The sequence below is a fragment of the Pseudophryne corroboree genome, chromosome 1, assembly GCF_028390025.1.
Source record: "Pseudophryne corroboree isolate aPseCor3 chromosome 1, aPseCor3.hap2, whole genome shotgun sequence".
NCBI lineage: Eukaryota > Metazoa > Chordata > Amphibia > Anura > Myobatrachidae > Pseudophryne > Pseudophryne corroboree.
Genome location: NC_086444.1, coordinates 610,775,502 through 611,063,859, shown reverse-complemented (window position 1 = coordinate 611,063,859; position 288,358 = coordinate 610,775,502). Strand labels below are relative to the sequence as shown.

Here is a 288,358-nt window from a genome sequence, read left to right as displayed (position 1 = left end):
AAATTTAAATACTTAGGAAATGTGTTTTGATTATATGCCAGTATTGTTTATACTATATTGGAAATAAGTCTTTGTATATAGCCGGCCGGCTGATATTAGATTATATAGAATTGCATGTATACAATAATAAGTTTTTTAAACAAATTTTAATATAATAAAATCTACATTGGATTTGATAAGCGCACTCTCATATTGTATTTTTTCTTGTTTACCTGAGGTGCCTTTTAGTTGTGCCTATTAAAATATGGAGAACAAAAATATTGAGGTTCCAAAAATAGGGAAAGATCAAGATCCACTTCCACCTTGTGCTGAAGCTGCTGCCACTAGTCATGGCCGAGACGATGAAATTCCATCAACGTCGTCTGCCAAGGCCGATGCCCAATGTCATAGTACAGAGCATGTAAAATCCAAAACACAAAAGATCAGTAAAAAAAGGACTCAAAAATCTAAATTAAAATCGTCGGAGGAGAAGCGTAAACTTGCCAATATGCCATTTACCACACGGAGTGGCAAGGAACGGCTGAGGCCCTGGCCTATGTTCATGGCTAGTGGTTCAGCTTCACATGAGGATTGAAGCACTCAGCCTCTCGCTAGAAAAATGAAAAGACTTAAGCTGGCAAAAGCACAGCAAAGAACTGTGCGTTCTTCGAAATCACAAATCCACAAGGAGAGTCCAATTGTGTCGGTTGCGATGCCTGACCTTCCCAACACTGGACGTGAAGAGCATGCACCTTCCACCATTTGCACGCCCCCTGCAAGTGCTGGAAGGAGCACCCGCAGTCCAGTTCCTGATAGTCAGATTGAAGATGTCAGTGTTGAAGTACACCAGGATGAGGAGGATATTGGTGTTGCTGGCGCTGGGGAGGAAATTGACAAGGAGGATTCTGATGGTGAGGTGGTTTGTTTAAGTCAGGCACCCGGGGAGACACCTGTTGTCCGTGGGAGGAATATGGCCATTGACATGCCTGGTGAAAATACCAAAAAAATCAGCTCTTCGGTGTGGAAGTATTTCAACAGAAATGCGGACAACAGGTGTCAAGCCGTGTGTTGCCTTTGTCAAGCTGTAATAAGTAGGGGTAAGGACGTTAACCACCTCGGAACATCCTCCCTTATACGTCACCTGCAGCGCATTCATCATAAGTCAGTGACAAGTTCAAAAACTTTGGGCGACAGCGGAAGTAGTCCACTGACCACTAAATCCCTTCCTCTTGTAACCAAGCTCACGCAAACCACCCCACCAACTCCCTCAGTGTCAATTTCCTCCTTCCCCAGGAATGCCAATAGTCCTGCAGGCCATGTCACTGGCAATTCTGACGAGTCCTCTCCTGCCTGGGATTCCTCCGATGCATCCTTGAGTGTAACGCCTACTGCTGCTGGCGCTGCTGTTGTTGCTGCTGGGAGTCGATGGTCATCCCAGAGGGGAAGTCGTAAGACCACTTTTACTACTTCCACCAAGCAATTGACTGTCCAACAGTCCTTTGCGAGGAAGATGAAATATCACAGCAGTCATCCTGCTGCAAAGCGGATAACTGAGGCCTTGGCATCCTGGGCGGTGAGAAACGTGGTTCCGGTATCCATCGTTACTTCAGAGCCAACTATAGACTTGATTGAGGTACTGTGTCCCCGGTACCAAATACCATCTAGGTTCCATTTCTCTAGGCAGGCGATACCGAAAATGTACACAGACCTCAGAAAAAGACTCACCAGTGTCCTAAAAAATGCAGTTGTACCCAATGTCCACTTAACCACGGACATGTGGACAAGTGGAGCAGGGCAGACTCAGGACTATATGACTGTGACAGCCCACTGGGTAGATGTATTGACTCCCGCCGCAAGAACAGCAGCGGCGGCACCAGTAGCAGCATCTCGCAAACGCCAACTCTTTCCTAGGCAGGCTACGCTTTGTATCACCGCTTTCCAGAATACGCACACAGCTGAAAACCTCTTACGGCAACTGAGGAAGATCATCGCAGAATGGCTTACCCCAATTGGACTCTCCTGTGGATTTGTGGCATCGGACAACGCCAGCAATATTGTGCGTGCATTATATCTGGGCAAATTCCAGCACGTCCCATGTTTTGCACATACCTTGAATTTGGTGGTGCAGAATTATTTAAAAAACGACAGGGGCGTGCAAGAGATGCTGTCGGTGGCCAGAAGAATTGCGGGACATTTTCGGCGTACAGGCACCACGTACAGAAGACTGGAGCGACACCAAAAACGCCTGAACCTGCCCTGCCATCATCTGAAGCAAGAAGTGGTAACGAGGTGGAATTTACCCTCTATATGCTTCAGAGGATGGAGGAGCAGCAAAAGGCCATTCAAGCCTATACATCTGACCACGATATAGGAGGTGGAATGCACCTGTCTCAAGCGCAGTGGAGAATGATTTCAACGTTGTGCAAGGTTCTGCAACCTTTTGAACTTGCCACACGTGAAGTCAGTTCAGACACTGCCAGCCTGAGTCAGGTCATTCCCCTCATCAGGCTTTTGCAGAAGAAGCTGGAGGCATTGAAGGAGGAGCTAAAACAGAGCGATTCCGCTAGGCATGTGGGACTTGTGGATGTTGCCCTTCATTCGCTTAACCAGGATTCACGGGTGGTCAATCTGTTGAAATCAGAGCACTACATTTTGGCCACCGTGCTCGATCCTAGATTTAAAACCTACGTTGGATCTCTCTTTCCGGCAGACACAAGTCTGCAGAGGTTCAAAGAACTGCTGGTGAGAAAATTGTCAAGTCAAGCGGAACGCGACCAGTCAACATCTCCTCCTTCACATTCTCCCGCAGCTGGGGGTGCGAGGAAAAGGCTACGAATTCCAAGCCCACCCGCTGGCGGTGATGCAGGGCAGTCTGGAGCGACTGCTGATGCTGACATCTGGTCCGGACTGAAGGACCTGCCAACGATTACCGACATGTCGTCTACTGTCACTGCATATGATTCTCTCACCATTGAAAGAATGGTGGAGGATTATATGAGTGACCGCATCCAAGTAGGCACGTCAGACAGTCCGTACGTATACTGGCAGGAAAAAGAGGCAATTTGGAGGCCCTTGCACAAACTGGCTTTATTCTACCTAAGTAGCCCTCCCACAAGTGTGTACTCCGAAAGAGTGTTTAGTGCCGCCGCTCACCTTGTCAGCAATCGGCGTACGAGGTTACTTCCAGAAAATGTGGAGAAGATGATGTTCATTAAAATGAATTATAATCAATTCCTCCGTGGAGACATTCACCAGCAGCAATTGCCTCCAGAAAGTACACAGGGAGCTGTGATGGTGGATTCCAGTGGGGACGAATTGATAATCTGTGAGGAGGGGGATGTACACGGTGATGAATCGGAGGATGATGATGAGGTGGACATCTTGCCTCTGTAGAGCCAGTTTGTGCAAGGAGAGATTAATTGCTTCTTTTTTGGTGGGGGTCCAAACCAACCCGTCATTTCAGTCACAGGGGTAAATTTACTAAGATTCGTGTTTTCCCGTTTGAGGTCAAAGTTCAATCACGAATGACATCGAAAGTGTAAATATGCAACTTTTTGAATTGATTACGACTAATTTACTAAGCTGCCGTATTCTGCATTTTCGGGTTTTCCGATGTCGATGTAATTCTTTTTTTTTGGCAGTGTTTTACGTGAGTGACTTGTAAAACACTGCCGACTTTAATACAATGAATCTCGGCCGGATCTGAGAGATCCGTGCTGGGCTTCATTGTGCACTTTGTTAAAAATAAAAATAAAGTTTAAATGTAAAAAAAAAATTGCGTGGGGTCCCCCCTCCTAAGGCAAACCAGCCTCGGGCTCTTTGAGCCGATCCTGGTTGCAGAAATATGGGGAAAAAATGGACAGGGGTTCCCCCATATTTAAGCAACCAGCATCGGGCTCTGCGCCTGGTCCTGGTTCCAAAAATACGGGGGACAAAAAGAGTAGGGGTCCCCCGTATTTTAGAAACCAGCACCGGGCTCCACTAGCTGGACAGATAATGCCACAGCCGGGGGTCACTTTTATACAGTGCCTTGCGGCCGTGGCATCAAATATCCAACTAGTCACCCCTGGCCGGGGTACCCTGGGGGAGTGGGGACCCCTTCAATCAAGGGGTCCCCCCCCCAGCCACCCAAGGGCCAGGGGTGAAGCCCGAGGCTGTCCCCCCCATCCAATGGGCTGCGGATGGGGGGCTGATAGCCTTTGTGAAAAGTGTTTGATATTGTTTTTAGTAGCAGTACTACAAGTCCCAGCAAGCCTCCCTCGCAAGCTGGTACTTGGAGAACTACAAGTACCAGCATGCGGCGGAAAAATGGGCCCGCTGGTACCTGTAGTACTACTACTAAAAAAATACCCCAATAAAGACATCACACACACACCTTGAAAGTATAACTTTAATACATCCATCCACACCTCCATATACACATACTTACCTTATGTTCCCACGCAGGTCGGTCCTCTTCTCCAGTAGAATCCATGGTGTACCTGTAGAAAAAATTATACTCACATAATCCAGTGTGTTAGGCTCCTCTGCTTGAAATCCTTTTGTAATCCACGTACTTGAAAAAATAAAAAAAACGGATACCCGACCACGAACTGAAAGGGGACCCATGTTTTCACATGGGCCCCCTTTCCCCGAATGCCAGAAACCCACTCTGACTGATGTCTAAGTGGGTTTCTTCAGCCAATCAGGGAGCGCCACGTTGTGGCACCCTCCTGATCGGCTGTGTGCTCCTGTACTGTATGACAGGCGGCACACGGCAGTGTTACAATGTAGCGCCTATGCGCTCCATTGTAACCAATGGTGGGAACTTTCAGGTCAGCGGTTGACCGAAAGTGACCTCACCGCTGACCTGAAAGTTCCCACCATTGGTTACAATGGAGCGCATAGGTGCTACATTGTAACACTGCCGTGTGCCGCCTGTCATACAGTACAGGAGCACACAGCCGATCAGGAGGGTGCCACAACGTGGCGCTCCCTGATTGGCTGAAGAAACCCACTTAGTCATCAGTCAGAGTGGGTTTCTGGCATTCGGGGAAAGGGGGCCCATGTGAAAACATGGGTCCCCTTTCAGTTCGTGGTCGGGTGTCCGTTTTTTTATTTTTTCAAGTACGTGGATTACAAAAGGATTTACCGAGGAGCCTTCAACCATGGATTATGTGAGTATAATTTTTTCAACAGGTACACCATGGATTCTACTGGAGAAGAGGACCGACCTGCGTGGGAACATAAGGTAAGTATGTGTATATGGAGGTGTGGATGGATGTATTAAAGTTATACTTTCAAGGTGTGTGTGTGATGTCTTTATTGGGGTATTTTTTTAGTAGTAGTACTACAGGTACCAGCGGGCCCGTTTTTCCGCTGCATGCTGGTACTTGTGGTTCTCCAAGTACCAGCTTGCGGGGGAGGCTTGCTGGGCCTTGTAGTACTGCTACTAAAAACAATATCAATCACTTTTCACAAAGGCTATCAGCCCCCCATCCGCAGCCTATTGGATGGGGGGGACAGCCTCGAGCTTCACCCCTGGCCCTTGGGTGGCTGGGGGGGGGACCCCTTGATTGAAGGGGTCCCCACTCCCCCAGGATACCCCGGCCAGGGGTGACTAGTTGGATAATTGATGCCACGGCCGCAAGGCACTGTATAAAAGTGACCCCCGGCTGTGGCATTATCTGTCCAGCTAGTGGAGCCCGGTGCTGGTTTCTAAAATACGGGGGACCCCTACTCTTTTTGTCCCCCGTATTTTTGGAACCAGGACCAGGCGCAGAGCCCGATGCTGGTTGCTTAAATATGGGGGAACCCCTGTCCATTTTTTTCCCATATTTCTGCAACCAGGATCGGCTCAAAGAGCCCGAGGCTGGTTTGCCTTAGGAGGGGTGACCCCACGCAATTTTGTTTCTGAAAATTTAGAACATTTCCCCCCCCTTCCCACTGAAAAACATGCACGGATCTCATGGATCCCTGCATGCCTATACAAACACGGGATAAAAAAGCAGGTCTGTTTTTTTTTAGCACTTTTTCACGATTTGTATTTTATCACGGCAGTGTTTGGCAATTGTCGGCAGTGTTTGTGTTTTGCACTTTTTAGTAAATTCCCGATTTCTAGCAAATTGCAGGCGTATTTGACTGATGGTGTATTGATTCGTGATTTTTTCCTAGGACTTCCAAAATATTACGAATGCCCTCATCACTGCCGTGATTTTTCGCTTAGTAAATTACCGAGATGACACTTTGATGAAAAAACGGCATCTCGGTCAAAATCGGGACCTTAGTAAATATACCCCACAGTCGTGTGGCAGACCCTGTCACTGAAATGATGGGTTGGTTAAAGTGTGCATGTCCTGTTTATACAACATAAGGGTGGGTGGGAGGGCCCAAGGACAATTCCATCTTGCACCTCTTTTTTTCTTTCATTTTTCTTTGCATCATGTGCTGTTTGGGGACTATTTTTTTAAGTGCCATCCTGTCTGACACTGCAGTGCCACTCCTAGATGGGCCAGGTGTTTGTGTCGGCCACTTGGGTCGCTGAGCTTAGTCACACAGCTACCTCATTGCGCCTCTTTTTTTCTTTGCGTCATGTGCTGTTTGGGAGTGTTTTTTGGAAGGGCCATCCTGCGTGACACTGCAGTGCCACTCCTAGATGGGCCAGGTGTTTGTGTCGGCCACTTGGGTCGCTGAGCTTAGTCATCCAGCGACCTCGGTGCAAATTTTAGGACTAAAAATAATATTGTGAGGTGTTCAGAATAGACTGAAAATGAGTGTAAATTATGGTTATTGAGGTTAATAATACTATGGGATCAAAATGACCCCCAAATTCAATGATTTAAGCTGTTTTTTAGGGTTTTTTGAAAAAAACACCCGAATCCAAAACACACCCGAATCCGACAAAAAAAATTCGGTGAGGTTTTGCCAAAACGCGTTCGAACCCAAAACACGGCCGCGGAACCGAACCCAAAACCAAAACACAAAACCCGAAAAATTTCCGGTGCACATCTCTAGTATCTCCAGGGAAGGGCAATCTTAATGCTTCAGCATACCAATACATTTTGGACAATGCTACATTGTGGCAAGAGTTTGGGGGAGGCCCTTTTCTATTCCAACATGACAAGCTAGGACTGTATAGACATGGGGCATAATTCAGACCTGATGGCAGCAACAAAACTGTTCTCTAATAGGCAAAACCATGTGCATTGCAGGTGGGGCAAATATAACATATGCAGAGAGAGTTCGATTTAGGTGGGGTATGTTTAACTGAAATCTAAACTGCCGTGTAAAAATAAAGTAGCCAGTATTTACCCTACACAGAAACAAAATAACCCACCCAAATCTAACTCTCTCTGCACATGGTACATCTGCCCCACCTGCAGTGCACATGGTTTTGCCCATTAGAGAACTATTTTGCTGCTGCCATCAGGTCTGAATTAGGCCCATGGTTTGATGAGTTTGGTGTGGAAGAACTTGACTGGCCCGCACAGAGCCCTGACCTGAACCCCATTGAGAACCTTTGGGATGAACTGGAACAGAGATTGCGAGCCAGGCCTTGTCGTCAAACATCAGTGCCTGACTTCATAAATACTCAACAGAATGAATGGGCACAAATTCCCAGAGAAACACTCCAAAATCTTGTGGAAAGCCTTCCAAGAAGAGTCATATTAAAGTTAGAGATGTGCACCGGAAATTTTCGGGTTTTGTGTTTTGGTTTTGGATTCGGTTCCGCGGCCGTGTTTTGAATTCGGACGCGTTTTGCCAAAACCTCCCTGAAATTTTTTTGTCGGATTCGGGTTTGTTTTGGATTTGGGTGTTTTTTTACAAAAAACCCTCAAAAACTGCTTAAATCATAGAATTTGGGGGTCATTTTGATCCCATAGTATTATTAACCTCAATAACCATAATTTCCACTCATTTTCAGTCTATTCTGAACACCTCACACCTCACAATATTATTTTTAGTCCTAAAATTTGCACCGAGGTTGCTGGATGGCAAAAAAATAATCCCCAAACAGCACATGATGCAAAGAAAAAAAGTGGCGCACCAAGGTCGCTGTGTGACTAAGCTAAGCGACACAAGTGGCCTACATAAACACTTGGCCCATCTAGGAGTGGCACTGCAGTGTCAGACAGGATGGCACTTAAAAAAATAGTCCCCAAACAGCACACGATGCAAAGAAAAATGAAAGAAAAAAGAGGCGCAAGATGGAATTGTCCTTGGGCCCTCCCACCCACCCTTATGTTGTATAAACAGGACATGCACACTTTAACCAACCCATCATTTCAGCAACAGGGTCTGCCACACGACTGTGACTGAAATGACTGGTTGGTTTGGGCCCCCACCAAAAAAGAAGCAATCAATCTCTCCTTGCACAAACTGGCTCTACAGAGGCAAGATGTCCACCTCATCATCATCCTCCGATTCCTCACCCCTTTCACTGTGTACATCCCCCTCCTCACAGATTATTAATTCGTCCCCACTGGAATCCACCATCTCAGATCCCTGTGTACTTTCTGGAGGCAATTGCTGCTGGTGAATGTCTCCACGGAGGAATTGATTATAATTCATTTTGACGTACATCATCTTCTCCACATTTTATGGGAGTAACCTCGTATGCCGATTGCTGACAAGGTGAGCGGCTGCACTAAACTCTCTTTCGGAGTACACACTGGAGGGAGGGCAACTTAGGTAGAATAAAGCCAGTTTGTGCAAGGGCCTCCAAATTGCCTCTTTTTCCTGCCAGTAGACGTACGGACTGTCTGACGTGCCTACTTGGATGCGGTCACTCATATAATCCTCCACCATTCTTTCAATGGTGAGAGAATCATATGCAGTGACAGTAGACAACATGTCAGTAATCGTTGGCAGGTCCTTCAGTCCGGACCAGATATCAGCACTCGCTCCAGACTGCACTGCATCACCGCCAGCAGGTGGGCTCGGAATTCTTAGCCTTTGCCTTGCACCCCCAGTTGCGGGAGAATGTGAAGGAGGAGCTGTTGACGGGTCACATTCCGCTTGACTTGACAATTTTCTCACCAGCAGGTCTTTGAACCTCTGCAGACTTGTGTCTGCTGGAAAGAGAGATACAACGTAGGTTTTAAATCTAGGATCGAGCACGGTGGCCAAAATGTACTGCTCTGATTTCAACAGATTGACCACCCGTGAATCCTAGTTAAGCGAATTAAGGGCTCCATCCACAAGTCCCACATGCCTAGCGGAATCGCTCTGTTTTAGCTCCTCCTTCAATGTCTCCAGCTTCTTCTGCAAAAGCCTGATGAGGGGAATAACCTGACTCAGGCTGGCAGTGTCTGAACTGACTTCACGTGTGGCAAGTTCAAAGGGTTGCAGAACCTTGCACAACGTTGAAATCATTCTCCACTGCGCTTGAGTCAGGTGCATTCCCCCTCCTTTGCCTATATCGTGGGCAGATGTATAGGCTTGAATGGCCTTTTGCTGCTCCTCCATCCTCTAAAGCATATAGAGGGTTGAATTCCACCTCGTTACCACCTCTTGCTTCAGATGATGGCAGGGCAGGTTCAGGACTGTTTGCTGGTGCTTCAGTCTTCGGCACGCGGTGGCTGAATGCCGAAAGTGGCCCGCAATTCTTCGGGCCACCGACAGCATCTCTTGCACGCCCCTGTCGTTTTTTAAATAATTCTGCACCGCCAAATTAAATGTATGTGCAAAACATGGGACGTGCTGGAATTTGCCCAGATGTAATGCACGCACAATATTGGTGGCGTTGTCCGATGTCACAAATCCCCAGGAGAGTCCAATTGGAGTAAGCCATTCTGCAATGATGTTCCTCAGTTTCCGTAAGAGGTTGTCAGCTGTGTGCCTCTTATGGAAAGCGGTGATACAAAGCGTAGCCTGCTTAGGAACGAGTTGGCGTTTGCGAGATGCTGCTACTGGTGCCGCCGCTGCTGTTCTTGTTGCGGGAGGCAATACATCTACCCAGTGGGCTGTCACAGTCATATAGTCCTGAGTCTGCCCTGCTCCACTTGTCCACATGTCCGTGGTTAAGTGGACATTGGGTACAACTGCATTTTTTAGGACACTGGTGACTCTTTTTCTGACGTCTGTGTACATTTTCGGTATCGCCTGCCTAGAGAAATGGAACCTAGATGGTATTTGGTACCGGGGACACAGTACCTCAATCAAGTCTCTAGTTGCCTGTGAATTAACGGTGGATACCAGACACACGTTTCTCACCACCCAGGCTGACAAGACCTGAGTTATCCGCTTTGCAGCAGGATGGCTGCTGTGATATTTCATCTTCCTCGCAAAGGACTGTTGGACAGTCAATTGCTTACTGGAAGTAGTACAAGTGGTCTTCCGACTTCCCCTCTGGGATGACGATCGACTCCGAGCAGCAACATCAGCAGCGCCAGCAGCAGTAGGCGTTACACTCAAGGATGCATCGGAGGAATCCCAGGCAGGAGAGGACTCGTCATACTTGCCAGTGACATGACCTGCAGGACTATTGGCTTTCCTGTGTAAGGTGGAAATTGACACTGAGGGAGTTGGTGGTGTGGTTTGCAGGAGCTTGGTTACAAGAGGAAGGGATTTAGTGGTCAGTGGACTGCTTCCGCTGTCACCCAAAGTTTTTGAACTTGTCACTGACTTCTGATGAATGCGGTCCAGGTGATGTATAAGGGAGGATGTTCCTAGGTGGTTAACGTCCTTACCCCTACTTATTACAGCTTGACAAAGGCAACACACGGCTTGACACCTGTTGTCCGCATTTCTGTTGAAATAATTCCACACCGAAGAGGTGATTTTTTTTGTATTTTGACCAGGCATGTCAATGGCCATATTCGTCCCACGGACAACAGGTGTCTCCTCGGGTGCCTGACTTAAACAAACCACCTCACCATCAGAATCCTCCTTGTCAATTTCCTCCCCAGCGCCAGCAACACCCATATCCTCATCCTGGTGTACTTCAACAGTGACATCTTCAATTTGACTATCAGGAACTGGACTGCGGGTGCTCCTTCCAGCAGTTGCAGGGGGCGTGCAAATGGTGGAAGGCGCAAGCTCTTCCAGTCTAGTGTTGGGAAGGTCAGGCATCGCAACCGACACAATTGGACTCTCCTTGGGGATTTGTGATTTAGAAGAACGCACAATTCTTTGCTGTGCTTTTGCCAGCTTAAGTCTTTTCATTTTTCTAGCGAGAGGATGAGTGCTCAGGGGCGGAACTGTGGGAGGCAGTGGAGTCGGCTGCCGCCGGGCTCCTGACCACAAGGGGGCGCATCTCCTCCACTGTCTCCCGCAGCCTGAGAACTGCGCTGCTATTGTGGACGGAGGAGCAGTCACTGACACGGAAGCTGCCTCCTGTAGGGAGAGATGGCACTGGCTGCAGCTAGGGGGAGCTCCAGAGCACAGCTCCTCTTCTAGCCAGCCGAGGGAAGCTCTCTGCTCCGTCAGCCTGATGATGAAAGCCAAAGGTAGACACTGTGTGGGGGGTAGGGGAGAGGTGTATTTGGGGGGAAGCACTGTGTTTTGTGTGTGCTTGTTTTTAAGTGAGGTGTGTGTGTGTTTTTAATGAAAGTTGTGCATTCAAGTAAAAGGCATGTGTGTGAGTGATGTGTGTGTGTGTGTGTGTAAGTGAGAGACATGTGTATGTAAGTGAGAGGCATGTATGTGTGTGTAAGTGGGAGGCATGTGTATGTAAGAGAGACTTGTGTGTGTAAGTGAAAGAGACGTGTGTGTGTGTGTTTAAGTGAATGAGGCGTTTGTGTTTTTTTTATATATATATCTAGTGTTCACGCTAGGTGTCTGCACCTTTTTTTAGACAGATGAATCCCACCCTGCCCGTTTTTGTGCGCCCTACCAACCCGCCGTTTTCTGCCTGCCGTACCCCGCCACGCCGCCAGACCCAGCCGTGCGCCGCCGGACCCGGTAAGCACATGAGAGTCCCCCTGGGCTAAATTAACCTTGTAAGTATTTTGCAGCTGTAAACTTCAATCTCAGTGCTCTCTACCTGGTGCAGTGTGCCTCAGTGCTCTCTACCTGGTGCAGTGTGCCTCAGTGCTCTCTACCTGGTGCAGTGTGCCTCAGTGCTCTCTACCTGGTGCAGTGTGCCTCAGTGCTCTCTACCTGGTGCAGTGTGTCTCAGTGCTCTCTACCTGGTGCAGTGTGCCTCAGTGCTCTCTACCTGGTGCAGTGTGCCTCAGTGCTCTCTACCTGGTGCAGTGTGTCTCAGTGCTCTCTACCTGGTGCAGTGTGCCTCAGTGCTCTCTACCTGGTGCAGTGTGCCTCAGTGCTCTCTACCTGGTGCAGTGTGTCTCAGTGCTCTCTACCTGGTGCAGTGTGCCTCAGTGCTCTCTACCTGGTGCAGTGTGTCTCAGTGCTCTCTACCTGGTGCAGTGTGTCTCAGTGCTCTCTACCTGGTGCAGTGTGCCTCAGTGCTCTCTACCTGGTGCAGTGTGCCTCAGTGCTCTCTACCTGGTGCAGTGTGCCTCAGTGCTCTCTACCTGGTGCAGTGTGTCTCAGTGCTCTCTACCTGGTGCAGTGTGCCTCAGTGCTCTCTACCTGGTGCAGTGTGCCTCAGTGCTCTCTACCTGGTGCAGTGTGTCTCAGTGCTCTCTACCTGGTGCAGTGTGCCTCAGTGCTCTCTACCTGGTGCAGTGTGTCTCAGTGCTCTCTACCTGGTGCAGTGTGCCTCAGTGCTCTCTACCTGGTGCAGTGTGCCTCAGTGCTCTCTACCTGGTGCAGTGTGCCTCAGTGCTCTCTACCTGGTGCAGTGTGCCTCAGTGCTCTCTACCTGGTGCAGTGTGCCTCAGTGCTCTCTACCTGGTGCAGTGTGCCTCAGTGCTCTCTACCTGGTGCAATGTGTATAACGTGCTCTATCTGTCGCAGTGTGTAGGAGGTTCTATCTGGTGCAATGTGTATTAGGTGCACCACCGTGTTGTAATAAAGTGTTTGGCCCCTATTATGAAACAACGCCGCTAGATTTTTGGAGCGCGCCTTCGGCGCGCACTGTCCATGTTTTGGCCCATAGGTATGGGAGCACCAAGCATTATAGTATGTACCTAAGTTTGCCCATCCCTCCCCGTGATCAGCACCCTGCCGTAAAAAAAATCCTACAGTGAACACTAATTATATCGGCACACCACTGCGCCAAAGCATCTCCATCGAGACCTGCTGGCGGGTGAGGGAGCACTGTAGGTGTACTATAATGGTATGCTGGTGTCTGTTTTATTGTAATAACTGACTTGGTGTGCGTCCACTTTGTATGTGTATCTATATTACTACTGGGAAAGGTACCTGAGCACGCTGCTACTGTTCACCCTTAGTGCCGGATAGCTACATATGGTATGTGTGTGTATGTGTATATGTAGGGGGGCACCAACATTTATCATGCCTCCGGGCGACTGGGACGAACTTACGCCACTGTGAGTGCTTCCATCCTCATGTGAATCTGAACCACTAGCCATGAACATAGGCCAGGGCCTCAGCCGTTCCTTGCCACTCTGTGTCGTAAATGGCATATTGGCAAGTTTACGCTTCTCATCAGACGCTTTCAATTTAGATTTTTGGGTCATTTTACTGAACTTTTGTTTTTTGGATTTTACATGCTCTCTACTATGACATTGGGCATCGGCCTTGGCAGACGACGTTGATGGCATTTCATCGTCTCGGCCATGACTAGTGGCAGCAGCTTCAGCACGAGGTGGAAGTGGATCTTGATCTTTCCCTATTTTAACCTCCACATTTTTGTTCTCCATTTTTTAATGTGTGGAATTTTATGCCAGTATCAATAGCAATGGCCTACTACTATATAATACTGCGCACAACTGAAATGCACCACAGGTATGGATGGATAGTATACTTGACGACACAGAGGTAGGTAGAGCAGTGGCCTTCCGTACCGTACTGCTATATATACTGGTGGTCACTGTCAGCAAACTGCAAAACTAAAATGCACCACAGGTATAGAATCTAGATGGATAGTATACTTGACGACACAGAGGTAGGTAGAGCAGTGGCCATCCGTACCGTACTGCTATATATACTGGTGGTCACTGTCAGCAAACTGCAAAACTAAAATGCACCACAGGTATAGAATCTAGATGGATAGAATACTTGACGACACAGAGGTAGATAGAGCAGTGGCCTTCCGTACCGTACTGCTATATATACTGGTGGTCACTGTCAGCAAACTGCAAAACTAAAATGCACCACAGGTATAGAATCTAGATGGATAGTATATTTGATGACACAGAGGTAGGTAGAGCAGTGGCATTCCGTACCGTACTGCTATATATACTGGTGGTCCCTGTCAGCAAACTGCAAAACTAAAATGCACCAAAGGTATAGAATCTAGATGGATAGTATACTTGACGACACAGAGGTAGGTAGAGCAGTGGCCTTCCGTACCGTACTGCTATATATACTGGTGGTCACTGTCAGCAAACTGCAAAACTAAAATGCACCACAGGTATAGAATCTAGATGGATAGTATACTTGACGACACAGAGGTAGGTAGAGCAGTGGCCTTCCGTACCGTACTGCTATATATACTGGTGGTCACTGTCAGCAAACTGCAAAACTAAAATGCACCACAGGTATAGAATCTAGATGGTTAGTATACTTGACGACACAGAGGTAGATAGAGCAGTGGCCTTCCATACCGTACTGCTATATATACTGGTGGTCACTGTCAGCAAACTGCAAAACTAAAATGCACCACAGGTATAGAATCTAGATGGATAGTATACTTGACGACACAGAGGTAGGTAGAGCAGTGGCCTTCCGTACCGTACTGCTATATATACTGGTGGTCACTGGTCAGCAAAACTCTGCACTGTACTCCTCCTATATAATATACTGGTGGTCCCCAGTACCCACAATAAAGCAGTGTGAGCACAGATATATGCAGCACACTGAGCACAGATATGGAGCGTTTTTCAGGCAGACAACGTATACTGGTGGTCACTGGTCAGCAAAACTCTGCACTGTACTCCTCCTATATAATACTACTGGTCCCCGGTCCCCACAATAAAGCAGTGTGAGCACAGATATATGCAGCACACTGAGCACAGATATGGAGCGTTTTTCAGGCAGAGAACGGATAAAACTGGTGGTCACTGATCAGCAAAACTCTGCACTGTACTCCTCCTATATAATACAGCTGCTCCCCAGTCCCCACAATTAAGCAAGAAGCACAAATATTTGCAGCAACATTAATAAACGGAGAGGACGCCAGCCACGTCCTCTCCCTAACATTTCCAATGCACGAGTGAAAATGGTGGCGACGCACGGCTCCTTATATAGAATCCGAATCTCGCGAGAATCCGACAGCGGGATGATGATGTTCGGGCGCGCTCGGGTTAACCGAGCCATACGGGAGAATCCGAGTATGCCTCGGACCCGTGTAAAATGGGTGAAGTTCGGGGGGGGGGTTCGGTTTCCGAGGAACCGAACCCGCTCATCACTAATTAAAGTATATGTATTTGAATACAATGTCATTACAGTCCCTGTTGGTGTAATGGTCAGGCGTGCATATAGTGTAGATTTGCCCTTTTACAGGAAGCCAGTGAAGTGAGAGGAGTACAGTTGGCAAGAATGAGGCTGGTTTATTGGTAGCCTGGCTGCTGGCAGTGAAAGAGTCCAGGTCCAGTGGTGCCAAGAGAGGGAGGGAGCAGGTACTGTTTACCAAGGCCCGATGGAGGGGTCCAGAGGGGGCTCAAGTACCGTCATTTGTTTTCTGTATTTTTTTCTAAGTGTGTATGGCCACACCTCCCATGATAAGGCCACCCCCCCAAAAAAAAAAGTGCCTGGCAAGGCTTTTTACTGCCCTATCCAGGTCTAGTGCCTCGAGCAGGGCTGAATCTAGACTTTGTGGCGCCCCGGGCAAAAAAGGGGCGTGACTTCACAGAGAAGGGGCGTGGTCAGTTATGCCCCCTATAGAGTTGTGCCCCCAGTGGAGTTGTGCCCCCTAGTTGCACCATGCCTCTAGTACTGTGCCCCCTGTAGAGTTGTGCCCCTTAGTTGCGCCGTGCCCCCAGTACTGTGCCCTCTAGTTGCGCCGCTTAAAAAATAGAATAAAAAAATTAATTAAACTTACAATCCCCGCTCCTGCTTCCCGACCGTTGCTGCCCTCCAGGGGCGGATCCAGAAGAAAATGATAGGGGGGGCACCATGGAAGGGGCAAGTACATTTGCGTGCGGCTTCGGTGCATGTGAGGCGGCGCTTCTTATAAATGCCCACAGTTGTAGCGCTCATTATGCAATGTCCACTGTACTGGTAGTGCCCCTTATATAGACCCCATAGTAGTGGTGCCCCTTATGCAATGCCCGTATTGCCCCCAGTAGTAATGTTGCCTGTAGTAATGCCCCCAGTCATTATGCCCCCAGTGGTAATGCCCCTGCAGTTATGACCCCAGTAGTTTACCCCCCCCTTTAGTTTAGCCTCCCAGTGGTAATGCCCCCAGTAGTTTAGCCACCAGTAGTAATGCCCCCCTGTAGTTTGCCCCATTGTAGTTTAGCCCCTGTAGTTATGCCCCCCTTGTAGTTTAGCCTCCAGTAGTAATGCCCCCAGTAGTTTGGCCCCTGTAGTTATCCCCCAGTAGTTTGGCCCCTGTAGTTATGCCCCCACTAGTTAGGCCCCCCTGTAGTTTAGCCCCCAAGTAGTAATGCCCCTGTAGTTAAGCCACCAGTAGTAATGCCCCTGTAGTTACGCCGCCAGTAGTTAGCACCTTTGTAGTTGGCCCCCAGTAATAATGTCCCCCAGTAGTTTGCCCCCAGTAGATGCCACCCAGCAGAGGCGGATTGGCCATAGGGTTTACAGGGAAGATTCCCGGTGGGCCGGTGCACTCGTGGGGCCTGTTTTGTTTGAGGTCCTTTTTATAGACATAATGAATAAGATGCCAAATAATTTGCATATATGAAAATTACTTTGCCACTTAGCCTGTGATTGCAGATGATCTAGTGTATGCTCTGTCTGCCTGCTTGACTGACATATAAGATTGAGTGAATAGTGATTGGGATATGGTTGGTGTAATAAGCAAGAAAATCTATCTTTCTAAAGAACTATATAGTTTCCTAAATTCTAAAGGTGTATCATATAATGTGCTCATAACATTTAATTTTATTTCTTTTTAACTTCCCCCTTGATGCTGGACATGCCCACTATCTGGAAAGTCTTGGGGGGAGGGTGCTGCTGCCATGGCCCATGGCTAGACCTTACACCTCTGGCGCTGCCCATGTGGGGCCACTAGTACAAATTTTTCCAGGGTCGCTTTTTGTTCCCAATCCGCCCCTGCCACCCAGTAATAATGTTCCCCAGCAGTTTGCCCCCGGTAGATGTCCCCCAGTAATAATGTCCCCCAGTAGATGCCCCCAGTAATAATGTCCCCCAGCAGTTTGCCCCCAGTAGATGCCCCCCAGTAATAATGTCCTCCAGTAGTTTGCCCCCAGTAGTAATGCCCCCTAGGAGTTTGCCCCAATAGATGACCCCCCCAGTAGATGCCCCCCAGTAATAATGCCCCCAGTAAAAATGTCCACCAGTAGCTGCCCCCAATAGATGACCCCCAGTAGATGCCCCCCAGTAATAATGCCCCCAGTAGATGGCCCCCAGTAGCTGCCCCCAATAGATGACTCCCCCAGTAATAATGCCCCCTACGAATTTTACCCAATAGATGACCCCCCAGTAGTAATGCCCCCAGTAGATGCCCCCCAGTAATAATGCCCCCAGTAGATGGCCCCCAGTAAAAATGGCCCCCAATAGATGACCCCTCAGTAGTGATGCCCCCAGTTATAATGCCCCCAGTAGTAATGCCCCCCCCAGTAGTAATGCCCCTTGTTGATGCCCCCCCAGTAGTAATGTCCCCCCGTAGTTTGCCCCCAGTAGATGCCCCCGCTGCATTAAGGAAGAAAAAAACATCATACTTACCGAGCCCCATTCCCGCGTCCAGGCCGCTGCAGTCTTCCTCCTCCCTGGGCGTCCGCTCCTCAGTCAGCACTATGAGAGAGACGTCATGACTGACGTCTCTCCCATAGCGCACGCCGCACAGTGACAGCGCTGGAAGCCGGAGCTCAGTACTGAGCTCCTGCCTCCGGCTGCCGCTGTGCAGGGAGACGGGCGCCCGCTGGTAACACAATCTCAGCGGGCGCCCGTCATCTCCCTGTGCGGTGTCGGCGGCGCTGGGAAGGGGGGGGGACGGAGGCCACAAATGACAGAGGGGCACAGGCCCGGGTGCCCCCCCCCCTGGATCCGCCACTGCTGCCCTCCGTCTCCAGCCGCCGGCGCCGCTCCTCTGTTCTATGGGAGAGACGTCATGACATCTCTCCCATAGCACCGCATAGACACTAGAGGTCAATTATGACCCCTAGTGTCTATGTGCCGCTCCCACAATGCAGTGCGGTGCACGTTGACTTCATCGTGCACCGCACAGCACCGCATCTACTGAGCCCTGGGGGCACCAATAGCGGATCTTACCACGGCGGCGGCGCCCTCCGGACAGCCGGAAGGCGCCCCCCCGAGCAAAAATCCTGCGTGCCCGTAGCAAGATCCGCTACTGACCTCGAGTTTATACTGTATAAATAGTATGAATGTATCTGGCCATTTAGCAGGCAACATATGATTAGATGTTTGTTGCCCTGTAGCAATATTTTTGCAATGGCCCTGTCAGAATGCAGTCACTTTGCTTCCCTGGCTGGTTATCAAATAGGTTAGGACTGCAATCACACAGATTCCTGAATACTGACGTAGGGAGGGCAGAGCTTAAAATTATGCATACAATTAATATTTTATCACTATGTACTCAATACACAGTACACCCCTCTAGGTATGTGTCTATTATCCAGTAATCTACCACCTCCTGCAGTAAAAGGGCCATAGGTCCCCAAATATTTGTAGTTACAATTACGCACTCTCTGTGACACAACTAAAAACTTGTAGTAATACCAATAATAGTTATAGGGTGGCCTAAGCAATCATAGCCTGCTCAAATTCTAAAGTTATAAGGCATATACGAGGGGTGTGCAATAAGTTTCCAGATACACAAAAAGTATTATATTTACGAACAAAGTGAACATTATATTTTTTCTAAGTATTCACCAGAGTAGTGTATGCAAAGTTGCATGTGCCCAAACCACTTGGTGAAGCAGCTGGACCAGTCCAAAGCAGGTATGTCTTCTACATGTTCGGTAAAGGTTTCCACTGCAGCTACCAGTGGCTCAAAATTAATCCCAAGCATCTTGTGCTTGATTTGTGGGAACACAAAGAAGTTGCAGGTGGACCCGGTCTGGATTGTACAATGGAAAACCAAGCTCCTGGATGCATTCATGCACAAGAAAATCCCCAACGTTTTTTGACTTGTGGGTAGGTACACTGTCGTGATGGCGAAGGGTACCACAAGTAAGAGTTCTTGGATGGTACCTGGAAACGTCTTCCAGCACTTGTAACAGGCATTGGTTGGCATACCAGTACCCAATTATGATGCACTGCAGCACAAGTGGTACAGTAACTACATAGTTTTGGCCACATAAACAGCCACCATCTACTTGGCCACGTTATGGCCACTGAGCCAACTGTTCTTTGGTCTTGAGGTCAAAACTGTAGATCCAGAATTCATAACCACTGATGATCTCACAGACAAGTTTGAGCAACCGCCATCAAATCTAGCCAGCATGTTGCGGCACCAAGTCATCTGAGCCTCCTTCTGCTCTTGAGTCAGCTTGCAGAAATCTTGATCAGTCCAAGATTTTTGTGGAGTGTCAAGAAGATGGATCCCGATGAGATACTTATCTCCTTCTCTAACTGGACCACGATCATCCTGGTGTCCACCCTCAACTATATCCTGCACAGCAGCAATGTTGTCCTCAATGATAGTGGACACAGGTCGGCTGCAGCACTCCTCCTCTTTCAGGGACCATCTCCCATGCCCAAATTCTGCAAACCACTCAAACACAGTGGTTTGGGATGCTGCTTCCTCCTAAAAAGCATGCAGTCGGTCAAAACTCTCCTGTTGTCACAGAAGATCATGGCTCTCCAGTGGCCTCCGTTGAGCTCCATAACGAGTTTGAAGAAAATGAACATGCTGACTTCTTCAGTGAGCAGTGCTGCTCACATTTAGTTCTGCACCTTGACATTTCACAACAAAATGGTCAGAGATTACAGTTCACAACCAGTCAGATTGTGTCTACTCTACATATGTACTGCACATCTGGAAACTTATTGCACACCCCTCATATGAAATACTAATAAAATAAATAATTTATTTACAAAAATGGTACAAGGCTTAGTTACAAGATACTACAAATAAGAGGCAATACATGTGTTGCAATTCACATATAAAGTATATGTGACAGCAAATAGAACACAAATGTGGCACCTCCTGATAGTTGTGGTCATGGCAAGAACAATGGAACAGCTCTCAAATTCTATTGGATCTACAAAAGACTGACTCAAAATACACAGCCTTAATACCTTTTATCACCTACACTACACCTTTATTTTAATGATATCTCCCAACTCCTCTATTACTGTCTAGCTGAATTGTAAGCTAGGATGGCCCTTGTAGATTCATCCTTATATACCCAAAAAAGGGAACAATTTTTCTTGCGCTATCTGTCATAATTCAGGGCCAAATTCAGACCTGATTGCAGCTGCAAATTTGTTAGCTAATGGGCAAAACCATGTGCACTGCAGGGGGGGCAGATATAACATGTGCAGAAAGAGTTAGATTTGGGTGGGTTATTTTGTTTCTGTGCAGGGTAAATACCGGCTGCTTTATTTTTACACTGCAATTTAGACTTCAGTTTGAACACACCCCACCCAAATCTAACTCTCTCTGCACATGTTATATCTGTCCCCCATGCAGTGCACATGGTTTTGCCCATTAGCTAACAAATTTGCTGCTGCGATCAGATCTGAATTAGGCCCACAGGGTGTGATGTACTAAGGGAAAAATGTGGTAAAACCCATGTTTTCTGCGATTTACTGCATTTTCAAATGTACTAAGACCCCGCCGCCAGGTTTACGCCGCTGATGTGGTGTATATAGTTCCCATTGCTGTATATGTGTTCTGGTGGAAGGTTACCACGGATCTTATTTTGTATTTGTATTAGTTGGTGTATGAATCTATTTCTGTGTTCTTTGGTTTCCTGTACTTCTCCAGTAAAGAAGCATGCAACACTCCCTGTGTCCTGGTTACATTAAAAACTCTTATTGAAATATAAGTAACAGATTTAACACTGGCAACGAGGATTAAACTGTTCTTCAGCATGGCTCCAGGTATCAGTGGAGCACCAGTGGGCTGACACAGCACAATTGTGGGGTGCAAACAGGAACAACTCATTCAGACTGCCAGCAGCACCTAACTTGAATAAAAGGAGCACGTGAGTTATATCTTCATTTTCTAAGGAAGGGAGGACAAAGTATACAGGAATAATGTCAGGATATATTGGCACAATAGCTGCTTTGATGGTACTATAGAGGACTGGGCTACATATATTGAGAGAGTGGAGTTGTATTGTGTTGTTAACGCAGTGGAAGGTGACAAGAAGGTTCCAGTTTTACTCAGTGTAATGGGTGCCCAAACATACAGTCTGCTGAGGAGTTTAATAGCACCTGAGAAGCCAGCCAACAAGTCCTTTACTGACATTGTGGACATTTTACAAAAGCACTTAACCCCTAAACCATACTTGCCTACCCTCCCGGAATGGCCGGGAGGCTCCCGAAAAACGGGTGACCCTCCCGGCCCCCCGGAAGAGCAGGCAAGTCTCCCGATTTACGGGGGTCACCCCCTGCCCGCCGCCCACTTAACGAGTAAAGTGGGCGGTCCGGGCAGGTGATGGCGCGATTCTTGTTGAATCGCGTCACCGTAACCACGCCCCCTGCTGTATAATGCCGGTAATTGCGGCATTACACCGTGTGGGGCGTGGCTTAAATGACGCTGCCTGGAAGCCACGCCCCGTTCCACCTCTGTCCCACCCCCGTTACGCTTCTGGTCCGCCCCCTGCACGTCACCTCAGGCACCGCCCCTCCCCCTGCTGAGCCGACGAGCTGCTCTCTCCCGGAGAGAGCAGCCCAGAAGTCGGCAACCCTGCCCTAAACCATTAGTGATTGCTGAAAGATTCAGGTTTCACAGAAGGTATCAATGTGAAAGTGAAAGTATTTCTAAATACATTGCAGAGCTGAGGAGGTTATCTGAACGGGTCTGGGACTGAGGGTCGACAGCACAAAGGTCGACACACCTTAGGTCGCCGCCAATTGGTCGACACACCTTAGGTCGACATGGACAAAAGGTCGACATGGAAAAAGGTCGACATGAGTTTTTTATGTTTTTTTGGTGTCGTTTTCTTCGTAGAGTGACCAGGAACCCCAATTAGTGCACCGCGTCCCCTCGCATGGTGCCTTCGCTCCGCTACCGCTTCGTTCGGCACACTTTACCGTTCCAATCGTAGTCCACGTGGATCGTTAAGTATGAAAAGGTTCAAAAAAATAAAAAAAATCGTGAAAAACTCATGTCGACCTTTTTCCATGTCGACCTTTTGTCCATGTCGACATAAAGTGTGTCGACCAATTGGCATCGACCTAAGGTGTGTCGACCTTTGTGCTGTCGACCTGGAGTCCGGATACCATCTGAACACTGTGCATTTGGAGCAGGGTTATCAGATGCTCTAAGAGACCGTTTAGTTTGTGGGATGAAAAGTGCAAGTACACAAAAGAAATTGCTGGCTGAGCCTGACCTGACCTTAGAGCGAGCACTGGCCATAGCTATTTCACTGGAGACTGCAACCAGTGATGCATCAGAATTGCAGCAAAAGACACCAGAATGTACTCCCAATCCAGTTCATTGGTATCAGAGACAGTCCTGTGTTTGCTGTGGGAAGTCCTCACATGATGCCAGTCAGTGCTGGTTTAAAGACAAAGTGTGTAGAAAATGTAAGAAAAGAGGCCATATTGAAAGGGTGTGCCAGTCGGGGAAAACACCAAACCACTCGCAAGTATCCAAAGTTCCCAGGAGAAAACATACAACATCCCAGGTGCATAAAGTAACCAACAATAAATCAGACTCTACTGATAGTACTGGTACAGAAAAAGGGTTATGCAGCCTAGAGATGCGCTCTATGATGGCAAAAGAGCGTCAAGTGATTTGGGTCACTTTGGAAGTAGCAGGTATTGACTTAAAAATGGAATTACACACAGGCTCTGCTCTGTCAGTGCTAGATGCAAGTGATTACAAACGCCTGTTTGCTGCTATTCCTTTAAAGAAAACATCCATAACACTCCGCACATATACGGGTGAACTGGTGTCCCCATTGGGAAAAATGAAAGTTTATGTGAAATACAAAGGCAATACCCATGAGCTGTATTTGTACATACTTCCACACGGTGGACCGGCGTTATTGGGCCGCGAATGGATAAGGAAAATCCAACTTGACTGGCATTCCATTCATAGGCTACAATCTACTGCATCTGATGTATCCAACAATGACGCAGCTATTAAGGAACTTTCTAAATTGTTAGCTGCCGCACAACCCATTTTCCAACCAGGGATAGGCACGTTAAAGGACATTAAGGCCGGTATAGAGTTAGATCCACATGCGGTTCCAAAGTTTTGTAAGTATACAGATGTGGATAAATCCACAGGGAATCAGCGCTCAAACCCTATTTGTAGTGGTGAATGTACGGTTATAAAGTGAAACTAAAATCAATAATGAAAAAGCAGGTAATATACTTAAGTTTGTTTATTCTAAGATGCTGAGATACTTTCTTTCCCAACAGGTATAAATTCGGTTTAAAAGTCAATCGGTGATTGGGGCACGCTCCTGGTTTGAGCTTAAATTCTGAAGTGCAAGGTTCAATTGAAAGAACAAATGCTGTAATCTTTGTAAAGTCGAAAAAAAAGAAAAAGAAAAATGCCACAAAAAATATTAATGATAATATGTACTAAAGTCCAAACGGTTTACAAGTCTATACAGACTGCGGCGTCCTGCTAATCTGTGCTCTGAAGTGAAGGATTCTCTTGTGAAGTGATGAACAGTTGACAGCGGTAGTGTATGCTTTGGTTAGAGTGGAGAATAAGGACCCTGGACTGGCGCTATTCCTCCTGCAGCACGTCCCACAGTAGAGCGCCCGAATCAGGCCCGCTCTGTGGGGCCGCTGACCTGGGGTGTGTGCCTGTCACAGAGGCGAAGTGGACCCGGCCGGAGCTCTCCGAGCGGCTGGCCGCGCCTCTCCTCCTCCTACAGGGACTTACCGTCTCCCCTCCGCCTTCCACTCTCCGCTGTCTCGGGCTTCTTCCGTCGCCTGGCAACCGGTTGCTTCCGGAACTCCGGATCACGTGACCGGATGGTTTGCGGAAAGGATTAGCAGTACTGTCCTTCTTTGTAGTGAATATTCGTCCTCAGTCCAATGTAGTATAGATGGGTACTTTACAAAGATTACAGCATTTGTTCTTTCAATTGAACCTTGCACTTCAGAATTTAAGCTCAAACCAGGAGCGTGCCCCAATCACTGATTGACTTTTAAACCGAATTTATACCTGTTGGGAAAGAAAGTATCTCAGCATCTTAGAATAAACAACCTTAAGTATATTACCTGCTTTTTCATTATTGATTTTAGTTTCACTTTATAACCGTACATTCACCACTACAAATAGAGTTTGAGCGCTGGTTCCCTGTGGATTTATCCACATCTGTATACTTACCATTTAAGGGGGGGTGGGACAACCCTCATTACCAGCAGCACACCCCGCCTCAGATTAACACCTCAGTGCGCAGAGAACCCATTTCTGTATATCTCCAAAGTTTTGTAAAGCTCGCACAGTACCTTATGCCATCCGACCAGCGGTTGAGGAGGAACTACGGAAACTGGAAGACTCTGGTATACTCTCCCCAGTAGAATGGAGTGAATGGGCTACGCCCATAGTTCCGATAGTAAAGAAAGACAAAATGGGAAGTATCCGTATTTGCGGAGATTTCAAAATGACAATAAATCCAGTACTACGGACTGTGCAGTATCCTTTGCCTAAAATAGAGGACATCTTTGCAGCTCTCTCAGGGGGCGACCGCTTCTCCAAAATTGACCTAGCTCAAGCGTACTTGCAAATGGAAATTGAGGAGGCATCTAAGAAATATTTTACCATCAATACTCACAAAGGTTTATTACAATATAACCGTCTTGGGTTTGGACTTTCTTCTGCCCCAGCATTATGGCAGAGAGCAATGGATCAAGTCCTACAAGGAATACCAGGTACGCAATGTTACCTGGATGATATAATTGTAACAGGCAAAGATGATGTGGACCATTTAGATAATTTGGAAAAAGTATTAACCCGACTACAGGAATATGGACTCAGAGTAAATAAAGATAAATGTGCATTTTTCCAAGAAAGCATTTCATATTGTGGACATGTGATTGATAGAGAAGGCCTGCACAAATCAAATGATAAAATTGAGGCAGTACTACAAGCACCCCAGCCACAGTCTGTGTCACAACTGAGATCTTACCTGGGCCTAGTTAATTATTATCACAAGTTCTTACCAGACCTCTCCACAGTAATACACCCGCTAAATGCCCTACTACAGAAAAATGCACGATGGAAGTGGACAAAAGACTGTGAGAAAGCATTCTCAGAAACAAAAAGATTGATTACATCTGATAAAGTCCTTACTCATTTTGATCCGAAACTACCCATCAGGCTAGCGTGTGATGCGTCACCGTACGGCATTGGAGCAGTGTTATCACATCAACTGAGAGATGGTAGCGAGAAGCCAATAGCATTTGCTTCACGGTCTTTGACAGTAGCAGAGAAGAATTATGCGCAAATTGACCGAGAGGCCTTAAGTTTAGTATGGGGAGTGAAGAAATTTCATCAATTTTTGTATGGGCAAAGGTTTACATTAATTATGGATCATCAACCACTGGTATCAATTTTTAACCCCCACAAGGGAGTCCCAGCCATGACTGCAGCTCGGCTTCAACGTTGGTCATTATTCCTGGGTGCTCATACATACGACATTGAGTTTAAAGGAACAAAACTACATGGCAATGCTGATGGTCTATCGCGTTCTCCCTTGCCCCAAAGTGAGGAGGACAGTGATGGAGACCCCCTGGAAGTGTATCACAATATGTTGATGGAACAGCTACCTATTACCAATGCCACGATCAATCGGGAAACAAGGAAAGACCCGGTACTATCAAAAGTAATGGACTTAACTCTCAAAGGTTGGCCTAAACATGGCGATGCTCAATATTATGGGTTTTCAGGCAGGAGAGATAAGCTTTCTGTCTGTCAAGGAACTCTATTGTGTGGGTCCCGAGTGGTAATACCACCTAAACTGCGAAACAGAGTTTTGGAAAATTTGCATGAGGGTCACCTAGGCACAGTAAAAATGAAGAATCTTGCTAGAAGCTATGTGTGGTGGCCAGGAATCGATGGTCAAATTGAAATTTTGACAAAAGGGTGTGAAGGATGTCAAAGAGTTCAAAATGCACCACCTTTAGCCCCGTTACACCCCTGGGAATGGCCTTCATCTCCATGGCAGCGGGTACATATTGACTTTGCTGGTCCATTCATGGATTGTATGTTTCTTATTGCAGTGGACGCTCATTCAAAATGGCCAGAGGTAATAAAGATGAAATCCACTACTTCTGAGAAAACAATTGCTGTGCTGCGAACCATCTTTGCTAGAAATGGTCTACCGGAGCAAGTGTGCAGTGACAATGGGCCACAGTTTGTGTCCATGGAATTCAAAAAGTTCATGCAAGACAATGGAATTAAACATTTTACATCAGCTCCACACCATCCAGCCACTAACGGTTTGGCTGAGAGATTTGTCCAAACATTCAAAAAAGCTATCAAGCCCATGCACCATGAACATCTACCTTTGCAACACGAGATTGACAACTTCTTGTTTATATATCGTAGGACTGAGCACTCCACTACTGGTCAGCCTCCTGCGGTGCTATTTATGCAACGGAACTTACGGTCTCAGTGGGACGTGATAAAACCAGATGTAAGGCTAAAGGTACATGACAAACAGTTTCACTCAGTTTATCAGAAACCTACTCGGTTCTTCCACATTGGCCAAGAGGTTCTGGTCCGTGATTATAGAGGAGACAAATGGCAACCGGGAATAGTTTCTTCCAAATCCGGCCCTCTGATGTACGTAATTGAAGTTGGAGGAGTATTGTGGCGTCGCCACATTGATCAAATCATTCAGGCTGGGAGGCAAACTGACTGTACGTCGACAGCTGGACATAGCCAAGCCAGTGATGTGGGGGTTTATGTATACCCCTCTGGAACTGATACAGAGACTGTTCCTGACACTGTGGAGGAAATGTACCCCTCTGGGTCAGATACAGAGACTGTTCCCAAACCTGTTATGGAGTCACCTGAGCATGAGGTTCCCTTAGTAACAACTGATCCTGAACCTTCTAGTGTGATTTCTGTGGAGCAGCCAGTCACTCTGGGAGTTAAACATCGGTATCCAGATAGAGTTCGGAAGGCACCTCAAAGGCTTGATTTGTAGCCTTCTGTAACATATACAGTACATTGCTTAGTGCTAACATTTTCATGTCTGCATTTATCTAAGTTGGGAAGAGTGTGGTGTATATAGTTCCCATTGCTGTATATGTGTTCTGGTGGAAGGTTACCACGGATCTTATTTTGTATTTGTATTAGTTGGTGTATGAATCTATTTCTGTGTTCTTTGGTTTCCTGTTCTTCTCCAGTAAATACTAATAATAATAATAATAATTTTATTTATATAGCGCTCTTTCTCCAACAGGACTCAAGGCGCTTTACAGACATCAAAAACAATACACATGATACAGATGATTTGAGTAATACAACAATAGATAAGCAACACAGACATAAAAGAAAAACCTTAAGCCCACAGAAAGCATAACGCAGGATTGGTGCAGGTATTTTGGGTAATAACTTCCAAGAAGCATGCAACACTCCCTGTGTCCTGGTTACATTAAAAACTTGCGCTCACAACAACCTCCCAACCCCCTGGATAACTGTGGTGCGCCCCCCGTCCTACTCCTCCCCCGCAGCACAGCCTTGTCTCCTTCCGGCTGCAGGGGGAAGGAGGAGGAGGAGCACAGGGAATCCTAGAACACGTTACCTCCCACTGCTGGGCGGTGACGGAGGCCGGCACAAACCCTCTACATGGGAGTATCACTGATCGCAGGGCACCCCGGACATCGCATTGCGATACTAATCGCATATGTTCGTACATATGCGACTAGCATCGTTACGATTACCGGCGATGACCTGCGATCACTGATAGTACACCCCGCCCACAATTTGTAAAATTATATCAACCAAGACTGCACTGAGATGGGTGCTTAGCTTCTCCAGGGTTAATGAACCCATGATGGTCTAACTAGATGCATAAATTATGTGCATAACATTAATATATATTCCTGGGAATTTTGAGATCTCTGCCTATTTTAAAAATATTATTTTTGGTTAAAAAAAATAAATGAGATATCATCTAGCTGCTATGTTCTCAGTCTATAGCTAGGCACCGTTTGCATAAGCTTATCCGTTGATATCCAGCTGTCTTTGGAAACATATGTTTCTTTTAAGCTCTAGCTAGATCTTTAAAAGACAAAAGGCTGCAAGGAAGGATATATGTATTGTGTTGACGTTAAGGAAATCTACCATTTATCCTGCCAATTATTTACAACTTACAAGTTAATGGGATAACTTCAAAAGACCTCTTCACCTTGCAGGGACCTTTGAAGGTAATTATGACATACTGTATGCCATAGCTTCATATGTGCAGTATGATTTACAGAGACATACTCAGCCTGGGCATGTTGGAGGGGACCCAAGTCCGTTATTCCCCCCTTCCCCCCCCTTCCCTCCCACACACACACACCTCTTACTTGTCAACTGCAGCAGCCTCTTTCCCCAGGAGGCTGCTGCAGCTGAGTATCCTCCACCTGCATGATGTGCGGAGGGAGCCATTACACTGATGTGTCGTCGTCGTCCCCCCTCCTTCCCCGGATATGCGCTCGGTGCTCACCTGTGCAGTACCTTGTATATCTCTACAGGCCCCCATGTACTTCACTTGACAGGGAAGCACCACTGCTACTATGATAGCTCATAGTTGCCTACCCTCCTGCATTCTGCAGGAGACTCCCTGAAATAGCAGCAATCTCCCTGACTCCCTGAATAGTCCAGCAATCTCCCTGATTGCACATTAGCCAATACCCCCATTATGCAGCTGTTACATTCTGTGGGAAAAAGTGCCAGTTTCCTGCATTGGTTATAAAGCACAATGATCCCTATGGCTACATGCATTTAAATAAGGTTTCTCATAGCCACTTACAGTATATGGAACCTCCTGTAAAACACAATACACAATCAAATCCTGAAAAATATCTGCGTCTTTTAACATAGTAACATAGTAACTTGAGGTTGAAAAGAGGCCCATCGGGTTCAACCTGTATTCTGTATTAAGCTGAGCTCACTGTCATGTCCCTGCTGAAGTAAAGTTTTTAGGATTAATTAACTATAATTCATGTACCTCTCAGTTTATCAATGTCCAAAAAAATGTAATGCTGTAAGCTTGGATATCTTTTTTAGTTAGAAATTTATGTAATCCATTTTTGAATGTATTTACCGAGTCTGCCATTACCACCTTCTCTGGCAGGAAGTTCCAAATCTTTATTGCCCTAACTGTGAAGAACCCTTTCCTACGTTGGGTGCGAAAAATTTTTCTCCTCTAGCCTCAGCGAGTGCCCACGTGTCTTATGCAGAGTTCTTTTTAATGAACTTGTCCCTTGATAACTCCTTGTATTGTCCCTTTACATATTTGTAGATATTAATAATGTTTCCTCTTAGACGCCTCTTTTCTAGAGTATACATATTCAACCTATTAAGTCTGTCTTCGTAATCCAGTGCCTCTAGCCCTTTAATCAATTTAGTAGCTCACGTTTGAACTCTTTCAATTTCCCAGATATCTTTTTTATAATGCGGTGCCTAAAACTGAACACAACATTCCAGGTGCGGACGTACCAATGATTTGTACAGTGGCAGGATTACACTCTCGTCCCTTGCCTCAATTCCCCGTTTTATGGGGGTTATTCCAAGTTGATCGCAGCAGGAATTCTGTTAGCAATTGGGCAAAACCATGTGCACTGCAGGGGAGGCAGCTATAACATGTGCAGAGAGAGTTAGATTTGGGTGTGGTGTGTTCAATCTGCAATCTAATTTGCAGTATAAAAATAAAGCAGCCAGTATTTACCCTACACAGAAACAAAATAACCCACCCAAATCTAACTCTCTCTGCACATGTTATATCTGCCACACCTGCAGTGCACATGGTTTTGCCCAACTGCTAAAAAATTTCCTGTTGCGATCAACTTGGAATTACCCCCTATGTACACTAGCACCTTACTTGCCTTCTTTGTTGCACTTTGACATTGTATACTTTTCTTCAGCAAGTAGACCTTACTAACTGTGGGGCTTATTTACATTTGGATGTAAGTCATGTTTATGACACGTCTCTCGGATGTAGCAGTACACGTCCACGCTGATAGGTGTTACTGTCACAATCTCCCTGAAATGCTTTTTCAAAACTAGGCAAGTATGTGACAGCTACATCTTTATGAATACCCCCGCTTACTTCTGATGAACAAAGCAATACAGCAGCTCATATTTGTATGTGACTGCAAATACTAAGAGACGCAAGTATTTAGCACACAACTAAGAACATATGTAAATTCCCCTAAACTCACACATTCTACTGAGATACCATAATAATATGCAATGCAGTTCAGATCACTAAGACCATAAAACCCTCTAGCACTGTTTGGTCATGAGATAAGGCATCAAGAATGTCTGTACAATTGCATCTTTGTTCTTAACTAATTTTATTTAATGACTTCTCTCATTCAGCGTGTCACACAAATAAGAAAGTGGGTAACACTACATTACAGAAGTATGATACAAACCCAGGATATTTCACTATACAGAGACAGTTATGAAACCTTCATTTTATGTAATTCTTTTATATTTGTAGCTTTTATATTTATACCCCTTGTACACCAAAATCCCGAATCCAACCCGGGATTTGGAACACGGTTTACACAGCAGTGCCAATCCGGGATACTGTCTTTTGGGCCAGCGCTTAGAGATGACATCATCAGGTGCTGCATGGCAACCAGCTTGGGGCTGCTGTCTGCATAGACAGCGTGCACCGTGATCCCCAGCCTCCCTACTGCCTGCCGGACACTGCGGTTCGGGAGGTCTGCCATGCTGTAAATGGGTACTTTAGTCAGATGACGCGGCTTACCCATTTACACTGCCTCCTACCCGGGTCTTAACCATGTCAAACCCTGGCCAATTGCCGGGTTGGATTCCCGGGTTTTGGAGAGGGGACCCTTTTACGCTGCCTGCAATCCGGGTTTTTGTACGCTCCCGGGATATTTCAGGCAGTGTAAAAGGGGTATATGTAACAACGTCTATTAGCAAATAATGAGTCTCTGCTAGTTCCTATTTTGTTTATTAGGGTCATTCACAAACCTCACAATGTTATGACCCACACAAAGGGGGTAATTCCAAGTTGATCGCAGCAGGAAATTTTTTAGCAGTTGGGCAAAACCATGTGCACTGCAAGGGGGGGCAGATATAACATGTGCAGAGAGAGATAGATTTGGGTGTGGTGAGTTCAATCTGCAATCTAAATTGCAGTGTAAAAATAAAGCAGCCAGTATTTACCCTGCACAGAAACAAAATAACCCACCCAAATCTAACTCTCTCTGCAAATGTTATATCTGCCCCTCTGCAGTACACATGGTTTTGCCCAACTGCTAAAAAATTTCCTGCTGCGATCAACTTGGAATTACCCCCAAAGTTTGGAGGGACGGTTTTCACTTGCTTCCTCTTGTCAGAATTACTTTTGTTAGCCATAGAACGATGGATTACATGGATTGTAGTGGGGCTCCAAGTGCCTTGCGGTGTCTGCTGTCATGCGGTGTCTGTTGCCTGCACCATGTTTCCATTGTAATTTATTACACAGATTTCCAGAAATGTGGTGCTTGCAGCATGTCTGGTCTGTGGCGCCAACATAGAGTTAAGTATTGTGAATAGGTGCAGGGTGTGCTGTGTGGGCCGCTTACCCTGCACCCATTGTAGATAGTAGATACGCATGTGGGGCATCATATAAGATCAGAGGGAGTTGGACAGGGAAGAGGTGTTTTTTAACTTGTATCCAAATCCTGCTACAGGAACTGGAAACATTATGAGAATATGCACTTATCTTACACAAGACACACGAAAACTTTAGTTCAGGTGGTCATTATCTTCTGCACTGACTATTGTTATAGCCGCCTAGCCGGTCTTCACAAATCAAACTTTCACTCCTACAATGAATTTACTATACTATTTGAATGTCTAGATTTCTTGCCTATTTCCCAAATCCAATCTAAAATACTTCCACTAAAATATAAGATCATCAACAAGACTGCACCAATGTATATCTTGTCTCAAAATATCTCCCAAATCAAGATATGAATTTCCCCTCCACAATTATTACTTTCTCCCTGTCTACAGTAAAAAGATTTTGTTTCGGGCTGTACGCACCCTTGAAAAAACTTTCCTCTAGCCTACAAGCTAGGAAGGGTTTATTTCGGGAATGATCGGCCTACATGTCTGATAGATCATGATTTAAAATCGATCCTGGAGGCATGGTGTATTGATTGATTCCAGAAATCATGCTGGTGGTGGTGATATTTTTGCCCTTCTGTCTGGCATCTACAGTATTGCTCTACTGTGTGCATGCGTGACCTTTCTTTTTTTCAGCTGCTTATAAGTGACCTTTTCCTAAATTACTAACTGTGCATGTATGTAAATAATATTGATCCTGGAAAACACTGATTTTATTTTCATGATTTGTAGGTGGATTGAATGCAAATATGCTGATCCAAAAGATTGATATGGAACCTCCCGTTGGCCATCCCTACTACTGTCAGGATCTACTACGTTATGCTGGTGCTTGGGATCCTGGCGCCCAGCATACCGAAGCCGGTATCCCGACCGCCGGTATGCAGGCAGTGGGGTGAGTGCAAAAGAGCCCCTTGTGGGTTCGCCACACTGCGGGCACGGTGGCACGCTACGCGCACCACGCTATTTTTTTCTCCCTCCAGGGGTGTCGTGGACACCTCAAGAGGGATAATAGTTGTCGGTATTCCGGCTGTCGGGATCCCGGTGCTGATATGCTCCTGACAACCAGCATATCAAATGCCACCCCTACTAGCATTCCCTGAAAACTCACCACTTCAGACAACCTCCATAATATATTGTACCCAATTAACCTCTCTACACAGGCCACACAAAATTGAGTTCTCTTTCTATACCCATTTGAACCCCGTACCAACATTGCTGCGTGATTATAGATTGCAAGCAGGACCCTCTTCTTGTCTTCTTGTTTTGTTTCCAATGGAATATGTTGGCTCTACACAAATGCCAATAATTATTTTATTTAAAAGTTATTTATATTGAGCACAAATATTGCACAGCACTTTACAGAGAATATTTCAGTTATTCACATCATTCCTGCACCAGCAGAGCTTACAATCTATATTCCCTATCACACAAACACACACAAACTTGGGTTATTTTTTTTGCCAGCTGCCAATTAACTTACCAGTATGTTTTTGGAATATGGAAGGAAGCGGAGCACCTGGTCCACAGATCGGTCATGACTGGGAATTCAAATCAAGACCTCAGTGATGTGAGGAAGTTATTTTAAACACTATGCAAAGCATTCTTCCCAATAAATAAATGTTAACAAAAATAAAATGTTCTTCTGCAATATTACAAACCTCAATGAAGCACTACGGGGGAGGTGTACTAAGCAGTGATAAAACAGTGGAGAAGTGAGCCAGTGTAGAAGTTGCCCATGGCAACCAATCAGCTGGTCTGTATACTTTTATAGTATGCAAATTATAAATGTTACGTCAATGCTGATTGGTTGCCATGGGTAACTTCTAGAGATGAGCGCCTGAAATTTTTCGGGTTTTGTGTTTTGGTTTTGGGTTCGGTTCCGCGGCCGTGTTTTGGGTTCGAACGCGTTTTGGCAAAACCTCACCGAATTTTTTTTGTCGGATTCGGGTGTGTTTTGGATTCGGGTGTTTTTTTCAAAAAACACTAAAAAACAGCTTAAATCATAGAATTTGGGGGTCATTTTGATCCCAAAGTATTATTAACCTCAAAAACCATAATTTACACTCATTTTCAGTCTATTCTGAATACCTCACACCTCACAATATTATTTTTAGTCCTAAAATTTGCACCGAGGTCGCTGTGTGAGTAAGATAAGCGACCCTAGTGGCCGACACAAACACCGGGCCCATCTAGGAGTGGCACTGCAGTGTCACGCAGGATGTCCCTTCCAAAAAACCCTCCCCAAACAGCACATGACGCAAAGAAAAAAAGAGGCGCAATGAGGTAGCTGTGTGAGTAAGATTAGCGACCCTAGTGGCCGACACAAACACCGGGCCCATCTAGGAGTGGCACTGCAGTGTCACGCAGGATGGCCCTTCCAAAAAACCCTCCCCAAACAGCACATGACGCAAAGAAAAAAAGAGGCGCAATGAGGTAGCTGTGTGAGTAAGATTAGCGACCCTAGTGGCCGACACAAACACCGGGCCCATCTAGGAGTGGCACTGCAGTGTCACGCAGGATGTCCCTTCCAAAAAACCCTCCCCAAACAGCACATGACGCAAAGAAAAAAAGAGGCGCAATGAGGTAGCTGACTGTGTGAGTAAAATTAGCGACCCTAGTGGCCGACACAAACACCGGGCCCATCTAGGAGTGGCACTGCAGTGTCACGCAGGATGTCCCTTCCAAAAAACCCTCCCCAATCAGCACATGATGCAAAGAAAAAGAAAAGAAAAAAGAGGTGCAAGATGGAATTGTCCTTGGGCCCTCCCACCCACCCTTATGTTGTATAAACAAAACAGGACATGCACACTTTAACCAACCCATCATTTCAGTGACAGGGTCTGCCACACGACTGTGACTGATATGACGGGTTGGTTTGGACCCCCCCCCAAAAAAGAAGCAATTAATCTCTCCTTGCACAAACTGGCTCTACAGAGGCAAGATGTCCACCTCATCTTCACCCTCCGATATATCACCGTGTACATCCCCCTCCTCACAGATTATCAATTCGTCCCCACTGGAATCCACCATCTCAGCTCCCTGTGTACTTTGTGGAGGCAATTGCTGCTGGTCAATGTCTCCGCGGAGGAATTGATTATAATTCATTTTAATGAACATCATCTTCTCCACATTTTCTGGATGTAACCTCGTACGCCGATTGCTGACAAGGTGAGCGGCGGCACTAAACACTCTTTCGGAGTACACACTTGTGGGAGGGCAACTTAGGTAGAATAAAGCCAGTTTGTGCAAGGGCCTCCAAATTGCCTCTTTTTCCTGCCAGTATAAGTACGGACTGTGTGACGTGCCTACTTGGATGCGGTCACTCATATAATCCTCCACCATTCTATCAATGTTGAGAGAATCATATGCAGTGACAGTAGACGACATGTCCGTAATCGTTGTCAGGTCCTTCAGTCCGGACCAGATGTCAGCATCAGCAGTCGCTCCAGACTGCCCTGCATCACCGCCAGCGGGTGGGCTCGGAATTCTGAGCCTTTTCCTCGCACCCCCAGTTGCGGGAGAATGTGAAGGAGGAGATGTTGACAGGTCGCGTTCCGCTTGACTTGACAATTTTGTCACCAGCAGGTCTTTCAACCCCAGCAGACTTGTGTCTGCCGGAAAGAGAGATCCAAGGTAGGCTTTAAATCTAGGATCGAGCACGGTGGCCAAAATGTAGTGCTCTGATTTCAACAGATTGACCACCCGTGAATCCTTGTTAAGCGAATTAAGGGCTGCATCCACAAGTCCCACATGCCTAGCGGAATCGCTCCCTTTTAGCTCCTTCTTCAATGCCTCCAGCTTCTTCTGCAAAAGCCTGATGAGGGGAATGACCTGACTCAGGCTGGCAGTGTCTGAACTGACTTCACGTGTGGCAAGTTCAAAGGGCATCAGAACCTTGCACAACGTTGAAATCATTCTCCACTGCACTTGAGACAGGTGCATTCCACCTCCTATATCGTGCTCAATTGTATAGGCTTGAATGGCCTTTTGCTGCTCCTCCAACCTCTGAAGCATATAGAGGGTTGAATTCCACCTCGTTACCACTTCTTGCTTCAGATGATGGCAGGGCAGGTTCAGTAGTTTTTGGTGGTGCTCCAGTCTTCTGTACGTGGTGCCTGTACGCCGAAAGTGTCCCGCAATTCTTCTGGCCACCGACAGCATCTCTTGCACGCCCCTGTCGTTTTTAAAAAAATTCTGCACCACCAAATTCAAGGTATGTGCAAAACATGGGACGTGCTGGAATTTGCCCATATTTAATGCACACACAATATTGCTGGCGTTGTCCGATGCCACAAATCCACAGGAGAGTCCAATTGGGGTAAGCCATTCCGCGATGATCTTCCTCAGTTGCCGTAAGAGGTTTTCAGCTGTGTGCGTATTCTGGAAAGCGGTGATACAAAGCGTAGCCTGCCTAGGAAAGAGTTGGCGTTTGCGAGATGCTGCTACTGGTGCCGCCGCTGCTGTTCTTGCGGCGGGAGTCCATACATCTACCCAGTGGGCTGTCACAGTCATATAGTCCTGACCCTGCCCTGCTCCACTTGTCCACATGTCCGTGGTTAAGTGGACATTGGGTACAACTGCATTTTTTAGGACACTGGTGAGTCTTTTTCTGACGTCCGTGTACATTCTCGGTATCGCCTGCCTAGAGAAGTGGAACCTAGATGGTATTTGGTAACGGGGGCACACTGCCTCAATAAATTGTCTAGTTCCCTGTGAACTAACGGCGGATACCGGACGCACGTCTAACACCAACATAGTTGTCAAGGCCTCAGTTATCCGCTTTGCAGTAGGATGACTGCTGTGATATTTAATCTTCCTCGCAAAGGACTGTTGAACAGTCAATTGCTTACTGGAAGTAGTACAAGTGGGCTTACGACTTCCCCTCTGGGATGACCATCGACTCCCAGCGGCAACAACAGCAGCGCCAGCAGCAGTAGGCGTTACACGCAAGGATGCATCGGAGGAATCCCAGGCAGGAGAGGACTCGTCAGAATTGCCAGTGACATGGCCTGCAGGACTATTGGCATTCCTGGGGAAGGAGGAAATTGACACTGAGGGAGTTGGTGGGGTGGTTTGCGTGAGCTTGGTTACAAGAGGAAGGGATTTACTGGTCAGTGGACTGCTTCCGCTGTCACCCAAAGTTTTTGAACTTGTCACTGACTTATTATGAATGCGCTGCAGGTGACGTATAAGGGAGGATGTTCCGAGGTGGTTAACGTCCTTACCCCTACTTATTACAGCTTGACAAAGGGAACACACGGCTTGACACCTGTTGTCCGCATTTCTGGTGAAATACCTCCACACCGAAGAGCTGATTTTTTTGGTATTTTCACCTGGCATGTCAACGGCCATATTCCTCCCACGGACAACAGGTGTCTCCCCGGGTGCCTGACTTAAACAAACCACCTCACCATCAGAATCCTCCTGGTCAATTTCCTCCCCAGCGCCAGCAACACCCATATCCTCCTCATCCTGGTGTACTTCAACACTGACATCTTCAATCTGACTATCAGGAACTGGACTGCGGGTGCTCCTTCCAGCACTTGCAGGGGGCGTGCAAATGGTGGAAGGCGCATGCTCTTCACGTCCAGTGTTGGGAAGGTCAGGCATCGCAACCGACACAATTGGACTCTCCTTGTGGATTTGGGATTTCGAAGAATGCACAGTTCTTTGCTGTGCTGCTTTTGCCAGCTTGAGTCTTTTCATTTTTCTAGCGAGAGGCTGAGTGCTTCCATCCTCATGTGAAGCTGAACCACTAGCCATGAACATAGGCCAGGGCCTCAGCCGTTCCTTGCCACTCCGTGTGGTAAATGGCATATTGGCAAGTTTACGCTTCTCCTCCGACAATTTTATTTTAGGTTTTGGAGTCCTTTTTTTTCTGATATTTGGTGTTTTGGATTTGACATGCTCTGTACTATGACATTGGGCATCGGCCTTGGCAGACGACGTTGCTGGCATTTCATCGTCTCGGCCATGACTAGTGGCAGCAGCTTCAGCACGAGGTGGAAGTGGATCTTGATCTTTCCCTAATTTTGGAACCTCAACATTTTTGTTCTCCATATTTTAATAGGCACAACTAAAAGGCACCTCAGGTAAACAATGGAGATGGATACTAGTATACAATTATGGACTGCCTGCCGACTGCAGACACAGAGGTAGCCACAGCCGTGAACTACCGTACTGTACTGTGTCTGCAGCTAATATAGACTGGTTGATAAAGAGAAGATGTCTATGTAACTATGTATGTATAAAGAAGACTGAAAAAAATCCACGGTTAGGTGGTATACAATTATGGACGGACTGCCTGCCGAGTGCAGACACAGAGGTAGCCACAGCCGTGAACTACCGTACTGTACTGTGTCTGCAGCTAATATAGACTGGTTGATAAAGAGAAGATGTCTATGTAACTATGTATGTATAAAGAAGACTGAAAAAAATCCACGGTTAGGTGGTATACAATTATGGACGGACTGCCTGCCGAGTGCAGACACAGAGGTAGCCACAGCCGTGAACTACCGTACTGTACTGTGTCTGCAGCTAATATAGACTGGTTGATAAAGAGAAGATGTCTATGTAACTATGTATGTATAAAGAAGAATGAAAAAAAACCACGGTTAGGTGGTATACAATTATGGACGGACTGCCTGCCGAGTGCAGACACAGAGGTAGCCACAGCCGTGAACTACCGTACTGTACTGTGTCTGCAGCTAATATAGACTGGTTGATAAAGAGAAGATGTCTATGTAACTATGTATGTATAAAGAAGAATGAAAAAAAAACCACGGTTAGGTGGTATACAATTATGGACGGACTGCCTGCCGAGTGCAGACACAGAGGTAGCCACAGCCGTGAACTACCGTACTGTACTGTGTCTGCAGCTAATATAGACTGGTTGATAAAGAGAAGATGTCTATGTAACTATGTATGTATAAAGAAGAATGAAAAAAATCCACGGTTAGGTGGTATTACAATTATGGACGGACTGCCTGCCGAGTGCAGAGACACAGAGGTAGCCACAGCCGTGAACTACCGTACTGTGTCTGCTGCGACTGGATGATAAATGATATAAAAAATATATATATATCACTACTGCAGCCGGACAGGTATATATTATATATTATATAATGACGGACCTGCTGGACACTGTCTGTCAGCAGAATGAGTTTTATTTTTATAGAATAAAAAAAAAAAAAAACACAAGTGAAGTCACACGACGAGTGTTTAACTTTTTCAGGCAATCACAATATAAGTATACTACTAACTATACTGGTGGTCAGTGTGGTCAGGTCACTGGTCAGTCACACTGGCAGTGGCACTCCTGCAGCAAAAGTGTGCACTGTTTAATTTTAATATAATATGTACTCCTGGCTCCTGCTATAACCTATAACTGGCACTGCAGTAGTGCTCCCCAGTCTCCCCCACAATTATAAGCTGTGTGAGCTGAGCAGTCAGACAGATATATAATATATATAGATGATGCAGCACACTGGCCTGAGCCTGAGCAGTGCACACAGATATGGTATGTGACTGACTGAGTCACTGTGTGTATCGCTTTTTTCAGGCAGAGAACGGATATATTAAATAAACTGCACTGTGTGTCTGGTGGTCACTCACTATATAATATATTATGTACTCCTGGCTCCTGCTATAACCTATAACTGGCACTGCAGTAGTGCTCCCCAGTCTCCCCCACAATTATAAGCTGTGTGAGCTGAGCAGTCAGACAGATATATATAATATTATATATAGATAATAGATGATGCAGCACACTGGCCTGAGCCTGAGCAGTGCACACAGATATGGTATGTGACTGACTGAGTCACTGTGTGTATCGCTTTTTTCAGGCAGAGAACGGATATATTAAATAAACTGCACTGTGTGTCTGGTGGTCACTCACTATATAATATATTATGTACTCCTGGCTCCTGCTATAACCTATAACTGGCACTGCAGTAGTGCTCCCCAGTCTCCCCCACAATTATAAGCTGTGTGAGCTGAGCAGTCAGACAGATATATATAATATTATATATAGATAATAGATGATGCAGCACACTGGCCTGAGCCTGAGCAGTGCACACAGATATGGTATGTGACTGACTGAGTCACTGTGTGTATCGCTTTTTTCAGGCAGAGAACGGATATATTAAATAAACTGCACTGTGTGTCTGGTGGTCACTCACTATATAATATATTATGTACTCCTGGCTCCTGCTATAACCTATAACTGGCACTGCAGTAGTGCTCCCCAGTCTCCCCCACAATTATAAGCTGTGTGAGCTGAGCAGTCAGACAGATATATATAATATTATATATAGATAATAGATGATGCAGCACACTGGCCTGAGCCTGAGCAGTGCACACAGATATGGTATGTGACTGAGTCACTGTGTGCTGTGTATCGCTTTTTTCAGGCAGAGAACGGATTATAAAGTAAACTGCACTGTCCTCACTAGTAAACTCTCTCCACTCAGTCTCTACACTTCTACAGTAACAGTACTCCTCCTAGTCAGCTCCAGTAAATCTCTCTCAGTCTCTTATAATCTAAATGGAGAGGACGCCAGCCACGTCCTCTCCCTATCAATCTCAATGCACGTGTGAAAATGGCGGCGACGCGCGGCTCCTTATATAGAATCCGAGTCTCGCGATAGAATCCGAGCCTCGCGAGAATCCGACAGCGTCATGACGACGTTCGGGCGCGCTCGGGTTAACCGAGCAAGGCGGGAAGATCCGAGTCGCTCGGACCCGTGAAAAAAAACATGAAGTTCTGGCGGGTTCGGATTCAGAGAAACCGAACCCGCTCATCTCTAGTAACTTCTCCACTGACTCACTTCTGCACTTTTAGCACTGCGTAGTACATCTCCCCCTAAGCCACTATGGGCTTCAACCTCAACTCTAACACATACCTTCTGCATACACCATAGGGTTAATTTCAGGAGTGTTTGGCCAAGACATGATTATGCAGCATTTAAACACAGAAAGTCGCTTGTGGTAGCAAATAAGTATCTGGTAATGGAAATGCACATCCAAAGAAAAATCAATATAATCAATAACAGAGAACAGGTAGATGTGTTTCTAAAAGACACACAGTCCCTGAGAAAGTCTACAGGTTATATACTATGTAGAAAATAAACTAGGCTAGACTTATTTATTTAGTATTACTTCAGATGTCCTCATCACAACAATAGAATACCTCCCAATAGGGTGGCGCTCCATATACTGTCTGTCGGGATCCCGTCGCTCAGCATACCAGCGCCGGGATCCTGACCGGCGGCATACAGACAACTATTCTCCCTCTTGGGGTGTCCACGACACCCCTAGTGGGAAAATAAATAGCATAGCGCGTGTAGCGCACCACCGTGCCAGCAAGGGGCTCTTTTGTGCTCACCCAGGCTGCCAGCATTCCGGCAGTCGGGATCCTGGCGCCGGTATGCTGGGCGCCGGGATCCCGACAGCTGGCCAGTCATACTACACCCCTCCCAACATGACCCATTCCACGAGGCACAAAATGCTCTCTATCTGTACTTCCCTCTTAATATATGATTGGTGTGACCTGTGTTGAACTATTTAATTGATAAGAAAGGTGATACAACACGGGTGATTGCAATCATAACTTAAGAAGGAAGTCTAGGTAGAGAGCATTTTGTCCCCCCTGGAATGGGTCATGTTGGGAGGTATGCAATAGAGTGGGCGGCGACCCTTGTATGTTTCCCAAACTATTATGGTGTTCTGCTAAGGGATGTTTTAAGAGCTGGGGGAACCCGTGTACAGTGTAAAATTCACCAAGGCTAGACAGTGTCAGACAGGACATGAAGGGCCCACCGTCATTGGTAGGGATCCTTGATTAAGGGGTGTAGCCAGCCATCACAGATGCTTGTCCAGCCAAGAAGACATAGGGGCCTATTTGTTTATTTATTAACATTACTTTTTACTAAAATAATGTGAATAAGGATCTTTTCACACCCTTTTCACATTATTTAAGTATCACTCAAATGTATTAAAGGGCATTTGGAGCAGTTTTCATGAAAAACTGCTCCAAGCCATATATATATATATATATATATATATAAAACACAAGATGTCTAAGGGAGCTAGATGTGTTGACATAAATGGAATACTCTTCTAAATTCTTACCACAATTTAATAAAAAACGTTCAATTTATTCACATTTTGAACGTTTTTTATTAAATTGTGGTCAGAATTTGGAAGAGTATTCCATTTAAGTCAACACATCTAGCTCCCTTAGACATCTTGTGTTTTGTACAGGTTGAGTCTCCCTTATCCAAAATGCTTGGGACCAGAGGTATTTTGGATATGGGATTTTTCCGTATTTTGGAATAATTGCATACCATAATGAGATATCATAGTGATGGGACCTAAATCTAAGCACAGAATGCATTTATGTTTCATATACACCTTATACACACAGCCTGAAGGTCATTTTAGACAATATTTTTTATAACTTTGTGCATTAAACAAAGTGTGTCTACATTCACACAATTCATTTATGTTTCATATACACCTTATACACACAGCCTGAAGGTCATTTAATACAATATTTTTAATAACTTAGTGTATTAAACAAAGTTTGTGTACATTGAGCCATCAAAAAACAAAGATTTCACTATCTCACTCTCACTCAAAAAAGTCCGTATTTCGGAATATTCCGTATTTCGGAATATTTGGATATGGGATACTAAACCTGTATCCTATTTCTGTACTCCAGCTAACAGAGAGTACGTCATAAGGTTGTAGCTCCATTATAGCGCAGAATTGGGTCTACACCACATCTATATATATATATACAGTGTGTGTGTGTGTGTGTGTGTGTGTGTGTGTGTGTGTGTGTGTGTGTTTATGTATGTATGTGTATTTGTATATATATTATACACAAATACACACCCACCCACGGAAACCCCCCTGAATAAATCCTGCGTTTGGCCCTGATACTTACCAGTCCCAGGAGCCGATGATTGGTGCTCCTGTGTGTGCTGTGACCCCTGGTCCAGTAAAGTGACGCTGCAAAGTGACAGGTCACTTTACAGCACCGGGGGTCACAGCCAGGGCCGGACTGTCCATCTGGCACTTCTAGCACATGCCAGAAGGGCCTATGGCCAAGTGGGCCAATTTGTCCATCCATTTTGAGACTGGGCTGGCCTGGCAGCACCGCCTCCTGGGCGGCACTGTGCTGAGTCGCGCATCATTTGCATAGTAACATTATGACGCAGCTGCGTCATGACATCATGACGCAACCAAGTGGCGAGTATGAGCGGCGCAGGCAGGGGGAGCTGAGCGCACAGTGGGACCCCATATGTGAGTCCTGCAGCACCGCGTCCTGGACGCGACCAAGCCGGCTAGAGTATGAAAGATGCGGGCTGGGGGGAGCTGAGTGGGCGGAGTTCCATGTGCAGTCGCGCTGGGTATGAAAGGCGCACGCGGGCAGGGAGCTGAGCAGCAGGTGCAATGCTCAGATGAAAGTGTCTGCCTGCCTGTGCTCCTGCATCCTGCTCACCATGGGGGTCATTCTGACCCGTTCGCATGCAGCGGTTTGTCGCTGCGGTGCAAACGGGTCCGGAATGCGCATGCACGGCGGCCGCACTGCGCATGCGTGACGTTGCCCGGTGACAGGCGTCACCGGGTTACGTCCAGGGCAACGAAGAAAGCGGTCGCAGTTCCGACCGCAAGAAGATTGACAGAAAGAAGGCGTACCTGGGCGTCACTGGACTGTTGCCAGCCGTTTTCGGGGAGTGGAGAAGAAAATGCAGGCGTGTCCAGGTGAACAGAGGGCGGATGTCTGACCTCAAAGCCGGCCCCAGCATCGCTGAGATCGTCGCACAGGGTAAGTATGTCCAGGACTAGTCTTGTTTCACTTGAAATTTTTTTTAGCTTAGCAGGGCTGCACAAGCGATCGCAGCCCTGCTAAGCTAAAATACACTCCCCCATATGCGTGGAGTAGTTGATCGCAGCAGCAAAAAGTTGCTGGCTGTGATCAACTCGGAATGACCACCCATGTGCACTGGCTCCTGCCTCCTCCACTCACCTGCTGGGTGCACAGCTTCCAGTCTCATTCCAGGCCCGGTGGTGGGAGAAGACGAGCGAGGAGCACTGAAAGAACAATGGGCAGCACGCGGCCTCCTGCCACAAGCATGCCTGTCTGAGCCCCTGTCCCTGGATCCCGGCCCCAGCAGCAGCACAGCAGACAGCCAGCTGCAGCATCAGCAGTGCAGGGAGAGTGCTGCCCCCCAGCCAGGGTGAGTGCAGGTGTAGACATACCCTTGTTGTCTCTCACTCTCTCTCTCTGTCTGACCTCTCTGCTCTCTCTCTCTCTGTCCACCCCACTCTCTCTCTCTGTCCTCTCTCTCTCTATCCTCACCCCCCTCTCTCTTCCTCTCTCTGTTCTTTCTCTCGCCCTCCGCCCCCCCCCCCCCCCCCCCTCCCTTCACTACGTTGGCATAATTTGAATTAGGGTACTATTGTGTGCTCATGCCCCTATCCAGTGAGACCAAACCCTATTTTTCGGTGTGCGCCTATGGCGCGCACTCTCCCCGCCTAAGGTATGGACAAGGACACCAATGCTCTTTATCTAATCAGGGTACCAAAATGTATACTTAGAGCTCTGCTTTGGTATGCACAGATGTGTCCTCCTCTGTGGTCAACCCCACTGGCGTAACTACTGCCCCTGCAGACCCTGCCGTGGCGTGTAATGGAGATTGCGGTGTGTGACGTAATGTATCACGGACATTGCGGTGTGTGTCATAATGTATCACAGGCATGACGGTGTGTGGTGTACTGTATCACAGGCATTGTGGTATAATGTCTCAGGGGTTTTGCAGTGTGTGGCATTATGTATAACGGGCATTGCGATGCGTGGCATAATGTGTCAGGGACATTAAGGTGTGTGGCATATTGTGTAGTGGGCATTATTGTGTGTGACATAATGTCTAAGGGCCATTGCAGTATGTGGCATAATGTATACTGGGCATTACTATAAGGAGGGAAAATGACAAATAATGTAAGGGGCATGAATCAGGATTTTTTTTTCCAAGCTCTGTCCCTGCATGCGATAGTTGATACATTCATACGATGTACTCAATTATCGCAGTGCGAGTCTGGTTGAGTTTATCACCTGTCATCCGCATCATCAGATGCGGATAGTGATAAATAGACCCCATAGTCTGTTCATTCATGTTCCAGGTAGCTGACCCTGTAATAAAATAATTAATAATTCAAGTGCACTGTCTGAAACCTGACATCAGAAGAGGATGTGGGGCCCACTGGGGATTTCCCCTGTGGGCCAGTACGCCCCTGGGGTTAGACTAACAATGGGGTGGATGGGAGCTACCGCTACAGCTCTCATAATAAAATGAAGCCCATCATCATGACAGCATAATGATGACAAGCAGCCTAGTTGGCACATAGTTGGTCATAAATGACATGTTTTCAAATTGTATTTCTGGTTTTCTCACAAAATTATGCAGTTTTACAATTTTTATGTATTTAGGGAGACATTTGGGGTAATTCAGACCTGATCGCTAGGGTGCGTAGTCGCCGCCTACAGGGGGAGGGTATGGTGCGTGTGCAGGTGTGCATTCTCTTTTGCTGCAGAGCACTGCCCAGGACTTACTCAGCCGCTGCGATGATCGGAGCCGGAGCTGACGTCAGAAACCATCCCTCCAAACGCCAGGTCCCTCCTGCGTTTTCCTGGACACTCCTTGAAAACGGTCAGTTGCCACCCACAAACTGCCTCTTCCTGTCAATCTCCTTGCGATCGCCGGTGCGTTCAGAATTTTTGCACCATCCCATCGCTGACTGGCGATCCCCATTGCTGCGGTCTGTTGCACCTGCACATTATATGCACAGTTCAGACCTGATCACCCACTGTGCGAAAACGCACAGCAGCGATCAGGTCTGAATTACCCCCAGTGTACGTAGTGTACACACCGTTTGCAAACAAATATTGCAAAGATTCTGGCCCTCTTCATGGCACACGTTACTTAGACATTACCCCTACTATATGCATTAAGCCATGCTACAATATATTATACCAGTGCCGTAACTAGGCATTTTAGCGCTGTGTGCAAGAAACGGCATCGGCGCCCCCCCCTTCCCCTATGCAAGATAGGGGCAGTGCGCGCCACAGGCGCGCAAAAAATATATAGGGGTGTGGCTTCATGGGGACGGGGCGTGGCCACAAAATAATACCAATTCATACTATGGTGCACAGTAGTCTCCATAATTCAAATTACGCTGCACAGTAGCACCACTACACCAGATAGAGCCCCTTTTACACATTACGGCAGGCAGCGTCCCCTTTTTACACATTAGGGCAGACAGCGTCCCCCTTTTTACACATTACGGCAGACAGCGTCCCCCTTTTTACACATTACGGCAGACAGCGTCTCCCTTTTTACACATTACGGCAGACAGCTTTTTACACATTACGGCAGACAGCGTCCCCTTTTTACACTGTACAGCAGACAGCGTCCCCTTTTTACACATTACGGCAGAAGCGTCCCCTTTTTACACATTACGGCAGACAGCGTCCCCCTTTTTACACATTACGGCAGACAGCGTCACCCTTTTTACACATTACGGCAGACAGCCTCCCCCTTCTTACACATTACGGCAGACAGCGTCCCTTTTTTACACATTATGGCAGACAGCGTCCCCATTTTTACACATTATGGTAGACAGCTTTTTACACATTACGGCAGACAGCGTCCCCTTTTTACACTGTACAGCAGACAGAGTCCCTTTTTACACATTACGGCAGAAGCGTCCCCTTTTTACACATTACGGCAGACAGCATCCCCCTTTTTACACATTACGGCAGACAGAATAGACAGAGAGATAGAGAGAGAGAGAGAGAGAGAGAGAGAGAGAGAGAGAGAGAGAGAGAGATAGAGAGAGAGACAGACAGATAGATAGATACTTACCATCTCTCCCCGCTGGCAGTAAGGCTCCTTGGTGCTGGTAGATCCCGGGCAGGGGAGAAGGAGAAGGAGGGAGGGGGACTGGAGCCGCAGCAGTGCAGTGTAATTGGTAGAGGCGCCGCTTTAGCAGTTCCCTCTCCTTCCGCATTGGCTGCCCGCCGCCGCTGTGAATGCTGGGATGAGGGAAGCGCATCCCAGCATTCACAGCAGCGCCGGGCAGCCAATGCGGAAGGAGAGGGGACAGCTGCAGCTCCAGTCCCCCTCCCTCCTCCTCCTCCCCTGCCTCCAGCGCTGCTGCTCTCCTCCCCTGCCTCCGGCTTCTCCAGCGCGGCGCACACAGCAGAGGCGGCTTGTAATAAGTCAATTTGACTCATTACAAGCCGCTGGCCATTGCGCCCTCAGGGCGACTGCGCTGTACGTAGTATGCATTCTAATATACATTATAATAAAGGTATTATATTATGTATAAGACATTGTATTATATATGAGATTAAAAACAACTGATATATTATTTATAGCTGTTTTAAGCTTTAGAAGTACTTAAAGGTACTGTATTTCTATTTCAAGGGCATTTTCCCTTTCCTCTAATATGATATATTAATAACAGTAGTGGAGTCCATGCAATATGGGGTTTGCGCAGTATACCTGTCACAGCAGTCGTTACCTGACCATATTCCCAGTGTTTTAAAATATTATTAGTGAACCACTGCTGCTAAGCCAGCATTTCTACCAGGGCAACATGCAACATAGCCTCAACATTGCAGTGTTCATCATCATAATTATAGTTACTTTTTGTATTGCAAAAACTATTTTCTAATAAATAAATAAATAAATAAATAAAATAATTGTTAACAATTACATGTGACAGTAAATATGGAATTTATTGTTAATTGTTCTGAAAAACAGGGACATTTCCATGGGAAAGCTGTAGAAAATGTAATTGTCCCTAGAAAGTTTGGCCTCACAAATGGAGCAGATGCCTTCACAAATGTTGTCAGGATTTGGGTAAAAATAATTCCACACCCAAGAGGTGGCTTTTCTGGTCTTATGCCCAGACATCACAATGGCTTTCTTTTTATCATGGGCAAGAACTGCTGCCTCTGGTGGCTAGCTTCCACTTCCACACTAGCATCCTCACCACTATTATGTCCTCACCACCATCTTTACTTGTACTGCTCCCCATATTTGCAGATGGTGCAAAAAGGTGGAAGTCTCTATGAAAACAGTGTGAGAAATGTCAAACTCACACACAGCTAACATGGAAAACCCTAGACTCTGCTCAAGGATTTGTGAACACACAGTTTGAGCCTTCGTGGTAAATTTACTAAGATTCGTATTTTACTTGTGTTTGACTGAGATCAAACACGGGTGATATCGATCAAACAAGGGTGTTTTTTTGTGTTTGACCAAAGGGCTACAGGGGAAGTATGTGTGGCTACAGGTACCAGCGGGCCCTTTAATGCCCAGCATGCTGTTACTTGTGGATCTCCAAGTACCAACATGTGGGGAGGCTTGCTGGAATCTGTAGTTCCACCTGCAAAATACAATGGGGCAGATGTATTAACCTGGAGAAGGCATAAGGAAGTGATAAACCAGTGATATGTGCAAGGTGATAAAGGCACCAGCCAATCAGATCCTAACTGTTAATTTACATATTGGAGCTGATTGGCTGGTGCCTTTATCACCTTGCACATATCACTGGTTTATCACTTCCTTATGCCTTCTCCAGGTTAATACATCTGCCCCATTATTAGTTCTTATTTGTACACTTGAAAGCTATCAATTCAGTACCCACCGCCCAGGGGCACCAGGGATAGCCTTGGGCTTCAACACTGGCCTTGGGTGCCTGGAGAGAGGAGGCCCTTTATTGGGGGGGGGGGGGGGCACTCCCCCAGGAATCCCATGGTCAGGGCTGACTAGTTGGCTATGGCCGCATGGACCATTAAAAATGTGTCCCCCGGCTGTACTTTCCTGGGTAATGAAGCATGGTGCTGGTTCCAAAAATAGGATTTTCCCCCCCAGTATTTTTGGAACCAGGACTGGTCCAAGAGCCTGGTGCTGGTTCTTTAAATGCAGGAGACCTCAGACATACTTGCTTACCCTCCCGGAAGCTGCGGGAAACTCCTGATTTTCGGGGTAGTCCCCAATAGCCCCGGAATGGTATGTGGCTCTCCGGCATCCTGCCTGTCTCCTAGTGAAGCTGGAAAGATGAGGATAAAAGCCTTGAAAATGCAGCAACGGTCTTAAAGGGGGGGGGGGGGGGGGGGGGGAGTGTAAACGGCATGAATGATAAGGCAGGGGCCTGATGACATCCCAGGCCAACCCCAATCCACAAAGTGACATGCTGCATCTTCTCACCGGGCTGGTGAGGAGAAATTAGAAGTAGACAAGTATGTGCTGAAAGGGGGCATTTATTTGAAAAGTGCATTTTGGGGGGAATGTAATAGGGCAGGGATGGGGAACCTTCGGCCCTCCAGCTGTTGTTGAACTACACATACCAGCATGCCTTGCTACATTTTTGCTATTTGGTCATGCAAAAACTGTTGCAGGGCATGCTGGGATGTGTAGTTCAACAGCATCTGGAGAGCCGAAAGTTCCCCATCCCTGCAATAGGGTATGAGAATCAGAAAGTGAGATAGTTTGTGAGAGTAATCCTAGGTTTTTTAAAGTGCCATTAATTTGCATATAGTCTATTACATTCCCTCCTTGATCCAAGTTTGCTCAATTTACAGGTTTGCTTGCAGAAATGATTCTAGGTAAACTCCCATGTTTTAGTGTTATCTATGGAAAGAACATCTGAGTTTAACCGATGGTGTATTAGGTCATTCGTATGTCCCTTTACACCCGCGTTTTGTACTTCTATTTGACCTAATACTCCCATGTTTGGTCTTTGATAAATTTCCGTGTTTGGAAATAATGGCCAAACACTCCCATGTTTGTCAACTCGGGCAAACACAGAGTAAATTCACCCCCTGGTGTTCTTTTTTTAGACACTTAAGGTGTCATCTCTACCTCTTTTTTTAACATTGTGAAAGATTTCGATTTGAGGTGCCCTTTCCTAAACTTTCTACCCCCTGGACCATCTTTAGTAGATATTGTACTATAGTGACTGGCAGCATCTGCAGCACTAATATTTGGTTGCTGCTCCTACTCTTTGTAGGAGCTCTTTGATCCATATCGATGAACACACACACAAGTTGTACAAAAACAACTACAGTATAACAGTATTTACTTTCAAAAATCACTCACTGCAGACGGGGGCGTGGCCTGGCTGTGGAGAGAGGAAGACGCCTTGAGCCCGGGCTCCTGCCTCTGCTGCATTTTACAGCCCTTTCTGCCCCAAATCCTGCCCTTTGGTTTGCACCACTGGGTCACTGGTGGGTTACGGAGCCGGCGGGCACCCCCTGTGCCCGTGCAGGTTGCGGCCTACCCACCTGAAGGAAGTCGGGGACTCGAGTGGGGCTGGGACCGGACCGGAGGTGACGCGACGGGACCTCGGGCGGGACGGAGGTACGGAGTTTACCCGTCGCTTTCCCTTCCTGCGGTATCCTTACAGACCCTGTGCCGGCCCGCCTGAAGGGGCCTCCCCGGCATTAACCGTGACCCCTGCTGAGAGCCCAGACGAGACGGGAGAGCGGGTTCGCCGCTGCGGCTGCGCTGCCCGTCCGGCGTGCGGTGGCCGCTGCAGCCAGCCCCCGGCGCTGACCTACCCCTGTACATGACGGGGATCCCGGGACTCCCAGCACTCAAGCCGCTGATACCACCAATGATCCCAGGGAGCACACAGCATTATCACTCCGGAGGCCCGTGACTGGAACCTGACAGCGCCATTTTGTTTGCTGGCAAGCAGCCAGTACTGAGGTACAATTACCCGGCTCCACAGTTTCCTTATCCCTGCACGGCTCCACATCTACATACCTCTACATAAGAGGCGTTCTCTCTGTCCCCTCATCCCCGGGTAGATGCTACACGGCCTTAAAGGGAGAAGGCAGACATCTCTATAGGGGATCTCCATTGACCCTTCATATTCAATTGGCTGACTCCCCCACTGATACCCGGCACCTGGGTGCCGCGGGGAGATTCGTCTTTACCCGAGCCGTACTGATGTGATCACCGGTGTGATGTCTGGAACTCCCCCCCACTCCTGATGCTGTGACTCTGCCTGGGCACGTATATCGAGCCGACATAGGTTTATTTCTCCTCCTACTTCCGATTCCTCCTGTCAACATCTAACGCGGTGGGGGTTTCCCTCTGGGATAATGCCGCCTAAATGTCAAAAAGACCCGACCCCAGTCCGCCCGGTCGCCTTTTTCAAGCAGTCCCCGTCTATCCAATGCCAGAAAAGTTCTGTCGTATCGGACACCCTGCCCAAGCAATTCCAGGGTGGCGACGACGTATCCGTGACTCCTCGGGTGAATCAAACAAAACTCTCTCAACTGGATGATGATGCACCCCTCACACTCGGCTCTATGCGGCAACTCCTGGCTTCCTTTAAAGATGATATCACGATGGAAGTTAAGACAGCGCTCCAAAGCTGCCAGCAGACGGTCGACGCTATAGGCCAACGTACGGATCATCTCGAGAATAAGTGTGAGGAGGTGGTGAAGTCTCATAATGAGGTGATTAACCAACTTGAAGAGCTACAGGCCGAAGTCGCGGACCTCAGGCGGAAGACTTGCGACCTTGAGGACAGGTCACGCCGTAACAATATAAAACTTTGTGGCATCCCAGAAACCGTCACCAATGCAGAGCTCAATCAATTCGCAACAGACCTCTTCATGACTCTCCTCCCCACCAGCTCTATTGATGACTTTCTCATCGACCGTATCCATTGCCTACCGAAGGCTAGAAATGCCCAAAAGGACGCTCCGAGAGACACCCTGATGAGGATGCATTATTTCCATGTCAAGGAACAAATCCTGCGGGCGGCTATGCGCCCGGATCTGCCAGCCACGACCTTGGGAGATTTACAAGTGTACGGAGACCTCTCAGCAGCTACCCTAGCTATGAGACGCTCATTCCATCCGGTGACTTCGGCGCTCAGGAGAGCTGATATCCTATACCGATGGGGGTTTCCGACGAAATTGCTGGTTAGACGTAATGATGTTCTGCACGCGATAATCACGCCGGAGGCTGGTCTGAAATTGCTGGATTCCTGGAGGAGGGAGGATTCACCTGAAAAGACATCTGCAACCCGTAAATTGGCCCAGGAGTGGTCGATAGCCGGCAAATGACTCTAGAGACTGATTACCTCGCCCAGGTTGTATGCCGTAACCGAGCTTGATCTTGATCTTTCTGTTTCTCTTTAAGTTACTGTATGCCTTTACTGTGTCCTCCCGGGCAATGCATCGGTTGGTCACGAAGTAGGATTTATGTTTATGCATATGTGCGGTACTAGTTTAACTTGGGATGCTTACTTTGTAATGTTTTCGTTATAACCCTGCCGCCCATTGTTCTCCCTGCATCCCCTTAACGAGACATCTTTGCTTCACTTGACGTTTTATGTGTGGATTTCGGAGATGTCCGGGGGTGAGACGTGTGCCCTATGTCTCCTTGATAATGTTCATTTTTCCTGTTGATTGTTTTAGGAATGGGGGGGAGATAACTCCCCGCACCTCGCCCCGACCCCATGTGTTGCCTTGCTAGGCAACCCTGTTTGGCATCCCTGTGGTGCCCGCTGTATTTCCCTCTCTTACTGTTTCTTCTGCCTTCCCCGTCTTTCCAAGTTTTAGTACACACATACTCTTGTAGATCCCATTACATAACCTCTGTATGTAGATTATTTTCAGCATTGTTCACTGACATGCCTAATGGTTAATGTTCTTTCCTTAAATGTGAAGGGGCTGAATTCACCAAACAAAAGACATCTGGCACTGCGCCATTTTGCAAAATGTAAAGCGCATATAGTGGCATTACAGGAGACCCATTTCATGTTTTCGTCACCCCCCCCCACCCCCCCTTCCTCTTAAGGATAACAAATTCCCCACTGGCTATATGTCCAACGGCCCGAAGAAGAAGGCTGGGGTGGCCATATTATTCTCTAGCACTTGTGATTTTTCTTTAGACCATCAAATTACAGACCAAGAAGGTAGATACCTTATTATGACAGGTAAACTGGAAGACAGGCCGGTCACTATAGCCACGCTGTACGCCCCCAATACCAAACAAATACCTTTCTTTAGGAAATTTTTCAAAATCCTCCAGATGCACCTATTGGGTGCTTTATTACTGTTAGGGGATTTTAACATGGTCCTCGAACCAGCGGTAGACAAATCCTCAGCCCGCCCTTCTCCCAATGCGAGTTCGCTGCGTGACAGCTCCCATGCCTTTAGAAGTATATTGCATGAGTATGACCTCTATGACGTCTGGAGAGCTAAGAACCCGACCTGTAGGGATTATTCGTTCTTCTCCCCGGTACACGGCTCTTTTTCTAGGATCGATTTAGCAATATCGGATAAGTGGACTCTTCAACAGGTTTCGAAGGCTTCTATCCTGCCAGTATCGTGGTCCGATCATTCTGCCCTCTCTGTCCGTTGGAACCCCCGCCATGTGCGGTCCTCTCCTTCCCTATGGCGCCTTGAGGACTATCTCCTTTTAAACGCGGATGCCCACCGGTCTATTGCACAGGCCCTTTCCCTGTATATCGAAACCAATATCCCAGCAGACACGTCCATATTTACACATTGGTGTGCCCTTAAGGCGGTGGTTAGGGGAGCGTCAATTCAGGTGGCTGCCTATATACGCAGGACCTCCCGGGAAAAACAGGTAGAACTCAAAGCCCGTCTTAAAGATTTAGATACTCTACTTAAGCTGAACCCCTCTAATAAGAAAATATATCGAGATCTGACTCGGGTCAGGGATGAGCTGAATAAATTAACGTTAACGGAGGTCCGTAAAAATCTTTTTCGACTACGGCAAAAGTTCTATATGCAGGGGGACAGGGCAGGTAGAATGCTTGCGCGCAAACTGCGGGGGAAAAATGCTAAAGAGAGGGTGACATTTATTTTCACTTCAAATAATATCAAGATAACCGACCCATCAGATATTGCTAACTCCTTCGCCACATATTACTCCTTCCTCTATAATCTGAAAGACGATGTCTCTATCCCGCAGCCCACTCCAGCTAATATAGCGGCTTTTTTGAAGGATGTCAACCTCCCCTCCATCGACCCAACCACCTTGCAGACTTTAAATCAACCTTGGTCACATATAGAAATTACTCAAGCTATAGACTCACTCCCATTAGACAAAGCTCCGGGTCCTGACGGGTTTATAACTAAATTCTATAAATGCTTCAAAGACACTCTTACCCCTGTCCTGGACGGAGTCTTTAATCACGCCTCCTTTGTTGGGAATTTCCCAGTAGAGATGCTAGAGGCTCGTGTAGTCGCCTTTCCAAAGCAGGGGAAGAATCCCGCCATGATGCCTAACTATCGCCCCATAGCTTTATTAAATACTGATTTGAAAATCTATGCAAAGTTAGTGGCCAACAGGCTCAACCCCCTACTCCCTTCTATCATCCATTGTGACCAGGTGGGCTTCGTCCCCGGCAGACAGGCCCCCGACAACACTAAGCGGGTAATAAATGTACTGGACGCCTTTTCTTTATCAGATTCTCCTTTATTGTTGCTTTCACTAGACGCGGAGAAGGCGTTTGACCGCCTTCATTGGGGGTACCTGCAAGCGGTTCTTAGTAAGTTTGGCCTTACCGGTAGGGTTCTCTCATCCATTTTAGCTTTATATTCTTTCCCTTCAGCAAGAGTGTGTGTGAATGGACTCCTCTCCTCTTCTTTTAAGATTACGAATGGCACACGCCAAGGGTGCCCCCTATCCCCGCTTGTGTTTGCTCTGGCAATAGAACCATTGGCTGTGAAAATACGATCTTCGCCATCGATTAAAGGAGTGGCATTTTTGGGACATTCTCATAAGATATGTCTATTTGCGGACAATGTCCTTTTGACACTCACTGCCCCTACTACCTCCCTGCGAGCTTTGCACACACTCTTGTCTGAATATTCAGCAGTATCCTACTATAAACTTAATAGTACTAAGACAGAGACACTCCCTATTAACTTTCCGCCCCCCCTGTTGTCCGAGCTGAAGGCTTCTTACTCGTACTCCTGGCAGGATAGAAGCCTCAAATATCTGGGGATCCATATCACCAAGAAGCTGGACGATCTGATATCCGCTAACTACCCCCCCCCCCCCCCTCTTGCGCAAATCTACTGCTCTGGTCTCGGACTGGATGATGCAACATGTCTCATGGCTGGGGCGAATAGCCGCACTGAAAATGACGATCCTTCCCAGGCTCATGTACCTATTTCGGGCCATCCCTTTCCTCCTACGCAACTCCCTTTTGTCCAAATTTAACGCGGTGATTAACTCTTATGTTTGGAAAGGTAAGAAACCGAGGTTAGCCAGGAAAACAATGACCCGACCCAAACGAGAAGGGGTCTAGCGTATCCGGATTTGCATTCATATCAACTGACTTGCCGTCTAGCGCAGATAGAGGCATGGTATATGCAACCTACGTACAAATCGTGGGTCCAACTCGAACAAGGGCTTATTGCCCCGCTACCCCTGACTGATGTTTTACTACTCCCGAAATCGGAGGGCACATTATTAATAAATAGATCTCTTTCTGTCCAATCTGCTCGGAGGGCTTGGTTGGAGGTAGTGCGAAGTGGAAATTACATAACTCTCCCCACCCCTGCCCTATCATTGACAGGCTTAGCCTCTTTGATCCCTGGCTTGAGATTCGATTCCTGGATATTGCAGGGAATCCTGTCCTTACAGGATATAATGGTGCATAATACCCTTCTTTCTTTTGCCCAGATTCAGGAAAAATTCTTATTGCCACATGGGGAATTCTATAAATATTTGCAACTTAGACATTGGCTCCGTGGAGCCTCGGTGCCCCCCATCCCCCTCTCCTCCTTACCTAAACTTGTTCAAAAGTTCCTGGATTCCGGGGAGGGCAGGGGAGGCATCACCAAATGGTATAACTACATTATCAATCCCCAACCACTGCAGAAAGCCCCCTTCCAGATGAAATGGGAGGATGACCATAGATGCTCAATCTCAGAGGAGGAATGGGAAATGATTTATCGATCCTGCTACCCAGTGTCTAAATGTGTATCGCATATAGAGTTATCCAATAAACTTCTTCACCGATTATATTTCACCCCATCCCGCCTGCATGCGATGCAACCCTCCACTTCCAAAATGTGTTGGCGTAATTGTGGTAAGGTCGGTACCTTAATGCATATCTTTTGGGACTGCCCAGTACTTACCTCGCTGTGGGCCTCTGTCTTCCACCTCCTAGAATTAGTGCTGGGCCATCCTATAACCCCCCACCCACGACTGGCTCTCCTCCATCTATATTATGGCGACTTATCGCCGGGTGACCGTTACATCTTAGGCCATATTCTTATCTCAACAAAACTACTAATTGCTCGCCAATGGCGTTCCACCGGGGCTCCCCATATATCTGCAATAGAAATGGCCGTGCAGTCGCACTACGAATTTGAGACAGTGGGAGTGGCCTACGCCTCTACCCCATCATGCCCACTGCTCCGCTGGTATTCGTGGTGTACCTATTGGCATAATCGCTCACCGAACTCCACGCCCCCTCCTGACACTTAGGTATATATGATATCATTTTAGCATGTATGTACTGTAGGTCGGATTTAGCCTCGCGATGTTTGCTTGTACAATGTTCTTCTCAATATCCTCTATGTAATTATGTATTTTGCTGAATGGTATGTGTACCCCCTTCAACCTCCCCCCCCCTCCCTTTCTTTTCTGTACCCCTACTCCTTTTGCTTTGTTTACCCGCAAAATAATAAAAATGAATATTGAAAAAAAAAAAATCACTAACTGCGTAGTCACAGTACTTGTATAATATGTGAACGCAGCGTAGTATGGCCTGCGGACTCACAGTATTTATATGTTATGTGAACGTAGTGGGGTACAACAGTTGTACAAAAAAAAAAGAACAAATACAGTATTTATTATTTTAACTTTTTTTTAACTGCAGACTAACAGCGCTTATAATATATGAATGCAGTGAGGTACGGCACCTACACCACACACCAGTTGTACAAAAATAACCCAATTATAGTATTTATATATTTTAACATTTATTTATTTATTTTTTCAAATGACAACTCACACTGCAGACTGACAGTGCTTATAATATGTGAACACAGTGGGGTACAGCCTACGGAGTCTCAGTACTTATATATTATGTGAGCACTGTGTATTATGTGAGCACTAGCATGACTGGACACTGGACAGATATGTCAGCTCCTCAGCACTGGAGTGGATGGACACTGGACAGATACTGTACTCAGCAGGACTGGAGTGGATGGACACTGACAAATATGTCAGCTCAGCACAGGGCCGAACTGCCCATCTGGCACTTCTGGCACATGCCACAAAGAGAGCCAGGAAGGCTGTCTTCATGGAAATGGAGGCATGCAGCGAGTCCATGCCCCCCTGACTCGTGGCAAGCCCCCGTGTGCTCCATTGTACGTCCCCCCCCTCGCCCATCTGCATGGAATGGTGCTGCGAGTCCACGCTCCCTGACTCATGGCAAGCCCCCATCGGTTGTGTCTTCGTGCCCCCTTTCGCAGCGTGTGCACCCCTGTCATGTGCACACCAAAGGCACTCGCATGACTGAGGTGAATGGGCAAATATTCTCTGTAAAGCGCTGCGGAATATGTGTGCGCTATATAAATAACTGGTAATAAATAATAAATAAATAATGCACGCACATGCCAGGGCCGATTTTGACCCCCAGTCTTTCTCTGGCTCAGCAGCACTGGAGTGGATGGACACTGGGCATATATGTCAGCTCAGCAGTACTGGAGTGGACGCGCACTGACAGATAGGTCAGCTCAGCAGCACTGGAGTGGATGGACAATGGGCATATACGTCAGCTCAGCAGTACTGGAGTGGACGGGCACTGGCAGACAGGTCAGCTCAGCAGTACTGGAGTGGACGGGCACTGGCAGACAGGTCAGCTCAGCAGCACTGGAGTGGATGGACAATGGGCATATACGTCAGCTCAGCAGTACTGGAGTGGACGGGCACTGGCAGACAGGTCAGCTCAGCAGCACTGGAGTGGATGGGCACTGGCAGATAGGTCAGCTCAGCAGTACTGGAGTGGATGGACAATGGCAGATAGGTCAGCTCAGCAGTACTGGAGTGGATGGACAATGGCAGATAGGTCAGCTCAGCAGCACTGGAGTGGATGGACACTGGCAGATAGGTCAGCTCAGCAGCACTGGAGTGGATGGACACTGGCAGATAGGTCAGCTCAGCAGCACTGGAGTGGATGTGCACTGGCAGATAGGTCAGCTCAGCAGTACTGGAGTGGACGGGCACTGGCAGATAGGTCAGCTCAGCAGCACTGGAGTGGATGGACAATGGGCATATACGTCAGCTCAGCAGTACTGGAGTGGACGGGCACTGGCAGACAGGTCAGCTCAGCAGCACTGGAGTGGATGGGCACTGGCAGATAGGTCAGCTCAGCAGTACTGGAGTGGACGGGCACTGGCAGATAGGTCAGCTCAGCAGCACTGGAGTGGATGGACAATGGGCATATACGTCAGCTCAGCAGTACTGGAGTGGACGGGCACTGGCAGACAGGTCAGCTCAGCAGCACTGGAGTGGATGGGCACTGGCAGATAGGTAATCTCAGCAGCACTGGAGTGGACGGGCACTGGCAGACAGGTCAGCTCAGCAGCACTGGAGTGGATGGGCACTGGCAGATAGGTCATCTCAGCAGCACTGGACTGAACCGAGTCCGCTCATTTCTAATTCATGTAATTCATATACAGTAAATCACATTTTTTTGGTAGATATGGAGTAAATAAGGCTGGGAAACTACTACAAGGACAAATAAAGAAGTTTTTTGTGCATTCCACACATGTCTGACACATACATGGAATGCATCAGAATAATTTGAAAATAGAGCAGTATTATGAAAATGTATTTACGCTGTGAAAAGAGCATTCATTGATCAAGGGATACTATTCTGTAATGGTAAATTACAAATAGTGCTAATAATACACTTTGCACATATTAATGGGCATATTTATCCAAATTATTTTTGCAAAAATAATGTGACATATGGTGTTTTCACACCCTTTACAAATTATTTTAGAATCACCTGAATGTACTAATAGGCAATTAGAGGAGAATTTGCTAAATTCTCCTCCAAACCCTTGAATTTTCATTTTTATAGTAACCAGAGCACATTTACTATACTTGGAATGGGAAATGCAATCTGCAATCTCCGGTGTTTAAAAAAACACCAGAGGGAACCCTGTGATAGATAGTAGACACCCTATATCTACAAGACCACCATATAATACAGAGGTCATCGGCGGGATGTAATGGAGTTGGAGATCGCCGGAAGTGCTGGATGTCGGCCGATATCAGACACTTTTTTAAAGGGGTAATCACTTACAAGGCAAAACAAGTGATATAGCAAGACCCGTTCTGCACATCGGATTTACGTACAAATCTGAATTAGGCCCATAGCACTGCACATTACTTATCTCCCAACTGTCTCACTTTAGGCAGGACAGTCATCATTTCTCCCGAACTGGACACATTTGTCTTGATCTAGTACTGTGTACAAACGATCAGTGGTGGATGCAGATCCTACAATAATTGACTCCTTGAGTAACCTTATAGTCACGCAGAATTGACACTGGAACTGAAGCCCCATGTTTTCTGCATACGTGATCACAGTTATAGGCTGAGACATCCGCTAAAACAGTTGCAGCTTGCCTGCATTTTTGCCTCCATTCCCCATTACTTCCCCAAATGGTCCCTTACTGTCAATCACTTTGTGAAAAAATTCTCACTGTGCCGCAATAATGCTTTGTCTTTGAAGTCATTGTAGGGTAGGCCCCCGCCTGTCAATCACGGAGATCGTAACCAGTGTCTACATCTTTTGACTTAGATTCACTAGCTACTAAGGTGAAGGCCTCCTGAGGGTTACTCAGATGGCCGATGTTCACTCAGATGTTCTGATTCTGCATCTTCGAACGCATCAGCAGATCAAGGAAGCCAACAAGAGGCGTCTATTTACCCAGAGGCATCTGAGTACCCAGAAAACCCCCATGACAGACCACATTTTTTTCCCATGCAATGGAGCCACCTTCCACGGCCCGAGAATAAGCTCTGCCACTCAAAAATTGGCTCTGCACCCTCTTTAAACACCCGCGACTAGCGGGTTGTGCAGAGAGCATATCTCTTATTTCTGTGTGACCTCGCTCAGTCCCTCCTCCACTCATCAAGCACTCAATGCTGGTGCTGCTGTGTGCTCATTTTCCTACTCCCTAGAGCCACTTGTAAGGGATTATTTAATTCCTCCTTACATAGTTACATAGTTACATAATTTATGAGGTTTAAAATAGACAAATTGTCCATCGAGTTCAACCTATTTGTGTTCTCTTACTCTGTATTATTTTCATTACTAGTTTTATCTGTTTGATAAAGTCTGCCATTGTGTTGTATTTCCTCATTTTATTATAACTATAGTATGTAATCTATCTTCCATAACCCTGTATATCCTTATCCATTAGTTATTTATCTAGCCCATTCTTAAAAGTATTGACCGAGTCGGCCATTACTACTCTCTCAGGCAGGGAATTACAAACTCGTATTGTCCTTACTGTGAAGAAACCTTTTCGCCTCTGTGTGCGGAATCTCCTCTCCTCTAACCTAAGCGGGTGTCCACGTATCCTCTGTGTTGATCTTAACAAAAACAGATCCCCCGCAAGCTCTGTCTATTGTCCCCTTAAATATTTATAAATGTTGATCATGTCCCCTCTTAATCTCCTCTTTTCCAGTGTGAACATGTCAAGCCTTGCAAGTCTTTTCTGGTAATCCAGCATCTCCATCCCCTTAATTAGTTTGGTCGCCCGCCTCTGAACCTTTTCTAGTTCCAGGATATCCTTTTTGTAGTAAGTTGCCCAAAATTGTGCGGAGTATTCCAGATGGGGCCTCACTAGGGCTTTATATAGTGGGAGTATAACACTCTCATCCTTGCTTTAATACCTCTCTTTGTGCAGGCTAGTATCTTATTTGCCTTTTTTGCTGCTATCCTACATTGGGTGCTGCTGCTAAGTTTGTTATCTATGTGAACACCTAAATCTTTTTCCAGTATGGAGTCCCCTAAAGTCACCCCATTTATTATGTAGGTGTTATTTTTGTTCTTGCTACCAAAGTGCATTACCTTACACTTGTCTGTATTGAAACTCATTCTCCATTTTGCTTCCCATGATTCCAGTTTAAATAAGTAGTTCTGGAGAGACTCAGCAACTCCCTCCGAATTTATAACCTACACAGTTTGGTATCGTCTGCAAAAATTGACACCATGCTCTCTAGACCTTCTGCTAGATCGTTAATGAAAATATTGAACAAGAGTGGTCCAAGTACAGACTAGAGATGAGCGGGTTCGGTTCCTCGGAATCCGAACCCGCCCGAACTTAAGGTTTTTTTACACGGGGCCGAGCGACTCGGATCTTCCCGCCTTGCTCGGTTAACCAGAGCGCGCCCGAACGTCATCATCCCGCTGTCGGATTCTCGCGAGGCTCGGATTCTATCGCGAGACTCGGATTCTATATAAGGAGCCGCGCGTCGCCGCCATTTTCACACGTGCATTGAGATTGATAGGGAGAGGACGTGGCTGGCGTCCTCTCCGTTTATAGAGAAGAGAGTGAGACTAGAGTAGAGAGAGACACAGTATTTACTTTAGTAATTTTGGGGAGCATTAGGAGGAGTACTACTACTTGCTGAAGTGATAGTGTGACTGTATATCTGACTTGTGGGGGAGACAGTGGGGAGCAGTTAGAGTCTGAGAGCAGGAGTACATATTTTAACGTACAGTGCACACTTTTGCTGCCAGAGTGCCACACTGCCATTGTGACCACACTGACCACCAGTATATATTGTGATTGTCTGCTTAGGACTCGAGTACTACTTGCAAGTTGCTGATAGTGTGACCAGTGACCTGACCACCAGTTTAATTAATCACCACCAGTTTAATATATATATATATATATATATATATAATTGTATATAATATATATATATATGTATACCACCTACCCGTGTTTTTTTTTTTTCTTTCTTCTTGATACATACTACTATAGTAGTTTACTGTAGCAGTCTGCGGTGCTGCTGAGCTGACAGTGTCCAGCAGGTCCGTCATCAGTCATTACATAATAAATATATATACCTGTCCGGCTGCAGTACTAGTGATATTATATATATATATATATATATATATATATTAATTTCATCTCATTATCATCCAGTCTATATTAGCAGCAGACACAGTACGGTAGTCCACGGCTGTAGCTACCTCTGTGTCGGCAGTCGCTGGTCCATCCATAATTGTATACCACCTACCCGTGTTTTTTTTTTCTTTCTTCTTGATACATACTACTATAGTAGCTTACTGTAGCAGTCTGCGGTGCTGCTGAGCTGACCGTGTCCAGCAGGTCTGTCATCAGTCATTACATAATAAATATATATACCTGTCCGGCTGCAGTACTAGTGATATTATATATATATATATATATATATATATATTAATTTCATCTCATTATCATCCAGTCTATATTAGCAGCAGACACAGTACGGTAGTCCACGGCTGTAGCTACCTCTGTGTCGGCAGTCGCTGGTCCATCCATAATTGTATACCACCTACCCGTGGTTTTTTTTTTCTTTCTTCTTGATACATACTACTATAGTAGCTTACTGTAGCAGTCTGCGGTGCTGCTGAGCTGACAGTGTCCAGCAGGTCCGTCATCAGTCATTACATAATAAATATATATACCTGTCCGGCTGCAGTACTAGTGATATTATATATATATATATTAATTTCATCTCATTATCATCCAGTCTATATTAGCAGCAGACACAGTACGGTAGTCCACGGCTGTAGCTACCTCTGTGTCGGCAGTCGCTGGTCCATCCATAATTGTATACCACCTACCCGTGGTTTTTTTTTTTCTTTCTTCTTGATACATACTACTATAGTAGCTTACTGTAGCAGTCTGCGGTGCTGCTGAGCTGACAGTGTCCAGCAGGTCCGTCAGCAGTCATTACATAATAAATATATATACCTGTCCGGCTGCAGTACTAGTGATATTATATATATATATATATATATTAATTTCATCTCATTATCATCCAGTCTATATTAGCAGCAGACACAGTACGGTAGTCCACGGCTGTAGCTACCTCTGTGTCGGCAGTCGCTGGTCCATCCATAATTGTATACCACCTACCCGTGGTTTTTTTTTTCTTTCTTCTTGATACATACTACTATAGTAGCTTACTGTAGCAGTCTGCGGTGCTGCTGAGCTGACAGTGTCCAGCAGGTCCGTCATCAGTCATTACATAATAAATATATATACCTGTCCGGCTGCAGTACTAGTGATATTATATATATATATATATATATATTAATTTCATCTCATTATCATCCAGTCTATATTAGCAGCAGACACAGTACGGTAGTCCACGGCTGTAGCTACCTCTGTGTCGGCAGTCGCTGGTCCATCCATAAGTATACTAGTATCCATCCATCTCCATTGTTTACCTGAGGTGCCTTTTAGTTGTGCCTATTAAAATATGGAGAACAAAAATGTTGAGGTTCCAAAATTAGGGAAAGATCAAGATCCACTTCCACCTCGTGCTGAAGCTGCTGCCACTAGTCATGGCCGAGACGATGAAATGCCAGCAACGTCGTCTGCCAAGGCCGATGCCCAATGTCATAGTACAGAGCATGTAAAATCCAAAACACCAAATATCAGTAAAAAAAGGACTCCAAAATCTAAAATAAAATTGTCGGAGGAGAAGCGTAAACTTGCCAATATGCCATTTACCACACGGAGTGGCAAGGAACGGCTGAGGCCCTGGCCTATGTTCATGGCTAGTGGTTCAGCTTCACATGAGGATGGAAGCACTCAGCCTCTCGCTAGAAAAATGAAAAGACTCAAGCTGGCAAAAGCACCGCAAAGAACTGTGCGTTCTTCGAAATCCCAAATCCACAAGGAGAGTCCAATTGTGTCGGTTGCGATGCCTGACCTTCCCAACACTGGACGTGAAGAGCATGCGCCTTCCACCATTTGCACGCCCCCTGCAAGTGCTGGAAGGAGCACCCGCAGTCCAGTTCCTGATAGTCAGATTGAAGATGTCAGTGTTGAAGTACACCAGGATGAGGAGGATATGGGTGTTGCTGGCGCTGGGGAGGAAATTGACAAGGAGGATTCTGATGGTGAGGTGGTTTGTTTAAGTCAGGCACCCGGGGAGACACCTGTTGTCCGTGGGAGGAATAGGGCCGTTGACATGCCTGGTGAAAATACCAAAAAAATCAGCTCTTCGGTGTGGAAGTATTTCACCAGAAATGCGGACAACATTTGTCAAGCCGTGTGTTGCCTTTGTCAAGCTGTAATAAGTAGGGGTAAGGACGTTAACCACCTCGGAACATCCTCCCTTATACGTCACCTGCAGCGCATTCATAATAAGTCAGTGACAAGTTCAAAAACTTTGGGCGACAGCGGAAGCAGTCCACTGACCAGTAAATCCCTTCCTCTTGTAACCAAGCTCACGCAAACCACCCCACCAACTCCCTCAGTGTCAATTTCCTCCTTCCCCAGGAATGCCAATAGTCCTGCAGGCCATGTCACTGGCAATTCTGACGAGTCCTCTCCTGCCTGGGATTCCTCCGATGCATCCTTGCGTGTAACGCCTACTGCTGCTGGCGCTGCTGTTGTTGCTGCTGGGAGTCGATGGTCATCCCAGAGGGGAAGTCGTAAGCCCACTTTTACTACTTCCACCAAGCAATTGACTGTCCAACAGTCCTTTGCCAAGAAGAAGATGAAATATCACAGCAGTCATCCTGTTGCAAAGCGGATAACTGAGGCCTTGACAACTATGTTGGTGTTAGACGTGCGTCCGGTATCCGCCGTTAGTTCACAGGGAACTAGACAATTTCTTGAGGTAGTGTGCCCCCGTTACCAAATACCATCTAGGTTCCACTTCTCTAGGCAGGCGATACCGAGAATGTACACGGACGTCAGAAAAAGACTCACCAGTGTCCTAAAAAATGCAGTTGTACCCAATGTCCACTTAACCACGGACATGTGGACAAGTGGAGCAGGGCAGGGTCAGGACTATATGACTGTGACAGCCCACTGGGTAGATGTATGGACTCCCGCCGCAAGAACAGCAGCGGCGGCACCAGTAGCAGCATCTCGCAAACGCCAACTCTTTCCTAGGCAGGCTACGCTTTGTATCACCGGTTTCCAGAATACGCACACAGCTGAAAACCTCTTACGGCAACTGAGGAAGATCATCGCGGAATGGCTTACCCCAATTGGACTCTCCTGTGGATTTGTGGCATCGGACAACGCCAGCAATATTGTGTGTGCATTAAATATGGGCAAATTCCAGCACGTCCCATGTTTTGCACATACCTTGAATTTGGTGGTGCAGAATTTTTTTAAAAACGACAGGGGCGTGCAAGAGATGCTGTCGGTGGCCAGAAGAATTGCGGGACACTTTCGGCGTACAGGCACCACGTACAGAAGACTGGAGCACCACCAAAAACGCCTGAACCTGCCCTGCCATCATCTGAAGCAAGAAGTGGTAACGAGGTGGAATTCAACCCTATATATGCTTCAGAGGTTGGAGGAGCAGCAAAAGGCCATTCAAGCCTATACAATTGAGCACGATATAGGAGGTGGAATGTACCTGTCTCAAGCGCAGTGGAGAATGATTTCAACGTTGTGCAAGGTTCTGCAACCTTTTGAACTTGCCACACGTGAAGTCAGTTCAGACACTGCCAGCCTGAGTCAGGTCATTCCCCTCATCAGGCTTTTGCAGAAGAAGCTGGAGGCATTGAAGGAGGAGCTAAAAGGGAGTGATTCCGCTAGGCATGTGGGACTTGTGGATGGAGCCCTTAATTCGCTTAACAAGGATTCACGGGTGGTCAATCTGTTGAAATCAGAGCACTACATTTTGGCCACCGTGCTCGATCCTAGATTTAAAACCTACCTTGGATCTCTCTTTCCGGCAGACACAAGTCTGCTGGGGTTCAAAGACCTGCTGGTGACAAAATTGTCAAGTCAAGCGGAACGCGACCTGTCAACATCTCCTCCTTCACATTCTCCCGCAACTGGGGGTGCGAGGAAAAGGCTCAGAATTCCGAGCCCACCCGCTGGCGGTGATGCAGGGCATATATATCGGAGGATGATGATGAGGTGGACATCTTGCCTCTGTAGAGCCAGTTTGTGCAAGGAGAGATTAATTGCTTCTTTTTCGGTGGGGGTCCAAACCAACCCGTCATTTCAGTCACAGTCGTGTGGCAGACCCTGTCACTGAAATGATGGGTTGGTTAAAGTGTGCATGTCCTGTTTATACAACATAAGGGTGGGTGGGAGGGCCCAAGGACAATTCCATCTTGCACCTCTTTTTTCTTTCATTTTTATTTGCGTCATGTGCTGTTTGGGGAGTGTTTTTTGGAAGGGCCATCCTGCGTGACACTGCAGTGCCACTCCTAGATGGGCCAGGTGTTTGTGTCGGCCACTAGGGTCGCTTATCTTACTCACACAGCTACCTCATTGCGCCTCTTTTTTTCTTTGCGTCATGTGCTGTTTGGGGAGTGTTTTTTGGAAGGGCCATCCTGCGTGACACTGCAGTGCCACTCCTAGATGGGCCAGGTGTTTGTGTCGGCCACTAGGGTCGCTTATCTTACTCACACAGCTACCTCATTGCGCCTCTTTTTCTTTGCGTCATGTGCTGTTTGGGGAGTGTTTTTTGGAAGGGCCATCCTGCGTGACACTGCAGTGCCACTCCTAGATGGGCCAGGTGTTTGTGTCGGCCACTAGGGTCGCTTATCTTACTCACACAGCTACCTCATTGCGCCTCTTTTTTTCTTTGCGTCATGTGCTGTTTGGGGAGTGTTTTTTGGAAGGGCCATCCTGCGTGACACTGCAGTGCCACTCCTAGATGGGCCAGGTGTTTGTGTCGGCCACTAGGGTCGCTTATCTTACTCACACAGCTACCTCATTGCGCCTCTTTTTCTTTGCGTCATGTGCTGTTTGGGGAGTGTTTTTTGGAAGGGCCATCCTGCGTGACACTGCAGTGCCACTCCTAGATGGGCCAGGTGTTTGTGTCGGCCACTAGGGTCGCTTATCTTACTCACACAGCTACCTCATTGCGCCTCTTTTTTTCTTTGCGTCATGTGCTGTTTGGGGAGTATTTTTTGGAAGGGCCATCCTGCGTGACACTGCAGTGCCACTCCTAGATGGGCCAGGTGTTTGTGTCGGCCACTAGGGTCGCTTAGCTTAGTCATCCAGCGACCTCGGTGCAAATTTTAGGACTAAAAATAATATTGTGAGGTGTGAGGTATTCAGAATAGACTGAAAATGAGTGGAAATTATGGTTTTTGAGGTTAATAATACTTTGGGATCAAAATGACCCCCAAATTCTATGATTTAAGCTGTTTTTTAGTGTTTTTTGAAAAAAAACACCCGAATCCAAAACACACCCGAATCCGACAAAAAAAATTAGGTGAGGTTTTGCCAAAACGCGGTCGAACCCAAAACACGGCCGCGGAACCGAACACAAAACCAAAACACAAAACCCGAAAAATTTCAAGTGCACATCTCTAGTACAGACCCTTGTGGCACACCACTTAGTAATTCAGTCCAATTTGAAAAAGTTCCATTTACCACAACTTTCTGCTCCTTATTATCTAACCAATCACTAACCCATGTGCATATTGTGCTGCCCAGCACCATTTCTTGTAACTTATAGATAAGTTTCATGTGTGGCACTGTGTCGAAAGCTTTAGCAAAGTCTAAAGATATGATATCTAACACCTTACTCTGATCAAGGTTCGCACTAACTGTTTCATAAAATCCTAGTAAGTTTGTTTGACATGATCTATCCTTCACAAATCCATGTTGGTTCCTTATAATAATCTTTTTGGCCTCAAGGATCTTCTGTACACTATCCCTTAGAATGCTTTCTAGTACTTTCCCCACTATAAATGTAAGACCAAAGGGCCCTACACATTTGGCGATCCGCCGCCGAGCTGCCCAACGGCGGATACGGCCAACGGGTGACCCGGCGGCGGGGGGGGAGGGGGGCAGTGATGGGGGGAGTGAAGTTTCTTCACTCCCCCCGTCACCCGGCTCCATAGCAGTGCAGGCAAATATGGATGATCTCGTCCATATTGGCCTGCATGCACAGCCGACGGGGCACCAGCGATGAACGAGCGCGGGGCCGCGCATCGTTCATCGCTGGTGCCTCTACACTGCACGATATGAACGTTCTCTTGTTCAGTAATGAACGAGATCATTCAAATCTTGCAGTCAAATCGCCCAGTGTGTAGGGCCTATAACTTGTCTGTAATTGCCTGGTTCAGCTTCACTTCCCTTTTTGAAGATCAGCACTACTTCCGCTATACCCCAGTCTTTGGGAACCATGGGGGTAATTCAGACCTGATCGTAGCAGCAAATTTGTTAGCAGTTGGGCAAAACCATGTGCACTGCAGGGGGGGGGGGGGGGGGAGCGGTGCGGCAGATATAACATTTGCAGAGAGAGTTGGATTTGGGTGGGTTATTTTGTTTCTGTGCAGAGTAAATACTGGCAGCTTTATTTTTACACTGCAATTTAGATTTCAGTTTGAACACACCCCACCCAAATCTAACACTCTCTGCATATGTTATATCTGCCCACCCTGCAGTGCACATGGGGGGTCACTCCGAGTTGTTCGCTCGCTAGCTGTTTTTAGCAGCCGTGCAAACGCTATGCCGCCTCCCACTGGGAGTGTATTTTAGCTTAGCAGAAGTGCGAACGAAAGGATCGCAGAGCGGAGGCAATGTTTTTTTGTGCAGTTTCAGAGTAGCTCAATACCTACTCAGCGCTTGCGATGACTTTAAACTGTTCAATTCCTGTTTTGACATCGCAAACACGCCCTGCATCCGCCCAGCCACGCCTGCATTTTTTCGAACACTCCCTGAAAACGGTCAGTTGACACTGAGAAATGCCAACTTCATGTCAATCACTCTGCGGCCAGCAGTGCGACTGAAAAGCTTCGCTAGACCCTGTGTGAAACTACATTGGCCGTTGTAATAGTACGTCGTGCGTGCGCATTGCTCCGTATACGCATGCGCAGAAGTGACTTTTTTTGCCTCATCGCTGCACAGCGAACGAAAGCAGCTAGCGATCATCTCGGAATGACCACCATGGTTTTGCCCAACTGCTAACAAATTTGCTGCTACGATCAGGTCTGAATTACCCCCATGTCTGATGTAAGTGAATCATTGAAGATTAAAAATAGAGGTCTTGCTAATTTCAATGTGTAGCTCCAAGAGAACCCTTGGGTGAATACCGTCTGGACCAGGTGATTTATTAATCTTAATTTTTTTTCAATCGCTCACAGACTTCCTCCTCACTGACTTCCTCCTCACTTAAATAAGCACTTAGCAGTGGGACATTATCCTTATTGAGGTTGGGTGTTACTACATGCATCTGGTCCTCTATTGTAAATACAGATGAGAAAAACATGTTTAATTTATGCACTATGTCGTTATCGTTTTTTATTAAGCCTCCCAGTTTGTCCTTTAAAGGGAATATACTCTCTTTCTTTAATCTTTTGCTGCTGATATATAAAAAATTTTTGGGGGGTTTGATTTACTTTGCTACTAGCTTTTCAGTTTCTACTTTAGCCGCTCTTATTGCTTTTTTGCATATTTTGTTACAAACCTTATAGTACTGGAATGGCTCCGCCTTCCCGTCTGATTTGTATTTTTTGAATGCTCGCCTTTTTTTGCCCATTAGTTCCTTAATATTTTTGTTAAGCCACATTGGTTTGTCATTTTTAGTCCTTTGTTTGCTGCCCATGGGAATAAATTTACGAGTAGTCCCATCAAGCAGCAATTCTAACACCTCCCATTTCTCCATGGTGTTTTTTCCTTGAAACAAAAATTCCCATTCAGTGTCCCTTAAAACTTCCCTCATCATGTCAAAGCTGGCTTTGCTAAAGTTCAGAGTCCTAGTTTAACCTATATAGGACTGCTTATGAAAATTGATATTGAATGTGACCGTATTGTGGTTGCTGTTTCCTATGAGTTCCCCTACTATAGCATTTGATATCAAATCCCCATTGTTTGTCAATAACAGGTCTAAAGGGCCCCATACACTACAACGATATGTCCTGAGGCTGAAGTCAGAGGCAATTTCCTTTGAACTCTCCTGGAAGTTTCCCAGGAGTGGTTCCATATGATTCCATATGATTTGGTACATTTTGCATGCGATATATTGTATGCGATCCCAGCCATGCCTGTGGGAACCGACATATCACTAGTGCAGCACTAACGATCTAGGGGAGCCGATCTGACCCTCACGGGAACGCACATCGGATCAGATCGGAAACACCTCCAAAATGCCTGATTTCACCTGATATATCAGCCCGAATGCCCAAAATTGGATGAAATGGGGCATTATCATTCTAGTGCATGGGGCCCTTAAGATTGCATTGTACCTAGTTAGGTCCTTAATTAGTTGAAGTTAGTAGTTATCATTTAGTGTGTTTAAAAACATATTACCCCTAGCAGTATTACATGAATCGTTTGTCCAATTAATCTCCAGATAGTTGAAATCTCCCATCACTATTACGTCACCTACTCCTGCCGCTTTATCAATTTGCTTCAGCAAGATTTCCTCGCCAGACACATTAATACCAGGCGGCTTGTAGCATAGCCCCAATACTATCTTTTTCTTTCCCTTTCCCCCGCATGCAATTTCAACCCATAACATCTCAACAGTGTTTACAGTTTCCTCATGACTATCTACCCATACATCAGGTTTTAAAAACGGCTTTACGTAAAGACATACCCTTCCTCCGCTTTTGTTTGATCTGTCTCTCCTGAACAGCATATAACCCTCCATATTAACTGATCAATCATGAGATTCGTCCCACCAGGTTGCAGTAATGCCTATAATATCATACTGTTTGCTTGTGGCAAGGATTTCTAGTTCCCCCTTTTTACCTATTAGGCTGCTAATTTTTACATACATACAATTAAGATAAGTATTTCCCCTTACGCAAGGGACATAATTTTCTGTATGCAGTAATGATGACCCATAATCGTCACTAGTTAGTGATTTGGCAATACCCTTGGTAATACCCTTATTATTACCCATGTTAATGGCCGTGGAGTCTGCTCTTTCCTTCCCCCCTTCTCCATCCCCATTTGGTTCACTACCACCATCTTTACTATTCTCACTGCATGACCCGTAGTTTCTAACTAAACCCTCCCACCAGCACCTAGTTTAAAATCTTCTCCAACCTTCTAACCATCCTTCCCCCCAGCACTGCTGCCCCTCCTCAGTCAGGTGCAATCCATCACAACAAAAAAGATGGCGCCTGACTGAAGTCCATCCAGTGTTCCAGGAACACAAACCCCTCTTTCCTACACCAGTCCCTAAGCCACACATTTACCTCCCTAATCTCCCTCTGCCTCCCTGGGCTAGTGCGTGGCACGGGTAATATTTCGGAGAATATTAACTTAGATGTCCTTGCCTTAAGTTTCTTGCCTAAGTCCCTATAATCTTTCTAAGGACATACCTCCTTCCACTAACTTTGTCATTGTTGCCAACATGCACCAAGATCGCCGCACCTGAGCACTCGGGAGACAACAGACTCTACGGCGATCATGGTCCCAGTAGCAGATTACCCTATCTGTCTTCCTGATAATAGAATCCCCTACCACCACAATCTGACTAGGTACCTCACTATCTTTTATCACAACTGTGCCAGAGGGACCGCTCCTCTGGTTGCTAAAGGGAACAGTCTCCTTCAGCACCATCATTTCCTCACTACCATCCACCGAATCTTTATCCAATCGGGCGAATTTGTTGGGGTTTGGTAGTCAAGAAATGTCGTGCCTCCCCCTCTTTTTCTTCCTTCTAACTGTGACCCTGCTAGCTGCCTGGTCATCCTCATCTACTGGTGACCCCTCCTGCAACTCCTCCTCCATTCTATCTAAGCCTTGTTTGAGATTGTGAATCTCCCTCAGACGTGTAACGGTTTGCTCTAGATCAATTACTTGGGCTTCCAGGGCAACTGTTCGCACACACCCCGCGCAGATGTATTCACACTGGGACGGTTGCTCCAGGTGCGCATACATCTTGCATGCAGGCCCGGCGCTACCCGCTCAGCGAAGGGATGCAGTGCAGGGAGGCGCTGGGAGGGAGAGGCGCTCACCCTGCTTTGCATCCCTTCCCTGCTGCGCCGTCCTGACCCCACTGCTGCTGTTGCTGCATGCTCCTGCCAGCTGCTGTGCGGCGCTGGCAGCATAAAAAGCCCAGTCCCCCCTCCCCTCACCTGTGTGTCAGTGGCTCGGCTCGGTACATATCAAAGGAGGGGGCGGAGCTACACGGACCGGAATGGGCGGATCTAAACGGGGCAGAGGGGGCGGAGCTACACGGACCAGGCTGCTGTAGTGTACTGAGGGAGACAGTGGCTTAGGTAAGTGGAGGGTGACAGAGAAATGTGTGTGTGTGTGTGTGTGTGTGTGTGTGTGTGTGTGTGTGTGTGTGTGTGTGTGTGTGTGTGTGTGTATATATGGTGGGTGTGTATGTGTGTGTCTATATGTGTGAATTGTGTGTGTGCGCACGTGCTTTATGGACGCTACTACTGAGGGGGTGCATTACGTGTAAGGACGCAAGTACAGGGGGGCATTACATATAATGACGCTACTACTACAGGGGCGGCATTACGTATAAGGACGCCACTACAGGGGGGGCATTACGTATAACGACGCTACTACTACTGGGGGGGTCATTACGTATAAGGACGCCACTACAGGGGGGGCATTACGTATAACGACGCTACTACTACTGGGGGGGGGGCTTTACGTATAAGGACGCCACTACAGGGGGGGCATTACGTATAACGACGCTACTACTACTGGGGGGGTCATTACGTATAAGGACGCCACTACAGGGGGGGCATTACGTATAATGACGCTACTATTACTGGGGGGGTCATTACGTATAAGGACGCCACTACAGGGGGGGCATTACGTATAACGACGCTACTACTACTGGGGGGGGGCTTTACGTATAAGGACGCCACTACAGGGGGGGCATTACGTATAACGACGCTACTACTACTGGGGGGGTCATTACATATAAGGACGCCACTACTGGGGCGGCATTACGTATAAGGACGCCACTACAGGGGGGGCATTACGTATAACGACGCTACTACTACTGGGGGAGTCATTACGTATAAGGACGCCACTACAGGGGGGGCATTACGTATAACGACGCTACTACTACTGGGGGGGCTTTACGTATAAGGACGCCACTACAGGGCGGGGGGCATTACGTATAACGACGCTACTACTACTGGGGGGCATCACATGTAAGGACACTACTACTACTGGGGGGGCCATTACGTATAAGGACACTACTACTACTGGGGGTGCACTACGTATAAGCACGCTACTACTACTTGGAGTGCACTACGTATAAGGACGCTACTACTACTGGGGGGCATTACGTATAAGGATGCTACTACTACTGGGGGGGCCATTACGTGTAAGGACGCTACTACTACTGGAAGGGGCATTATGTATAAGGGCACTACTACTACTTGGAGTGCACTACGTATAAGGACGCTACTACTACTGGTGGAGGCATTACGTATAAGGACGCTACTACTACTGGGGAGGCATTATGCATAAGGACGCTACTACTACGGGTGGGGCATTACGTATAAGATAAATAAGATTGTGCTACATTTTGGCGTAATTTTAAATGGGGGTACTATTGTGTTGCCATGCCCCTTGTGAGATCACACTCCTTTTCCTGGCGCGCGCCAAAGGAATATGGGAGGGCACAAATTTATAGTTTGCAGGGGGGCGCCGAACACCCTAGCACCGGCCCTGCTTGCATGACATGCACTGAGTGAGATCCTCAATCACGGCCCCTCCCATTTTTTTTAATTAAACACTAGCTCCCTGTTACCTTTAGCAAAACAATACAAACTATACTAGACAATGCAGTACTCTTGCCTAGCTGTGAAGAAAAATAATAATCACAGAACAGTAATTGGTCATTCAACTCAAGGACAGGGGGAGAGAGAAGAGAAGAAAAACACTTATGTACTATACAATATACAAAAATTCAAAACAGTAATATAAAGTTGGTAATCTGATACTTATCTGTGGGGGACCTCTCCTGCCTCACCCCTGTACCTCCTCCTATCGATGGGTCTGCTGTCCTGCAGTCCCTGAAGCTTAGGTTTCCCTGCTGCTGCACAGTCACTGGCTTCCAGCACCTCCGTCTCCTGCAGTTGCTGTGCCTCCTCCGGCTGCCGGCACCCCTGTCTCGTCCCCTGTGGCTGCCGCTGCTTCGGGAACTCCCTGGTCTCTCATTCATGGCTGCTCTTTGACGTCGGTTCTTCCCATATATATATATATATATATATATATCAGTGCCATAACTAGTCATTTTAGCGCTGTGTGCAAGAAACGGCATCGGCGCCCCCTTATGTAAAATAAGGGCAGTGGGCGCCATAGGCACTCGGCAAAAATATAGGGGCGTGGCTTCATGGGGAAGGGGTGTGGCCGCAATATAATACCAATTCATATTACGGTGCACAGTAGTCTCCATTATTCAAATTACGCCGCACAGTAGCGCCACTACTCCAGGTAGAGCCCCTTTTACACATTACGGCAGGTAGAGTCCCCTTTTTACACATTACGGCAGACAGCATCCCCTTTTTACACATTACAGCAGACAGAGTCCACCTTTTACACATTACGGCAGACAGACCCCCTTTTTACACATTACGGCAGAGTCCCCCTTTTTACACATCATGGCAGACAGTCCTCCTTTTTACATATTAGGGCGACAGAGTCCCCTTTATACACATTACGTCAGAGTCCCCTTTTTACACATTACGGCAGACAGCGTCCCCTTTTTACACATTACGGCAGACAGCGCCCCCTTTTTACACAATGCGGTAGACAGAGTCCCCTTTTTACACAACACAGCAGACAGTGTCCACCTTTTACACATTATGGCAGACAGAGTCTCCCTTTTTACACATTATGGCAGACAGTCAGGCTCCTCGGTGAAGGCAGTCAGGCAGATCCTGGGCAGGGGAGGAGGAGGAGGAGGGAGGGGGACTTAGGAGCTGCAGCAGCGCAGTGTAATTGGTGGCGGCGCCTCTGCAGCTGTCCCTCTCCTTCCACATAGGCTGGCCGCTGCTGCTGTAAATGCTGGGATGCGCTTCCCTCATCCCAGCATCCCAGCTGCTTAACATTTTTTAGCACTGTGACTATATATTTAAAAAAAAAAATAATTGTAAATAACCTTTCAGATACTGTTCATCCAAATGGGTGTATTTTTTTCTCTTTTTAAACCGTAATTTTGTAATTTACTAAGCAGAAGGAGGAAAATGAGTATCTCCTCCTCCTTCAACTATCATTGCCTCGCTCGCTGTGCAGCGGTAGGGCAGGGCGCAGGTCAGTGTGGAAGAGTCTCTGCGTAAGCTGGGAGAGGAGTCCAACGTCATCACGTCTCTCCCGAATTACAGGGTGGCCGAGCCAACGTTCAGGACTGGGCCAATTAGCAGAGGCAGACACTCATCACAGCGCTGCCGCCAGCTCCCGGGTCCTTTACAGCAGCATCGGCGGCGGCGGTGGGTGATGGGAGACAGGCGGCGCAGTCAGCAGGACTCAAGCGGTGCCGTCAGCGGGATACAGGCGGCGGCGCCGGCAGTGAGTGTATGCACTACGGGAGTCTGGAGATAGCGGCCATGCAGGTGTGCTGCCAGATGGTGCGCCCTCAGTGCATTTAGTGTATCTATTAACACATGTCTAACAGACCAGGTATATACTGGTTCACCTCAGTCACAACCCCCATGCTTGGCCCCATTGCTCTCTGGAACATCCCCCCCCCCCCCCTGCAAATCCTGCATTTGCCCCTGGGCATCCTGTGGAATTTGCATATTGTTGCATAAAGGCCCAGCGGCAGCGGCAATAGGGTCCACTCTGAATCTGCCATATAGTTTGAAAAAGCTGTTCTAGTGCAGTGACTCCAAAACTCGGTCCTCAAAGAGGTTTTTCAGGTCACCTGCGGGAGAGGGAGCGCAGTCTGCAATAAGCAGTGGGACATAGTGAGTCAGCAGCGGCAGCAGCGGGAAAGCAGTCGGCAGTCTAAGGTTACCAGGTCTTTTCTAGTACCGAGTAACTCTGGGTAACTCTGATTGGCCAGTTGTAGGCGAAGGAGAAGAGAGTACAGGGAGGAGGCAAGGAGACAGCAGTCTTTGTTGCACTTCTCCCCTCAACAGCCTGCCTGCGACATCCTGAGATGGCAATTTTTTTTAATTTTTTTTTAAGCAACTACTGTATGGGAAAGCGATATCAACACTAATCAGGGGCCCTACTGGATAAATCTTAGATTTCACCACAATAACCCTTTCTCTGAATCTGATGAAGCAGTGAAAAACTCTGTTATCACTAAAAAGATTTTCACTGCTGCATGAATTGTCTCCCAAATTATACTATTACCTCCACACCCAAAGCTCTTGGGGAGCGGAGAAGAGCCTCAGGGGCAGATTTATTAAGCCTGGTGTAGTGATAAATTGGAAGGTGATAACGCACCAGCCAATCAGCTCTTAGCTGTCATTTTTCAAACCCAGCCTGTAACATAGAAGTTAGGAGCTGATTGGCTGGTGCTTTATCTCCTTCCACTTTATCACTTCACAAGGCTTATTAAATCTGCCCCTTAGTCTTTCAGCCCATGGCTGGTTGTCCTTGGAGAGGGTGATCCCCAATTTTTGGGCTGCCCAGTTAGTCTCAGCTGCCACGGCTCATTCAGCCAAGTGCTGAAAAAATAGTTGGTCCCTATTAGAGATGAGCGGGTTCGGTTCCTCGAGATCCGAACCCCCCCGAACTTCACCTATTTTACACGGTTACGGGGCAGCCTCGGATCTTCCCGCCTTGCTTGGTTAACACGAACGCGCCCGACCGTCATCATCCCGCTGTCGTATTCTCGCGAGATTCGTATTGCATATAAAGAGCCGCGCGTCGCGGCCATTTTCACTCGTGCATTGGAGATGATAGCGAGAGGAGGTGGCTGCGTTCTCTCAGTTTCTGTGTTCAGCGTGCTGCAAATATCTGTGCTCAGTGTGCTGCAAATATCTGTGCTCAGTGTGCTACAAATATCTGTGCTCAGTGTGCTGCAAATATCTACGTTCTCTGACTGAAAACGCTCCATGTCTGTGCTGCATTGTAGTTGTGCGCAGTATATAGTAGGACAGTGCAGAATTTTGCTGACCACCAGTATATATATAGCAGTACGGTACAGTAGTCCATTGCTCTACCTCTGTGTCATCAAGTATACTATCCATATCTGTGCTGCATTGTAGTTGAGCGCAGTATATAGTAGGAGGACAGTGCAGAATCTTGCTGACCACCAGTATATATATAGCGGTACGGTATAGTAGTCCATTGCTCTACCTCTGTGTCATCAAGTATACTATCCATATCTGTGCTGCATTGTAGTTGTGCGCAGTATATAGTAGGAGGACAGTGCAGAATTTTGCTGACCACCAGTATATATATAGCAGTACGGTACAGTAGTCCATTGCTCTACCTCTGTGTCATCAAGTATACTATCCATATCTGTGCTGCATTGTAGTTGTGCGCAGTATATAGTAGTAGGACAGTGCAGAATTTTGCTAACCACCAGTATATATATAGCAGTACGGTACAGTAGTCCATTGCTCTACCTCTGTGTCATCAAGTATACTATCCATATATGTGCTGCATTGTAGTTGTGCGCAGTATATAGTAGGAGGACAGTGCAGAATTTTGCTGACCACCAGTATATATATAGCAGTACGGTACAGTAGTCCATTGCTCTACCTCTGTGTCGTCAAGTATACTATCCATATCTGTGCAGCATTGTAGTTATGCACAGTATATAGTAGGAGAACAGTGCAGAATTTTGCTGACCACCAGTATATATATAGCAGTACGGTACAGTAGTCCATTGCTCTACCTCTGTGTCGTCAAGTATACTATCCATATCTGTGCTGCATTGTAGTTGTGCGCAGTATATAGTAGGAGGACAGTGCAGAATTTTGCTGACCACCAGTATATATATAGCAGTACGGTACAGTAGTCCATTGCTCTACCTCTGTGTCGTAAAGTATACTATCCATATCTGTGCTGCATTGTAGTTGTGCGCAGTATATAGTAGGAGGACAGTGCAGAATTTTGCTGACCACCAGTATATATATAGCAGTATGGTACAGTAGGCCATTGCTCTACCTCTGTGTCGTCAAGTATACTATCCATATCTGTGCTGCATTGTAGTTGTGCGCAGTATATAGTAGGAGGACAGTGCAGAATTTTGCTGACCACCAGTATATATATTGCAGTACGTTACAGTAGGCCATTGCTCTACCTCTGTGTCGTCAAGTATACTATCCATATCTGTGCTGCATTGTAGTTGTGCGCAGTATATAGTAGGAGGACAGTGCAGAATTTTGCTGACCACCAGTATATATATAGCAGTACGGTACAGTAGTCCATTGCTCTACCTCTGTGTCGTCAAGTATACTATCCATATCTGTGCTGCATTGTAGTTGTGCGCAGTATATAGTAGGAGGACAGTGCAGAATTTTGCTGACCACCAGTATATATATAGCAGTACGGTACAGTAGGCCATTGCTCTACCTCTGTGTCGTCAAGTATACTATCCATATCTGTGCTGCATTGTAGTTGTGTGCAGTATATAGTAGGAGGACAGTGCAGAATTTTGCTGACCACCAGTATATATATAGCAGTACGGTACAGTAGTCCATTGCTCTACCTCTGTGTCGTCAAGTATACTATCCATATCTGTTCTGCATTGTAGTTGTGCGCAATATATAGTAGGAGGACAGTGCAGAATTTTGTTGACCACCAGTATATATATATAGCAGTACGGTACAGTAGTCCATTGCTCTACCTCTGTGTCGTCAAGTATACTATCCATATCTGTGCTGCATTGTAGTTGTGCGCAGTATACAGTAGGAGGACAGTGCAGAATTTAGCTGACCACCAGTATATATATAGCAGTACGGTACAGTAGGCCATTGCTATTGATATATTACTGGCATATAATTTCACACATTAAAAGATGGAGAACAAAAATGTGGAGGGTAAAATAGGGAAAGATCAAGATCCACTTCTACCTCGTGCTGAAGCTGCTGCCACTAGTCATGGCCGAGACAATGAAATGCCATCAACGTCGTCTGCCAAGGCCTATGCCCAATGTCATAGTAGAGAGCATGTAAAATCCAAAAAACAAAAGTTCAGTAAAATAACCCAAAAATCAAAATTAAAAGCGTCTGATGAGAAGCGTAAACTTGCCAATATGCCATTTACGACACGGAGTGGCAAGGAACGGCTGAGGCCCTGTCCTATGTTCATGGCTAGTGGTTCAGCTTCACATGAGGATGGAAGCACTCATCCTCCCGCTAGAAAAATGAAAAGACTTAAGCTGGCAAAAGCACAGCAAAGCACTGTACGTTCTTCTAAATCACAAATCCCCAAGGAGAGTCCAATTGTGTCGGTTGCGATGCCTGACCTTCCCAACACTGGACGGGAAGAGGTGGCGCCTTCCACCATTTGCACGCCCCCTGCAAGTGCTGGAAGGAGCACCCGCAGTCCAGTTCCTGATAGTCAAATTGAAGATGTCACTGTTGAAGTACACCAGGATGAGGATATGAGTGTTGCTGGCGCTGAGGAGGAAATTGACAAGGAGGATTCTGATGGTGAGGTGGTTTGTTTAAGTCAGGCACCCGGGAAGACCCCAGTTGTCTGGTCAAATTACAAAAAAAATCACCTCTTCGGTGTGAAATTATTTTAACAGAAATGCGGACAACAGGTGTCAAGCCGTGTGTTGCCTTTGTCATGCTGTAATAAGTAGGGGTAAGGACGTTAACCACCTAGGAACATCCTCCCTTATACGTCACCTGGAGCGCATTCATGAGAAGTCATTGACAAGTTCAAAAACTTTGGGTGACAGCGGAAGCAGTCCACTGACAACTCAATCCCTTCCTCTTGTACCCAAGCTCCTGCAAACCACACCACCAGCTCCCTCAGTGTCAATTTCCTCCTTAGACAGGAACGCCAATAGTCCTGCAGGTCATGTCACTGAAATGATGGGTTTGTTATAGTGTGCATGTCCTGTTTATACAACATGTGGGTGGGAGGGCCCAAGGACAATTCCATCTTGCACCTCTTTTTTTTATTTATTTATCTCTGCATCATGTGCTGTTTGGGGACTATTTTTTTAAGTGCCATCCTGTCTGACACTGCAGTGCCACTCCTAGATGGGCCAGGTGTTTGGGCCGGCCACTTGGGTTGCTTAGCTTAGCCATCCAGCGACCTTGGTGCACCTCTTTTTTTCTTTGCATCATGTGCTGTTTGGGGTAAAAAATTTTAAGTGCCATCCTGTCTGACACTGCAGTGCCACTCAGTGGCGGATCCAGGGGGGGGGGGACATGCGGGCCCGTGCCCCCCCTGTCATGTCTGGCACTTAAAAAAAAAAAAGCAGTCCCTTGAAAAAAGAAGCGGCGGCGCAGTTCACTGGCGCCCGCCGCGATGAAGGGCCCAGTGGCAGCGGCAGCAGTAATGAGTCAGAGTGACTCATTACAGTACGCTGCAGGCAGCCGGCTGTAGTAAAGCCGGAAGTCTCTGAGGAGAGGGGAGGCTTTCCACTTCTCTCTCCTCCCCTCCTCCACGGTCCAGCCACAAGCGACATGCTGCTTGGCTCGGCCCGCACATGAATCAGGCAGGCGACTCAGCAGCACCCGGACTTGGTGGGGCAGCAGCAGCCCTCATGGGCATAAGGTCAGTGAGAGGGCTTCAGGACAGGGAAGTGGGTAGCACTGACTATCTTCTCTGGTGCAGCCACATAAATAGATTCATATATGTATATATGTATGTGTATACGTATATATATATATATATATATATATATATATATATACACACACACACACACATACACATACTGTTTGTTTGTGTGAGTGTATATATATATATATATATATATATATATATATATACATACTGTATATACACACATACTGTGTGTGTGTGTGTGTGTGTGTGTGTGTGTGTGTGTGTGTGTGTGTGTGTGTGTGTGTGTGTATGCACTTGTGCTTTATTGATTTTTAGATAGGATATATTAGGCTGTTTTTCTGGGTTCAGTAGCCCCTGCCTCCCCCACCCCCCCTTCTCTCTCTCTCTCTCTCTCTCTCTCTCCCCCTCTCTCCCCCCCCCCCCTCTCGCTTTCTCGTTCCCTCTCCTCTCAGTTATTGTGTTAAGCTTCCATGTTTTCTTCTGTCTGTTTCCCCAGCGATACTTTCCCTTCATGTCTCTGTAAACTTCACTACAAATGTCTCACTACTCCCTCCTACTCCTACAGAGACCTTAGGTACCCACTGCCTCTCCCTGTCCCCCTCTCCTTGTTACCCACTGCCACCTCCCTCTGGCATCACCCACTTTTTCCTCGTCACCCTTTCCTCGATGTTACCCACACTGCCTCTCACTGTCACCCTCTCTCTGTCACCCACGGCCTCTCCGTCTCCCACTATGTCTCCTTCACCGACTACCTCACCCTCTTCCTCTCCCCTGCGTCACTATAAACCCATCACCCTCTCTCTCATGTTACCCTCTGCCTCTCCAAAGTGTCACTCTCTTCCCGTCTTATGAATATGACATTCCCTTTGAGGCCATGACCCTTGTTGCTAGGTCATGCCCTTTTTGTGAGGCCACGCGCACCTTCATGGGACCGCACGCCAAAGGCGTGTATAAGGTGCCCCCCCTGTCATTTTTTCCTGGATCCGCCCCTGGTGCCACTCCTAGATGGGCCAGGTGTTTGTGCCGGCCACTTGGGTCGCTTAGCTTAGCTATCCAGCGACCTTGGTGCACCTCTTTTTTTCTTTGCATCATGTGCTGTTTGGGGTCAATTTTTTTAAGTGCCATCCTGTCTGACACCGCAGTGCCACTCCTAGATGGGCCAGGTGTTTGTGCCGGCCACTTGGGTCGCTTAGCTTAGCCATCCAGCGACCTTGATGCACCTCTTTTTTTGTTTGCATCATGTGCTGTTTAGGGTCAATTTTTTTAAGTGCCATCCTGTCTGACACTGCAGTGCCACTCCTAGATGGGCCAGGTGTTTGTGCCGGCCACTTGGATCGCTTAGCTTAGTCATCCAGCGACCTCTGTGCAAATTTTAGGACTAAAAATAATATTGTGAGGTGTGAGGTGTTCAGAATAGACTGGAAATTAGTGATGAGCGGGTTCGGTTTCTCGGAAACCGAACCCCCCCGAACTTCACCCTTTTTACACGGGTCCGAGGCAGGTTCGAACCTTCCCGCCTTGCTCGGCTAACCCGAGCGCGCCCGAACGTCATCATCCAGCTGTCGGATTCTCGCGAGATTCGGATTCTATATAAGCAGCCGTGCGCCTCCGCCATTTTCACTCGTGCATTGGAGATAATAGGGAGAGGACGTGGCTGGCGTCCTCTCCATTTATTGTTGAAGTTGATTGGTTTATTGCTTAATTGTGGGGAGGACTGGGGAGCAGCTGTTAGGAGGAGTACAGTGCAGAGTTTTGCTGATAAGTGACCACCAGTTTTTATCCGTTCTCTGCCTGAAAAAAATGCTCCATACCATATCTGTGCTCAGTGTGCTGCATAATATATCTGTGCTGAGTGCTCACACTGCTTAATTGTGGGGACTGGGGAGCAGCTATAGCAGGAGTACAGTGCAGAGTTTTGCTGACAGTGACCACCAGCATACGTTGTCTGTCTGAAAAACACTCCATATCTGTGCTCAGTGTGCTGCTTTATTGTGGAGACTGGGGACCACCAGTATAATTAATATTATATAGGAGGAGTACAGTGCAGAGTGCACTGCTGTACCTACCTCTGTGTCGTCATCCATTAAGTATACTATCCATCTACATCATATTTGCCTACCTGACCCTCTCCATGAGGGAGAAAATGCTCTGTTCCTGGACTTACCTGGTAATGTATGATTGCCATCACCTGTGGTGAAACGCCTTTCTTATCAATTAACTAGCTCGCCACAGGTGATGGCAATCATACATTACCAGGTAAGTCCAGTAACAGAGCATTTTCTCCCTCATGGAGAGGGTCAGGTAGGCAAGTATGATCTACATTCTATACCTGTGGTGCATTTTAGTTTTGCAGTTTGCTGACAGTGTCCACCATTATACTATATATAGCAGTACGGTAGGCCACTGCTGTACCTACCTCTGTGTCGTCATCCATTAAGTATACTATCTATCTAAAGTATACTATCCATCTACATTCTATACCTGTGGTGCATTTTAGTTTTGCAGTTTGCTGACACAGTGACCACCAGTATACTATATATAGCAGTACGGTAGGCCACTGCTGTACCTACCTCTGTGTCGTCATCCATTAAGTATACTATCCAATATCCATCTACATTCTATACCTGTGGTGCATTTTAGTTTTGCAGTTTGCTGACACAGTGTCCACCAGTATACTATATATAGCAGTACGGTAGGCCACTGCTGTACCTACCTCTGTGTCATCATCCATTAAGTATACTATCCAATATCCATCTACATTCTATACCTGTGGTGCATTTTAGTTTTGCAGTTTGCTGACACAGTGTCCACCAGTATACTATATATAGCAGTACGGTAGGCCACTGCTGTACCTACCTCTGTGTCGTCATCCATTAAGTATACTATCCATCTACATTCTATACCTGTAGTGCATTTTAGTTTTGCAGTTTGCTGACACAGTGACCACCAGTATACTATATATAGCAGTACGGTAGGCCACTGCTGTATCTACCTCTGTGTCATCATCCATTAAGTATACTATCCATCTACATTCTATACCTGTGGTGCATTTTAGTTTTGCAGTTTGCTGACACAGTGACCACCAGTATACTATATATAGCAGTACGGTAGGCCACTGCTGTACCTACCTCTGTGTCGTCATCCATTAAGTATACTATCCAATATCCATCTACATTCTATACCTGTGGTGCATTTTAGTTTTGCAGTTTGCTGACACAGTGACCACCAGTATACTATATATAGCAGTACGGTAGGCCACTGCTGTACCTACCTCTGTGTCGTCATCCATTAAGTATACTATCCAATATCCATCTACATTCTATACCTGTGGTGCATTTTAGTTTTGCAGTTTGCTGACACAGTGTCCACCAGTATACTATATATAGCAGTACGGTAGGCCACTACTGTACCTACCTCTGTGTCGTCATCCATTAAGTATACTATCCATCTACATTCTATACCTGTGGTGCATTTTAGTTTTGCAGTTTGCTGACACAGTGACCACCAGTATACTATATATAGCAGTACGGTAGGCCACTGCTGTACCTACCTCTGTGTCGTCATCCATTAAGTATACTATCCAATATCCATCTACATTCTATACCTGTGGTGCATTTTAGTTTTGCAGTTTGCTGACACAGTGACCACCAGTATACTATATATAGCAGTACGGTAGGCCACTGCTGTACCTACCTCTGTGTCGTCATCCATTAAGTATACTATCCATCTACATTCTATACCTGTGGTGCATTTCAGTTGTGAGCAGTAAATATAGTAGTAGGCCATTGCTATTGATACTGGCATATAATTCCACACATTAAAAAATGGAGAACAAAAATGTGGAGGTTAAAATAGGGAAAGATCAAGATCCATTTCCACCTCGTGCTGAAGCTGCTGCCACTAGTCATGGCCGAGACGATGAAATGCCATCAACGTCGTCTGCCAAGGCCGATGCCCAATGTCATAGTAGAGAGCATGTAAAATCCAAAACACAAAAGTTCAGTAAAATTACCCAAAAATCAAAATTAAAAGCATCTGAGGGGAAGCGTAAACTTGCCAATATGCCATTTACGACACGGAGTGGCAAGGAACGGCTGAGGCCCTGGCCTATGTTCATGGCTAGTGGTTCAGCTTCACATGAGGATGGAAGCACTCATCCTCTCGCTAGAAAAAAGAAAAGACTTAAGCTGGCAAAAGCACAGCAAAGAACTGTGCGTTCTTCTAAATCACAAATCCCCAAGGAGAGTCCAATTGTGTCGGTTGCGATGCCTGACCTTCCCAACACTGGACGGGAAGAGCTTGCGCCTTCCACCATTTGCACGCCCCCTGCAAGTGCTGGAAGGAGCACCCGCAGTCCAGTTCCTGATAGTCAAATTGAAGATGTCACTGTTGAAGTACACCAGGATGAGGATATGGGTGTTGCTGGGGAGGAAATTGACAAGGAGGATTCTGATGGTGAGGTAGTTTGTTTAAGTCAGGCACCCGGGGAGACACCTGTTGTCCGTGGGAGGAATATGGCCATTGACATGCCTGGTCAAAATACAAAAAAAATCAGCTCTTCGATGTGGAATTATTTCAACACAAATGCGGACAACAGGTGTCAAGCCGTGTGTTGCCTTTGTCAAGCTGTAATAAGTAGGGGTAAGGACGTTAACCACCTCGGAACATCCTCCCTTTTACGTCACCTGCAGCACATTCATCATAAGTCAGTGACAAGTTCAAAAACTTTGGGTGACAGCGGAAGCAGTCCACTGACCACTAAATCCCTTCCTCTTGTAACCAAGCTTCTGCAAACCACACCACCAACTCCCTCAGTGTCAATTTCCTCCTTACCCAGGAAAGCCAATAGTCCTGCAGGCCATGTCACTGTCAAGTCTGACGAGTCCTCTCCTGCCTGGGATTCCTCTGATGCATCCTTGAGTGTAACGCCTACTGCTGCTGGCGCTGCTGTTGTTGCTGCTGGGAGTCGATCGTCATCCAAGAGGGGAAGTCGGAAGACCACTTGTATTACTTCCAGTAAGCAATTGACTGTCCAACAGTCCTTTGCGAGGAAGATGAAATATCACAGCAGTCATCCTGCTGCAAAGCAGATAACTCAGGCCTTGGCAGCCTGGGCGGTGAGAAACGTGGTTCCGGTATCCATCGTTAATTCAGAGGCAACTATAGACTTGATTGAGGTACTGTGTCCCCGGTACCAAATACCATCTAGGTTCCATTTCTCTAGGCAGGCGATACCGAAAATGTACACAGACCTCAGAAAAAGACTCACCAGTGTCCTAAAAAATGCAGTTGTACCCAATGTCCACTTAACCACGGACATGTGGACAAGTGGAGCAGGGCAGACTCAGGACTATATGACTGTGACAGCCCACTGGGTAGATGTATTGCCTCCCGCAACAAAAACAGCAGCGGCGGCACCAGTAGCAGCATCTCGCAAACGCCAACTCGTTCCTAGGCAGGCTACGCTTTGTATCACCGCTTTCCAGAATAGGCACACAGCTGACAACCTCTTACGGCAACTGAGGAAGATCATCGCAGAATGGCTTACCCCAATTGGACTCTCCTGGGGATTTGTGACATCGGACAACGCCAGCAATATTGTGCGTGCATTACATCTGGGCAAATTCCAGCACGTCCCATGTTTTGCACATACATTGAATTTGGTGGTGCAGAATTATTTAAAAAACGACAGGGGCGTGCAAGAGATGCTGTCGGTGGCCCGAAGAATTGCGGGCCACTTTTGGCATTCAGGCACCGCGTACAGAAGACTGGAGCACCACCAAACATTCCTGAACCTGCCCTGCCATCATCTGAAGCAAGAGGTGGTAACGAGGTGGAATTCAACCCTCTATATGCTTCAGAGGATGGAGGAGCAGCAAAAGGCCCTTCAAGCCTATACATCTGCCCACGATATAGGCAAAGGAGGGGGAATGCACCTGACTCAAGCGCAGTGGAGAATGATTTCAACGTTGTGCAAGGTCTGCAACCCTTTGAACTTGCCACACGTGAAGTCAGTTCAGATACTGCCAGCCTGAGTCAGGTCATTCCCCGCATCAGGCTTTTGCAGAAGAAGCTGGAGACATTGAAGGAGGAGCTAAAACAGAGCGATTCCGCTAGGCATGTGGGACTTGTGGATGGAGCCCTTAATTCGCTTAACCAGGATTCACGGGTGGTCAATCTGTTGAAATCAGAGCACTACATTTTGGCCACCGTGCTCGATCCTAGATTTAAAACCTACGTTGTATCTCTCTTTCCGGCAGACACAAGTCTGCTGGGGTTCAAAGACCTGCTGGTGAGAAAATTGCCAAGTCAAGCGGAACGTGACCCGTCAACATCTCCTCCTTCACATTCTCCCGCTACTGGGGGTGCGAGGAAAAGGCTAAGAATTCCGAGCCCACCCGCTGGCGGTGATGCAGGGCAGTCTGGAGCGAGTGCTGACATCTGGTCCGGACTGAAGGACCTGCCAATGATTACTGACATGTCGTCTACTGTCACTGCATATGATTCTCTCACCATGAAAAGAATGGTGGAGGATTATATGAGTGACCGCATCCAAGTAGGCACGTCAGACAGTCCGTACGTATACTGGCAGGAAAAAGAGGCAATTTGGAGGCCCTTGCACAAACTGGCTTTATTCTACCTAAGTTGCCCTCCCTCCAGTGTGTACTCCGAAAGAGTGCTTAGTGCAGCCGCTCACCTTGTCAGCAATCGGCGTACGAGGTTACTTCCAGAAAATGTGGAGAAAATGATGTTCATCAAAATGAATTATAATCAATTCCTCCGTGGAGACATTCACCAGCAGCAATTGCCTCCAGAAAGTACACGGGGACCTGAGATGGTGGATTCCAGTGGGGACGAATTAATAATCTGTGAGGAGGGGGATGTACACAGTGAAAGGGGTGAGGAATCGGAGGATGATGATGAGGTGGACATCTTGCCTCTGTAGAGCCAGTTTGTGCAAGGAGAGATTAATTGCTTCTTTTTCGGTGGGGGTCCAAACCAACCCGTCATTTCAGTCACAGTCGTGTGGCAGACCCTGTCACTGAAATGATGGGTTGGTTAAAGTGTGCATGTCCTGTTTATACAACATAAGGGTGGGTGGGAGGGCCCAAGGACAATTCCATCTTGCACCTCTTTTTTCTTTCATTTTTATTTGCGTCATGTGCTGTTTGGGGAGTGTTTTTTGGAAGGGCCATCCTGCGTGACACTGCAGTGCCACTCCTAGATGGGCCAGGTGTTTGTGTCGGCCACTAGGGTCGCTTATCTTACTCACACAGCTACCTCATTGCGCCTCTTTTTTTCTTTGCGTCATGTGCTGTTTGGGGAGTGTTTTTTGGAAGGGCCATCCTGCGTGACACTGCAGTGCCACTCCTAGATGGGCCAGGTGTTTGTGTCGGCCACTAGGGTCGCTTATCTTACTCACACAGCTACCTCATTGCGCCTCTTTTTTTCTTTGCGTCATGTGCTGTTTGGGGAGTGTTTTTTGGAAGGGCCATCCTGCGTGACACTGCAGTGCCACTCCTAGATGGGCCAGGTGTTTGTGTCGGCCACTAGGGTCGCTTATCTTACTCACACAGCTACCTCATTGCGCCTCTTTTTTTCTTTGCGTCATGTGCTGTTTGGGGAGTGTTTTTTGGAAGGGCCATCCTGCGTGACACTGCAGTGCCACTCCTAGATGGGCCAGGTGTTTGTGTCGGCCACTAGGGTCGCTTATCTTACTCACACAGCTACCTCATTGCGCCTCTTTTTTTCTTTGCGTCATGTGGTGGGGGCACAAACCAACCAGTCATTTCAGTCACAGTCGTGTGGCAGACCCTGTCGCTGAAATGATGGGTTCGTTAAAGTGTGCATGTCCTGTTTATACAACATAAGGGTGGGTGGGAGAGCCCAAGGACAATTCCATCTTGCACCTCTTTTTTCTTTCATTTTTCTTTGCATCATGTGCTGTTTGGGGACAATTTTTTGGAAGTGCCATCCTGTCTTGATTGACACTGCAGTGCCACTCCTAGATGGGCCAGGTGTTTGTGTCGGACACTTGTGTCGCTTAGCTTAGTCACACAGCCACCTTGGTGCGCCTCTTTTTTTCTTTGCATCATGTGCTGTTTGGGGACAATTTTTTGGAAGTGCCATCCTGTCTTGATTGACACTGCAGTGCCACTCCTAGATGGGCCAGGTGTTTGTGTCGGCCACTTGTGTCGCTTAGCTTAGTCAAACAGCCACCTTGGTGCGCCTCTTTTTTTCTTTGCATCATGTGCTGTTTGGGGACTATTTTTTGGAAGTGCCATCCTGTCTTGATTGACACTGCAGTGCCACTCCTAGATGGGCCAGGTGTTTGTGTCGGACACTTGTGTCGCTTAGCTTAGTCACACAGCCACCTTGGTGCGCCTCTTTTTTTCTTTGCATCATGTGCTGTTTGGGGACAATTTTTTGGAAGTGCCATCCTGTCTTGATTGACACTGCAGTGCCACTCCTAGATGGGCCAGGTGTTTGTGTCGGCCACTTGGGTCGCTTAGCTTAGTCATCCAGCGACCTTGGTGCAAATTGTAGGACTAAAAATAATATTGTGAGGTGTTCAGAATAGGGATGAGCGGGTTCGGTTCCTCGGAAACCGAACCCGCCCGAACTTCAGTTTTTTTTACACGGGTCCGAGCGACTCTGATCTTCCCGCCTTGCTCGGTTAACCCGAGCGCACCCGAACGTCATCATCCCGCTGTCGGATTCTCGCGAGGCTTGGATTCTATCGCGAGACTCGGATTCTATATAAGGAGCCGCGCGTCGCCGCCATTTTCACACGTGCATTGAGATTCATAGGGAGAGGACGTGGCTGGCGTCCTCTCCGTTTATAGAGAAGAGAGTGAGACAGTAGAGAGAGACACAGTAGTAATTATGGGGAGCATTAGGAGGAGTACTAGTTACTTGCTGAAGTGATAGATAGTGTGACTGTATATTATCTGACTTGTGGGGGAGACACTGACAGTGGGGAGCAGTTAGAGTCTGAGAGCAGGACTCAGGAGTACATATAACGTACAGTGCACACTTTTGCTGCCAGAGTGCCACACTGCCATTGTGACCACACTGACCACCAGTATAATATATATTGTGATTGTCTGCTTAGGAGTACTACTTGCAAGTTGCTGATAGTGTGACCAGTGACCTGACCACCAGTCACCACCAGTTTAATATGTATATATATATATATATATATAATTGTATATAATATATATATAATATTGTATACCACCTACCCGTGGTTTTTTTTTTTCTTTCTTCTTTATACATACTACTATAGTAGCTTACTGTAGCAGTCTGCGGTGCTGCTGAGCTGACTGTGTCCAGCAGGTCCGTCATCAGTCATTACATAATAAATATATATACCTGTCCGGCTGCAGTACTAGTGATATTATATATATATATATATTGATTTCATCTCATTATCATCCAGTCTATATTAGCAGCAGACACAGTATGGTAGTCCACGGCTGTAGCTACCTCTGTGTCGGCAGTCGCTCGTCCATCCATAATTGTATACCACCTACCCGTGGTTTTTTTTTTTCTTTCTTCTTTATACATACTACTATAGTAGCTTACTGTAGCAGTCTGCGGTGCTGCTGAGCTGACAGTGTCCAGCAGGTCCGTCATCAGTCATTACATAATAAATATATATACCTGTCCGGCTGCAGTACTAGTGATATTATATATATATATATATTGATTTCATCTCATTATCATCCAGTCTATATTAGCAGCAGACACAGTACGGTAGTCCACGGCTGTAGCTACCTCTGTGTCGGCAGTCGCTCGTCCATCCATAATTGTATACCACCTACCCGTGTTTTTTTTTTTTCTTTCTTCTTTATACATACTACTATAGTAGCTTACTGTAGCAGTCTGCGGTGCTGCTGTGCTGACAGTGTCCAGCAGGTCCGTCATCAGTCATTACATAATAAATATATATACCTGTCCGGCTGCAGTACTAGTGATATTATATATATATATATATATTAATTTCATCTCCTTATCATCCAGTCTATATTAGCAGCAGACACAGTACGGTAGTCCACGGCTGTAGCTACCTCTGTGTCGGCAGTCGCTGGTCCATCCATAATTGTATACCACCTACCCGTGGTTTTTTTTTTTTCTCTTTCTTCTTGATACATTTCAGTCACAGTCGTGTGGCAGACCCTGTCACTGAAATGATGGGTTGGTTAAAGTGTGCATGTCCTGTTTATACAACATAAGGGTGGGTGGGAGGGCCCAAGGACAATTCCATCTTGCACCTCTTTTTTCTTTCATTTTTATTTGCGTCATGTGCTGTTTGTTGAGTGTTTTTTGGAAGGGCCATCCTGCGTGACACTGCAGTGCCACTCCTAGATGGGCCAGGTGTTTGTGTCGGCCACTAGGGTCGCTTATCTTACTCACACAGCTACCTCATTGCGCCTCTTTTTTTCTTCTTTGCGTCATGTGCTGTTTGGGGAGTGTTTTTTGGAAGGGCCATCCTGCGTGACACTGCAGTGCCACTCCTAGATGGGCCAGGTGTTTGTGTCGGCCACTAGGGTCGCTTATCTTACTCACACAGCTAACTCATTGCGCCTCTTTTTTTCTTCTTTGCGTCATGTGCTGTTTGGGGAGTGTTTTTTGGAAGGGCCATCCTGCGTGACACTGCAGTGCCACTCCTAGATGGGCCAGGTGTTTGTGTCGGCCACTAGGGTCGCTTATCTTACTCACACAGCTACCTCATTGCGCCTCTTTTTTTCTTTGCATCATGTGCTGTTTGGGGAGTGTTTTTTGGAAGGGCCATCCTGCGTGACACTGCAGTGCCACTCCTAGATGGGCCAGGTGTTTGTGTCGGCCACTAGGGTCGCTTAGCTTAGTCATCCAGCGACCTCGGTGCAAATTTTAGGACTAAAAATAATATTGTGAGGTGTGAGGTATTCAGAATAGACTGAAAATGAGTGGAAATTATGGTTTTTGAGGTTAATAATACTTTGGGATCAAAATGACCCCCAAATTCTATGATTTAAGCTGTTTTTTAGGGTTTTTTGAAAAAAACACCCAAATCCAAAACACACTCGAATCCGACAAAAAAAATTCGGTGAGGTTTTGCCAAAATGCGGTCGAACCCAAAACACGGCCGCGGAACCGAACCCAAAACCAAAACACAAAACCCGAAAAATTTCAAGTGCACATCCCTAGTTCAGAATAGACTGGAAATGAGTGGAAATTATGGTAATTGAGGTTAATAATACTATGGGATCAAAATGACCCCCAAATTCTATGATTTAAGCTGTTTTTTAGGGGTTTTTGAAAAAAACACCCGAATCCAAAACACACCCAAATCCGAAAAAAAAATTTCGGTGAGGTTTTGCCAAAATGCGTCCGAATCCAAAACACGGCCGCGGAACCGAATCCAAAACCAAAACACAAAACCCGAAAAATGTCCGGTGCACATCACTAAATGAGTGGAAATTATGGTTATTGAGGTTAATAATACTATGGGATCAAAATTACCCCCAAATTCTATGATTTAAGCTGTTTTTGAGGGTTTAAAAAAAAAAAAAAAACACCCGAATCCAAAACACACCCGAATCCGACAAAAAATTTTCAGGGAGGTTTTGGCAAAACGCGTCCGAATCCAAAACACGGCTGCGGAACCGAATCCAAAACCAAAACACAAAACCCGAAAAATGTCCGGTGCACATCTCTAGTCCCTATGCAGTGGCGGATTTCCCACTAGGCACGTGAGGCACGGGCAATGGCCACCAATGTGCCTAGGAGTGGCCTGCCCCCCGAAATCCGCCCCTGTCCCTATGATGTTTTCCCCTTATTTTCCAATAGCAACGTAGGCTCAAAGGCTGGTTAATGATAGGGGGACCTCATTTTATTTTTATTTTTTACAGTTTACAACTTTTAAACCTTATTAATAAAATGAAGCCTGCAGACTTTAAGTATCTGTGTACAGGGTCATATCTAGAGAGGGGGAGGCCCGTGTGCAGGCTCCATCTGGGCCCTTGGGTCCATAGGGGTCCATAGCGTTGTCCCAGAGTCTAGAGCGCATGCGCAGATCTCCAGGAATATGGCAGGTCGGCCATTTTCACAGTGATTTTCCTACTATGCCGCCCCATTTTCCCAGTAATTTCTGAAGCGCTGCTGCTGCACCACTGGACTCCAGAGGAAAGTATTAAAAATAATGGGTGCAGGGTGTGCGGTGTGGGCCCCCCTGGACGGCACACACTGCCCCCATTATAAATACGCCAGTACCTGTGCAATTTCTCACAATCTGCCACACATTAACGGTAGAATCGTGTTGCATTTGATGTGGAACAGGTGCTTCAAAGCAGACATTACCAATTTACCTGTGGCTTTGAAATGGCAGTCAATACGATGTTTAGAAAATGCTGTATTGTTATATTGCTGGCAATGCCATCAGTTTTGAAATGAAGACAAAACAGACACTTGGTAGATATACCCTTTACTCACATACTTCCAACACAGCTTGGGACTTTATTTCACATTAAACATAAATAAGCTGAGCAGTCTTCATTACTAGGGGGGGTCATTCCGACCCGTTCACACACTTCAATTTCTCGCAGCCATGCGAACGGGTCTGAACTGCGCATACGCACAGGCGGCAATGCACAGACACGTCGGTCCCCGCCGCCGACCGTTGCCACGGAGGCGTGCCCAGCTGTTGAAGAGGATGGATCCTGACGTCAGCTCCAAGCCGGATCATCTCAGCGGGTGAGTAAGTCTTGAGCTGTGCAGAGACTGCACAAACTTTCTGTTTGTGCAGCTCTCTGCTCAAGTGATTGCAGCCCTGCACAGCCCTAACCCCCTCCCCTGTAGGCGGCGATTACCTGGTCGCAGCAGTGCTAAAAATAGCCTGCGTGCGACCAGGTCGGAATGACCCCCTACAGCTCCTGATAAACTTTACCCAACAATTACTCCTTGATTGTTGGGTAAAGATGTTAAAGGGACATAGAGCCAGCTATTCATGAGTAATCATGTGTGGTCACAGCACAACAAATTAACTCTATCACTGTGCCTAGCTTATCTTTCATGGTCTGTAATTGAAACATATAAGAAGTAGGGACAGCCAGTAGCATCATACAGTACTAAGTAGCATCGATAAGGCAAGTTAACAAAACGTACAAAGTACAACGATGGCAGCCCAAGGGTCTAGGGAGTAGGCAGGATTCCTGTAGCTGTGGATAATCCTTTATCCATGTTTGGATAAACCCTGACAAAAAGACCTATTAGATAGCTTGTAAGTCAGCTACTATAGTGATGTTACCAAGTTACACAATTACTTTCTCAGTTTTGCTTTACTCCCAACTCAGAACCAGCCGCCTTATGGCCCTCATTCCGAGTTGTTCGCTTGCTAGCTGCTTTTAGCAGCCGTGCAAATGCTAAGCCGCCGCCCTCTGGGAGTGTATCTTAGCTTAGCAGAAGTGCGAACGAAAGGATCGCAGAGCGGCTACAAAAAAAAATAATTCAGCTTCTGAGCAACTCCAGACCTACTCCTAGCTTGCGATCACTTCAGACTGTTTAGTTCCTGTTTTGACGTCACGAACACGCCCTGCGTTTGGCCAGCCACACCTGTGTTTCCCCAGGCACGCCTGCGTTTGTATCTGACACGCCTGCGTTTTTCCACACACTCCCCGAAAACGGTCAGTTACTGTACCTCCCAGAAACACCCACTTCCTGTCAATCACTCTGCGGCGAGCAGTGCGACTGAAAAGCGTCACTAGACCTTGTGTGAAACTACTTCGGCTGTTGTGAAAGTACGTCACGCGTGCGCATTGCGCCACATACGCATGCGCATTGCGCCGCATATGCATGCGCAGAAGTGCCGTTTTTTTGCCTGATCGCTGCGCAGCAACCGAAAACAGCTAGCGATCAACTCAGAATGACCACCCATGTGCGTGACACTTGTGAAAATATGTGAATATTACCCAGACATAGGCATTTCTATAATGGGTGCAGTGCACCCATATATTATAATTACTTGGCCATTTCCAAGTGATTTGTGCATGCACACTGGAGGTGTACCCAGGAACAAGGATTGGACGCCATGTTCCCGGAGACCTGCGCATGCGCAGTAGACTCTGGCATTATGCCAGAGTCTACTTGCTGCCGGAGAGGAGGGGGCCCCCGACGGAGGCTCACACGGGTCCCCTCCTCTCTTAAAACACAGAAGTAAAGTTACTGTAAAATACCCTGAACGTCTCTAGCTCCCACCTTTTATCCTCCCACCCAAGTTCCAGTATTATTATGTTGTACATTTTAAGTACTGTAATATGGAACAATGATGTAGAATGAATATTGCTGTACATAGCTATTTACTTTAGTACAGCCACCTTGTATTTAGACATTGATGCTTTACCTTTTCACGTGATTTACAAAGTTATGAAGACCGAATCTGGAGCGCGCATCATTAACAATACTGTGAGGACACACTGGACGATATTACAGATGATGTCGCTCAAAAGGATGTAAATGAGCGATAGCATTAAAAATATTGGCTAGTGTGTACCCAGCTTAAGAGGTGTTGCCTTAACCTCACCTTTCTGCACTATGTAATTTGGAGGTGTGCTCTACAGTGCATAACATTACCTGAACTAATTAGGTGTGTGCAGAACTTTTACTTTGTTAATGACAAGTGGTTTAAAAATGCCCTTAACTGTATTAATACAGGAATTGTCAGTTCCGTGTACTGCGACACATGCTAAGCTGGCCAACTAGCATCAAACCATCCCTACTATGAAGAGTTCGCTATTCTCTGCTCTGTAGTTATAGGAAACATCCCAGCTCATATTTAGGCCATACCTGGAGACAAAAAATATATACAGGTTGAGTATCCCATATCCAAATATTCCGAAATACGGAATATTCCGAAATACGGACTTTTTTGAGTGAGTGAGATAGTGAAACTTTTGTTTTCTGATGGCTCAATGTACACAAACTTTGTTTAATACACAAAGTTATTAAAAATATTGTATTAAATGTCCTTCAGGCTGTGTGTATAAGGTGTATCTGTAACATAAATGCATTCTGTGCTTAGACTTGGGTCCCATCACCATGATATCTCATTATGGAAGGCAATTATTCCAAAATACGGAAAAATCCGATATCCAAAATACCTCTGGTCCCAAGCATTTTGGATAAGGGAGACTCAACCTGTATTCCTAAAATATTTTCAATTAGCCTACAGTATATATATTTACTTGTGAAAATAAGTTGTCTTATCTGCTTCCTGGTAAAAAAGCAAGAGCTGACAAACAAGACATGGCAAACAAGTCAGAACGTTGACACTGCTATGTCAACAATCAGGATGTCAACATTGTTGAAATTTCAACATGTTCACAATGTTGACATCTAAAATGTTGATGTGAAATCTCCATAGGAGGGTTTGGTTGAGGGTTGTTAGAGTTAGGCACTAGGTGGAGCGTGGGCCGGAACTGCTGCACCTGTGACTGCCATAACTCTGTCACCAGTGACTTACTCAAGATTTATGCACTGCAGTAAGTGATGTCAAGAAAAATGCATTTCAATAGCAGTAATGTCCAGGAAGAGGCCTATCAATAGCAGTAATGTCCAGGGAGAGGCCAATCAATAGCAGTAATGTCCAGGAAGAGGCCTATCAGTTGCAGTAATGTCCAGGGAGAGGCCTATCAGTTGCAGTAATGTCCAGGAAGAGGCCTATCAGTTGCAGTAATGTCCAGGAAGAGGTCTATCAGTTGCAGTAATGTCCAGGGAGAGGCCTATCAGTTGCAGTAATGTCCAGGAAGAGGCCTATCAGTTGCAGTAATGTCCAGGGAGAGGCCTATCAGTTGCAGTAATGTCCAGGGAGAGGCCTATCAATAGCAGTGATGTCCAGGAAGAGGCCTATCAATAGCAGTAATGTCCAGGAAGAGGCCTATCATTTGCAGTAATGTCCAGGGAGAGGCCTATCAGTTGCAGTAATGTCCAGGAAGAGGCCTATCAATAGCAGTAATGTCCAGGAAGAGGCCTATCAATAGCAGTAATGTCCAGGAAGAGGCCTATCAGTTGCAGTAATGTCCAGGAAGAGGCCTATCAGTTGCAGTAATGTCCAGGGAGAGGCCTATCAGTTGCAGTAATGTCCAGGAAGAGGCCTATCAATAGCAGTAATGTCCAGGGAGAGGCCTATCAGTTGCAGTAATGTCCAGGAAGAGGCCTATCAATAGCAGTAATGTCCAGGAAGAGGCCTATCAATAGCAGTAATGTCCAGGGAGAGGCCTGTCAGTTGCAGTAATGTCCAGGAAGAGGCCTATCAGTTGCAGTAATGTCCAGGAAGAGGCCTATCAGTTGCAGTAATGTGCAGGGAGAGGCCTATCAGTTGCAGTAATGTCCAGGGAGAGGCCTATCAATAGCAGTAATGTCCAGGGAGAGGCCTATCAATAGCAGTAATGTCCAGGGAGAGGCCTATCAGTTGCAGTAATGTCCAGGGAGATGCCTATCAATAGCAGTAATGTCCAGGAAGAGGCCTATCAATAGCAGTAATGTCCAGGGAGAGGCCTATCAATAGCAGTAATGTCCAGGGAGAGGCCTGTCAGTTGCAGTAATGTCCAGGGAGAGGCCTATCAGTTGCAGTAATGTCCAGGGAGAGGCCTATCAGTTGCAGTAATGTCCAGGAAGAGGCCTATCAGTTGCAGTAATGTCCAGGGAGAGGCCTATCAGTTGCAGTAATGTCCAGGGAGAGGCCTATCAATAGCAGTAATGTCCAGGAAGAGGCCTATCAATAGCAGTAATGTCCAGGAAGAGGCCTATCAATAGCAGTAATGTCCAGGAAGAGGCCTATCAGTTGCAGTAATGTCCAGGAAGAGGCCTATCAATAGCAGTAATGTCCAGGAAGAGGCCTATCAATAGCAGTAATGTCCAGGAAGAGGCCTATCAGTTGCAGTAATGTCCAGGAAGAGGCCTATCAGTTGCAGTAATGTCCAGGAAGAGGCCTATCAGTTGCAGTAATGTCCAGGAAGAGGCCTATCAGTTGCAGTAATGTCCAGGAAGAGGCCTATCAATAGCAGTAATGTCCAGGGAGAGGCCTATCAGTTGCAGTAATGTCCAGGGAGAGGCCTATCAGTTGCAGTAATGTCCAGGAAGAGGCCTATCAATAGCAGTAATGTCCAGGGAGAGGCCTGTCAGTTGCAGTAATGTCCAGGAAGAGGCCTATCAGTTGCAGTAATGTCCAGGGAGAGGCCTATCAATAGCAGTAATGTCCAGGGAGAGGCCTATCAATAGCAGTAATGTCCAGGGAGAGGCCTATCAATAGCAGTAATGTCCAGGGAGAGGCCTATCAATAGCAGTAATGTCCAGGGAGAGGCCTATCAATAGCAGTAATGTCCAGGAAGAGGCCTATCAATAGCAGTAATGTCCACTAAGATCACTAGTAGAAATAACAGAAATATGCATATACCTAGGTAATTCAGTCAGAACATAGTTCTTCATCACTGCTTTCCATTTACATTAGGCCTGAGGAAGAGATGGACACAATTCATACACCAGCTACTGTATGACTTTGGACACAACTGCTGTGCGAAAATATGCTAATGCCTCAGGAGGCGTCTTGTGTGAATAGAAGACAGAGCATCAGATCATCTGCGTGAAAATCCGTCATCTCAGGTTACTCAGGATTGCCAGGATTTTGAACGCTTTTGGGACTAGTGAAGTTGTGTCCTATGACGCAGCCACTCACCTTGGCATGCTGAGACCAACACCCCCCCCCCTTTTCTGCAATGCTGGCCATCAATGCCCCTTCCCAGCACCCAAGTGGCCGCAGCATGTCAATCACTTGTGCAGTACAGATTCTGCACATGCGCACATCGATAAACATCAAATATATACATAAGCCATCAGGTCATACTTGCCTACCCTCCCGGAATGGCCGGGAGGCTCACGAAAATCGGGTGACCCTCCCGCCCCCCCGGAATGGTGGGCAAGCCTCCCGCTTTTCCCCTCGGCCGCCCGCAGCAGAGAACAAGCGGGCGGCCCGAGGGGGTCCGATGACGCGATTCGAGCTGAATCGCGTCATCGTAGCTCCGCCCCCCGCTATGCAGCGGCTCGTTTCTCGGCACAGCACAGCAGGGGGCGGAGTCACGATGACGCGACCCTGATGTTACACCCCCGGACCGCCCATCCTGCTGCCGGCCACGCCCCCGGACCGCCTATCCTGTGCCGGCCACGCCCCCATACACCTACAACGCTGCCTCCTCCCGGAGGAGGAGGCAGCAAAGTAGGTAACTATGCATCAGGTTTGTGTACATCTCTGAATTAGGCCCATTGTCCATCATTCATCTGACTGCAGTAGAGATGGACATTGTATAGGGAACATCAATAATCTTGGTCTGATTTCCTATTGATACAGCCAGTGTGATAAATCATCCAGATCATTAATTGGCCTTTTTGCCCTGTTTCCACTGTCAGAAAAATGTTCTGCAGTGCTCTGTTAAAGAATATGGTCTCCAGTGTGCATGCGCAAATTGTGATAATTTGATTTAAAAAAAAGATTGATTGACCCCCAATGATAATATCAGTTTCCAAGTAATGATCATGTATCAATCCAAATGATGGATCTGGGCTCTCCGATTGGTCTTCCATACTGCAGTGCTTTCTCAGTGTGAGGAAATGATGTTACATTACAACACTGACCTTTTTATTAGTCATCACTAGTGGCCAATTAGTAGCCATTGGGCATTTTTGCAACACTCTCAAAATTCTTTGCCCAGTATACCAAAGGACCACAGTAGCCCAGCTACTGTCAGCGATATCGGTTCATGTGTGGACCTAGTATACAGTACCATCACCATCATCAATACTCATCCTGCAAGCACTATCTCATGAATGCTTTATTCTTGGGGAAAAAAATATTTCAATGTTTAGATTTTTGAAATGTTTTCCTCATTTTGATAAATAGGGGTCATAGTTATGATCGGTGTGGATTGTTGGGTCGACAGTAACTAGGTCGACAGTCATTAGGTCGACCACTATTGGTCGACAGTGACTAGTTTGACACCTAAATAGGTCGACACGGTCATTAGGTCAACGTGGAAAGGTCTAAGCGGCTGTTGAGCGCTACTACTAGCCCGCCGGTACAGTGACGAGATCTTACTACGTACGCCAGCGGTGGAGCACATTGCTGCTACTATATGCCACAGGGACATCTCCAAAGAACTCTGCTGTAAATTGGACACTTCCTGCTGTCGGGTAATTATCACTACAGCGTATCCTCTGCACTGGGATGCCAGTTGCAGAAGGAAAGGAGAAACTGTGTTACCAATTTCCCACAGGCACCTGCTACTGGTGCAGTTTTGTTGCACTTTATTAACAGACCAGGCGGGTCTGTTTAGTGACTCCAACATACAGTGTTGCTATATATTTATAGTTAATTATTATATTCAGTGCGCTCTCTATCAGTGTGGCGGTAATATATGAATTGATTTTATCATCTGTGTATACAGGTTTAATTTTGTGTTTGTATTTGTGTTAAATGTTATTAAATTTATCATATAAATTAACAAGCAAGTTCCTATAAGTGTGTGAAGTCAAAGCAGACACCTATTTGTATTTACCAATCAGTACATCTAGCGCAATACACAATTTTTTTCTATTTTTGTTTCAAACGTGGAAAGGTTGACATGGGTGGTCGACATGGGTTCTTTTTGTGCCGTTTTCTTGTAAAATGACCGGGAACCCCAATTAATGCACCATGTCCGCTACCGCTGCACGCGGCACAGGTTACTATTCCCAATCGTAGTCCACGTGGATTGTAAAGAATGAAAATGTTCAAATAATGGGAAAAAAAGTTTAAAAACTCATGTCTACCTTTTCATGTGTCGACCTTTGCCATGTCGACCTAGTGACCATGTCGACCCAATGCAAGTCGACCAATAGTGGTCGACCTAATGAGTGTCAACCTACGTGATGTCGACCTAAAGACCGAATACCGTTATGATAGTAAAAGAAATGTAGCTGATTATATAACATATAGACTAGCAGCAAGATGACACTGCACACGATTTGTATTTGCACATTTAAATAAGGAAAAGGTGATAACAACTTGTGACCATGTTGAACACACATGTTTAGTAAATATGCCCATACTGTGCATTTTTGGGGGGGAACCCAAAAATTCTGGACACAAACTATTGGGCACAAGATCACAAGTGTAGTTATTATAATTACTATGACGAGTGAACGTGATTGTTATATTTGTAGAAGTCAGAGTGAATCAGTGACACTTTTGGAAGCCATTGTAGTGGTGCTGAAGTGGTGTAACACATGAAACGAATGTGGAAGGGAAAAGGACCAGCACTGTTGCTGTGCAAAGCACGGGCAGTAGCTAGAAGCCAAATGCATACACATGTATGACGTTTCAACTTTCAATGCGTACACATGTATGACGTTTCACTTGTAGAAGGCGCTGTGAATCGAGCTGTATATAAGATGCGGTTTCCTTTCTCTCCATCAGAGGGCGCTGAATACATATAGATAATATAGCGTAGATACTGCCCTACTGGTGCCTCCCTCCTTTCACATTCACACCAACACACATACACACTCAGGGCCAGACCAGGCTCTGCCGCCTGCACATCACCCCGAGCTGTTGCAGGAGCTTGCACCATGGAGTGAGTACAAGAGAACTCGCAATGTTACACCCTGCCCATTCCCTAATCACTTCTGCTTTCTGCATGCTGTCCATCCTGCACACCTCCTGTATCACTCACACTCTCCCTGCATCTCCCGCACCCACCTGCATGTCACAGTGCTCCTCTGCATCCCTTGCCTTCTGTCTGACCTGTCTCTCGCACACCTATCTGACCATCACACTCCCTCTGTCAGCTCCCACACTTGTTTTCTGCACATGATTTCTTGTATGTGTTATTCTTCACAGCGCATACATTAGTACAACTGAGTGCCTACATGGAAGCGTCACCTACCTTAAACACTGTCATGCTCCCATAGATTTCCTTTGCTTTTATCCCTACACATTTTCTCTATACTCCTACCCCTATCCAGCACACACCCTCCTCTGTCCCATGTGTATTCCTGTATAACCCCAGCCTTCCTTGTGCATTCTCCTGGCTGTACCTAGGCCCCTGTGCATCGCTGCCTGTGTCTCCTATCTGTGTGCACCACCCCCACCTCCCCATATCTCCCTGCATTTTTGAACCCTGTTCTGGTTTCTCAAATTCCTGATCTTCCTGTAATCACATCTACTCCCTGCATCCCTGCTGCTGCTGCCCAGTCACTCCTCCCTCTGATTGTCCTCTACATCCTCCTGCTGTTATTATGTCAATAGTTGTATCCATTTGCCAGTCCTGAAATTCCCTGCCTCCATCTTTCCCGGATACTACAGTACATCTCATGCAGTATGTTGCACTTATGGATATTATGTTGTGCTGTGCTGTTAGTGTCCTTGGTGTGAGATTTCTGCCAGTATACTGTAAATAGGGAGTCTCCCTCTGGTCCTAGGTTCCTGTCAATACATCTGCAGCGTATGCAGGTAGCTGAGATCTCTCTCATCCTTTTTTACCATCTGACTTTTTGCCACCTGTTGTCCTTGCTGATGTGTGATGCCTGCTGTCAGTACCTGTAACACCTGAAATCACACCTGGTCTGCTCTGTGGTTGGTGTCTAATGCAGAATAGAGAGCTGCAAGGTGCCCAGGAATACTGTAGCGAGACATCAGGCAGAAAGAGAGAGAGAGAGAGAGAGAGAGAGAGATGAAAGCATGCAGGGAGCAGTGGCTGTGGGGGAGAGAAGAAGGAGGGAGACATCATGAGTGTAGACAGAATGAGCAGGAAAGGGAACAGGGAGTGAGTGACCTCAGTACGGGAACAAGAGCCACATTCCAAAACAAGGTTCAAATTCCTAGCACAGCCAACAATTCACTTCCGAGCAAAATACTCCTCCAAGAAGCAATCAAATATCATAGTGCGCTCTAACAACATGAAGTGAAATATATCATGTTAACATAAGCTAGAAAATGCAGTAATAGCTTATGCTTGTCAAGTGGCACATTATCATGCAGAGCCATACAATAATGCATAGGGATTTAATAACCAACAAACAGAATTGTATAATAACATATTTCATGCTATAATAACAGCAATTTAATGGCACATAAATGCAATAATAAAAGTAGCCTACAGCGAAAGAAGTCAAAGCTTTTTCTGCTCAATTGATGTTTTATTATTAGAGTGGATATTTAACTTAGTTAAATTACTGCTTATCTCTACAAGAAAAAAAAACAGAATAATATTGTATATTCCAAAGTGTTCTGCCATTGGCTGCCTTTATACATGTATGCATTGTAGTCCAGGCGTTTATGTCATTCCTCCAATGGCAAAAAAATTATTCACATTTGACAATTGCCTGGGGGAAAATGGCAGCTTACAAATTGCAGCTGATAATCAGTTTTTTGGTTATAAATACTCTTGAATTCTAGCTCAATAAATGTCAGGCCAGGTTTGTCTTGCTCTTAAATTCTAGGTAATTGTATCTATCCTTCTGTGTAGTTGAGGTGTATGGCTAGCTGAACGTCAACCAATTGATGACTGCTGTGCTGCAGCAGCCAATCAGCAAGGTTTTTATTACCAGTAACAACACAAGACAAATTCTGTAATATTCACTAGTATTTTTAGTAATTTCATAATTCTTCCACACTGCATAACATAGAGGTAATCATATGTATTTATGGTGTAAAATCTAAATAACAGCATCCTAGGCTCCAGCACTAACAGTGTTGATGTTTGTGTGTATGAACGCTTAGGGGAGCCATTTATTACTAATCGCAGATCTTGGCGCAGTTTCAGTGCCCAAGATCGCATTGCAGGATGCAGTTACACTGGGCAGATATATGAAGCAGGACATGCAAGTACAGGGACTCAGAAAAAAAGTCCATCCCTTCGCACTGAGTGGCAGCCATTGACAGAGAGGGTTCCGGAGAAACCTCTCCTGATGATTTTTGCTATCTTTAGCACATGGGCTACAATGGGCTAATGCCATCTTCAGATGGCGGTACCTGTGGGGACCAATCTCCAGAATGCTTCCATGCCGGAGTTTGGTAAATCTGGCAGCATCGCATCCTCTATAGAAACCGATGGGAGGTTGTGGCTGCAGTTGGGAATGGAGGGATCACAGCAGGTATCTCCGATATCTGCTACAATCCCTCCTTCATACATTTAGGTGATACAAAATATTTGCGGTTACCCCCCAAAAATGGTTGTTTTGGGGGGAATAAGTTGCAAATATTTCTTGATAAATGGACCCCTTTAAAGAGCAATTAAAACCATTTGTGGACACTAATCTATATCAAAGCCATTACATTACTGAGCTAACAAATCTAACTGATGACTCCAGCACAGGGATTCTCAAAACCAGTCCTCAAGATACACTGATAATCCAGGTTGTAAGGATAGCCATACTTGAACACAGGTGACTTAATTAGTAGCTAAGTTATTTTTGTTTAACCATCTGTGCTCAAGCATGAATATCTCTAAAACCTGGACTGTTAGTGTGCCTTGAGGACTGTGGTTGGGAAGCACTTGTCCTTTAGAACCATGTTTCTCAAACCCAATCCTCATTGACCCCTAGCACTCTAGCAGTACATGTTTTCAGATCATGTAGCTGTAGCACTGGTATGTTAATTCACTAACACATAGGTTCTCAAACTCGGTCCTCAGGACCCCACACAGTGCATGTTTTGCAGGTCTCCTCACAGAATCGCAAGTGAAATAATTAACTCCACCTGCGGACCTTTTAAAATGTGTCAGTGAGTAATTAATACACCTGTGCACTTGCTGGGTTACCTGCAAAACATGCACTGTGTGGGGTCCTGAGGACTGAGTTTGAGAACCTATGCACTAACATAATAGATCTAGTTGAGGTATTAATTATTCCTGAGTATACCTTGAAAACAAGCAATGTTAGGGTTCCATGAGGTCCGAGTTAGAGAAACACTGACTTAGAATGGTAGAACTGTAGAGTATATGTGATTGCTACATAATTTCCTTGAAAGCAGAAATGCTCTATACAGGCTGCAGATTGGTGGTGATACTTGGGCATTCACAATTGTGTCCCAACATGTAAAACATGCTTTATCATTTTATCTTTTTGTCCTAATCCTGGCACCACTTTATACTATGTGTTAAGGTGCATACACACTTGCCGAGAAAGTAAACAACATCGCTTATTTTCACCCTTCCTGAGCGACGTCGTTTACCTTCTCGGCAAGTGTGTATGCTGCTGACGACGAGCGATGCGCCGCCCCGTGGGTCGTTAACGACCCTTGCTGTCAGCTATGCATGCAGCTCAATTTGGACTGCTGTCCGAGAGCTGCCTGCACGGCCCAGCCGCGACGTCACTGAGCAATATGGTCGTCCTGTCGCTCAGTATGTATGCACTGACGCCGACCGTCCGGCCCGGGAGGGGGAAAGACTAGGTGACGTCGCTCATAGAACACATTGCCTAGTGTGTACCCACCTTTAAGGTGGGTACACACTAATAGATATATCTGCAGATCAATTGATCTGCAGATATATCTATGTACGGATCGGGCAGTGTGCTGTGCATACACACTGCCCGATCCGTCGGGGGACTGACGTCATGAACTGGGCGGGCGCCCGCCCGCCCAGTTCACCTGTCAATCACCGCCGGCCGCCGCAGCATGTGTACGGGCGGTCGGACGACCGCCCCGTACACACACAGCGACGCGCCAATATATCGGTAGATATATTGGCCGTCGGCTGTGCTGCGCGGCCGACGCGATACGTCTGTGAACGACGGAGTTCAAGAGAACGGCCGATATATCGACCAGTGTGTACGGTTTTTGAGTGAAGGATACGAAATGAAGCATTACTTGTAAACAAAGCTGTAGTGGAGACTCTTGGCAAAATGAATCACAGTATTTGACCTTTTTGCTGCATATACGAACATTTGAATTTGTATTTTAAATAGCTTTTAAGAGGATCTTTGATTACGGATGTCAGCTTGAGTTTAAAGGATGGCACTCATCAAATGTATTCTTTATTTTGTGTACGTTGAAAAAATTGCTAATTTATTAAAAATAGATAGTTTTGATTGTATTAATGGTGTAATTACTATGCACCTCCTCTTTAGATGGTTGCTATGGAGAGCTTCTAGTCAGTGATGAACTATCGTCATAGACAGCAGTACAATGCCAAAACAAACCTGCAGGCTATTAAAAGATACAATCTAACATACTGAAAAATGAGACACTATAACAAAAAATAAGTAGTTTCAACCTTTTGTATTATATTTATTCATTTAGTATTATTTTTTTTATTGTGTTAATTTTACACAGCATGACAAATTATAACTTGCCATTAATTCTCAATTAGAGCAGAACATCAATCTCTATTGCTCAGATAACAACCCTCTCCCCTTAGCAATAGAACCATAGCTTGCCCACTTAGCTAGGGTTCCGCACTAGAGAGAGTCTCAGGGAAAGCACTCCAATTACTACCCAGAAGTTATGCTTTCATTCTTTTCCAACATCCATATAGCAAGATAATACAGGAGATATATTATTTGTCCTCTCCTCAGTACATGGATCTGGTGCATTTTCTTGGAGGGGGAGGCTCTTATCAAACTGTAGTATCAGCACTAGGTCATGACACTAATGCCATTCTGCTGGATGGGTGATTGAGGAAGATAAGTTAATCACAGAGACAACTTTTACTTTAGAAGGCACTGAGGAAGATACAGCAGTTCCTGGCAATTGCATAGAACAGAAACTAGATGCAGAAGATATCCCAAAGTAACAGGTATAATATATATTACAGGGGGGTACTCACGGAGCCATATTCATCGCTATCGCTGATGCTAGATTGGCCTGCCGTGCAGGATTCTAGCAGGTCGCTCATTTCACCCGCTTTACTGTTCCTTATGATATCAATGCATGGTTAATGGCACGGGATCCGGTCTGAAGATCGACAGTGTCTAGGTCGACAATGTTTAGGTCGACCACTATAGGTCGACAGTCACTAGGTCGACATGGATGGAAGGTCGACAGGGTTTCTAGGTCGACATGTGCTAGGTCGACAGGTCTAAAGGTCGACATGAGTTTTTCACATTTTTTATTTTTTCTTGGATTTTTTCATACTTAACGATCCACGTGGACTACGATTGGAACGGTAAAGTGTGCCGAGCGAAGCGGTAGCGGAGCGAAGGCACCATGCCCGAAGCATGGCGAGCGAAGCGGTGCACTAATTTGGGATCCCGGTCACTTTACGAAGAAAACGACACAAAAAAAAAAATCCTCATGTCGACGGCTTTGTCAAATGTTTTTTTTATGCTTAAGATCAAAAGTCACGGACCTGAGATGGATATACTTGCTAAATGTTCTCTGATATTTATATTTTCCGTAGCTGTCATGGAAATCAGCATGTTCTGCGTGATATGCTTTGCCTAACACAGTTTTATGTCTTCAACTTTTTCACATATTTAAGTGAATGTAATTTAAAATATCACTTATGAATTCTATTACTCTACTAGGCCCTACACACTGATCGATCTCACTGAAAGATATGAACAATCTCGTTCATGAATGAACGAGATATCGTTCATATCCTTCAGTGTGGAGGCCCAAGCGATGAACGATGCGCGGCCCCGTGCTCATTCTTTGCTGTGCATGCAGGCCAATATGGACGATCTCGTCCATATTTGCCTGCACTTCAATGGAGCCGGGTGACAGAGGGATTGAAGAAACTTCACTCCCCCCGTCACTGTCCCCCCGCCGCCGGGTCGCCCGTCGGCCGTATCCGCCGTCGGGCAGCTCGGCGGCGGATCTTTTAATGTGTAGGGCCCTTACCTCTGATCTTAGAAGAGGGTATGTCCTCTATGCACCAAGTGAAGTCCTGTAAAATAGCCATTAACTGTCAGGTTATACTAAGGGCTGGCTGGCAAGTTCACCCTTGGGGGGCAGACACAAGCAAGATGCCCTGGTTTATCTACCAGCAGACTGTGAGGGACAACAGGAGTGGTTTGTCAAATATGGATGTGATTTCATGTGGCTTTTTTTGTTAAAGGGCTGTAAACAAATACAACACATACCAGTCCCATCAGACAAAGCAGAGACTATTCTAGTGACCTCTGTTCAATTCATAGCATAACAGTGAACTATGGGGGTAATTCCAAGTTGATCGCAGCAGGATTTGATAGCATTTGGGCAAAACCATGTGCACTGCAGGGGAGGCAGATTTAACATGTGCAGAGAGAGTTAGATTTGGGTGGCGTGTGTTCAATCTGCAATCTAATTTGCAGTGTAAAAATAAAGCAGCCAGTATTACCCTGCACAGAAATAAAATAACCCACCCAAATCTAACTCTTTCTGCACATGTTATATCTGCCTCCCCTGCAGTGCACATGGTTTTGCACAACTGCTAAAAAATTTCCTGCTGCGATCAACTTGGAATTACCCCCTATGGGGGAAATTCAGACCTGATCGCTCGCTAGTGTTTTTTGCAGCGCTGCGATCAGGTCAGAACTGTGCAATGTGTATGCACCACAATGCGCAGGCGCGTCGCACAGGTACAAAGCGGATTGTTGCTGTGTGATGGGTTTTACGAAGAATCCATTCGCACAACCGATCGCAAGGAGATTGACAGGAAGAGGGCATTTGTGGGTGGCAACTGACCGTTTTCTGGGAGTGGTTGGAAAAACGCAGGCGTGTCCAGTCGTTTGCAGGGCGGGTGTCTGACGTCAATACCGGTCCTGAACTGTCTGAAGTGATCAGAGCGGCTGAGTAAGTCCTGGGCTATTCAGAAACTGCACAAAGTTTATTTGTACTGCTCAGCTGCACATGCATTTGCACACCTGCACAGCTAAAATACACTTCCCTGTAGGCAGTGACTATCTGATCGCAGCAATGCAAAAAACTGCTAGCGAGCGATCAGGTCTGAATTACCCCCATGGACCTAATTCATGTTTGTACGCAGATGCAATTGCGAATTTGTAGGCTAAAGAGCCGCTAATGTTAGCAAGTGAAGCTGCCGCCCAGAAATGAAAAGAGACGCCCACCGTAGCCATCACAATTTCATTTGCTATTGTGTACACATTCGCAGCCTATATGCAAAAACAAGGAACATCGAGGTTAAGGGTAAACCTATGGTTTTGCACGTATGAGGTCACAGCTGAGGGCAGATACATGCTCCAAAAATGGCCATGACGCCTCTGCATTTTTCCAACCACTCCCCGTTAACACCTCTAAACAGTCACTTCCTATCAGTCACTTCTCCATGAAACCTCATTGTAACAAGATATTGACGCATGTGCATTACGATCGCTGCACATGCACAGTCTGCTGATAATCGTTCCATTGCGTGAACATCGCCCACTGCGTACAAACATGAATATAGGCCCTATATCCAATAGTGCATTCTAGTGATCAATGGGCCTAATTCAGACCTGATCGTAGATGTGCTAAATTTAGCACATCTATGATCAGCTTCCCTGACATACAGGGGGACGCCCAGCACAGGGCTAGTCCGCTCCGCATGTCAGGCCCTACCCCACCGCACAAGTACAAAAGCATCGCACAGCGGCGATGCTTTTGTACTTGAAGAGTAGCTCCCTACTAGCGCAGCTCCTGGCTGGGAGCTACTCGTCGCTGTGTGTGATGTCACGCAGCCGCCGTGGTCTGCCCCCTCCCCCCCCCCCCCCGCATGGTCCGGGCACGTCTGCCTCCTACTGCCCAGCAACCGCCTCTGCGTGTCAATCAGGTAGAGGCGATCGCAGGACTGAGATCGCCGTCGGCTGTCTGGCATGCGCCGGTGCACTGCGGCGCTGGAACATGAACAGTTCAGACCTGATCGGCAGCAATGGTCAGGTCTGAATTAGGCCCCATATACAGTATAATACAGTGTTGGAAACTTTCTAGTGATCAAAATACAATACAGGATGCATTCTAGTGACTAATATACATACAAAGAGCCAGGAGAGTTAATTCCCAAGATGGGTCCCTTCTTCTGAGCACCACTCCACATACTACCATGTGCTGTCAAGAGGGTACCCCTTCCTCAGTGGTGCCATATTCCCAGTGATATTCAGGAAGGTTGTGCATACACACAAAATAGAAAAGGTTCTGGCACAGTGCTTTCTGTATGCTGTGCCATATTTTTGGAGATGTCACTGGGAGGATGCCCCAGTGGAGGAGGGAGATTCTCTTGCTGGCACCAGGTATGTGTACTCTGGGTGCAGGGAATGCGGTGTGGGTCTCCCCTGGACCCAGAAGCCCGTGTGCACCGCAGACCCTGCACCAGTTGTAAATATGCTTATGCAAGGAGCATTCTATTGACCACCTTTCAAAGCAGGGAGCATTCTAGTGACCCATATCAATACAGGGAACATTTTAGCGAACAATGGGCCTGATTCGGATTTGTATGCAAACCCGATGGTCTACGTACAAATCCAAAAGTGTGGGAACTGCTCATGCGCAGAACGGGTCCTGCATGATTCCTCGCAGTCCCCCCTTAGCCGCATCATGATTGACATGCTGCGGTGTTTGGCGGGTGGAGTGGGGGCAGTGATCAGGTCCGTTCTACAAAACTGCTGCCGTTTTGTAGGCATGTCGAGCCCAGGGTCTGTGTCATCGGAAGCAGACTTCCTGAGCCCGGCTGAGTAAGTTTCAGCTTATGCAGACTGGCTGAGGGCTGCGACCATTGTGATGTTAATCCGATGCTGCATCTTCAGACACAGAACTCGGATCTCAGATGCTGGCAGGAGGCGTCTTTTTCCTACAGACACCTCCTTTAGCATTACAATTTTATGGTATGATATTGGAAAGCTGCTGCCCTGTGGCTGTGCAATACCAACCACATCAGAAATCTAAATCTACTACATATACTCCAACAATTTGACAGAACGTAATAATATTGTTAAGACAAATGATACAATTTCAGTTAAATTGTTTTCTTTTGTTATAAGTATAATAAAATAAATACCTTCTTTAAAATCAGACCCCAGATCTGACCCTAGATTTGACCCCTCACCTCCTTCATTAAACATATTCCAAAAATGAGCCCCTTACCTCCTTAAAAGTCATAGGGGGTAATTCAGATCTGATAGCTGAGCTGCGTTTTTTGCTGTCCTTCGATCAGATAGTCACCACCTACAGGGGGAGTGTGTACTCGCCGTGCAAGTGTGCGATCCTATGTGTAGCGGAGCTGCTAAAAATCAGTTTGTGCAGTCTCTGCGTAGCCCAGGATTTACTCTTCCAGTGCGATAGAATCCTGCTGATCGGGGCCGGAGCTGACGTCAGACACCCTCCCTCAAAACACTTGGACACACCTGCGTTTTTCCTGACACTCCCTGTAAATGTTCTTTGCCACCCACAAACGGCTTCTTCCTGTCAATCACCTTGCGAACGCCCGTGCGAATGGATCCTTCACACCATCCTGAAGTTGACCAGCGATGCCCGTTGTAGCTGTCTGACGCGCCTGCGCATTGCGGTGCATACGCATGCACTGTTATGACCCGATCGCCAACTGTACGAAAATGCACAGTAGCGATCAGATCTGAATCACCCCATACTCTGAATATACACCCCGCCATCTTTAAAAATCATATGATATCCCAGATCCTCCCCTTCACCTACAGTAATTAAAAAATTGAACCTCAGATCTGACCACATCCTGTCTCATTAAAAAGCATAAACCATATCCGATTTTTCCCCAACCTTTGTACCCCTTTACAAATTTGACCTCAGATCTGAATCTCTCTTCACACTGTTGTGTTAAATGTAACAATTAAAAGGTCCAAGCTGTTTGTCATGGGGTCTACTAATGGAGCATCAGTAGGGGGTTGTAGTGTTCACATATGGGACTAGCCCATTGTTTTTTATGTGTTCTGTGGGGGAGATTCATCAAAGCGTGGAGAGAGATGAAGCGCAGAGAGAGAAAGTACCAACCAATCAGCTCCTGTCATTTTTCAAACACAGCCTGTAACATGACAGAAGCTTTTTGATTAGTACTTTATCTCCAAGTTTTGATAAATCTCCCCCTTTGTGTGTTTACAGATAAGTCAAATATATGCAACATGTTTCATTCATATCTGGCTAATGTAGGCCACAGATCTATGGGGAACACCAGTCAAATTACTCACCATTACTTTGGTCCCTCGCTGTTTCTTGGCATGCTTACAGCTTCTGGCCCTGTGATTGGTAGATAGCTCCAGTCATCCACCAATCAGCATTCCAGAATCTATTTGTAGGCTATAATAGAAGCCTCAAAAACCATAAATATCACCGGACTGTTCACAGGCGCTGATAGATCTACTTTTGGAGTAACACTCTTTAACAGGAGGTGGAAACCCTTCAATTTCAGACCCCCTATATTCTCCAACACATGAAATAAAAGAAAAAACAATAGTGTAATATTGTTATTGTAATGAGGATTCTTTTGATAACACTGCAAGTGGAATCTGTACTGTGAGGAATTGTCTACTAGAATCGTAGACACATTGAGCATGAATAGGAGAAGGTCAAGCCTTAATGAAAAATCCCCTCCATTGTCTATTGCTCTCTGGTATGCATCTCTCACGTTTTCCAATATCATAGAAGAAATAAGCAGGTATAGTATAATACCGTTTTTATTCACATCAATCAAACAGAACAGGATAAACACTGGACTCTCACCATAAAGGATTGTCCATCAAGTAGACAAACAAGGCATGATAGAACAATAACCAGGCATCCCCAGCACCTTGAAGTTCACTCCACAGATCCGTTCCAGTGTGTCCTGTACACAGCAAAGTTCCGCCGACGCGTTTCGATACTCCCCGTCATCTTTATCAAGGCATAGCTATTCACCCTGCAGGGATACCTATTTATACCCCTTTGGTGATGTCATTAAATAATTAAACAGAAACTCCTAATTCCAGACATATATTTCCTAATAGCTAATCAGTCCATTGTGTGGCTAGGAATAGTATCCATTCCACTCATCCACCACTGACATTACAGCAAAATCCTTTGATTCACTCTTGGCCGGCGTGGTATTTGATATAGTTCACATTCTCTTGCATGCATTCTAACATCAAATACAACAATAACGGAGAAAGCAACAAGCAGCACATGTAGCCATTTCCATATGGAGTTCACTGTCATATTTATGCAGCGGGGTACACTGGGATTCCACAGGGAATACATCGGGGTGTAGAGTTGGATCTTGATCCGAGGCACCAACAGGCCAAAGCTTTGAATGTTCCCAGGATGCATTGCACTGCCTCCTCTATAGCCCCGCCACCAGGCACTGGAGCTCAGTTTGTAAGTTGGTGTCTGCAGTGCAGGTCACTAACAGGTAGGGCTACGCCAGGCAGCCCTGAAAAGAGCTTTTAAAGAAGACTTCAAGGGCCGCAGCACTGTGAATGTCATTCTGACATGCTGTGCTGCGGCTCCATCACCTCCTCCAGCATCGCTGCATACACTCGCGGCCTAGTTCCTGGGTACTTGCAGCAGAGGCGCACCGGATTTCAGGCTGACACTCTCCTGGATCGCGTGGCTGCACTTCAGGGAGGAGGTAAGAGAGTCTCCCAGGTGGGACCTGCCGGTAAATCGCGGTCCCAAGAGACGGACCGCACCGCTAGCGTGGACACTGTACGGCACAGGGACCACACTATATCCACCAGGGCAGGTAGCACGGGTCGGATTTACTAAAATCTGTTTGCAATAGGCTCCACAGTACCCGGGGGTGAAGTCCAGCAGAGGAGATAAGGCGCTGACATGTAGCCCCTCCCCAAGCTCGGGCTCCATTTACTGCTGGTGTTCCCGCCCTGGAGCTGCATTTCTCTCTCCCTCACTCCCTGACTGAAATTTTGGCGCCATCTTCACTACTAGCTGGGCTGATCTCCGGGACTGCAGGGCTCTGTCTCCTCTGTAAAGCCGCCTGCCTCATCAGCGCTGTGCTTTTACAGGCACTTAAGTATTCTACATGTCATTTTAGACCTGTGTTAGTCAAGAACAAGTGCACTACTACCTGAATATTTTATTTCAAGTATGCTGACTACACTTGTAACACGTCTTACGCCCCCTGTGGGATCTCCTGTGCCATTACAGCCACATATTGGGGGTCATTCTAACCCGATTGCACGCTGCAGTTTATTGCAGCGGTGCGATCGGGTCAGAACTGCGCCGGCGCCGCAGTGCCGAAGGCCGTCTGGCCGCTACGATCGCCTCTGCCTGATTGACAGGGGACGGGGGCCGCCGTTTCGTGGGCGTGGTCCAGCCAACGCAGGCATAGCCGGACCGAACGGGGGGCGGGCCGCAGCGGCTGCATGACGTCACACGCAGCGGCTGCATGACGTCACACGCAGCCGCTGCAGGCCGGGGAGCGATGAGTAGCTCCCGGCCAGCACGCTAAAGCTGCGCTGGTCGGGAGCTACGATCATCTCGGAATGACCCCCATTGTCCCTGTAGTTAATCCACCCTGGGCGGATACGCTGTCTACCCAATTACAACAATTAACTCAATCCTTGGTTAGACAAAAGTCTACACCACACCCATCTGGGGCCAAGGGGTCATCTAAGCGGACCATTTCTTCCTAACAATCCACTAATATTTCGGATAATTCTTCCGATGAGGATGGGGAATATACTGATCCCTCAGACACTGATACAGTTGCTTCTGATGAGGATTCTCCAACACAGGTTGATGTTCCTGAACTAGTGGAGGCTATCAAGCTGATTCTCCAGATTGATTATAAGATCGAGCCTGCTGTTACTTCTAAGAAACCTGACAAGTTCAAACATCAGAAGGTTACTAAAGTAGTTTTACAACATTCTGACCTATTAATTGACATACGTCAGGAATCCTGGTCTTCTCCAGGAAAGAAGTTTTCCCTGTCTAAAAAGATGCTAGCTCGTTATCCTATCCCTGCGGAGTTGAGTAACAAGTGGCAAACTCCACCACCAGTGGACTCTCATGTCGCCCGTGGTGTCTTCTACTCTGCCTGTCACTGCCTCGTGGTGTCTTCTACTCTGCCTGTCACCACCGTCACCTCACTGAAGGAACCGATGTATAAGCGTGTGGAGGGTTGCCTGTAGTCTATTTACTCCCTTACTAGTGCTGTACATAGACCCACTATGGCAGCCTCCTGGGCTGTGAAAGGAATTGAAGCATGGGTTCAGGCAATTGAGGATGAGCTGCCTCAGGATTTTTCTGACACTGCCAGACAATATATGTCCTATATTACCACAGCCTCCCACTATATTCAGGAGGCGGCCTCTGATGCAGGCGTCATGGCGGCCAAAGCGTCTACTACGTCTATCCTGGCTCGCCGGATTCTGTGGTTGAGGTCCTGGAAGGTGGTCCTGGACTCCAGAAAGACCTTGGAGGTGCTCCCTTTTAGGGGAGACATATTATTCGGGGAGGATCTGAACAAGATTGTCACTGAATTGGCGATGCCAAGACTGTGTTTCTCCCAAGTACAAATCCTTCTGCTCCGAAGGCTAAAAGTACCACTTTTTGTTCCTTTCGACCGCCAGGGAAAGCAAAAGGTCACATGTACCCGAGACGGGCTCGTGCTTCCAAGACCATTAAGCCCAAGTCTAAGCAATCTTGGGCCGCCCGTCAGCCTTCTTCCAAATAAGACAAGCCTGCTGCATGACGGGGGTGGGCCTCCCCCTGGGGGACCCCAGGGTGGGAGGCCGACTTCTACAGTTCACCCGGGCAGGGCTGGATTAAGCCTTGGGGGTGCCCAGGGCACTTAAGACAGGGGGGCCCCGGTGGAAGGTAGGAGATGTATATTAGGTTGTGCATACCTCTCAACATGTCCCATTCCAGGAGGGACAAAATGTAACCTGTGTTGAACTATTTCATTAATAAAAAAGGTATTTCAAAGCAGGTGTTTCCAATCATAAATTAAGTAGGAAGTCCAAGTAGAAAGCATTTTGAGGTATAGATTGTGTATACTGTATTACATTTAAAGCAATATTTTAATAATACCTGGGTACTGTTTATACAGTAGCTCCACCTAATTGAAAGACAACTATTTTATAAAATGTTCTTGTAGTGGGTCCTTCCAGCCTATACTCAACCTCAAATCTTTGAACAAATTTGTGAGAGTATCCAAATTCCATATGGAATCTCTGCGCTCTATTGTGCTGGCCATGGAACCCAAGGACTATATGGTATCCCTGGACATGCAGGGTGCTTACCTACACATATCTGTTGCCATCTCACATCAGCAATATCTGCAGTTTGCTATTGGCAACCTACATTATCAATTCCAGGCCTTGCCTTTTGGATTGACCACGGCTCCTCGGATCTTCACCAAGATCATGGCCATAATGACAGCCATTCTCCCAAGAGGTTCTCCTCCGTCATCTGGAACTGACAGTCCAATTCCTACAAGCCCACGGGTGGCTCATCAACTGGAAGAAGTCCTCGCTGGTCCCTGCTCGGAGCATGGTGCACCTGGGGGTACTACTGGATACACACAACTAACAATTGTTTTTGTCTCCAGAGAAACTCCTGAAACTTCTGGACAGGATCAGATATTTCCTCTCTCACCCAAGAGTGTCGATACACTCGGCGATGCAAGTACTAGGCCTCATGGTGTTGGCTTTTGAGGTGGTAGAGTGCGCTCAATTTCATTCCCGCCCTCAATCCTTTCCAAGTGGGACGGCCTACCTCATCAGATCAGGTCTCAAATGATCTCCTTGACTCTGGAGGTTCGTCTGTCACTGAGCTGGTGGCTACAGGACCAACAGTTGAGCAGGGGACGTCCCTTCTGGATCTCCAACTGGGTCCTCCTGACATCGGATGCCAGTCTGCAGGGTTGGGGCGCAGTGTTGGAGCTACACTCTCTTCAGGGTCGGTGGATCAGGGAGGAGCCTCTCCTCCCGATAAACATTCTGGAATTGCGGGCGGTGTTCAATGTGTTGACACTGGCCCTGCCCCTAGTACAGAACAGGCCTGTTCAGGTACAATCAGACAATGCCACCACGGTGGCATACATAAATCATCAAGGCGGCACTTGAAGCCGCATTGCAATGCTGGAAGTATCAAAATTCCTCTGTTGGGCGAAAAGCCATCTGCCAGCTATATCGGCAGTGTTCATCCCCGGAGTCCTCAACTGAGAAGCGGATTTCCTCAGTCATCAGGACGTTCATGCCGGAGCGTAGAGCCTTCATCCGGAAGTCTTTCAACTCCTAGTGGACAAGTGGGGCCAACCAGATGTGGACCTGATGGCGTCTCAACACAATCACAAGGTTCCAGTCTTCGGATCAAGGACAAGAAATCGACAAGCAGCATTCCTGGATGCACTGGCAATTCCATGGAACTTTCGGCTGCCTTACGTGTTCCCTCCAGTGTCACTCCTGCCCAGGGTACTGCGGAAGTTCAAGCAAGAAAGAGTAATACTACTTCTAGTTGCTCCAGCGTGGCCCAGACAGTATTGGTTCTCAAACCTGCAGGGTCTATCGATAGAGCGTCCTCTTCTACTTCCTCAACGCCCAGACCTCCTCGTTCAGGGCCCTTGTGTCCATCCAGACCTGGCCAGACTGGCTTTGACGGCGTGGCTCTTGAAGCTTCACTCCTGAGGGCCAAGGGATTCTCTGAGGCGGTTATTCAAACGATGTTGAAGGCCCGCAAGTGGGTGTAGTATGAGTGGTCGGCGGCCGGGATCCCGGGGGCAAGCATACCGACGCCGGGATCCTGACCACCGGCATACCGACAGCTGGGCGAGCACTAATGAGCCCTTCTGGGCACGGTGGTGCGCTACGCGCACCACGCTATTTATTCTCCCTCCAGGGGGGTCGTGGACCCCCAAGAGGGAGAATATGTGTTGGCATGCCGGCGGTCGGGATCCCGGCGCAAGTATGCTGGTCGCCGGGAACCCGGCTGGCGGTATACTGAAGACCACCCCCTGCACTAGCACATGCAGGGGGGGGTTTCTGAGTACCTAGAAACCCCCCCCTGCTTTCCCGATCTGCTACTGCAGGGCACCGATATTTTCCCCCACAGAAAAAGACGATTGGCCAGGCAGATGTGTTTGGATGTCTCAGCGAGGAGCTGGCGGCAGCGAGTCACCTAGCGACCTGTCAGAGCGGCGGAGGAGGGATGCGGCGCAGAGAGAGTGGTGGAGCATGGCGATTGAAACAAAGTAATTATATATATATATATATATATATATATATATGTGTGTGTGTTGCATTATAGGCAGCACATCCACCAATATAGTATACAGCCCTGGTGCCCTCCGTAGGTAACCCCAGCCTGGGTCCAACAATATGCAGAAAGTCCGGCGGCAATAAACAATTCTCAGAAAGCTCAGGACATGACCTGGCCCTCATTCCGAGTTGTTCGCTCGCTAGCTGCTTTTAGCAGCATTGCAAACGCTAGGCCGCCGCCCTCTGGGAGTGTATCTTAGCTTAGCAGAATAGCTAATAGTAGATTAGCAGAATTGCTACTAAATAATTCTTTACAGTTTCTAATACCGCATTCACACCGCAAATGCCGGATCCTACCCGGTAAGACAAACGTGTACTTACCGGGTGGGATCCGGCATTTGCGCTCCGCTGCTGGCTTTCCGACCCGGCAATATACCGGGTCGGTTGCCATAGCAGCGGAGGGAGCAGCAGCAGCAGGGGTGGGGGTGGAGGCGGCGCTGGGAGATGAGCTTATCTCCTGCGCCGCCTCTCCCTATGCTGTGAATGGGAACCGTGTCGCATCGACACGGCTCCCATTCACACCGCACCTGACCCGGTAATCAACCCGGGTAAAACCCTTCTTTTTTACCGGGTTGAATTACCAGGTCAGGCGACCCGCTAAAACTACCAAGGACCTTTCACATCGCACACTGACCCGGGTCGACACGGCAATATGCCGTGTCGATACCGGGTTATTTGTGAGATGTGAAAGGGGTATTACTTCCCATGGTGTGCTGCTAAGAATTATGATGCCTATTCGTTTAGAACCTCTAGACGTTTGGAATTTCTGCAACAAGGCCTAGATTTAGGCCTTCACCTGGCCTCCCTCAAGGTTCATATATCTGCCTTTTCGGTGTGGTTTCAGAGGAAAATTGCATCTATTCCTGACGTTCATAGCTTCACTCTGGGTGTTCTATGGATTCAGCCTCCCTATGTCCCTCCTGTGGCTCCATGGGATCTGTCTGTTGTCTTAAGTGCCCTACAAGAGTTTCCATTTGAACATCTTGGGTCTGTGGATCTTAAATATCTTACACTTAAGGTTGTGTTTTTTCTGGCTATTGCCTCTGCTAGGTAGGTGTCGGACTTAGGCGTTTTGTCCTGTCGTCCACCCTTTCTGATTTTTCACCGGGACCGGGCAGTTCTTCGAACTTGCCCTGGTTATCTACCTAAGGTGGTATCATCTTTTCATCTTAACCAAGAGATTGTGGTTTCGGCATTTATCTCTTCTGGTTTGTCCGCCAAAGAGCGGTCTTTGGATGTGGTACGGGCTCTCCGTATTTATGTAGAGAGGACTGCCTCCTTCAGGAGGTCAGATACCTTATTTGTACTTTTTGGTTTTCACAAACGTGGCTTTCCTGCAAATAAGCAAACCTTATCCAGATGGATTAGAATGGTGATTGCACAAGCCTATGCGCAGGCTGGACTCCCAGCTCCTGCTGCTATCAAAGCCCATTCTACTCGGTCTGTTGGGCATTCTTGGGCGGCCCGCCGTGGCGCGTCCGCCGAAGAATTGTGCAAGGCGGCTACGTGGTCCTCAGTGAACACGTTCCTTAGGTTCTATGCATTTGATACTTCTGCCTCCCAGGATGCTTCCTTTGAACGCCGGGTTCTTGTACCCACTACAGTGCATCCCCTCCCATGAGGAACTGCTTTAGGACATCCCTGATGTATTCCCTGTGGAATCCCAGTGTACCCCGCTGCAGAAAAGGAGATTTATGGTAGACCTACCATAGTTAAATCTCTTTCTGCGAGGTACACGGAGCGGTTTGTATGGCATTAGGCGCTGGTACCTTCTACTGTCTCTATTTTACCTGCTATTGCATTGGACTGGTTAATGGAACTGAGCTCCAGTGCCTGGAGGCGGGGCTATAGAGGAGGCGGTGCAATGCATCCTGGGAACAGTCAAATCTTTTGCCTGTTGGTGCCTGGGATCAAGATCTGACTCTACACCCGATGTATTCCCTGTGGAATCCAGTGTACCTTGCAGAAAGAGATTTAACTATGGTAAGTCTACCATAAATCTCCTTTTTCCAAGCATCTGCTTATAGCTTTAACAGGCTGAAATATGCAAACAATCAGTTACATATTAGCCATATAGGCAAGACCATAAACCAGTATTATTTGCATTATTATTATTATTATTATTATTAATAGCATTATATCAATATATAACATATGGTATATCTATCATTCTTGGGGATCTCTTCTGTATTAGCAAGTGAGTGAACCACTTCCCAGTTCTTGCCCACTTCTCCAGGGTCGGTAGATGCTAGAACCAAGTGGGCTAAAGGACCTCTGATGTCAGGGGGAAGAGCAAGGACGGCAGTATAGCACTTTCACTATCCACCACAGCAACTACTACTTTTAGTAACCCGGTGGCGAGCGAAGTCAGAGGTCCTTTCCCCAACTTGGTTTTAGCCATAACCCTCAAGGGTAGTAGGTCAGCCAGGGGACTTCCTGACTTTCTTTTCAGTGAATTGCATCATCATGGCTCCACTCCCCACAATTATGGCATTGAGCAGTTAGGGAGTGAGACCCCAATAATGCAGTACACAATGCAGTTACCCCTTCCCTGCATTTCACAACCAGAATGTTTATTGATGTTTTACCTGAAAAAAAGGCACTCATCCTTCTGCTTAGAATATCTGGCGCCAATATCCGCACATTAATAATAAATAATAATAATAATACAAAATGAATCAGGCAACACTGCAGGAATATATTCACACAGGATGCAGTTAATATACTAGCTGTCGGGATCCTGGATTTCAGGAGACTAACGCTGAATCCCACTAGCCGGTGAACTACCGCCAGCCGGAATTCCAACAAACACAGGGTATTCCCACTCGGTTGGTGGGTCCACGCCACCAACCGAGTGGAAATATAACCTGTGGCGAGCAAAGTGAGCCACCGGGCCCGAATCGTTGCGAGAGAACTTGCTGCCTTGCTACCGAGATTCCGACAGATGGTATGCCGCTGTCGGTATAGTGACAGCCGGCATCCCGTCTGCCGGTAAATCATATGTATTCCTATTTACACAACAGCAGTAGTAGCAACGTTTACTATTATAGTGTTCACTCTAGGAGTGAAAAGGGGCAGGGCGCCGGACTCCGTGGGCACATGTGCGCACGCGCGGCTTCGTCGCGCACGTGACCGAAACGGGGCGCGGCCACGCAAGTTAGGGGGCATGGCCATGCCTACGTCATTTTAGGGGGCGGTGCGGCCCACAGACGCTACTATAGAGAGCGTCTGTGGCCGGCGACGTCACTGTTGGGGGCGTGCCCAGCACCTCCTTCGGTGCTGGCCTTCCCCCAGCTCTCTCCCAATGCGTGAATGAATGCTGCGCGCATGCGCACGGCATCTATACACGCCGGGAGGGCAGGAAGCGGGCGGCTGTTCTAGCAGTGCGGGTTTTGCCTGCTAAAAAACGGGCAGGGCGCGGCGCCCTGCTAAAACAGCCTAGAGTGAACACTATATTATACTGTAGAGTCCTATTAGAGAAAGAGCACTATAGAAATAAAATTATTGTTATTACTATTATTATTTTCAAGCTTGAAACAGGTCTTGAAACATTGTTGCTGTGCTGCTGATTTACCTGGAGTGCAATCTGATTTTTTCCTTATATATAAATAATCATAATACAATGTTTCAGTGGTGTAAAGTGTATATACATGCATTTCACATGCTTACAAAATGTGTTTACCCTTCAGGTAACGTGACCCTACACATCAATGGAATTCCATAGGAAGTACCAGAGGTAGGGGGGCTCAGGGCAGGAAGACCCCACTCTAAAGGTTACATCTGGGAACCAGATGTCAGGAATATCTTGGGTCAATCTGATTCTGTATATCTAGTTAACTCTTAAAGTGCTAAAGAGGGCACCATGGTATACTATATGTCTGTAGTCAGTTTTGCAAAACAGATACTGAATGCAAATGGCAGTGATCATTTTCTTATTTGCATCACATTGAATCTGAGTCAGTATCTTATTATGTAAAAATCCATTTAATGGGATACAATGAGAGCATTAGAGACAGTCCATGTTTTCATGAATCTACCTGTTTGCAATATTACAGTTATGATGTCTTTATTTTTTAGCTTATTCCTCCTTCGGTAATGGAAGCTAATAAAATGGGGTTGTGCCTATAGATGTATTAATGGGAAATTCTAAATAATTTCATGGGTTTCCCCTTTATAATATAGTTTGTGTAAAGTACATGTATTTAGTCTCCGTTGCACCACTCTTAGAGTGCCCCCTGCTGGGGATATTGAGATGAAGTCACTGCAGAGTGGAAAATACAGCGCAGGTAACAGCCATTTATGCTCACAAGCTGCTTGATTCTTTCACTAGGTTTGAGTTGGTGGAGACACAGGGCCTGATTCAAAGGTGTCTGGTCTTTTGGTGGTTGCCTGTCTGTGACTTTATGCAAATCTAGCTACAAAGCATCTGGGTGTATGGGTGTGCAAGCGCGGAGGCACCCACTGTCAGCGTCTGTAGCTGATGTAATAACACCTGGTGTCTTTAGATGCCTGTAACAGTCGCTCCAAAGTGAACGATTCAGTGTCTGCGTAAAGAAACACTTCAGTGACATGCCCGCGACACTGCCATAACATGCCCATAAGACTGACCATCATCTTGTGTCGGTTTAGTCACCTCCAAGTCACCGCCCAGGAAGCACAGCGCTTTTCAAAGACAATTCTTTTACCGTGTATCTCTATCACAACAGCGCCTTTGTGAGTACACTCTGTGTAACACATGCGCTGTAGGGATTTCTAGGGCTTTTCGTGTATGCACGTTAGCAAAAAATCGTGAACATTGACATTTTATGCAGCTCTGAATTAGGCCCATAATACAACAGAATGAATTTATGTAACACCTTATCAGGTGTGCCCTATGGCCAGACCACCCAGTCACAAATCTGGCTACAATGTGCGCCCTTGCATGTAGTACAGTATGTTAGTCGCTGCCTCTGCTACACAGATGAAACTGCTCCTGGGTGAAGTGTTCATTTTCTGCTGTTTTCCCCTGTGAGATCCTCCAGACTATTTCATTTGGATCAAGGCAGCTGGGAAGTGAGCTGAGAAGTAAGTCAGGATGCTGGCTCAATACAGGACAGCCAGAGGAAGGATTAGAGTAGGTCGCAGGAGTACAGCAGGTATATGCATCTCACATGGCCAGAGCAGGAACTTCAAATGCAGTGATTGTTATTGCTCTAAAACAGAGTTGTTACACAAGCCAGCACTGATTGGTTATGCAGATGTTACACAGTTTAGGCCATTATATACAGTTGTACACATGTGTGCTGGCAGGGGGTAATCCAGGCCCTTGACCCTTTAAACTAATGGGTATGGGTCATAGGGTCGACCGCACTTAGGTCGACCACTATTGGTCGACAGTGACTAAGTCGACACCCAGAATAGGTTGACACAGTCATTAGGTCGACATGAGCAAGGTCGACATGACAAAAGGTCGATATGATATTTTTTTTGTGTCATTTTCTTCGTAGAGTGACCGGGAACCCCAATTAGTGCACTGTGTCCCCTCGCTTCGGGCAAGGTGCCACGCTCCACTACCGCTGCGCTCAGCACAGGTTACCGTTCCCAATTGTAGTCCACGGGGATCGTAAAGTATGAAAAAGTTAAATAAAATAAAAAGAACATTGTGAAAAACTCATGTCGACCTTTTATTATGTCGACCTACAACATGTCGATCTAGGGACCATGTTGACCTAGAAACCCTGTCGACCTAATGCATGTCGACCAATAGTGGTCGACCTAAGTGTGGTCGACCTAATGACCGTATACCTAACTAATACAGCTTGATTCCTTTATGAGGAATCAGCCTGGAACGTTATTTTCTGTTTGCATCATGCTCAGTGGCGGGGTGTTTGTGTCCTTCCAGCTGTCCATGTGTTGTGGGGTTTTGTTATAAAAAGTTAACATTCAGAATGTCGACATGTCAAATGTCGAAATTCATATTGTCACATTGTGACTGTCAACATTCAGCATGTTGGCCATGCAATTTTACATTGTTTGAATGGAACCCTAATCCTAACCCCATCCGATGTCTAACCCTAACCCTAATAGCAGCCTAACCCTAACCATATGGTGTGGTATGCAAGGTCGACCACACATAGGTCGACAGTGTCTAGGTCGACCACTTTTGGTCGACAGTAACTAGGTCGACATGGTTTCTAGGTCGACAGGGACTCTAGGTCGACATGTACTAGGTCGACATGACATAAGGTCGACATGAGGTTTTGCACTTTTTTTGGTGTCGTTTTCTCCGTACAGTGACTGGGATTCCCGATTATTGCACCGTGTCCCCTTGCATGGCGAGCGATCGGACAAGGTGACTCGCTCCGCTACCACTGTGCTCGGCACAGGTTACCGTTCCTAATTGTAGTCCACGTGGATCGTAAAGTATGAACAGGTTAAAAAAAAAATGGAAAAGAATGTGAAAAACTCATGTCGACCTTTTGTCATGTCGACCTAGAACAAGTCGACCTAGAGTCTGTCGACCTAGAAACCATATCGACCTATTTACTGTAGACCAATAGTGGTCGACCTAGATAGTGTCGACCTAAGTACTGTCGACCTAGAGACCAGATCCCATTTCTAATGGGTGCAAGGTGTCCAGGGGCAGCCAGCACCATCCGTACTCAAATGGAGAAACTGAAGCGGCCATAGAGCTGGTGCAAGTGTCCATGGTGCGTCCAATAGTGCATTGATGGTGCATCGGATGGAGCACTGATGGTACGTGCGATGGTGCATCTGATGGTATGTGCAATGGTGCACTGATGGTATGTGTAATGGTGCACTGATGGTATGTGCAATGGTGCACTGATGGTATGTGCAATGGTGCACTGATGGTATGTGCAATGGTGCACTGATGGTATGTGCAATGGTGCACTGATGGTATGTGCAATGGTGCACTGATGGTATGTGCAATGGTGCACTGATGGTATGTGCAATGGTGCACTGATGGTATGTGCAATGGTGCACTGATGGTATGTGCAATGGTGCACTGATGGCATGTGCAATGGTGCACTGATGGCATGTGCAATGTTGCACTGATGGCATGTGCAATGGTGCACTGATGGTATGTGCAATGGTGCACTGATGGTGCGTTTAAAGATACAAATGCACCATCTGAGCATTTTACTTTTTAGAAAATTGGGCACAACATTATCATAAGACGCAGACGCAACTGCAGCAAAAAACGTAGCCGTGTCTGTGTCTGACTGAATAAGGCCTGTTATGCTATGATGTGTGTACTAGAAAAGGAAATAAGTTATAATTATAAAAACCTAGTATTAGAACATTTCCTCAATTTCATGGAATGCTTAAGTCACAGGGTAAAGCTGTCTGTGTAGGGGTTCTAACCCCGAGTACTTTGTTTGCGCCCCATGGTCTGTCATTTAGGAGTGACTTCATTTACATCAAGATTATTCTTAATGAATCTATTACTGATCAATAGAGGCTGGCTTGTACTGTGCATACCGGGTAATCTACATAGAGGAGACTGTTCCCTGCTTTGTGATGCTATTGCTGTACCTGAACTCACCTCTGATCAACAGAGCATGGACGCAGACAAAGTATCTCTGTGTAAGAATCCTAACTTTCATCATACGGGAAAGTGCAATATGAGAGGAGAGTGATAAAGAGATCTTAGGCAGGTACTACATAAAGCAGACTACACACAGCCGTACTGTGAACAAGTCTGGGGCCTTCCTACTGGCCAAATATCATTGAATTTGACACAAGTTCAGAAAATTCCAGTATCTAGTTATTGTGTCACATGTTGTGCCATGACATTTACTAGTTATTTACTAGTTATGACTGACATTTCCAGTGGCAGCACACATGTAATATAGGGGTGTGCTCATTCCAGGTTGGTAACATGGGGGTCTATTTACTAAGCTTTGGATGGAGATAAAGTAGACGGGGTGAAAGTACCAGCCAATTAGCTCCTAACTGCCATGTCACAGGCTGGGTTTGAAAAATGACAGTTAGGAGCTGGTGGGCTAGTACTTTATCTCCGTCCACTTTATCTCCGTCCAAGGCTTATTAAACAGGCCCCATGGTTACACCACAGTGAGAGCATGTCATGCCATGTTGTGGATGTATAAAGTCCCCAAGGGTGGTGCCCAGTACTTCTAAAGGGTTAGACCACTCCTAAACCCTCTCTCACTGTGCATCATGTTAAGTGGTGGAACTTTACACAAGGTGGGAGAAGCATAATGACTGGCAGGACACTACCCTCATATCTGGACTGTCCTGCCTATGTGGGCACAGATGGGAGATGTGGGAAATTTGCTTAAGCTAACTAAAACACAGTGGTCCTGATTCTGAGCCGCAGGCAAAGCCAATGTTTACGGAGTGGAGCTATGTTTGAAACTGCACATGCATGAAAATCCCTAATATCGCCTGTAAAACATGCGTCACACAGTGTATGCACAAAGGTGCTGCAGTGATCGCGGTGCATGGTATCAGAATGCTGTGTGAAGTGACGGGCGTTGCTGAGCGGGGACTGGAGGTGGCTAGAAGTGGTCCGTGCAATAGACGTGTTCTGGGAGCGTGCGGGCATGTCAGTTATAGTGGCTGTGTTCCCAGACGCAGACATAGGATAGTTAGATGAAGAAACTGTACCTGCCGTAGGATGCAGCATACAGGCGCTGACAGTGGGCGTCTCAGTCCGGGTACAGTCAGACACACGGATGTACACAGGGGAAGGAGCTTGTAACAGCATTTACATAAAGTCACAGATAGCCGACCGCCAATAGATGCTGCTGTGTGCATTTCTGCCTCAGTCAGGTCCAGTGGGAGCAAATGCACCAACAGTGGGCCTGACTCAGAGATGTATGAATATCACAGCTGGGATCACATACACAGCAGCTGTGCGGAAATATGCACGGCATGATTGGTATTGAGGTACTGGTGGCATCTCTAAACCACTAGCATAGAAAGATGCAACCACAGGACACACATCGGTCAAACATCAACCTTCTGATTAACCCTTTGGTTGCACAGCATAGCCACTGAAAGTAAGATGTTGTAACCACTGTAACTGTATATGGGAGCGCAGTCGCAGGCTATGACACACCCCTGACACGGTTGCGGCATACCTGTGTATGAGCAGCCACTTACCTCCCACCCACAGCCCTTCCCCTTACCTCCCACACACAGTTCATTACTTTCAAACATTTCACCAAAAAAGTCCATTACAGGACCATCGCAGCGTATGTGCAGAGTGACGTAGATGCAGGAGTAGGGCTCTCTCAACATCGTCATTGCATACATCTCTGAGTCAGGCCCGATGTGCACTATTTTGACTGGTGGTGTGTCTTACACACATATGATGTTTGGTATTACAATCTCCTTGTGTGCTGCTGAAATCCCAGCAATGCCTAATGATGTTCCTGTGTCCTGTACCTCTGAGTCGCAGGGGGCAAGTGCAGTGAGTGAATTGCGATTGTGGTCGCACTGAGTAATTAGTCACAAAGTGAGTGACAGGAAGACCATGTTTGGGGCTGGAAGCGAGGAGTAGCCGGGTAAACACAGGCATAGTTACGGTCATTCAGACGACGTTTTCTGGGCATGCGTAAATTAGCTGTTGTGGTCTTACTTGCAACTGGAGAGCCCTCTGGATGGAAATGATGCAATAGCAATGGGCGTTCCTATGCTCAGGTTAGCTTCTGCCCATATTAGCATATAGTCGCAAAAGATAGCAACAGCAGCAGCAAGAACAACCACAACTGAATGAGACCCAGTGTCTTGCCATTTTTCTTTGCCTTTTCACTTCATCTGGTGTCATTCTTTTCCTTTTTACTCACCCCAAGAAAATTGTGCGCTGTATTCAGGAGACAAGTGTGGCTTTTTTGGTACTTTAGTCAAGTATTTTGTGGGGAGGAAAATAAGAATTTTTATTATTTATTCTGTAGCAAGCACTTTTCTCTTCCATTAGCTACAGCCATTAAATTAGTTCAGCCTCAGAAATACTCTCCTTACTTTGCGATACAGGTTGAGTATCCCTTATCCAAAATGCTTGGGACCAGAGGTATTTTGGATATCGGATTTTTCCGTATTTTGGAATAATTGCATACCATAATGAGATATTATGGCAATGGGACCTAAATCTAAGCACAGAATGCATTTATGTTACATATACACCTTATACACACAGCCTGAAGGTAATTTTAGCCAATATTTTTTATAACTTTGTGCATTAAACAAAGTGTGTCTACATTCACACAATTCATTTATGTTTCATATACACCTTATATACAGAGTCTGAAGGTCATTTAATACAATATTTTTTAATAACTGTGTGTATTAAATAAAGTTTGTGTACATTGAGCCATCAGAAAACAAAAGTTTCACTATCTCACTCTCGCTCAAAAAAGTCCGTATTTCGGAATATTCCGTAATTCGGATATTTGGATATAGGATACTCAACCTGTACTAATGTTTACAGGGATGCCAAATATGTGTACATTTGTGGAAGTGTGATTTTTTTGGGGCCATACTAATAATATATATAATACCATAGATAGTAGATTTTTTTTACCATATAAAAGCAACATTTTAGGACACAAAACGTTGCAATTGTTTGCAATAAACTACCATGCATCCTCAATCAGAGTGCTGTACTTCTATGTTTCTATGAAATTTTCTATGCTGGCACCCTATTACTATTTACTTACCCACCCGCAGTTATTTAAAAATTGTTTGTGCCTATTTTTATTTATGTATTTATTTTATATTTACATTTTTTTAACCCTTACCCCAGCACATGTGACATCATGATGTCATGGAAGAGGGGGCTGGGACCAGAGAGCTGAGTGCGTCCTATGGCTCTCCAGGCTGCACATGTGCCCTGCATACATGACAGCAGCACAGTACACGCCCTAGCTATGGGCGTGTCTCTGAAACATGGTATGCCCTTCTGTGGACACTGGTTTGAGTCCGTTTTTCACCCGCTGATTTTTTTTTTTTTTTTATTCACCAGTGTGGGGGCACTGTGGCATATGTGAGCTGGTGTTTCTGTGTGGCATAATGTGAACTGGGGCCACCACAGTGTGTTTAATACATTTGTACACTTGTTAATAACATCCCTAGTATATCTTATTGACAATTTTATTGGTAGTGGCCCTCACAAGCGAGTTGCCCTGCGGCCCCCACAAACCTGCTCAACCTCAATGTTTTTTTTCTGTTTTTTTATGGCATTTGCTTTTCACAAACATATTTTGCAGATAGAATAAAAAAGTATTTGTAGGGAAAATCATATTAAATATGAAACACATGTAATAAATATATAAACCAGCTGACCAAATGACTGGTTAGAATGATTATCATTTAGTGTTTGGTACTGAACAATGATTGTTCACTGTCTACAAATTACTGAATTTCGGTCTGTATTATTAGTTTTGCTTTTTTAAACCTGTCAGATCCACCCGACCATTGTTCAGCAAACTTCAGGCTGTGATTGGAGAACCCTCTCATTCACCGTGCAGTGTATGGCCACAATCTTTAAACCAGTCTAATTTTAAGAGAGACTTAGGGGTCTATTTACTAAGCCTTGGATGGAGATAAAGTGGATGGAGATAAAGTACCAGCCAATTAGCTCCTAACTGCCATGCCACAAACTGGGTTTGAAAAATGACAGTTAGGAGCTGATTGGCTGGTACTTTATCTCTGTCCACTTTGGGGTATATTCAATAAGAGTCGGGTCCATTCCGACATGCAGTTGTCGGAATGGACCTGACAACCCCTATTCAAAGAACTTGTTGGATTTGTCGACTGTCGGATTTGGCCGTTCCCTGTGTCTTGTCCTGGTGCTGCTGCCAGCGGCTGCCGGGTGCGCTGACAGCAGCGGTGGGGGGAACAGTAAGCAGCGGTTGGCGGGGGGGAGCAGTGTGGCGGCTGGCAGAGGAGCTGAGATTGGCGGGCAGAGTGATGTCTGTGGCGGCAGGGGAGGCACTGCAGGGAGAGAGGTGCCTGGCCGGGGGATGGCCGTCAAGGTACCTCTCATCCCCGATCCCCATAGCCCGCCGCACCGCTCCCCGTCTCCTCACCTCAATTCGACTTGTTTTCAAGTCGGATTGAGTTTGTCGGAAAGGAGGCCAAAACCTGTCGGATTTGGCCCCATTTCCGACAGCAGCAGGCAGATCGGCTGGTATTCTGCGATCCACCTGCTTTCCGACAGCATTCCGACAAGTCGGGTTTCCTGACTCGTCAGAAAAAATTTGCTCGTATTGAATAGGTCGGAACCCCTTCTGACCTATTCCAGGCAGAAACTGCCGTCTTTCCGACAAGACGGCAGTTTCCGATTCTTATTGAATATACCCCTTTATCTCCATCCAAGGCTTAGTAAATAGACCTGTCTAGATTCTATTAATGGAGAAATTTCATGTAAATTGTTTAAATTATAGTAAAATAACTCCATATTAAAAATAAAAAAAACATTTAAATAAAGCTTTGTACATAAGAGAATTTTGGCCCAGATTTATCAAGCCCTGGAGAGTGATAAATTGCATGGTGATAAAGTACCAACCAATCATCTCCTAACTGTCATATTTCAAACACAGCCTGTAAGATGGCAGTTAGGAGCTGATTGGTTGGTACTTTATCACCGTGCTATTGATCACTCTCCAAGGCTTGATAAATCTGGGACTTTATTTCCTATGCCAATCAGTTTTCCTCTGCCAGTCTTTTTTCACTTATTTTGCAGAAAATGGTTTACATTGTGAAAACAATAGTTTACAATCATCTATGTAATATATACAGGTTGAGTATCTCTTATTCAAAATGCTTGGGACCAGAAGTATTTTGGATATCGGATTTTTCTGTATTTTGGAATAATTGCATCCCATAATGAGATATCATAGTGATGGGACCCAAGTCTAAGCACAGAGTGCATTTATGTTTCATATACACCTTATACTCACAGCCTGAAGGTCATTTTAGCCAATATTTTTAATAACTTTGTGCATTAAACAAAGTTTGTGTACACTGAGCCATCAGAAAACAAAGGTTTCACTATCTCACTCTCACTCCAAAAATTCCGTATTTCGGAATATTTGGATATGGGATACTCAACTTGTATTACATGTAAAACATCAAAATAATAACAAATTAAACAATAGAATAATACTGAACTACTTAATACTATAATAATGAACAACAGATGGTGTAGGGCAGCCCAGATGTTGTAATGCTTAGCATTACTGCCTCACAGCACGAGGTCATGGGTTCAATTCCCACCATGGCCCTAAATGTGTGGAGTTTGTATATTCTCCACATACTTGCGTGGGTTTCCTCCAGGTACTCCGTTTTCCTCCGAAAATCTAAAAAATATACTGGTAGGTTAATTGGTTCCTGACAAAATTAATCCTAGAATGTAAGTGTGTATGTGTGCCACTTTGTTGTAAGGAAACATAACAGGGTGTTAGAATAGTCAGCACAGTCTTAAGCTGTCCTTAGTTGTATTTAAGCACCATCTATATACAATGTGTCTTTCAAACAGTGAGGGAATGTGAAACATCAGGAGAATGCAGTATGTGTACAACAAGATTCCGAGTATTTATGGATTGATTAACCCCTGTGTGAACACCACTATACACTCATAATTTTGCATGGTGCAGATGTCTTCTGTATGATGGATGCCTGAAGATAAGTGCTTCAGATTTCTTCTCTTTATCTCCCTAAGTACCTTAGTGCTTTTAAAATTCAGGGGGAGGTAGCAATCCAACTGGGGGTTGAGTGCCTCTTATTTTCAATGTCATTAAATATACAAGAGCCCCCTACCCAGACTATGCTAGTACTACTCACTGAGGGCCTCCTCCCAGCACTCAGGCTAGACTGTATCCTCTTTCCAATGGCACCCAGACCATACCCGCTCTCCTTACTGACATAGCACCTCCACATCCTAATCAACTTGTGTAAAGAAAAACATCAACTAGTTGTATTTATCTAAGTATATTCTATGGCCATCCTGTTAATGCTGTATGCATTTTGTGTGATTTAGTTTTATTAAGTTTAATATATCTTATGTCTTTGCGTGTGTTTGCAGTTACCTTATGCTTTTTAGGTTAGACACATTTTTATGTGTGAAGTACATTTATTAAGTATCTATGACATATACACAATGTCCGCTTCCTCTAGTGCATCTCTGGTCCCTGATGCCTTCTCTTCCCGGTTACCATGGTGACGTTGCCACGGCGCCCGTCTCCCTGCAGTGTTAGCCATTAATCCCACACATCCCCTTTCTCCCTCAGGGCCTGTCTGGAACACGATGGGAGGACTTTGTAGGTGACATGTTAAAACACAGACAGAGGAAAACCAATTTGTCCAACTGTGTACAGAGAAAAAAAGAAGGACATGCATTGATTAGGGGTTCAGCAGTATAAGTTATAGATATATATAGATAGATATATATATATATATATATATTATTTTTTTTCTTTAAGAAGTGTCATAACATACAAGAAGAACTTGAGCGGATGGAATACAAGGTGAAAAGGGATGTAGTTATGTGACCGCATCATCCTTTCTAAATGCCATCTTCACAGTATATATTATAGAATACACAGAGTTTCTCCATTACTCTCCCCAGCTGAGATGTCACTGTATAGAGCATGAATGACAGGCCGGGGCAGTACAACATGCTGTACATTAGATCTAAGCACGAGATATAAAGGTTACTTTCTGAATACTGCGTCTCACAGCAACATTTGCTCTAAGTCCTAGCAGCTATACAGACACTTGCTTTCATTCTCTAACTCAGTGATTTTCAACCTTTGTAAACTTGTGGCACACTAAACAACATTTGAAAATTGCCAAGGCACACCATCAGTTTTCTTAATCAATATAATATAAATATATAACAAATATAAACAGTAATAAAACAGTTGGACCCCGCAGAAATAAAATAAATAGCTTCACCCCCACTATAAAAAAAAATACATTGGCTCCCGTAGAAATAAAACATAGTAATTCCACACACTGTCCCCACATATTAATGGCACACACTGTCCCCACATATAAAAAGCACACACTGTCCCCACACAGTAATTCTACACACTGTCCCCACATAGATAATAATTCCACACACTGTCCCCACATATTAATGGCACACACTGTCCCCACATATTAATGGCACACACTGTCCCCACATATTAATGGCACACACTGTCCCCACATATTAATGGCACACACTGTCCCCACATATTAATGGCACACACTGTCCCCACATATTAATGGCACACACTGTCCCCACATATTAATGGCACACACTGTCCCCACATATTAATGGCACACACTGTCCCCACATAGTAATGGCACACACTGTCCCCACATATTAATGGCACACACTGTCCCCACACAGTAATTCCGCACACTGTCCCCACATAGTAATTCCGCACACTGTCCCCACATAGTAATTCCACACACTGTCCCCACACAGTAATTCCACCCCCCCCAGGTAAAAAAAAAACCCACTGGCTCCAACCTCAGTATACAGCTCAGTCCTTAGCATTGGGGCAGTGAGAAGCAGCACAGAGCGTTCCCTCCCTGCATCGCGTCGGAGCAGAGCACACCATGGAGAAGCGCTGGACGGGCGGGGGACGGCGATACCACGTGGAACGGGTGACCTATGAGTCATGCGGCGGTGCATCACTGCAATAGGTCACGGCCGGCCCACGGAGGTTCTCTGCGCTGCCCAAGCCTGATATCAGTTACTGCTGCAGGTATTAGTGGTGTGGCAGGCATCTCTGGCGGGCGGGTAGCGGCGGCACACCTGAGGACTGCCTGCGGCACACTAGTGTGCCGCGGCACAGCAGTTGAAAAACCCTGCTCTAACTTGCCCTAGACAGGTATAAGCTAGTTGCTAGTTAGTTGCTGCGGTTCATTGCAAATATTGCGCTTAAATTAGATGTTATTAAATTAGGTCTATTAGCTGTAATTGTGCGTGCACAATATTGGTATAAACTATAAAGCATTGGCCAGCGCTCTATGTTACTATTATGTAATCACCAAGCACTAACATTTTAAAAAGCACTGGGCAATTAGTAAATAGTAGAAAATATATTGTGTATAAAAAAAAGAATATAAAGAGTGTAGGCAGAGCTTACAATCTAAAGAGAGAGTGCAAGAAAGATTCATGGTGTGGCTCTACTTAGGTATGCTATTTGCAAGTATGGTAGCATATTACTACTATATTATAAATGAGAGGATTTTATAGAGATTATGAATACAGGTTGAGTATCCCTTATCCAAAATGCTTGGGACCAGAGGTATTTTGGATATGGGATTTTTCCGTATTTTGGAATAATTGCATACCATAGTGAGATATCAAGGTGATGGGACCTAAATCTAAGCACAGAATGCATTTATGTTTCATATACACCTTATACACACAGCCTGAAGGTAATTTTAGCCAATATTTTTTATAACTTTGTGCATTAACCAAAGTGTGTTTACATGCACACAATTCATTTATGTTTCATATACACCTTATACACACAGCCTGAAGGTCATTTAATACAATATTTTTAATAACTTTGTGTATTAAACAAAGTTTGTGTACATTGAGCCATCAGAAAACAAAGGTTTCACTCTCTCACTCTCACTCAAAAAAGTCCGTATTTCGGAATATTCCATATTTCGGAATATTTGGATATGGGATACTCAACCTGTATACAGAAAAAAGTATTATTAAATTAACGTGCAATGCTACATTCAGGAAGTGAAGGAAACTATCAAAAGATCAGGTTACTTGTGTTTTTATTTCACTGTGAATTGAATGTCACACAGCTCAAGAAGAAGGTGGAGCAGTGATTTCTAAAGCTTGTTCAGAGTTAGCTGAAATGTTTGAAATATTGCACATCTGGGGCCTGTTGTAGAGGGATGTAGTTATGTGACCCGTTGTAGAGATGAGCAGAAGTTAGGAACATGCTCCCAAACTGTGTGAACCTAAAGCAATGTGCACATTTGCCTTTCCAGTACATACACCTGCTATGTGTACACGTTTGCTACCAGTCCTAATAAGTGTGCAGTTACTTACACCTGCCCTATACTAGGTATAACAGATACACCAGGAAACAAACGTTTCTCTAACGTGCTAAGTGGATGCTGGGGACTCCGTAAGGACCATGGGGATTAGCGGCTCCGCAGGAGACTGGGCACAACTATAAAGAAAGCTTTTACACTACTGGTGTGCACTGGCTCCTCCCACTAAGACCCTCCTCCAGACCTCAGTTAGATTCTTGTGCCCGGCTGAGCTGGATGCACACTAGGGGCTCTCCTGAGCACCTAGAAAGAAAGTATATTTAGGTTTTTTATTTTCAGTGAGATCTGCTGGCAACAGACTCACTGCAGTGAGGGACTAAGGGGAGAAGAAGCGAACCTACCTAACAGGTGGTAGTTTGGGCTTCTTAGGCTACTGGACACCATTAGCTCCAGAGGGATCGACCGCAGGACCCGACCTTGGTGTTCGTTCCCAGGAGCCGCGCCGCCGTCCCCCTTACAGAGCCAGAAGCACGAAGAAGGTCCGGAAAATCGGCGGCAGAAGACTTCGGTCTTCACCAAGGTAGCGCACAGCACTGCAGCTGTGCGCCATTGCTCCTCATGTACACCTCACACTTCGGTCACTGATGGGTGCAGGGCGCTGGGGGGGGGCGCCCTGAGGGCAATAAATAACACCTTGGCTGGCAAAATATACATCATATATAGTCCTAGAGGCTATATAGATGTAAAATTACCCCTGCCAGTATTACAGAAAAAGCGGGAGAAAGTCTGCCGAAAAGGGGGCTGGGCTTCTCCCTCAGCACACTGGCGCCATTTTTCCCACACAGTTCCGCTGGAAGGAAGCTCCCTGGCTCTCCCCTGCAGTCTGAATACTACAGAAGGGTAAAAAAGAGAGGGGGGGCACTAAATTTAGGCGCAGTATAGATATATATATATATATATATAATATATATAAAAAAGCAGCTATAGGGAAAACACTCATTGATAGTGGGATCCCAGTGTTATATAGCGCTCTGGTGTGTGCTGGCATACTGTCTCCCCAAAGGGCTTTGTGGGGTCCTGTCCTCTGTCAGAGCATTCCCTGTGTGTTTGCGGTGTGTCGGTACGGCTGTGTCGACATGTTTGATGAGGAGGCTTATGTGGAGGCGGAGCAGATGCCTGTAAATGTGATGTCACCCCCTGCGGGGTCGACACCTGAGTGGATGGTGCTGTGGAAGGAATTACGTGATAGTGTCAACTCCTTACATAAAAGGTTTGACGACATACCAAATGTGGGACAGCCGGCTTCTCAGCCTGTGCCTGCCCAGGCGTCTCAAAAACCATCAGGGGCTCTAAAACGCCCGCTACCTCAGATGGTTGACACAGATGTCGACACGGATACTGACTCCAGTGTCGACGACGAAGAGACTAATGTAACTTCCAGTAGGGCCACACGTTACATGATTGAGGCAATGAAAAATGTGTTGCACATTTCTGATGTTACCCCCGGTACCACAAAAAGGGTATAATGTTTGGAGAGAAAAAACTACCAGTAGCTTATCCTCCATCTGAAGAGTTAAATGAAGTGTGTGAAGAAGCGTGGGCTTCCCCTGATAAAAAGCTGGTAATTTCTAAAAGGTTACTAATGGCGTACCCTTTCCCGCCAGAGGATAGGTCACGCTGGGAAACATCCCCTAGGGTGGATAAAGCGCTCACACGCTTGTCAAAGAAGGTGGCACTACCGTCTCCGGATACGGCCGCCCTGAAGGAATCTGCTGATAGAAAGCAGGAGGCTATCCTGAAATCTATATATACACACACAGGTGTTATACTGAGACCGGCTATAGCTTCAGCCTGGATGTGCAGTGCTGCTGCTGCGTGGTCAGATTCCCTGTCAGAAAATATAGATACCCTAGACAGGGACACTATTTTGCTAAACGTAGAGCATATAAAAGACGCACTTTTATACATGAGGGATGCACAGAGGGATATTTGCCGGCTGGCATCCAAAATTAGTGCAATGTCCATTTCTGCCAGGAGAGGGTTATGGACTCGGCAGTGGACAGGTGATGCAGATTCCAAAAGACACATGGAAGTTCTGCCTTATAAGGGTGAGGAATTGTTCGGGGATGGTCTCTCAGACCTCGTTTCCACAGCAACAGCTGGGAAGTCTACATTTTTACCCCATGTTCCCTCACAACCAAAGAAAGCACTGTATTATCAGGTACAGTCCTTTCGGCCCAATAGGGGCAAGCGGGTTAAAGGCGCGTCCTTTCTGCCCAGAGGCAGAGGTAGAGGGAAAAAGCTGCAGCATACAGCCAGTTCCCAGGAGCAAAAGTCCTCCCCCGCTTCCTCTAAGTCCACAGCATGACGCTGGGGCTCCACAGGCGGAGCCAGGTACGGTGGGGGCCCGTCTCAAAAATTTCAGCAATCAGTGGGCTCGCTCACGGGTGGATCCCTGGATCCTTCAAATAGTATCTCAGGGGTACAAACTGGAATTTGAGACGTCTCCCCCCCACCGTTTCCTCAAATCTGCCTTGCCAACCACTCCCTCAGGCAGGGAGGCAGTGTTACAGGCAATTCAAAAGCTGTATTCACAACAAGTGATAGTAAAGGTGCCCTTACTTCAACAAGGAAGGGGTTACTATTCCACAATGTTTGTGGTACCGAAACCGGACGGTTCGGTGAGACCCATTTTAAATTTGAAATCCTTGAACACATATATAAAAAAATTCAAGTTCAAGATGGAATCGCTCAGGGCGGTTATTGCAAGCCTGGACGAGGGAGATTACATGGTATCGCTGGACATCAAGGATGCTTACCTACATGTCCCCATTTACCATCCTCACCAGGAGTACCTCAGGTTTGTGGTACAAGATTGTCATTACCAATTCCAGACGTTGCCGTTCGGTCTCTCCACGGCTCCGAGGGTCTTTACCAACGTAATGGCGGAAATGATGATACTCCTTCGAAGGAAGGGAGTTTTAATTATCCCGTACTTGGACGATCTCCTAATAAAGGCGAGGTCCAGAGAGCAGTTGTTGGTAGGGGTAGCACTATCTCGGGAAGTGCTACAACAGCACGGCTGGATTCTAAACATTCCAAAGTCACAGCTGGTCCCTACGACACGCCTGCTGTTCCTAGGGATGGTTCTGGACACAGAACAGAGAAAAGTGTTTCTCCCGGAGGAAAAGGCCAAGGAGCTGTCATCTCTAGTCAGAGGCCTCCTAAAACCAAAACAGGTGTCGGTGCATCACTGCACGCGGATCCTGGGAAAAATGGTAGCTTCCTATGAAGCGATTCTATTCGGCAGGTTTCATGCAAGAACCTTTCAGTGGGACCTGTTGGACAAGTGGTCCGGATCGCATCTTCAGATGCATCGTCTGATAACCCTGTCTCCGAGGACAAGGGTGTCTCTGCTGTGGTGGCTGCAGAGTGCTCATCTTCAAGAGGGCCGCAGATTCGGCATACAGGACTGGGTCCTGGTGACCACGGATGCCAGCCTTCGAGGCTGGGGAGCAGTCACACAGGGAAGAAACTTCCAAGGACTATGGTCAAGTCAGGAGACTTCCCTGCACATAAATATTCTGGAACTAAGGGCCATTTACAATGCCCTAAGTCAGGCAAAACCCCTGCTTCAAAACCAGCCGGTACTGATCCAGTCAGACAACATCACGGCGGTCGCCCATGTAAATCGACAGGGCGGCACGAGAAGCAGGACGGCGATGGCAGAAGCCACAAGGATTCTCCGATGGGCGGAAAATCACGTGTTAGCACTGTCAGCAGTGTTCATTCCGGGAGAGGACAACTGGGAAGCAGACTTCCTCAGCAGGCACGACCTCCACCCGGGAGAGTGGGGACTTCATCCAGAAGTCTTTCAAATGATTGTAAACCAGTGGGAAAAACCACAGGTGGACATGATGGCGTCCCGCCTAAACAAAAAGCTAGAAAAGTATTGCGCCAGGTCGAGAGACCCGCAGGCGATAGCTGTGGACGCTCTGGTAACACCGTGGGTGTACCAGTCGGTTTATGTGTTCCCTCCTCTTCCTCTCATACCAAAGGTACTGAGGATAATAAGGAGAAGAGGAGTAAGAACTATACTCATTGTTCCGGATTGGCCAAGAAGAGCGTGGTATCCGGAACTTCAAGAAATGATGTCAGAGGACCCATGGCCTCTACCGCTCAGACAAGACCTGCTGCAGCAGGGGCCCTGTCTGTTCCAAGACTTACCGCGGCTGCGTTTGATGGCATGGCGGTTGAACACCGGATCCTGAAGGAAAAGGGCATTCCGGAGGAAGTCATTCCTACGCTGATTAAAGCTAGGAAAGAAGTAACCGCAAACCATTATCACCGCATATGGCGAAAATATGTTGCGTAGTGTGAGGCCAGGAAGGCCCCAACGGAAGAATTTCAGCTGGGCCGGTTCCTGCACTTCCTACAGTCAGGGGTGACTATGGGCCTAAAATTGGGTTCCATTAAGGTCCAGATTTCGGCTCTATCGATTTTCTTCCAGAGGGAATTGGCTTCACTACCTGAAGTTCAGACTTTTGTTAAGGGAGTGCTGCATATTCAGCCCCCTTTTGTGCCTCCAGTGGCACCTTGGGATCTCAACGTGGTGTTGGATTTCCTAGAGTCACATTGGTTTGAGCCACTGAAAACCGTGGATTTGAAATATCTCACGTAGAAAGTGGTCATGTTATTGGTTTTGTCTTCGGCCAGGCGTGTTTCAGAATTGGCGGCTTTGTCATGTAAAAGCCCTTATCTGATTTTCCATATGGATAGGGCAGAATTGAGGACTCGTCCCCAGTTTCTCCCCAAAGTGGTATCAGCTTTTCATCTGAACCAACCTATCGTGGTGCCTGCGGCTACAAATGACTTGGAGGCTTCCAAGTTGTTGGATGTAGTCAGGGCCCTAAAAATTTATGTTTCCAGGACAGCTGGAGTCAGGAAGACTGACTCGCTCTTTATCCTGTATGCGCCCAACAAGTTGGGTGCACCTGGTTCTAAGCAGACTATTGCTCGCTGGATCTGTAGTACGATTCAGCTTGCACATTCTGCGGCTGGACTGCCGCATCCTAAATCAGTAAAAGCCCATTCCACGAGGAAAGTGGGCTCTTCTTGGGCGGCTGCCCGAGGGGTCTCGGCTCTTCAACTTTGCCGAGCTGCAACTTGGTCAGGGGCAAACACGTTTGTAAAATTCTACAAATTTGATACCCTGGCTGAGGAGGACCTGGAGTTCTCTCATTCGGTGCTGCAGAGTCATCCGCACTCTCCCGCCCGTTTGGGAGCTTTGGTATAATCCCCATGGTCCTTACGGAGTCCCCAGCATCAACTTAGGACGTTAGAGAAAATAAGAATTTACTCACCGGTAATTCTATTTCTCATAGTCCGTAGTGGATGCTGGGCGCCCATCCCAAGTGCGGATTGTCTGCAATACTTGTATATAGTTATTGCTTAACTAAAGGGTTATTGTTGAGCTATCTGTTGAGAGGCTCAGTTGTTATCATGCTGTTAACTGGGTATAGTATCACGAGTTATACGGTGTGATTGGTGTGGCTGGTATGAGTCTTACCCGGGATTTAAAATCCTTCCTAATTGTGTCAGCTCTTCCGGGCACAGTATCCTAACTGAGGTCTGGAGGAGGGTCTTAGTGGGAGGAGCCAGTGCACACCAGTAGTCTAAAAGCTTTCTTTATAGTTGTGCCCAGTCTCCTGCGGAGCCGCTAATCCCCATGGTCCTTACGGAGTCCCCAGCATCCACTACGGACTATGAAATAGAATTACCGGTGAGTAAATTCTTATTTTAACAGGCCAGTGTTGCATAGCCCGCTGTCCTGTCCAGAAGACCTCACTAAATTTCCCAGGATGAGAACACCTCATTACAACTAGGTATGCCTCTGCATTCATAAGTGTATATGCGATTGAAATGCATACACACAGTTATGGTGTATGCACAGTGTGAAAACAAGCCAGATACGATCCGCTAACAGTTGTATGTTCAACTTTGACATTACACATGAGGTATGAAATCATACCTACTTTTCGTTTGTCTCTTGCATGAGACAACCCAGAAGGGAGAATGCAGCTGAGTGCTAGTGTGAGCATGATATCCGAATTGCAGGTCTATGATGAGGGGAGGGACCAAAATGAAGCAATTCGCATGGAAACGCTCCATATTGGCCGCACTGGCGTATCTGTAATGGGTGCATTTAATTATACTTACTGTTTTGAGAGCCCAGCACTGGGTGCAGAGCATCAGAAATCACTGTGAACATTTTCCAGTGATTTGCGCATGCGTGGCAGAGATGTACCCAGGAACATTGTGCGGGCACCATATTCTTGGAGTCCTGTACATGCACACTGGAGACTCTGGCACAGTGCCGGAGAGGAGAGGGCCCGATCGGAGCCTGCACACCCCCTCCTCTCTTAAAGCGCCTCTGATTGTGTCTCAAAGATTTGGGCCTCATGTCATTTCCCTCCCCGTCCTCCCCTTTTCATTAGAAGGTTTGTTTGTGAGTCTCTTGGATGACTTAGAGAATAGATAAGCATATATAAATTTAGTTAAAATGATCTACAGTGATTTCAGAAAGTATTCACATCGCTTCACTTTTTCCACATTTTGTTATGTTACAGCCAGTGGCGGATTTAGGGGGGGGGGCACCAAGGCACGTGCCCCCCCTGTCATTTTTAATAGATGTTTTGTATTGTCCATGCTGCTGTGCGCACCCGCCCCCGACATGTCCCCCGCCGCTGTGCGCATCCGCCTCCGGCACCCGACATGTCCCCCTCAGTGGCGCACGCCCCCCTGATGAGTTGAATCTCCTGTTCTTGAGATGGAGACACAGCTGTCTCCATCTCAGGTAAAAGCCGCGATCGCGTTCGCGACCGCGGAGCCGCTGCACTGCAGCGGCAGCAGAGAGCTACCATAGCTCTCTACTATAAACAGTCCGGAGGGGTGAAGGGGGAGCTGCTGGCTGCTCAAGTTCCCTCCGTCCTTACAGTGCTGCTAGCGCCTGGTGGAAGGGTAATTACATACTGTAACTGTATGTATGTTTGTATTTGTAGTAATTTATGTATGTGTGTATGTATGTGATTGTGTATGTATGTTTGGGTGTGTGTTTGTGTATATGTGTTTGTGTGTTACTCTGTGTGTATTATATGGTGCAATACTGCATGTCCCTGGTGCAGTAGTTCCCTGGGTGGAGACTGGCATGCACCCCTCCATGCAGTGGAAACCAGGTGGCACTTAGTAGCCTTTGTGAGTAAATCAATGTATTACAAAAGGCATAGTGTACCGATGTTTCAATGGGCGTTTTTTTCAAGGTGCTTTACTGTAGGCTTGAAGGAAAAAAAACGCTTTATGTGGCGTTGAAACGTCGGTACACTATGCCTTTTGTACTGTAATACATTGATTTACTCACAGAGACCGCTGAGTACCGCCTGGTTCTACTGCATGGGGGGGGGGGGGGGGGCATGCCACCTATTACATATATGGAGGGCACCTTGGTATTAAGCAACATCTTCAGTGAGTGCCTATTTTTTGTCATTAGATATATATATATATATATATACATACATACACACACACACACACACACACATGTACGTACACACATACATACATACATACATACATACACACATACACACACCCACACATGGAAACCCCCCTCACTAAATCCTGCGTTTGCCCCTGCCCCTGCTCTCCTGTCACCTGCTGCTGCTGTTCTGCTCACACGGAGGAGCCGAGCAGGAGGAGGAACTTTACAGATGCAGCCCGTTGCCGCTGGGGATCTCTGCTACCGATCTCCGGCGTGGTGCTGTGCTCCCCACTGACACCACGCCGTGTACGCTGTGCAGTGAAAGTGTACTACTCACACTCTCACTCTTAGCCGCCGGCGCCGATCCTCCCCTGCCTAATAACGGGAATAATAAAGGGAACCTGGTGCCCGCAACGTAATGTGAAGACATCACGCCATCCGCAGCAGCTGTCTTCTCCTGTACCCTTAGGACCTGTACCCGCCATACGCTGTCGGCTCCTTCCAGTCCTCAGGTACCAGCCAGTGGGGCAAACCTGCTGTAAGGTATTTGCTCCAAAACAATGCCCACTGCCTTGACTATAATATAATACTACAAGTGCGTGGACTGTAATATAATGCTACAAGTGCCTGTAATATAATGCTACAATGCACTTGTAGAATTATATTATATCCCATGCATTGTAGCATTATATTACAGGCACTAGTAGCATTATATTACAGTCCATGCACTTGTAGTATTATAGTAAATGTGATGCCGGGAGGGAGGCATGGGCGTGCGATATTGTCAGGGAATGCTTCATTATTTAGATTATTTTGAATAGGAAAGTATGGTTTTTTGAGAATAGTATGTACAGTCACATCATGTGTATATAATATATTTTTCTTTCTTGAAACAAATGTTTTGTCCCTGTATCTCTACCTCAGCCCCCTCACCCTCCCTGTATCTCCCCCTCAGCCCCCTCACCCTCCCTGTAGCTCACCCTCAGTGTCCCTGTCCTCATCCTGTAACTCCCCCTCAGCGCCCTTACTCTCCCCCTCACCCTCCCTGTATCTCCCCCTCAGCGCCTTTATCCTCACCCTCCCTGTAACTCCCCCTCAGAGCACTCACCTTCTCTGTAACTATCCTCAGCGCCCTTACCCTCCCCATATTTCCCCCTCAATGCCCTTACCCTCACCCTCCTTGTAACTCTCCCTCAGCACCCTCACCCTCCTTGTATCTCACCCTCAGTACCCTTACCCTCACTCTTCCTGTGACTATCACTAAGCACCCTCCCTCTCCCTGTATCTCCCCCTCAGGGGGGGGAGTGGGGGTAAACTGGGGAGAGAGAATGGTGCTGCTGTGAGCGGTCTTTTGTTGGGGGGGGGGGAGTGGGGGTGACCTTCCTGCTGTCAATCTTCATGCGATCGCCCCTGCGATCGCTTTCTTCTGTGTTCTTGTCGTTGCCCAGCAACGGCCGTCGCTGAGCAATAATGCGCCTGCGCATTGCGTCCGCTACGTATGTGCAGTTCCGACCCGTTCGCACGGCTGCGAAAACCAGCAGCGTGCGAACGTTTCGGAATGATCCCCATAAGGTATAAGAACTAACTGTGGACCTGTACCCCCTCCAGCAATGCATTTCGATCATAGACACACTCGATACTCACATTGAGCACTTGACCACACCCCCTCACACAATTGGTCACACGCACTGAAACTTCGCCACGCCCACTCCACTTCTAACTCCACCCCTCCTTGATAGCACAACCACTTATGGTGCCCCCCCTGTCATTCTTTTCTGGATCCGCCCCTGGTTACAGCCTTATTCCAAATAAATTATTTTTATCCCTTCAAATTCTACACACAATACCCCATAATGACAATGTGATAAAAGTTTTTTTTTAGACTTTTGCAAATTTATTAAAAATAAAAAACTGAGAGATTACATGTACATAAGTATTCACAGCCTTTGCCATGAAGCTCAAAATTGAGCTCAGGTGGAGTCTGTTTCCACTGATCATCCTTGAGATGTTCCTACAGCTTAATTGGAGTCCACCTGTGGTAAATTCAGTTGATTGGACATGATTTATTTATTTATTATTTATTTATTTATTAGCAGTTTCTTATATAGCGCAGCATATTCCGTTGCGCTTTACAATTAGAACAACAATTATAGAACAAAACTGGGCAAAGACAGACAGACAGAGGTAGGAAGGCCCTGCTCGCAAGCTTACAATCTATAGGGAAATAGGCATTGATACACAAGGATAGATGCTACCTGTCACATAATGGTTCCCCAGGTTGCTAGGTTCTTAATGATTTGGAAAGGCACACACCTGTCTATATAAGTTCCCACACTTGACAATGCAGGTCTGAGCACAAACCAAGCAAGAAGTTAAAGGAATTGTCTGAAGACCTCCAAGACAGGTTTGTCTCGAGGCACAAATCTGGGGAAGGGTACAGAAAAATATATGCTGCTTTGAAGGTCCCAATAAGCACAGTGGCCTCCATCAACCGTAAATGGAAGAAGAACCACTAGGACTCTTCCAAGAGCTGGCAGGCCGTCTAAACTGAGCGATTGGGGGAGAAAGGCCCTAGTCAGGGAGGTGACCAAGAACTCGATGGTCACTCTGTCGGAGCTACAACATTCCTCTGTGGAGAGAGGGGAACCTTCCAGAAGGACAACCATCTCTGCAGTAATCCACCAATCAGGCCTGTATGGTAGAGTGGCTAGACGGAAGCCACTCCTTAGTAAAAAGCACATGGCATCCCGTCTGGAGTTTGTCAAAAAGAAGGACTCTCAGATAATTAGAAAGAAAATTCTCTGGTCTGATGAGACAAAGATTGAACTCTTTGGCGTGAATGCCAGGCGTCATGTTTGGAGGAAACCAGGCACCACTCATCACCAGGCCAATACCATCCCTACAGTGAAGCATGGTGTTGACAGCATCATGCTTTGGGGGTGTTTTTCACCGTCCCAGTCCCAGTCCTGGATTCCCAAATGTTGGTAAAAATGCCTCTCACAGTCATGCAGAAGTCAGAAACGTGTGAGCAGCAGATGCCATAAGCAGGAGCTGAGAGGTGTGAAAAATAGAGCAGAGAGGTCTTGTGAGTAGAAAGTGCAGTTGTACAGATGGACTACACAGTCAGCAGTGCATACAGCAGAAGTGTAGTGGGCTGGAGTGATACAGGAGTACTGTATATATAGAGCACAACTGTCTGGGAGGACATCTTTTCTGTTTATTAAGATCCCGAGCAGAGTGTGTATTTCTTCTGCAACTGGGCCAAAAAAGACTGTTCTGCCATATCAAAAGCTAATCAGATACATTCAAACATTCATCAGCTTGTGTTTGTCAATTAGCCAAATGCATTGTACTGTATATAGCACATTATCATATTGTGTGACCTGATTGTAGCACAGTGCAAATTAGCCCTCCACAGCCCACACCCACTCACTGACATAACTTGACATGCCCCTGTGTGGGCAGCTTTATTAATGCAGAAAAGCACTTATTAGCTCTATTGTGGCGGTTGTCTGATGTGACAGTGTAGGACCTCCTCACAGTAGGCATCTTCTTACACGAATCAAGGATGCAGACCACAATGTATGAACTACAGCAGAATAATGTGAGCATTTATATATCCAGTCTCAGAAAAGAGCGATGTATCTTATTCTACCTTTCTGTGCACCTTTCCACGGCTAGATAGACATAAATCACTCAGCACCAACTCTGTTTTCACCAGTATTGTAATAGGAGGATAGGCGGGTGTCTCCTTCCCTTGTTATTATAGGATGAGCTCATACTGCACCCACCCTTTCCCCTGGGACTCTTGCCTGTGATTGGCCACTTACCCAGAGAATTAGATCAGTAGTGCTTATGTACAAGGGGACAAGTTACAGGGCATCCTGGAAAAGTTAGTGGAATGTATCTCTCTGCACTTTCACAAATAAATCCTGGAAAATACAGTGGAATGTATCTGTATGCACTTTCCGTAATAATAGTTCTTTCTGCAAATGGCTGCAAAATAACAATAATAAGGTATTTGTGGTTTGATAAAATACGAGCAGTGCTGAAGGCAGTCATTTTATTTTTATATTTCTGTACACACATTTATTCTGCTAAGTATTACACTATGGGGGTAATTCCAAGTTGATCGCAGCAGGATTTTTGATAGCAATAGGGCAAAACCATGTGCACTGCAGGGGAGGCAGATATAACATGTGCAGAGACAGTTAGATTTGGGTGTGGTGAGTTCAATCTGCAATCTAAATTGCAGTGTAAAAATAAAGCAGCCAGTATTTACCCTGCACAGAAACAAAATAACCCACCCAAATCTAACTCTCTCTGCACATGTTATATCTACCACACCTGCAGTGCACATGGTTTTGCCCAACTGCTAAAAAAATTTCCTGCTGCGATCAACTTGGAATTACCCTCTATGGGCAGAATTCAATTAGACGTGATAGATAACCGCAGGCTAATTGATCCCCTGGGCTATCCAAATAGCCTTGAAGCCAGGAGTTGTCGGGGATTATGTTTCACTTGCCTCAGTGGGTCATAAAAAAATCCCCGATAACTCAGGGGTTAACTGGGTGCCGCAACCCTGTTTTCGCATGAATCCGTGAACTTTTCACGGATTCTGTACGTTGACACCTGGTAACCTGTGTTAGCGCAAGTTAACAAGCTACTTTAACGGGCATTAACAAGGCTATCGGGGGAAATCAGGGGTGTGCAGTTGCCCGAGGCTTCATCTCATTTTCAATCGTGGTAATATACAGCGGGTAATTGAATTCCCCCTATATCTGCAAAATGTTTTTATGTATTTGTAGTTATTAAAATGAGCAGTAGATGCCAAAGAGATATCTCAGACATAGTAAACTAAAATATCCTCTGTAGATTCCATTGAAACAATGCCCACTAGTGTCCCCATTATTATAAAAAAATAGAAATGTCCTATTTGGGCACCAACTACGAATTGTTGACCTACTGTAAGTGCCTCTGTTGTATTTTTTAGAAGTAATTTTGTATTCAGCAATATAGTTAAAAAACAGTGTAAGAGTGCACAGTTTGGGCCTGACTGAGTAGCACGCAATGACAATGTTGCGTGGGATCAAAACTTATTGTACGTTACACTGTGTGTGCTTTTAGAGGTGCAGGCGTGATTGACACACATGGTATCAGGAATGTATTGGAAATGTGTTAGGTATCCCTGGACGGTGACTGGGAGGTGGCTATCCCGGTGCACAGAGATGGTCCGTGTTCTGGGAGTGTTACGGGTGTGTTGCTGAAGTGGGTGCATACACAGAAGCGTTATCTCTCACATTGGAGGCCCAGTAGGAGCAACACAATTAAAAAAATTTTTAAAAAATGTGGGATGCAGTCATTAGGTCGACAGTGAAACTGTCAACATTTATAATGTTGACACTTATATCGCTATTGTTAGAATGTCGACATTAAGGTTAGGCTGTGGGACGGAAGAGTTAGGGTCAGGCATTAGGGGCAAATTAGGGTTAGGCTACGGGTGAGGGGGGAGGGAGGTTAGGGTTATAGGCTGTAACATGGCAGGAACCATAACACAGAAATACGCTAAGCAAATACCAGAGACTGTTCAGTGCATATCATTTATCGGCCTTGGTCTAATTTGCTCAGATGGCTTTGCTCATCTATTGCTCATTTTGGTTGTCATTTCCTCTGTGTACAAAGGTGCCAGGCAATTTTAAGCCTTGAGTCCTACTAGAGAAAGTGCTATATAAATAGCAGTGCTTATACAACCCTTGAAATATTAATTGAAAAGCTAAAGTAATGGCACCATGGAGCTATGTTTATAGGTTCTCCCGACCAAGTTTGGATTTGGAAACGCAGCAAAATGCCATTTTTCCATAAAGTGATCCAAAGGAACGCGAGATCTGAGCTTTGCGGGAAAAGTCATTTTTCCTGCAGATCCGAACATTACAGTAATGGAATCTAAGCAGCTCATCTCTATTTATGTTAAATCAGAAATATATATTAAATCAATGCATTTATGTACCCTATATCATCATTACCTGTGTTGTTTGGCACACTAAAAACATTTGAATACAACCAAATGCTTTTGTGCAATATAGGGAACGCCGAGTAGAATAAACATTTGTGAAGAGGTTACGTGTGTCACTCTGAGCCTGGTACGGCTGCCAGGTTATAAAAGTATGATTAGCATTGGTAGAATAGATTTATTTCTTATATTAATTCTATGCAGATGTAATGTTGTGAAGATTGGGGCCCTGGTACTCTAGAACCATGACGAGGAGGAGGGAATCCGGTCTGAAGATCGACACTGTCTAGGTCGACAATGTTTAGGTCGACAGGGTTGGAAGGTCAATAGGGTTTCTAGGTTGACATGTGCTAGGTCAACAGGTCAAAAGGTCGACATGACTTTTTTTTTTAAAAAAATCTTTTTTTGAACTTTTTCATACTTAACGATCCACGTGGACTACGATTGGAATGGTAATCTGTGCCGAGCAAAGCGGTAGCGGAGCGAAGCACCTTGCCCGAAGCATGGCGAGCGAAGCAAGCCATTCGAGGGGACACGGTGCACTAATTGGGGTTCCCGGTCACTCTACGAAGAAAACTACACCAAAAAGAACAAACAAACCTCATGTCGACCTTTTGACCTGTCGATCTAGCACATGTCGACCTAGAAACCCTGTTGACCTTCCAACACTGTCGACCTAGTGACTGTCGATCTATAGTAGTCGACCTAGACATTGTCAACCTAGACACTGTCGATTTGATGATCCACACCCCAGGAGGAGTAGGGTGAGCAAGATCAGAAGAAGGGCTGTAGAAATCTGTGTTCAGGCATGGAAACGGCCTATGTACTACATTATGATGTGCTACTGTTAATAAATTACATGTGTTGTCCAAGACTGTTTAGTCATCAGGTAAGGACAGGTTAGAGATGGATCCTGCTCCATTTTCACCATTGTTACAATGCACACCGTGATTAAAAATTTGGTTGAGAGTGGTGTGATTTTCACCATATGTGAAGCGCCCTACACACTCAGCGATGTTCCGGGGCGATATGAACGATATCGTTTAGAAATTAACGATATATCGTTCATATCATTTAGTGTGGTGGTACCGACAAAGAACGATGCCCTGCCCCGCAGTCGTTCATCTTTGGTTCTCTGTCGTTATTAAACGCAAGTCAATTTGGATGAGATCGATCATCCTTCAGATCGATCATCGGCCAAATTGCATACATCGCTGAGTGTGTAGGGCCCTTAAGGTATACAGCAAACTGAAGTAATACACAATAGCACAGTTAGAGATTTGCAACAGTCAATTACATCTAATTTCAAGTACAGCTAGAACATTCTGAAATGACTTTGAAATATTAAAGGCTTATCATAATCAAAGTTTGTATGTTAGAAATGATACTTTAGCCAGACACACATGATCCTGCATGACTGAGTGCAGAGTGCAGTCATGGTGATTCTCATGCAGCTGTGCAGACTAGATCTTCCTCCTGTGTCCAGTTTTACATGGCTCATGTGCAATCCTTGTGTGTGCCCTTCACTTCCACATCAATGCATTTGCTTTTAACAGAATGCAGATAATGGAGCCTCTTATCTTCCCTCCCCCACTGCCCTCTGCTTCCTTCTTCCCCACTCCTTATATTCTTTGTCTTCCATGTTTCATCCATCCGGTGCACTCCCTGTGCACTCTCCCTACACCAATGCTAGATAGATAGATAGATAGATAGATAGATAGATAGATAGATAGATAGATAGATACTTACTTACTTACATATAGCCCACACTTCTTCTGTGGCTCCTCCTTTACCCTAGTGCCTACCATTACTCCCTGAAATCTATCATTAACCGTCTTTGCTTCTGTCCTGACTCCTTGTATCATCTACACTCTGCCCATTTTAGTGCTATTCCCGGCCATGTCTCCTGTTGAATCGCATGATCACATCACATGGACCTTCTGAGCCTGGGGCACTAGGTTTCAGTATGTGTTCTGAGTGCAGCATGACCGAACACCTCCCAGACTGAGACATTAACCCCTGAGCCATAATTGCATGACTTAGTACAATGTGTTTGTCTAGTCACAGACAAAGCCAGAGATGACTGTTTGTGTGTATACATTATTAGGGTTTTGGCTATAATGAATCAACCTGAGGAAGCTATCTCATAATAATGAGGGATAAGAGGGAGTTTAGTAAAGGTTAAGAGCAAATGACAATTTTGCAGATGTAAGCGGTCCAGCCCTTTGTAGGTATGTTCTACAATGAAACTGTGCACATCTTCCCGTCCACAACATTATATGAATCTGACTAGACCTTCTCTAGTGCAGTCAGATGATTATCAATCAGGCCTACAGGTTCCAGTATGCAAGGTTACAGTCCAACATTAAGCTGTGCATATGGGTGAGGATGTGAATGCAGAGCACCAGGCTATTGTGGTTATTTGCTTTCTGCTAAATCTTTGCCCTTTTGGTGTCTTTGAGATATCAATGACACAGGTGACACATACATTACTCTAATTATACATCACGTATATTTTTAGCATTGTTTTCTTAAATAGAATCTCCTTCGTGGTGAATTCTGTAAAAATATCCTGCCACTTCTGAAACGCTGAGCTTCCTTTGACATCACCTCCAAGGGATTAACAAATGAAGTCATTCCGTTTGAGATCTTTTTTTTTTCCCGCATAAGATATTATTCCATCTTTCCGTCATCCTCAATGGAGTTGGTGCACCAGTATTTAAATCAATATTTTAATTATCATATTACACTCTGAATGTGTTTTTAAACTTGCAAGTCCGTCCCATCGCTTATGTCACAGAGGCCCATTAGTGAGCTGTTGTGACCAGTGTGTGGTTGCTAGTGACTATCGTCATGTCACGTGAGAAGAGCAGGCTTGTGCGAAGACTATCCAGCATAGACTATATCGATCAGTGTTAATTCAAACAAAAATACTTGCAAGGGCATCAGGTATGTTGGAGGAATTACCACAGTACAGTATATACAGCTATACAGACAGGTTGAGACAATATATGTTCACAGTGAAAACTAGTTTGAATGGTTTTCATTCCGGATGTGTTTTCTCATACGTCCTAGAGGATGCTGGGGACGCTTCAAGAACCATGGGGTATAGACGGGATCCGCAGGAGACATGGGCACTTTAAGACTTTAAAAGGGGTGTGAACTGGCTCCTCCCTCTATGCCCCTCCTCCAGACTCCAGTTTAGAATCTGTGCCCAGTGAGACTGGTTGCACACTGGGGAGCTCTACTGAGTTTCTCAGAAAAAGACTTATGTTAGGTTTATTAATTTCAGGGAGAACTGCTGGCAACAGTCTCCCTGCATCATGGGACTGAGGGGAGAGAAGCAGACCTACTTCTGTGAGTTTCAAGGCTCTGCTTCTTAGGCTACAGGACACCATTAGCTCCTGAGGGTCTGAACGCTAGGTACGCCTAAATGCTCATTCCCGGAGCCCGCCGTCACCCCCCTTGCAGAGCCAGAAGTCAGAAGACGGGTGAGTAGAAGAAGATCAGAAGACTTCAGTGACGGCTTTGAGGTACCGCACAGCGGCTGCGCTGTGCGCCATGCTCCCACACACAGCGGCACTACAGGGTGCAGGGCGCGAGGGGGGCACCCTGGGCAGCATGTAAATCCTCAATATGACCTGGCAAAAGTGGTTTTTAAGTGCCTAGGCACTGAATCCGGTCCCCCGCCAGTATAAATATGTGATAAAATAGCGGGGCTGAAGCGCGCCATTGAAGGGGCGTGGCTTAGCGCTCACAGCTCTCACCAGCGCCATTTTCTCTCCACAGAGCTGCAGAGACGCTGGCCTTCCTCTCCACTGCCGTACAAGTAACAGGGTGTAAAACAGGGGGGGGGGGGGGGCACAGTATATTTGGTGCTATTTAATGTAATATAAAAGCGCTAACAGGTCTGGGGCTTTATATAAAAGTGTTCAGAACCTGGATAAGCACTGGGTTGCGAGCTGGCAAACTCCCTCTGTGTTTCTCTGACAGGCTTTATTGTGGGTCTGTCCCCTATATGCCCAGTGTGTTTGTGAGTGTCGGTGCACGTGTGTCGACATGTCTGAGGCAGAGTGCTCTGCCCAGGAGGAGACTGGATTAGGGAAATAAACGGCTGTGGGAGTGACCCTGTCGGCACCGCCGACTCCTGATTGGGTAAATGTTTTGAGTGCTTTGAATGCGAATGTGGCTCGATCGAATAAAAGTCTCAAAACCAGGCATGGAAAAAAATCCGTAGAGAATGTGTTGTCCCAGGTTCAGACACCCTCGGGGTCACAAAAGCGTTCATTTACCCAGATAGCAGATACAGATACCGACACGGACACTGACTCCAGTGTCGACTATAGTGATGCCAGATTAAATCCAAAACTGGCTAAGAGCATTCAGTACATGATTGTGGCGATAAAAGACGTGTTACATATCACAGAGGACCCTGATGTTCCTGATACAAGGGTCTGCATGCATTGTGGTCAGCGGTGAGGTTACTTTTGGTCAACCGCTGACCACAAAGTTCCCACCATTGGTTACAATGGAGCGCATAGGCGCTACATTGTATCGCTGCCGTGTGCTGCCTGACAGACACTACAGGAGCACACAGATAATCAGGAGGGTGCCACGACGTGGCGCTCCCTGATTGGCTGAAGGAACCCTCTTAGACAGAAGTCAGGGGGGGTTCCTGGCAGTCGGGGAAAGGGGTCCCATGTGACCGTTTTTTTATTTTGCAAAGTACGTGGATTACAAAAAGAACAGAAGAGGACCGATCTACACTGGATTATGTGAGTAAAATTTTTCCCACAGGTACCCCATGGATTCTACATGGAGAAGAGGACCGACCCTCGTTTGAACATAGGTAAGTATGTATGTTTGGAGGTGTGGATGTATGTAATAAACTTTTACTTTCAAGGTGTGTGTCTCCTGTTTTTATTGGGGTATTTTTTTAGTAGTAGTACTACAGGTACCAGCGGGCCCGGTTTTCCTCTGCATGCTGGTACTTGTGGTTCTCCAAGTACCAGCTTGCGGGAAAGGCTTGCTGGGACTTGTAGTACTGCTACTAAAAACAATATTCACATTTTGTGAAAAAGGCTATCAGCCCCCGATCCGCCGCCCTTGGATGGGGGTGACAGCCTCGGGCTTCACCCCTGGCCCTTGGGTGGCTGGAGGGGGGGACCCCTTGATTTAAGGGTTTCCCACTCCTCCAGGGTACCCGGGCCAAAGGGTGACTAGTTGGGTATGTAATGCCAGGGCCACAGGGACCAATATAAAAGTGTCCCCCGGCTGTGGCATTATGTACCTGGCTAGTGGAGCCCGGTGCTGGTTTCAGAAATACGGGGGACCCCTACGCTTTTTGTCCTCCGTATTTTTGGAACCAGGACCAGGCGCAGAGCCCGGTGCTGGTTGATTAAATATGGGGGAACCCCTGTCATTTTTTCCCCCATATTTTTTCAACCAGGACCGGCTCAAAGAGCCCGAGGCTGGTTTTGCTTAGGAGGGGGGAGCCTACGCATTTTTTTTCAACAAATTTAACACTTTCCCACCCCTTCCCACTGATAAACATGCACGGATCTCATGGATCCGTGCATGCCTATCAGAACACGGTAAAAAAAAGCAGGTCTGTTTTATTTTAGCACTTTTTTACGATTTGAATTTATTCACGGCAGTGTTTGGCTATTGCCGGCAGTGTTTGTGAATTACACTTTTTAGTAAATTACCGAGTCCTACCAAATTACAGGCGTATTTGACCGATGGTGTATTCATTCGTAATTTTTTTCTTTGAGTTCCAAAAAAATACGAATGCCCTCATCACTGCCGTGATTTGAGTTTAGTGAATTCCCGAGATGACACTTTGAAGAAAAAACACCATCTCGGTCAAAATCGGGAGCTTAGTAAATTTCCCTAATTGTCAGGGTCCCCCTGTCGCAACAGGGAGAAGGTTTTTATTCCAGCCTGTTCGTGGTCCCGAAGCCAGACGGCTCAGTCAGACCGATCCTGAACCTCAAATCCCTAAATTTTTACCTAAGGAAATTCAAATTCAAGATGGAATCTCTCCGGGCAGTGATCTCCAGTCTGGAGGAGGGGGATTTTATGGTGTCGGTAGATATAAAGGATGCCTACTTGCATGTTCCCATTTATCCTCCACATCAGGCTTATCTGAGGTTGCAATGCAGGATTGCCATTATCAGTTTCAGACGTTGCCGTTTGGTCTGTGCACGGCTCCGAGAATTTTCACCAAAGTAATGGCGGAAATGATGGTTCTCCTGCGAAAGCAGGGAGTCACAATTATCCCATACTTGGACGATCTCCTGATAAAGTCGAGATCCAAGGAGCAATTACTGCAGAACATTACACTCTCCCTGACAATTCTGCAACAACATGGTTGGCTCCTAAACTTTCCAAAATCACAGTTGGTTCCGATAACACGGCTGTCATTCTTGGGTATGATTCTGGACACAGAATTACAGAGAGTCTTTCTTCCAGTGGAAAAGGCTCTGGAAATTCAGAACATGGTCAAACAGATTCTGAAACCGGCAAGAGTGTCGATTCATCAATGCACTCGGTTGCTGCGGAATATGGTGGCGGCCTACGAGGCCATTCAGTTTGGCAGATTCCATGCCAGGGTGTTTCAGTGGGACCTGTTGGACAAGTGGTCCGGGTCGCACCTGCACATGCACCAGAAAATTATCCTGTCCTCAAGGACCAGAATCTCCCTGCTGTGGTGGCTGCACAGCTCTCATCTCTTAGAGGGTCACAGGCTCAGGATTCAGGATTGGATCCTGGTGACCACGGATGCAAGTCTCCGAGGCTGGGGAGCAGTATTACGGGGAAAATTTCCAGGGAAAATGGTCAAGCCAGGAAGCATGTCTGCACATAAACATTCTGGAATTAAGGGCCATTTACAACGGCCTTCTGCAAGCGGAACATCTTCTTCGTGGTCTGCCCGTCTTGATTCAGTCGGACACCATAACAGCAGTGGCGTACATAAACCGCCAGGGCGGAACAAAGAGCAGAGCGGCAATGGCAGAGGCCACAAAAGTTCTCCGCTGGGTGGAAAGACATGCAAGCGCTCTGCCAGCGGTTTTCATTCTAGGCGTGGACAACTGGGAAGCAGACTTCCTCAGCAGACACGATCTCCATCCAGGAGACTGGGGTCTTCATCAAGAGGTCTTTGCAGAAGTGACAAGTCGTTGGGGAACTCCTCAAATAGACATGATGGCGTCTCGCCTCAACAAGAAACTTCAGAGATATTGTTCCAGGTCGAGGGACCCTCAAGCAATAGCGGTGGACGCCCTAGTGACACCGTGGGTATTTCAGTCGGTCTATGTGCTCCCTCCACTTCCACTCATTCCAAAAGTGATAAAGATCATAAGAAGAACAAGGGTTTATGCGATACTCATTGTTCCAGACTGGCCAAGGAGGGCCTGGTATCCGGATCTTAAGCAATTACTCATAGGAGATCCCTGGCCTCTTCCGCTACGAGAGGACCGGTTACAGCAGGGGCCATGCGTGTATCAAGACTTACCGTGGCTGCGTTTGACGGCATGGCAGTTGAACGCCAAATCCTAGCCCGAAGGGTTATTCCCAATGAAGTCATTCCCACATTGCTTCAGGCTAGAAAAGAAGTAACGGCGAAACATTACCACCGTATTTGGAGAAAATATGTATCTTGGTGTGAATCCAAGAAGGCTCCTACGGAGGAATTTCAGCTGGGGCGTTTTCTCCATTTTCTGCAAGCAGGTGTGGCTGCGGGCCTAAAGTTAGGCTCCATTAAAGTACAAATTTTGGCCTTATCAATTTTCTTTCAAAAAGAATTGGCCTCCCTTCCAGAAGTTCAGACTTTCGTGAAAGGCGTGCTGCACATCCAACCTCCCTTTGTGCCCCCAGTGGCACCATGGGATCTTAATGTGGTGTTGCAGTTCCTGCAATCTCATTGGTTTGAACCTTTACATAAAGTTGAGTTGAAATTCCTCACTTGGAAGGTGGTCATGCTGTTGGCCTTGGCATCCGCAAGGCGGGTGTCTGAATTAGCGGTTTTGTCTCACAAGAGCCCCTATTTAATCTTCCATGCAGATAGAGCGGAGTTGAGAACTCGTCAGCAATTTCTGCCAAAAGTGGTTTCATCGTTTCACATGAACCAACCTATTGTGGTGCCAGTGGCTACTGAAGCCTTGGCGGAATCGAGGTCTCTTGATGTGGTCAGAGCTTTGAAAATTTATGTCACCAGAACGGCTCAGATTAGGAAAATGGAGGCTCTGTTTGTTCTGTATGCTCCCAACAAGATTGGGGCTCCTGCTTCCAAGCAGACTATTGCACGCTGGATCTGTGATGCGATTCAGCAGGCTCATTCTACGGCTGGATTGTCGTTACCGAAATTGGTGAAGGCCCATTCTACAAGAAAGGTGGGCGCGTCCTGGGCGGCTGCGCGAGGGGTCTCGGCATTACAGCTTTGCCGAGCAGCTACTTGGTCGGGTTCAAACACCTTTGCGAAGTTTTACAAGTTTGATACCCTGGCTGATGAGGACCTCTTGTTTGGTCGATCGGTGCTGCAGAGTCATCCGGACTCTCCCACCCGTTTAGGGCTTTGGTATAAACCCCATGGTTCTTGAAGCGTCCCCAGCATCCTCTAGGACATATGAGAAAATAGGATTTTAATACCTACCGGAAAATCCTTTTCTCTTAGTCCGTAGAGGATGCTGGGCGCCCGTCCCAGTGCGGGCTGTATCTGCAGTTATTGGTTATGGTTACACACATGTTGTGTTGCGTTAAGTCAGCCTGTTGCTGACATTATTCATGCCGTTGCATGCGTTGGGTTGAATGCCATGTTGTACGGCATGCTTGAGGTGTGAGCTGGTATGTATCTCACCTTATTTTAAAATTAAATAAATCCTTTTCCTCGATATGTCTGTCTCCCTGGGCACAGTTGCTATAACTGGAGTCTGGAGGAGGGGCATAGAGGGAGGAGCCAGTTCACACCCCTTTTAAAGTCTTAAAGTGCCCATGTCTCCTGCGGATCCCGTCTATACCCCATGGTTCTTGAAGCGTCCCCAGCATCCTCTACGGACTAAGAGAAAAGGATTTACCGGTAGGTATTAAAATTCTATTTTCTCTATTTACTTCAACAAATACAATTGTAAATGTTACATAGACTACACACATAATAACCTAGTACATTGTGGGCTCAGGGGGTTGTTCAGTGTTGTTAGCATACCAAAAAAGCACACTAATGGGCAAAACCATGTGTACTGCAGGTGGGGCAGATGTAACATGTGCAGAGAGACTTAGATTTGGGAGGTTATATTGTTTCTGTGCATGGTAAATACTGGGTGCTTTATTTTTACACTGCAACTAATGCTGGCCATACATGAGGACAATATCGTTCCAGCCGTTGGAAAGATAATCTGGCAGTGTGAGGGAGCAAACAATTATCAACAGTTTGCTTCCACATGCTAAAAAACGTTCAGAAACAGTTGGTCCAACTAGATGGGAAAATCAAACCTGTTTGATTTTTCCCAGATAATCATTCAGGTGTATGGGAAATGGATTTCAAATGTAATTCTAATGCGACTACTGTATGAATGTATTAATGCATACACATTGCATCATCCCCCCTCTTTCCGTTAGCTAGTGCAACTGTCATCGGTGCACTAATATCGGCATTCACACCTACCATATGCTGAGTGCAAGAGAGTTGTCTGAAAAAGTCTTCCCGCCAGCATGTGCACATCTGAGAATATGGTGGAAATTAGCAACATACCCACAATTCTCCCGCGAAAGCTCCCACAAGACGGTTCTTTTATGTGTGCACCCAATAGACACCCAGACACTCCCATAATTACAGACTGAGAGTAATGGCCAAGATCCATATGACATTTGTTGGTCCCCAAGTATCTCCAGAACAGTAGAGCAGTGGGCTTCCAGAGCAGATAAACACAGAGCAGTGGGCTTCCAGAGCAGATGAACACAGAGCAGTGTGCTTCCAGAGCAGATGAACACAGAGCAGTGGGCTTCCAGAGCAGAAGAACACAGAGTAGTGTGCATCCAGAGCAGATGAACACAGAGCAGTGGGCTTCCAGAGCAGATGAACACAGAGTAGTGTGCTTCCAGAGCAGAAGAACCCAGAGTAGTGTTCTTCCAGAGCAGAAGAACACAGAGCAGTGTGCTTCCAGAGCAGATGAACACAGAGCAGTGGGCTTCCAGAGCAGAAGAACACAGAATAGTGTGCTTCCAGAGCAGATGAACACAGAGTAGTGTGCCTCCAGAGCAGATGAACACAGAGCAGTGAGCTTCCAGAGCAGATGAACACAGAGCAGTGGGCTTCCAGAGCAGAAGAACACAGAGCAGTGGGCTTCCAGAGCAGAAAAACACAGAGTAGTGTGCTTCCAAAGCAGATGAACACAGAGCAGTGGGCTTCCAGAGCAGAAGAACACAGAGTAGTGTGCTTCCAGAGCAGATAAACACAGAGCAGTGGGCTTCTAGAGCAGAAGAACACAGAGTAGTGTGCTTCCAGAGCAGATGAACCCAGAGCAGTGTGCTTCCAGAGCAGATGCAGATGAACTGTTACGCACACCAGTGCTAACAGGAGTATACCGGTGTATGAACAGAGAGGGAAGCGAAGCAAACGAACTCACAGACAGCATAACATAACATACACAGGAGGTGATGGAATAACTAATAAACACAAAGTGAACGGAGAAGCCCAAAGGCTCAGGAATTGGGTGTCTCCCTAGTGTCAGGAATGCTCAGATGGAATAGAACGGACAATGAAGCGAGGTGTAGTGATTTAACATGTGGAGCACCTGAAATGATGTTGCTAAGAGCAACAGAAAAAACCCCAAAGGGTTACCAACGGGTGTGGGAATAAACTCCTTGGTCAGAGATAGAAATATAGACACAAGGAGAGTATCCACAATCCTAACCCCCACTTACAGGGCACAGGTTCAGCTTACTGCCACTAAACTGACACCTGGACGCCCTGCACAGTGAGGGAGGATTAAGCAAGCAGGTCTGAGAGTACAGCCGCAAACCTGCTGGGTTCACAGAATAGCAAAAGAACCCCAGCAGGTCAAACAACTGACTCCAGTCTTACTGCTAGGTCCGGATTGGCAGAATGAAGTACCGAATCCCAAGGCCTATTCGCAGTAAGCAACAAGTAAATACAAAGTCACACAGTACTAGCTAACTCTCTGGAACTGACTAACAAACAAAGATTCAGCAGCATTTGCCTAGCCTGAGAGGATGGTTTATATAGCAGGTGCTGTTCACGCCCCACTCAGACCTCACAGACTGTGAGCACAAAACCAGCGCCGGATTCCCTGCCGTGCACAGAGCCTGTAACCATTACACAGTAAAAACCCGGACCGGAGTATCAGCTGCGCTCAGGTTACTTCGCTAACACTTGCCTCCTGGTTGCCATGGCGACGGGGCAGCACAGAGCAGGAGATCCTAACAGTACCCCCCCTCTGACGAGGGGTCAAAGAACCCCTACCACCGGGTTTATCGGGGAACTGCGATAAGAAAGAGCGTATCAGTCTGGGGGCATGAAGATCACAACTGCGCACCCACGACTGCTCCTCCGGGCCATACCCCTTCAAGTGCACCAAAAATGACAGCCGACCCCGAACCATCTTGGAGTCAAGAACCCTTTCAACCACAAACTCCCTCTGACCCCGTATCAGAAGAGGAGAAGGTCTTCCACTGGAAGAAGGATTACTAACCGCCAGTTTTAAAAGGGAACAATGAAATGTTTTATTGATACCCAATGAACGGGGCAGATCTAACTGAAATGCCACCGGATTGATAACCCTGGTGATCTTATAAGGGCCGATGAACCGGGGGCCTAACTTATGAGATGGCTGTCTCAACTTCAAATTCTTGGTGGACAACCAGACGAAGTCTCCTAATTTGAAGCTGCAGGGTCTTCTCCGCTTATCAAAAACCCTTTTGGTCACTAATGACACAGACACAAGGGCTTTCTTCACTTTTCTCCAAATACCCCTAAGGACCGAAACAACAGAGGAACCACCAGGCGTGGAATCCAGGGGGTCAAAAGAATTGGCCTTAGGATGATGCCCATACACACAAAGGAAGGGAGAGATCCCTGTAGCAGAGTGAGCCGCGTTGTTATAGGCAAACTCCGCCATGGACAGATGAGCAACCCAGTCAGTATGACACTTGGAGACATAACACCTGAGGAACTGCTCCAAGGACTGGTTCACCCTCTCAGTCTGCCCATTAGACTGTGGATGGTAGCGTGACGACAAGCTCACAGAAATCTGGAGATCAGAACAAAATGCCCTCCAGAATTTGGCCACAAACTGGGATCCACGGTCAGAGACCACATCAAGTGGCAACCCGTGGAGGCGCACAACATGCTGCATAAATAACTCAGACAGGCGTCTGGCCGATTGCAACCCAACCAGTGGAACGAAATGCGCCATCTTCGAAAACCTGTCAACGACAACCCAAATGGCTGTCATCCCCGAGGATTTGGGCAAGTCCACCACAAAATCCATGGAAATGTGGGTCCATGGCTTAGACGGAATAGAGAGTGGATGTAATGGGCCGACAGGAACCCCTCTAGGAGTTTTATTTCGGGCACAAACGTCACATGCCCGAACCCACTGATCCACATCCCTAGCCACCGAGGGCCACCACACCGCCCTAGACAGCAACTCCCGAGTTCTGGCAATACCCGGATGCCCTGCCGACCTCTTGGCATGGAATTCCAGGAACACTCGCTGTCTTAACCTAGGAGGCACAAACAAGAGACCTACCGGAAGGTCAGGAGGAGCCTGCTCCTGTGCTCTAAGGACTAATGACAAGAGGTCCTGGGTAATGTCCACTTTAATACATGATGGGGACACAATGGGCAATGGCTCCTCGGTGGTCTCTTGAACTGGAGCAAAACTACGCGAGAGCGCATCAGCCTTGATGTTTTTTGACCCAGGGCGATATGTTATCAAAAAATTAAAGCGAGCAAAAAACAAAGCCCATCGTGCCTGCCTGGCATTGAGCCGCTTCGCTGACTCTAAATATGCCAGATTCTTATGGTCGGTGAGAATTGAGACCACAAACTTAGCCCCCTCAAGCCAGTGTCTCCACTCCCCGAGTGCATCCTTTATAGCCAACAATTCCCGGTTACCCACATCATAATTCATCTCGGCAGACGAAAATTTACGGGAAAAGTAAGCACAGGGATGAAGGCGATTATCAGACATCCCCATCTGAGAGAGCACTGCCCCAATACCTATCTCAGAGGCATCCACTTCTACCACAAAAGGACGCTCTGGATCTGGGTGTCGCAGCACCTTGGCCGAGACAAATGCCCTTTTGAGACGGGCAAAGGCCGCTTTGGCCTCACAAGACCAGTGAGCAACATCCGCCCCTTTCTTAGTGAGTGCCACCAAGGGGGCCACTATAGACGAAAATCCAGCGATAAACCGTCTATAAAAATTCGCAAAGCCCAGAAAACGCTGAAGCGCCTTCAAACTAGTGGGCTGCACCCAATCCAGGACTGCCTGTACCTTAGAACCCTCCATTTGGAAACCTTCTGAGGAGATAATATACCCTAGAAATGCGATTTGCTGGACTTCAAACTCGCACTTCTCCAGCTTCGCCCCAAGCTGGTGGTCTCTGAGTTTCTGGAGGACTAAGCGTACATGCTTCCGATGTTCCTCCAGGGAATGAGAGAAGATTAGGATGTCATCTAGATAAACAACTAAGAATCTATCCAAATTTTCCCTGAGCACATCGTTCATGAATTCCTGGAAGACTGCCGGGGCATTAGAGAGCCCAAAAGGCATCACCAAATATTCATAATGCCCTGAGTGGGTATTAAAGGCAGTCTTCCATTCATCCCCCTCTCTTATTCGGATTAGATTGTAAGCACCGCGTAGGTCAATCTTAGAAAAAATGGTGGCAGTACGAAGCTGGTCAAACAAAACCGAAATGAGAGGCAGTGGGTACGAGTTTTTAATCGTGATACGGTTCAATTCCCTGAAGTCGATGCAGGGTCGTAACGAACCGTCCTTTTTACCCACGAAGAAGAACCCCGACCCAACTGGGGACTGTGAGGGTCTGATAAATCCCTTAGCCAAGTTCTCCTGAATGTACTCTGCCATAGCCTGAGTCTCAGGACGTGACAGGGAGTACAACCTGCTCTTGGGAAGCTTAGCATCCGGCAACAAATCAATGGCACAGTCATAGGGGCGATGGGGAGGTAGTACCTCCGCAACTTTTTTGGAGAACACATCCGCAAAATCTGCATAACATCCTGGCAATCCTGGCAAACTTAGCTGCGAGAGCCTGACTGGAAGGCTCAAGCAACTCCTGAAACAATCACTACCCCAACTAAGAATCTTCCTAGAGACCCAGTCAAATTGAGGGTTATGGTCCCTTAACCAGGGTAACCCCAAAACCAATGGGGCAAAAGAACAGACAGTCACATAAAAAGACAATTTTTCAGAGTGTGTGGCTCCAATAAACAAAGGAATTTGGCTGGTGCAGGAGGTAATTTTACCCTGGGACAATGGTTCCCCGTTTAACCCACAGATCTCAATCTCTGATGCCAAAGGTACTGAGGGAACAGAGTGTTCCAGGGCGAATTGACGGTCCATGAAAACCCCATCGGCCCCACTGTCAACAAAGGCCTCAGTCTTGACAGTTTGACCGAGGATCTCCAAAGTCACCGGAATGAGAAAAGTCTTTTTGGGAAATTCTGACTTCTGGCCTGACAGGTTATTTCCCATCACCCTCAGGCCCTGAAGTTTTCCGGTTTTTCTGGGCTTGATACTACAACATGACCTTTATTCCCACAGTACAAACACAAACCCTGCTGTCTCCTCCGCGTCTTCTCACGCGAGGAGAGGCGGGTAGCCCCAATCTGCATAGGCTCCTCGGAATATTCCTCAGAGTCTGAGGTTCCCTTGGGAAAAAAGGAAACTGCGGTCTCCCTTTCAAGCCTACGCTCTCTCAGCCGTCTATCCACCAGGATGGATAACTGCATGAGCTGATCTAAGCTATCAGGCGAGGGATATTGTACCAGTTGGTCCTTTATCTGGTCATAAAGGCCCCTTCGGTACTGGTTTCTCAGGGCTGGGTCATTCCACTGGGTATCATGAGCCAACCTCCGAAACTCCGTACTATAAACCTCAGCTGGCCGTCGCCCTTGCTTAAGAACCGTAATCTGAGCCTCGGCTGAAGCCATCTTGTCAGGGTCGTCATACAAAATGCCCAGTGGCGTAAAAAAAGCATCAACACTTTTAAGCGACGGACAGTCAGGCTGTAACCCATATGCCCAGACCTGTGGGTCTCCTTGTAGCAAGGAAATCACCATGCCCACCCGCTGAATCTCCGACCCAGAAGACTGGGGCCTAAGCCTGAAATATAGCTTACAGCTCTCCTTGAAACAAAAGAACTGCGAGCGATCTCCATAAAAACGATCCGGGAGATTTACTTTCGGCTCCTTAACCCCTGAACTTGCCGCTGCTGCTGCGGGAGCTCCGCTAGCGGCCTGCGGGGTGTTCATCTTAATGGACATCTCATTAAATTGTCGAGTCAGGACCTGCACCTGATCGACCACCTGTTGCAAAGTATTTTGAGGGGTATGCTCCATATTCCCACAAAATTTCAACAGGAGTAGGGCTGCTGAATATGTTACGCACACCAGTGCTAACAGGAGTATACCGGTGTATGAACAGAGAGGGAAGCGAAGCAAACGAACTCACAGACAGTATAACATAACATACACAGGAGGTGATGGAATAACTAATAAACACAAAGTGAACGGAGAAGCCCAAAGGCTCAGGAATTGGGTGTCTCCCTAGTGTCAGGAATGCTCAGATGGAATAGAACGGACAATGAAGCGAGGTGTAGTGATTTAACATGTGGAGCACCTGAAATGATGTTGCTAAGAGCAACAGAAAAAACCCCAAGGGGTTACCAACGGGTGTGGGAATAAACTCCTTGGTCAGAGATAGAAATATAGACACAAGGAGAGTATCCACAATCCTAACCCCCACTTACAGGGCACAGGTTCAGCTTACTGCCACTAAACTGACACCTGGACGCCCTGCACAGTGAGGGAGGATTAAGCAAGCAGGTCTGAGAGTACAGCCGCAAACCTGCTGGGTTCACAGAATAGCAAAAAACCCCAGCAGGTCAAACAACTGACTCCAGTCTTACTGCTAGGTCCGGATTGGCAGAATGAAGTACCGAATCCCAAGGCCTATTCGCAGTAAGCAACAAGTAAATACAAAGTCACACAGTACTAGCTAACTCTCTGGAACTGACTAACAAACAAAGATTCAGCAGCATTTGCCTAGCCTGAGAGGATGGTTTATATAGCAGGTGCTATCCACGCCCCACTCAGACCTCACAGACTGTGAGCACAAAACCAGCGCCGGATTCCCTGCCGTGCACAGAGCCTGTAACCATTACACAGTAAAAACCTGGACCGGAGTATCAGCTGCGCTCAGGTTACTTCGCTAACACTTGCCTCCCGGTTGCCATGGCGACGTGGCAGCACAGAGCAGGAGATCCTAACATGAACACAGAGCAGTGGGCTTCCAGAGCAGAAAAATAAAGATCAGTGGGCTTCCAGAGCAGATGAACACATATCTTGGGTTGCAGAGCAGCAAGTGCTGCTTTGATCCTGGCACTGGTCAACTGTGGACTTTGGACCCTATTCAGTAATCCTCTTTCTCTGACGTCCTAGTGGATGCTGGGAACTCCGTAAGGACCATGGGGAATAGCGGCTCCGCAGGAGACTGGGCACAAAAGTAAAGCTTTAGGACTACCTGGTGTGCACTGGCTCCTCCCCCTACGACCCTCCTCCAAGCCTCAGTTTGATTTTTGTGCCCGAACGAGAAGGGTGCACACTAGGGGCTCTCCTGAGCTGCTTAGTGAAAAGTTTAGTTTTAGGTTTTTTATTTTCAGTGAGACCAGGTGGCAACAGGCTCACTGCATCGAGGGAATAAGGGGAGAAGAAGAGAACTCACCTGCGTGCAGAGTGGATTGGGCTTCTTAGGCTACTGGACACCATTAGCTCCAGAGGGATCGAACACAGGCCCAGCCATGGAGTCCGGTCCCAGAGCCGCGCTGCCGGCCCCCTTACAGAGCCAGAAGCAAGAAGAGGTCCGGAAAATCGGCGGCAGAAGACATCCTGTCTTCACCAAGGTAGCGCACAGCACTGCAGCTGTGCGCCATTGCTCCTCAGCACACTTCACACTTCGGTCACTGAGGATGCAGGGCGCTAGGGGGGGGCGCCCTGAGCAGCAATAAAAACACCTTGGCTGGCGAAAATACATCACATATAGCCCCCAGGGCTATATGGATGAATTTTAACCCCTGCCAGATTACACTGAAAAACGGGAGAAAAGGCCGACGAGAAAGGCGCGGAGCCTATCTCCTCAGCACACTGGCGCCATTTTCCCTCACAGCTCCGTTGGAGGGAAGCTCCCTGGCTCTCCCCTGCAGTCACTACACTACAGAAAGGGTTAAAAAAGAGAGGGGGGCACTAATTAGGCGCAGTATAAACAATACAGCAGCTATAAGGGGAAAAACACTCATATAAGGTTATCCCTGTATATATATAGCGCTCTGGTGTGTGCTGGCAAACTCTCCCTCTGTCTCCCCAAAGGGCTAGTGGGGTCCTGTCCTCTATCAGAGCATTCCCTGTGTGTGTGCTGTGTGTCGGTACGTTTGTGTCGACATGTATGAGGAGGAAAATGATGTGGAGGCGGAGCAAATTGCCTGTAATAGGGATGTCACCCCCTAGGGGGTCGACACCTGAGTGGATGAACTGCTGGAAGGAATTACATGACAGTGTCAGCTCTTTACAAAAGACAGTGATTGACATGAGACAGCCGGCTACTCAGCTTGTGCCTGTCCAGACGTCTCATAGGCCGTCAGGGGCTCTAAAGCGCCCGTTACCTCAGATGGCAAATACAGACGCCGACACGGATACTGACTCCAGTGTCGACGGTGAAGAGACAAATATGACTTCCAGTAGGGCCACACGTTACATGATTGAGGCAATGAAAAATGTTTTACACATTTCTGATAATACGAGTACCACCAATAGGGGTATTATGTTCAGTGAGGAAAAACTACCTGTAGTTTTCCTGAATCTGAGAAATTAAATGAGGTGTGTGATGAAGCGTGGGTTTCCCCCGATAAAAAATTGATAATTTCTAAAAAGTTATTGGCATATATCCTTTCCCGCCAGAGGTTAGGGTGCGTTGGGAAACACCCCCTAGGGGGGATAAAGCGCTCACACGCTTGTCAAAACAAGGGCTCTACCCTCTCCTGAGATGGCCGCCCTTAAGGATCCTGCTGATAGAAAGCAGGAGGGTATCCTAAAATGTATTTACACACATACTGGTGTTATACTGCGACCAGCAATCGCCTCAGCCTGGATGTGCAGTGCTGGGTTGGCGTGGTCGGAATCCCTGACTGAAAATATTGATACCCTAGATAGGGACAGTATATTATTGCCTGTAGAGCATTTAAAAGATGCATTTCTATATATGTGTGATGCAAAGCGGGATATTTGCCGACTGGCATCAAGAGTAAGTGCGCTGTCCATTTCTGCCAGAAGAGGGTTATGGACACGACAGTGGTCAGGTGATGCGGATTCCAAATGGCATATGGAATATTGCCTTATAAAGGGGAGGAGTTATTTGGGGTCGGTCTTTCAGACCTGGTGGCCACGGCAACAGCTGGGAAATCCACGTTTTTACCCCAGGTCGCCTCTCAACATAAGAAGACGCCGTATTATCAGGCGCAGTCCTTTCGTTCCCATAAGGGCACGTGGGCAAAAGGTTCCTCATTTCTGCCCCGTGACAGAGGGAGAGGGAAATGGCTGCAGAAATCAGCCAGTTCCCAGGAACAGAAGCCCTCTCCCGCCTCTGCCAAGCCCTCAGCATGACGCTGGGGCTTTACAAGCAGACAGGGAGGCAGTGTTGGAAGCCATTCACAAGCTGTATTCCCAGCAGGTGATAATTAAGGTACCCCTCCTGCAACAGGGAAAGGGGTATTACTCCACACTGTTGTGGTACCGAAGCCGGACGGCTCGGTGAGACCGATTTTAAATCTAAAATCTTTGAACACTTACATACAGAGGTTCAAATTCAAGAGAAGGGGACTACATGGTGTCTCTGGACATCAAGGATGCTTACCTTCATGTCCAAATTTACCCTTCTCACCAAGGGTACCTCAGGTTTGTGGTACAGAACTGTCACTATCAGTTTCAGACGCTGCCGTTTGGATGGTCCACGGCACCCCGGGTCTTTACCAAGGTAATGGCCGAAATGATGATACTCCTTCGAAGGAAGGGAGTTTTAGTTATCCCTTACTTGGACGATCTCCTGATAAGGGTAAGATCCTGGGAACAGTTGGAGGTCGGTGTAGCACTATCTCAGGTAGTGTTGCGAGAGCACGATTGGATTCTCAATATTCCAAAATCGCAGCTGGTTCCGACGACTCGTCTTCTGTTCCTAGGGATGATTCTGGACACAGTTCAGAAAAAGGTGTTTCTCCCGGAGGAGAGAGCCAGGGAGTTATCCGAGCTAGTCAGGAACCTCCTAAAACCGAGCCAAGTCTCAGTGCATCAATGCACAAGGGTTCTGGGAAAAATGGTAGCTTCCTACGAAGCAAAGCCATTCGGCAGATTCCACGCAAGAACTTTACAGTGGGACCTGCTGGACAAATGGTTCGGGTCGCATCTTAAGATGCATCAGCGGATAACCCGGTCACCAAGGACAAGGGTGTCCCTCCTGTGGTGGTTGCAGAGTGCTCATCTTCTAGAGGGCCGCAGAGTCGGCATTCAGGACTGGGTCCTGGTGACCACGGATGCCAGCCTGCGAGGCTGGGGAGCAGTCACACAGGGAAGAAATTTCCAGGGCTTATGGTCAAGCCTGGAGACATCATTTCACATAAATATCCTGGAGCTAAGGGCCATTTACAATGCTCTCAGCTTAGCAAGACCTCTGCTTCAAGGTCAGCCGGTGTTGATCCAGTCGGACAACATCACGGCAGTCACCCATGTAAACAGACAGGGTGGCACAAGAAGCAGTCAATGGCAGAAGCTGCAAGGATTCTTCGCTGGGCGGAAAATCATGGGATAGCACTGTCAGCAGTATTCATTCCGGGAGTGGACAACTGGGAAGCAGACTTCCTCAGCAGGCACGGCCTCCACCCGGGAGAGTGGGGACTTCACCCAGAAGTCTTCCACATGATTGTAAACCATTGGGAAAAACCAAAGGTGGACATGATGGCGTCCCACCTAAACAAAAAATTGGACAGTTATTGCGCCAGGTCGAGGGACCCTCAGGCAATAGCTGTGGACGCTCTGGTAACACCGTGGGTGTACCAGTCAGTGTATGTGTTCCCTCCTCTTCCTCTCATACCAAAAGTACTGAGAATTATAAGACGGAGGGGAGTAAGAACTATACTCGTGGCTCCGGATTGGCCAAGAAGGACTTGGTACCCGGAACTTCAAGAGATGCTCACGGAGGACCCGTGGCCTCTACCTCTAAGAAGGGACCTGCTCCAGCAAGGACCCTGTCTATTCCAAGACTTACCGCGGCTGCGTTTAACGGCAGGGCGGTTGAACGCCGGATCCTGAAGGAAAAAGGCATTCCGGATGAAGTCATCCCTACCCTGATCAAGCCAGGAAGGATGTAACCGCAAAGCATTATCACCGCATTTGGCGAAAATATGTTGCGGGGTGCGAGGCCAGTAAGGCCCCGATGGAGGAATTTTCAACTAGGTCGATTCCTGCATTTCCTGTAAACAGGAGTGTCTATGTGCCTAAAATTGGGGTCCATTAAGGTTCAAATTTCGGCCCTGTCAATTTTCTTCCAGAAAGAACTAACTTCAGTTCCTGAAGTTCAGACGTTTTGTAAAAGGGGTACTGCATATACAGCCTCCTTTTGTGCCTCCAGTGGCACCTTGGGATCTCAATGTAGTTTTGGGGTTCCTAAAGTCACATTGGTTTGAACCACTTGAATCTGTGGAGTTAAAATATCTCACATGGAAAGTGGTCATGTTGTTGGCCCTGGCCTCGGCCAGGCGCGTGTCAGAATTGGGGGCTTTATCCTGTAAAGGCCCTTATCTGATCTTCCAGACAGGGCGGAATTGAGGACTCATCCTCAATTTCTCCCTAAGGTGTTTTCAGCGTTTCACGTGAACCAGCCTATTGTGGTACCTGCGGCTAATAGGGACTTGGAGGACTCCAAGTTGCTGGACGTAGTCAGGGCCCTGAAAATATATGTTTCCAGGACGGCTGGAGTCAGAAAATCTGACTCGCTGTTTATCCTGTATGCACCCAACAAGCTGGGTGCTCCTGCTTCTAAGCAGACTATTGCTCGTTGGATTTGTAGCACAATTCAGCTTGCACATTCTGTGGCAGGCTTGCCACAGCCAAAATCTGTAAAAGCCCATTCCACACGGAAAGTGGGCTCATCTTGGGCGGCTGCCCGAGGGGTCTCGGCTTTACAACTTTGCCGAGCAGCTACTTGGTCAGGGGCAAACACGTTTGCTAAATTCTACAAATTTGATACCCTGGCTGAGGAGGACCTGGAGTTCTCTCATTCGGTGCTGCAGAGTCATCCGCACTCTCCCGCCCGTTTGGGAGCTTTGGTATAATCCCCATGGTCCTTACGGAGTTCCCAGCATCCACTAGGACGTCAGAGAAAATAAGAATTTACTTACCGATAATTCTATTTCTCATAGTCCGTAGTGGATGCTGGGCGCCCATCCCAAGTGCGGATTGTCTGCAATACTTGTACATAGTTATTGTTACAAAAATCGGGTTATTGTGGTTGTGAGCCATCTTTCCAGAGACTCCTCTGTTATCATGCTGTTAACTGGATTCAGATCACAGGTTGTACGGTGTGATTGGTGTGGCTGGTATGAGTCTTACCCGGGATTCATAAATCCTTCCTTATTGTGTACGCTCGTCCGGGCACAGTATCCTAACTGAGGCTTGGAGGAGGGTCATAGGGGGAGGAGCCAGTGCACACCAGTTAGTCCTAAAGCTTTACTTTTGTGCCCAGTCTCCTGCGGAGCCGCTATTCCCCATGGTCCTTACGGAGTTCCCAGCATCCACTACGGACTACGAGAAATAGAATTATCGGTAAGTAAATTCTTATTTTTTCGCATGCTGGGGTCCACCCATCGCAGGGCAAGGCCGCCCAGCATGCTACCAACCGCCTACCAATTGCAACCACACTATAATTGCAATTGCACCGCAATTAGTGCGTGGTTGCAGAAACTAGGGAAGCCTCCTGCCGGCGCAGCCATTTTTTTTGTCAGAACATCACAGCCGCCCCGAAAATGCCACTGAGACGCTCCCGTTTTCCCCGTGCCGCCCCCCACATCGGTCAACGAATACCCCCCACCCGCCCCGTGAACGCCTCAACCTGTCAGACAGAGGCGTTCGCAGCCAATGCGATCAGATCGCATTGGCTGCTAGTGCAGGACATGACATATGCGTTCGCACTGCCGCCACAGCCGGGGTTATTGTGGTCGCATTGATTAGTGATGCAACCTGAATAACCCCCTTAATACAGCACACTGTTGTTGTGTGACACAGTTGCTGGCTAGAGGCAACTTCACTGGTTCCCGGGCAAGCTCTGAAATTGCATATTTAATAGTCCTAACTACAGAAGTATTGGGTATTTGGTGGGCAGCACCAATATTAAATTGTGCGGTATACTAGCATTTAAAGCATCTGTTTATTAGATATATTAATGTATTGTGGTGACATTTTATAAAGTCTCCAGGAGTATGGCTGTATTTTATCTTCAGCAGTAATTATAGATTTTTAAATGGTCATCAATAACATCAATAATTATAGACTTTTAAATGGTAGAGATAGAAGGATAAGCAGAATAATGTATAATGCAAATTTGCAATGTAGGCTTCCAGTGTAAGTGTAACAGATCCTCAGCTGGATTACGTGACTACGCATTATATATGTACTTAGTGGGTCATTCCGAGTTGATTGCACGTAGCAACTTTTTGCTGCTCGTGCGATCAACTTGACGCCGCCTATGGGGGAGTGTATTTTAGCATAGCAGGTCTGCGATCGATTGTGCAGCCCTGCTATGCTAAAAAAGTTTCCTGCAAAACAAGACCAGGGTCAGACCTACTTACCCTGTGCGACGGATCCAGCGACGAAGGTCCCGGGATTGACGTCAGACATCCGCCCTCCAAACGCCTGGACACGTCTGCGTTCGGATCTCCACGCCCGGAAAACGGTGAGTAGATGCCCCGGAACGCCTCCCCGCTGTCAGTCTTCTTGCGATCACGCTAGCGATCACTGTCTTCTTTGTTCTGGCTGTCGCCGTGCATTGCGGCCGCCGCACATGCGCAGTTCCTACCCGTTCACACCGCAGTGAAGAACTGCTGCGTGCAAACGGGTCGGAATGACCCCCTTAGCCTCTTTTAGTCACAATTTACTCCACATAACTGCATAACACAGTGATGTGGGTCCACAGGCCACAACCTTTAATGTGCAACATTACGTGAACCTTGTAAAAGGCATGGATATTAGTACATTTGTCCTGGTGTATGTAAATAAAGAAAAATTAAATGCACAGTGTATTATAGCATATGAACCACTAGGGGCTAAGTAACAAACTAACCCTCTTGATGATGAAAACACGTCTTTTACAATCTACCACCATTGTCCAATGGTGGTTCTCAGTCGCAACAGTAAGCTGGCTGGTCGCCTATATCTGAGGCTACGGGGAATATTTACTAAAGTGCTGGTTTATAGAAGTGGCGATGTTGCCCATAGCAACCATCTAGATCCTAGCTATTATCTTCTAGAAGGTGCTAAATAAAAGATAAGTAGATTCTAATTGGTTGCTATGGGCAACAGCTCCATTTCTATAAACCCGCACCTTAGTAATTATACCCCATTGATATTGGTGGTCATTCCGAGTTGTTTGCTCGGTAATTTTCTTCGCATCGCAGCGATTTTCCGCTTAGTGCGCATGCGCAATGTCCGCAGTGCAACTGCGCCAAGTAAATTTGCTATGCAGTTAGGAATATTGGGGGTCATTCCGAGTTGTTCGCTCGCAAGCTGTTTTTAGCATCTTTACACACGCTAAGCCGCCGCCTACTGGGAGTGAATCTTAGCATCTTAAAATTGCGAACGAAAGATTCTCAAAATTGCGATTACACACCTCTTAGCAGTTTCTGAGTAGCTTCAACCTTACTCGGCATCTGCGATCAGTTCAGTGCTTGACGTTCCTGGGTTGACGTCATAAACACACCCAGCGTTCGCCCAGACACTCCTCCGTTTCTCCAGCCACTCCCGCGTTTTTCCCAGAAACGGTAGCGTTTTTCCGCACACACCCATAAAACGGCCAGTTTCCGCCCAGTAACACCCACTTCCTGTCAATCACACTACGATCACCAGAACGAAGAAAAAGCCGTGAGTAAAATTCCTAACTGCATAGCAAATTTACTTGGCGCAGTCGCACTGCGGACATTGCGCATGCGCACTAAGCGGAATATCGCTGCGATGCGAAAAAAATTACCGAGCGAACAACTCGGAATGACCCCCATTACTCACGGCTTTTTCATCGTTCTGGTGATCGTAATGTGATTGACAGGAAGTGGGTGTTTCTGGGCGGAAACAGGCCGTTTTATGGGTGTGTGTGAAAAAACGCTACCGTTTCTGGGAAAAACGCGGGAGTGGCTGGAGAAACGGAGGAGTGTCTGGGCGAACGCTGGGTGTGTTTGTGACATCAAACCAGGAACGACAAGCACTGAACTGATCGCAGATGCCGAGTAAGTCTGGAGCTACTCAGAAACTGCTAAGAGAGGTGTAATCGCAATATTGCGAATACGTCGTTCGCAATTTTAAGATGCTAAGATTCACTCCCAGTAGGCGGCGGCTTAGCGTGAGTAAATCTGTTAAAACCAGCTTGCGAGCGAACAACTCGAAATGAGGGCCATTGAGTAGAAAAGCTGACCTATAAAGTACTGTGATGGATTGTCAAAGAATCTTCAGTGTTACACTCACCTGAGATTGCTAGTATGTCTCCAGATATAGGGGTCAATCCAATTAGCTGCAATATCATCACGCCAGGGGCCACATTTTACGGCGGGCTGAATTTGCACAAAACTGCTCACCACCCTATAGAGGTCCGAGCAATTTTGTGCGAATCGGGGCTGATTCGAGCCCGTGAAGTGTGCCGTTGCTGGCATTTAAACGCCATTGCAACGGAACTTCGCACCCTTCACAGCTAATTGGATTGACCCCTAAGTTGGCGACCGTCTTGGACCAATTAAATGTTTTATTTGTTTCTTTTTCCGTTAATGAAATAATATAATGTATCCCCTGAAGAAAATCATATATTAATATTTCCTGTATAATAAAAGCTTAAATTAATATTAACCTCTTTATAAAATAAAAAAAAGTATCCTTCTTTATAAATAATTATTGCCCTCATAATTAACAATGTGTTATTTATTTTCTGTTCTTAAACACCAGGTATACCAAGCAGCATGCTACAGATGTGTCCTCATACATCTACCCCAATATGGCATGCACCGAGAGATGCCTGGAGTGAGCCGCCGGGTCCAGTGCTAACAATGGGTGTCTTTTTGCCTTTTTCACAACACAATGCGACTAGGAGGCACAATTCATTTGATTTGTGACACTTGTATATGTGTGTGTGTTACAGAGTCTGTATATGGAGCAGAACAGAACTTGTATTGGAAAAAAGCTGCGGCTGCTACATTGTAGCACTTTGTGTACAGTTTCAGACACTCAGTCACACACAGATATACAAGTATCGTATCAAATTAATCAGCACAATCTCCTTGTGCGTCCTAGTCAGTGGCGTCACAAGCTGGGTGCGGCCCGCACCCTGGTGTTTGATGCCTAGAAGGGGTGACACCAATCTGTGGGCTCCTCTGCAGTGACAGGAGCCAGGTGCTGCAGTGTGAAATTCTGCTACAGCACCCGGTTCCTGTCATAGAAGAGGAGCGGACAGCGCTGCAGACAGTCTCCGGGGGCAGCCCAGTACAGCCCTGCATTTCCGGAGATGCTGGGCATGCCTCCGGAGTGACGACCCACGAGGTCACGCCCCATTTTGTTGCAGCCATGCCCCTTTTGCCGCGAGTGCGCCGGCATATCAAGGGTGCGCAACAGGTGTCACTGCACCCGGTGACGCCTCTGGTCCTAGTCACATTGCGTTGCGACTAAGATGCATTTTAGGCAAAAAAGAGGCCTGATGCTAGCAGATTCGCACGCAATTCTGGCGTGACAAGAGGGGCTGTTTGGCGTGACTACAGCAAAGATGTATGAGGACACATCTGTATTTAAAAAAAATGGAATGGAGGTTTCAGAACTTGCACTTTGAAAACATGTGACTTGATGTGTGGTTTTGGCATTTGTAGATCTCAAATCTCAGAAACTGTGCATTAAACTGACAAAAACATGGGTTGGAAAACCATACTTAATAGATTTCCCACTATTAATGTGAAAGATAAGATGGAAGAGTTGTACCTAGTGGATGTAATGAATTTGAGGGAAGTAAAAAGTAATGCAGATGAAACAGTTTCAGCAATAAGGGAGGAGGGATGCCCAAATGTAATTATATTTACAAATAATAATCTAAGTTAAAAATATTTTAACAAGCCAGGCCTTTATCTATATACGGTGGGCCAGATGTACTAAGCCTGAAAAGTGATAAATATCACAGTGATAAAGTACCAGCCAATCGGCTCCTAACTGTCATTTTTCAAACACAGCCTGTGACATGACAGTTAGGAGCCGATTGGCTGGTGCTTTATCACAGTGATATTTATCACTTTTCAGGCTTAGTACATCTCCCCCATTATATGAATCCAAGCAGAATAGCAGCATACTGAGCACGGCCACTAGAGGGCAATGGTTGCACTGCAGTGCAGTCTATGAGGCTGATGTATGTAGCAACAGTTATTTGCGTTAAGAAAAGAGATACGTTTTGATTTTGTATACTTTTCACATTTTTTAAGTATCGTCTGAATGTATGTAAGTTTTTCGATTTTATTTATTGGGGTTTTTTTTTGCAAAAATCTACTTTTCATGGTTTTTTTATCGAACTTTTCCCAACTTCTATTGAAAATGAATGGGAACCTTATGTATCATTGGATTATCGTGAAAATTGTCTGAAACTTTTCATAGGTTTTTATTGCCAGCTTTTACTGGCGAGTTTAGCAATAGGTCATGATTGTTCTTGTAGTTCCACCTCTAAATTTACTTTTTTACAAAAAGAATATGTTAAAAATATCTCCCTGTATCTAAATTATACTTATATATATATATATATATATTGAGCTAGTCTAAAAATTTACTAATATTTTCTATATGTTTGCTTGAAATTTATATTATATACATATAAAACTTCTCTCATCATCTATCTATCTATCTATCTATCTATCTATCTATCTATATATATATATATATATATATTAGAGATGTGCGGCGGGCACTTTTCGTGTTTTGGTTTTGGATCTGGATCCCCGCTCGTGTTTTGAATCTGGATTGGTTTTGCCAAAACCACCCTTTCGGGTTTTGGTTTTGGATCTGGATGATTTTTGAAAAAAACACAAAAAACGCTAAAATCACAGAGTTTGGGGGTAATTTGATCCTACTGTATTATTAACTTCAATAACACTCATTTCCAGTCTATTCTGAACACCTCACACCTCATAATATTGTTTTTAGTGTCACTGGATGACTAAGCTAAGCGACACAAGTGGGCGGCACAAACACCTGGCCCATCTAGGAGTGTCACGCAGAGGCTGAATGTTGAAAGTGTCCCGCAATTTTTCAGCCCACCGACAGCATCTCCTGCACGCCCGTCATTTCTCAAAAAATTCTGCACCACCAAATTAATTGTATGTGCAAAACATAGGACGTGCTGGAATTTGCCCAGATGTTATACACGTACAATATTAGTGGCACAAGAGAGTGTACCCGTAAACCACATACTCATGGTTAAGCCTGTAAAAATAATTTGGATAATAATTAATAACCCTTTTATTTGGAGCTGTTATAATAATATGCAGCACAGGCGAGCGTACCCCTACACCACACAGGGCAAAGCCTGTAAAAATAATTTAGATAATAATAACCTTTTTATGTGGACGGAGTTATATAACAATATGCGGCACAGGAGAGCATACCTCTACACCACACACAGAAAACCCTGTAAAAATAATTTGGATAATAATAACCCTTTTATTTGGAGTTATTATAATAATATGCAGCACAGGCGAAGGTTCCCCTAAACCAGTGACGTGCGGTGGGGTGAGGCAGGTGAGGCAGAGCCTTTCCTGTCATACTAACGTTTGTGTATAAAGTAAATGAAAAATACAAAGAATATGTTTGAAATATCTTCTTTGCATTTTTCTAATAATTTTTATAGCCAAAATTCTGGAGTAAAAAGTCCTCACCTGGCTAACTTTTCCGCACATCTCTGATCAAAACTCACCAAATTTCCAGGTGTTTATACTGCTGCACCTGTGTATAATGCCCAGATTTACGCTTTGGCTCATAAATTGCATGTAAATCTGGCTCTGGTGCTAGCCAGTGCCTCCTAAGCTATTTAGCTCACCGCACGTCCCTGCCCTAAACCACACACACAGCGCAAACCCTTTAAAAATTATTTGGATAATAATATCCCTTTTATTTTAAGTTATTATAATAATATGCAGCACAGGCGAGCGTACCCCTATACCATACACACAGGGCAAACCATGTAAAAATTATTTGGATAATAAGTATATAACCCTTTTATTTGGAGTAAATAATATACAGCACAGGACACCACCACTGGACTTATGGCAGCACAAGACAGCACCACTGGACTGGACTTATACGGCAGTACCACCTGGACTTATACGGCAGTACCACTGGACTGGACTTATACGGCAGTACCACCTGGACTTATACGGCAGTACCACTGGACTGGACTTATACGGCAGTACCCCTGGACTTATACGGCAGTACCCCTGAACTTATATGGCTGCACCACTGGACTGGACTTATATGGCAGTACCCCTGGACTTACACAGCAGCAGCACTGGACTTATGGCAGCACAGTACACCACCACTGGACTTATAGCAGCACAGGGCACCACCACTGGACTGATGCAGCACCACTGCATTGGACTTATACAGCAGCAGCACTGGACTTATGGCAGCACAGCACATCACCACTGGACTTATAGCAGCACAGGGCACCACCACTGGACTGATGCAGCACCACTGCATTGGACTTATACAGCAGCAGCACTGGACTTATGGCAGCACAGCACATCACCACTGGATTTATGGCAGCACAGGACACCACCACTGGACTGATGCAGCACAACACAGCACCACTGCACTGGACTGGACTTATACAGCAGCACTGAACTTATGGCAGCACAGGACACCACCACTGTGACTGGAGTGATGTAGCACCAGACAGCACTGGAAATGACACATAAGAGCAGGGCACCACACCACTTTCCCACACAGACACTGAGGAGACACGTCCTCTCGCTACACTCTCCAGGGCTGGAGTGAAAATGGCGGCGACGTGCAGCTCCTTATATGGAATCCTAAACCCGTGAGAATCCGACAGTGGGATGATGACATTTTGCCTCGTCCTGGTTTCCAAGTCTGGCGGGAAAACCCGAGCCGGACTCAGATCCGGGCTCGGGACGTGATGTTCGGTAGAACCGAACCTGCTCATCTCTAATATACATATATGTGTGTGTGTATGTATATATATATATATATATATATATATATATATATCTCTGTTGGTAGTAAACAGCACACACTACTAAAGGCCAGTGGAATTTCATCTTAGTAGCATGTTTATAACAGTCATTAGAATAACCAATCGAATTGTCTTTGTAAAAGTTGACTCCCCTTTCAGTTTTCTAATAAGTGTCCCCATAGTAAACTAGCTATTCTTTTCTGCTGTAGGTCAGGTATGTGCTGAATGCCACCAAAGAACTCACTGTGCATGTCTGGCTCTGAAACAAAGCATGCACACTTAATTTAATATTTCTGAAATGCGATAAAACGATCGAAATGTAGATTGCGATAATTATCTAATTTTTGGGCTTTTTCGCAATCCAAATTTTTTCAATAAAAAAATGATACGTATTTCGAAAAAAAAATCGAAAAAGTCCAGAAAAAGACATGATAAGTGATGAAAAAAATTTAGAAATTTATCACGTTTCATACATCAGCCCCTATATGATTTTTTGCTTTTTTCTGATCTCTCCCACCTTTAATTTTTGTTCTTCTCCACTGATCCAGGTAACGTTCAGTAAATGAACCATTTAGCTATACTATATAATAAATGTCTCTACAATAACTTTAACTTATGTGGGTGTAATCAAAACCTCATTATATGTCACTTAATATGTTAATACCTAGGGCTGGATTACCCATTAAGTAAAATAAACACATGCTTAGGGCTTCAAGGGAAGCGGTGCACCACAGAAATTTTCCTTTGCCGGTTTTACCATGAACCATATGTTGCAAAACAGTAAATGCTGCAGCTGAATCAGGTTCCACAAAAAGGGCCTCCCACAATAAATGAAAAAATAACATACAATATTAAAAATAGTAATACAGTACTAATAATAGTGGTTAATCAGGAGCGGTTCTTGGTTCGGGCAAGCAGTGCCTTCGCCCGGGGCGCTGCGGACTGGGGGCGCGGCCGCAGGCACCGCCGCCTACCCGCACCCCGCTCCCCGGCTGCAGCAGACGCCGTGGGCTGTGTGGTCGTCCGCTGCAGCCGGCTCCAGGGACAGACACTAGAGGTCAGTACTGTCTGTATTGTCTGTGCGGCGCTGCTATGGGAGAAACGTCATGACGTCTCTCCCATAGAGAGGAGCCGACGGCCAGAGACAGAGGGCAGCGCTGCAGCGGTCAGGAACAGGAGCGGGGCAGTGGTAAGTATTTTTATTTTTGTGTGTGTGTGTTTGTAAGCGGCGACAGGGAGCAAAGCAACAGGGGGCACAACTACTGGGGGCAAAGAAACGGGGCACAACTACTGGGGGCAAAGCAACAGGGGGCACAACTACTGGGGGCAAAGCAACAGAGGTCACAGCGACAGGGGGCACAACTACTGGGGGCACAGCAACGGGGCACAACTACTGGGGGCTAATCTACTGGGGGCATAGCTATAGGGGGCACAACTACTTGGGCACAACTACTGGGGGCATAGCTACAGGGGGCATAGCTACAGGGGGCATATCTACTGGGGGCATATCTACAGGGGGCATATCTACTGGGGACACAGCTACAGGGGCATATCTATTGGGGGCAAATCAACTGGGGGGCACAACTACTTGGGGCAAATCTGGGGGCACAGCTACTGGGAGCATAACTGTGGCCACGCCCCTATTTTTTTTGCACGCAATAACTGTTTTGCCGTGGGGGAGGGGGAGGGGCGCCGGTGGAAACTTTTGCACTGGGCGCCACAAGGTGTAGAACCGGCCCTGTGGTTAATGATATACATTAATATTGGGAATACAACAAAATTAGAGTCTGGTAACTGGTAAACTGCCACACAATCCACCGAAGCTCACGTGATAGTTCCCGCCATGGCTGTCCCAACCAGTCGACCACTGAGAGTCAGTGGCGCTCAGTACAGTGTTGCCAGGGGGGGGGGGGGGGGGGGGGGGTGTCTCCAAATTTGAGGTGCTGATCGAAACGAATAGAATAGAAAGAAACACAAAAAAAAGAGCAAATGGGGTTTTCTAGCATGTGATCAGGTGCATATCAAAATACTGTTTAGCAAATAATTTGCTTTTAGTATAGTAACACAGGTAAGGCGGTAAAAGGACAATATCAAAAACAGGTTGGTAAGACAGTACACTTTTACAGGCTTTCTGGATTGTGAAAAGCATGTAATATAGGAGGATTAATAACAAATAGATCAATGATATGCTGAGGACGGGTAGATGAGTATTACATGTGTGCCTTAACAAAGAGTGCTTCTGCAACTTTAGATAAATACACAAGCCACCGAGTACAATACTCACACAATATACAGTATAGCTACATTTATAGTTCATAAAAGGTTATTATGTGGAAGTTATGTAGAATACACAGAGCAGATGGAAACTCAGTAATACTCGCAGAAGGTTGTTTACTAACAAAAGATATTAACAAATCATCTAATGGGGCCCATGCATTTGAGATGGATTGCCCCAATTCACTGATTCTGACCACAAAATTATTGGGATTGGCGAGTCTGTGAACTTTAATATGATGAATTTCCCCAATGGATAACCGACCATCGATGTCTATGGCTTTATCACTAATTGGCAGATCGGTTTAGTATTGGGGTATTGAGTTGCTGATCTATGTCATAACTTATAATGAGGTGCTCAAGGTTTATTGCTGATTGCTAGCTATTGGCTAATGAATATTTGTTCCATGTTATTAAAATATCTTTTATTTCTATGGTGCCACATAGCAAATAATATAGGAAATAACATACAGGGTTACTTGGGTATACAGTATAAACATACACAAACAAATGGATAGCCAATTGCAACCAACAAAATACCTAATCTTCAGGTAAATGTATTATAGTGACGGGCATCATTTCCGAGGAGAAGCAGGAAGGGACATTGACAAGATGTATAAACATCTCGTCTGCAGAAGTGGGGGAGTGAAGCTCCACCCTCCGACGATGTCCCCCTGAGCACACAGCGCTTCAGCTCCGTGCTAAAGAGCTGTGTCTCCTTCCCGGCCGGCTCCCTCTGCGCATGCATGGGATCTCACTACTCACGCGAGATCCCCAGCGCAGTCCGGAGCTGGCACCCACCACAGCTAGGGACAGCTCTGTCCCTACTGTGGTCTATGGGCATTGCCGCCTGCAGCTGTGGAAATCGAAAGCTGCAGGTCTTGGGACAGTGAGCGATGCTGACCGTTCACACATTGTCCTCGCATGTCGGCCTGCTATCTTTTAGATAGCAGTGCTAATATGGACAGGGGCGCATAGTTCCCCTGTCACTGTGCACTCTCTGCAGCCTTCTTACATGGGAGAAAAGCAGTATAGCGCATATAACGTGCACTGATACCGGTTCTCCCCCATAGCGCCCCTATATAACATAATATGAGAAGAGGGGCCCTGCTTGCATGAGCTTACAGTCTAAAGGCAAATGGACACGCACGCACACACAAAGAGACCATGGGAAGCAAAGCAGTGGGGTTGAAACCAGTGTCGGACTGGGGCATGCAGTGGTAGGGGTCCATATTTAAGGGTGTAGCCAGTTTCCAGAGAGGGTGTGGCCAGCCACCACATTGGTTTGCCTAACCAACTGTGAGTGTATGGACTGGGGACCTTGATGGGCCAGTCCAACCCTGGTTGCATTTTAGCCAATTTGGCTAGAATGCATTCCGGAGATTGACCCCCACGGCTGCCGCCATCTTCAGATGGCAGCAGCCGTGGGGGTCAATCTCCGGATTGCATTCTGGAAATTCTGGAAATTAATAAATCTGGCAGCATTGCATCTCCATAGTAGCCTGTGGGGGATGTGGCTGCTGGTGGGAATGGAGGGATTGCAGTAGGCATCAGAGATGCCTGCTGTGGTCCCCAGTGCCGGTTCAAGGGCGCAGAGCGCCCCGGGCAGGAAAGGGGTGTGGCCTAATACAGGGGGCGTGGTGAGTCACGCCCCCTGTACATTGAAAGCGCCGCTTGAATGCTGAGCGGTGCGCGATGACGTCATCGCGCACCGCACAGCAAAAGGTCCTCTCCACGAAGAGAAACTAGACGCTATGCGTCTAGTTCCCTTCTTGGAGAGGACCTTTGCTGTGCGGTGCGCGATGACGTCATCGCGCACCGCTCAGCAGTTACTCTCCACGAAGGGAAACTAGACGCATAGCGTCTAGTTCCCTTCACAGGAGGCGCCGAGGACGGGGACGGCAGCGGGCAGCGGAGGCGGACGGGGGACACAGCGGGCAGCAGTGGCGGATCTTGCCACGGTGCGGCGCCCTCCGGATGGCGCCAGTGCCCTCCGGAAGGCGGCGCCCCGGGCAAAAGTCCTGCTTGCCCGTGGCAAGAACCACCACTGGTGGTCCCTCCTACATACATTTGGGGGATACTTAATATTTGTGGCTATTTCCCCAAATGGGGGCCTCTATGTCAATTGTGATCCTCTATGTCATTTAAGCTATTTTACATCTCACAACCACATTACCATACAATTTGGCACACTTCCACTTGATAAATGGGATGGTTTGTATCCCAGCAAGCTATCCAGACTACAAATGCCATTTAAAATCTTGTGGTTCTGACTTCAGTAAATTGCACAGTTTATAAACTACACTTCAAATAGAATGAAGACCTGCAGTTTGGTTAGACCGCACTTAACAAATCCCCCACTCATTGTTTAAAGTATCTTTATTTTACTCTGTACCTGGGGGGTCATTCCGAGTTGATCGCTCACTAGCTATTTTTGTGCAGTGCTGCAATCAGATAGTCGCCGCCCATGGGGGAGTGTATTTTCGCTTTGCAAGTGTGCGAATGCTTGTGCAGCCGAGCGATACAAAAAAGTTTTGTGCAGTAGGTCTGAACTTACTCAGCCGCTGCGATCACTTCAGCCTCTCCGGTCCCGGAATTGACGTCAGACACCCGCCCTGCAAACGCTTGGACACGTCTGCGTTTTTCCAACCACTCCCTGAAAACGGTCAGTTGACACCCATAAACGCCTTCTTCCTGTCAATCTTCTTGCAATCGGCTGTGCGAATGGATTCTTCGTTAAATCCATCGCCCAGCACCGACCCACTTTGTACCCGTACGATGCGCCTGTGTATTGCAGTGCATACGCATGCGCAGTTTTGTTAAGTTTTGACCTGATCATAGCGCTGCAAAAAATAGCTAGCGTGTGATCAGGTCGGAATGACCCCCCTGGTGTTGTGTTATCTGAGTTAAAATACACACAAAGTTGTGCAGTTTATCCTGTGATTCAATTAAGCATGAGCGATGTCTGGCTGCACACATTGCAGGAAATTACGGGAGGGAAATCCGCTCTAGTGTTTGTCTGCACTAGTATGTGGTGCAAGCAAAAATGTGCAAGGTTACCTTGCCCGGATACTAGTGTTATACTGTAGATGAGTGCAAGTTTCAGATGGGACTTTGCTGCTAATATAGGGGGTCATTCCGAGTTGATCGCTAGCTGCATTTATTCGCAGCGCAGTGTTCAGGCTAAAAAACGGCAGTTCTGCTCATGCGTATGCAGCGCAATGCGCTCGTGCAACGTACGGGCACAATGAACGATGTCGTTTTGCACAGGGTCTAGCGATGCATTTCAGTCGCACTGCTTGCCGCAGAGTGATTGACATGAAGTGGGCGTTTCTGGGTGGCAACTGACCGTTTTCAGGGAGTGTTCGGAAAAATGCAGGCGTGCCAGGAAAAACGGAGGCGTTGCTGGGTGGGTTTGTGACGTCAAATCCGTAACTGAATAGTATGAAGTGATCGCAAGCGCTGAGTAGGTTTTGAGCTACTCTGAAACTACACAAAAAATGTTTGTAGCCGCTCTGCGAAACAACCGTTCGCACTTCTGCTAAGCTAAAATACACTCCCAGTGGGCGGCGGCATAGCGTTTGCACAGCTGCTAAAAACTGCTAGCGAGTGATCAACTCGGAATGACCCCCATAATCTCTCCGTTAGGCTTGAATTCAATTAGCCATGGGTTCCATTAATGCAGCTGCAACTTTTTCATATTTATTTAGATCCACGTTAAGTTAACATGGGTCTCAATGGGAGTTTATGTGGATTTTAGTTGAAAATGTCAGCACACCCCTCACAATGAATAATTATGTACTTGGAGGCATTTCAATAGCATCATTTGGCCAGTGATTACATAATTTTTTAACCACTTAACTGACTAATATTTTTTTCCAAAAAACGCTTGGGAAATTGTAATTTTTTTATGATTAAATTATGTGAAGAACATTTATTTAAAGTATGTGCAATCCAATTTTCTTTAAAAAAAAAAAATGTAAACCTCGGTACAAACATCGATGGTTGGAAGATCGTCATGATCAGAACACCTCGACCATCGCGACTTCAATTTCCCGGCGTGGAATCCTGCCCAGCCTAACCTGTAACAACAGGGCAATAGACTCCACGAACCTCTCGCAAGGTCCTTCACAACATATCCAATGGGGTAAATTTACTAACATTCGTAATTTTCCGTTTGAGGTCAAAGTTCAATCACGAATGACATCGAAAGTGTAAATATGCAACTTTTTGAATTGATTACGACTAATTTACTAAGCTGCCGTATTCTGCATTTTCGGTTTTTCCGATGTCGATGTCATTCGTTTTTTTAGGCAGTGTTTTACGTGAGTGACTTGTAAAACACTGCCGACTTTAATACAATGAATCTCGGCCGGATCTGAGAGATCCGTGCTGGGCTTCATTGTGCACCTTGTAAAAAAAAAAAAAATGTTTAAACTTAAAAAAAAAAATTGCGTGGGGTCTCCCCTCCTAAGCCAAACCAGCCTCGGGCTCTTTGAGCCGGCCCTGGTTGCTAAAATATGGGGAAAAAATTGACAGGGGTTCCCCCATATTTAAACAACCAGCACCGGGCTCTGCGCCTGGTCCTGGTTCCAAAAATACGGGGGACAAAAAGCGTAGGGGTCCCCCGTATTTTTGAAACCAGCACCGGGCTCCACTAGCTGGACAGATAATGCCACAGCCGGGGGTCACTTTTATACAGCGCCCTGCGGCCGTGGCATTAAATACTCAACTAGTCACCCCTGGCCAGGGTACCCTGGAGGAGAGGGAACCCCTTCAATCAAGGGGTCCCCCCCCTCCAGCCACCCAAGGGCCATGGGTGAAGCCCGAGGCTGTCCCCCCCCATCCAATGGGCTGCGGATGGGGGGCTGATAGCCTTTGTTGAAAGTTATTAATATTGTTTTTAGTAGCAGTACTACAAGTCCCAGCAAGCCTCCCCCGCAAGCTGGTACTTGGAGAACCACAAGTACCAGCATGCGGCGGAAAACCGGGCCCGCTGGTACCTGTAGTACTACTACTAAAAAAATACCCCAATAAAGACATTACACACACACCTTGAAAGTATAACTTTAATGCATACATACACACCACCATATACACATACTTACCTTATGTTCACACGAGGGTCGGTCCTCTTCTCCATGTAGAATCCATGGTGTACCTGTTGAAAAAATTCTACTCACCAAATCCAGTGTAGAGGGCTCCTCGGGTAATCCATTTGTAATCCACGTACTTGTAAAAATAAAAAAACGGACACCCGACCACGAACTGAAAGGGGCCCCATGTTTTCACATGGGACCCCTTTCCCCGAATGCCAGAAACCCCCTCTGACTTATGTCTAAGAGGGTTTCCTCAGCCAATCAGGGAGCGCCACGTTGTGGCACCCTCCTGATTGGCTGTGTGCTCCTGTACTGTCTGACAGGCGGCACACGGCAGTGTTACAATGTAGCGCCTATGCGTTCCATTGTAACCAATGGTGGGAACTTTGTGGTCAGCGGTGAGGTTACTTTCGGTCACCCGCTGACCACAAAGTTCCCACCATTGGTTACAATGGAGCGCATAGGCGCTACATTGTAACACTGCCGTGTGCCGCCTGTCAGACAGTACAGGAGCACACAGCCAATCAGGAGGGTGCCACAACGTGGCGCTCCCTGATTGGCTGAGGAAACCCTCTTAGACATAAGTCAGAGGGGGTTTCTGGCATTCGGGGAAAGGGGTCCCATGTGAAAACATGGGGCCCCTTTCAGTTCGTGGTCGGGTGTCCGTTTTTTTATTTCTCTAACGTCCTAAGTGGATGCTGGGGACTCCGTCAGGACCATGGGGTTTAGCGGCTCCGCAGGAGACAGGGCACAATAATAAAAGCTTTAGGATCAGGTGGTGTGCACTGGCTCCAGGGCCGGATCTAGGGGGGGGCGAAGGGGGCGACCGCCCCCCCTAACACAGTCATAGCCACGCCCACTTTTGAGCAGAAGAGAGCTCTCCTGGGAGAGCATGAGGCAGAACGATGTGCTGCAGCTTATACCACAGCAGCACAGAGGAGCCAGGAGAGCAAGGGTTACAGAGCATTTGCCCCTCACTTGCTGGTGTGTGGGTACTAGGGCTAATAAATACAATTACCCCATAGCACAGTCACATCACATGTACATAAAACAATCACAAAGCTCTATCTAAGTCTCACTCAAAAAGTTCAGTCAGAATTGAGAGAGGAGTTAAGATTGCAGATGGGAGGAGTTGGGACTGTAGAGGGAGGAGTCAAGATTAAAGAGTAAACCGCCCCCCCTAAAGAAAAGTCTAGATCCGTCCCTGACTGGCTCCTCCCCCTATGACCCTCCTCCAAGCCTCAGTTAGATTCTTGTGCCCGGCCGAGAAGGGTGCAATCTAGGTGGCTCTCCTGAGCTGCTTAGAATAAAAGTTTAAGTTAGGTTTTTTATTTTCAGTGAGTCCTGCTGGCAACAGGCTCACTGCTACGAGGGACTTAGGGGAGAGAAGTAAACTCACCTGCGTGCAGGATGGATTTGCTTCTTAGGCTACTGGACACCATTAGCTCCAGAGGGAGTCGGAACACAGGTCTCACCCTGGGGTTCGTCCCGGAGCCGTGCCGCCGACCCCCCTTGCAGATGCCGAAGTTGAAGAGGTCCAGAGGTCCAGAAACAGGCGGCAGAAGACTTTCAGTCTTCATAAGGTAGCGCACAGCACTGCAGCTGTGCGCCATTGTTGTCAGCACACTTCATACCAGCGGTCACTGAGGGTGCAGGGCGCTGGGGGGGGCGCCCTGGGCAGCAATGTATTATACCTTTTTTATGGCTAAAATACATCACATATAGCCCTTGAGGCTATATGGATGTATTTAACCCCTGCCAGATCTCACAAACTCCGGGAGAAGAGACCGCCGTTTTAGGGGGCGGGGCCTATTCTCCTCAGCACACGGCGCCATTTTCCTGCTCAGCTCTGCTGTGAGGAAGGCTCCCAGGCTCTCCCCTGCACTGCACTACAGAAACAGGGTTAAAACAGAGAGGGGGGGGCACTTATTTGGCGATATGATTACATATGTGAAAATGCTATAAGGGAAAACACTTGTATAAGGGGTTGTCCCTGTATAATTATAGCGTTTTTGGTGTGTGCTGGCAAACTCTCCCTCTGTCTCCCCAAAGGGCTAGTGGGGTCCTGTCCTCTATCAGAGCATTCCCTGTGTGTGTGCTGTGTGTCGGTACGTGTGTGTCGACATGTAGGAGGACGATGTTGGTGAGGAGGCGGAGCAAATTGCCTGTATTGGTGATGTCACTCTCTAGGGAGTCGACACCGGAATGGATGGCTTATTTAGGAATTACGTGATAATGTCAACACGATGCAAGGTCGGTTGACGACATGAGACGGCCGGCAAACAAATTAGTACCTGTCCAGGCGTCTCAGACACCGTCAGGGGCTTGTAAAAACGCCCATTTACCTCAGTTGGTCGACACAGACACGGACACTGACTTCAGTGTCGACGGTGAAGAAACAAACGTATTTTCCTTTAGGGCCACACGTTACATGTTAAGGGCAATGAAGGAGGTGTTACATATTTCTGATACTACAAGTACCACAAATAAGGGTATTATGTAGGGAGGGAATAATCTACTTGTAGTTTTTCCTGAATCAGATAAATTAAAGTGTGTGATGATACGTGGGTTTCCTCCGATAGAAAATTATTTGAGGTATACCCTTTCCCGCCAGAAGTGAGGGCGAGTTGGAAAACACACCTTAGGGTGGATAAGGCGCTCACACGCTTATAAAAACAAGTGGCGTTACCGTCTCCAGATACGGCCGCCCTCAAGGAGCCAGCTGATAGGAAGCTGAAAAATATCCTAAAAAGTATATACACACATACTGGTGTTATACTACGACCAGCAATCGCCTCAGCCTGGATGTGCAGCGCTGGGGGGGCTTGGTCGGATTTCCTGACTGAAAATATTGATACCCTTGACAGGAACAATATTTTATTGACTATAGAGCATTTTAAGGATGCATTTCTATATATGCGAGATGCACAGAGGGATATTTGCATTCTGGCATCAAGAGTAGATGTGATGTCCATATCTGCCAGACGATGTTTATAGACACGACAGTGGTCAGGTGATGCAGATTCCAGACGGCACATGGAAGTATTGCCGTATAAAGGGGCGGTCCATCGGACCTGGTGGCCATGGCAACAGCTGGAAAATCCACTTTTGTTACCCCAAGTCACATCTCAGCAGAAAAGGACACAGTCTTTTCAGTCTCAGTCCTTTCGTACCCATAAAGGCAGGCGGGCAAAAGGCCAGTCATATCTGCCCAGGGTTAGAGGAAAGGGAAGAAGACTGCAGCAGGCAGCCCATTCCCAGGAACAGAAGTCCTCCACAGCTTCTGCCAAGTCCGCAGCATGACGCTGGGGCCATACAAGCGGACTCAAGTACGGTGGGGGGTCATCTCAAGAGTTTCAGCACGCAGTGGGCTCACTCGCAAGTGGACTCCTGGATCCTACACGTAGTATCCCAGGTGTACATTGGAAATTCGAGACGTCTTCCCCTCACAAGTTCCTGAAGTCTGCTTTACCAACGTCTCCCTCCGACAGGGAGGCAGTATTGGGAAAAAATTCACAGGCTGTATTCCCAGCAGGTGATAATCAAAGTACCCCTCCTACAACAAGGGAAGGGGTATTATTCCACACTATATTGTGGTACTGAAGCCAAACGGCTCGGTGAGATCTAAAAGATTTGAACAATTACATACAAGGGTTCAAATCAAGATGGAGTCACTCAGAGCAGTGATAGCGAACCAGGACGATATGGTGTCACTGGATATCAGGGACGCTTACCTACATGTCCAAATTTTGCCCTTCTCACCAAGGGTATCTCAGGTTCGTGGTACAGAACTGTCACTATCAGTTCAGACGCTGCCGTTTGGATTGTCCACGGCACCCCGGGTCTTTACCATGGTAATGGCCGAAATGATGATTCTTCCTAAAAGAAATATGGACGCTTTCCTGATAAGGGCAAGGTCCAGAGAACAGTTGGCGGTCGGAGTAGCACTATCTCAAGTAGTTCTACGACAGCACGAGTGGATTCTAAATATTCCAAAATCGCAGCTTTTCCGACGACACGTCTAATGTTCCTAGGAATGATTCTGGACACAGTCCAGAAAAGGATGTTTTCTCCCGGAGAAGAAGGCCAGGGAGTTATCCGAGCTAGTCAGGAACCTCCTAAAACCAGGAAAGGTATCAGTGCATCATTGCACAAGGGTCCTGTGAAAAATGGTGGTTTCTTACAAAGCGATCCCATTCGGTAGATTTCACGCAAGAACCTTTCAGTGGAATCTGCTGGGAAAATGGTCCGGATCGCATCTTCAGATGCATCAGCGGATAACCCTGTCTCCAAGGACAAGGGTGTTTTCTTCTGCGGTGGCTGCAGAGTGCTCATCTATGAAAGGGCCGCAGATTCGACATTCAGGACTGGGTCCTGGTGACCACGGATGCCAGCCTGAGTGGCTGGGGAGCAGTCACACAAGGAAAAAATTTCCAGGGAGTGTGATCAAGTCTGGAGACTTCTCTCCACATAAATATACTGGAGCTAAGGGCAATTTACAAGGCTCTAAGCTTAGCAAGACCTCTGCTTCAAGGTCAGCCGGTATTGATCCAGTGGGACAACATCACGGCAGTCGCCCACGTAAACAGACAGGGCGGCACATGAAGCAGGAGGGAAATGGCAGAAACTGCAAAGATTCTTCGCTGGGCGAAAAATCATGTGATAACACTCTCATCAGTGTTAATTCCGGGAGTGGAAAACTGGGAAGCAGACTTCCTCAGCAGGCATAACCTCCACCCGGGAGAGTGGGGACTTCAGCGGGAAGTTTTCCACATGATTGTAAACCGTTGGGAAAAACCAAAGGTGGACATGATGGCGTCCCGCCTGAACAAAAAACTAGACAGATATTGCGCCAGGTCAAGGGACCCTCAGGCAATAGCGGTGGACGCTCTGGTAACACTGTGGGTGTACCAGTCAGGGTATGTGTTCCCTCCTATGCATCTCATACCAAAAGTACTGAGAATCATAAGAAGGAGATGAGTAAGAACGATACTCGTGGTTCCGGATGGGTCAAGAAGGACTTGGTACCCGGAACTTCAAGAGATGCTCACGGAAGAACCGTGGCCTCTACCTTTAAGAGAGGACCTGCTCCAGCAGGGGCCTTGTCTGTTCCAAGACTTACCGCGGCTGCGTTTGACGGCATGGCAGTTGAACGCCGGATCCTGAAAGGGCATTCCAGATGAAGTCATCCCTACCCTGGTCGAAGCCAGGAAGGATGTAACCGCAAAACATTTTCACCGCATTTGGCGAAAATATGTTGCGTGGTGTGAGGCCAAGAAGGTCCCTACAGAGGAATTCCAACTGGGTCGTTTCCTAGATTTCCTGAAAACAGGACTGTCTATGGGCCTAAAATTAGGGTCCATTAAGGTTCAAATTTCGACCCTGTCGAATTTCTTCCAGAAAGAACTGGCTTCAGTGCCTGAAGTTCAGACGTTTGTAAAAGGGGTACTGCATATACAGCCTCCTTTGGTGCCCCCAGTGGCACCTTGGGATCTCAATGTTGTTTTGAGTTTCCTAAAGTCACATTGGTTTGATCCACTCACCACTGTGGAATTAAAATATTTCACATGGAAGGTGAAGATTCTATTAGCCCTGGATTCAGCCAGGCGTGTGTCAGAATGGGCGGCTTTATCATATAAAAGCCCTTACTTAATTTTTCATTCTGACAGGGCAGAATTGAGGACTCGTCCTCAATTTCTCCTTAAGGTGTTTTCTGTTTTTCACATGAACCAACCTATTGTGGTACCTGCGGCTACTAGGGACTTGGAGGACTCCAAGTTACTTGACGTTGTCAGGGCCCTGAAAATATATGTTTCCAGGACGACTGGAGTCAGAAAATCTGACTCGCTGTTTAGCCTGTATGCACCCAACAAGATGGGTGTTCCTGCTTCTAAGCAGACGATTGCTCGCTGGATTTGTAGTACAATTCAGCTTGCACATTCTGTGGCAGGCTTGCCACAGCCAAAATCAGTAAAAGCCCATTCCACAAGGAAGTGGGCTCATCTTGGGCGGCTGCCCGAGGGGTCTCGGCTTTACAACTTTGCCGAGATGCTACTTGGTCAGGGGCACACCCTGACTGAGGAGGACCTGGAGTTCTCTCATTCGGTGCTGCAGAGTCATCCGCACTCTCCCGCCCGTTTGGGAGCTTTGGTATAATCCCCATGGTCCTGACGGAGTCCCCAGCATCCACTTAGGACGTTAGAGAAAATAAGAATTTACTTACCGATAATTCTATTTCTCGTAGTCCGTAGTGGATGCTGGGCGCCCATCCCAAGTGCGGATTGTCTGCAATACTTGTACATAGTTATTGTTACAAAAATCGGGTTATTCTTGTTGTGAGCCATCTTTGCAGAGGCTCCTTCGTTGTTATCATACTGTTAACTGGGTTCAGATCACAGGTTGTACGGTGTGATTGGTGTGGCTGGTATGAGTCTTACCCGGGATTCAATATCCTTCCTTATTATGCACGCTCGTCCGGGCACAGTATCCTAACTGAGGCTTGGAGGAGGGTCATAGGGGGAGGAGCCAGTGCACACCACCTGATCCTAAAGCTTTTATTATTGTGCCCTGTCTCCTGCGGAGCCGCTAAACCCCATGGTCCTGACGGAGTCCCCAGCATCCACTACGGACTACGAGAAATAGAATTATCGGTAAGTAAATTCTTATTTTTTACAAGTACGTGGATTACAAATGGATTACCCGAGGAGCCCTCTACACTGGATTTGGTGAGTAGAATTTTTTCAACAGGTACACCATGGATTCTACATGGAGAAGAGGACCGACCCTCGTGTGAACATAAGGTAAGTATGTGTATATGGTGGTGTGTATGTATGCATTAAAGTTATACTTTCAAGGTGTGTGTGTAATGTCTTTATTGGGGTATTTTTTTAGTAGTAGTACTACAGGTACCAGCGGGCCCGGTTTTCCGCCGCATGCTGGTACTTGTGGTTCTCCAAGTACCAGCTTGCGGGGGAGGCTTGCTGGGACTTGTAGTACTGCTACTAAAAACAATATTCATAACTTTCAACAAAGGCTATCAGCCCCCCATCCGCAGCCCATTGGATGGGGGGGACAGCCTCGGGCTTCACCCCTGGCCCTTGGGTGGCTGGAGGGGGGGGACCCCTTGATTGAAGGGGTTCCCACTCCTCCAGGGTACCCCGGCCAGGGGTGACTAGTTGGGTATTTAATGCCACGGCCGCAGGGCGCTGTATAAAAGTGACCCCCGGCTGTGGCATTATCTGTCCAGCTAGTGGAGCCCGGTGCTGGTTTCAAAAATACGGGGGACCCCTACGCTTTTTGTCCCCCGTATTTTTGGAACCAGGACCAGGCGCAGAGCCCGGTGCTGGTTGTTTAAATATGGGGGAACCCCTGTCAATTTTTCCCCCATATTTTTGCAACCAGGGCCGGCTCAAAGAGCCCGAGGCTGGTTTGGTTTAGGAGGGGGGACCCCACGCATTTAAAAAAACAAAAAAAAAAACCCCAACATTTCCCACCCCTTCCCATTGAAAAACATGCACGGATCTCATGGATCCGTGCATGCCTATACAAACACAGGATAAAAAAGCAGGTCTGGTTTTTTTTTAGCACTTTTTCACGATTTGTATTTCATCACGGCAGTGTTTGGCTATTGTCGGCAGTGTTTGTGTTTTGCACTTTTTAGTAAATGACCGATTTCTACCAAATTGCAGGCATATTTGACCGATGGTGTATTGATTCGTGATTTTTTCCTAGGACTTCCAAAATATTACGAATGCCCTCATCACTGCCGTGATTTTTGCTTAGTAAATTACCGAGATGACACTTTGAAGAAAAAACGGCATCTCGGTCAAAATCGGGACCTTAGTAAATATACCCCAATAATGTGTTAAAATAATACCATGGGATGTTTTTTTTTTTGTTTGTTTTTTTTTATGAAAAAGTGCATGTATGTGTATGTATGAATATATATATAATATTAATTTGGCTATATTGGGAGTCTGAATTCTAGAAGTTAGGCCAAGGAATGGAGAACTTTTTTTTTGTATTAAACAAGTTTTATTCAGTACCTGCAGAATAGGACACTATTGAAGTGTAACTGCACAGCAGTCCATGCTGCAGGCGGGCACAGAAAGAGTACAGGAAGACGAAAAGGTTATGTGCCCCCTGGGCAGCAGGGGCTGTGTCACTGCTGTGACCCATGATGCTACATAACTGATGCTGCCCACTTTGTCACAATCTTTCTCATAATGAATAGGGGGATTTTTTTTCACCAGCACAATGGACCCTTTATTGGATAAGAATATTGGGGCAGACAGTTTGCATCTGTTTTGCATTAGCATCACTTCATTAAATAAGCATTTGAGAGTTTGTTAATGCTTATAGCATTGTTATATGTCATTTTATTTGTACTAAAAACACAAATGAATCAGGGTATTAGGCATTGGCCTTATTTCTAACTGTATTTCCAATATTATTACTCACACATGCTACTACTCTGCATTTACTAGTCTGATTTGTGTGTACAATGGTAAGACATGTTATATGGCTGCTCTAAAATAAAGATGTCCTTGTCCTTTTGGCATATGTCAAATTACTTTTTTTTATAATATCAGGTTCTTATAAGCTAAATACATGTGTTGCTAGTTTTTACAAAAGCATGATCAGTATAAAACGTTTTATTTTTATAATAACATTCATCTACCATACGATTTAAACGCTGATTTGGAATATTGATTGTTTCCAGGATAAATGAATCCCAAATTCAGCAGGACAGAATGCAGATCATAGCGGTGAGTACAAAGGGGTGGGTCTGTATACACATACGTGGAAGCTAATTAGATATTGATTAATTGCAATGCTACCATGTAGCCTACTGATACCACTGTTGGCATATATACTAGTAATCTCAGTGCCTGCCTGATGCCCTGCCCTCCATTCTGTCCTGTGCCGCCCCCTCTACTGCTCTTCTCGCCCTGCTGCCCACCCCCTACCCCCGTCCCTATCTCCGGAGCAGGGACAGGTGCTGACTCTGGACTGCGCAGGGGATCTTGTATGAGTATCCCCCGCTTTGGCAGACAAGATGTCCCTTCCTGCCTCGCCCTGGTAATGAGGTGAAACAGGAAGTGTTATAATACATTTACCCCCAAGTCCCCAGTGGTATAGGCTAGTGTCTGTCCCGTCTCCCTATATACAGTATGTAGTGATATATGTGAAAATTTAGAGGTTGTGGTATGACAAATGTAAGTGACTATGTATGTATATATAAATCCCAAAGGTAGGTAACTGGATGACACTATTTATGTATTTTTTATTTGTTGATTATACACAGCATAAAGTGACATGCTGTATACAATATTTGACAATACATTTAATTCTATGTAAAGGTCCATACACACTGAGCATTTTTCACTGTGCCCAGCGATGTTCACAGGGATGAACCACTTTCCACAGTAGGAGACTGTGGAAAGTGATTCACTTGGCTGGTAAAACAGCCCGACGAACGGCGGCAGCCAGCAATGATGCGGGAGCGCGCATCAGCGCTCACTGCTCATCGACCGGCCATAGACACTGGCCAAGTTTGAGCTCAAAGTAACTTAAATCGCCAAAAGTTAGCTACTTTGAGCCAGTGACCTGTGGTGAGGTCAATGGCTGGGGAGGCACTGGCTTCTCCAGCACATCCCCAGCAGCACAAGAACACAAACCTCAGCTCACTTTTTAGAAACAGCAGATACATTAGAGCATATGGGGGGTGGGCTTGTACTGTAGCCATTGTGTATATACTGTAATTACAGGACAGACCCCAAAGTACCCAGACAGCAGCCAGAGCCGGCTCCAGGCCTACTAGAACTCTGAGTGTGATCATTTGAGGTGTCCCCTCTCCCCAATATGCACGCCTTCACTCCTATAATAGTGGGCGTAGCCTCGCAACTATATATTATGAAATCAAATTATATATATAATTACCGTATTATCACCTCCCTACACACACAATTGGCAGCCTTACACATAATGCCCACAGCAGTGCTCCTTACATGTAATGCACCCAGTATAGTGCCAGATAAACGTAATGCCCCCAGTATAGTGCCAGATAAATGTAATGCCTCCAGTATAAATGCCAGTTACACGTAATGCATTCTGTAGTGCCAGTTACACGTAATACCCCCAGTATAGTGCTAGATAAATGTAATGCCTCCAGTATAAATGCCAGTTACACGTAATGCATCCTGTAGTGCCAGTTACACGTAATACCCCCAGTATAGTGCTAGATAAACGTAATGCCCTAGGTATAGTGCCAGTTACACGTAGTGGCCCCTGTAGTGCCAGTTACACGTAATGCATCCTGCAATGCCAGTTACAAGTAATGCGTCCTGTAGTGCCAGTTACACGTAATGCACCCTAAAGTGCCAGTTACACATAATGCATCCTGTAGTGCCAGTAACACGTAATGCGTCCTGTGGTGCCAGTTACACGTAATGCATCCTGTAGTGCCTGTTACACATAATGCGTCCTGTAGTGCCAGTTACGCGTAATGCATCCTGTAGTGCCAGTTACACGTAATGCGTCCTGTAGTGCCTGTTACACATAATGCGTCCTGTAGTGCCAGTTACACGTAATGCATCCTGTAGTGCCAGTTACACGTAATGCACCCTAAAGTGCCAGTTACACATAATGCATCCTGTAGTGCCAGTTACACATAATGCATCCTGTAGTGCCTGTTACACATAATGCGTCCTGTAGTGCCAGTTACGCGTAATGCATCCTGTAGTGCCAGTTACACGTAGTGCCAGTTACATGTAATGCATCCTGTAATGCCAGTTACATGTAGTGCCCCCATGTAGTGCCAGTTACACGTAATGCATCCTGTAGTGCCAGTTACACGTAGTGCCCCCCTGTAGTGCCAGTTACACATAGTGCCAATTACACGTAGTGCCAGTTACACGTAGTGCCCCCTGTGTCAGATGTGGGGATGAGCTACCCCCCTGCCCACACTACTTCAAGTCACCTTCCCCCCACCCAGCCCCTCTCACCTGAGTCCTAACAGAGCTGCCAGCGGGAGAGTGCAGCAGGCCCTGTGCTGCTGCTGAGTCTGCTGCCTGAGAGGAGGAGGAGAGTGCCGACTGCCGCTGCTCTGGGCTTCCCACTGCCACCTCCTTACCCACTGCCACAGATTAGATGCCGCTGCTGGGCTTTGCTCTCCCCGCTCCCCGGTGCTGTCAGCTGCGCCTGCGGGGTCACGGAGATCACCGGGCGCAGGCGGCTGCAGGCTCCCACCAGCAGCAGGTGAGGAGTGGCAGTTCTGAGACCCTTGCCCCGCTGCCGCTTATGGGTGATTGGACCAGTGCTGGATCCGCTGTCAAATCACGTGTGCCTTGCTGACAGGCACGTGCTTTGATGTGGGCTGAAAGTCCGTCTCTGTTAACGAGGCACTTGTATATGTGCCGCTTTTTACACTTTTTTCAGTTGGCTTTTACAGCGCTCTGCTTGGCCCCACCCCCTTTTCTGTCCCGTTCTCATTGTCTACGGGAGGCACTGCTATCAGTGCCTCCCAAACTACTTTAATTACAATGATTAGAATAATATAAAGAAGATACTTAAGTACATAAGTATCTTCTTTGTATTATTTGAATCATTATCTCCCCTGACTGCACGTCCCTGCTTTGAGCTCAAAATAGGCTAGTGTGTATGGGCTTTTAGACTGATGTTATGTGTCTCAGTTAAGGGAAGGCTGAAGTCTTTGGTAAGGGTGGCAGGAAAATGGTAAATAAGGAAGTAGTACAAGAAACCACAACAACAGCAATGCAGATTTATAAAAACAGCTTATTATGTGAAGATAAGTAGCAACACCCACAGGACATGACTGATGCCCTGCCCTCCATTTTGTCCTGTCCCCTCCTCTATTCTTTTGAAACCTTGTAGTGAAATGGCTGCTTGGACAGTACAAATGTACCCAAACACATAATTTCTATATGCACTGAAGGATGTCCCAGAAATCTTTATTAGAAAATAAATAATGGTGTCCTGAAGAGCAATTGCCCTCTAGCACCCTGGTCCCTCTAGCCACACCCATGTAAACCTGTTCCCAAAAACTGACACTGTGAGACAAGGATCCGGTTAGTATACCAGCAGTCGGAACCCCAATGCCGGAATCCTGACACACTGGTCAGAAGACTGACGCCAGAATCCTAACAACGCTCACAATGCTGCCGCCGGAATCCCAACTGTTTCATCCCGATCGTAAGTATGCCGGGTATGGGTTAGACTGTGGGGTTTAGGTACTAGAGGGGAGGTTAGAGTTAGGCTGCGGGGGGGAGGGGGGTTAGGGTTGGATTAGACACCAAGACGGGAGGGTTAGGCACCAAGCGGGGACAGTTAAGGTTAGGCTGCGGTGGGGGGGTTTGGTCAGGGTTAAGCACTAAGCGGGGAGGGTTGAGGTTAGGCCGACGGGTGGGGGTTAGGGTTAGGCAATAGTGGGGAGGGTTAGGGTTAAGATATGGGGGGGGGGTTAGGGTTAGGCTGCAGATAGGGAGGGGTAGGGGGGAAGGTTAGCCTACGTACCTTACCTCTGTAACTGCTCCTGTTTAAATCATTTATGACATATAACATTTCTGTAAACCATCCTAATTCTACTACTGCCATATATTTACTTGTCCTCAGGAAAAAAGACGACGTCAGGTCGAAATGGAAAGCAAAAGACGCCAACTTGAAGATGACCGGAGACAATTGCAGCATCTCAAGGTGAGTCTTTGGCAGGGATTTCATGTTTTGTTACATTGCTTTACTACACTAAGGGGGACATTTACTGAGCAGTGATAAGAGCGGAGAAGTGAGCCAGTGGAGAAATTGCCCCATCAACCAATCAGCAGCTCTATATCATTTTATAGTATACAAATTATAGATGTTACTTCAGTTCTGATTGGTTGCTATGGGCACTTCTCCACTGACTCACTTCTCCACTCTTATCACTGCTTAGTAAATGTCCCCCTAAGTTTGATACCCCTTGATTTTTTTTTTCATATTCTGAAACCCATGTTCACAGGCTCTTAGTCTATAGGGTTCAAGTATCCCTTTCTGCTCTTGCTGTCAGCCTCTGGCTTCCGCTACAAAAACAAAATCAATGCTGGAAGGATAGAAAGCCTATGTTGGGTGGAGGAAAACCAATGCTGTGCACAGACTCACTCATGTATTTGCTTTCATTTTACATTGTGTCAGTGTCACAAGCTGAAAGGCAGGCTGTAGCCCCTGCAACCATGTTATAGTTCGGGACAAATATGCAGTAAGACTGTTAAAGCTGCTTGCTTTCACTTATCCTGCTAACCTACTAGACCACGAAGCATCACTGAAAATGAGTTGTCAGAAAAATATACTGTAATGTCAGTTAAAAAAGTGTGTGTGGTTGACATCCCTGATGGAGGGATTAGACAAATGCTTGTCTTGCACATAGCAAACATTTTTTTAAAAGTGGCTCATCTTCTTTGACCCCAAATGCTGGCTTGTCTATGATATTTGACATATAACATCACATTCACATTTGGAACGTAACCCATGCAACTAAATTTGTGCAAGCCGCCGAGGCAAAGTAAGACTCCAGAGACCGTTTGTCAACAGTTCATCATGTTGATACATCATCCATATAGACATGGTGCATGTTAACAGTTCAATCATGTCAGTATGGTAACTGTCAACCAATCACACCCAACCCATTGTGCAGTTCTTGTTAATTTCTCCTAACAATGGAAACTTGCTTTGGAACAAGTGAAAATCAAAAGTCAAGTGACACTTGGAATATTCCAGCAAATGCCCATTAAGCATTTCTTATTGTCTCGCCTTATACAGTCCAAGGCTCTTCGGGAGCGCTGGCTACTTGAGGGAGCTCCGGCTTCCACTCCAGAAGAAGATGAGGCAACCAAGAAACAGATGCAGGATGATGATCTGAAAACCCGGGAACTAGAAGACAGTATTCAGAGGTATATGGATTACAAGTCTGGAACGGTCATGTTTGATTAAAGAGTTCATGCGTTACAATGGGTATACTGCTGGCTAATTCAATAGGGAAAGGGAAGTTGGGGAATTTTAAAATTCAAAAATAAAATGTAACATTTTTGTAAGATGGCAAGTAATGGCAAACACACACAGATGTATCAATACCGGAATGGAAGTTTCCTTATACATTTTGTTTTCACATGTCCAGGTACATTGCTAAGCCATGGCACCAGGGTCCCAAGATGTTGGTGAAATTTGATCATTAGTAATGTTTTTATTTTAATAAGATTTGAATCGGCTTATTTTATATATAGTGATGCTGTAAAAAACACATTTTACTTTTACAAGTGTCATTAATAATTTTATACCATATCCATGCAGTAGAAGATAGATACTGTAGAATATTGTGAGCTGTGACCAGCCATGTAACAGGGCATCTGTGCACCCAGTTCTGCCGGTAACGTTTCTGTAGAATATTGTGGGCAGTGACCAGCCATGTAACAGGGCATCAGTGCACCCTGTGCTGCTGGTAACTTTACTGTAGAATATTGTGAGCTGTGACCAGCCATGTAACAGGGCATCAGTGCACCCTGTGCTGCCAGTATCTTTACTGTAGAATATTGTGAGCTGTCACCAGCCATGTAACAGGGCATCAGTGCACCCTGTGCTGCTGGTAACTTTACTGTAGAATATTGTGAGCTGTGACCAGCCATGTAACATGGCATCAGTGCACCCTGTGCTGCCAGTATCTTTACTGTAGAATATTGTGAGCTGTGACCAGCCATGTAACAGGGCATCTGTGCACCCTGTGCTGCCGGTAACTTTACTGTAGAATATTGTGAGCTGTGACCAGCCATGTAACAGGGCATCAGTGCACCCTGTGCTGCCGGTAACTTTACTGTAGAATATTGTGAGCTGTGACCAGCCATGTAACAGGGCATCAGTGCACCCTGTGCTGCCGGTAACTTTACTGTAGAATATTGTGAGCTGTGACCAGCCATGTAACAGGGCATCAGTGCACCCTGTGCTGCCGGTAACTTTACTGTAGAATATTGTGAGCTGTGACCAGCCATGTAACAGGGCATCAGTGCACCCTGTGCTGCCAGTATCTTTACTGTAGAATATTGTGAGCTGTGACCAGCCATGTAACAGGGCATCAGTGCACCCTGTGCTGCCGGTAACTTTACTGTAGAATATTGTGAACTGTGACCAGCCATGTAACAGGGCATCAGTGCACCCTGTGCTGCCGGTAACTTTACTGTAGAATATTGTGAGCTGTGACCAGCCATGTAACAGGGCATCAGTGCACCCTGTGCTGCCAGTATCTTTACTGTAGAATATTGTGAGCTGTGACCAGCCATGTAACAGGGCATCAATGCACCCTGTGCTGCCGGTATCTTTACTGTAGAATATTGTGAGCTGTGACCAGCCATGTAACAGGGCATCAGTGCACCCTGTGCTGCCGGTAACTTTACTGTAGAATATTGTGAGCTGTGACCAGCCATGTAACAGGGCATCAGTGCACCCTGTGCTGCCGGTAACTTTACTGTAGAATATTGTGAGCTGTGACCAGCCATGTAACTGGGCATTAGTGCACCCTGTGCTGCCGATAACTTTACTGTAGAATATTGTGAGCTGTGACCAGCCATGTAACAGGGCATCAGTGCACCCTGTGCTGCCAGTATCTTTACTGTAGAATATTGTGAGCTGTGACCAGCCATGTAACAGGGCATCAATGCACCCTGTGCTGCCGGTATCTTTACTGTAGAATATTGTGAGCTGTGACCAGCCATGTAACAGGGCATCAGTGCACCCTGTGCTGCTGGTAACTTTACTGTAGAATATTGTGAGCTGTGAGCAGCCATGTAACAGGGCATCAGTGCACCCTGTGCTGCCGATAACTTTACTGTAGAATATTGTGAGCTGTGACCAGCCATGTAACAGGGCATCAGTGCACCCTGTGCTGCCGGTAACTTTACTGTAGAATATTGTGAGCTGTGACCCGCCATGTAACAGGGCATCAGTGCACCCTGTGCTGCCAGTATCTTTACTGTAGAATATTGTGAGCTGTGACCAGCCATGTAACAGGGCATCAGTGCACCCTGTGCTGCCGGTATCTTTACTGTAGAATATTGTGAGCTGTGACCAGCCATGTAACAGGGCATCAGTGCATCCTGTGCTGCCGGTATCTTTACTGTAGAATATTGTGAGCTGTGACCAGCCATGTAACAGGGCATCAGTGCACCCTGTGCTGCCGGTATCTTTACTGTGGAATATTGTGAGCTGTGACCAGCCATGTAACAGGGCATCAGTGCACCCTGTGCTGCCGGTAACTTTACTGTAGAATATTGTGAGCTGTGACCAGCCATGTAACAGGGCATCAGTGCACCCTGTGCTGCCGGTAACTTTACTGTAGAATATTGTGAGCTGTGACCAGCCATGTAACAGGGCATCAGTGCACCCTGTGCTGCCAGTATCTTTACTGTAGAATATTGTGAGCTGTGACCAGCCATGTAACAGGGCATCAGTGCACCTTGTGCTGCCGGTATCTTTACTGTAGAATATTGTGAGCTGTGACCAGCCATGTAACAGGGCATCAGTGCACCCTGTGCTGCCGGTAACTTTACTGTAGAATATTGTGAGCTGTGACCAGCCATGTAACAGGGCATCAGTGCACCCTGTGCTGCCGGTAACTTTACTGTAGAATATTGTGAGCTGTGACCAGCCATGTAACAAGGCATTAGTGCACCCTGTGCTGCCGGTAACTTTACTGTAGAATATTGTGAGCTGTGACCAGCCATGTAACAGGGCATCAGTGCACCCTGTGCTGCCGGTAACTTTACTGTAGAATATTGTGAGCTGTGACCAGCCATGTAACAGGGCATCAGTGCACCCTGTGCTGCCGGTAACTTTACTGTAGAATATTGTGAGCTGTGACCAGCCATGTAACAAGGCATTAGTGCACCCTGTGCTGCCGGTAACTTCCCCTGAGTGCTTGCCGTCATAAAGCTTTGTACCAGGAAATAGGTGGGCAGTAGTGCTTTGACCGGAGCAGCAAAGCACAGACCAGCACAAAGCACAGAACAGCAGTGCAGGGTGCATGGCCGGAGCATCGAAAGGATGCTTTGGCCAGCACTGCAGCAGCGATACTAGCTGCAGGGTGCTGTTCAACCGCTCACACACCTCTAGTTATGGCCCTGGCTGTAACAGCAACTGGGCACTTGTTAGGTAAATAAACTACTCCAACAGTGGGCTGCACACAGGCAAAACTGGTGTTGTCTGTCTATGTGCCTAGAAAGATTTCCGGCTCCACTATGGAACAGATGAAAGTTTGCAGGTTGACTGATATAAATAGCATCAATCCTCATTGTCTATGCTGTGTAAATTCAGAGACCTGAAATGGGATCTTTAAAGTACAGCAGGCAGTAGTGGATTTCCTACTAGGCATATGAGGCACGTTCCTAGGGGTGACACTTGCTGGGGGGCGGCACAGCATGCTTACATGCATGAGAACCCTGCAAGGCTGATGACCAGATGAGGCCAGGTGATTCTTTTTCTTTTGTCATTATGACTTCATTTTTTTATTTTGGAACTGGTGAGGGAGGAGGGGCAATGGTCAGTAAATTGTGGTGGTTGAGGGAGGGGTGAAGTTGGAGCTGCTTTGGCAGTTGGGAGGCCCCAACATGAAGTGGGCAGTGACATGACACTGATAATATTGTTCCTGTTTTTACTCCTGACAGCAAGTAGATGTATACAACATATCCAGGAGTAGTGTAATATTACTTTGTGTAATATGCTATTGGCCTGATTCATGGCAGTATGCTAATGCTGCCACAGATGCCATTAGTGACTCAGAGGATGTGCGATAATATGCTAATGTACCAGCCACCGGGATCTATATAGAGACGCCCACCGAAGACTTTACAGCTGGCCGAATCCACGTACATATTCGCAGCATCGATGCACATCCGGGAAACATTAATTACCTGAGTCTCGCAGCATTGACGCAGATGCGGGAAACATTAATTACCTTAGTCTCACAGCATCGACGCAGATCCGGGAAACATTAATTACCTGAGTCTATGGTCACTCAGAATGGCCACCGGAACTGAGATGCTGCGCACAGGATCACAGTTGGCGGCTGATAAACACCTCGAAAACAGTCTCGTCACCCACGTTTTTGCTACCACTTCCCATTACCTCACAAAAAATGGTCCCTGTCAATCACTTGCACATGGATCTTCACTATGACCATAATTGCAATTAAATCAGCACATGCGCACATCGTGACAGTGACAGATACGCAGACCACTGATAATCGCTCAATCGCATAGCATACAATTGTGAATCAGGCCCTGTGTCCATCTAGAGCATTTTACATGTGGAGACTGCATATGTTCTGCAATGTGCAGAATCCCTGGAAAATGTGTTCCAAATGTTGGTTTGAATATGTCTTTCCTGCAGGAGAACGTAATTTCTCAACCACGATGGCTAGTTATGGCTGCTATTCTTTCTATAATAATATATTACTGTGGTACTGTGGCATCATAGGGATTACTACTTGTACTTGCCTCAGTGACAAACATTAGCAGGCCATTCATGGTGCTTTGCCTTCTTCTAACACCTTTTTCTCTCCGATTCCCAAGACTGGAGAGAGAACTTGAGCTACTGGAGAGTGGGTTGTCCAGCACGTCCACCAAAGAGAGCTTAGCAGAGGAATCAGCAAACTCGGAGCCTGAGAACATGGTCAGGAGCCACAAGGTGAGGTTCTCACTAGGTTCCATTTGTATAAGCTTCTGCACACAAAATGTTATTAGTATACAAGTATGTATGTATGTATATATATATATATATACAGTGGGCGCTATGATAGGACAACTGGTTAAAAATTAATCACTTCCAGATTCAAGGGAGGGACTTCTCTTGAGTTCTTTTTCCCCCTTAGGAAGCTCCTGATTGGGGCCTAGAGAGAAACCCTCTCACCAGAAAAAATCACCCGACAAGAATTCACAGTTTAGTAAAATAAATTCTTTATATAAAATAGTTTTTAATCCATAATCAAAAATTTGACAGCTTGTAAAACATAATAAAACAACATTTCAATTGTTTGGACACACACCAAAAATGCTTAAGATGTTATAATGACAGTCCTCCTCACCTAAACGGTGTGAGCTCTTGGAGGAATGGTCACAGCCATTCCTCCAAGAGCTCACACCGTTAAGGTGAGGAGGACTGTCATTATAACATCTGAAGCATTTCAAACAGAACCACAAATGTTCTATGGGGTTCAGGTCTGGACTGTTTCCTGGCCATCCCAGCAACTGTATGTCATTCTCCGTGAATCATTGTCTGCAGTGTGGCAGGGAGCTGAATCCTGCTGGAAAACAAATGGGGCATTGTCTGGAAAAAGATCCCTGATAGAAGGTAGAAGTTTTCGTTGTAGGATGGTGTCAATGTACTTTCTGCTGTTCAGTGTGCCATCTATGACATGAAGGCGGCCTACAGCACCTGCTGTCATACATGCCCAGATCATAACACTTGTAGGATTCTTTGTTGTCGCTTGAATGCAATCTGTATCTTCCCCGATGCGACGTCTCACATAGTTTCTCCCATCACTACCAAATATAGATAGCTTAGTTTCGTCAATCCATATTACTTGTTTCCACTGACCTTCTGCCCGTGTTCTTTTGCCCACTGTATTTGTTTCTGCAGCTGCTTTTTATTCAGGAATGGCTTTTTTCGGGGAATCCTACCTTTTAGGCCAACCTCCGTTCGTCTTCTCCGTACCGGTCTTGCACTGACAAAAACACCAGTTGCACTCAGTTCACTGCTAATGGCAGCAGATGACATCCATCTGTCCCTGACGCAAATTGGTTTTATTCTCCTATAATCAACAGCTGTTGTGCACTTTAACCGGCCTTTTCCGTCTTTGTTTTGTATAGATTGTGTTTCCTGATAGCATAAACAAAACTTTCGTACTCCTTATGTTGTCACATTCCCACCAACTTCTCTCGCAATTGCTACATACGAAAGACCATTTTCACGTAACACCACAATCCTGGATCTCTTCCTGGGTGACCAGTCACCACTTTGCCCGGACGACATTGTTGTATTTATTTTTGACACCATCAATAGCACTAAACAATACACACAAACATCCAACCGTAACTGTACTTCAGTAACCAACTTTATTCTGCAAAATGAAACAGCCAAACTGACCTTTCCCATCTTTGAACATGACCTTGCACCTGCTCATAAACGACAGCTGATTGGTCCTCAGAACGACTATTCCGATTGGCTGGTAGTAGCTGTTACTACAATCTGCTTCTTGAATCTCACACATCCGTGCTTCCTTGTCTGACTGAAAGTAGCATAACTTCCCTTGTAATGTGAATATTTCACTTCTGTTTATTGTGTTGAATTCAGCATTAAATTTCCTTTCATCTGATATATGAATCATTGTACTGTGTGAAGTGTCCGCAATTTTGGCCACCACTATATATATATATATATATATATATATAAATATATATGACAAAAAACAAAAATACCCTTCCTGCACTGAGACTGAGCAGCACTACTGAAAGGTCCCCTGTTAGTAGGATCTTAGAAATAGAGACAGACAATAAATACAGAGTGCGCTATGATAGTACAACTGGTTGAAAATTAAACACTTCCAGATTCAAGGGAGGGACTTCGCTTGAGTTCTATTTCCCCTTAGGAAGCTCCTGATTGGGGCCTATAGAGAAACCCTCTCACCAGAAAAAATCACCCGACAAGAATTCACAGTTTAGTAAAATAAATTCTTTATATAAAATAGTTTGAAAAAACTGGTACATCTGAGGCGTCCATCCAATAAAGATAATTAATTGCGGCTATAATTGTCTCATGGCACCACATGGCACCACATAATAACGAAGGAAGAGCTCCAAACATTAGTCGGCTCAATGCCACGTCGCTGTGCTGCTGTCTTGAAAAATAAAGGATCCCCAACACAATACTGATAGGACAGTGACATTATACGTAGACAGGGATTTTCACCCTAAGTGTTGTTTTCACTGCATAACTTTTCCCCTCTCACGCCACTGTTTGATAACTTCCATCCGGGTTCAATGTCAATGTCTTGATCATGGCGACAGAGACGAATCGCCCATACTGTAACTGGGGCCTAACTAACGTAGACGTTTCGCAATTCCTCCACCTTAAACATGTTCGTTTTGGAACTGAAGGCCATAAGGCTGGCAGGCATGCTCCTACCCCCTTTTAAAGCTTGACTTGTAAATCAACCCTATCCTTAACACTGCTCATCTTCATTGTACATACTCCTGGTTTCCTGCACTCAGGTGCATCTGCTCCTAGAAATAGTGAACTTGCCAGATATCCAGTGCATGAGTAAATCAACGGGTTGCTCATCCTGTCCTTGATGGTACCAGGTGAAGCATTTATATTACACTGAGAAAGTAATATCTGCACAGTCACTTACCTTAATATCATACTGAGACTATCTACCAAGTACTTGTATAGGAATACTGTGTGTGGGTATATGCAGTATGTGCATGTCCCTGATTTTGTATTTCCTATGTAACAGTGCCTCATTAGAGACATACACCCCGCTGATGTGTTGATTTATTAATTCATTATATTATGTCTGCAAATGAACTAAGAGAGGTGTTATTCATTTTTCGGTACAATTTTGCTCACAGTGGTGTTACTGTGTAGAAAGTGTCATGTATACCAGATAATACATGCCTATTATAAAAGTTAAACAGGCCGTCTTTTGTTAGATGCCTGGGTGTACTCCAGCAGAGACGGGCAGCACCAAGGATGATCACAACAGTTCTAACTATGGGACTAATTCAGTAAGGATCGCAAAATTTGCTAATCGCAATTGTGCCGCTTATCGAACGACTGCGCATGTGCTAGCAAAAACAGTGACTAAAAATGTGTACACATTGTGATCGCAATGCAGCCGCTGTTTGACTGACAGGAAGCCGGCGTTTCTGGGCGGAAACCCGCCGTTTTATGGGTGTGTCTGAAAAAATGCATGCGTGTCCAGCGTTTTTAAGGAGGGCCTCTGATGTAAGCCTCTTGTTTAGCAAAAGTTGTGGATGACGTTGCCTGGCGCAGTTAGGAAAAATCTTCAATGTTCCGGTAATTGCGTATGATTTTGCAATCAGGCCGCATATTGCGATGCATTCGCAATTTTTACGATGGGTGATTTTTCACTGTTTGTGAGCGGCAACTATTTGATCACAGAAACTGCTTTTTTTGTAGAAACTGCTATCCTTACTGAATTAAGCCCTATATGTAAGTAGTGGGTCCCTGCTAAGTAACAGGACATTGGGGGTCATTCCGACCCATTCGCACGCAGCGGTTCTTCGCTGTGGTGCGAACGGGTCAGAACTGTGCATGCGCGGTGCCCGCAATGCACACGCGTGTCGTTGCCTAGTGACAGCCGTCGACGGGCAACGACCAGAAGAGAGAAGATAGTGATCGCTAGCGCGATCGCAAGAAGATTGACAGCGGGGAGACGTTCCGGGGCGTGGAGATCCGAACGCAGGCATGTCCAGGCGTTTCGAGGGCGGATGTCTGACGTCAATCCCGGGACCTTCGTCGCTGGATCCGTCGCACAAGGTAAGTAAGTCTGACCCTGGTCTTGTTTTGCAGGAAACTTTTTTAGCATAGCAGGGCTGCACAAGCGATCGCAGTCATGCTATGCTATAATACACTCCCCCATAGGCAGCGTCAGGTTGATCGCACGAGCAGCAAAAAGTTGCTACGTGCAATCAACTCGGAATGAGGGCCATTGTTGTGTTCCTAAAGAGCAACATCCGCCTATAATAAGCAACATCCGGCAATAATAAGTATTATTATTAGGGAGTGTAGTGAGTAAAATTCTCATCTTCAAGTTTTTTTAACGGTAAAATTCTTTTAAGGCTGTCATTTTTCATATATGCTCAATAATTATTGGGATATTTAAACACAACAAATTCTGCAACAAAGCATGCACAAGTATGCCAGCACTATGGCCCTCATTCCGAGTTGTTCGCTCGCAAGCTGCTTTTAGCAGCTTTGCACACGCTAAGCCGCCGCCTACTGGGAGTGAATCTTAGCTTATCAAAATTGCGAACGAGAGATTCGCAATATTGCGAAAAGACTTCTCTGTGCAGTTTCTGAGTAGCTCGAGACTTACTCTGCCAGTGCGATCAGTTCAGTGCTTGTCGTTCCTGGTTTGACGTCACAAACACACCCAGCGATCGCCCAGACACACCTCCGTTTCTCCAGCCACTCCCGCGTTTTTCCCAGAAACTGTAGCGTTTTTTCAAACACTCCCATAAAACGGCCTGTTTCCGCCCAGAAACACCCACTTCCTGTCAATCACATTACGATCACCAGAACGAAGAAAAAACCTTGTAATGCCGTGAGTAAAATACCTAACTGCATAGCAAATTTACTTGGCGCAGTCGCAGTGCGAACATTGCGCATGCGCAGTTAGCGGAAAATCGCTGCGATGCGAAGAAAATTACAGAGCGAACAACTCGGAATGACCACCTATACTCTGGCAATACTATGACAATGCACTTTGATCCTCATTCAGACATATACAAACCCAGTTGTCTGCACACATCTCTGATTGTTGCAATCCCCCCTTAGCTGCAGGATTATTGAAATGCTACAGCGGGTGGGGGACACGATGTGGACCATTCTACAAAATGGGGTTGTGTCACCCCATTTTGTAGGCGTGCTGAGCTCAGTGTCTCTACCTGGTCCCAGATGAGCAGTCCCACCAGTCATTCTGAGTAAGCTGAGGCTTAATCAAATAGGCGTGGGCTGTGACCATCGCATCTTCGGATGCAGCATTCAGAACTGCAGTGCTGTCAGGGGGCATCTTTTGTCCCAAGATGCCACCTACAGCGTTAGAATGTATTCTCATTGCGTCCAAAGACGCAATGAAATTGGGACAGGGGCGTAGCCATGGCATGCTCTTCATTGTATTATTCAATCCCAGGCTCCCACACAAGTTAATTAATGTATCACACTAGAGTTTTAAACTACTTCATTCAGCTGGGTGACAAGAGGATAACTGCTGTTAGGCCTAGCAGTGGTGACTCCACCATGTGCGGGAACCTGGGGCAAAGGACACTCCATTCTTCATATAGAAATGTTGAGCAACACAGTAAAAATGATAGACATGGATTTTTTACTTGGATCTGGCAACAATATTTTATCTGCAACTGGGGTAGCCCGACCCTAATTTAACAGAGTTTGCCAAAATGAGTGTCTAGTTATGGCAACTGCTAAAACCTTATATGAATATCAAGGTGGATCCAGAATAAATTGTAACAATATTTTGAACATATGCACAATATGGTTCAACATTATTGTTTATATTGCCACCTGTAGTGAAAAATGTCATGTTTCAACAGAACCTATTAATGTGTGTAGGAAAATAAAAGAGTAGATAAGATTTTCAAGCGATCAAATTTAAGTACAGCCAGACAGCATGGGTTTAACTCTGAGTCACAGGAAATGTGGTCACAATTCTGGCCACTTCCAGCGAACGGAAATCCCCTATGAACATTGGCCCATATTCTGAGGGCCTGTTTCAAATGTGTACGTAAACCTGATGGTTCACAGATCCGATGTTTTGGTGTCTGCATATGCATGTGGAGACCGGGTCCTGCGTAATCGCTTGCATGCCCCCCCTTAGCCACAACATGATTGACATGCTGCGGCATTTGAGGGGTGGTGACAGGGACCGTTCTACCAAATGTGGGCGCGTTGCAAGGGTGATCTGATGCTGCATCTTTGGATGCAGCACACAGATCGCAGATGCTGGCAGGAAGTGTCTGATTTCCTACAGACGCATCCTGTGGCATTTGAATTTTAGTTGTATGGTATTGCATAGACACTTCCCTCCAGCTGTGCAATACTGTACAAATCGGAATCAGGCCCTGAGTCAGACACATCTATGCGTCCACACTGCCCCCAGCCCTGTTTGTGAGTGCAGCTGTCATGCCTGTTAGCTGCATTTGCATCAGCTCTATCCGTGGTTCAGGAGTTCCAACTGAAATGTGATGGATATCTGCATATGCTCAGATCAGAATATCCCACTACTCTGACTACATGCCCACAAGACGCTCTTCCATGTGAAAGCACCTTTGCTACCCAGTGTTGTCCAGTCAGCCATAAGTGAGCAACAACCAAGACACAACCGACTCAAAATCCCTTGTAACTGCTCTAAGAGGACTGTTCAGACCTGGACGCAGCCATGTGATCATATGCAGCAGCCACATCCAAGGATTCTGCGCACGCGCATCGTCTATAGTGCGCGTGTGTGCCCCTTCACTATGTGCCCACATTCAAGAAGGATGCGGCCGCAAGGTGATTGGCAGCCGCGGCAGGTGCAGGGGTGTCGACCCTGCGTTTTGCGGGTGTGACGGGCATAACGAGGGCATGTCAGGAGCGTTTTCCGGGCAGCTGTGTGACATCACACGCAGCCGCTCCAAAAAAAAAATGGCGCCGGACCTCCTGCCAGCAAAGCCAGGCTGTGCAGGTAGGGGTCAACCTCTAATCAATGTGTTCACAATGAAACTGCAAATGCATCAAGGGGTGGCACCACACACATGCTGGGCAGCCTTTCCCTGTGCTGGATGGCCCCTAGCATGGGAGTAGATGAACGCAGATCTTGCTGCGTTAAGCAAGATCTGCGTCCATCTCTGAATAACCCCCTAAGTTGTGTTTCCTTTTTCATTCAGAATTATGTAACTCAGCATCAGACCCCATGTGTATTTCAGATATATCCGGTGTTAAATGTCTTGTCTGACCATCCTAAGGGCTACATTTACTAAGCAGCCAAATCTTCTGCAGTTTCAGCAGCCTGTATTGAATATAACTGGCTCTTTAAATCCGGCGCCTGTGGCTTTGAAACGTAAGAAGATAGTACATTTACTATTCAAATGTTTTTTTTCCGCTACAGACACTAGAGGGCGCCAAGTGGTAACAATTAAATTGTTTTGCCGTTTGGGCACCCAGCGGCTGCGGTGGACACATTTTTTCTCACAGCCTCCTGAGGGTGTGTGTAAACTGGGCACTTTGGGCGGACGCCCAAAGCAGGGAGTTTAGACTGGGTTTAGCTGTTTTAGACTGTTTGGGTTTGACATGCGCGATATGCATGGGCGCCAAAACACAATTGAATTGTGACAGTTGTTTGCGCGTCTAAAAAGTCCATTTTAGACAGGATTCTTAGATTCCCAAAACAATTGTATCAGCCCTGAAGTGTTAACTCGATTTTTGAGTCTTTAGATTAGATGTCATAATTGTAGGAATCATAAGTCCTTCCTGATAAATGTACAAAGCACAAAATGGCATCAGTGCAGCATCACATCCTTGAAGTTATATGTCTTGATAACAGTTAAAGTTAGTTTTTGGGTGGAGTCTGCAGAGGGGCAGATGTTTTCACTGACCAATTGGAGCAAGGGCATCCCTGGCAAGGTTAAGAATAGGCCCTCAGTATAAATGCTGGATATAAAAAAAATTTGCAGGACACAGTACTGAGGGCCTGATTCAGGTTTGTTAGCAAAGCAAAAAAAAAAAACACTCAACTGGGCAAAACCATGTGCACTGCAGGTGGGGCAGATATAACATGTGCAGAGAGAGTTAGATGTGCGTGAGGTGTGTTCAAACTGAAAGCCAAATTGCAGTGTAAAAATAAAGATGTCTAACATTTGTCAACAATATACCCCACCCAAATCTACATCTCTCTGCACATGTTACATCTACCCCACCTGCAGTGCAGCATGGTTTTGCCCAGTTGTGTGATTATTTTTGTTTTGCTAACAAACCTGAATCAGGCCCTGAAATAAGAGAGATGGGGTGTGGAGAGCACATTTTTCTTTTATGTTCATCAAGGAACTGATCCATAAATGTGATTTGCCCACTGCTTTATCTTATTACAAAATTAAATCTCATTTCTGCACAGATCCACGAAACTAAACATGACGGTGAGCTCTCTTTGTGCTTTACCACTCTGCCTTACTCTTATGTAAAATATTGCTCTACCACATACAGTATGTGTCCAGCCTGCTCTTGAAAAAAATATCCACACTGTTCAAAATATACCCAACCTGCGTAAACTGAGGCACACAATAGGTCACATGAAGCTTATTGTAAAATGTGACACAATAAAAGTTAAGATAGCATGAAAATAAATAATCTAAACAATAAAAACAGCCTCAGTTTGTGTCTCGCTGATTTGCTGCTGTATATTACATTTGATGAAATTGATTAAACTCTGCTCGTCACACAGATGATGTTACATTATTTAAAATCAAATGTATAGAGCAGAATAATAATCATCCTAGCAGATATATGCTTCAAAATTCATCTTACTAAAAACATACCACAGACTGTTATCGCATATGAAACCAGGGGCATGCAAAAAGTAAATAATACATAGGACCAAAGGAGTTGGTTCTCACGTAGCTCTACATTTATACATTTATTTATGTTGGTAAAATATACACAAATATATAATTTATTCTTCTACAAATGAATTATGAATATATTTAAGACAAATACAGGTTGTATTTTCAATGTCAAAATGCACTAACCACCTTCCATTTAATTTCAGGTCATAGTGAATACGGCCAGGGGTAAGTTACATTTCTTGCTGTTTATTGTTTGGACGATGTCTCATCAGAGTTAATGAATCTAAGAAAATATATTTGATTGAAGTTTTACTATGGGTCACATGATTTCCACAATGTTGCATTACTTTATCTCTTCAGATCAGAATGCTTCACTATCCCATGCTAAGAAGACAGACAGTCCAGACATGATGAGAGCAGGTAAGTAGACTCTAGGTCAGGCAGCCGAGTTCTGCGGTATTTCCACTTGTGCTGGGCACTGCTTGGCTGACATAGCATCCAATAAAGAGGCATGGCTGTTGCTCACAAGAACTTCGCAAAATAAGTGAATGAAATCTTTGCACAGCGCAGTAATACCGCTGCCAAACAGTCTCTCAAAAGTAACACAGCATACACACATGCTAAATATAACACATTGCCACACCATTACTAACTGTCCCAGGCCTGATTCTGAGTCCGACACAATGGCAACTGCACAATCATCAAAGTCATGACAAACGTGCAGAACACGTGTCAAATGGCGTGTGCGTACAAAGTTGCAGTATGGATTGAGACGTGCGAACGGTATTGAAAATGCATTATTGGCCGGTGACTGAGAGGTGGCTACTCAGACGCATGAGATGGTCCATCTTATGGACATGTAGTGGGAGTGTCACGGGCAAGTTGCAGATGCACCATTGTGTACATTGGAGGCCATACTTTGCACCTAGTTTCAATGGTGTGACCTATGGTCGCTCCTAAAGACACACCAAGCATTATTAGAGTTGAGAAAGATGCTGAAAGTCGACGTCTGTATCCTTACACACTAACAACACATGGCATACTTATCTACCCTCCCGGAACGGCCAGGAGGCTCCTGAAAATCGGGTGGGCTCCAGGTCCCCCGGAAAGGTGGGCAAGTCTCCCGCATCTGCCACCAAGCCCCTGCTCCCCCTCTACGGCCGCCCACAACAGAGCACCAGTGGGCGGTCCGAGGAGGACCCAAAGACGCGATTCACGCTGAATTGCATCATCGCAGCTCCGCCCCCCCTCTATACAGTGCCTAATTCCTCAGCACTGTATAGCGGGGGGCAGAGCCACAGTGATTTATTTGTGCCACCATGCCCACCGGACATGCCCCTTCCCATCTGACACGATCCCTGTTCGCCAACCAGGCTGCTCTCTCCCAGAGGAGGGGGCAGCAATGTCGGCAAGTATGACACATAGCTGGGCACCAGGGAAAGGGCCGGTAGCAACATTAGCATAAAGTCGCAGATGCCAGACGCAGATATGGTTGCTGTAGTGTATGACTCAGAATCAGCCCCTTAGTGTTACTGTATAATTATACATACCATTTTTTCCTGTTAAGACAATGAAACATCCATTACAGTAAAATGGATGTACCAACCATATGCTCTAAATTGCATACATAGGGCGGGATTCAAATCTTTTATCGCCCCCAATCTCCCGTCTAAAGTGACGGGAGATCGCGGAGCGATATTCTAATGACCCCCGTTTTCACGCTGATAGCGCCCACAAGAGACGGGTTTTTAGCGCGTAAAGCAGCTAAACCCGACTAAAGTCATGGGCGCGATCACGAAAAGTCCTGTTTGGCCATCCAAACGGGTCACTTTTCGTGCATTTTAGCTCGCCACCCCAGGGGGTGGCGAGCTGAAATGCTGATATCGCACCCATCGGCAGTAACATTTGAATACTGCCAGCGGGGGCAACGGGGGCGGGAGGGAGCAGAGAAGATTTGAATCCCGCCCATAGAATCATTGCTGCTAATGTTGCAAGTCTTATAGCTACCAAGAAAATGCCTTCATAAACAGATATAGCAACAGTGACACCCACAGTTAATTTACTACTTAACATGATGAGAAACAGTGTGGTAATAAAGAAATAAACATTTCAATAACATGTCTTTTTATCAGAAAAAAAGCGCAAATTTTACAAGACTGATTCTTTTCTTTGAAAAACTACCAGGAGGCAGTAGCATTGTTTTGTATCATGTTAACATATTAAAATCAAAATAACACCAAGAAGGTGCAGTGAAGTCCAACTGTGCTGATGTCAGACTACTGCTGGTGCCACTGTTGTCCTCACAGCATGAATACGATTCGGTGCCAGGGACACAGCAAACTGAGGAAAAGGGCTGTTTCCCCATAAGCCTCTCTGCTTCGCTGCTCTCACTCTACACCCACCTTCCCTCCTGTATATTCCTGCACCTGCTTGCTGCCCTTCAGCAGGGCGGTGGGAGGGATTGTGGGGTAATGTGGGATTTACTGTGACTGTCCTATTTGTGTCCCAGCCATGTACTCTGTGGAGATTACAGTAGAGAAGGACAGAATCACAGGGGAGACTAAGGTCCTCTCTAGCAACACTGTGCTCCCTCAAGAGCACCTCCTGCAGGGGGTCAAGGTGTATGAAGATGAACAGAAAGGTAGGGGTGCTCTGGTAGGTCAGGTGTTTTTACTCCTCAAGACACAGTGGTAATTTCAGCAACAAATATTTGATGATCTGTCGTGTAATTACTTAAATGTAACACCTAGGGGCCTATTTATCAAATAGAAAATGACTGTTTTCAGAAGAGTATCAAGACTATTTAAAAAAGGGTCCCGCAGCAGAGACCTCCAATTTCTGATACAGTTATTTTAGACTGCAGCTGTTGTCCACATATATTTCTATGGGGATTACAATAATAACCTAATTTACCAAACTCTTAGATTTTTGGAGCTTGCCTCTGTTGGCTAAAGGCCCATACACACTAAACCAGTCTCAGCCGACGCGATATTGGCGGCGGCAGGGTGCCGGCATCGGCAAGTGCATACACACTTGCCAATGCCAGCGGGGATGGGAGCGACGGCGGGTGGAACGACGTCTATGCTGCATCTGCAGCATGGCTGTTGTTAACATGAGGACCTTCTTCATCTGTACATGTTCAGACGAGGGAGAGGGTCGTTAACGATGCACGGGAGCCAGCATCATTAACGACATTGAGGGTACACACTAGACGAGATTGTAAAAGATCTTGCTCGGATTGGCCTTTCTGAGCGCTATCTTTTACATTCTCGTCTAGTGTGTATGGACCTTAACGAAATCTTTTGATGACCTTAGCCTTTGAAAACTATAGACTACAAAATTGTATTTTTTTTAAGGAGACTGATCTGATGAGTTGCTCTGTGGCAATTACCGCTTACAGATGCGCAGTCTGGTGTCCATGCCTGCACATTGGGCAGGATGGGTCCGAACCAAGAAGTTAAGTGATTTTCTTTCCTGGGACTGACTCCTACAGGATCCATATCTGACAAATGACTGATTTCATTTCAGTTGTCCCATTGAAACGCTGCTTACTGTTCTATTATGTGGCGATAAGAAATGACACTTGTCAGCACAGAATTGCAGTCTTTCATAAATCGGCCCCTTGGTCCGGACACATCATTTTTGCTCCTACTGGAAGTTGCTCCTTATCCATTACACCATGTAATGCCAGACCTGGTTGCTTCTATGCCATATCTGCCTATAACTTCCACAGTGGAGGATGGATGGGGTCTTGCATTATCCTGTAAATGTATCTAAGTAACTCCCAGCATAGACCGAGAACCATACTTACATACAAAGGCATTTTGATATTATTTTTCCTGCTCCTCTTTAACTATATTCCATTTCCCAATCTCCTTCCTCTATTTCTTATTTTTCTCCAATTTCTCGTGTCACCTTCCTACTTTGTTATATCAGACTTCAAAGTGTCCACCCTTATTGCTTGTATTACACACTTTCAGACTTTTAGCTTTCCACACAGCGGTTTTGACTTTCCTGTTTGTATATTATTGGAGGTTGTTAACAAACTGAAGTGGTTTCTATGGAGATAAATTAAACATTACTTTTTTTTCTTACTGAAAATCTCATTATTATTTTTGTTTTAATCTCTGACCTTTCCTGTCATCTAGTCTGACTCTTCTGTTTATATTTGTCTTTTGTATAGTCCCCTTATAATCTCTCTCTCTCATTCTCCTGCAGTTGTACATGCGGTGAGGTCAGATGTCGCAGTTCCAAATGACACAGTTCACCAGCTCAGTTCCACCGAGGTGGAGGAATTGATCCACAAGGCAGAAGAGGCAAATCTCAGTGATGTTTCCCTGACTTCAGATGAAAAGACCCCAATCCAGAGAGCATCTCCCCGCAAAGAGATCCCTGGTGTGCAGGCTCGACCTCCTCAGACATCACCAAGTCCTGAACCACCAGTAACCATGATTTTCATGGGTTACCAAAACGTTGAGGATGAGAATGAGACAAAGAAAGTTCTGGGTCTGGAAGAGGCCATCACTGCTGAACTGGTTGTCATCAGTGATGGGGATCCCCAGCCGGCTGCAGACGGAGATCTACCAGAGAAGGCACAGCATCCCCCTAATGGTGCTCCTGTAGATCCCCAAAACAAGAATGAGAAGCCAGAGAGCAATGACACAGCAGCACCCAAGACCGGAGAGAAGGATCTGACTATGAAGAAACAGAGGTGCAAGTGCTGCAGTGTGATGTAAGCAGGTGAAGGTAGGGACGAGGTGTGCCTTTCCTCCGCCCAATTACACCTTAAGATGAGAAATGGGAGCTTGTACTTTACTTTACCATTAATCCTGGATGGGGAGCTACTACCACTTAGCTTTTCAGTTTCAGAAGAGGTTCTATCTCTATTCACCGCAGCCTTTCAGGGAGTCCCCTCCATAATCCAAAAACTTTCAAGGTGGGCTCCTTTCTACCACATACATTGCTCCTTAGAAAACCTGGGAGGACAGTCATTTATTAATCCCCAAATAATATGGGAGATATCTCACACAATCTATCCTGAGGTACAAGCTCTTTCAGACTGGGAAGGAGGCTTCCATCCATCTCACCCCCAGATATATGACAGGAGCTGTCCTGTTTTCCTTTCTCAACTAACCATGCTGTAAGTGCGAGATGTTGTCCTCTTCTCCTGTTACCACTCATTGTTTTCCTATTTTAAGTATCTGCAGCTCTCTCTGTCTACTAAGTAAGATACTGCCATTTTGTAAAAAGTGAAGATGTTCAGTAACGATACGTAACAGTCCCCCAAAGTCCCTTTACCTGGTCCACTATCATTTGAATGCTCATCGTTACTGGCCAGGCCTGGACTGTCGGAGAGGAAATCAAAACATTTTAACCTTTAGCTTGAAAACGCAGAATGAAATGGGTGAATTGAATGCTACATAGGCCATACAGGATTCTACAGATAAAATCTGCGTGAAGTGGTAATAAGACATCTATCCTCTGGAGCTGAGGAACCAGCAACATGACTAATGCTTCTGTACCCAACTACAAGTAATTATGAATTACAGGATGATGGCTCTTTTATGGTCATTTCCATTCCTGCAGAAGAATGCATTTTAAGGTTAGGTATTTATAAGGCTTAGTTTTATGAAACAATATTATATAGAAGAGAAAAGTTTAAAGCTGTAGTCCCACACTGTTGCCAGTTCCAGATGTCACACAAAGGTTGACAATCATAATAGATCTACAGTGTAAACTGGATAGTTCCTGACCAGTACTGATGTTTGATTTCCTTGTGTCTGCTGCCTGCAATAACAGTGTATTACTATCCCATATAATAATGAGCTAACATGCCATATGGAATGCTGTAATGCTCCAGTGAATGAAATAATCCTTGTTATAGTTATAGCCATTTAAAATGGATCTCATTCATTTCAAGTGTTCAGTAAGCCTGAAAGTATGATGTGCAGGTATCTTTTTAACTTTTTTTTTTGAAGTTGTATAAGTTAGCTGATGTATAGGATTCAATGTTCTGCGAGGCATTGTAATGCATGGAGAGTTGCTGCAGGTCCTACTGAAGTTACCCAGCCCCCATCTTCTACCCTTTTGCCTATTACCCTTGTATGTTAACTGTGAATCCTCCTTCTCCAGCTAATTGTGTATCCCTAGTGCAGGACATGAAGCTGGGAGCTGTTGAGGCTTTGGGCCCCAGTCTGGGCATTCTTATTGGTGCCACTGTCTCCTGCTCTGCCTGCCTGATACTGACATTTACCTGCCCTTCCTCACCCAGATTTCAGGTCAAGTCATTGTAAGAAGAATAAAAACTCAGTAAGTAAATAAAATGTGTCATTTAATCTCAAGACTGCAACATGATTTCTGTCTGAATGACTGCGTGACTATGACTCGCTGAAGAAATCTTTACATATATACAAACACAACACACAATGCCATGCTCATATCTGCACTATGACATAGATGCCAGCTTTCAGACACACCAACATGGCCAGTCATTACTGGTAGTGCTTAAACACTAAGGTACAGATTTATCAAGGCTTGGAAAATGATAAATTGCATGGTGATAAAGTGCCAACCAATCAGCTCCTGTCATTTTTCAAACACAGCCTGTAATATGGCAGTTAGGAGGTGATTGGCTGGTACTTTATCACTGTGCAATGTATCACTTTCAAAGGCTTAATAAATCTGGGCCTAAATAAAGGGCCCCATACACTAGGGAGATATATCTCAGCAATTACTTCCATGCAAATTTCCTGCAATCTGTCCAGGAGCTTCCCGGGAGGCCTTCAATTGCGATTTCATACTTAAGTGTATTTTTACATGTGATTTATCTCAGGCAATCTAATGTTATTAAACCTATTTCCATGCAATTGAGATAAATCTCACGTGCAGCATGTGTGATCTGCCATTGCGATGGGTGACACACGGGAGCACGCAATCGCAAGAAAAGTACATGCAATTTGACATTTTTCATGCTATCCATCTCAAGAACTCATCGCAATTGCACGAAAACATGCAATATCGCACTAGTGTATGGGGCCCTTAATAAGTCGGCGATTCTAGAATGCAACACTGCCTTATGCCAGGCTTTGTTATCTGAGATTTATAACAATGTAATGACATAATCCTGCAATACAGACCCAGTTGTTTTGGTACCAAGGTTTTGGCAATATCAAAAATACCAAATATATAAGGTATTCGTCAGTGGATTTGTCCTAAAATATAGTTTTAAAAATACAGGTACTAGAACTATTATCTGGAATATTTGGATTTGAGAGTTTTCTGGATAACATACTTATAATTTCTCTTACGTCCTAGAGGATGCTGGGGACTCCGTAAGGACCATGGGGTATAGACGGCTCCGCAGGAGACATGGGCACTGTAAAGCTTTAGAATGGGTGTGCACTGGCTCCTCCCTCTATGCCCCTCCTCCAGACCTCAGTTAGTTCTCTGAAAAAGCTTTTGTTAGGTTTTTTATTTTCAGGGAGCACTACTGGCAACAGGCTCCCTGCATCGTGGGACTGAGGGGAGAGAAGCAGACCTACTTAAATGATAGGCTCTGCTTCTTAGGCTACTGGACACCATTAGCTCCAGAGGGAGTCAGAACGCAGGTCTCACCCTCGCCGTTCGTCCCGGAGCCGCGCCGCCGTCCTCCTCACAGAGCCGGAAGATAGAAGCCGGGTGAGTATAAGAAGAAAGAAGACTTCAAAGGCGGCAGAAGACTTCAGATCTTCATGAGGTAACGCGCGGTGGTAACGCTGTGCGCCATTGCTCCCAGCTCACACACACAGGCGCCACAGTAAGGGTGCAGGGCCCAGGGGGGGGGGGCGCCCTGGGCAGCATAAATATACCTCATATAAGACTGGCAGAGTACTTATATATACTGCAGAGGCTGTATAATTCCGAATCCCCCGCCAGTATAAACATTTAGAGCGGGACCGAAGCCCGCCGTCAGGGCCGGAGTTGATCCTCCAGCACTAACCAGCGCCATTTTCTCCCTCAGCAGGCTGCATGAAGAAGCTGCCCCCGGACTCTCCCCTGCTGTTAGCTAGTACAGAGGGCCAAAACGAGGGGGGGGGGGGGGGCACATTATTTGGCGATAAAGTTTGGTGTTTTACACATGTATATACAAAAAGCGCTGACAGACTGGGATTTTTGTCTCAGTGTATAGTGGCGCTGGGTGTGTGCTGGCATTCTCTCTCTTTGTATCTCCTAAGGGCCTTATGGGTCAGTCCCCATAATATTAGGTATCCCAGTGTGTGTGGGGGTGTCAGTACGTGTGTGTCGACATGTCTGAGCTGGAAGGCTCATCTAGTGAGAAGGCAGAGCAGATGATTGTGGTGTCTGTCGGCGATGTCGACACCTGATTGGATTGATATGGGGGATTTTTAAAATGCTAATGTGATTTTATTACAAAAGATTGGACAGAGCTGAGTTCAAGGAAAAAGCATAGCTTGACTGTGTCACAGGGCCCTTCGGGGTCTCAGAAACGTCCCCTTTCCCAGGTAGTAGACACTTATACCGACTCGGATTCCGACTCCAGTGTCGACTATGATGATGCTAGGTTGCACCCAAGGGTGGCCAAGAGTATTTCAATATATGATTGTTGCAATAAAAGATGTTTTGCATATCACTGATGACCCCTCTGTCTCTAAAACGAGGATATTTGAAATAGCTTGGGAAACTCCGGATAAGAAACTGCAGATTCCCTAGAGAATCATTATGGCGTATCCTTTCCCCTCCCAGGACAGATAGAAAGAAAGATGGATGTGTGCATAGGCGCCCTTGTAACAGAGATGCTAGAAACTGGCTTTTGGATAAAAACACAGTACTTTAATGCATAAAGTGATGTAACATAGAATAAAAATCACACATATATACAATAAAAATGTCAATCCCAAAGTATCTCACCCTAAATGGGATTTGCGGTGGGCAGAGAGCCTTTTTAGGAAAAGGCAATCCGGTCCCGGTGGAATTAGTGTGGCACCACCGCAAATAGGCTTATTCCATTCGAAGGTAGAGTAGGGAGTCAGGCAATGCAGATAAAAGGCATCCGTGTCGTCCAAATGACGCGTTTCGGAGATTGTTCTCCTTTTTCAAGCTTGGAAAATGTGTGATTTTTATTCTATGTTACATCACTTTATGCATTAAAGTACTGTGTTTTTATCCAAAAGCCAGTTTCTAGCATCTCTGTTACAAGGGCGCCTATGCACACATCCATCTTTCTTTCTATTTGTACTCTGTATGGTGGGACGTGGTGTTCCCTCAGTGATGTGTGACGGCTGCCTAGAGTAACATTTGTTGCGCACTATAGAAATTTCCTTTCATTTCCCTCCCTGGACAGGTTAGGGTGGGAATCCTCACCCGCGGTGGACAAGGCTTTAACGCGCTTTTCAAAAATGGCGCTACCATTCCCTGATACGGCAGCCCTCAAGGGTCCTGCTGATCGCAGACAGGAAACTACCATACGGGTGCCCTACTAAGGCCGGCAGTAGCGTCGGCATGGGTGGGTAGCGCAGTTGCAGCTTGAGCAGAGATAGATAAAGATGCCATTTTGTCGACCTTGGGTCACATTAAGACGCGGCGTTATATATGAGAGAAGCTGCGAGAGATATTGGGCTGTTGGGTCTAAGAACCAATGCCATGGCAATTTCTGCTAGACGGTCCCTGTGGACCCGCCAATGGACAGGTGATGCTGATTCAAAAATATGGAGACTTTGCCTTACAAAGGTGAAGTTTTTATTTATGGGAGGGCCTCGTGGTTCTGGTTACCACAGCTACAGCGGGTAAATCTTATGTTTTGCCTTATGTTCCCCCACAGAAAAAGAAAACACCTCAAGATCAGATGCAGTCCTTTCGGTCGCATAAGTTCAGAAAGGGTCGGGGTTCTTCCTTCCTCGCTAGAGGTAGAGGGAAAAGAGCGCCTGCTACGGCTAGTTCCCAGGAACAAAAGTCCTTCCCGTCCTCTACAAAATCCACCGCATGATGCTGGGGCTCCGCTACGGGAGTCCGCACCGGTGGGGGCACGTCTTCGACTCTTCAGCCAAGTCTGGGTTCAGTCGGACTTGGATCCTTGGATGGTAGAAATTGTGTCCCAGGGATACAAACTGGAATTCAAAGATGTGCCTCCTCACCGATTTTTCAAAATCGGCCTTGCCAGTTTCCCCCCAAGAGAGGGAAATAGTGGCAGCTGCCATACAGCAGCTGTATCATCAAGTGATTATCAAGGTTCCCCTGCTACAACAGGGGAAGGGTTTTTATTCAAGCCTCTTTGTGGTCCCGAAACCGGATGGCTCGGTCAGGCCCATTCTGAATCTAAAATCCCTGAACCTGTATCTGAAAAGGTTCAGATTCAAGATGGAATCTTTCCGGGCAGTGATCTCCAGCCTGGAAGGGGGGAATTTTATGGTGTCGCTAGACATAAAGGTTGCATACCTTCATGTTCCCATATATCCTACTCATCAGGAGTACCTGAGATTCGCTGTACAAGATTGTCATTACCAATTTCAGACGTTGCCGTTTGGGTTTTCCACGGTCCCGAGGATTTTCACCAGGGTAATGGCGGAAATGATGGTGCTCCTGCGCAAGCAAGGGTCACTATTATCCCATACTTGGACGATCTCCTGATAAAGGCGAGTAAAAAAAAAAAAAAAAAAGAATTGTTACAAAGCGTATCTCTCTCCCTGAGAATACTACAAAAGTCACAGTTGGTTCCAACAACTCGACTGTCGTTTTTGGGCATGATTCTGGACATAGAAAACAAAAGGTCTTTATCCCAGAGGAAAAAGCCCAAGTACTCCAGAACATGGTCAGAGACCTGTTAAAGCCAAAAAGAATGTCAGTGCATCAATGCACTCGTGTATTAGGAAAGATGGTGACGGCCTACGAGGCCATTCCATTCGGCAGGTTCCATGCAAAGACTTTTCAGTGGGACCTTCTGGACAAGGGGTCAGGGTCCCACCTACACATGCATCGGAAGATTGCCCTGTCCCCCGGGGCCAGGGTCTATCTCCCGTGGGGGCTCCAGAGTACTCACCTTCTAGAGGGTCGCAGATTCGGCATTCAAGATTGGGTTCTTGTGACCACGGACGCGAGCCTCCGAGGATGGGGAGCAGTCACACAGGGAAACAATTTTCAGAGAATATGGTAAAGCCAAGAGGCTTGTCTACACATCAAGGTTCTGGAATTGAGGGCCATTTACAACGGCCTCAAACAGGCGGAGAATCTTCTTCGCAATCCTACATGTTCTGATACGGTCAGACAACGTCACAGCCGTGGCACATGTAAACCGCCAGGGCGGGACAAGGAGCAGAGCAGCAATGGCGGAAAGTCACCAGGATTCTTCGCTGGGCGGATAATTATGTAAGCGCTCTGTCAGCGGTCTTCATTCCAGGAGTGGACGACTGGGAAGCAGACTTCCTCAGCAGACACGTTCTCCATCCAGGAGAGTGGGGACTTCATCAGGAAGTTTTTGCAGAGGTGACAAGTCGTTGGGGATTTCCTCAAATAGACATGCTGGCGTCACGCCTCAACAGGAAGATTCGGACGTATTGTTCCAGGTCGAGGGACCCTCAGGCAACGGCGGGGGATGCCCTGGTGACGCCGTGGGTGTTTTCAGTCGGTCTATGTGTTCCCTCCACTTCCTCTCATCTCAAAAATATTGAGAATCATAAGACGAACAGGAGTGCAGACAATACTCCTTGTTCCAGATTGGCCTCGAAGGGCCTAGTATGCAGATCTTCAGGGACGGCTCCCAGAAGATCCGTGGCCCCTTCCTCTCAGGGAGGACCTGCTTCTACAGGGGCCCTGCGTGTTCCAAGACTTACCGCGGTTACGTTTGACGACATGGCGGTTGAACACCAAATCCTAGCTAAAAAGGGTGTTCCAGAGGAGGTCATCCCTACTCTTATTAAAGCTAGAAAAGATGTTACGGCGAAACACTATCACCGTATCTGGAGAAAATATGTTTTGGTGTGAAGCCAAGGATGCTCCTACTGAGGGTTTCCAACTAGGATGTGTTCTCCAGTTTCTACAGTCAGGTGTGGATATGGGCCTGTAGTTAGGCTCCATTAAGGTGCAGTTCTCTGCCTTATGCATATTCTTTCAGAAGGAATTGGTTTCTCTCACAGAAGTCCAGACTTTTGTAGGAGTGTTGCACATCCAACCTCCTTTTGTGCCCCCAGTGGCACCATGGGAGCTTAACGTGGTATTACGGTTCCTTGAGCCATACTGGTTTGAACTAGTGATGTGCACCGGACATTTTTCGGGTTTTGTGTTTTGGTTTTGGATTCGGTTCCGCGGCCGTGTTTTGGATTCGGACGCGTTTTGGCAAAACCTCCCTGAAAATTTTTTGTCGGATTCGGGTGTGTTTTGGATTCGGGTGTTTTTTTACAAAAACCCCTCAAAAACAGCTTAAATCATAGAATTTGGGGGTCATTTTGATCCCATAGTATTATTAACCCCAATAACCATAATTTCCACTCATTTTCAGTCTATTCTGAACACCTCACACCTCACAATATTATTTTTAGTCCTACAATTTGCACCAAGGTCGCTGGATGACTAAGCTAAGCGACCCAAGTGGCCGACACAAACACCTGGCCCATCTAGGAGTGGCACTGCAGTGTCAGACAGGATGGCACTTCAAAAAAATAGTCCCCAAACAGCACATGATGCAAAGAAAAAAAGAGGTGCACCAAGGTCGCTCGATGGCTAAGCTAAGCGACACAAGTGGCCAACACAAACACCTGGCCCATCTAGGAGTGGCACTGCAGTGTCAGGCAGGATGGCACTTCAAAAAAATAGTCCCCAAACAGCACATGATGCAAAGAAAAATGAAAGAAAAAAGAGGTGCAAGATGGAATTGTCCTTGGGCCCTCCCACCCACCCTTATGTTGTATAAACAGGACATGCAAACTTTAACAAACCCATCATTTCAGCGACAGGGTCTGCCACACAACTGTGACTGAAATGACTGGTTGGTTTGGGCCCCCACCAAAAAAGAAGCAATCTCTCCTTGCACAAACTGGCTCTACAGAGGCAAGATGTCCACCTCCTCCTCATCGTCAGATTCCTCACCCCTTTCACTGTGTACATCCCCCTCCTCACAGATTATTAATTCGTCCCCACTGGAATCCACCATCTCAGGTCCCTGTGTACTTTCTGGAGGCAATTGCTGGTGAATGTCTCCATGGAGGAATTGATTATAATTCATTTTGATGAACATCATCTTCTCCACATTTTCTGGAAGTAACCTCGTACGCCGATTGCTGACAAGGTGAGCGGCTGCACTAAACACTCTTTCGGAGTACACACTGGAGGGTGGGCAACTTAGGTAAAATAAAGCCAGTTTCTGCAAGGGCCTCCAAATTGCCTCTTTTTCCTGCCAGTATACGTACGGACTGTCTGACGTGCTGTCAGGTCCGGGTGTTTTTGTGAATCCGTTAACCCGGAACCAACCACAGGTGTAGGTGCTGGGCTATGAAGAAAGCAGGGAGGACGAAGAAAGTTCCGATTCATATATTTATTCAAAATAATAATTCAGTAAAGGGTTAACTGACAAGTTGGTAATCATCATATTATACTGAAGTATTGCAGGAATAATATGCAAGAGAAAACTCAAAAATAAATAAAAGAAATGTTCATGGAAACATATGCAAAACAAGCTGATGAATAAATGTTGGATTGTCCAAATATAAACAAGCTTTGATGCAGAACTGCAGAATGTGATTAACTGGATAATGCAGACATGAAGAGATAACTGTAAGGATTTGCAATGGAGTTTTGAGAGTTAACTGAGAGACTGTGAAGAATTATCCTTGTTATGACAACATAGCAAATATAAACAAACTTTGATGCTGAACTGTAGAATGTTATTAACTGGATAATGCAGACATGAAGAGATAACTGTAAGGATTAGCAATGAAGCTTTGAGAGTTAACTGAGAGACTGATGAATTATCCTTGTAATGACAACATAGCAAAAAGTACTGAATTGGGTTACTTGCGGGTTCCGGAGATCACTCTGAAACTGTAGTAGAAGACAAGGTGATGAATGGGTTAAATGCAGAGTTGAACAAACGAACAGCTGAGAGAAATGAGATCCTGCAGACTTTGTAGGATAGGCAGACTGACAAGGTAACCTCATGCAGGACACTGGGAATCCAAGTATTTCCAATAGGTGTGCAATTGACTGATAGCACAATGGAGAGCCGGTAGATCTTTGGCAGTGAAGGCTGCAAACGGACCTCTGGGAACGGAGGCGATATCTGGACCTACGGGAATCACACAGGAATGCACGGAGAGAGTTCAGAGCTAGAGCACAGCTTTGATACAACAAAGCACTGGCCCAGAGTAACATAATCCCAGCCTACTTAAAGGCAGCACAAGCACGGGATTGGCTTACACCTGCCCACAGGTGTTTTCACAAGTGCTCTGTATTAGCTATTTGGTCTCCAACATGGCCACCTCCTATACAGCAGACACACCGCAGTGCCTTAGGCCATTTGGTCCCCGCACTCACAGTTCCCAGACTCTGCATCACCTGTGCCATTGATCACGCCGTGTCCCCACACGGGCGCACAGCACCGCAAGCAACCGCACTGGCAATGGATGAACCCCAGAACCCGCAGAGGTGAGAGACCGGTTCGTGACAGTACCCCCTCTTCTACGGGTGGTCTCCGAACACCTTTGAACCTTGTCAGGATTTTTGGAGAAGTATTTCTGTACCAGTCTTGGAGCATGAACATCTTCAGAGAAAACCCAGGATCTCTCCTCCGGACCGTAACCCTTCCAGTCGACCAGAAACTGTAAACGACCATATCGGGAACGTGAGTCCACAATCTCTTTAACTTCAAATTCCTCATTCTGCAAAGAGTGAACTTTAGGAGATTTGGACTGGGTAGTACGGAACTTATTGAGAATCAAAGGCTTCAGTAAAGATGTATGAAAGGCGTTAGGAATTCTCAAAGACGGTGGCAATTCGACTTTGTATGACACAAGGTTGAGTACCTTTACAATGGGAAATGGACCAATAAACCTGAGAGCAAATTTCTTAGAAGGAACTTTGAACTTGAGATTGCGCGTAGAAATCCAAACTTGGTCTCCCACTTAGTAATTCGGTACAGCTTTACGTTTTCTATCTGCAAAAGATTTATAACGAGTGGAAGTTTTGACCAAGGACTTACGTACACAACTCCAGATGCTAGATAGACGTTGAAGCTCTTGATCTGCTGCTGGAACCTCTAGGGCTGGCAAAGGATGAAACTCTGGTGGAGAACTTCTTGGACTCTTATGTTGGGCACATTTAGGACATGCTGCTATAAACTCTTGGACATCGGCTTTGAGACGTGGCCACCAATAAGACTGTTGAATAAATTCGAGAGTCTTTAGAACCCCATGATGACCCATGAAGGAAGAGGAGTGAGCCCAGGTAAGCAGCCGTTTTCGGAGACTTGTGGCAACAAAGGTCTTGCCAGGCGGAGGAACTGGAGAGGTTCGATTCATTAAAAAGGACGTAGGATTCACAATGGCTTGATTCGTGGTAGCATCATTTAATTCAGAAGAAGCAAAGGGCCGGGAAAGGGCATCTGCCTTTTTGTTCTGAGACCCTGGACGATAGGTGAGTTTGAAATCAAATCGTGAGAAGAAAAGCGCCCATCGAGCTTGTCGTGGATTCAAACACTGAGCTGACTGCAGATATAGAAGATTCTTATGATCAGTATAAACTGTAATGCGATGTTGAGCTCCTTCTAGAAGGTATCTCCACTCCTCAAATGCCAACTTGATGGCAAGTAACTCTTGGTCACCGATTGCATAATTACGTTCTGCCGGGAGGAACTTACGGGAGAAATATCCGCAGGGATGGACCTTTTTATCTTCAAAGACTTGTGACAACACAGCTCCTACTGCTTCTGTAGATGCATGCACCTCTAATAGAAAGGGACGATTCAACTCAGGCTGTCGAAGAATGGGGGCTGACACAAAGGCTTGCTTTAAATCAGAGAAGGCTTTGATTGCTTCAGAAGACCAGTTCGTAGGATTTGCTCCCTTGCGAGTTAGGGCTGTGATAGGAGCAGCTAACGTAGAATAATTCTTAATGAATCTCCTATAGAAATTAGCAAAGCCAAGAAATCGCTGAATCCCCTTGAGAGTTGTAGGAGTGGACCAATCCCGGATAGCTCGCGTCTCTGGGATGGATAGCGGATGAATTTGTCCCCTAGGAGGGGTCTTGCCCGGAACCAGGACGACTGGGCAGTCCCATTCACTATGAGGAGGTAGAGAGTCTGCTGCTTGCTTACTGGAAACATCCGCAAGGGATTGATACACCGGAGGTAGATCGGAAAGGCTAATTGACCGAAGAGGTACAATTGCAGCTACACAGTCCTTGGTACAAGATTTACCCCATGAAAGGACTTCCATGGTTTGCCAATTGAGTTGAGGATTATGTTTCTGCAGCCAAGGTAAACCAAGTATCACATCTTGAGAGGCTTTGGGAATCACGTAGAAGGAGAGGTATTCGGAATGGAGCTCACCAACTTTCATCTTGAGACATACGGTTCGATGAGTAATTATACCATCTGGAATTCGACTTCCATCCACTGCTGTAACGGCAACTGCTGCTTCCAGAGGCATGGTTCGAACTTTAGACCGCATGACAAAGGCTGAGGAGATGAAGTTCTCGGCTGCCCCGGAATCTAGGAGAGCTGAAACTTTCACTGTAGAACTTGGAACTTCTAATTGAATAGACAAGGTCGGCTCTTTCCCAGAACGTGATTCTAGAGTAACTCCTAGCTTAACCTCTCTTGAATAAGCTAGGAGGCGAGAGTTTCCCGGTCGGAGTTTGCAGAATTTAACTAAATGTTCGGAGGACCCACAGTACATGCAGAGGTTACCCTGTCGACGACGAAGTCGTTCCTCCTCTGTGAGGCGAGAGCGCCCAATCTGCATAGGTTCTTCAGTCATTACTGGAGACTGTGATGAAGAATCTTGTCGAGGTCTAGGATGATCACGTGGACTGGATCGCTCTGCCCTGGATTTCTCTAAACATCGCTCCCTGTGACGTAGGTCAAATTTGTTACAGAGAGAAATCAATTCATCCAGTTTAATTGGCACATCCCGGATAGTTAAATCATCCTTGATTCTCTCTGAAAGTCCATTCCAAAACGCGGCGATCAGGGCCTCCTCATTCCAGTTTAACTCTGAAGACAACGTGCGAAACTGAATAATATATTGACTGACAGGACGTAAACCTTGACATAGACGGAGAATCTCCAAGGATGCTGAGGTGGTCCTGCCTGGTTCGTCAAAGATTCTCCGGAAGGAAGATACGAACTCTTTGTAATTAGAGAGGATAGGATCACCTCTCTCCCATAATGGTGATGCCCACTCCAGAGCCTGACCGGAGAGGAGGGCAATAATATATGCAACTTTAGAACGAGCTGATGGGAAACTGGAGGACAACAGTTCGAACTGGATCTCGCATTGATTCAGGAATCCTCTGCAAAGTTTTGGGGTTCCGTCAAACTTACTCGGAGAGGGTAACTGCAAGCGGGACGTAGGTAGCGTCACAGGAGAAGCTGTAGTGGTAACTGGGACATCCAGGGTTGGACTCTGGACTTGGAACGTTTTAATAGCCGTATGAAGAGTCTCTAAACGGTCTGCCATAGTTTGCATAAACTGCACTATTTGTGTCTGTATAGACTCCTGATTTTCCAGACGGGAAAGGATATCTGACGTAGCACCGCCTCCTGCGAATTGGTCACTTGACGGATCCATGGGGCCAGTGCTTACTGTCAGGTCCGGGTGTTTTTGTGAATCTGTTAACCCGGAACCAACCACAGGTGTAGGTGCTGGGCTATGAAGAAAGCAGGGAGGACGAAGAAAGTTCCGATTCATATATTTATTCAAAATAATAATTCAGTAAAGGGTTAACTGACAAGTTGGTAATCATCATATTATACTGAAGTATTGCAGGAATAATATGCAAGAGAAAACTCAAAAATAAATAAAAGAAATGTTCATGGAAACATATGCAAAACAAGCTGATGAATAAATGTTGGATTGTCCAAATATAAACAAGCTTTGATGCAGAACTGCAGAATGTGATTAACTGGATAATGCAGACATGAAGAGATAACTGTAAGGATTTGCAATGGAGTTTTGAGAGTTAACTGAGAGACTGTGAAGAATTATCCTTGTTATGACAACATAGCAAATATAAACAAACTTTGATGCTGAACTGTAGAATGTTATTAACTGGATAATGCAGACATGAAGAGATAACTGTAAGGATTAGCAATGAAGCTTTGAGAGTTAACTGAGAGACTGATGAATTATCCTTGTAATGACAACATAGCAAAAAGTACTGAATTGGGTTACTTGCGGGTTCCGGAGATCACTGTGAAACTGTAGTAGAAGACAAGGTGATGAATGGGTTAAATGCAGAGTTGAACAAACGAACAGCTGAGAGAAATGAGATCCTGCAGACTTTGTAGGATAGGCAGACTGACAAGGTAACCTCATGCAGGACACTGGGAATCCAAGTATTTCCAATAGGTGTGCAATTGACTGATAGCACAATGGAGAGCCGGTAGATCTTTGGCAGTGAAGGCTGCAAACGGACCTCTGGGAACGGAGGCGATATCTGGACCTACGGGAATCACACAGGAATGCACGGAGAGAGTTCAGAGCTAGAGCACAGCTTTGATACAACAAAGCACTGGCCCAGAGTAACATAATCCCAGCCTACTTAAAGGCAGCACAAGCACGGGATTGGCTTACACCTGCCCACAGGTGTTTTCACAAGTGCTCTGTATTAGCTATTTGGTCTCCAACATGGCCACCTCCTATACAGCAGACACACCGCAGTGCCTTAGGCCATTTGGTCCCCGCACTCACAGTTCCCAGACTCTGCATCACCTGTGCCATTGATCACGCCGTGTCCCCACACGGGCGCACAGCACCGCAAGCAACCGCACTGGCAATGGATGAACCCCAGAACCCGCAGAGGTGAGAGACCGGTTCGTGACACGTGCCTACTTGGATGCGGTCACTCATATAATCCTCCACCATTCTTTCAATGGTGAGAGAATCATATGCAGTGACAGTAGACGACATGTCAGTAATCGTTGGCAGGTCCTTCAGTCCGGACCAGATGTCAGCACTCACTCCAGACTGCCCTGCATCACCGCCAGCGGGTGGGCTCGGAATTCTTAGCCTTTTCCTCGCTCCCCCAGTTGCGGGAGAATGTGAAGGAGGAGCTGTTGACGGGTCACGTTCCGCTTGACTTGACAATTTTCTCACCAGCAGGTCTTTGAACCTCTGCAGACTTGTGTCTGCCGGAAAGAGAGATCCAACGTAGGTTTTAAATCTAGGATCGAGCACGGTGGCCAAAATGTAGTGCTCTGATTTCAACAGATTGACCACCCGTGAATCCTGGTAAAGCGAATTAAGGGCTCCATCCACAAGTCCCACATGTCTAGCGGAATCGCTCTGTTTTAGCTCCTCCTTCAATGTCTCCAGCTTCTTCTGCAAAAGCCTGATGAGGGGAATGACCTGACTCAGGCTGGCAGTGTCTGAACTGACTTCACGTGTGGCAAGTTCAAAGGGTTGCAGAACCTTGCACAACATTGAAATCATTCTCCACTGCGCTTGAGTCAGGTGCATTCCCCCTCCTTTGCCTATATCGTAGGCAGATGTATAGGCTTGAATGGCCTTTTGCTGCTCCTCCATCCTCTGAAGCATATAGAGGGTTGGATTCCACCTCGTTACCACCTCTTGCTTCAGATGATGGCAGGGCAGGTTCAGGACTGTTTGCTGGTGCTCCAGTCTTCGGCATGCGGTGGCTGAATGCCGAAAGTGGCCCGCAATTCTTCGGGCCACCGACAGCATCTCTTGCACGCCCCTGTCGTTTTTTAAATAATTCTGCACCACCAAATTCAATGTATGTGCAAAACATGGGACGTGCTTGAATTTGCCCAGATGTAATGCACGCACAATATTGCTGGCGTTGTCCGATGTCACAAATCCCCAGGAGAGTCCATTTGGGGTAAGCCATTCTGCGATGATGTTCCTCAGTTTCCGTAAGAGGTTGTCAGCTGTGTGCCTCTTCTGGAAAGCGGTGATACAAAGCGTAGCCTGCCTAGGAACGAGTTGGCATTTGCGAGATGCTGCTACTGGTGCCGCTGCTGCTGTTCTTGCTGCGGGAGGCAATACATCTACCCAGTGGGCTGTCACAGTCATATAGTCCTGAGTCTGCCCTGCTCCACTTGTCCACATGTCCGTGGTTAAGTGGACATTGGGTACAACTGCATTTTTTAGGACACTGGTGACTCTTTTTCTGAGGTCTGTGTACATTTTCGGTATCGCCTGCCTAGAGAAATGGAACCTAGATGGTATTTGGTACCGGGGACACAGTACCTCAATCAAGTCTGTAGTTGCCTGTGAATTAACGGTGGATAATGGAAACACGTTTCTCACCACCCAGGCTGCCATGGCCTGAGTTATCCGCTTAGCAGCAGGATGACTGCTGTGATATTTCATCTTCCTCGCAAAGGACTGTTGGACAGTCAATTGCTTACTGGAAGTAGTACAAGTGGTCTTCCGACTTCCCCTCTGGGATGGCGATCGACTCCCAGCAGCAACAACAGCAGCGCCAGCAGCAGGAGGCGTTACACTCAAGGATGCATCGGAGGAATCCCAGGCAGGAGAGGACTCGTCAGACTTGACAGTGACATGCCCTGCAGGACTATTGGCTTTCCTGTGTAAGGAGGAAATTGACACTGAGGGAGTTGGTGGTGTGGTTTGCAGGAGCTTGGTTACAAGAGGAAGGGATTTAGTGGTCAGTGGACTGCTTCCGCTGTCATCCAAAGTTTTTGAACTTGTCACTGACTTATGATGAATGCGCTGCAGGTGACATATAAGGAGGAGGATGTTCCGAGGTGGTTAACGTCCTTACCCCTACTTATTACAGCTTGACAAAGGCAACACACGGCTTGACACCTGTTGTCCGCATTTGTGTTAAAATAATTCCACACCGAAGAGGTGATTTTTTTTGTAATTTGACCAGGCATGTCAATGGCCATATTCGTCCCACGGACAACGGGTGTCTCCCCGGGTGCCTGACTTAAACAAACCACCTCACCATCAGAATCCTCCTTGTCAATTTCCTCCTCAGCGCCAGCAACACCCATATCCTCATCCTGGTGTACTTCAACAGTGACATCTTCAATTTGACTATCAGGAACTTTACTGCGGGTGGAAGGCGCCACCTCTTCCCGTCCAGTGTTGGGAAGGTCAGGCATCGCACCCGACACAATTGGACTCTCCTTGGGGATTTGTGATTTAGAAGAACGCACAGTTCTTTGCTGTGCTTTTGCCAGCTTAAGTCTTTTCATTTTTCTAGCGAGAGGATGAGTGCTTCCATCCTCATGTGAAGCTGAACCACTAGCCATGAACATAGGCCAGGGCCTCAGCCGTTCCTTGCCACTCCGTGTCGTAAATGGCATATTGGCAAGTTTACGCTTCTCCTCAGACGCTTTTAATTTTGATTTTTGGGTCATTTTACTGAACTTTTGTGTTTTGGATTTTACATGCTCTCTACTATGACATTGGGCATCGGCCTTGGCAGACGACGTTGATGGCATTTCATCGTCTCGGCCATGACTAGTGGCAGCAGCTTCAGCACGAGGTGGAAGTGGATCTTGATCTTTCCCTATTTTACCTTCCACATTTTTGTTCTCCATTTTTTAATGTGTGGAATTATATGCCAGTATCAATAGCAATGGCCTACTACTATATATACTGCGCACAACTGAAATGCACCACAGGTATGGATGGATAGTATACTTGACGACACAGAGGTAGGTAGAGCAGTGGCCTACTGTACCGTACTGCTATATATTATATACTGGTGGTCAGCAAACTGTGCAAAACTGAAATGCACCACAGGTATGGATGGATAGTATACTTGACGACACAGAGGTAGGTAGAGCAGTGGCCTTCTGTACCGTACTCCTATATATTATATACTGGTGGTCAGCAAAATTATGCACTGTACTCCTACTATATACTACAATGCAGCACAGATATGGAGCGTTTTTCAGGCAGAGAACGTATAATACTGGTGGTCACTGGTCAGCAAAACTCTGCACTGTACTCCTCCTATATAATACTGCTGGTCCCCAGTCCCCACAATAAAGCAGTGTGAGCACAGATATATGCAGCACACTGAGCACAGATATGGAGCGTTTTTCAGGCAGACAACGTATACTGGTGGTCACTGGTCAGCAAAACTCTGTACTGTACTCCTCCTATATAATACTGCTGGTCCCCAGTCCCCACAATAAAGCAGTGTGAGCACAGATATGTGCAGCACACTGAGCACAGATATGGAGCGTTTTTCAGGCAGACAACGTATACTGGTGGTCACTGGTCAGCAAAACTCTGCACTGTACTCCTCCTATATAATACTGCTGGTCCCCAGTCCCCACAATAAAGCAGTGTGAGCACAGATATATGCAGCACACTGAGCACAGATATGGAGTGTTTTTCAGGCAGACAACGTATAATACTGGTGGTCACTGGTCAGCAAAACTCTGCACTATACTCCTCCTAAAATACTGCTGGTCCCCAGAATAAAGGTATTTGCACTGCAGCCCCCTGAAACAAAGTGAGAGGACGCCAGCCACGTCCTCTCACTATCATTTCCAATGCACGAGTGAAAAATGCCGGCGGCGCGCGGCTCCTTATATAGAATCTGAATCTCGCGAGAATCCGACAGCGGGATGATGACGTTCGGGCGCGCTCGGGTTAACCGAGCAAGGCGGGAGGATCCGAGTCTGCCTCGGACCCGTGTAAAAAGGGTGAAGTTCGGGGGGGTTCGGATTCCGAGGAACCGAACCCGCTCATCACTAGTTTGAACCGCTTCAAACGGTTGAATTGAAGTTTCTCGCTTGGAAAGGGCTCTTGCTATCGGCCTTGGCATCTGCGAGGCGGGTGTCCGAATTGACGGACTTGTCGTACAAGTGCCTCTATCTGATTTTCCATGCGGATTTAGCGGAGTTGAGAACTCGTCCTCAATTTCTGCCTAAAGTGGTTTCGTCATTTCATATGAACCAACCTTTTGTGGTGCCTGTGGCTACGGGGGTCTTGGGGAATTCCAAGTCCCTTGATGTAGTCAGGACCTTTAAAGATTAATTTAGCCAGAACGGCTAGGGTTAGGAAAACAGTGGCACTGTTTGTCCTGTATGCAGCCAACAAGGTTGGCACTCCTGCATCTAAGCAGACTATTGCTCGCTTGATCTGTAACATGATTCAGCAGGATCATTCTACGGCTGAATTGCCGGTACTAAATTCAGTAAAGGCCCTTTCCACTAGGAAGGTGGGCTCTTCTTGGGCGGCTGCCCGAGGCGTCTCGGCATTACAGCTTTGCCGAGCAGCTACTTCGTCGGGGTCAAACGCTTTTGCTAAGTTCTACAAGTTTGATACCCTGGCTGATGAGGACCTCGTGTTTGCTCAGTCGGTGCTGCAGAGTCATCCGCACTCTCCCGCCCGTTCTGGAGCTTTGGTATAAACCCCATGGTCCTTACGGAGTCCCCAGCATCCTCTAGGACGTAAGAGAAAATAAGATTTTAAACCTACCGGTAAATCTTTTTCTCCTAGTCCGTAGAGGATGCTGGGCACCCGTCCCAGTGCGGAATTTTTCTGCAAGACTGGTATATAGTTATTGCATACTTAAGGGTTAAGTTACAGTTGAGATCGGCCTCTGGCTGGTGCTGTTTTGTTCATGCTGTTAACTGGTTATTGTATACCAGGTTGTACAGTCTGTATGGTGTGGGCTGGTATGTATCTCGCCCTTAGATAACAAAATCCTTTTCCTCGTACTGTCAGTCTCCTCTGGTCACAGTCCTAACTGAGGTCTGGAGGAGGGGCATAGAGGGAGGAGACAGTGCACACCCATTCTAAAGCTTTACAGTGCCCATGTCTCCTGCGGAGCCGTCTATACCCATGGTCCTTACGGAGTCCCCAGCATCCTCTACGGACTAGGAGAAAAAGATTTACCGGTAGGTTTAAAATCTTATTTTCTATCATTTAAAAAAAACATGCCTAAAATACACTGATCTCTTTCTTTTCCCCACACTGCCCGTGGCTGTCATCTTTTAATGGAATTGTTTATTAGCGCTCTTCACAGTGACTGTAGGAGAAATGTACTAAGCCTTGGAAAGTGATACAGTGGGGAGAGATAAGGGGCTCATTTATCAACAAGTGATAAAACTTGCTGCGTATGGTAAATGGTGCTCCAGCCAATCAACTCCCAACTGTAATTTTTCAAACACATGACAGTTGGGAGCTGATTTGCTGGACTACCATTTATCATACGTAACGAGTTTTAGTATTCCAAATAAATTATAACGCTCATTGATAAATAAGCCCCATAGTACCAGCCAGTCAGGTCCTAATTGCCATGTTGCAGGCAGTTAGGAGTTAGGAGCTGGCTGGAGCTGGTTGGTTTTTTACAGTTAGGAGCTGGTTGGCTGGTACTTTATCTTTCTCCACTTCATCACTCTCCAATGCTTAGTACATCTGCTCCTGTATGAGAAGACTCTTGATAATTGTGTGAAGCTTATTTACTAAGCACATTCAGTGGCTGTTTCTGAGTTGAAAAACATTTGTGTCCACGTTCGCAGACATCAACCTTCTTCACAGCAAAATGCAATAGCCTGCATATGTAACATTGTAAAAATTGCAGTATGTATGCAGATAGCCACCTTCCTTTTATGTAACGGACCCATTCACAATCATCTTTGGAGCATCAATGCAACCACCGACCATTCATCATGTTCCGAAAGCTGAAAGTTTTGAGTGCGGAACTGACGCCATCTACAGATGTATTAACTTATGCAGCCATAAGGTTGAACACGATGGGCAATTTGCCTCTATTCAACCTCAAATACTATGTAAATACTATGCTCCTTCTTATTGTAAGGAAGCCCAGAGTGCAAAGAGGGACCCTTATTCCTGCCTCTTCCAGCCCTCTTTGTGTGAACTACAGTAAGTACTCTTTAACTTCTACTGAGTAGCAGAGAAAATGACAGTATTAGTAATATGGGACTGCAGTTTTTGAAGCAGCTATCTTGGTCCTGGAGCAATGTTTCCCGCCAAAATTCACGGTGAGTTATGAATTTAAATTCCATGGGACCCCTGCAAATTATTATGAATAGCCCCCAGGTGTCTTTATCTTTTCAAATATTAGCTAATAGAATCTTTAACAATGGAGGGACATTAAAAGAGATGGGCATGCATTAATGACAACAAACAGACAGGTTGTCATTTTATTGTGCAGTTTAGAAAATGAAAGCACGTATCTGATTTGTTGGTTTTATTGGCGCCATCTTTTTTCTTTGCACCACTTTTTACAAATGCTCCCCAGTAGGCTCAGAATGTGATACAGAAATGTTAATATTCACTTCAACCTTTTATAAAACAAGACGGACATTGCAACTAAACAGTTGGCACAGAGTGACCTATTATCGTAACAGTTCTGTGATCTTGATCAAAGAGTGTTCCATTGTAGGATTTGATCTAGTCCCATTACTGGAATTCTCTTTTTATTCTCTGTTTTGGTTGTGTTCACCGCTACAGTGCAACCATGAAAGTCCATTCCCTTAAACACATTCTGCAATATATGACATTAAGACCCAGGGCTTTTAGGATCGTATGCTTACAGTACAAGAATGTTAGTTAGCAGTGTCGGACTGGGGCATGAAGGGCCCACTGAGGGAATGCAGTGGTAGGGGCGCATGCTTAAGGGTAAGGCCAGTTACCATGGGCAGAGCCAGCCCATACTGAAGCTTGAAGAGTCATTAGAGACCATGTATCTGACCCTCTAATAGAGTAACCATGACGGTATAATTTGACTGTACTGTCTGGTACCTGACAGAGGAAGATGTGGGTGATTTCCCCTGTACCCCTGCGGGCCAGTCCAGCCCTGTTAGTCAGTGGCCTACAACCAGGAGGGTTCTCTGTTTTCATGAACGTACATAAAAAACAAAAAGTGTCTGGTTGTAGACAGATAACAAACTAATAAAAGGCTGGGTACACACTTTTCAACATATCATTCGTTCAATCGATGAACAATATATCACTAGTGCATCGGCGGATGTGTACACCTGATATGTCTGAACTACGTAGTTTACAGACATATCAGGTCTGTCCTGCAGCTCAGCCAATGCTGATATATCATGCTGATATATCGGACTTCATAAGTGGGCAGGTATAATTAAATGGGTCTGACATATCGGGCGGGCGGCGGATTGGGAAGTGTCTATGCACAAGATGGTTTGTGCATACTCCAATCTATAGATCAGTTGGCAGATTGCCTTGCAGTTCTGAACAGAACGATATGGGTCATATTGTGTTTGTGGCAGTGAACTTGTCAAAGTTATGTGTAAATGTAACTAAAAAAAAAAACTATTGATAATATGAATATTTTTTCCTGTGCTGCTGTTGCTGATGTATTTCATGCTCACTTTAACAGAATTTACGTAAATGGATGATAGAACTGGAGGCCTATTTCCCAGTTTTATTTATCATAGCCCTATGATTTCAAGGTTGTTACTTAAATCCATCTATGTTTTCTGCCTTGTGCATATGAAGGTGCATGCCCACATGCCAGATTTGCCATCTGCCCCAGACAACACTAAACTATGACCACTGGTGGTATTATAGGACCACCACCTTTATTAATTTAAGCTTTTCTGTTTTTCTCCTAATATAATGCTCAGTTTAGATTATTATAGTTATTCAATAATTTTCTGCAAGAAAAATAATAATAATATTACAAATCATTATTTTCCTCACTTACAGTATAGTGAGTGTAGATGGGCACTGTGTTTATTGTACAGTATATGTTACTGTTATATATTGAAATGTAGTTATTATATTATTGTAAGGTTGTGTTGAGCCTGTAGTGCTCTTCCCAGCATATAATGATCCTTGAGGGTACAAAAAGTATATTATGAAAGTATAAGTTGGGCGGTTGGTTAGTTGGGTGGTTGGAGGAAAGTTCTGGTCTGGTGTGCAACCAGCCTAAGCCTCGGCCTTTCTGCGGGGAATGAGGGAGCAAACCACTAACACGGAAATGCCCTCGTAATTATTACTGTCTCTGTGTAATGCCCCCTAGATATCATAAGCATGGTATGCAGTACATGAGGAATTTGAGAATTGTGCATGTGATTGATGTAAAATTGTAGAACAAGTGATGCTTGTTCCGAGCTCCATAAGACTCTGGAGTTTATTCTTGTGTTAAGTAAAGTACAAAAGTATTGGAATTCCCAATACTAAGGGACCTGTATATGAATTGTGGCACTGCTGCGATTATTAACAATCAGTATTGAGACAGATATTTTTATTTAACTGAAAATATCCCCGCTATGTACTGAACTTAACGCACAGGAGCAGCAGTAGCGATAACCACTGTCCCCGCAAGTTACTTACCCAGCATATCGGTGGAGTCACATTTGGGAAAGACCCCTCCGGGGGAATCTGACACTGCGCATGTGAGTAAAGCCTCCATAGGCTTAAAGCCGTATACGTCATCTGAGGATGGTGTAAACCAGTGGTTCCCAAACTCGGAGCAGATGTATTATAGCGGCACGGATCGTGCTGCTATAACACTTCCTGCGAGGCAAAGCAGGAATGGACATCGACAAGATGTATGATCATCTTGTCTGCTGAAGCAGGGGAGTCAAGACATCCCTCTCTGGCGATGTCCGTCTGAGATCACAGTGCATCAGCTTAAGGTGGGTACACACTAATAGATATATCTGCAGATCAATTGCTCTGCAGATATAGCTATGCACAGATCGGGCAGTGTGTTGAGCATACACACTGCCCGATCCGTCGGGGATTGACGTCATGAACTGGCCGGGCATGTACAGCTGTCAATCACCAACGGCAGCCGCAGCATGTGTACGGGCGGTCAGCCGACCGCCCCGTACACACACAGCGACGCACCAATATATCAGTAGATATATTGGCCGTCGGCTGTGCTGCGCGGCCGACGCGATACGTCTGTGAACGACAGGAGTTCACAGACGTATCGGCCGTACACACTGGCCGACGGTCCCGCGATATATCGGCCGTTCAAGAGAACGGCCGATATATCGACCAGTGTGTACGGGCCTTTAGTCACGATGCGCTGTGCCCCCCTGCCCGGCCGGCCCCACTGCACATGCACAGGATATCGTTATTATCGTAAGATCTCCTGTGCACATGTCCCTGAGCTGACACTAAAGCAGGGACAGACTGGGGCACTAAAATAGCCAGTTTAGTGGGGCGTGGCTATAAATTACAGGGCGTGGCTGAGACTCATGGGGCGTGGCCATATCTCTGTATGCTGGTCAGCTGAGCAGAGAGCCTGGGAGGCGGAGCTGCTTAGCCAGCCCCTGACTCTATTTGGCGTGTGGCAGAGCAGCACTGCTCAGTTAGGCCATTTCTCAGAAGTGCCAGATGGACCAAAGTTTTCAGATGCATGTATTTGGCAGTGAGTACCAGAAGCATATTTATTTATTTATTAACAGTTTCTTATATAGGGCATCAAATTCCGTCGCCATTTATAGTTGGAAACAACAGTGATAAAACAAAACTGGGTAATAACATATAGTCATAGAGGTAGGAAGGCCCTGCTCGCAAGCTTACAATCTATAATGAAATAGGCATTGATACACAAGGATAGATGTTATTTATTGCATAATTATCCACCAGATTGCAAAGGTTCTTGATGGGCTGTATGATATGGTGAAGAAAGAGAAAATACGTGAGGATATGCATGTACAGTGGGGATGTAATTGGATAGGACTCTTTTAGGAAAGTTTGTTAGACTAACGGCCTGTACACACTAGACGATATTGGGGGTAATTCCAAGTTGAATCGCAGCAGGACATTTTTTAGCAGTTGGGCAAAACCATGTGCACTGCAGGGGGGGCAGATATAACATTTGCAGAGAGAGTTAGATTTGGGTGGGTTATTTTGTTTCTGTGCAGAGTAAATACTGGCTGCTTTATTTTTACACTGCAATTTAGATTGCAGATTGAACACACCCCACCCAAATCTAACTCTCTCTGCACATGTTATATCTGCCCTTCCTGCAGTGCACATGGTTTTGCCCAACTGCTAACAAAATTCCTGCTGCGATCAACTCAGAATTACCCCCCTTGGTGGTCATTCCGAGTTGATCGCAGCAACAATTTTGTTAGCAGTTGGGCAAAACCATGGCCCTCATTCCGAGTTGATCGCTCATTTTTTCGGTCGCACAACATATTTGCAAAGTTGCGTTAGTGTAGTAAATTTGCGAACATCCGCCCCCAACGTATTTTTGCACATTCGTACGCAGTATTACACAAAGTGGGCGTACGCCAAATGACATCGCAGTAATGCGAAACCATCGCAGCATTGCGAAGCCTTCGCAAAAACACATATTTCATTGTAAAAATACTAACTTTTAGTAGATTTACTCATTTTTCCTACAAATTACACACTTTTAAGGTAAAACGCCTTTTTTTTTTTTTATTTTGCGATTAAGTGAAATTACCCCTTTCATTTTAAAGTACACAAGCCCTTGTCAATTACGAATCCAATTAGTGTAATGATTGATAATGTTCCGAAACAATTAAGTCAGGCCAAAAAAACAGATTAACACTTTGTTGCCATAATTGTCCATCAACATGTAAAAGTGTTTTTTTTAAAAACTATTATATTTTAAAAATTTGTATATCTTTTTTAAAAGATGTTGTTTGTGAATGAAGGTGTTTACATGTTTATTAACACAATAATCTCCTAACTCATTTTTTAATTCTAAACTTACGTTACATGTGAGTAATGTTTAATGTAAACTATTTCTGCCTGCCATTCTGCTGATCCTTTTTTGCATTAATAAGCACAACACCCGGTTAACTTGAATCATTTTTTTTTTATTTTTTTTATTTTTAAAAACATTATTTTTTTTTAAAAAACAAACAAAATCAAGCAAATTTTTGCAATTCATCCAGACACATGACAACACCATGCAGGTGTTGTCGCATTCTGGCAATAATGCCTCCTAAACTTGTAGGATCTCCAACTGCAACATCTGAAATTAAGAACAACAGAAACATTAATAACTGAATTACATTACTTATTATCCAAGAAAGGCACAAAGCACACTTAAATGCAGGCATGTCAAAACTGCTGGCCTCCAGCTGTTGTGAAACTACATCTCCCAGCATGCCTTTTCCCAGTTTTGTGGTCAGATAATGCAAAATCTGTGTCAGGGCATGCTGGGATGTGTATTTTTTCTCCAGCATGAGGGCCGCAGTTTGGACAGGCCTGCTTTAATGCCTAAGTGACTACATCATGGCTGCTTTAAGGATAAATCAGTAGCATAATACACAATCCTGCTCAGCAATGTTTTTTTTTTAAACTAGAAAGTGAACCACACCATGTTGTCCATTTTCTACTACGGGAGTTCAATTTAAGATGGGAAGTAGACCATAGCAAACAAACAAATTAAACATGTTATCTTGTAAAAGTGGGCATAACAATTTAATTTATAATATTATTGCTTGCTATGGTCAACATCCCATGTTAAAGATAACTACCATCTTAGTAAATGTAACACCATGTTGCCATTCATTCACATCTGGACTGAAGTGAATTAAATTTAAGGAGGTTTGGTCCTGCATGATCACACTGCATATCAACATCTTCAGAAGGACTACATATCCTAGCATGCCCACAATCCATGTAAATCCAGTTTCCAAAATAAGGAAAAACAGGTTTAATTGTTACAAATTAGCATTTTGTGAGTGTAACTTTAACACCACAAATCATTGTGTTGTTCTGCTTGCTAACAAAGTGAAGCATGTGTTTTGAAAGTGCAAACATTATGAATAGAGAGGCACAAGTGTTAAAGACTAACAACATACTAAACTGCACTCAGCTATAAATGTTTTTGTTAAAAATAAACACATATTAAACTATGTAGTCCTGGCAACCCTGTCAAACTAATTAGTGTCGACCTAGAGTGGACACACAACACATTGCACACATAAACACTACATATAATGATACTCTAAAAAATATCAATGCAACATGCACACCATCAATAATTAATGAAAATGTGTACCTTGCTAGCTGACTTAAAACAGTACAACAGTGCATGTTTGTACATTGTAAGTGTAAGTAGGTCATATTTTGAACTGAAATGTAAAAACACTTACTTTCCTCAGCAACATTAGTGTCATCACTGACCCCATCAGGGGCTTCTTCTGCCCATTCTGTGGGTGGTGAAGGCAGCTGGATGGGGGAAGGAGGAGGGATTGGTGAAGGAGGAGGGATGGGGGAAGGAGGCTGGATGGGTGAAGGAGCAGGGTTTGGGGAAGGAGGAGAGATGGGGTAAGGAGGAGGGTTTGGGAAACTAATTTCTGAGGGTGGGTCTGATTGAGAGGGCGAGGGGGGCGGAGAGAATGTTAGGCCAATAGAGGGTGAGGGGGGCTGAGAAGGGGAGTTGGAAGTAGAAGGAGAAGGGGACTGGGAAGGAGGAGAAGGGGTCACAGAAAGAGAATGAGAGGTGGGCTGAGAAGGGGAGTGGAAAGGGGAGTGGGCCTGGGAAGCTGAGGGTGCCTGGGAAGCTGAGGGGGACTGGGAAGCTGAGGGGGAGTGGGAAGCTGAGGGGGATTGGGAAGTGGAGGGGGAGTGAGAAGGGGAGGGGGACTGGGAAGTGGAGGGGGAGTGAGAAGGGGAGGGGGACTGGGAAGTGGAGGGGGAGTGAGAAGGGGAAGGGGGCTGAGAAGCTGCCTGATGTGGGCTCACTGGCTGTCTTTGCCGTTGTGGTCGTCCTAGAATGATATTTGTTGGTAAATTTTATTTGCATGTTAAATAACATACTAAACATTTGTAAATTACACTGTTCTGTTCCATGTAAAAAACACATTTTTTTTTTTTATTTAAACAACACATTTTACAATCCTCTTCATGTTGGCCCCACCAACCAAAATGTTTCAACAAAAATATTTGGACGCTCATTCCTTAATCTATTCCATTGAGTCATATTGATTGGTCTAGGCAACATCACCAGATCACTATTCAAGCCACCTTATTATATAGACACCACTGATCAAGTTTTTGTGTACAGTTTCCTGCCTGGGTATTCATTCTGTACAACATGCACTTGTTTGGTAACACTTTGACACAGTCAGTACTGTTTGCCCTAACCACACACACTGTCCTATTTTTTAAATTTGTTCACTCAGTGTTGCTATTAGCCTACCACTTAGTGTAAATTTGCAAATTTTATGCTAATAATCTTATGTAATGTAACTTACTGCGTGCATGCATTTCCCTGATTTGCTGGCGGATCTCCGCCAACAGTTCTGGAGTCCTCCTGCGGAGATCACTCCATCTCCTCTCTAGCTGGATTATTGTCCGCCTGCTGCGGACGCGAGACCGCAGTAGGTGGCGGACCTCCGCGTAGGCCTCGCGCTTAACCCGATTTGGGATGAAGCGCCCAACGCGGCCTACGCGGCGGTCCATCACCGCAACCAGGACGCGGAGCTCCCGCCTGGTGAAAGGTGCCGCACGCATCATGGCAATGGCGTTTTCCTTATTTGGGCATATATTTATAGTGTCTGTTAGCATGTGATTGGTCCAAAATCTATGCTGTCATTTCTAATAACTTTATTGATCTTTGCAATGCTGGGAAGAGCAGAGTGTTAAATCGCACGAGCGGAAATACGCTGTCGCAGAAGGAATAAAAAAATAAAAATAAAAGACAACACCAACACAGACACAGACACACACACAGTTTAGTTTAAATTTCAAAAAAGATCTGTGTACTCACCACAGTTTGTGTGATCATTCAGCTGGACAGTCACAAAGTGGTCAACATTCATTTTCATTTGTTTGTGTGTTTGTTTTAAAAAACATGTTTTTAGGTAAGAAAACAAATAAGGACACTATTTAGCAACATAACATTATTATATTTGCAAATAACACATTGTAAGCTTAACCTGTTTACGGATATTTAAAAAAAAAAAAAAACACACACACCAAAATAATTACACAATGACCTTACAATAGCTTAAAAAAATACAACATTAAAAAATGAACATAAGCATACTGTGTTTTTTGTGTTAGAATAAAAAAATAAGGGGACTTCCGGTGGGCGGAGCATCGAGATGGCCGCGTTTTAGTCCTCTCTCCGTCTCCCCTGTACAAAATCCTCCACCATCCTTCCTTGAAACGGCTGATTAACAAATATAATCCACACTGAGAGCCGTGGGAGGACTGGCTGTACGCAACAAGCCATATATTGGAGACAGCGGAGAAATATTTCCACCGGAATTCGGCCCACACAGACGGCGCCTCTACGTGCCTCGTGGCGAGGTACAGCCATTGTTGGATGTGGCTCTGAGCTGCCTTGAGAGAGACCCTGACAAAATATCGGGGAAAGTAGTGGAATCCTGAGACTACCCCCCGTTCAGTAGCGGAGCCGAGTAAGCAGTGACCGGGACCTAATTGGCTGGCGCAGTCTAGCGGGCACTGCCGGAGACGACGGCCCTTGGAGCCCACTCCCCGTAACCTTAGTGGCGGCTATACGACCCACTGCTGTCGGGCGAAGAGAGGGGACGGAGGATCACTCAGCCCTGCACAAGACCTCAGAGACGTATCGGATGCATGCCTCATATTCCCCTGTATGAAGACGACGCAGCGGTGCTCCGGTAGCAACGGGCATTCCTCCCAAAAACACAGCTTTGACCGACTACCCGCTGAACTTACCTGCTGGTGTGGTATGTGGAGTGCTGGCGGGGCTGCCTACTGGATTGGCGATTGTGTGGACTGAAACTGATCGGCGTACTGCCCACCCCTGCTGTTACCCAGATATCGGAGGAGGGTCTGCTGCTGAGAGCCCCGGTGGCGACTTGTGGAAGACGGGCCTGCGGCCGCTGCCGGTCATCGAACCCTGATTGCGGTGGACTCAGACCTCTGTGCGGAGATCTCCTGTCCTGGTATTGGGATTGCAGCCCTGGGAGGACGGATCCCACCCTTTGCTGCAGAGTTTCTTTTTGATCTCCTCTACCCATCGATCACCCATCGGGATCGTCGAGACCAGAGCCGGTAACGGACGGAGCGATACTGCCTCTAATAACCGCGAATTGACTAATCTGGTATTAATTACCCATCTCTCTCTTTCACTTTCTCTCTACTACAAACCCTCTTCTCTTCTATATATTCTTATCTCTACTCTATACCTCAAGACAAAACATGCTTTAACCCAAGGAACTTATGGTTTAATGTGAATGTAAAACCACTGTATGTAATAAGTATACTATTGCAAATTTTCTCAAGCTATATTGCAGCTAACTATGCCATAAATTAATAGTACGTCACTCAACCTTGCTACAGAAAGCAAATACTGCCATCTGGTGGTGTTCAATCATAAAAGCCAGCATTATCCATCCAATCTGGCATATATTAGAAAGCATACTGTGATTGGTGATTGCAAAGAGCTTGTTTCAAAATAATTTATCATAACAAAGGTTAAAGTGGTGACAAAAGCCTCTGACTAAAATTCTGCACAGAGTGACATGTTTATATGCTATACTGTTTCATATCTATATTGTTTAGGTTACGGTTAACTAGGGAAGTAGTCATTATTATAACTTCTAGTCATATGTGCTATATGCTATTCTCCCAACACGATAAATAGCACTGATCACAGAGGATAGACGTTACCACTATACATCACTTAACTTCCCGCAAAAGAGACGTGGGTTGTGGATAACTTATATACTCCACGTTACTGGTATTCAATACAAATTACGTTAATTCTAAGATCATAATTCTCTATACACTATATCTACTTCCAATTATATATTGGTGTAAGTCTCGTTGGATATTGTTTTAGAGATTTAATTCCCACCGAATTGATTCTAGATATATTTATAGTTATGTAGTTACCTCAAAGATTTACATCCATAGGTGGTACAGGATCTCTAGCTAATCTGGTTATTGTCCCGTAGTATGGACAAGTTTGTAGACAAATATCCAACTGATACTATGGTCAGGAACGGGAAATCTCAATCCAAAACCCCTTCTGTTAGGGAAAAGGTAAATGCTCCCCAACCCAGCCGCTCACCTCCCTCAGCCTCTCAAGATCTTTCCTCCTCACCCATTATACCCTCTCTCCCCGTGGAGAGCTCCATACCTTTAAACCCAACTCTGGAGAAAAAGTTAGACGCAATTCAAACAAGTTTGAATACGGTCCTGTCCCATTTAGAATCACATACCAAACGATTAGTGGAAGTGGAACAACGTGTTAGTACGGCAGAAGATGCTATTGTATCTCTGCAAAACTCTGATGATTCCCACTATCAACAAATAGCTTTCCTAACCTCAAAGATTGATGAACTTGAAAACAGAGATAGGCGGAGCAATCTCAGATTTATAGGAATCCCAGAATCAATATCAGGTTCAGATCTTTTCGATTTACTCAGTGTTGATATAATTCAAATCCTTAATGTTCCTAGTACTTCGGGAACAGTGATTATTGAAAGGGCACATCGAATTGGCCCTGATAGAGGCCCCCCTTCATCCCAAACACGCCCCCGTCCTGTTATTGCCAAATTTCTTAATTTTAGAGATAAAGAGAACATACTTATGGCGTACAGGAAAAAACGCACTCTTGAGGTACGAAACTTTAAAGTGCTGATATTTCAAGACTTTTCGGCCTCTGTGGCTCAGAGGAGAAAAGAATTCACCCCAATATGCAAACATTTGTTCACTGAAAATGTTAAATTTGCCCTCCTCTACCCAGCTAAACTGCGGGTCTTCACCGATGGGAGGACCCTTACTTTTGATAATCCTGACCAAGCTAGAGATCACCTAAAGATTCCATTACAAGGTTCCTCTGAAAATCCACCTCCAAATGGATGAATTGATGGATTATCATCTCGACTATTTACGATTTATCCGGGACTCCCGGCAAAATGGTAGCTTCTTACCCTTTTTGTGAAATAGGGGTTAATCTATTATTAATACATTGCCGGAATTATTGCAGTAATCATATGCTTACTATGTTTATGATGCATTACAGTTTATTCATATGTTATTTTTGGTGCTCCTTATTTTCTTTCTTATCTTCTTCTTCATCCCTCTCTCCCATTCTCCTGAATCGCCTGTGGCCCCTTTCCATTCTCCCCATGCAGTTACTATCCTCAACTTACATTCAGAACGCCGGTCGCACTCGCTGGGATGTGACGGGCACCCGAATCAAAGATACACTGTTTACATTCTCCTTTGGTAGGTGTGGAATTGGATGACGGCCCATGCTGACATTTCCAATTTAGCCCCCCAACTATCATCGACTTCTATCCGATTTCTGTCATGGAATGTAGCAGGATTGAACTCCATATGTAAACGACGACGGGTACTATCTCATCTCAAACGATTAACCCCCGATATCACTTTATTACAGGAGACGCACTGGTTGCGTGGTCCCCATACGACCCTCAAAGCGGCATGGATTCAGGAATGTGTCTCAGCCTCTTTCGATAAAAAGAAACGTGGTGTGGCGATTTTATTTAGTAAACATCTTCAATATACTATTGATAATGTAGTAGCTGATAAGGAGGGGAGATTCTTGCTGGTACATCTTTCAGTTCATGGTGAGAAATTTACGATTCTAAATATTTATGCTCCCAACACGTCTAATTTAACCTTTTATAAAAAAATATCAAATCTTCTTATGAAATATGATAACCCTAATTTAATAATTGGTGGCGATTTTAATTGCTTACATAATCCCCTATTGGATCACTCCGCCCATGCATCCCCCATCCCTTCCAATCGTGTAAGTGGGATTGATTTTCTCTGTTCCAACCATGATGTGGTTGATCAGTGGAGACTGCATAATCCCTCTTGCAAAGACTTCACATTTCATTCTAAGGTTCATGATGTATTTACCAGAATAGACTATATACTGGTAGCGGATACTCTATTCCAGCGAGTCTGTAATACTATAATAGACCCTATCATTATATCGGATCATGCCCCCATACTTTTTGACCTAACTAGACATACTCCTTGGCACTCCTCGCGCCTTTGGCGCTTCCCATCTTTCCTCTCCCAAAATGACGATTTTCAATTGTATTTGAAAACCAAGTGGAGGGAATACGTAGACGATAACTTAGAACATTGGAACGATCCTGTCTTATTCTGGGAGGCCTCAAAGGCGGTGATGAGAGGACATGTGATATCTTACATAGCCAAACGTAACCGGACCCATAGAGAAACATTACTTTCTTTGAAAAATAGACTAAAGGAAGCGTACCGTTATTATTTGCGATTTTCAACAGCAGATAATAAATCTAATTATCTACATCATAAACAAATTTTGGAATCTTTCCTTTTAAAGGAAGCTCAAATTAAATTGGACTATTCTAAAAATACTTATTACCGCTGGGGGGGTAAATCGGGGAAAATTTTGGCCTACATGGCAGGTCGACAACGGAAGAAACAATTCATTATAAAAATCCTAGATCCAAGCTCTAATGCAATGGCCGCTAAACCTGCTGACATTAACAGTATATTTCATTCATACTTTACTTCTCTTTATGAAGACGCACCAATTGACCCCCTTTTGTCAGAATCCTTTTTTAAAGAAGCCAATTTACCATATTTAACAACTCAACAGAAAGAATTCCTCTCTAGTGACATAACAGAGGAGGATGTTAGGTTTGCCATTGATAGTCTACATCTCAACAAGTCACCGGGCCCTGATGGATTTAATGGGAACTATTATAAGATACTAAAAGATGATATTATTCCTTCCATGACTCATGTTTTTAAACAGATTCAGGAGGGAAAACTCAACTATCCTACATTTAATGATTCCTATACCATATTATTATTGAAACCCAATAAAAATCCTGATTTAGTAGCCTCATATAGACCCATTACTCTCCTGAATCAGGATTACAAAATTCTTTCTAAAATTCTGGCTTCTCGCCTACAAACAATCCTTCCTTCTCTCCTGACACCCCACCAATCTGGATTTACTCATGGCAGGAACATGGTTCGCAATGTCCGTATGGCAATAGCGGCTTTATATTCCTCAACAACTCAAGACCACTCCACTAACATATTGTTGAGTTTAGATGCCGAAAAAGCTTTTGATAAAGTTTTATGGCCACATTTATATGCCATATTACAACAACGAGGGTTTGGTTCTTCCTTTATTAATTTACTCAAATATTTATATAGCTCCCCCAAGACAAAATTATTAATGAATGGACTCTTGGGTGATCCTATTCAAATGTTTAGGGGAACTCGACAGGGATGCCCTTTATCCCCCTTACTTTTTAACCTTGCATTAGATCCTTTGTTAAGAGTACTCCAATCCTGGCCCCTTTTCCGAGGTATGTCCTATGACAATGCAGAAATCAAGATAGCTGCTTTTGCAGATGATCTTCTCTTGTTTATCTCTAATCCACACGAATGTTTAATGCCCCTTCTCTGTAAACTAGAAGATTTTGGTAGGATATCAGGTTTTACCATAAATCACTCCAAATCTACCATCATGGCCCTAAGCGCCTCCTTTCGTAGAAATACATTATCGGTTGGTGATCTGAAATGGGCAGATACTTACATCTCTTATTTAGGAATTCGCCTCCCTAGAAATATCCATGATTTATATATCATGAATATTAAAAGTAATATTGATACAGTTCTTAAAGAATTGGACGGGTGGCAACATTTAAAATTATCCTTTCTAGGTAGAGCCAACCTTATAAAGATGATTACCTTCCCGAAGCTGCTATATCCTATTCAGGTTCTACCACTCGTATTTACCAAGATAGATCTCAAAAGAATTGAGGCAGCTTTCAGACAATTTATTTGGAAAAAAATGAAACCGCGCCTTAGTCTCCGATTGCTACAAAGAACTAAATCAGAAGGAGGTATTAATTTTCCAAATATGGAAATCTATAACTATGCTGCTGTATGCAGGCATATTAAGGATTGGATCTCACACTCTGATTTATATTCCAATTATTTAGTAGAACAGTCCTTTCTAACCAATATAGATTTAGTTTGTTTTTTACACCTCCATAAATCCGACATACCAGCAGGAGTACTAGATAACCCTCTCTTAATGTCAGCATGGTCAGTTTGGCATACAATTCGTAATAAATGGAAACTAAACGCCTCATACTCTTTGTTTCTTCCTTGGCTTGGCAATGTAAACTTTCAACATGGTTTGGCATCTAGCCCCTTTTCTTTGTGGGCTCAACAGGGGCTTACCACAATTCATCAACTTACTGATACAACCATACAACGTACTCTTACTTTTTCTCAGGCTCAATCTAAATTTTCTTTCTTAAAAATTCACAATTTAGCCTTTTTGCAAGCACAGCACTATGTCTCAAAGGTGACCTCTTATCTTTCTCCTATGGACTGGAGGAACCAGTTGGATACCTCCCTTCGATCTACATCTAACACTAAAGGAGCTATTTCAAGATTCTATAAAATATTGCGGACACCATATTATGAAGGCCACTATGACACAGGCATCACCAGATGGCAGAGACACTTTCCTGATCTTAGCGAAGCAACCATTCTAAAAGCGCTTTTATATTCCAATCGTACCCTTCCAACCATCATGTACCAGGAAATGTTTTTTAAAATCTTTTATAGAGGATACCTATCACCTTCTCGTTGTCAGTTAGTGGGGATGTCCTCCACTTCAACATGTCCAAAATGCACTCGACCTGAAGCTACTCTTTATCACTGTCTATGGGATTGTACTTATATCAAAAAATTCTGGCTTCAAATAAAACAATTCGCCATTTCAGACTTGGTTAATTTTCTACCACTGTCCCCTGAATGGGCCGTTTTTGGAATATTGACAACCACTTCTAGAATATCTCCGGGTTGTCTCAAGCTACTGTTGATTTTATCAGCTGTGGCAAAAAAATGTATATTACAACAATGGATACATCCATCTCCCCCTTCCTTACAAATGTTTAAAGATAAACTCTTTCATGTATTCAAAATGGATTGGATGGAAACTTCGTTACATAAAGAACAACGCATAGCGAAATTTTTTGAGATTTGGGACTCTTTTATTGACACTTTAAACATTTCAACAAAAACTCAGATTCATAACTGTTTTCATACAACTCTATGGTATGAAACTGCAGTATTTCTATCCGAACCTCCGATCCGACTGAGTTAACGCCCATTTCCCTAGTGCCTCTCCCCCCCCCCCCCCTCCCTCTTCTTCTTGATCACGGGGCTACAGGTGACCCCTTTCCCACCTTCCTCCCTTTATATCATACGAACATCCATTTGTCATTTCCTACTCTTCTATTCCTTCTCTTCTTCTCTCCTTCTTCTCTATACTCTCTCTCCTTGGAAGAATAAATTCTCCCTTACTCTTCTCTTCTTGATTGAATGTAAAAGATTTTGATAATACACAAATTTTATATTTTGGATATAACAATTTGAACTACAATCATTTTCTACTGTATTGTTCTCTTAAGTATTATCCCACTTAATGCTTTGTTGAAATTGTATTGGAAAATGTTCTAAATGAAAATTAAAATAAAAACATTTTGAAAAAAAAAGAATAAAAAAATAATAAAAAAAAACTATACCTGAAATATTCTGCAACAATGCTTGCCCTGACTTCGCTCCCCCTCCGTGTAACACTCCCCCCACCGAAGTGTCGGACAACCCCTGGCTCCTCATCAGGCAATTCCTCTGTCTGAGGAAGCTCTACGCTACTCCTTACCGCGATGTTGTGTAGTATAGCGCACAGGACCACTAGTTTACTTGCCATCTCCGGCGAATACATGATGTCGCCACCAGTGCGGTGGAGCACACGAAACCGGCCTTTAAGGACCCCAATTGTGCGCTCCACCAGCTGCCTAGTGGCAGTAAGCGCGGAGTTAAATGCCGTCTGTGGTCCTGGCCTGGGATTACGGTAAGGAGTCATGAGCCAGGGGGTGCAAGGATATCCACGGTCTCCTGTTTGATGAGAATAACAAATTAGAAAGAGTATATTTTTTATAAATTAGTAATTTCAGGCCAAACATAGTGGGCCAACTCACCCAATAACCACATGTCTGCTCGTTGACTTGATCTTAATCTGTGCCATATCCCTGATTGTCTAATGACATACGCATCATGGGAGTTTCCGGGAAACTTTGCATTCAGGGAAAGGATCTGGAGGGATGGCCCACAAACAACCATTACATTCAGAGAATGAAACAGTTTCCTGTTTCTAAAAATTTCTTCATTATGTCTTGGTGGCTGAATAGCTACATGTGTGCCATCCACAACCCCAATAACATGTGGGAAGCGACTACCACCTTCCTCAAATTGCCGCTTCACCACATCTAGGGCACCAACATCCAAAGGCATAGCAATAAATTGCTTCACACGCTTTAGGAAAGCCTGGCAGACACGCCGCAGGACCTTACTGAACTGGCCCTGCGACATGCCAGCCAGGTCTCCAACCACATGCTGATAAGAGCCTGTAGCCAAAAAATGTAACACAGCAAGGAATTGTGTCAATGGTGGTATTGCTGTAGGATACCGAATTGAAGACTCCAGATCACTCTCTATTATGGAGAGAGTGTCCAGGATTAGATGTGGTGGCAGCCTGTATCTACGCACAACAACATCATCTGGCATCCCAAAAAGTAGGACACGGGGTTGGAAAATTGGTGGCCTAGCACGCCTCCGTTGCCTTGGTTGATGAGGAGCCGGTTGTGGTTGTGGGGCTGGCGGTTGGGGTGGGAGTGCTGCCGTGGGTTGGGGAGGTAGGGCTTCTGCTGCGATAAACACTGACATCACACACTTTAAAAAAATATAACAGATATGTTGAATAAGACAAAAGCAAACCTCAAAAAATATACAACAAAACATTTTTAAAAAAAGGGTGTGTCAACTTACTGCAGGAGCATAAGACATATTTTCTGTGTTCAATTCCGGATCAAAATGAAAATGTTACCAAAAAGGGTATAAAAAATTTAAAAGTTAGAAAGCTACATATTTTAAAAACATTTTAATATAAATATAAAAAAACAATATACTCAGAGCATCAAACACATCACAAACACCTTCAAAAAAATTAAGCAAAATAGGCAAAAAAAACATTACAACACAACAACCAAAGTTATCCCTTTAGTAGCTAGTACAGGCAAGAACAGCACTACTTTGCACAACAATCCTTGAAATAAATTTAACATTTCTTATCAAGATGGCAGACAAACATAAGCAAAACACTTTGAACAAACACAAACAGGCACCAACACAGGCCAAGGGCACTTACCTGCTCCAAAGAAAACAACAGTCAAATTTGAGTTCTAAATCACACTCCTTGAAAACAACAAAAAGGGGTTACTTCACCCAGAAAAATACACCTACAAGAGAACAAAAATGACATTAAAAACAACATAGAGACCATTAACACAAACAGGCACCAACACAGGCCAAGGGCACTTACCTGCTCCAAAGAAAACAACAGTCAAATTTGAGTTCTAAATCACACTCCTTGAAAACAACAAAAAGGGGTTACTTCACCCAGAAAAATACACCTACAAGAGAACAACAATTACAGTAAGATCAACATAGTAACATTAGTCCACACAACAGCAACACTGAAGCACAGGTTTAGTTTAAAAAATGGAGAAACCAAATATATATGTGTAAAAAATAATTACAAATAATCTTCAAAAATATAATTTGTAAAAAACATTAGGAACAAGACGAATGCACGAATACTCACAAACGGATTTTCGCAAAAATAATGCTATACCGTCTATATTCTAAACGCGAACAAACGGACAAATGTATGCTTGACAATTACTCACTCTGAAAAGCACAATAGCACCTTAACGCACAGCACAACAAACTCCAAACTGACAAATACAAACTCCAAACTACCAACACTCACAGCGTGCAAAGTAGGCCCTTAAATAAGCAGTGCAATCATTACCAAGATTAACACTGTACACCTGTGTGAATGAACGCCCCGCCCATAGGTATAAATAAGCACACACCTCGGCGTACACACGTCATCGCAAACATGGCTTCTCGTGAGGAAATAGCAGCAGAGATGGCCCGCATTGCAGAGCAGCAGATGGCATTGGCGAAAAAATGCCTAGAGTGCCAGAAACGGATGTTGGAATACGCCTCTGCGGATTGTGAAGAGGCAGGACCTAGTACTCTGCAAATGTCTGCTTCTGAGCCCCAACAATTGAGTGGGGATACCCTGCCACACACACATACTGGACAAACCGAGGAGGAATCAGCATTAGCCACACAAACACAACAGACAGAAGCTGCTAGTGAGGAGGAAGATGGTGAGGAGCAGCAGGAAGAAACCTCACAGGCTACCTCCAGACGTAAGAAAAGACAGCCAGCATTGACTAAGAGGGAGTTGCGTGTCTTGGTCACGCAAGCCATGTCCAAAGTACATAGAGGCCCCAAAAACATGGGTGCTGCTACAAAAGATCGCATCTGGAGGGACATCACACATTCTGTGAATGAAGTTGGCTCTGTCGTCAGAACCTCGCAGGAAGTTAGACGACGGTAAGTGCATCTTGCCAGTCCTTTTTCGGTGCTAAGTTGTCTTAAAAATGTAGTGACATGTGATGTTATGCATAGCAAACAGAAGCAGAACATGTGTCCTAGATATTTACATACACAAATAATAATACTCTACTTTGCCCCTCTTTCACAATACATATGTAGGTGGGCCGACTTCAAATCCCGCCTGAAGGCAAAGAGGTCTGCGGAGTGGAATGCCTCAAGGGCTACAGGGGGAGGACCATCTGTCGCTGTGGAGTTTACAGACTTGGAGGAGATGGCGATGGCCTGTGTCAGTTATGAGGAGGGCCAAGGGGTGTCTAATATGGACACGGACCTGCCTGAGATCCTGACGGGACATGACTTGCCAGGTAAGTTTACACATGTATTTGTCTGCAATTTAAACAGTATTTATAAACTTAAATCTAATTTTTTATTGTACTCTTTTCCCACACATTCTTCTATTTGCTTGCCACTAAACACAGCACAGGGGGATGATCAGTTTGAGTCACAGGAGGGTTATGTGGCTGAGGCTGAGGTGGAGGGACCTAGTGGGTCTGGCAGTGTGGGGACACAAATCCCACCTCTGCAGGTTCCTACTGGCCCCCCCACCCAACCCTCTGCTATCCCGGAGATCCTGCTTGAAATCGCTAGGTATGGTGAGAGCCTAAATGCGTTTCAAGACGGGATCCTCCGGGAGGTAAGCCAGATAGCTGTCCGGCTCACTGAGCACCGAACCAGTGTTGAGCAAGGTGTTGCTCAACTCTGCCAAGGTCTGGCAGAGATCAGGCAGGGCCAAGAACAACTTGCCTCCTCATTCCAAAGCCTTGCAAATAACATCTTGCAAGGGCTCCAGGCCATCGCTGTCTCCCTTGCCCACAGTGGCAGAGAGCCACCCACATCGGCTCCCTCCCCTGCCCCTGCCCAGGAAGAACAGGCCACTGGGCAGGCCCAACGAAGGTCGCTCCGCAGACCAAGCCAAGAAGAACAGCCTCAGGCGGGGAGAAAAAAAAGAAAGTGATGTCTCTCCAGATGGCCAGCACCCATGTTTTTGATGTTGCCTCTATGTTATTTTGGAGTTGGCTTGTGTGGCCAGAATGGATAACTCCCTCTTAGTGAAATGTATTATTTATGTTTGGAGGTATTGTAGCCTGTGAGTTTTTGGGTATAAACACCTGAGCCATCTTCCTCTTACTAGTGTGCTATGTATTGTTGTGTTTGTGTGGTGGATCCTAATTCTTTCTCAGTTGTGTCAAAATGTTTGTGTGGCAGGGTGTGTAATATGTATTATTTATGATTACAAATTATAATTTAGTCAGAAGCTGATTTTTGCAGAGTACTAAGTTCTGCTCTATCATTTGTGTCAGTGCCATATGCTTGCTGCTTGGTCCATCTCTGCCTGTGAGACTCACGTGTAGCCATGTTGTTTTCATGTTGTGAAATCTTACTACATTAATAAAAAAAAAAAAATTAAAAATTGTGCTATTTATTCAAGGTAATGCATTAGGTAAATGTTAGTTCCCGAAAAATTAGGTCAGCATATAGACACTTGTGGACCAATCTGCAATTTCTCCCACAAAATTGCATCATCCAACAAATACAGGTATGCTTTGCACCACACTTTAATGTCCATATTAAGTAAACTGACACAACACTTTTTAGATTTATGTATTGATCAACAGGACATCATTTAAAACATTGTCAAATATTATAAACCAAAATTAATGTTACATTTCTGACAAAATGAAAGGGTATGCTGCATTATTTGGTTGTCGGTTTCTTTAGCAAAAATGTTGCAGCTTTACATTTAAATTTTTATTTCACTTGTTTGTATTTGTTATTCTTACAAACATTTAAAAAAAAATTAAAAATGTTTACACACCAACAATAACACTACAAACAACCTTATTTGGCAGTGTGTGTGATTTATATGTGAGTAGAATAAACATGTAATGTGGGTTCAGACAATTGCTATTTGCTAACTTTCATCTGCGCAGTAATTAGCTAGTAATTGGCCATCAGATGAATGTGCTCTCCAATTAACAGCTAATTACTGCATACACACTTGGTAACAGTACTTTGCAAATGTAGAGTAACTGCAGACCTACTCGGCTGCTGCGTGAAGGTTGCTACGGTTTCCTATGTTAGATTTAACAGCGACAAGGTATAATTGCGAAAAACACGCCCATTGCGAGTTGCATACTCCCACACTGTACGCCCACTTTCACGCCCATGTCGGAGCATTGCGAAGTCTCGCCTCCGCCACGCCTCCGCCACTCCTCGTTTTCGTTTGCCAGTTACGTGTTGGTTTAAATTTGGCAGTTTTGCACTAATGTCGTACGTATGTACTCGCGCATGCGTATTTACGCTTTTGCGCATGCGCAGACACTTAGTTTTCGTACATTTGCGATGCGATGAATCTTAGCGATCAACTCGGAATGAGGGCCCATGTGCACTGCAGGAGGGGCAGATATAACGTGCAGAGAGAGTTAGATTTGGGTGGGGTGTGTTCAAACTGGAATCTAGATTGCAGTGTATGAATAAAGCATGCCGACCAAAAGGGACTATTTCCACTCGTGGGTGTCCACGACACCCATAGAGTGGGAATAGAACCCGTGGCGACCTCAGGTCGCCACCGAGCCCGCAGCGTGGCGAGCGCAGCGAGCCCGCAAGGGGCTTGCTGCACTCGCCTCTCCCCGCCGGGATCCCGGCGTCGGTAAGGTGACCGGCGGTCAGGAGACTGCCGGTCACCAGTACTACACCCGCAGCAAAGAGCAGCACTTGCCTGGCGGCAGGCGGGAAGGCGATGTGGCATACTGCGTTGCAAAAGTTCACCGGCGTGATGATGGCAACGCATCTCTGGCGGCACATCTGAAAGCCGCTGGCGGCACACCACTGTGCCGTGGCACAGCGGTTGAAAACCACTGCCTTAGAGTTTACACGCACTCACTCACTCTGTACCCGTAATATTTGACAAGCCAGAGTAACTGTCAAATTCTGAATTTATCTGAAGATTTCACCTGATACATGTAGGATTCAAACAGCAGAACTCTGGATCGCAGCACTGAGCACTTTGGCCCTCATTCCGAGTTGTTTGCTCGCAAGCTGCTTTTAGCAGCATTGCACACGCTAAGCCGCCGCCTACTGGGAGTGAATCTTAGCTTATCAAAATTGCGAACGAAAGATTTGCAATATTGTGAAAAGACTTCTCTGTGCAGTTTCTGAGTAGCTCGAGACTTACTCTTCCAGTGCGATCAGTTCAGTGCTTGTCGTTCCTGGTTTGACGTCACAAACACACCCAGCGTTCGCCCAGACACTCCTCCGTTTCTCCAGCCACTCCCGTGTTTTTCCCAGAAACTGTAGCGTTTTTTCACACACTCCCATAAAACGGCCAGTTTCCGCCCAGAAACACCCATTTCCTGTCAATCACACTCCGATCACCAGAACGAAGAAAAAACCTCGTAATGCCGTGACTAAAATACCAATCTTCATAGCAAATTTAGTTGGAGCAGTCGCAGTGCGAACATTGCGCATGCGCAATAAGCGGAAAATCGCTGCGATGCGAAAAAAATTACCGAGCGAACAACTCGGAATGACCACCATTGTGCAACTAATCACAATGGGTGTTATTCAGATGTGGAAGCAAATCAAAAAAGCAAGCAACTGGGCAAAACCATGTTGCACTGGATGTATCGTGTGCAGAGAGATTTAGATTTGGGTGGGGTGTGTTTAAACTTAAATCTAAATTGCAGTGTAAAAATAAAGTTGTCTAACATTTGCAGGTTACATGCAAAAGCAGCCAGTATGTATTTCCTCCCCTTGCGTTGCAAAATGGTTTATTTAAAAAACAAAGTTATGTAAGTTTCTGCCTTGCTTCCAAAGCCGAATCAGGCCAAGCTTAACTAACAAAGTAGCTGCTTCTTTTCACTAAAGGTGCAACATACACACTAGATAATTCGCTCCGTGAACGATATCGTCTAGTGTTTCCCCTCCTGGGCCGTCGACAGTGTGCATACACACTGTGTGATATTGCTAGCGATATCGCACAGTGACGTCATGCTGCGGCCGAGTTGTACATGCAGCTTTAGGAAGATAGTGTAAATTGAGCTGCATGTACAGACGAGGGAGGGGGGCAATAACGATGCGCAGGGCCGTGCATCTTTATCGTCAGCAGTATACACACTGGGCGATGATGTAAATAATATCGCTCAGGAGGGTAAAAATGAGCAATATTGTTGACAAGGGGGTAATTCTGAGTTGATCGCAGCAGCAAGTTTGTTAGCAATTGGACAAAACCATGTGCACTGCAGGGGGGGCAGATATAACATTTGCAGAGAGAGTTAGATTTGGGTGGGTTATTTTGTTTCTGCAGCAGGTCACTGCTCATGGCTGCATTAACTCCTATTAAAAGTGATATTACAGGTATGGTCCAGTGTATTTGTACTCATTTACACTAATAGCTGTGGTGAACAGTGTGCGGAATTAATGTGCGGGCCAATATGTGTCATTACTGTGGGGGGCCCATGTGTGTAATTACTGTTAGGGACAATATGTGTTATTAATGTGGGGGGTGGGTGGGCAATGTGTGTAATTACTGTGAGGTGGGATATGTGTAATTACTGGGGGAGGGGGGTGGCAATGTGAGTAATTGCTGTGGGGGGACAATATGTGTAATTACTGGGGGGAGCCAATGTGTTTCATTACTGTGGGGACCAATGTGTAGTTCAAATTCCCCATGTGGGACAAAGTGTGTGTGTGTTTTTTTGTTTTTGTTTTTTTGGGGGGGAGGTTGTTCATGGGGTACTGATGGTGTGCCTTGGCAATTTTGGAATGTTGTTCGGCATGCCCCGAATTGAAAAAGGTTGAAAATCGCTCTAGGGGATTAGTGAACATATTGGTCACCCAATAAAGCTGATGGCTGTGATGTCAAAGAAGAGGCTGCTGCAAATTCTAAATGACAATATAATTAATTTGTACTTTGAAGTGTTGTGCAACAGAAAAGACTGTATGTATTGAGATTGTAAACACATAAATCTATATAATGTAATTATTTACTAAGGATAACCCAGAACTCATTGTTGTCACCAGTGAAGATTGTGCTCTGCTACACAAGGCAGTAGAAAGCTGGCTGGGCCCAGGTACTTTTCAGAGTGTGTGGCCTCATTGCAGGAGGTGTGGCCATGCACCCTTATGCGCCCTACACACTGGGCGATCTGACTGCAAGATATGAACGATCTTGTTGATTAATGAACGAGATACCATTCATATCTTTCAGTGTGGAGGTACCAGCGATGAACGATGCGCGGCCCCGCGCTCATTCATCGTTGGTGCCCCGTCGCCTGTGCATGCAGGCCAATATGGACGAGATCGTCCATATTTGCCTGCACTGCTATGGAGCCGAGTGACGGGGGGAGTGAAGAAACTTCACTCCCCCGTCACTGCCCCCCCACCGCCGGGTCGCCCGTCTGCCGTATCGGCGGTCGGGCAGCTCGGCGGTGTATCGCCGTGTCTGTAGGGCCCATTAGAGAGAAAAAAACCTAAAAAAAATGTTTTTTAAGTACCTCCCTGGCCACACTGCAGCCCAGCACACAGCAGCATGTGCTGGACTGAGGAGAAGAGCTGTAGCTGCTGCTGCTAGCTATGGAGGTGTGGGGAGGGGGACCTGTGCCCCTCCATCAGTCCTGAGACTCGGGTAATTAGTATCTAATTTCCAAGAAAAAAAGAATGAGATCTGTAGGTGCACTCCGAGATCTTTAAAAAAAAAAATAAGATTTTACTCACCGTTAAATCTATTTCTCGTAGTCCGTAGTGGATGCTGGGACTCCGTAAGGACCATGGGGAATAGCGGCTCCGCAGGAGACTGGGCACAACTAAAGAAAGCTTTAGGACTACCTGGTGTGCACTGGCTCCTCCCTCTATGACCCTCCTCCTAGCCTCAGTTAGGATACTGTGCCCGGAAGAGCTGACACAATAAGGAAGGATTTTGAATCCCGGGTAAGACTCATACCAGCCACACCAATCACACCGTATAACTCGTGATACTATACCCAGTTAACAGTATGAACAATAACTAAGCCTTTCAACAGATGGCTCAACGATAACCCTTTAGTTAAACAATAACTATATACAAGTATTGCAGACAATCCGCACTTGGGATGGGCGCCCAGCATCCACTACAGACTACGAGAAATAGATTTACCGGTGAGTAAAATCTTATTTTCTCTGACGTCCTAAGTGGATGCTGGGACTCCGTAAGGACCATGGGGATTATACTAGAGATGAGCGGGTTCGGTTTCTCTGAATCCGAACCCGCCAGAACTTCATGTTTTTTTTCACGGGTCCGAGCGACTCGGATCTTCCCGCCTTGCTCGGTTAACCCGAGCGCGCCCGAACGTCATCATGACGCTGTCGGATTCTCGCGAGGCTCGGATTCTATCGCGAGACTCGGATTCTATATAAGGAGCCGCGCGTCGCCGCCATTTTCACACGTGCATTGAGATTGATAGGGAGAGGACGTGGCTGGCGTCCTCTCCGTTTAGAATAGATTAGAGAGACACTTGATTTACTAATTTTGGGGAGCATTAGGAGTACTCAGTACAGTGCAGAGTTTTGCTGATAGTGACCACCAGTTTTATTTATAATCCGTTCTCTGCCTGAAAAAAGCGATACACAGCACACAGTGACTCAGTCACATACCATATCTGTGTGCACTGCTCAGGCTCAGGCCAGTGTGCTGCATCATCTATTATCTATATATAATATTATATATATCTGTCTGACTGCTCAGCTCACACAGCTTATAATTGTGGGGGAGACTGGGGAGCACTACTGCAGTGCCAGTTATAGGTTATAGCAGGAGCCAGGAGTACATAATATATTATATAGTGAGTGACCACCAGACACACAGTGCAGTTTATTTAATATATCCGTTCTCTGCCTGAAAAAAGCGATACACACAGTGACTCAGTCAGTCACATACCATATCTGTGTGCACTGCTCAGGCTCAGGCCAGTGTGCTGCATCATCTATATATATTATATATCTGTCTGACTGCTCAGCTCACACAGCTTATAATTGTGGGGGAGACTGGGGAGCACTACTGCAGTGCCAGTTATAGGTTATAGCAGGAGCCAGGAGTACATAATATTATATTAAAATTAAACAGTGCACACTTTTGCTGCAGGAGTGCCACTGCCAGTGTGACTAGTGACCAGTGACCTGACCACCAGTATATATAATATTAGTAGTATACTATCTCTTTATCAACCAGTCTATATATTAGCAGCAGACACAGTACAGTGCGGTAGTTCACGGCTGTGGCTACCTCTGTGTCGGCACTCGGCAGCCCGTCCATAATTGTATATACCACCTAACCGTGGTTTTTTTTTCTTTCTTTATACATACATACTAGTTACGAGTATACTATCTCTTTATCAACCAGTCTATATTAGCAGCAGACACAGTACAGTGCGGTAGTTCACGGCTGTGGCTACCTCTGTGTCGGCACTCGGCAGCCCGTCCATAATTGTATATACCACCTAACCGTGGTTTTTTTTTCTTTCTTTATACATACATACTAGTTACGAGTATACTATCTCTTTATCAACCAGTCTATATATTAGCAGCAGACACAGTACAGTGCGGTAGTTCACGGCTGTGGCTACCTCTGTGTCGGCACTCGGCAGCCCGTCCATAATTGTATATACCACCTAACCGTGGTTTTTTTTTCTTTCTTTATACATACATACTAGTTACGAGTATACTATCTCTTTATCAACCAGTCTATATTAGCAGCAGACACAGTACAGTGCGGTAGTTCACGGCTGTGGCTACCTCTGTGTCGGCACTCGGCAGCCCGTCCATAATTGTATATACCACCTAACCGTGGTTTTTTTTTCTTTCTTTATACATACATACTAGTTACGAGTATACTATCTCTTTATCAACCAGTCTATATATTAGCAGCAGACACAGTACAGTGCGGTAGTTCACGGCTGTGGCTACCTCTGTGTCGGCACTCGGCAGCCCGTCCATAATTGTATACTAGTATCCAATCCATCCATCTCCATTGTTTACCTGAGGTGCCTTTTAGTTGTGCCTATTAAAATATGGAGAACAAAAATGTTGAGGTTCCAAAATTAGGGAAAGATCAAGATCCACTTCCACCTCGTGCTGAAGCTGCTGCCACTAGTCATGGCCGAGACGATGAAATGCCAGCAACGTCGTCTGCCAAGGCCGATGCCCAATGTCATAGTACAGAGCATGTCAAATCCAAAACACCAAATATCAGTAAAAAAAGGACTCCAAAACCTAAAATAAAATTGTCGGAGGAGAAGCGTAAACTTGCCAATATGCCATTTACCACACGGAGTGGCAAGGAACGGCTGAGGCCCTGGCCTATGTTCATGGCTAGTGGTTCAGCTTCACATGAGGATGGAAGCACTCAGCCTCTCGCTAGAAAAATGAAAAGACTCAAGCTGGCAAAAGCAGCACAGCAAAGAACTGTGCATTCTTCGAAATCCCAAATCCACAAGGAGAGTCCAATTGTGTCGGTTGCGATGCCTGACCTTCCCAACACTGGACGTGAAGAGCATGCGCCTTCCACCATTTGCACGCCCCCTGCAAGTGCTGGAAGGAGCACCCGCAGTCCAGTTCCTGATAGTCAGATTGAAGATGTCAGTGTTGAAGTACACCAGGATGAGGAGGATATGGGTGTTGCTGGCGCTGGGGAGGAAATTGACCAGGAGGATTCTGATGGTGAGGTGGTTTGTTTAAGTCAGGCACCCGGGGAGACACCTGTTGTCCGTGGGAGGAATATGGCCGTTGACATGCCAGGTGAAAATACCAAAAAAATCAGCTCTTCGGTGTGGAGGTATTTCACCAGAAATGCGGACAACAGGTGTCAAGCCGTGTGTTCCCTTTGTCAAGCTGTAATAAGTAGGGGTAAGGACGTTAACCACCTCGGAACATCCTCCCTTATACGTCACCTGCAGCGCATTCATAATAAGTCAGTGACAAGTTCAAAAACTTTGGGTGACAGCGGAAGCAGTCCACTGACCAGTAAATCCCTTCCTCTTGTAACCAAGCTCACGCAAACCACCCCACCAACTCCCTCAGTGTCAATTTCCTCCTTCCCCAGGAATGCCAATAGTCCTGCAGGCCATGTCACTGGCAATTCTGACGAGTCCTCTCCTGCCTGGGATTCCTCCGATGCATCCTTGCGTGTAACGCCTACTGCTGCTGGCGCTGCTGTTGTTGCCGCTGGGAGTCGATGGTCATCCCAGAGGGGAAGTCGTAAGCCCACTTGTACTACTTCCAGTAAGCAATTGACTGTTCAACAGTCCTTTGCGAGGAAGATGAAATATCACAGCAGTCATCCTACTGCAAAGCGGATAACTGAGGCCTTGGCATCCTGGGTGGTGAGAAACGTGGTTCCGGTATCCATCATTACTGCAGAGCCAACTAGAGACTTGTTGGAGGTACTGTGTCCCCGGTACCAAATACCATCTAGGTTCCATTTCTCTAGGCAGGCGATACCAAAAATGTACACAGACCTCAGAAAAAGAGTCACCAGTGTCCTAAAAAATGCAGCTGTACCCAATGTCCACTTAACCACGGACATGTGGACAAGTGGAGCAGGGCAGGGTCAGGACTATATGACTGTGACAGCCCACTGGGTAGATGTATGGACTCCCGCCGCAAGAACAGCAGCGGCGGCACCAGTAGCAGCATCTCGCAAACGCCAACTCTTTCCTAGGCAGGCTACGCTTTGTATCACCGGTTTCCAGAATACGCACACAGCTGAAAACCTCTTACGGCAACTGAGGAAGATCATCGCGGAATGGCTTACCCCAATTGGACTCTCCTGTGGATTTGTGGCATCGGACAACGCCAGCAATATTGTGTGTGCATTAAATATGGGCAAATTCCAGCACGTCCCATGTTTTGCACATACCTTGAATTTGGTGGTGCAGAATTTTTTTAAAAAACGACAGGGGCGTGCAAGAGATGCTGTCGGTGGCCAGAAGAATTGCGGGACACTTTCGGCGTACAGGCACCACGTACAGAAGACTGGAGCACCACCAAAAACTACTGAACCTGCCCTGCCATCATCTGAAGCAAGAAGTGGTAACGAGGTGGAATTCAACCCTCTATATGCTTCAGAGGTTGGAGGAGCAGCAAAAGGCCATTCAAGCCTATACAATTGAGCACGATATAGTAGGTGGAATGCACCTGTCTCAGGCGCAGTGGAGAATGATTTCAACGTTGTGCAAGGTTCTGATGCCCTTTGAACTTGCCACACGTGAAGTCAGTTCAGACACTGCCAGCCTGAGTCAGGTCATTCCCCTCATCAGGCTTTTGCAGAAGAAGCTGGAGGCATTGAAGAAGGAGCTAAAAGGGAGCGATTCCGCTAGGCATGTGGGACTTGTGGATGCAGCCCTTAATTCGCTTAACAAGGATTCACGGGTGGTCAATCTGTTGAAATCAGAGCACTACATTTTGGCCACCGTGCTCGATCCTAGATTTAAAGCCTACCTTGGATCTCTCTTTCCGGCAGACACAGGTCTGCTGGGGTTGAAAGACCTGCTGGTGACAAAATTGTCAAGTCAAGCGGAACGCGACCTGTCAACATCTCCTCCTTCACATTCTCCCGCAACTGGGGGTGCGAGGAAAAGGCTCAGAATTCCGAGCCCACCCGCTGGCGGTGATGCAGGGCAGTCTGGAGCGACTGCTGATGCTGACATCTGGTCCGGACTGAAGGACCTGACAACGATTACGGACATGTCGTCTACTGTCACTGCATATGATTCTCTCAACATTGATAGAATGGTGGAGGATTATATGAGTGACCGCATCCAAGTAGGCACGTCACACAGTCCGTACTTATACTGGCAGGAAAAAGAGGCAATTTGGAGGCCCTTGCACAAACTGGCTTTATTCTACCTAAGTTGCCCTCCCACAAGTGTGTACTCCGAAAGAGTGTTTAGTGCCGCCGCTCACCTTGTCAGCAATCGGCGTACGAGGTTACATCCAGAAAATGTGGAGAAGATGATGTTCATTAAAATGAATTATAATCAATTCCTCCGCGGAGACATTGACCAGCAGCAATTGCCTCCACAAAGTACACAGGGAGCTGAGATGGTGGATTCCAGTGGGGACGAATTGATAATCTGTGAGGAGGGGGATGTACACGGTGATATATCGGAGGGTGAAGATGAGGTGGACATCTTGCCTCTGTAGAGCCAGTTTGTGCAAGGAGAGATTAATTGCTTCTTTTTTGGGGGGGGTCCAAACCAACCCGTCATATCAGTCACAGTCGTGTGGCAGACCCTGTCACTGAAATGATGGGTTGGTTAAAGTGTGCATGTCCTGTTTTGTTTATACAACATAAGGGTGGGTGGGAGGGCCCAAGGACAATTCCATCTTGCACCTCTTTTTTCTTTTCTTTTTCTTTGCATCATGTGCTGATTGGGGAGGGTTTTTTGGAAGGGACATCCTGCGTGACACTGCAGTGCCACTCCTAGATGGGCCCGGTGTTTGTGTCGGCCACTAGGGTCGCTAATCTTACTCACACAGTCAGCTACCTCATTGCGCCTCTTTTTTTCTTTGCGTCATGTGCTGTTTGGGGAGGGTTTTTTGGAAGGGACATCCTGCGTGACACTGCAGTGCCACTCCTAGATGGGCCCGGTGTTTGTGTCGGCCACTAGGGTCGCTAATCTTACTCACACAGCTACCTCATTGCGCCTCTTTTTTTCTTTGCGTCATGTGCTGTTTGGGGAGGGTTTTTTGGAAGGGACATCCTGCGTGACACTGCAGTGCCACTCCTAGATGGGCCCAGTGTTTGTGTCGGCCACTAGGGTCGCTAATCTTACTCACACAGCTACCTCATTGCGCCTTTTTTTCTTTGCGTCATGTGCTGTTTGGGGAGGGTTTTTTGGAAGGGCCATCCTGCGTGACACTGCAGTGCCACTCCTAGATGGGCCCGGTGTTTGTGTCGGCCACTAGGGTCGCTAATCTTACTCACACAGCTACCTCATTGCGCCTCTTTTTTTCTTTGCGTCATGTGCTGTTTGGGGAGGGTTTTTTGGAAGGGACATCCTGCGTGACACTGCAGTGCCACTCCTAGATGGGCCCGGTGTTTGTGTCGGCCACTAGGGTCGCTTATCTTACTCACACAGCGACCTCGGTGCAAATTTTAGGACTAAAAATAATATTGTGAGGTGTGAGGTATTCAGAATAGACTGAAAATGAGTGTAAATTATGGTTTTTGAGGTTAATAATACTTTGGGATCAAAATGACCCCCAAATTCTATGATTTAAGCTGTTTTTTAGTGTTTTTTGAAAAAAACACCCGAATCCAAAACACACCCGAATCCGACAAAAAAAATTCGGTGAGGTTTTGCCAAAACGCGTTCGAACCCAAAACACGGCCGCGGAACCGAACCCAAAACCAAAACACAAAACCCGAAAAATTTCAGGCGCTCATCTCTAGATTATACCAAAGCTCCCAAACGGGCGGGAGAGTGCGGATGACTCTGCAGCACCGAATGGGCAAACTCTAAGTCCTCCTCAGCCAGGGTGTCAAACTTGTAGAATTTAGCAAATGTGTTTGACCCCGACCAAGTAGCTGCTCGGCAAAGTTGTAGAGCCGAGACCCCTCGGGCAGCCGCCAAGAAGAGCCCACCTTCCTCGTGGAATGGGCTTTCACTGATTTAGGATGCGGCAGTCCAGCCGCAGAATGTGCAAGCTGAATCGTACTACAGATCCAGCGAGCAATAGTCTGCTTTGAAGCAGGAGCACCCAGCTTGTTGGGTGCATACAGGATAAACAACGAGTCAGTTTTCCTGACACTAGCTGTCCTGGAAACATAAATTCTCAGGGCCCTGACTACGTCCAACAACTTGGAAGCCTCCAAGTCTTCAGTAGCCGCAGGCACCACGATAGGTTGGTTCAAATGAAAAGCTGATACCACCTTAGGGAGAAACTGGGGACGAGTCCTCAATTCTGCCCTATCCATATGAAAAATCAGATAAGGGCTTTTACATGACAAAGCCGCCAATTCTGACACACGCCTGGCCGAAGCCAAGGCCAAAAGCATGACCACTTTCCACGTGAGATATTTTAATTCCACGGTTTTAAGTGGCTCAAACCAATGTGACTTTAGGAAATCCAACACCACGTTGAGATCCCAAGGTGCCACTGGAGGCACAAAAGGGGGCTGAATATGCAGCACTCCCTTAACAAAAGTCTGAACTTCAGGTAGTGAAGCCAGTTCTCTCTGGAAGAAAATCGATAGAGCCGAAATCTGGACCTTAATGGAACCCAATTTTAGGCCCATAGTCACCCCTGACTGTAGGAAGCGCAGAAAACGGCCCAGCTGAAATTCCTCCGTTGGGGCCTTCCTGGCCTCACACCACGCTACATATTTTCGCCAAATGCGGTGATAATGGTTTGCGGTCACTTCTTTCCTAGCTTTAATCAGCGTAGGAATGACTTCCTCCGGAATGCCCTTTTCCTTCAGGATCCGGTGTTCAACCACCATGCCGTCAAACGCAGCCGCGGTAAGTCTTGGAACAGACAGGGCCCCTGCTGCAGCAGGTCCTGTCTGAGCGGCAGAGGCCATGGGTCCTCTGAGATCATTTCTTGAAGTTCCGGGTACCAAGCTCTTCTTGGCCAATCCGGAACAATGAGTATAGTTCTTACTCCTCTTCTCCTTATTATCCTCAGTACCTTGGGTATGAGAGGAAGAGGAGGGAACACATAAACCGACTGGTACACCCACGGTGTCACTAGAGCGTCCACAGCTATCGCCTGAGGGTCTCTTGACCTGGCGCAATATCTTTCTAGCTTTTTGTTTAGGCGGGACGCCATCATGTCCACCTGTGGCCTTTCCCAACGGCTTACAATCAGTTGGAAGACTTCTGGATGAAGTCCCCACTCTCCCGGGTGGAGGTCGTGCCTGCTGAGGAAGTCTGCTTCCCAGTTGTCCACTCCCGGAATGAACACTGCTGACAGTGCTAACACGTGATTTTCCGCCCATCGGAGAATCCTTGTGGCTTCTGCCATTGCCGTCCTGCTTCTTGTGCCGCCCTGTCGGTTTACATGGGCGACTGCCGTGATGTTGTCTGACTGGATCAGTACCGGCTGGTTTTGAAGCAGGGGTTTTGCCTGACTTAGGGCATTGTAAATGGCCCTCAGTTCCAGAATATTTATGTGTAGGGAAGTCTCCTGACTTGACCATAGTCCTTGGAAGTTTCTTCCCTGTGTGACTGCCCCCCAGCCTCGAAGGCTGGCATCCGTGGTCACCAGGACCCAGTCCTGTATGCCAAATCTGCGGCCCTCTTGAAGATGAGCACTTTGCAGCCACCACAGCAGAGACACCCTGGTCCTTGGAGACAGGGTTATCAGCCGATGCATCTGAAGATGCGATCCGGACCACTTGTCCAACAGATCCCACTGAAAGATCCTTGAATGGAACCTGCCGAATGGAATTGCTTCGTAGGAAGCTACCATTTTTCCCAGGACTCGCGTGCAGTGATGCACCGACACCTGTTTTGGTTTCAGGAGGCCTCTGACTAGAGATGACAGCTCCTTGGCTTTCTCCTCCGGGAGAAACACTTTTTTCTGTTCTGTGTCCAGAACCATCCCCAGGAACAGTAGACGTGTCGTAGGGACCAGCTGTGACTTTGGAATATTTAGAATCCAACCGTGCTGTTGTAGCACCTCCCGAGATAGTGCTACCCCGACCAACAACTGCTCCCTGGACCTCGCCTTTATCAGGAGATCGTCCAAGTACGGGATAATTAAAACTCCCTTTTTTCGAAGGAGTATCATCATTTCGGCCATTACCTTGGTAAATACCTTCGGTGCCGTGGACAGACCAAACGGCAACGTCTGGAATTGGTAATGACAATCCTGTACCACAAATCTGAGGTACTCCTGGTGGTGATGGTAAATGGGACATGCAGGTAAGCATCCTTGATGTCCAGTGATACCATGTAATCCCCCTCGTCCAGGCTTGAAATAACCACCCTGAGCGATTCCATCTTGAACTTGAATTTTTTTATATATGTGTTCAAGGATTTCAAATTTAAAATGGGTCTCACCGAACCGTCCGGTTTCGATACCACAAACATTGTGGAATAGTAACCCCGTCCTTGTTGAAGGAGGGGCACCTTGACTATCACCTGCTGGGAATACAGCTTGTGAATTGCCTCTAGCACTGCCTCCCTGCCTGAGGGAGTGGTTGGCAAGGCAGATTTGAGGAAACGGCGGGGGGGAGACGTCTCGAATTCCAGCTTGTACCCCTGAGATACTACTTGAAGGATCCAGGGAACCACCCGTGAGCGAGCCCACTGATTGCTGAAGTTTTTGAGACGGGCCCCCACCGTACCTGGCTCCGCCTGTGGAGCCCCAGCGTCATGCGGTGGACTTGGAGAAAGCGGGGGAGGACTTTTGCTCCTGGGAACTGGCTGTATGCTGCAGCTTTTTCCCTCTACCTCTGCCTCTGGGCAGAAAGGACGCGCCTTTAACCCGCTTGCCTTTCTGGGGCCGAAAGGACTGTACCTGATAATACGGTGCTTTCTTTGGCTGTGAGGGAACATGGGGTAAAAATGCTGACTTCCCAGCTGTTGCTGTGGAAACGAGGTCCGAGAGACCATCCCCGAACAACTCCTCACCCTTATAAGGCAAAACTTCCATGTGCCTTTTAGAATCTGCATCACCCGTCCACTGCCGAGTCCATAATCCTCTCCTGGCAGAAATGGACATTGCACTTATTTTAGATGCCAGCTGGCAAATATCCCTCTGTGCATCTCTCATGTATAAGACTGCGTCTTTAATATGCTCTATGGTTAGCAATATAGTGTCCCTGTCTAGGGTATCAATATTTTCCGACAGGGAATCTGACCACGCAGCTGCAGCACTGCACATCCATGCTGAAGCAATAGCTGGTCTCAGTATAATACCTGTGTGAGTATATACAGACTTCAGGATAGCCTCCTGCTTTCTATCAGCAGGCTCCTTTAGGGCGGCCGTATCCGGAGACGGTAGTGCCACCTTCTTTGACAGGCGTGTGAGCGCTTTATCCACCCTAGGGGATGTTTCCCAACGTGACCTATCCTTTGGCGGGAAAGGGTACGTCATTAGTAACCTTTTAGAAATTACCAGTTTCTTATCGGGGGAAGCCCACGCTTCTTCACACACTTCATTTAATTCCTCAGATGGGGGAAAAACCACTGGTAGTTTTTTCTCCCCAAACATAATACCCTTTTTTGTGGTACCTGGGGTAACATCAGAAATGTGCAACACATTTTTCATTGCCTCAATCATGTAACGTGTGGCCCTATTGGAAGTTACATTAGTCTCATCGTCGTCAACACTGGATTCAGTATCCGTGTCGACATCTGTGTCTGCCATCTGAGGTAGCGGGCGTTTTAGAGCCCCTGATGGCTTCTGAGACAGCTGGGCAGGCACGAGCTGAGAAGCCGGCTGTCCCACATCTGCTATGTCGTCAAACCTTTTATGTAAGGAGTTGACACTTTCACGTAATTCCTTCCACAAGTCCATCCACTCAGGTGTCGGCCCCGCAGGGGGTGACATCACATTTATCGGCATCTGCTCCGCCTCCACATAAGCCTCCTCATCAAACATGTCGACACAGCCGTACCGACACACCGCACACACACAGGGAATGCTCTGACTGAGGACAGGACCCCACAAAGTCCTTTGGGGAGACAGAGAGAGAGTATGCCAGCACACACCAGAGCGCTATATATACACAGGGATTAACACTATAACTGAGTGATTTTCCCTTATAGCTGCTTATATGTATACTACTGCGCCTAAATTTAGTGCCCCCCCTCTCTTTTTTACCATTTGTAGTCTTGAAACTGCAGGGGAGAGCCTGGGAGCGATCCTTCCAGCGGAGCTGTGAGGGAAAAATGGCGCCAGTGTGCTGAGGGAGATAGCTCCGCCCCTTTTCCGGCGGACTTCTCCCGCTTTTTTATAGATATCTGGCAGGGGTATTTTTCACATATATAGCCTCTAGGACTATATTATGTGATTTTTATGCCAGCAAGGTGTTTAATATTGCTGCTCAGGGCGCCCCCCCCCCAGCGCCCTGCACCCATCAGTGACCGGAGTGTGAGGTGTGCATGAGGAGCAATGGCGCACAGCTGCAGTGCTGTGCGCTACCTTGTTGAAGACCGAAGTGTTCTGCCGCCGATTTCCAGGACCATCTTCTTGTTTCTGGCTCTGTAAGGAGGACGGCGGCGCGGCTCCGGGACCGGACGATCGAGGTCGGGCCCTGTGTTCGATCCCTCTGGAGCTAATGGTGTCCAGTAGCCTAAGAAGCCCAAGCTAGCTGCAAGCAGGTAGGTTCGCTTCTTCTCCCCTTAGTCCCTCGTAGCAGTGAGTCTGTTGCCAGCAGATCTCACTGAAAATAAAAAAAACTAAAATTATACTTTCTTTTCTAGGAGCTCAGGAGAGCCCCTAGTGTGCATCCAGCTCAGCCGGGCACAAGATTCTAACTGAGGTCTGGAGGAGGGTCATAGAGGGAGGAGCCAGTGCACACCAGGTAGTCCTAAAGCTTTCTTTAGTTGTGCCCAGTCTCCTGCGGAGCCGCTATTCCCCATGGTCCTTACGGAGTCCCAGCATCCACTTAGGACGTCAGAGAAATATTTTTCTTTACTTGTTTGCTGGATCTATATTTCTCTTACGTCCTAGAGGATACTGGGGTCCACATTAGTACCGTGGGGTATAGACGGGTCCACTAGGAGCCATGGGCACTTTAAGAAATTGATAGTGTGGGCTGGCTCCTCCCTCTATGCCCCTCCTACCAGACTTAGTTTAGAAAATGTGCCCGGAGGAGTCGGTCGCGCTTGGGAAGCTCCTGAAGAGTTTTCTGCATTTATTTTCTTTTTTATTGTTTTCAGGCAGGTCTGGCTGGCACCAGACTGCCTGCTTAGTGGGACTTAGGGAGGGGAACGGCCCAACCTCCTTAGGGCTAATGGTCCCGTTCCCCACTGACAGGACACTGAGCTCCTGAGGGTCCTATTCGCAAGCCCCACCACAGCGAGCGTACAGACCCGCAGCACGCCGCCTCCCCTAACAGAGCCAGAAGTAAGAAGAGTGGTGAGTAGGTGGCCGGCGTCCCAGTTAGCGGGTTGCCAGCTGTAATGGTGGCACAAGAGGTAGGAGCGCAGCGCTGACAAGCAGGCTGCGGCTCCAGGCTTCAGAGGCATACAGGGTGCTGTGTGTTCCACTGTGAGGGGTGAGCTGAAGCCACAAAACACATATACCTACACCTACAGGGGTTTTAGCCCACTGCAGAACAGAAATTACCTCAGCCAGCATAAAAAAAACAGGAAGACCGCGCGCCATTAAGGGGGTGGGGCTTCACTATGAGCGGATCCAGCAGCTCACCAGCACCATTTTCCCTCTGCAGCTATCCACAGGCAGACTGGAAGGGAAGCGCAGCTCCTCTACATCCACAAGGACTTCAGAGCACCTCAGCGGTACCAGGGGGTCATAGCAAGGAGGGGGAGCAATATTTTGTATACTAAACTCTATTCTTATGAGACGACTAGTCCACAGCCGTCTCACAAGCTACCTCTCTGACAACTACATCCTCGATCCACTACAATCTGGCTTTCACCCACTCCACTCCACTGAGACTGCCCTGGTGAAAGTCACCAATGACCTGCTTTCGGCCAAATCCAGGGGCCACTACCCTCTGCTTATCCTTCTGGACCTCTCTGCTGCCTTTGACACCGTGGATCATCCTCTCCTCCTCCACACACTCCAAAACGCTGGCCTCTCTAGCACTGTCCTTGACTGGTTTTCTTCTTACCTTACTAACCGCTCCTTCTCTGTGTCTGCCTCCGGCACCACCTCACACCCTTCCATCCTTCCTGTTGGTGTTCCTTAGGGTTCTGTCCTTGGCCCCCTTCTGTTCTCCCTGTACATCTCTTCCCCGGGTGCGCTCATTAACTCCTTTGGCCTTCAATACCATCTCTACGCTGATGACACACAACTCTACCTCTCCTCTCCTGATCTGTACCCCTCTTTCCTCTCTCTGGTTACAAGCTGCCTCTTCGCAATCTCCTCCTGGATGTCTGAGCGCTCTCTGAAGCTCAGCATGGACAAAACTGAACTCATCATCTTTCCCCCATCCAGAGTAACACCACCGACCAATATCTCTATCATTGCTGACAACACCACCATCTCCCCCGTTCCCCAACTCCGCTGCTTGGGCATCACTCTTGACTCCTCCCTCTCCTTTGCACCCGACATCCAAGCTCTGCCACAATCCTGTTGGTTCCAGCTACGCAACATTGCTCGTATCAGGCCATTTCTCTCCCAGAGTGCAACAAAACTCATCATCCACTCACTGGTCAGCTCACGACTCGAATACTGCAATGTTCTCCTCACTGGCCTTGCTTGCTCCCATCTTGCTCCCCTCCAATCTGTCCTGAACTCCCAGCTAGGCTTATCTTCCTCTCCCACCGCTCCACATCTGCCACTCCCCTTCGACAAAATCTACACTGGCTCCCATTCCCCTACAGAATCCTCTTCAAACTCCTCCAATCCTCCAATCTCTAATTCCACTGCTCCCCACATCTCCAACCTCCTCTCCCTTCATACTCCCTCCCGCACCCTATGCTTGACCAATGACCGTCGCCTCTGCACCGCCCTGGTCACTGCTTCCCATGCTCGAGTTCAAGACTATGCCCGTGCTGCACCCCTTCAGTGGAACGCACTCCCCCGCTCCATTAGACTCTGCCCTACCTTGCAAAGCTTCAAACGGGCACTGAAAACCGACCTATTCATCAAAGCATACCCTCCCGATGCATAACCTAGTCATGAGGCCACTCCTCCATCCCCCTGCCTCATGCCTTGAACATCTCAGCTTTGCTTGCATACTGCCATCAGGCTACCTCCCACTTGCTTGCACCTCATGTCATCTGTCTGTCGACCCTTCCCACTAGATTGTTAGCTCTTCAGGACAGGGCCCTCTTTCCTCTTGTTATCTAAGCCATCTTCTCGACACATTTCGCTCGCAGCTCTCCCCTACTCAGCGACCATCTTTACCGCTTTTTCTCCTGCTGGTAAAGGCTCATCTCCATCTATAGCCACCAGCCCCTAGTAGTATGATGATCACTCCCTTACTACTTACATCTTAGCTGTATTATGTCTTGAGAATGTGCGGTGCTCCTTGTTACCTGTACTCTATTTTTGTTATTTATTTACTGTACTGCTAAGTTTGTCTCCCTGTACTGTCCTTTGTACAGCGCTGCGAAACACGTGTGGCGCCTTAGAAATAAAATGTAATAATAATAATAATAATAATTTAGGGTACTTAGTTTGCGACCCAGCAAAACTTGTACTTTAGCTATAGGGGTGCTGTGTGGCTAGCTCCATTGAACTCTGTGTCTCCCTAGAGGGCTCTGTGTGGGTTAACTGTGTTTTACCCTATTTCCGTGTGTGTGTGTGTGTGTGTGTGTGTGTGTGTATATTCTTTCACATTTACTATGTCAAAGGAGTGTATATCATGCACAGCAGAGTGTTTTTCTCAATTTGGGGGATCACTGCCGTGTACTCAGGATAGTACACATTCTCAGGCTAGTGGATCTGAACCAGTATGGTTAGATTCATTAAAAGGGATGATTTCAAATATTTTGACTTACTTATCCCAAAATGAGAAGTAGACGCAATACTTAAGGCAATCTGTTGATGACCTAATGAATAGAGATTCAGTGGTCATTCCAGCATCTCAGACCCCTACCATTTGTCCACAGAAGCGTACTCTGCCCCAAATCATGCAGGCTGATACTGATGATGATGATGAGGATGATGATGATGTATCAGACCCGGAGGATGGTGAGGTGGACTCAGGAGGGGGGGATGCAGCTTTGTCACAGGGTATACAGGCCCTGATAGAAGCTATTAGAAATGTCCTGCACATCCCTGATAAGGTGTCAGAGGACGTGGAGGAATCTTATTTTTATGTGAAAAGGAAGTCCTCAGCTACTTTCCCTGCATCTAAGGAATTAAATTCCCTATTTGAATCAACTTGGGTAAATCCTGACAAGACGTTTCAAGTCCCAAAACGGTTACTCACATCCTTCCCGTTTCCTCAGGATGACAGCAAAAATGGGAAAACCCACCGATAGTTGACGCAACGGTTTCTAGGCTGTCACGTAAGATAGTTTTACCTGTACCTGGGGCAGCTTCCTTGAAGGATGCTGCAGACCGCAAGATTGAGACCACTCTCAAATCTCTGTACACAGCGGCGGGGGTGGCCCAAAGACCCACTATAGCTTGTGCATGGATCTCTGGGCCCATTGCTAAATGGTCAGGTAATCTAATTGACAGGTTAGATTCCTTATACAGGGGGGAGATCATTTTACTCCTACACCATGGGGGTAATTCTAAGTAGAGATGAGCGCCGGAAATTTTTCGGGTTTTGTGTTTTGGTTTTGGGTTCGGTTCCGCGGCCGTGTTTTGGGCTCGACCGCGTTTTGGCAAAACCTAACCGAATTTTTTTTGTCGGATTCGGGTGTGTTTTGGATTCGGGTGTTTTTTTCCAAAAAAACTAAAAAACAGCTTAAATCATAGAATTTGGGGGTCATTTTGATCCCAAAGTATTATTAACCTCAAAAACCATCACGTCCACTCATTTTCAGTCTATTCTGAATACCTATCACCTCACAATATTATTTTTAGTCCTAAAATTTGCACCGAGGTCGCTGGATGACTAAGCTAAGCGACCCTAGTGGCCGACACAAACACCTGGCCCATCTAGGAGTGGCACTGCAGTGTCACGCAGGATGTCCCTTCCAAAAAACCCTCCCCAAACAGCACATGACGCAAAGAAAAAAAGAGGCGCAATGAGGTAGCTGTGTGAGTAAGATAAGCGACCCTAGTGGCCGACACAAACACCGGGCCCATCTAGGAGTGGCACTGCAGTGTCACGCAGGATGTCCCTTCCAAAAAACCCTCCCCAAACAGCACATGACGCAAAGAAAAAAAGAGGCGCAATGAGGTAGCTGTGTGAGTAAGATAAGCGACCCTAGTGGCCGACACAAACACCGGGCCCATCTAGGAGTGGCACTGCAGTGTCACGCAGGATGTCCCTTCCAAAAAACCCTCCCCAAACAGCACATGACGCAAAGAAAAAAAGAGGCGCAATGAGGTAGCTGTGTGAGTAAGATAAGCGACCCTAGTGGCCGACACAAACACCGGGCCCATCTAGGAGTGGCACTGCAGTGTCACGCAGGATGGCCCTTCCAAAAAACACTCCCCAAACAGCACATGACGCAAAGAAAAAAAGAGGCGCAATGAGGTAGCTGTGTGAGTAAGATAAGCGACCCTAGTGGCTGACACAAACACCGGGCCCATCTAGGAGTGGCACTGCAGTGTCACGCAGGATGTCCCTTCCAAAAAACCCTCCCCAAACAGCACATGACGCAAAGAAAAAAAGAGGCGCAATGAGGTAGCTGTGTGAGTAAGATAAGCGACCCTAGTGGCCGACACAAACACCGGGCCCATCTAGGAGTGTCACTGCAGTGTCACGCAGGATGTCCCTTCCAAAAAACCCTCCCCAAACAGCACATGACGCAAAGAAAAAAAGAGGCGCAATGAGGTAGCTGTGTGAGTAAGATAAGCGACCCTAGTGGCCGACACAAACACCGGGCCCATCTAGGAGTGGCACTGCAGTGTCACGCAGGATGGCCCTTCCAAAAAACCCTCCCCAAACAGCACATGACGCAAAGAAAAAAAGAGGCGCAATGAGGTAGCTGTGTGAGTAAGATAAGCGACCCTAGTGGCCGACACAAACACCGGGCCCATCTAGGAGTGGCACTGCAGTGTCACGCAGGATGGCCCTTCCAAAAAACCCTCCCCAAACAGCACATGACGCAAAGAAAAAAAGAGGCGCAATGAGGTAGCTGTGTGAGTAAGATAAGCGACCCTAGTGGCCGACACAAACACCGGGCCCATCTAGGAGTGGCACTGCAGTGTCACGCAGGATGGCCCTTCCAAAAAACCCTCCCCAAACAGCACATGACGCAAAGAAAAATTAAAGAAAAAAGAGGTGCAAGATGGAATTGTCCTTGGGCCCTCCCACCCACCCTTATGTTGTATAAACAGGACATGCACACTTTAACCAACCCATCATTTCAGTGACAGGGTCTGCCACACGACTGTGACTGATATGACGGGTTGGTTTGGACCCCCACCAAAAAATAAGCAATTAATCTCTCCTTGCACAAACTGGCTCTACAGAGGCAAGATGTCCACCTCATCATCATCCTCCGATATATCACCGTGTACATCCCCCTCCTCACAGATTATCAATTCGTCCCCACTGGAATCCACCATCTCAGCTCCCTGTGTACTTTGTGGAGGCAATTGCTGCTGGTCAATGTCTCCGCGGAGGAATTGATTATAATTCATTTTAATGAACATCATCTTCTCCACATTTTCTGGATGTAACCTCGTACGCCGATTGCTGACAAGGTGAGCGGCGGCACTAAACACTCTTTCGGAGTACACACTTGTGGGAGGGCAACTTAGGTAGAATAAAGCCAGTTTGTGCAAGGGCCTCCAAATTGCCTCTTTTTCCTGCCAGTATAAGTACGGACTGTGTGACGTGCCTACTTGGATGCGGTCACTCATATAATCCTCCACCATTCTTTCAATGTTGAGAGAATCATATGCAGTGACAGTAGACGACATGTCCGTAATCATTGTCAGGTCCTTCAGTCCGGACCAGATGTCAGCATCAGCAGTCGCTCCAGACTGCCCTGCATCACCGCCAGCGGGTGGGCTCGGAATTCTGAGCCTTTTCCTCGCACCCCAGTTGCGGGAGAATGTGAAGGAGGAGATGTTGACAGGTCGCGTTCCGCTTGACTTGACAATTTTCTCACCAGCAGGTCTTTCAACCCCAGCAGACTTGTGTCTGCCGGAAAGAGAGATCCAAGGTAGGCTTTAAATCTAGGATCGAGCACGGTGGCCAAAATGTAGTGCTCTGATTTCAACAGATTGACCACCCGTGAATCCTTGTTAAGCGAATTAAGGGCTCCATCCACAAGTCCCACATGCCTAGCGGAATCGCTCCGTGTTAGCTCCTCCTTCAATGTCTCCAGCTTCTTCTGCAAAAGCCTGATGAGGGGAATGACCTGACTCAGGCTGGCAGTGTCTGAACTGACTTCACGTGTGGCAAGTTCAAAGGGCATCAGAACCTTGCACAACGTTGAAATCATTCTCCACTGCGCTTGAGACAGGTGCATTCCACCTCCTATATCGTGCTCAATTGTATAGGCTTGAATGGCCTTTTGCTGCTCCTCCAACCTCTGAAGCATATAGAGGGTTGAATTCCACCTCGTTACCACTTCTTGCTTCAGATGATGGCAGGGCAGGTTCAGTAGTTTTTGGTGGTGCTCCAGTCTTCTGTACGTGGTGCCTGTACGCCGAAAGTGTCCCGCAATTATTCTGGCCACCGACAGCATCTCTTGCACGCCCCTGTCGTTTTTTTAAAAATTCTGCACCACCAAATTCAAGGTATGTGCAAAACATGGGACGTGCTGGAATTTGCCCATATTTAATGCACACACAATATTGCTGGCGTTGTCCGATGCCACAAATCCACAGGAGAGTCCAATTGGGGTAAGCCATTCCGCGATGATCTTCCTCAGTTGCCATAAGAGGTTTTCAGCTGTGTGCGTATTCTGGAAACCGGTGATACAAAGCGTAGCCTGCCTAGGAAAGAGTTGGCGTTTGCGAGATGCTGCTACTGGTGCCGCCGCTGCTGTTCTTGCGGCGGGAGTCCATACATCTACCCAGTGGGCTGTCACAGTCATATAGTCCTGACCCTGCCCTGCTCCACTTGTCCACATGTCCGTGGTTAAGTGGACATTGGGTACAACTGCATTTTTTAGGACACTGGTGAGTCTTTTTCTGACGTCCGTGTACATTCTCGGTATCGCCTGCCTAGAGAAGTGGAACCTAGATGGTATTTGGTAACGGGGGCACACTGCCTCAATAAATTGTCTAGTTCCCTGTGAACTAACGGCGGATACCGGACGCACGTCTAACACCAACATAGTTGTCAAGGCCTCAGTTATCGCTTTGCAGCAGGATGACTGCTGTGATATTTCATCTTCCTCGCAAAGGACTGTTGGACAGTCAATTGCTTACTGGAAGTAGTACAAGTGGGCTTACGACTTCCCCTCTGGGATGACGATCGACTCCCAGCAGCAACAACAGCAGCGCCAGCAGCAGTAGGCATTACACTCAAGGATGCATCGGAGGAATCCCAGGCAGGAGAGGACTCGTCAGAATTGCCAGTGACATGGCCTGCAGGACTATTGGCATTCCTGGGTAAGGATGAAATTGACACTGAGGGAGTTGGTGGGGTGGTTTGTGTGAGCTTGGTTACAAGAGGAAGGGATTTACTGGTCAGTGGACTGCTTCCGCTGTCACCCAAAGTTTTTGAACTTGTCACTGACTTATTATGAATGCGCTGCAGGTGACGTATAAGGGAGGATGTTCCGAGGTGGTTAACGTCCTTACCCCTACTTATTACAGCTTGACAAAGGCAACACACGGCTTGACAAATGTTGTCCGCATTTCGGGTGAAATACTTCCACACCGAAGAGCTGATTTTTTTTGTATTTTGACCAGGCATGTCAATGGCCCTATTCCTCCCACGGACAACAGGTGTCTCCCCGGGTGCCTGACTTAAACAAACCACCTCACCATCAGAATCCTCCTGGTCAATTTCCTCCCCAGCGCCAGCAACACCCATATCCTCCTCATCCTGGTGTACTTCAACACTGACATCTTCAATCTGACTATCAGGAACTGGACTGCGGGTGCTCCTTCCAGCACTTGCAGGGGGCGTGCAAATGGTGGAAGGCGCATGCTCTTCACGTCCAGTGTTGGGAAGGTCAGGCATCGCAACCGACACAATTGGACTCTCCTTGTGGATTTGGGATTTCGAAGAACGCACAGTTCTTTGCGGTGCTTTTGCCAGCTTGAGTCTTTTCAGTTTTCTAGCGAGAGGCTGAGTGCTTCCATCCTCATGTGAAGCTGAACCACTAGCCATGAACATAGGCCAGGGCCTCAGCCGTTCCTTGCCACTCCGTGTGGTAAATGGCATATTGGCAAGTTTACGCTTCTCCTCCGACAATTTTATTTTAGGTTTAGGAGTACTTTTTTCACTGATATTTGGTGTTTTGGATTTGACATGCTCTGTACTATGACATTGGGCATCGGCCTTGGCAGACGACGTTGCTGGCATTTCATCGTCTCGGCCATGACTAGTGGCAGCAGCTTCAGCACGAGGTGGAAGTGGATCTTGATCTTTCCCTAATTTTGGAACCTCAACATTTTTGTTCTCCATATTTTAATAGGCACAACTAAAAGGCACCTCAGGTAAACAATGGAGATGGATGGATACTAGTATACTTATGGATGGACTGCCGAGTGCCGACACAGAGGTAGCTACAGCCGTGGACTACCGTACTGTACTGTGTCTGCTGCTAATATAGACTGGATGATAATGAGATGTAGTATGTATAAAGAAGAAAGAAAAAAAAAACACGGGTAGGTGGTATACAATTATGGATGAACTGCCGAGTGCCGACACAGAGGTAGCTACAGCCGTGGACTACCGTACTGTGTCTGCTGCTAATATAGACTGGTTGATAATGAGATGTAGTATGTATAAAGAAGAAAGAAAAAAAAACCCACGGGTAGGTGGTATACAATTATGGATGGACTGCCGAGTGCCGACACAGAGGTAGCTACAGCCGTGGACTACCGTACTGTGTCTGCTGCTAATATAGACTGGATGATAATGAGATGTAGTATGTAATGTATAAAGAAGAAAGAAAAAAAAAACCACGGGTAGGTGGTATACAATTATGGATGGACTGCCGAGTGCCGACACAGAGGTAGCTACAGCCGTGGACTACCGTACTGTACTGTGTCTGCTGCTAATATAGACTGGATGATAATGAGATGTAGTATGTATAAAGAAGAAAGAAAAAAAAAACCACGGGTAGGTGGTATACAATTATGGATGGACTGCCGAGTGCCGACACAGAGGTAGCTACAGCCGTGGACTACCGTACTGTACTGTGTCTGCTGCTAATATAGACTGGATGATAATGAGATGTAGTATGTATAAAGAAGAAAGAAAAAAAAACCACGGGTAGGTGGTATACAATTATGGATGGACTGCCGAGTGCCGACACAGAGGTAGCTACAGCCGTGGACTACCGTACTGTACTGTGTCTGCTGCTAATATAGACTGGATGATAATGAGATGTAGTATGTATAAAGAAGAAAGAAAAAAAAACCACGGGTAGGTGGTATACAATTATGGATGGACTGCCGAGTGCCGACACAGAGGTAGCGACAGCCGTGGACTACCGTACTGTGTCTGCTGCTAATATAGACTGGATGATAATGAGATGTAGTATGTAATGTATAAAGAAGAAAGAAAAAAAAACCACGGGTAGGTGGTATACAATTATGGATGGACTGCCGAGTGCCGACACAGAGGTAGCTACAGCCGTGGACTACCGTACTGTGTCTGCTGCTAATATAGACTGGATGATAATGAGATGTAGTATGTAATGTATAAAGAAGAAAGAAAAAAAAACCACGGGTAGGTGGTATACAATTATGGATGGACTGCCGAGTGCCGACACAGAGGTAGCTACAGCCGTGGACTACCGTACTGTGTCTGCTGCTAATATAGACTGGATGATAATGAGATGTAGTATGTATAAAGAAGAAAGAAAAAAAAAACCACGGGTAGGTGGTATACAATTATGGATGGACTGCCGAGTGCCGACACAGAGGTAGCTACAGCCGTGGACTACCGTACAGTACTGTGTCTGCTGCTAATATAGACTGGATGATAATGAGATGTAGTATGTATAAAGAAGAAAGAAAAAAAAAACCACGGGTAGGTGGTATACAATTATGGATGGACTGCCGAGTGCCGACACAGAGGTAGCTACAGCCGTGAACTACCGTACTGTGTCTGCTGCTAGTATAGACTGGATGATAAATAATGATATAAAAAATATATATATATCGGGGGCGTGGCTTGTGGCCTAACTGAGAGGACGTATCCCTGGAGAGCTCCTGCTGGACCTAGCCACAAAAACTTATTAAATTAGCCCTTATACTGCCTAAACCCCCTCTATACTGTCCCACACCAACTCCTACGACCAGAGGCACCTGGGGAGAGAGTTGCGGAGCCGGAGCACAGGCTGGTCCTGTGCTTGCAGGTTGCGGCCCTCCCTGGGCAGTGAAGCCGGGGCCTCAATTAGCATTCACCCCAGCCCGAGAACCGTCATCCCCCGGCCGCTTTAAAAAACAAGCAGGAGCTTGCCCCGCTGCCCGGCTGTGTGCCCCTCACCTGGGGAGGTCGGGACGTGCGGCTAAAGCAAGCCCGGGTGCCGCAGGGACTTCAGGGCCGAGCAACGCTGCGGAGGTCCGGTGGCGGCGGCCATCTTGGATGTGGCGTCTGAAAGGAATCAGGCGCCGCATTACAGGGATCAGCAGCCTGGCCGCAAAAACAGTAAGGGTGATCTAGCTGGGGGCGCTGGGGAGACCAAGAGCCTCAAATTAATATACACCCCAGGAGGCAACTTGTGAAATTTTGTAAGGACACTCCTCACACACTGCTGACGGCGGCCATCTTGGAGGTGGCAAAACAGACCTCTCTTCTCTAGCCTGTGCTGCCCTCTGCTGGAGCTGAACAGAAATTTCAGGCTCACTTTAATTGTTTTATAAATCCAGAACCTGAACCCTGCAGCTGAAGATATACCTTTCCACACACCTACGGAAAGGCGTGTGTTAAAGCAGGTCGCTCTCCGGGTGATCCCTCTCACTGATCTAACAGATAAATAGGACCCAGGTCCTGTAAATGATGTAACACTGCGGATGCCTGACTTCCCCCTCACCCGGACCAACTGTTGAATACGTAACATCCAAGTGGATCATTCTTGTTATCACTCCTTAAACGGTCGTTTTAATCCTACCAGATATTATGAGCAGAGCGAACACCAGAGCAAAAAAAACGGGAGCTTCACAAGATATCTCGCAACACTTCTCACGACGGGAAAAACTGTCTGAAACTTCTTCTCCACCCTCACCGATGCCTACCCCCATTATGGATCAGGCGGATGCACCCTCAACTAAGGCGGACATTCAATCCCTTCAGAACATGATCTTAGACCTTAAGAACTCCTTCACGACAGCTCTCCAGTCAGCGATCGGGGAATTAAAATCTGACATGGCGGCTCTAGACTCCCGCACAACCGCGCTGGAATCACGGGAGGATCACCAACAAAACTTCCGTAAGCAAGTGGGCGAGGACATGAGCTACCTATCTAGCGAATTGGAACTCCTTAAAGATAAAGTTGAGGATGGCGAAAATCGCGAGAGACGGAATAATTTACGCATCCGCAATATCCCCGAATCTGTCTCTGCCTCCGAACTGGAAGCATACCTTCGACGCTTGTTTCTTCACTTGGTCCCGTCGCTCTCGGATTCAGCCATCTCGATAGAGAGAGCACACCGCGCCCTGAGACCTAAACCGAAGGACTCGGACCCTCCCCGCGATGTTATCCTCCGGTTTCTGTCCTTCAAGATTAAAAACATGATCACACTGGCGTGCAGGAACTCAACCACAATTTTATTCGAAGACTCCCGGATTCAGATCTACTTGTCGCCGGTGACCATTGCCAAACGGCGTGATTTACGTTCCGTTACCTCTACACTGCGCGACAATGGCTACAAGTACCGTTGGGGTTTCCCTTTTCGCCTCATTGTGGAGATTGAAGGCAAAGTTCACACCATCCGCTCTCCTGATGAAGGGGACAAGCTTCTTCGAAATTTGCAACTATCCCCAGCTGCCACTTCATAGATGTGATGCTCCCTATGGTTACATTTGAATTCAGTGTTTCTGGAACGTTTAGTACACTGGATTTTGTCCCCTACTTTGCTCAACAGCTACGTAATTCATGTTTTTGATACCGTTTTTGTACACTAACGACCTTTTTATTTTTTTTCCCCACAATGTTCTTGTTGGCGGACCTTTATACCTTTATGATTTGCTGCGTTGTTGTTTCGCTGATGTGGTCGGCGGGTCGGGGGCACGGCCTTATGGTTGGGGTTTTGGATTGTCTCCCTTGCCGCTGCCGTGGGGCCTGTCTCGGGCCGCTGGCCTGTTCGGCGACTTAACTGTACGCTTTAGTGTCATTATGTTATTGATACTAGCTGTATTATGATAATGTTTTATTTATTTTTTATAGCGCTCTGTATCTAGGTTGTTCCGCCCCAGTGTTAGGTCATAGTTAGATGCAAGACGGTCCATTCTTTTTGTTTATTAATGGTTTCGGGTGGGGGGCGTCGGTGCCCTGTCTTGATACATCCTCCCCCGACTCATAGGGATCAAAGTTACACTTAAACATAGTGGGTTAATACCCTCTTTTGCAATAGTGCATTTGTATCCCGCCAGTGAGCTCTTTCTTTCTACTAGAGCTCAATCTTGGCAGCCGAGTATCCTGCCTACTGGATACTACGTCTGCTTTTTTCTTATTTGTTTCTCTTTCTTCTATTCTCTTCCTCTCTTAGGCCCCTGTTACAGCACACCTGCGAATTGACATCTCTGTATTCACAGACAGATAGACCTATTTATAAAACATTGAGCGTATACAGTAATATACATTTCCATTTTTCCCTCTCTATTCTTCCTTTCTGTTTTTCTCGTCCACCCTAGCAGAGTCCGGGACCCTAGAGATTTCCAGCGAACTACTCCCTCTCTTGCTTCAACCATGCCGTTGACATGTCTGTCCATTAATGCCAAGGGACTGAATACGCCCCAGAAGCGCTCTCATCTCCACAGATCTCTTAAAACATTAAAAGGTGACGTAATTTTCTTACAGGAGACACACCTGAAATCAGATTCCCATCCCTCCCTGACATCTAAACAATTTCCCATGGCCTGGTACTCCAATCACACAGCAAAAAGAAATGGGGTGGCCATTTTGGTAAGGGGGTCGGTCCCTTTCCAATTCCTAGATTGTAAAGGCGACACTGAAGGTCGCTATATAATGGTGAGAGGCAAAATTGGACACGAGGAGGTGACCTTAGCTAATCTGTACGCTCCAAACACTGCCCAGTCCAAATTCTTCCATAAATTTTTTCACGACCTTTACTCATATAGACGAGGCAAAACACTTGTCGGTGGTGACTTCAATATGGCTCTCACAAACCTGGATAGATCCGGCCCCTTACGTAGTAGCCAAACCCTAAACTCCTCAGTATTACACAGGAGCATGGCCGAGGCTGGTCTGTTCGATATATGGCGTTTCCTTAATCCGACCACCAG

The 288,358-nt window shown here is 46.3% G+C and overlaps 2 protein-coding genes across 3 annotated transcripts; one reads left to right on the top strand and one right to left on the bottom strand.

Annotated features, from left to right (window-relative positions):
- The first annotated feature begins 101,563 nt into the window (after nt 1–101,563).
- On the top strand, nt 101,564–219,648 carry PALM (paralemmin). 2 transcript variants are annotated; one of them, XM_063914389.1, is made up of 9 exons: nt 101,564–101,668; nt 194,641–194,686; nt 198,552–198,632; nt 199,731–199,861; nt 204,524–204,638; nt 213,511–213,532; nt 213,668–213,727; nt 215,817–215,948; nt 217,526–219,648. In XM_063914389.1, exons 1-9 carry the CDS (start codon nt 101,664–101,666, stop codon nt 218,041–218,043), a joined length of 1,110 nt encoding a protein of 369 aa, XP_063770459.1. In that variant the 5' UTR covers nt 101,564–101,663; the 3' UTR covers nt 218,044–219,648. The 2 variants fall into 2 exon arrangements, with proteins under 2 accessions (XP_063770459.1, XP_063770460.1); XM_063914390.1 differs by lacking the exon at nt 215,817–215,948.
- Nucleotides 219,649–253,891: 34,243 nt separating this feature from the next.
- Nucleotides 253,892–255,300, bottom strand: LOC135038510 (putative nuclease HARBI1). Its single transcript, XM_063954660.1, has 3 exons — nt 254,451–255,300; nt 253,995–254,367; nt 253,892–253,925 (listed from the first exon to the last, which is right to left on the bottom strand). Exons 1-3 carry the CDS (start codon nt 255,268–255,270, stop codon nt 253,892–253,894), a joined length of 1,227 nt encoding a protein of 408 aa, XP_063810730.1. The 5' UTR covers nt 255,271–255,300.
- Nucleotides 255,301–288,358: the final 33,058 nt, after the last annotated feature.

What these genes read in the sequence shown, in the direction of transcription:
- PALM (XM_063914389.1), top strand. An exon ending in ACATGGTCAGGAGCCACAAG is followed by an intron (nt 204,639 to 213,510) that starts GTGAGGTTCTCA and finishes ATTTAATTTCAG; the next exon opens with GTCATAGTGAATACGGCCAG. An exon ending in GTATGAAGATGAACAGAAAG is followed by an intron (nt 215,949 to 217,525) that starts GTAGGGGTGCTC and finishes ATTCTCCTGCAG; the next exon opens with TTGTACATGCGGTGAGGTCA.
- LOC135038510 (XM_063954660.1), bottom strand. Translation starts at nt 255,270, where the DNA reads ATGTTTTGTTGTATATTTTTTGAGGTTTGCTTTTGTCTTATTCAACAT. An exon ending in AGCAGACATGTGGTTATTGG is followed by an intron (nt 254,368 to 254,450) that starts GTGAGTTGGCCC and finishes CTCATCAAACAG; the next exon opens with GAGACCGTGGATATCCTTGC. An exon ending in ATTGTTGCAGAATATTTCAG is followed by an intron (nt 253,926 to 253,994) that starts GTATAGTTTTTT and finishes ATTTTCATTTAG; the next exon opens with AACATTTTCCAATACAATTT.